This window comes from Pararge aegeria, chromosome 3, assembly GCF_905163445.1.
Source record: "Pararge aegeria chromosome 3, ilParAegt1.1, whole genome shotgun sequence".
NCBI classification, from domain to species: Eukaryota; Metazoa; Arthropoda; class Insecta; order Lepidoptera; family Nymphalidae; genus Pararge; species Pararge aegeria.
This window is the reverse complement of record NC_053182.1, coordinates 19,324,654-19,554,450: the sequence shown is the minus strand read 5'-3', so window position 1 is coordinate 19,554,450 and position 229,797 is coordinate 19,324,654. Positions and strand designations below refer to the sequence as shown.

The window sequence follows — 229,797 nt, the reverse complement described above, 5'->3', positions numbered from 1 at the left end:
AATATCTTTACTAATATAATATAAACACCACAGATTACAATTTCAATTTATCAACCAAAGTTTTTTTTTTGTCGGATCTTTTTTGTTCGTATGATTTTATTCTTTCTTTGATTTTATTACATAAAGTTTTATTAGCACCACATAGATGCCATTCTTAGCACTTTTTTTAAATACCATACCAAGAATTCTTCCTTTAAAAACTATTCGGATAACTAAAATGACGTGAATTTCTTCTTCTCTTTAAAAGTAGTGAAATAAACACGATCCTCTAACTGGACCCTAAATATAATTAGGTCAGAGGCAGGGGCTTCTTTAAAGGTTCAACTGCCGAAGCATTTATTTAACACATGCTAAGTTATTTTAATGAAGATGTTTTTCGTAATAGGTTCCTTTTAATGGAGTAACCACATTTTTAAAGACGGGCCTAATAGAATATTGCATAGCTTTAAAATAATCTAGGCCTATTAACATAAAAAATTGGTTTGGTAATGCATTTTTAGTCTCGAAAATTTATTTTGAATTTCTTGAGGAGTTTTAATTATTGTGCTTATAATTTTGTAGTCCAAAAATCTCTAAACTTAATAGACAAATTAAATGGCAATTAAATGTCAATTTAGTGCGATAAGTTTAGAGTTTTGAGTATAAGCGCCACAACTTCTAACGCTACAAACCATAATATGAGACAGTGACCCTTTTGAAAATACGTTTTGGGCTTAATTTATCACTGTCAGTATCTAATCTGTGAAATATTTTTCGTCAGGGCACTCTACTTCACTGAGCGTGTCCAGTTTAATCGTGGCTTGCTGTAGGTACACGGTACTAGAACTCTTACTAATTATTCATGCAACTATTTTGGGCTTGGCTTAATTTATGAAGGTGATTTGTATTAAATAACTTTTAGATGTGAATACCAAAACCGTCGAGATAGCTTCTGTGCGGAAGACTTAAGTTTTATCTTTACGATACAAATTTTAAATTCAAATTCAAAAATTCTGTTTCATTTAGGCCTATAAAACTTATAAAGCGTTGATACATACATTTATCTATCTACGAGTAAAAGAAAAAATACTATGCGTTGCATAATATTGCTAATTTGCTACTTACCTAATCTTAATATTATTGACATTTCGTTATAGAATAATAAAGAATTGATAACTGATAGCCTAGTGGGTAAGACTTCGACCACCTTTTCGGGGGTACCGAGTTTGAGCCCCGGCACGTACCTTTAACTTTTCGGAGTGATGTGCGTTTTAATGAAATATCACTCGAATGAAAAAAATAACCTGGGAGTTCTTCATTATTTTCTCAAAGGCACGTGAAGTCCATTTTTATATTCATATTATTAATCTATGAAGTATAATAATAGTTCATGATTTTAAAACCTCATTTTGGATTACTCGTTTCAGCATATTATCAATTGCGCTGTTTACAAAAAAGGTGTAAATGTTTTATTTTTCGCATTGTACTAATAATAACGTAAATTTGCACTTATAATAACAATATCAATTTAAATTTAGTTTAATTATTTTGAACAACTTAATTGCTAGATAAGTACTTAATTGTCACATTTTTTTTTTCTCTTCTGGCTTTACAGAGATTAGCCAATGTCAGGTGTCCATATGTTTAATAAAAGTTAGGGAAACTTAAAATATAAAACATCAGGATTAATCTACTTAACTATTTGGATAGGAAAAGGATAGGGATTGATTCTACTTTATAAATATATTATACGATTTGTTCTATAGTTTGATATAATTTTTTTCTAGAAACAAAGATACAATTTTATAAACTTTATACGAATGGATATTTAATAAACAAATTATAGAGGTGGGAAAATTGTCACATAAACAAATCGACACTCAGAAATCGACTTAAATCTATTTTGGATTACTCGTTTCAGCATATTATCAATTGCGCTGTTTACAAAAAAGGTGTAAATGTGTGAATGTTTTATTTTTCGCATTGCACTAATAATAACGTAAATTTGCACTAATAATAACAATATCAATTAAAATTTTGTTTAATTTTCTGTGAACAACTTATTTGCTAGATTATGGCGGGTAGAGGTAAGGAGAGTCATCTTATATGGGAGAAAAGTTGAAAAAGTGTCCAGTGTATGCGCTAAATAACAGTTCAAAAATCCTCCACAATGGCGCTGGTGGATGCACAGGGTATGGTATGAATGTAGCAATCGTAGATGAATTGAAGTATGCCGAGTTAAAAAATTTAATGTCATTATCGACTAAAGTAGTTAATTATTGAGAATTTCAACAACTTACGTTGTACAAAATATTGTGGTAAATATAACCTTACTTCCTTGTATCTCCATACTTCCTTGCTTATTTTTCAAGCCTACTCTAACAATATTTATATTTGGCGCTTCTTTTAAGAGTTACCCTGATGCAAATGTGGCGCCATCCTAATTTAATACATTTTGACGACACTTTTTCATATACACATGACTCTCCTTACCTCTACCCTCCATATGCTAGATAAGTACTTAATTGTCACATAAACAAATCGAAACTCTAATCGACACTCACATTTTCGTTCAGAAATCGAATTAAATCTACCACTCAGAATATATTAAAATAAAAATTATTCGTTCAGTAATGTTTAGCTGGCAAATAGGGTTTGCATTAATTTCTCACTAAGTAGTTTAAACTAAGTAGATCTAGACAAAGGGTTGTTATATCGGATGTATATCATTAATTATACTATACAATGTACTTAAAGTGTAAATGAGTATTGTTTCATTTAAATGTAACGGGAATTAAAATTCTTTCAAATGCAATGATTGTTTTAATATAATGTGTTCCACCCATTAAAGCTTATTTAGTCTCATAAGAAAGCTCAGAGTCACTCAGAGGTTGATGGAGAGAGCACAGAAATGTGGAGATCTGTAGAAGAACCAGAGTTACCGACAAACCTCAACGAGTCGCGAAGCTGAAGTGGCGATAGGTAGGCCGTAGGGCACATATCCGATAACCGAATATAAGAACTTATGGATGTTGGGGTTCCAAGATGTTGGAATGGGAACCCCGTACCGGCAATCGCAACGGTGTTCTGCTCTTAACAAGATGGACAGAAGACATAAAACGAGTCGTTCGGAGACGCTGGAATATGGAACACCCTATCGGTTGAAGCTACGATGATGATTTAGTTTTTTTATATATTACATGTATTTATTTAAGTAATGAAATATGTATTTTATGGGTATATGTATATATGCACCACCTAACTTTTTTCTGTAACTGTTTTTTATCTTCGCCATTGGTTGCCTGGAAGAAATCGCTATGTAGCGATAAGGCCGCCAAATTGTATACGTTGTTTTGTTATATTTTTCTTTTTGTTCTATGTACTTTTTGTGGTGTGCAATAAAAGTATATTCATTCATTCATGATTTTTCTTTCATTCCACTACAAGTTCGCCCTTGACTGCAATCTCACCTGGTAGTAAGTTATAATGCAGTTTGAGATGGTGGCGGGCTACCATGTTAGGGAGTATGGTAGTCATTCACCTAATCGGTCTTTAGGTGACATCGCACCGGAACGCTAAATCGCTTTGCGGTTCGTCTTTGTCAGAAGGTTGGTACGGCCAAAGCCTCCCACAGGACCAGACCAGAGAAACTTCAGAAATTATTAATTCCCATATTGCCCCTGCCGAGTATCAAACACGGGACCTCCTACTTAAATTCGCAACGCTCACTATTGCGCCAGAGAGGTCGTCCGAAGATAGAAAGGAAGCTTAATTTTGTTTCCTTTCAAACAAAGTCAAAGTCGAAATTGAAGTTAAAAATATCTTTATTCAAGTAGGCCCCAAAGATGGGGTACATTATATGAGAAATGTGTACACGATACACACATATATTGTCATCACACAAATATTTTCCAGTTGTGGGAATCGAACCCACGCCATAGACTCAGAAAGCTGCCCACTGCGCCAATCGGCCGTCAACGCTATGATTACACGTGTTAATAGAAACACTAAATTCAAGTATCTGTATAAAGTTTTCCAATCCCAGAGCCCTATCGCGTAACAGTAACGCTAGTACCAATCCTGCGGTATTGGTGCGATTATCTCACAATAAAGTGGTGGATATTATCTCCGTTACTCAATTGATGCGTAAGTGCTGTGTCGGCTACCCGCCTGCCTATTATATCGGCTTTTCACAAGGAAGTCTCTCGCAGCCTTTGCAACACTTTTTTGACTGACCTAAGTGCTTAAGTGAATGCTTACTTAACTTTGCAATAACGCGTCGTTAAGTTAACGCCTCTTTTGGATTTTCCGGTATAAGGCCCAAACGAGAGTAGAGAGCGTATTATAAACGACGTTTGTGGTGTTGCATATAATAATATAAACGATAAGATGACCTGTAGTGATCATGTGGGTGTGATGAGCTGCCATGACGCATAATTTATGAAATGTTGTGATCAGGTGGGCGAGATGAGATGCCGTGACGCTAAAGTTATGATATTTTGTGATCAGGTGGGCGAGATAAGCTGCCGTGACATTTAAGTTATGTGATGTTGCGATTAGATGGATCAGATGAGCTGTCATGACGCTAAAGTTATGAGATGGTGTGATAAGGTGGATCAGATGAACTGCCATGATGCTAAAGTTATGAGATGGTGTGATTAGGTGGATCAGATGAGCTGCCATGACGCTAAAGTTATGAGATGGTGTTATTAGGTGGATCAGATGAGCTGCCATGACGCTTAAGTTATGAGATGGTGTTATTAGGTGGATCAGATGAGCTGCCATGACGCTTAAGTTATGAGATGGTGTTATTAGGTGGATCAGATGAGCTGTCATGACGCTAAAGTTATGAGATGGTGTGATAAGGTGGATCAGATGAACTGCCATGATGCTAAAGTTATGAGATGGTGTGATTAGGTGGATCAGATGAGCTGCCATGACGCTAAAGTTATGAGATAGTGTGATTAGGTGGATCAGATGAGCTGCCATGACGCTTAAGTTATGAGATGGTGTTATTAGGTGGATCAGATGAGCTGTCATGACGCTAAAGTTATGAGATGGTGTGATAAGGTGGATCAGATGAACTGCCATGACGCTAAAGTTATGAGATGGTGTGATTAGGTGGATCAGATGAGCTGCCATGACGCTAAAGTTATGAGATGGTGTTATTAGGTGGATCAGATGAGCTGTCATGACGCTAAAGTTATGAGATGGTGAGATCAGGTTGGACAGATGAGCGGCCATGAGGCAAAAGTTACGAAATTGTGATCAGGTGGTCGAGATTAGCTGCCATGACTCGAAAGTTATGAGATTTTGTGATCAGTTTGGTAAGACGAGCTACCATGACTCAAAAGTAATAAGATTTTGTGATCTGAGGGCGAGATGAGCTATCATGACGCTATGACGCTATGTTTTAATATTGATTACTGCAACCATTTCTTTTGAATGAAAATAAATAACCTCTGTATTACATAACTAATTGGAAATCCAATAAATAATTTGTCTATTTTGCTTATAAAACATTATATTAGCATATTCATGTATTATTTTAGTGGTAAATCGCTTGCTTTCTAATTATTATCATAAAAATATTATGTTATTCATGATTGGATAATGAAATGGACTTTGTAAAGCTAGTAGGTTGTTGGGGAACCTTATGATGTACTTTACCTTATGTTTTAGGAACGATAATAAATAGAAAGAAGTAATTTTATTTAGTTGTTTAGGGGCAAATAACTACACGACATGGGTAGGAGAACCCCTCAGAATAATATATAACAGTTTTGAATGTCAATGTGAGATGGTGATAACAAAAAAAACCCGCTAAATTTGTCTGCTTAGATCAGATCGCGTTTGGAACCCTCGTAGCTTTAGTTTTAAGTTGGCGAATTCAGTTATCGTCATCAACTCACTTCTATGTCATATTATACATGCAATGTACGCATCAAAAGTGCCATCTGTGTGCCAATTTTTTTTATTGATATTTCGAAAAACCTTTATTTTCAATGTTATACATTATATAGAACTTTTTTTTCGAACTTTAAGATATAATTAATAATAATAATTACAATTGTGCCTATTTGAATGAATAAATATTTGACTTTGAATGCGAAGGGATTAGGCCGTGGTCCAGCGCGATGGTCCAATGCGACTTTGTAGACTTCACATGCCCTTCCAGGCACGCAGGTTTTCTCGCAGTGTTTTCCTTCACCAGTTAAGTTTCAGTAACAGTAGAGCTTTTTGGAACAAAGCTCGACCATGGTACCTACGCTAGTATAGTAATTACAGGTTACACGTCTCAAGTTCACACACACACACACACACACACAGGACACAGATCAGCAAGTTGCAGTATGTGTTTCCGGAACCCCTGGAATAGGTACCCAGCGAACTACACTGACAATACAAAAACCCCAGTTATACGGGTGAATTGTATACATTGTATTTATATCGGTGTTCGGCCATCTTAAATCATATTGAACTGATTTGACGGAGATTTTGAGATTTTATATTTGCTAGTACCTTGATTTCTCGAGACAGGTATAGGCAGCACGGCAGAAAAAGTCGCGAGCATTCGCCAGTTATTTTGTATAATTACAAAGAATGAAAATTGATTAGTGTTTAAAATGACATCTTTTAGTAGATATTCTTGATTTGTGTTTTTTACATAAAATATTACAAAACAAAATTAAATGTAACAACCTTCTCAATCATATATTTCCAAATCCACAAAAAAAAAAATTTTTCCCGTTACTAAATCCCATCTCGGAAAACAAGCGCCTATTATACGTTTATGTGAAAAATACAAAGAGTTATTCAAAAATATACCTGGCATCGATATCTTTTAGAAAAAAACTCACCGAGCACTTATCCTTGAGTTGAATTTCTTGACAAATTAATTTAAATGACGCTTTGTCTTTGCTATGTGCACTTGTAATTGACGTGCATATCAGTCCATGTTTTGTGTGTGTGTGCTATGTTTATAATCGTGTAATTTGCATTTTGTTAGTACTCTTTAAAAATAAGATTTAGTAAGACTTACCGAATCATTTCTTATGTACTTTAGATTACTTTTTTGGCTTGCACTTAATTACTACATAAATATCGAGAAGTATAAAGTTTATATAATTGGCTCTAAAGCGATTAAATGCCCAAATAAGTTTTTCGCGATCAATTCTGCTTCTTATAAGGAACATAACAATGAGGACAAATTTCAAAATCGTATTTTTTATCCTTACTTCTACTTTTATAAGCTACTAATATAAACCACCAAAACCACAAAAATATTTTTCTAATTAATTTTTAATTAGAAAAAATTTATTGAAAAAATATTTTTGTGTCGGCATAGTCCGTTTATCGAGGAAGAATATATGCTATATAACATCGCGATACGACAAGAAGCGGAGGGTCAATGGAAACTGTTGCAAAAACGGATAAAATTTTATTTTGATTTTGCGAGCTTCCGATGAGTAAACGGCTAAGGTTACGTCAAAACAATGTAGGGCGGCGGACGGACGTTTCTCTTTATAATTTCTAAGAAAAGATCCGGGACCGCATATGTCTATCTTTTAATTTTGACTCATACGCGGACGCGAAGTCTTATAAAATAACTGAATCTTATCATCATCATCATCATCAGCCATTGTGCGTCCACTGCTGAACATAGGCCTCTTTCAAGCAGCGCCAACTTTTCCTATTTTCGGCTTTCCTCATCCAGTCGATGCCTGCCACTTTTCGGAGGTCGTCGCTCCATCTAGTAGGGGGGCGTCCGACACTCCGTTTATATAAATATATAAACCTGAAGAGTGTGTTTGTTTGTTCACTTTAACGCTATAATCTCAAGAACTACTGGTCTGATTTGAAAAAATATTTCAATGTTGGATAGCCCATTTATCGAGGAAGGCTAAAGACCAAAAGAGCAAAGCACCAATTTCAAAATCGGGGTTTTTTGCTTTCGAGACCTTTAGCTGCGTGCGCTGCATAAACGGTTAAAGTTTCGATAAAATCATGTATGACAAAGTAGTTCCCCTTTAATTGTTTAAAAAAAAAGTCCGCGACAGCGTAGGTCTATCTTTTAAGGTTGACTTATACGCGGATGAAGTCGCGAGGGATCGCTGGTTACAAGATAAAACTTGAAAGGGTGATAAAACTTGGCACGCCACTTCTGTTTCGACTCAAATTGAGCAATGCATTTGGAGGGCAGCAATTAATGGATGCATATTAAAATTATAAAAAATAACAGCTTAACTGTGATTGAACGCTTGATCTATCATAGTGTACATATGAAATTCTTATAATTACAATTTTTATTATCCTACTAATATTATAAATGTGTAAGTATGGATGTTTGTTCATCAATAACGAAAAAACCGCTGAACGGATTTGGATGAAATTTTGCATGCATATGGCCTTTGACATGGAAAAGAACATAGGCTACCTTTTATCCCGGGAAAAAGAGAGTTCCCGTGGGAATAAAAATCCTTAATCCACGCGAATGAAGTTGCGGGTATCAGCTAGTTTTTAATATATTTGCAATTGAGTGGTGATGAGTAAATTAATATACCTTCTTAGATACTTTAAGATTTGCATGTCAAAGTCAAAGTCAAAAATATCTTTATTCAAATAGGCCCACAGGTGGCACTTTTGATGCGTACATAAGAATTACACGGTAGTGAGATGATGGCGATAACCACATTCGTAAACTTAAAACTAAAGCTACGAGGGTTCCAAACGCGTCCCGGTCTAAGAAGAAGCCCACAACAAACTTAGCCGGGTGTTTTTTTTTTTTTTGTTATCGCCATCTCACAATGTTATTTTAAATTATTAGAAGAGCAACCTGGTTAGAGCAATAATTTACACCCAAGCTTTTTTATCGTTTACGTAGTCCTTTATACTATAATAGGACTTTTCTATAAGCTTACGTTTAATACAAACTTTGAAATTTTTAAGAGACATCTCCAAGATGTCAATTGGTAGTTTATTGTAGAATTGTATGCAATTTCCTTTAAACGAATTATGAATTTTATGTAACCTAGTATATTGCACTGTAAGTTTATTCTTACTTCTAATGTTTAAATTATTGCAGTCACATTTTTTCTTAAATTTAGAAATGTTTTTATGGACGTACATTAAATTTTCAAATATGTACTGACTATACACTGTCATTATTTTAAAAATCTTTAAATTTATCTCTCAATGACTCTCTCGGACCCATTTTGTAGATAGAACGAACAGCCCTCTTCTGCAGCACGAAAATAGTGCTAATATCAGCAGCATTACCCCAAAGTAAAATTCCATATGACATAATGCTGTGAAAGTAACTAAAATATACCAGTCTAGCAGTTTCTACGTCGGTCATATGGCGTATCTTCTTTACCGCATAGGCAGCAGAACTAAGCCTGTTCGATAAATTATTTACATGAGGGCCCCATTGAAGTTTAGAATCTAACGTTATTCCTAGAAAAACTGTCGTATCCTCCAGTTTCAGTTCCTCATTATTAAGTAGTACAGTGGTTTTCACGTGTTTAACATTAGGTAAAGTGAATTTTATACACTTGGTTTTTTTTCCGTTAAGAACCAAATTATTAGCTTCAAACCACTGTACCACTTTAGCGAGAGAGTTGTTTACGTCGTCAAAAGCTAGTTCACGTCGATTTATTTTAAAAGTCAGTGATGTATCATCGGCAAACAGAACTATCCCGTGTTTATCCTTGGCAAGGTAAGGAAGGTCATTAATATAAATAAGGAACAGAAATGGTCCTAATATAGACCCCTGTGGGACACCTATTTTCATAACTGATCCATTAGACCGTTTTCCATTCACGTCGACTTTCTGAATTCTATCGCGTAGATAGTTACTCATTAAGTCTAGAGCTACACCCTGAATTCCATAGTGGTGTAGTTTCCTAACTAACGTTTCGTGTTGAACACAATCAAACGCCTTAGATAAGTCACAGAACACACCAAGTGCATCACGTGACTCCTCCCAGGCTTCAAATATGTTTTGTATTAGCTCAACACCTGCGTCGATTGTTGAGCGACCCCGTGTGAAACCAAATTGCTTAATATGAAGTAAATTATACTTATGAAAATGGTAAAGTAATTGATTTAAAATGAGTTTTTCAAAGATTTTACTGAAAGTGGGTAGTACGGATACTGGTCTAAAGTTAGTGGGGTCAGAAGTACTACCCGATTTAAACAGTGGAACAGTGGTGTCGTAGACTAAAGATGAAGATATAATATTTTATCATGTTTTAAGCAAACTAGCGGACCCGCGCGACTTCGTCCGCTAATGAGTCTACTTAAAAAAATAGTCGTATGTCCAATATAAATGATTCCGAGATTCCCCCTGTATACTAAATTTCATGAAAATCGTTGGAGCCGATTCCGAGATTCCAATTATATATATATATATATATATATAATTGGATCTCGATGTTTTATCGATAAAACACGAATAAAATGACATTTTCTGAAAATGAATCCTAGCTAGATCGATTTATCGCCCCGGAAACCCCCTGTATACAGTATACTAAATTTCATGGAAATCGTTGGAGCCGATTCCGAGATTCCAATTCCTGTATATATATATACAGGAATTCTCGTTTATAGATATAAGATAAAGAAAAATTTGAATCTGAACGGTTAACGGTTTAGTATGAAACTAAATTATTGTATTAAGTTCCCATATCGACCCAAGGTAGGAGAAAAAATCCCGGGCCACCCACTTACTCGTATATGGGTGCTATTGGTCAACCAAAACTGTGACCAAAACCAAAACTCCCTTCATGTGCTGAGGCCGGCAACCGAGGGGGTTTTAGTGGGTAGAAATCCCACATAACCCAATTATTCACAATTCGGGTATCTCGTAATCAGATTTCCCCCCCGTCAACAAAAAAAAAAAAAAAAAAAAGGTGCAAGTAAATACGAACTTTCGACACTGCCGCTGGTTTAGCTACTAACTGACGCTAATTATAATAAAGACCACAATGCAAGATGGGATGCATTGTAATAAAAAACGGCCAAGTGCGAGTTGGGCACGCGCACGAATGTTTCTGTACCATTGTCTATGAAAACGGCAAAAAAATGTAATATCTGCTTACTGCACCTTAAATATTTATTTTATTCTGTTTATATTGTCGCTATGTATGGGCCTCATAAGAAGGCTCAAAGTCATTCAGCGGGTCATGCAGAGAGCTATACTCGGAGTATCTCTACGTGATCAAATCAGAAATGTGGATATCTGTTGAAGAACCAGATTTACCGACGTAGCTCAACGAGTCGCGAAGCTGAAGTGGCAATGGGCGGGACACATAGTTCGGAGTTATAAAAAACTTAAGGATAAGCATTGTAAGAGTTATAAAAAGCCTACCGTTAAGTATTTATAACTCGTACTGGAGATTTTGTTCATTTTATATCATCTGCATACCCTGGGCATACCCTCTATGCACGCCACTGGAGGTTGGGATCCCAGGTGCTGGAATGGCAGCCCCGCACTGGTAAGCGCAGAGTTGGTCGACCCCGCCTCGTTTGTAGCCGCTGGATTCAAGCGGCACAAAACCGTGGAACTTGGAACTCCCTACAAAAGACCTATGTCCAGCAGTGGACGTCTATCGGTTGATATGATGATGATGATAAGAATAACCTAAAATATTTATTTTACTCTGTTATTTGCTGTTAAAGCAATAAATTATCTGTTAAAATTTCAACGGTCCAACTATCACGGTTCATGAGTTACAGACTGGTGACTGACGGACAGACAAACAGAAGGATGGGTATTGGAGTCTTAATAATAGGGTCCCGTTTTACCCTTTGGGTACATGACCCTAAACAGTTAGACACACAGTGACCACAAGATACTATTCTTAGCGCCGACAATTTGAAGCCTTAGTAAATACTTAACGGGTTCACTGAAGCCAGGATTCAGATATTTTTCTCAAGCGCCCTTGGTAACAGCGGAACCTATATCATTGTTTCTCTATTAACATTTAAGCATGGCCACTTTATTTATTGTATATATTGAAGAACCAAGCAGATGGCAAACCAGATCAAGCCAGCCCCACACTTAAAAAAACAAAAAAACTCATCAAACAGTTTAGTCATTCTATCACAAATTAAACTTGTTAAAAGGGAACATAAAGTGATTCTCTCATTTTTATTCTTCGGTCTTCTTAACCAATGAGAGAGAAACACAGAGACATACCAAAATTATTTTATATAACTAGTATTGGAGGGGAAATTTTTCCATTTTATGCAAACCCTGTGCACGCCACAGATGGATTGGTATCCATAATCTATAATATAATTAAAAGAATTTCATTGCAAATAATAACTGCAACTCTTTCTTCTTTAAATAAATACTACGCTGGCCCAGTGCGGATTGGTGGACTCCACGCACCTTTGGGAAAATTATGGAGAACTCTCAGGCATGCAGGTTTCCTCACGATGTTTTCCTTCACCGTTGAAGCTAGTGTGATTGTAATTACTTAAACGAACATTACTAAGGAAAGTTAAAGTATTTAAATTTGTAAGTGTTGTTATTATATATATATATATACTAGCGGACCCGAGCGCCATCTGTCGGGCTGATTTGTGAATCTAAACCATCCAGGGTGCCACCCAAACGCATACCGAAAAATTCATTCAAATCGGTCCAGCCGTTTAGGAGGAGTTCAGTTCACACACGCACACAAGAAATATATATATAAAGATTAGTTTATTTTTATATTTATTATTCATTATATTGTATACTTTAATCTATTTGTGTACACTAGTTTATGTATTATTATGTAGTTATTCGCATGTATGTATTTTAAAATTCGTACCACCAGCAGTCTGTACTCCTCTTCTTTTTTCCTAATTCAAAGGTTGCCTGGCAGAGATCGCTATTAAGCGATAAGGCCGCCTTTTGTATTCTACTTCTTTCGATATGTTTCTGTTTTTATTATATTTCATATATGTTAATGTTGTGGTATACAAATAAAGAGTTTAATAATAATAGTTTAATAAAAGTTAGAGGTGATAGGATTTGAACTCGGCCGCCCGAAATTGAAGCCGAATGTATACAAGTATAATGTCGTCATGTAAAAATGTATCTAATATTAAAACCCAAGCGTTGCGGCCGTGACCGGTGATTTCATGCGATCCATCAAGTGCCTAGAATGTAACGAGGTGGCACTTTGCAGCTAGCGCCTGCTGATTTGGCAACCGGCAACATATTTCACGACTGATTGACATGTGTGTGGTAGAGACGTTTGTTTGAATTTGCGAAACAATCCACGATTTCTAGAGCCCGTAGGTACACTTAGCTTCTTTGTTCAAGGCTAGCGGGATTGGCTGTTAACCCGAACATTTTTAAATATCGGATAGAAGCAGGCGTTACTTTGCGGAATTCCATATATATTATGAAAACGAAGATTAATAAGCTATACTCCGAAAGAAGAAGAAATACTTTATTGCACACACACATCAAAATATACACACAATAAAGTATAAACAAAAGAACAAGAATTGTAGGCATGCAATGTCGGCCTTATTGCTGCCAGAAACCTCTTACAGGCACCTCGGGCAGACGGAAAAGCTGCAAGAGAGCGGGATAGTAAAATCATATACACATATATATTCGAAAATAAATATAATAGACATATATAAACATAAATATAAAACAAATATATATGTAATTATATACTGAAAGAAGAAAAATACAACGATATTTGTTTGTTTGAAAAGCAAGAGAATAAGTATGTGTAAATTTTAATTTCTTCAATCCTTATATGTACTTCACACCAAACAGACCTTCGGCAATTTACCCTCCGAACCGAACTGTACGTTTCTGTTCCGGTGCGACGATGTCGCGTAGAAACCGAATAGGGGTATAACTACTATACTCCTTAATAGGTTAGCCCGCTACCATCTTAGACTGTATCATCAATTACAGGTGGGACTGTAGTCCATTGCTGACTTGTAGAGGAATAAAAAAAAATGCTGTAAGAGCAGTTTTGAGCAAGTGAAATAGCTTAAAGCTTATAACTTAGAAAAGTTTTATGTGCATGCTAGGATTGGAACTCGGCACCCCGAAAGTGAAGTCGAATTCCTAACCACAAGGCTATTACCGCTTTTTAATTGTTTCTTGCAAATGTTAAGCCCAAATTTATTATATTACTGATAGTTACGTTATATCACAACCTGTAGATGATAGGCGTTACGCAAGTCCGCAACACCTCGTTAACATAATGACGGGCCTATCAAGTTGATTCGTTTATATAATAAATGAATCTAAAACAGATAATTATCTCAACAAAACAATCTACTAGTTGCAGTATTCCATACTAACATTTCAGTGTTTTCAGTGTCTGGGTGTTTATCTGTATATTATAAGTATTTATGTATATTATTCATTATTTATGTTTATGTATATTTATTATTCATAAAAATATTCATCAGTCATCTTAGTACCCATAGCACAAGCTACGCTTACTTTGGGGCTAGATGGCGATGTGTTTATTGTCGTAGTATATTTATTTATTTATTTAAATATATATCGACGGACGTATGTAGTAAGTATATCGGAATTGTAGGAATCGTTGTTTCTTTAAAGTCCTATAAAACATTCCGCGACAACATACGAATATTTTTTTAAGTCGGCTTATTCGCGGACGAAGTCGCTAGTATAATTTAATTATTATAAGATACTAGCTGTGCTAATGTGCCGTGTCAATTAATTATAGACAAATAATTTGCAATAAAATAAAATTGCAACTATAATTAAAGATCTAAGCTATCCTATCTCTTAAGTTGGACCAGACTGCTCACGGTGTGCCAATTTAATTTAAAATCGGTTAAGTAGTTTAGGCGTCCATCGCGGACAAACATCGTGACAGGAGATTTATATATATTAAGATATACTATCATAATACTTGTGAAGCTATTAAGGTATTTGACAAATTTGATATCTCTTTCTCATCCTTAACACTCCTTTTCATTATTTCAACTTTATTTACAAATTACTTAATCGAACTTGCAACATGAGACTCGACTCGACTTAATTTTCTTACTAGATTAATCATTATTAGTATACATTATTACGAGTAATTCCGCCGTGCCATCATCTGTTAGGTTGGGTAAGAGCAATCATCTCTGAACTCGTAATGTGACGCAACCCACCACTCCATCATTTTAGAAAATGGTTCACGGTAATAACACCATGAAATTCCATACAAAGAGTCGTTGTTGTAATAAATATTGGAAATTAGACACGGTGTGTGCTTCGACTGCGCCTAACTTTTTAGCCCACTTACCTTAAAAATGTTTTCAAACTTACGCTTAGGATTTTAATCGATTTTATTAGTGTGGCCCGTTCATTTTTTAATGAAAAATTTTTATTTACCTGCCCCGGAGTCTGCGTATTTGCAGTGGCGGGCTCTTCATATATGCACAAAAGCACTGCATACCCATTATTTTTCCATTTAACGCCATCTCCCTGCTTTATGACTACCTTTGCTATCAAAATCTTACGCCACTGTGTGTTTGTAATCAAAACTTGCAATTTAAAAATTGTGACCCACTTCCCGGTTTTGTTTATTCCACTACAGGTTAGTCCTTGACTGCAATGTCACCTGGTGGAAAGTGATGCAGTCTAAAATAGCAGCTGGCTATCCCCTATGGATCCCATATCCAAAGCGGGATAGCAGCTACCATTTTACCAAGGGCATATCGCTAGAACGCTAAATCGCTTAGTAGTAGGATGGTAACTAGAAATAAAAAAGGATCGTATGGTTTTATGCGACCACGGTGAAACTGAAACTTTTTTACACATTAAAGACATTACACTAAAAATTCTTGGAATAATATTCCATTAAGGGTAATCGCTTTATCAATCTTAATTTTATACTTAATGGGAATAATAACTAACATTTTTATTGAACTCTGTGTTTCAGAGTACGACATAGATAGGCACCGAGGACAAAACTCTGCGGCTTTTTCGGTGCTTTTATACTAATCATTTTATTGTAATTGCTTTATTTGAGAAATAATAAAAAAAAAAAAAACTTTACAATGATTTAGATGATATACACATATTATAAAAACTGCAAACAATATTTTATAATCGTTAAGTCATTTTGATCCGTTTTTCAATTATTTTATTATCAATCATAATTGTGTAAACATATATGTATGAACGATACATATACATACATACGATACATATGGGCCTCGGCTGCTCTGATGAGCGGCTGTCACTTTATCACTTCACGGCCGACCGTCACGCGACATGCAACACACAATCGAAAAAGTATGAAACGATGTAATGAAAGTTTCACTTTAATACAATTATATTTTAAACTTTTTGTTACAGTTAAGTTTTTACTTGAAGAAAGTTAAAAAACACCATAGTTTTACTGGTAAAATCAATAGTTTTGACTTTTAAAGATATTCTCCAAACTCATTTCTTTTAGCATGCTGTGGCAGAATTATAAGTGGGTCTTATGTATCATCAATAGTTTTTTGAGCGCACGCCAAGTAATGGATTTTGTTGGCAAAATATTATTACTTTGGGTTACATTATTGCAATATTATTAAAATAAAGTATATCCTATGTTACTTAGTGACAGTTAAGCTTTCTTCTGCCGATGTAATGGTTAAAATAGGTCCTGTACTTTCTAAGCCTAAATCTTTATAATATTAGTATAGACGTACAGATATGAAGTAACATCGCCAAAATAACGTTGATATCATGTTGTTTTGTATAATACCATGTTGCAACCGGTGGGTGATATTGTCGTTAAAAATTAAAAGAGATAAGTTTAATGGAGTAGGTTAATTTATCGAATTAATTTGTATTTAGTATTGGATATCTCTTGTAATCGGTTAACTCGTAATACATTTCATAAATTTAATCCAATTTTATTACATTATGTACTTACATTATGACCGCAAATTTAAATTGCTGATCGATATTGGATTTGATTGTACTGAAAATTATTATAAATATGAGAATATGAGTAGGTATCTGTCTGTCTGTGATATTTCACGGCTATCTTTTTCGGAGGACTTTTAGGTTAAGAAGGTTACTTCTTAACCTAAAAGTCCTCCGAAGTTTGGTGATATGTTTTTGTTTACACTGTGACTGGATAAAAGTGAAATGATGGAAGTGAAGGTGAAAGAAAAACCTAAAGGAAATCACGACTCCCGACGCAAAAACGACGGTATTATAAGTCAATTCTAGGGTGTGTGTACGTGTTTGTGTGTATGTGTGTGTGTGTACGTATGTGTTTGCATGTGTGTGTTAGAGTGTGTGTGTGCAGGAGTTGTGTTTGCAAGAGAGGGTGTGTGTATATGTGTGTGTGTGTGTGTGTGTGTGTCGGGAATGATGTGAGCTATGTTTGATGCAAACGGTCCAAAATGGTGAATTACACATTTTTTTCAAAACTCCCTCAATATGGTTAACAAATAAACGGTCTTGACTACAATAGATAGATACGACATTATGAAAAATTTCAAATCCAAGATGGCCGTAACAATAAAAAGGCGACTTACACATTTTTTCACAACTGCCTCAATAAAATGAGTATCAAATGGCTTCATTAGTAGAAAAACGTTTTTATTACGATATATATTTATTTCTGTGGTCAGACTTACAGAAGTCACCATAATAAGAACTTCTTCTATTCTTGGAAGGCGGTAGAAAACCGAGTCTTTTGGACCATTCTACTCGTACTTTGCTATGTCGATTAGAAATTCCCATTGTGGAAGTCAAATTAACGTGAGTACGCACATGGTATGCATTATGCACAATGCAGTGATGAATGAGATAACGTTTGCGACACTGCACCGCTTACTCTTTTAAACGCTGTAAAACGACCGTTGCACTGCACTCGTAGGAATTGTGTTGTGACTGTGGTGACCATATTATGATCTTTATGCTGAAAAAAATCGGTTGTAGTTTTAAAAATCAACATTTTTCCTTTGACACCTTTGGTTGCCTGGAAGAATCGCTATGTAGCGATAGGGCCACCAAATTGTACTCTCTTGCTTTGTATTTATATCTTTGTAACTCCTTTTTTTCTATGGTGTACAATAAAATTGTATTCATTCATTAATTTTCAATTAAGTTTAAATTAGGTGTGATAAGTAAATATTGGGTAAAAGCAGGCGTTACTTTGCGGAAAACTTTTCACCTTCTGTAGTCTACAAGAGAAGCAAAAGGTAGATTGAAACTGGTAACCCAGGGATGCCAAGCGAAACAGAGGAAGGCAGCCACGAAGATTGGAGGATGGTATCAGACAAAAAATAAGAGTCGCAACAGAATGAGTCCAATAGCATCAGTTGAAGTAGACAACAAACAAGACAATCTATGACACTTTTATGCAATAGTTAATCGCTAATTAATTTTACTAATACTTTTTATTTATTGAATACTTTTCAAGAAATAATTCAAACTTGATTCCTATCATGAATGTTCATGACATTTTGTCGGGGGTTATTTAGATATAAATACGGGTGCATTAGCGCTACTTTTCAGTTTCGTTAAGAGACTAAGAGGGCATAAAGATAGGTCCTTGTGTCTTAGTCAATAGCAGCTGCTACTTTTGAAACCGATGATATCCAAAGTGCTCTATATCAACCACTAGAAGACAAAAACGATGTGTCGGTGCTCAATCAAATGTCAGCGGAACATTTAATAAGAGGTCCATCATATGTCCAGCAACGATAATGAATTATATAATAGCAACTTCAAGGTAGTAGGTAGGTAGGTAGTGAATAAGGTTTTTCTAGGCAACTGTTCTCCGACCGAGACTTCATCATTGATTTCCATCAAGCATGATTCATATACACAATTAAGATATACTAATTAGTTCAGTAGTCAATGAACAATCGGATTGTTTTACAATAACACAGGTATTTGCCTATATAATAAAATAATAAAGCCCTTTATTACTGAAAAAACTTAATTGTTAAAAAACATAAACATTCAAACTATTATTTAAAATAAAATGTTCCTTATAACTATTGTTTCGCAGTTCAGTACGCCCTTTGGACGAAGGCCTCCTTCATAACCTATAAATACCTAATAACCCTATAAATATTATCCGTCTAAATAATTTGTGAAGTTTTTACATATATAAATTAAAATTAATTAAAGATATAGTTAATTAAAAAAACTTACTTTTGACTTCGCTGACGTTTATGTTGATGAAAATTCAATATTAAGTACTGAAGAAATTAAAACTGATGTTTTTGATTTTATTTTGTTTATTTTGATAAGTGAGGATCAAAATAATATCAATTGTGCAATTTAAAACCTATACTATTATACTTATCTATTGCATTGTGTATTATCTGCGTTACAATTACTTGTCATATGCTTGTTCTTTTGAATAAATTAGAGTCTGTTAGCGACGTTCACTTGTTTTATTATAATTAGCTTTTCATTAATTCTTTATTTTTGGGAATCGGGTAATGAATTTAATGCGGCAGTTCAAAAATAGTGCGTTTCATGTACCTAAAGCTAAAATCACGGCGAGAAATCATAAGTCTCATATAAGTATCTCAGGAGTTCCCCAAGGTTCCCAACTTGGGCCTATCCTGTTCTTGCTCTTTATTAACGATATCACACTTAGTGTTCAGCATAGCGAGTGTTCTATTTTTGCCGATGATCTTAAGATATTCCGTGTGATTAAGAATATTGAAGATAGTCGTTTACTCCAAGAAGACCTTAATTCCATTTACGAATGGTGTACTAAAAATAAAATGTTATTAAATGCCTCAAAATGTGCACACATCAAATTTACCCGTAAAAAACACATAATAGATACGAAGTACTACATCCATAACCAAGAGCTTGAAGAAGTCTCAGTTATTAAAGATCTTGGTATTATAATGGACAGTAAGCTCACTTTTAAAAATCATATAGATTACATTGTCTGTAAAGCTTGGAAACTGCTAGGTTTTATCAAGCGCAATACCGCCGACTTTAAAAGAACTGAGTGTATCTCCGGAATTTACACTGCGCTAGTACGTAGCATTCTCGAATATGCGGCCCCGGGATGGAACCCGCACTACAAAATATATGTTGAAAGAATAGAGCGCGTTCAACGTTCCTTTACGAGGTACCTGGCCTTTAAAGACAAATCCTGTCCCTACAGAGCTGATTACGACGCTCGCCTAACTCACTTTAAAATCCATTCCCTGGAAAAACGTAGGCAAGTGACTGACCTCTTGACTCTCTATAAAATTGTTCGTAATACTTTGGATGGATTTTAGTTTTAAGTTTACGAATGTGGTTATCGCCATCATCTTACTACCGTGTAATTCTTATGTACGCATCAAAAGTGCCACCTGTGGGCCTACTTGAATAAAGATATTTTTGACTTTGACTTTGACTTTGATGCCCCTGACCTGCTTTATCAGATAAGTATCAATGTTCCCCGTCGTATTCCGAGATACCCAGAGTCCAAAACCTTCGCTCCTAAATTTTCCAATACTAACCTAGGACAATTCTCACCTATCAACCGAATGACTAATCTTTTTAACAACTTAAAAAACCCTGACATTGTCATTTTCCACGACACTTTATTTAGCTTTAAGGCGAAATTATACTTAGAGTAATATTTTTCAAATTCTTTTTCTTAATTGTTTTAATTTTAATCATTATTTTCATTTGTTTAATCTTACTATTTTTGTTTTTGACTTAATTTAATTATTTTTAACCGGACTTACCTCAATGTTGTGTATACCTGTAAGTGATAACTGTACTCGGACATTAAACTATAATGTAAAATGATTAATGATAATACAGTGTATCGTTGGTATATCTAATGAAATAAATAAATAAGTAAAAAACCTTGTTACCCTTGTATCAAAGCACCACCATTCATTTCGCCGTGAGCTAACATCCTAGTCCATTGTTCACGCTACGATGCAGAAGATATTTGTGCCTGATTAATGATTTTACCATAAGATTTCCATTAATTGGAATGAGGCCAAACAGCGAGCTTGCGCAAGGGAATCCGGTACTTGCCACGGTTCAATTCCCAGATGAATAAGCCTATATCGTAAGTTGCTACTTGCTACGTAATAATTACTATCGCGTACGTACGGTGACATACGTCCCATAACATATTTTTATAACAGAAGTGGGATGGGGAGAGCGCACAAGTTAAGTAACGAATTTTAACTTAAGAAGAAGATACTATCTACTTCCATTTGTAAGTATAAAGAGGGAATCAAAAACTAGTGATAACTTGTAGACCACAAGCTATAATTACTTTGGAGATGAGGCTTTGCACTAATTTTAATGACTAATTTCAGTCGTAATAAGTAATAATATTTTATATAAAACGTAAGCTTACAGAAAAATCCTATTATAATATTAAGGATTACTTAAACGATAAAAAAGCTTGGGTATGAATTGCTCTAGCTTCATAGCTTAATATAAATTTACTGTGAGATGGTGATAACAAAAAAAATTTACCCGGCTAAGTGTGTTGTGGGCTCTTCTTAGACCAGGGCGCGTTTGGAACCCTCGTAGCTTTAGATTTCAGTTGGAGAACGAAGTTATCGCCAACCCCTTACAATTATGTAAACAAATATGTATGAACGCTTCATAAGTGCCTGTGATAAGCCTACATGAATAAAGAAATTTTGAATTTGAATTTGGTTAATAAACATTTGAGCCGGATTAATCGTTAAGATGGATATAACCGAATGGTGTCCCAGACAAAATAAAAGAAAGAAAGGAAGGCAGCGTGTCAGATGGGAGGATCAAATGAGAAAGATTGCTGGTGTTATCTGGAAGAGGAAGACCTATAACAGGAAAGTGTGGCAAGCTCTAGGGGAGGCCTTTGCGGAAACGCAAGACAATCTTAAAATCGGTGTCAATGAGACTATTCAATATTAAAGTTTATTAATAAGTAACTTTAGATTAGGATAAATTTCATATTTTATTTTTGTAAGATTGTTCAATAAAGGCTATTTAAATAAAGGTTATTATTATTTCTATATATATTTTATTTCAATAAGATTAAGATTCCCCATAAAATTGGAAAGGGACCACACAGCAAACTTGCGCAAGGTCTTTGCGAAAGGGAATCCGATACCCGACACGGTTCGGTTCCCAGATGGCGTTGGCAAAATTCTCAGCTCATTTATTCATGTATGTAATATTAATAATACTTCCTACGTTATAATCTAGAATAAACGTCATGCGTTTAATAAATTCTTGACCCGCCGTTACCGTAACCGCTGCCAGAATCAGCAATAGCGGGGCTGCCGGGGACTAGGGGCTGTGGCTTTCTTTTCTCCATTCATACAAAGATTTGCCCGGTAATGACCTGGATGGGCAGGCGGGTTGGTCATCGCAGGGCTAGACTGATAGCACCGGCTTCGCTGCTGCCCGACACCGGTCTGTGCCATTTATTCAGTCTAGCCAATTTTAAGTGGTTATACCGCCACTTGTCGGTCGCCAGAGCCTCGTCGGTTAGACGGCAGGGTGCACCACGTGCTTATGAGGTTGACATTTTGGGAGGCTGACTAGTACTAGCCTCCCACTTAGCTCGGAGAACCGATGGACATTGGGGTCTTAGGTCCTGGAATGGCGACCCCGCACGGGTAAACGCTGCGTAGGTCGGCCCCCAACGAGGTGGACAGATGACATCAGGCGAGTAGCTGGAAGCCGTTGGAGGCAAGCGGCCCATGAACTGGCGGCCCCACATATTGTGGAACTGCATACAAAAGAACTATGTCCAACAGTGGACGTCTTTACACATATCTTACCAATAGAACCTGAAATTTAAAACACATTACATTATTTAATACTAAATATTTTCAAATTCAGGTTGGATAGAAGCAGGCGTCATATTTCGGAAATCCATTATACATTTTGAAAATTAAGCTTAATTTGCTATAGTCCGCGAAATGCTGGAGAATATTTATGGTGTCATTTATAATTTTATCAATCCTTATACTCCACACCAAACAGATCTTCGGCAATGTACCCTCCACGCGCGTTTCACTCAGAAACCGGAGCATCCTCAGGAGATGTTGACTTTACAATTATTGATTCTCAGAGATAGAGATGTCTATTCCGCCATTATCATCTAAATAGTCAGTGGCGTGTGCATAATTCCAATAAGATGTATTCACACTCGAATGCTTTAAATATATGTGTGAATTTTAGATATAAACTCTATCATGAACCTGGGAGATTGTGACCAAATTTATCTTCATATTGCAATAATAATTACTTAAAGTCCAGAAAACATTGATCTACCAGTAACTCCACGTATAACTTGGCCCCACTAAAGAGCTATATTTAAATCAATATAATTATTTTACGCAACATTTTCAACTAACATCTGCACATTAAACGGTGTAAGATTTTTAACGAATCTTGATACCTTTCGAAACGTTGAGAAGGGGCGGCCGGAGTAGGGGTGGTAAAACGAAGCGACGTTCACTGACGATAGTACTACCGCTGAGACTCCCGACGCGTGAAGCCATAGCCGAACAACATACGTTTGATAAAAAAATAACTATCAAAAGTTACATGTGCGCTAAACTTTAAAAATACGGAATCGTCTGTTAAGAAATTATAAAAAATATACGCAGTGGTCTATTTCTTTTCAAACCTAATAAAAGATCGAGCGCAAATATTCGCGCTGAAAATTTAAAAACGGAATTCTCTGTTGGTTTTTTTTTTAATTGGAAAAGTGAAGTGAACTCTGGTTAATTGGGATTCAGTGCGTGGAACAAGATAGTGCTGTGCCAGACAGTGTTGTGTGATGGTACTCTGCCGCTCTATCGTTTGAGAGTGCAGCATGAGGGGTAGCGTTTATGCTTTTCTGTTGTTGGCGCATGCTGTGGCCGCCATCACTGGACCCAGGGTTAGTACTGATTGATGGACAATATTCTCTTAATTCTAATGACAGTTATTATTTTTATTTTTCATATTGGCTTCTAGTCTGGTAAATGGTATACATATAAAAATCACGAAACAGTGTTTGTTATCGAAGTCATTCGAAACGGCTTAACCATTTCTGTGATTTTTTTTGTGTATTTGATGTGTCTGTGTGTATATTACATTCACGTCGTAGGTTATTTTTTTTTGATAGTTTTTCTGCATGATTTTGCATCCTAAAATAAGTGCGAATTGTGCGCTTAAAAACATAAAATAAGTGCGAATGAAGTCGCAGCCTACAACTAGTATAAATTATTTAGTTCAAAATTATGGATTAGGCTTTAAGGGTTTAGGGCCATAATGGCCCTTGGTACAAGTCACTTTTATAATACCTATATTAAGGACTTAAAAATGTTTAATCTATTTTTTTATAAGTAACAGCTAAATATTTTGTATGTTCAGAAGTGTTCAGGAATTATTAGTTCAATTAAAAACATATTTTCACGTTGCCGTTGCTAATCGAGGGAAAGCAATATTTTCTAAATATTAGATAGAAATTACTAATTAAATTACTTATTACGTTACTCTGCGGAATTCCATGATATATTATGATTAATTAAGCTTAATTTGCATAAGCAATATTTTCGTCTATGTACCTTATAAAACAAAATGTTTTTTACTCTTACCACTTTTTGACAATCTAGCACAGCGATGTGTGGCGTGACTGTAAAAAAGTGTAAAATCTGGTCAAATTAAACCGTACTGGAAGCCTGGTAAACTGTCTATTTTTTACGGAACCCTAAAAGTAATGGATTTACAATTTTGTAATAAGAGGGAAGGGCCCTTATTGAGAATCATAGACGCTCTTATGAATTTTTTCGTTTATATTCATATATAATATATATATACGAAAAAAAAAAAGCATAAGACGCTAGGGTATCGAAACTCATGAAAACCAGAACAAAAACACACAAAAAAGTTACTGGATTGAAAAACGTGACGCCATCTGTGATTTATCTATTTTAATCAACATAGTAGAGCGAGTTAATTCGATTTGTAAAAAAGATAAAAAAAGATAGAAAGTTCCTTTGATAAAAGATAAGTGGAAAACAAACTGACATCACTGTTACGGGTGGTTACGCCATCTCAACCACGACTTTGGAGTTATGCACGAGATAAACATAGAATGTTATGTAAGTTCTTGATTTTTAACTTCCGACCTTTTACGGAAATTGGATTGGCTTTGAAAAATAGCCCGCGAAAGCTGTACAAAGAGGACATGAACATTTGAAAATGGCGGTAAACAGCCACCATATTCATCATGATCATTGTCGTCATCATTTCAACCGATTGAAGTCCACTTCTGGACATAGGTCTTTGGTAGAGAGCTCCAAAATCGACGGTCCTGGGCCGCACGTTTTCAGCGGCTCCCAGCGAGTCGTTTGACGTCGTCTGTCCATCTAATTGGGGGCCGACCAACGCTGCGTTTACCTGTGCGGGGTCGCCATTCCAACACCTTGGACCCCAACGTCCATCGGTTCCCTGATCTATGTGCCCTGCCCATTTCACTTCAGCTTTGCGACTCGCTGGGCTATGTCTGTAACTCTGGTTCTTATACGGATCTCCTCATTCCTGATTTGATCACGTAGTGACTAGTGATTCTCCCAACATTGCTCTCTCCATGGCCCGCTGAGTGAATCTACTAAGCCTTCTTATGAGGCCTATATTAAACGACCGCCATATTGAGTTTATTTAAAAAAAAGTATGGCTGCATGTTCTAGCACGCGACTCTTACTAGACGTTGGAAAAATTTATTTAAAACCCTTATTAATTTTTTCACCTTTATTAAAAAGTATGCCTAAAAAAAAGACAAATATATTATCCGAGAAGTTAGGTGGAGGTTTTGGACCTATTATGAACCATTACCTTGATCACTCAGTGACTAATAGATGTTCACCGCGGTCTAGTTTAGATTATCTTATTAATATTTAGTTTGAATAGTGACAATTTAGATGTAAATAAAAATGTTCTCTTAATAGGAGACAGTTTGAATGTCAAAAAGCATCAAATTATAAGATGCATTGATAAATTACTAGCTTTACATGATAAAACTAAATGTAAATTCGTTATGTGTGCCTTTCCTTACTGTGGCACATTTAGTTCAAAACAGAATGAACATATTTATAATTTAAATTTATTAATTTATAACCTGACATGCCGTCATAGTGACGCAGTTTTTTATTTTGACATCAATAAATCCATGTTATCCCTATTGTCTACAGATAGTTTAATTTTATCTAAGAAAAGTAAGCATCACTTGGCATCTTTACTAGCTTACAACTTGAATGATACTGTTACAAGTATTGTAACTAAGTCTATTGACACCTCTACATATTGTACTTCAAGTACCACCAATATTTTTATTATTGACCCTACTTGTTCTAGTACTATAATTAATTATTATATAAATTATTGATGAGATATTGATGGCCTGCTGAATTGTTAATACCACACTTATATGGTATACCTAACACCAAAACCCAAAATAAGCATATCTACCCGATCGGAAAATGTGTTTAGTAAATATGTACCATTTTGTTTAGTAAATTTGTGAAAACCTTACTGGCTTATTGTAATTATCTTATCTAAGGTTGTAACTATGTAAAATGTTTACTGTTTGGTTTCCAAATAAATAAATAAAAGTGTGAGCCGTCACGGGACGCCTGGCAAATGATGACCATCGAAATTGTTTTTTGTAAGTTATTGCAAATGTTGCATAATGAAAAAATAAAGCATTACAAATTTGTTCCACAAATAAAAAAAAATACAACCACTCCACCTATGTTTCACATTAAAAAAAAACAAGATCATCTCAACCGTGGCGGTATGTAAAGCGCATTTACTTTCTTCTCACAATAATTCCCCCAAGTTCAAGGCGCTACGTTACTACTTTATACTACGTATTATAATCTGAACGCATGCATATCGCATTGCACGCACGATCAATGTTATATGACTTTGCATAATTTTATTTTTATGAGTTAGTAGTAAGTTTTGTTTGTTTGTATGAAAACTTTAATGCACAAACACATTATACTTGCTTACTTACAGAGTGGACACATACATTCATTTGATGGCCGATTGGCGCAGTAGGCAGTGGATCCTGCTTTCTGAGTCCCAGACCGTGGGTACGATTCCCACAACTGGAATTTTTTTCTGTGGTGAACATGAATGTTTTTCAGTGATGTTTATCTGTATTTTATAAGTATTAATGTATATTATTCTTTAAATTATTAATCAGTCATCTTAGTACCCATAACACAAGCTACGCTAACTTTGTGGCTATATGACAATGTGTGTATTGTCGTAGTATATTTATTTATTATTTATTTATTTATATACATAAGAAACTTCGAATAGAAAATGGCACGTGCAAAGGCGGTCTTGTCGCTAAAGCGATCTCTTCTAGACAACCTTTCGCGTAAGGAAAGAGGAAGGAACGACAATTTAAGTTTTATTTATCATAAGCAGTATTTATGACCTTGTCCACCTGCCTGGCTCATTTTCGAGCATTGTAGTCGAACAAACGAGAGTTCCCGGGATCGAAGCCCGGTAGAGCAATTAGGGAATTTACAACTTCTGATGTTCTCTGGTTTGCTCTCTGTCTTAGACTGTGCCTACTTACTACCAGTTTGTAATATATTTCGTTACGGGCGCCGGGATTAGGGTAGCGAGGGTGTTGCGTCTAGAATCCTGAGTGTAACGAGGGTTTTAGGGGCGCCCAAAACGAAGGCACCTTTAAGCCTGAGAAGAGAGTTGAATACTCTACTTTTCGCACCTCGCGAGACAAAATAAAATCAAGTTTTGGCGAATTTTTTTTACAACCATACTCTATGGTTCGCGTTTCACAGGCTCTTGTGAAGGACAGGGACGCCATCATACTTTACAGCGAGATAGAAATATTAGGATGAACAGATTTTATACAGATACGCCGTGCGCTATGTTCCTTATTGAAATCATAAAAGTAACTAGTGAGTCCAGTACGACATTACTTATCCGCTATGCCGGATGTAGAGACGTACTTGAGTTTTCAATAATGGGCTATGTATTAAGGCACTGTTCGTTTTTTTACACCAGTCGCTTAACTGGTATAAAAAAGTTATTTCGAATCTTCAAAGCTTTAATTTCTGGTCAATAAGAACTCTATAGACTCTCTGGCTAGGATAAATAATAAATAAATAAATAAATAATAAATCTTTATTTAGAAAAGTTACAATGGCACTTAAAATACTAGCAAGGGTGGCACTGCAATAGTAAAAACTGTGCTGCATGTACCACCGCCCACCTCCGAGTTATAGTACAGTAATTATACAAATGTTCCACTAGATTTAGTGTTTGTGTGTGTGTGTGTGTGTGTGTGCGTGCGAGTGTGTGTGTGCGTGTGTGTTTGTGTGTGTTTGTTTATATTATAGATACTCGTACGTACTACAGGATGGTTAGGGATGTCATATATTTGATATAATGAACTCTTAGCTTTAAAGGCATTTAAAGAAAATGATCTCATTGATTCCGTGTTCACGCGCAGTAATTTACAATAATACAATGTGAGCCTTACTTCACTTCACATATTTATTAAGGCGTATTAATTTTCGTTAATTACTTGACAGCGGTGAAAGTGACCGACAAGTAATTATATAAAACTAAGTGCTTGTTCTTCGCAGGTACCTACGTAAAAAACATTTCACATTATTAATTATGCATGAATAGGCTAAACTTTGGGGGCCTGATACGTGGCATAACATTGGAATAGTAACGCAGATTTTTTTTCTTACCCTAGCATTCGGAAGGTGTGTTCGTTGAAGTGTGACAAAACACAGTTTTAACGTTATGCTGCGTTTATTAATTAGGGCCAGAAGGTAAGTAATATTTAAAGAAGTTTAAATTGGATTTCCGTGAAGCTATACATCTGTCGCGAGTAGTAGGCAATCCGAGGCGATAGCCGTACGCATCGGTTGTCTACGCTTCACATACCCTGCTTCTGTCGCGCACGTCTATCGCACGCCTTGCTTTCCCGTGTTATTCATCCGGTGAACAAAACCTATTTATAACTTAACTATTTTAAATAATTAATCTTACATCCAACGAAATATTTCATGATGTTGCTGTTGTAGATTTTAGTATTTGTTTGTATTAAGAAGCTTTTAGTCGCTTATTACCAGTCTTTTTTTTGTAAAAACAAATAAAATCTAGGTATCACATAGCTATACAGGTAGCATACTAATTTTAGGCTTGTCGAAATAGTTATTTATGTACAGAAGCAATAACATTAGTACGAATGACAAAAGAAAGGGGAAAGGTATTTGCGATTTAATTTTTTAGCTTGGAATTATAAGAGTTCTGGACAGTTATACTGAACAAATTATCAGAGAGCGGTAACTACAGAAGTCGGGCGTACGCGACAGTCGCGGGTAGCTGTTTCTGTTGTGAGCGTAATGATATTTTCTAAATGTATCTTTATAAAAGGATTGGCAAGTTGCAGTAAGCGCTTAAAACCTTCTTAATGCAAACAAACAATAAAACATTAAAAAATAAACTATTGAAATACAAACAACAAAACATTTAAACAAAACTATTCCTGTAAAAAGAAAACGCAGCGCACGAGTCGCGAACGACTGTCGCATTGATCGACGGAAGTAGGCAGATTCATTTATCGGTGGAGCCAAAAGTAAACGAGTTTGTCAAAAGGATGTAATAAATACAGTGTTTTTTGTCTAGCTATGTCCGGCGTACTAGCATGTCGAGATAGTATCGAAAGGCAAAGAAAATAATATATAGGTCTATTGTATCGTTACTTACAATCAGGTAGATCGTCAAGCGTAAACGTATTTTCTGTTTAGGTTTATGATCACGCCATTAACATACTAGCAGTGTAATCTAGATGCATTTCGAATTAGGCACATCATTAAATATATATTAAAACTAGCGGACCCCAGCGCCATCTGTCGGGCTAATTTGTGAATCTAAACCATCCAGGGTGCCACCCAAACGTTTATAAAAAAAATCATTCAAATCGGTCCAGCCGTCTAGGAGGAGTTCAGTGACATACACACGCACACAAGAAATATATATATAAAGATAGCTGCTGCCCGCAAAATCATACGTGTTTAAACACACAAGGTTTAAAAACAACCGCATAACAGCTGCAGAGATCTTTGTACATACATACACAAGAGATAACATTGCAATAAATTTGTCGAAAATATTTTTATTCTGTTACTGAACCTAAATTATTTTGATCAAATCAAATTATTAGTATTACAATAGATTACAATATTAAATGTTCAAATATTAAAATATTCATCATATCGAGCCATTGTCGGCCCACTACAGGGCACGGGTTTCCTCCCACAATGAGAAGGGGTTAAGGCCATAGTCCACCACGCTGGCCCAGTGCGGATTGATGGACACACCTTTGGGAATATTATGTAAATCTTTCAGGCATGCAGGTCACGATGTCTTTCCTTCACCGTCGAAGCAAGTGATATTTTTAATTACTTAAAACGCACATAACTTAGAAAAGTTAGAGGTGCGTGCTGGGATTCGAACTCGGCCCCCCAAAAGTGAAGTCGCCACCCATTGCGCTATCACCGCTTATAGTAGGCCTATTTTAAATAAAAAAAATTAATTAAAATTTTGAGTTTTTAAATTGTACTATTTTAGATTTAAATACTTATTAAAATCTATAACAAGATGTTTGGCAACAAAGTTAAGTTATGTTTTAGCCGCATGAACAGATACATTAATTCCTGGGTGCTTTTCTATTTGCAAGACTAATATTGTAGCATTATATACCACATCACCTATGGCACCGAAACATGGTCGCTAACTATGGGCCTCATAAGATGGCTCAGAGTCACTCAGCGGGCGATGGAGAGAGCTATGCTCGGAGTATTTCTAAGTGACCAAATCAGAAATGTGGAGATTCGTAGAAGAACCAGAGTTACCGACATAGCTCAACGAGTCGCGAAGCTGAAGTGGCAATCGACGGGGCACATAGTTCGGAGAAAGGATGGACGTTGGGGTCCCAAAGTGCTGTAATGGCAGACCGCACTGGTAACCGCAGCGTTTGTCGACCCCCAACGAGGTGGACAGATGATTAAGCGCGTCCAGGTAGCCGCTGGATCCAAGCGGCACAAAACCGTGGAATTTTGAACCATACAAAAGATCTATGTCCAGGAGTGGACGTATTTTGGTTGATATGATGATGGTGATGAAGTACCACTTCACTACATACGTGGAAACCGATTAGGAGTACAATTGCCACTCTCCTTATTAGGTCTGTTACTATCGTAGGCTGCATCACTAGCAGAACAGATCGGCTAATTTGTTGTGTAAAATAAAAACGTCTCTTGCGGCAGTGTGCGAAGAAATAAAGCGTGGCCACCGCCCATACAATACTACTTATTGCTAGCGGGCATGGGACAGTTGTCAGCCTCAGCCACACGCGAGCGATGTTCACGTACTATCCTAAGCCACCTACTTTCACCTTTGCAATAAAACATGCTGTATCATATCTATACTTTTATATACTGAAGCAGTTATAGCCCAGTGTGTGTGTAAGGCTTCGATTTCCTTTCGTGGAGACCGAGTTCGAGCCCCGGCACGCATCACTGACTTTTCGGAGCTATGCGCGTTTTTAAGTTATACTTCTTTGGCGTGAGAAGATACAAATCTTTTCAAAACTTCCATCTTACGCCTTACTCTACGTTTTTAGAGAAAACGACACTAACAATAGAAAAATGGTATTAAAATAATTGAAAGTTTTATTATAACGCATTATATCTCATTATTAGACAACCAAGATTTACTGAACGTTAAAATATGAGATGTTTACACTAATGGAATCAATTAAATCACCGGAATGAGCCCGCATATTATATTAATTTCGACTAAAGCTAACTTTGTAGTGTCGGCTTTTTGGGTGGTGTGAGCGCACATCGTAAAAAGTGAGCTGGCGGACGATGTATTCCCCTCTCACTTGGTTTCGCAGCTACCTTCATCCTGTAAAACACATTTCGTTACATCGTATAATTTCACTCCCATGACTTTTTCCTAACGAAGCTAATGAAATATAACTTCAAAAACTTAAGTAGTAATACTCTTTTAAACTTGCGAAGTTGCTCAGAACGGAGAATCAGCTCTATTTCACCGTTACGCAACCCGCGTCAACGGATCCTACGCTATGCGACACTTCCGCGAGCGTTGCGGTCTACATTCTACTGTCTAGAGCTCATTGCGTAAACTGCATAATACCGACCATAGTGCAATCTCTCAAAGAGTAATCGATACTCGAGTATTTGTTAAGCAAGCCCGAGTAAAATACGGAGCTACTTAATACGCGTGTGCTAAAAAAATATAGATATGGAAGACCATGGTATTCCGATATTCACTTCAATACCCACAATGTTCAGGATGGCACTTAGATCTTTCATTAATTAACAGTATTATTGAAGCTAAATACCTAGTTTCTTAGCAGTAATCATTTATTCTCATGACTATTATTCTTCCTTCCTATTAAAGTATTCATTTAATAAAAGACATCTTTAAAGCCCACCAACCGGCTTTAGAGCAGTGTTGTGGGTCTGTACTCTATAAACCTGACTTCCCAAGGAGTGAAATAAAACAACTGGACTGACTCTAATACTGTATATTAAGCTTCTCTATAATTCATATTACTTGCTACCTTCAAATGACTCTACTACCAGTTCGGAATGCTGTCTTCGGCAGAGAAGACCACTGGCAAGAAACTCTACCGTTGCTCTTTTATTCAATCAATTAAAACAACTTATCAACACAATTACAACATTGTCATATGCAATAACGCTAGGCCCTTTGATACAAGACATATTTTAAGACAGGTAAAACATAACTACTATTATCACTTATAACATCAGGACTTTTGGAACAAGTTGTTTGTATAGAGCAACCTCTGCTACATAAACTGTGTATAAAGTTATGCTAAGGCTCCATATATGATACCTAAATAAACCAAAGGATGAGATATACTTATCTAATGCAACATCAGGTACAACCATAGTACCAACAACTTTTAACAACTCCATCACCAGTACATACGACTTGTTTCGCCACAACAATATTTCTTTAAGTGTATCGTTTCCATTATAAATCATCTCAACCCAATTTGTGACGTTCTATCCACAATACTTTACTTAATCTCCTTTTCTTAATTAATTCATTTTTTAAATCCGTCCTCACTTTTCTTTGCCGCCAATCTAACTTGTTAAACTCGCGTCTCCCGCCATAGATCCTATATTTTTCTTTGACAGTCTACTAAAGGCCATTATTCTATTTTCAATACACTATCAATGAGTATACAAACTATGATTTGTTGATATATTTAATATAATCATCGGGTTTATCATAGATAAAGTGCTATAATTCCCTATTTCCTAACACGTGCATTGACTAAACAGTACGTCGCATATAAATACCCTACTAGAAAATACTGGTCTTAAATATCAGGGATATAAAGACTCAAAAAATTATATACCTATCTCCAGTGGCGTGCACTTCATGCATGCACAAAAGCACTGCATACCCAAATTATTTTATATAACTTGTATTGGAGGGGAAATTTTTCATTTTATGCCATGTTCCTGCTTTATGCATACCTGGTCGAAGACCCTGTGCACGCCACTGCTTATCTCGTATTAAAAAACACAATTACGCATTTTATGTCGAAACTAATTTCAAAATGAAAAGGTGATTTTCAATCGTCGTTCCTGATCAACTTCAACCGAATGACATCTACTGCTGGACAAAGGTCTTTTGTAGAGTGTTCCAAAATCCACTATTCTTTTCCAATCCAACTAGCTACTTGTTTCCAGCGGCTACCAGCGACTCGCTTATTATTTTCTGTTCACCTCGTTAGGGGTCGCTTAACACGGGGTGCGGGGTCGCCATTCCAGCACCTTAGGTCCCAACTTCCATGCCACTTCAACCTCGCGATTCGTTAAGCTTTGTTCTACTCTAATTCATCTAAGAATCTTCTCATTTTCGATATTTTCACATAGAGATACTTCCGGCATAGCAATCATCATTATTAGGCATAAAATACTAAACCGTACAAAATAAAGTCATTTTAATTCTATTGACAATTTTATGATTAAAAAAATTGCTCTTTACAGCATGGTATTTGGACGTATAGCTTAACATGTTGTTAAAAATAAAACAAATAACGCGTACGGGAGTGGAGTTTACGTCTACGAGTACAGTACCCGCGTAACGTTTAAACCAGCGGGGGACTGTGAAGTTAGCTATAATTTACTTTAGACTTACGGCATCGCAGAGTATCGTGACTACATCTTTACACTCATCACATAAGCTGTTATGAGATCTCTATTCATGAAAGACGTTTTTTATTCTAATGGCGGTCATATCGCTTCTTAAGCAGTTCTCGTCAATTCGGATTACGAATTAGCTACGAGATTAGGCACGCGACGTGTTTACTATTGACATGGATAATAATTCAATTATTCTTAGTTTTATGCGATCGCTTGAATGAATTTCAACGCTTTTAGAATTACTTAAGATGTGATACGACCAATGTGACAGCGACGGGCGCTGTGTCAGCAAAGGAAGGATGTTCGATAATGTAACGGAGGATCACATCAAAGTAAACATCTAAATCAAATCAAATCAAATACATTTTATTTTACACCAAAGACAAAGCAATAAAAAAAAACATTATCGAAAAAAGGAAAGAAAAGGTAAAATAGGCGGCCTTATCGCTTAAAAGCAAAATCTACCAGGCAACCTACCAAAGGACATGAAGTTAAGAAGAAAGGTTAGGGTGTAAACCAAATAATACTTAAATAATAAACATAAATTATAGAAATAGATCATCATCATCATCATCATCTCAACCAATGGACGTCCACTGCTGGACATAGGTCTTTTGTAGGGAGTTCCACAATGCACGGTCCTGGGCCGCTTGCCTCCAACGGCTCCCAGCTACTCGCCTGATGTCATCTGTCCACCTCGTTAGGGGCCGACCTACGCTGCGTTTACCGGTGCGGGGTCGCCATTCCAGCACCTTAAGACCCCAACGTCCATCGGTTCTCCGAGCTATGTGCCCCGCCCATTGCCACTTCAGCTTCGCAACTCGCTGAGCTATGTCGGTAACTCTAGTTCTTCTACGGATCTCCTCATTTCTGATTTGATCACGTAGAGATACTCCTAACATAGCTCTCTCCATCGCCCGCTGAGTGACTCTGAGCCTTCTTATGAGGCCCATAGTTAGCGACCATGTCTCTGATCCGTAAGTCATCACTGGCAACACGCACTGTTCGAAGACTTTAGTCTTCAGGCACTGGGGGATTTTGGACGAGAAGATGTCACGAAGTTTCCCGAACGCTGCCCATCCGAGTTGGATTCGGCGGTTTACCTCTTTCTCGAAATTGGACCTACCTAACTGGATCGTGTGTCCTAGGTATATATACTCGTCTACAATTTCGAGTGCAGAGCTCCCAATAATTATTGGGTGGAGCGGAACATGAGCGTTGGACATAATTTTCGTCTTGCTCATGTTCATACGAAGGCCCACCTGTTGAGAAACTCTGCTGAGGTCATTAAGCATCGCATTAAGGTCTTCCAGAGTCTCTGCCATTATGACTACATCGTCGGCAAACCGAAGTTGAGTGATGTACTCGCCGTTAATGTTGATGCCAAGCCCGTTCCAATCCAGAAGCTTAAAAACGTCCTCCAACGCAGCGGTAAACAGCTTCGGGGAGATAACATCTCCCTGTCGCACTCCTCGCTGCAGTTGGATCGGTTTCGTAGTCTGGTCCTGTATACGGACTGACATAGTGGCGTTTTTGTACAAACACTTCAAAACTTCGATGTACCGGTAGTCAATTCGGCATCTCTGTAGTGACCTTAACACAGCCCAGGTTTCCACCGAATCAAAGGCTTTCTCATAGTCCACAAACGCTAAGCAAAGTGGCCGGTTATACTCTTGAGTCTTCTGTATAACCTGCCGCAGCGTATGTATGTGGTCTATGGTACTAAAGCCCTTTCGGAAACCGGCTTGTTCGGGAGGCTGGAAGTCGTCGAACCTATTCGCGAGACGATTCGTAATGACTCTCGAGAACAACTTGTAGACATGGCTCAACAACGAGATAGGTCTGTAGTTCTTCAGCAAGGTATTATCACCTTTTTTGAAGAACAGAACCACCACGCTCCTGTGCCATGCCTCTGGCGTTGTGCCTTGATGAATGACGGAATTGAACAACCGCTGAAGGACTTTAAGTATCGGTTTTCCACCCGCTTTCAGGAGTTCTGCTGTAATTCCGTCATCACCCGGTGCCTTGTTGTTCTTAAGTTGTTTGAGAGCCATACTAATCTCGTAAAGGCTGACATCCGGGATATCTTCAGTGAAGTGTCGGGTCAATTTGGCTCTAGGGTCTTTAGCCAAACTTTCAACAGGCTTTTGTGTTGAGGTGTATAACTGTCCATAGAATTTCTCAACCTCACTCAGGATCTCTGGTTTAGAAGAAATGAGACTACCATTGTCAGTCTTCAGGCGAGTCAACAGGCTCTGTCCGATAGACAGATCTCTTGCGAACACTTTCGAGCCTTTGTTGCGCTCAATGGCGACTTTAATTTTCTCAGTGTTAAAGTGTCGCAAGTCTTTCGTCTGCAACTTCGAGATCTGTCTATTAATACGCCGATATTCAGACGCATCTTTTGAAGACTGTAGTCTCATTTCTTGTCTCTTCTCCATAAGCCCGAGTGTATGGGCCGAGAACTTTTTGGTTCTATGTTTACGGTGGGTCTTAAAGAACTTGGACCCAACCGTATGGACAGTTTCCACGAGCCTGTTGTTAAGATCGTCCACAGAATCGCAGTCCAGGCAATCAAACCGGTTTTGCAGTTCCAGTTGAAAGCTCTCGTGGTTTAGGATATGAGCACGAGTAGGCCGGAGCGTAGACTTTACCAGTCTGACCCTTTCCAGCTTTACATTTATATTCAATGTGCCTCTTACCATACGGTGATCGCTCCCGGTTTTCACCCTGTTGATCACAGAGACATCATTGAATATATGCCGTTTGGTCGACATGATAAAGTCGATCTCATTTCTCGTCGAACCATCGGGGCTCAGCCAGGTCCATTTCCTGTGCGGCCGCTTTTCGAAGAAGGAGTTCATCATAAAGAGGCCCTCCTTCTCCATAAAGTCGGCCAGCATTTGGCCCCGTTCGTTCCGTTGCCCATATCCAAATTGCCCCACTCTCAGCTCTGCACCGCTTCGCTTGCCCAGCCTCGCGTTGAAATCCCCCATCACAACACTGTAGTAGGTTTTCGAGGTATGTATGGCTTTCGAAATATCCTCATACAGTGCCTCTACTTCCTCGTCGGAGTGCGCAGTTGTGGGTGCGTAGACCTGTATAACCTTCAGGGAATACCGTTTGGTTATTCTGAGTACAAGGTACGCTACCCTGCTCGACACGCTTTCGACTCGAACAATGTTGTTTACAAGGGATTTGTGGACGATGAATCCGACACCACCTTGGGACTGTTGTTCGCCCTCCCGGTAGTAGAACAAGTTGCCGGATTTTAGGATTATCATAATTTAGAAATAGATAAATAATAACAAATAAAATAAAATATACTTACCTCATATACATACATATCTATCTAGCTATATATATAAAAGAGAAAGTGTGTGGGTATGTTCCGTATAGGCTCCGAAACGGCTGGACCGATTTCAATGAAACTTTCAGGGAATCGGAGCACTCCTATTTTTGAACTGTCAAATACAGCTTTTATTTACTATGATGATATTCTATTTTGGGTGTACATGGGTGTAGATAATGATCTTCACCCGCTCGAGAAGAGAATGAATACGGACAGAAATAAATGATTTAATATTATATTATGAGACTTAAATAAAAAATTTAATGATGTAAGTTTATTGTTTAAAAAAATAAAACAAAATCTAGCCCGGCGAAGCGGGCTGGGTACGCTAGTAATATATAAAATATAGTAGATTATATAATATATACAATTTATACTTATATGTCATAAAGAAGCCAGAAAGGAAATGATAAATAGATACGCATACTAATAAGGTGGTGAAAAGTGTTTTTTAGTAGTTGTTTTAAAATCTACACAGCTTTTACACTGGCGATCGAGTTAGATCTTCGACACGCACCAGATTTTCAAAGTTATGTGCGTTTAAAGAAATTAAATATCCCCACTTGCTCTTACGGTAAAGAAAACATCGTGTAGAGTCGCAAATTATTGCCTATAAAATTCATAATTTATTATAGGCAATATTTATGAATTTTAAATTTGCCTATAAAATTCATAACTTGGCGTGCGCTGAGAAAACTATTGATGATTCATAAAAAAATATGTACTACATGATTAAAGTGGGTACCACCTACCAAAAAATCCACGAGAAAATATATCTAACTATCATAGTTAAGCCACAATACCAGCTATAAGAAATGGCCAATATAACATTACTTCCTTTAGTTGACGCGGGTGAAACCGCGGGGTATATGTAGTGTCTTTTACGACAAACACGTCGATAGTTGAGATTAGTTATGTGTTTCAGAATGATAGGCGAAGCGAAAACTGAAATAAGTAAGAAAAACTATTGCGTGTATCCGGTACACGCGAATACCTTATGTGAAACTTCGTTCATTAAGCTAATACACCTACTAATAATAACCCGAAGACTTTGTTTGTATGAGCGCGCTAATCTCGGTAACTATCAGTCTCATAACTGCAAGCAACGTTTTGGATTTGATAGCATTTAACATCACGCTTTATGATTACCTTGGGATCCGAGCATCATATATTAACTAATACAATGATTGAATATGACACTATAAATCTCAGAATATTATTACAATAACAATATACAATTGATAACAATTGAGATTATTATTAATATTTAATTATTATCATATAATTTATGTTTAAATTTTGCATGTTGATGTATTAACACAATATGTTGGAACTTTATATCCTAAACACCAATAAATAATCCATATTTAGCAAAATAAATATTTCATTTCATTTCATTGAGAATAAAAGTGATAAAGAAACGCCTAGCAATACTAAATAGAACGGGTGATGCGACGCGGTAGGCTGTACCTTAGCGATATAACTTTGTAAGGGTTAAAATTTAGAAGTCGCTAACAGATGCTTTCAGATTATAAGAGGTTTATCAAGTCGCGTTAGACTATTACATGAAATATCACTATCCAGCCCACTACGGGGCATGTCTCTCTTCAGAATGAGAGTTTCTTCGCTCAGAATCCGTAGTCCACCACGCTGGTCAAATGCCGATTGGTGATTGGCCCTCACTTCCTTTGAGAACATTATGGTAAACTCTCAGGCATGCATTTTCTCACGATGTTTTCCTTCACCGTTGAAACAAGTGATATTTTAATTACTAAAAACGCACATAACTTAGAAAAGTTAGGGATGCGTGCTGAGATTCGACCTCGGCACCGGAAAGTGAAGTCAAGCTCCTACCCAATGCGCTATCACCGCTTCAAAGCTTTTACTCATCCGAACATTCATTTTTGGCAGTAGGTATATCATTGTTTGTAAAAACTTCGCTAGTGCGATGCAGGATCCTTGTCGCGCCATCTAGTAAGGTAATGTAGAGACCGCCACAATTCTAAAACACCAATTTGCCGGCTATTATATCAATGAAGCACTAAACTGCAATTGGTATTACGAAACAGCGTTGACCTGTTTGACCTTTAAAATCAAAAGTTACGTTCAAACGAAACCGAAAGCGGGCCCGCCCACCACACACGTCATTGTGAAAGTGCCACCATAAGATCGGCATTCTACTTACTCATACATTCCTTGTTAGAGTTAAGAACTTAAGACATATTCTTGCGGAACTTTTAATAAAAATTTTGGTAAAAATATTGAATAAAAGTTATCAAATGACAAAGTGTTCATATACTCCACGCACCAGCGGCGATGTTTATAGTAATTTATCTTACAAGCTGCCAACTGATCATTTTCGTACTTTAAAAACTCGTCCACGCCGATTGTATGTTTTTTTTATTCCACTACAAATTAGCCCTTGACTGCAATTTGACCTGGTGGTCTAAGATGGTGTGCTAACCTCTTAAGGAGCATAGTATTCAGATCCCTAATCTCATCGCTACTTTTGTATAAAGATGAAGGATCGCCACCATCCTGCCAATGCCGCCAGCGTAGCCATCGCCGACGTAATCCTCACTGTCGTGACTGAATAAGAGGGCCTAGTATCCCCATATCCCCATAATTTGGCACTCGTGTAGTCCGGAGTAAGGAAAGCGGCATAGTCCGATATAAATAGTCAAAATTTTAATTTAAAACATTGATTTAAAATAGGCCTACTTCTATAAGCGGTGATAGCGCATTGCGTACGAGCTCGACTTCACTTCCGAGGGGGCGGATTCGAATCCCAGCACGCACCTCTAACTTAACTAAGTTATGTGCGTTTTAAGTAATTGACATACCACTTGCTTTAACGGTGAAGGAAAATATTGTGAGGAAACCTGCATGCCCCAGAGTTCTATATGATATTCTCAAAGGGGTTTGGAGTCCAATCCGTACTGGGGTAGCGTGGTGGACTACGGCCTTACCCCTTCTCACTGTGGGAGACCCGTGCTCTGTAGTGGACTGGTAATGGGTTGATATGATGATGAAGCTATTTCGAAACATCAAGTTTGTCATTAGTAGTGACTCTACCATCAGTTATCGGTGCCAGTAATGATGATGACAATAGCCTGTGAACGTCCATTAAAGACCACTACGACATTTTGTCGAACATGTCGCATAATGTCAACCAAGTATATGTACAAGAAACGATACATCCTGTCTGCACACTATTAACCGGTTAGAGAGTTTATCACCACAGAAAGGTGTTGCGCAATATTTTTTTTATAGGCATAGGAAGGAAAAAGTCATAAGAGACCGGTTACCTAAGACGGTTTAAAAATGCGGCTGCTTGTTATTTGCAGATCTTTCATTATGCAATGTAGATCATTTATCTATACTACCACAGGCAGGTGACAAAAATTATATCTCCCGATTATATCCCCTGACAAGTTATATAATTAACGTGTCCATCTGCTAAAGCCAGGGAATAGAAGACGTTTACCCCCGCTTATTATTACACGTATGTATATTATTTCAATATTATTTCCACTTGCGCGCCAATGCTCTGAGAGTTGTATGTACTAGATGTGCCCTGCGGCTTCGCCCGCGTAATTTTGGGAGGCAGCATACTGCTACATAGTCTACACCTATAGTATATGAGATTTTGAGATTTTGTCACAAACATTTTTTATCTTACGATATTTTTTATCAATGAAAACAAAAGTATATTATTTCTATTACCTCTAAGAATATGTATAAAAAGTTACATGAAGATCGGTTTAGTAGTTTTCGCGTGAAAGCGTAACAAACAAATTTACATTCACATTTATAATATTAGTAGGGATTATAAACCTGTGGGAGAAGATACATTTTTATCCTTTTCCCGGGGAGATAATTGTCTCCTGCCCATGTTAGCTCTGCAGAGGTCCTCAAACTCCTATCCACGGAGACAGTTTATTTTGTGCATCGATAAGTAGATTCTGTTTTAAATGGTATGCACACGGTATGCAGATAATATAAAATAAAGAAAATCTCCAGTTTCGAGTTATAATTACTTGTTGGTCCTTCCTTCACGCCCTAATAAAGCAACCAATCAACTTGATTTTTGGCAAAAAGTTACATAGACTACTTTAGTATATAGTCTAGTTAGAAAATAAACGGTAATAAACGTGGACGATGAACTCAGCTAGTTTTAAAATAATTATATTCAAATCCCATTGTCTCTGTCAATATATGTCAGTATATGCGGGTGACAGGGGCGATCGACTTTATCAATATCCCAGCGTCCCCGTCAATGGGGACGCGATTAACGGGGGCGATGGACTATATCAATATTTGTATGGGCAACGGGCGAACGGTATTCCGTGAGACAAGATCGTGCAATTTTCTCACAATTCACGTATGAGCATCGGTTAGTCCGTGACGCATCAGTAACACGAAAGTGCATTCTTTTCCACGCGGATCGGACTAGATGAGATTTAACTTACTTTTGTATTGAATCGTTTGTTATTTATATCTACTTATATATCTCTTTCTTTAAAACAACCAGATTTCGTGCTTCCGTTAACTTATAGACGTCAACGTATATGCATATGTCTTTTTCCAATTTTACGCTCCAAGATTTTGTTCTACGTATGACAAGCGGCTTCGTTTGTCCGAGCAAACGGAGTTCATTCCCACAAGTGGTCCCATTTTCATCTGATCAAGATCTTTTGGGTCTTAATATTCCAGTCTACAAACGACAACAATCATGACAGGTCGCGGAAAAGGCGGGAAAGGTTTAGGCAAAGGAGGCGCGAAACGTCACAGGAAAGTCCTCAGAGATAATATCCAGGGCATAACCAAACCTGCCATCCGAAGACTGGCCAGGAGAGGTGGTGTGAAAAGAATATCTGGATTAATATACGAAGAAACTATTATGGGCTCACCTACAGTGATTTGGGTATTTTTAATGGTAACTTCGTAAAAAGTACCATCTAAAAAAAATTTATTATAACAACACATTTTCATCAACCAGAACAAAGCTGCTTGGCGACATTCATCATACATCAATATAGTAACCTCATATGTTGATGTATGATGAAGCTATGTTTTATTTAGAAGCTAAGTTCTATCAAATCGAAGAATAGAGAAGAGATCGCTATTTAGCGATAAGGCCGCCAAATTGTACTTTCTACCTTATTGGGCTGTTGTATTTGTATCTCTGTCAATTTTCTATGTGGTGTACAATAAAAGTGTATTCATTCGTTCATTCATTCAAATCGATTTTTAATTGTTTTATAGTAAAAGAGTACATCCGGGGAAGAACTACCGACATGGTTATTTCAACCTTACCAAAGTTGTCTATCATTTTTCACGCGGCAACGGCAAAAAGTATACTCTTTAAACTTAACTTAAGAAATAAATAAATAATATTTTTTTTCACGTTTTTAGTGGGTAGATATGCAATCATATCTAAGTTATAATGACCGAGTTCTGAGCTAACAAACATAATAAAAAATCAAAAGAAATACAACCGAATTGAGATCCTCCTCTTTTTTGTAAGTCGGTTAAAAATTACAAAGTAGGTATATATCTAATTTATTGTATACCGTTCGCTCTTAAATATTAGCAAAGAAAGTATTTTCCTATTTTCCGAAACCTAAGGTTTATCTCCTTTTAGGCGGCCGATTGGCGCAGCGGGCAGCGACCCTGTTTTCTGAGCCCAAGGCCGTGGGTTCGATTCCCACAACTGAAAAATGTTTGTGTGATGAACATGAATGTTTTTCAGTGTCTGGGTGTTTATATGTATATAATAAGTATTTATTATATGTTTGAAAATTTTTTTTTTATCATTTATCTTAGTACCCATAACAATTAACACAAGGTACGCCTACTTTGGGACGAGATGGCGATGTGTATATTGTCGTAGTATATTTATTTATTTACTAGCTGTTGGCCGCGACTTCGTCTGCGTTTGATTTTGTTTTTTAATGTGGCATTCAATTTAGTTATAGTTCTAAAAAAAAATTAAGTATTCAGTATCGCTAAGCCTTAAATGATGGGTTTGCTGCTGTCCGCTGAGGAGTTCTGTCCTCTATCGCTAACCACATTCATCAGATCTAAACAAAGTTCGGGTAAAATTAAACACATATTATAACCTCTACAGTACAAAAATAATTATTTAAATCGGTTATAATTTGTCGGAGTTATGGTGTTAAATCGTCAAACACTTTCATCCCCTCTCCCAAAAGAACCGAGCTTAACGTCGTGATAAAAAGTATCCTATATTAATTCTAACACTTCCAAGAATATGTGTACAAATTTTTATGAGAATCGGTTTAGTAGTTTTTGCGTGAAAGCGTAACAAACCAACTTACATTGGCATTTTTAATATTAAGGGAAGGGAAGGGAAGGGAAGGGAAGAGATTTATCTCCTATTAAGGTTAGTCTTAGATTTAATTCCATTCTCTCATTAATTAAGCTTTTCTTTTCTTTTCAGATAGAAAATGAATTCGACCGAAGTAGACAACCAGCGCTGGGTCAGTCTAGCTTCAACGAACATCAGACGAGATTCGGACCATCGCCCTCGCTTCAGACCTTCCAAGCCCAACAAGCTGTATTAAGTAGTCCACCACCGCCGATTCAGTTCCCTCAACCCATCTTCCAACAGCAACCTTACGTTCCCCAGTTTAATAATTTGCTGCCATCTCAGAATCTACCTGTGCAGAACAATAATGGCTTCCACTTTAGCCAACCATCAAATATTAATTCACCAATAAATAACTTCCAACAAGTTCCACAACTCAATCAAAATATACCTCAACCAATCCCAACGCTAGCCACTTTCCAAAATAACCCGGTTCCTTTATCACCCCAAACGTTTAACCAAAATTTGAACATTGTACAACAGCGACCAACTCAGGCCGCTTTCCGACCAACTCTGACATCCGTTCCGAACCAAGGTTTTCATGGACCAAACCCAATTACAATACAAGCTGCACCAAACCTATCACCTCAGAACTTTAACAACGCCCAAATCCCTTTTCAATCTTCCCTGAATCAATCACCTTTGATTTCTAACGGACAAGCAGTAACTCAACTGCGGGACTATTATGAACAACAGTCAAAAGAAAATCTTGAAAAATTAAAAGAGCTTCAGGAAAGGCAGCGTATCATTCAGAAACATCAAGAGTTTGTCCAGAAACAGCAGCAAAAACAGCAAGAAAAGGTTGAGAAGCTACACGAAGAGTTTGTAAGTAAACAGGCAACAAAATCCATACCGACCTACACAACAACAGAAAGTTATGAAGATTTTTACAAACAAAATCAAGAGAAACGCAGGCCGCTGCAACCGCATGAAACAGATTTGTTTAGAAAGGCCATTGAACTTTATGAGAAGGACCACCCAACTACCACCACGACAACGACTACAACTACAACAACAACTCCACGTCCTCGACCTACCACAAGACTACGGACACGACCTCCAACTAGGACGAGAGCCCCTCCACAAGACAGAAATAAACAAAAACTATACAATGAAATAAAAGACCTGCTCGAAGAGAGCGATACTAAGGGTTTTGATGACAACTTGAGAGCTAAGAGTGTTGCCTTACTCCAAAAACCTGATATCTTAAAACAGTTGAAAGTAGCGTTAGCTGAAAACCCGGAAGATTTCAACGAGAAGAATTTCTCATCACGTGAAATATCTTTGAATGGACAGAAGTTTGAAGTAATAAGAACCACCAATCCTAATTTAATACCAAAGGGCGCGATAGCTGCCGATAGCCCAGATTTAGGTAAATTCATTCATGCTTCTCAAGAGCCCCAAAAGGAGAGTCGGTTATCATTTGAAGATTTAACGAAAGGGGTTTTACCTCCTGGCGCTAATTTTGAACTCATCAAGCAGTCTGATAATGGTAAATTGGAAGAAGTTTCCAGGATACCGAATTCACTTCAAAACAAAAAGAAAGTAACTTTCGTTTTCCTCGAGGAGCAGGATGATGGTTCGTACAAAGTGAAAGGCGTTAAAGCTAATGGTCAACAGACTGAAGAGGGTCCTGAAGTAGAAGATATATTGAACAAAATAAAGAGAGGAGAAATACAACTTCCTGGGCCGACCAAAATTTCAAACAATGCATACACATCAACTACGGCGAGCCCATCTACTCAATCGACTGAATATATTGCAGAATCATCTTATCATCCCTCAAGTTACACTAGTTACGTCACAACATCTAATTACGGAACCTCTGGGCATACTAACCCAATACAGACAACGCCATCTCCTACATATCCATCATACCGCAACTCCGTTGCTTCTTCAACAAAAGTAACTCCTGTAACACAGACCTTCCCTCCGTCAACTCGCGGTACTACAACTGAGGTTCCACAACCTAGATATGTAATCAAATCGTCTACCCCCACATATAATGTTAACAGAAACAGTTACAGCCCAAGGAATCCTTTCCACAGCACCACCGTATCAAATACTACTCCTGCCTATACAAGTAGACCTACCCCTCAAGATATTGTCGTCATTGGATCATCTAGCACAATTTCACCGAGCTATGAAGAATCTACTCTTAATTCAAACTACGCTAGAAGTGGGACCCCTGATCTAATAGATATCCTAAAGGAGAATGGTCTTTTTGCGACAGCTAAATACTTGAAGCAGTCTGGATTAGATGCAATATTGAATGAAACGGGACCCTACACAATTTTTGCCCCAACTGACAAAGCTTTCAGGACATTATTGGTGCAACTAGGTGGACCAGATAAAGCTGAAGAGAAGTTCCGCGACAATCCTAGACTGCTAAGTGGGGTAAGTACACAACACCGTGAGCTTTTACAACACATCCAATATGATACTATTCAATATTTCCTAACTAAAGTGGAGTAAAGAGTTTTCTGCCCATCGTCAGATTTCAATAACAATTGAGTAATAGGTAGGTAGTATTTTAATTACACGAGTTTGATGTTGAGGTGTTTGTACAGGGCACGTTTCTATCGTCGAGAGAGGTCATGCACATAAACATTTTCTTATTTTTCAATGATACTTAATAAGACGACATTTGTTATGTTCAGTTGCTGCTTCATCACGTTATCCCCGGTGCATTCGACGTCGGTTCCCTCCAAGATGAGATGACTGGAGTCTCGCTGGCGGGCACGCAGCTTAGAGTCAACCAGTACGACATGCACGACGTCGAGTGGAATGAGGTTCGCGTCACTACCATCAACGGTGCAAGAGTTCTCGATGACAAGAAGGATATAAACATTCCTCAGGTATATAAACAATTTTCACTATTAATTCCATTGATTTGATGAAGTTAACAGTAAAATGGGCTCATACATGCAATAATATTCTTTAGAGTATTGAATGTGGTACTCATTATCTAGCTCGGATTATTTTGGATTCCGGAAAACTGTCGTCTCCGCTCATAGGTATTCCGCAAAAAACCGATGTGTCCTTACTGTCCTAAAATTGATATATTTTGAGCTTTAAAAGTTCCTACATTCCCGACGAGGGAGTTACCGCTCCCCAGTTTAGCTTTATTTGCCTTTTGATATTAGCCTCTGGATTTTAAAGGGTTGCATCTTCCATTTTAACTTTACTTTGATTTAGATTTTAACGATTGAATTTGGTCAATAAAGTAACCTTTTAACATTTCTCAAAACCTAAGATGTTGACCTAATTCTAAGGAACTCAGTTATTACCTATTACCTACTGGATAGTCCTATTTTAAAATGTTAAGACCAATAAAATCCCCTTCCACTACTAACTAAAAATACAAAATCCAATCGGATTATTTCCCCCACTTAAAATATAAAATGTAATGGCTGTGAAAAATACAGTGTTCAAGAATGTTCTACACAATTAATTCCAGGGTATAGCTCACGCAGTAGACAGGGTAATGTTCCCGCTACCAGTAGGCGATATTGTGCAAACGCTGCAGGCAGATAGAGACCGACGATTCACCACCTTCCTCAAGGCGGTCATCGCAAGTGGCATGGCCGATATACTATCAGGTAAATTATAGAAACATCCTGAGGCGTTTTACTAAATGGAATCTAAATAATATACAAAAATAAATAGCACTTTTAAAAATTACCGCTTGACAAAATTAAATAGCATGTTCGTACCAGAACGGGTTTTCACTACAAACAGACAGACTTGCATGTTCAAAAGTGCTTATATTAAGCTTACTTTAAATAAATGAATTTATAATTTTTAAATTTGTGCTACGCAGTACGAGAACAAGCCCCATGAGCGGACGGATATCAGGGTGACCTCCTGAAATCTGTGCCGCTCATTTCATCTACTGCAAAAAGCACCTCTTTCAGTAGAAAAGGCACCACGTTGCTATTGAACAATATTTATTAATATTTCATTAGTTACACGTGCTTACAGTTTCAGTGGACAAAAAAGGTAAAATATCAAAGTCAAAGTCAAAAATATCTTTATTCAAGATGGCCCATAGATGGCACTTATGATGCGTACATTATATTTGAAATATCTACATGGTAGTGAGATGATGGCGATAACCATATGAGTAAACTAAAAACTAAAGATACGGGGGTTCTAAACGCGCCCTGGTAAGAAGAAGCCCACAGCAAACTTAACCGGGTGTTCTTTTTTGTTATCACCATCTCACATTGTCTTTTAATATTTTTAGAAGAGCAACCTGGTTAGTTATCATTATTATAAATTCAAACCTTTTTTTTTTATCATTTAATTAGTCCTTTATTATAGCTAAATCTTTATTGAACATACTGAAAAATCAGGAATTCTACAATGCGTTCTTATTGATCATCGTGTATGTTAATGTAAACATAACTTAGTGCCACCCTTTTTAAAAGGGACCTTTGGGAAAATTACTTTGAAACCTGTCAGTTAGTTGTTTACCCACTGAAGTAGGTAGTTAGATATAACAGAATTAGGACCATCTTTTATTCCAGAGAGCAAAACATACACGGTATTCGCCCCAACGGACGCGGCGTTCGCCCGTCTCCCGCCCTCTGAACTATCGCGATACTCTGAGAAGGCAGCCGCGAAGGCGCTGGTAGCGAAGCACGTGTTGCCGGGAACCTTGTACAGTGCAGGAATGAGATACTACCAGCTGCGAAACTCCATGGAGGACGCTAAACCGTTGACCTTGCAGAAGAGTTCTGGTAAGTCATTATTTCCTGGTAGTATTTTAAAAGGAAATAAAATCTACAGTACGATAACCAACAAAAAGCGGCACGCATATCCAATAAGATACTACCCTCATTATTTGAGACTCCATTTTACTGCATTTTCAAAAGCATGATAAATCAAACATGAGAGCCTTCAGCACCTACGTGTTGATCGCAATTGTTGCTTTTATCTGATCTGATATCTACGAAAAATCCATTGCAGAATTTTTAAAAATATTTATTATTATTATAATTAAAGATTTCGTTCACAACGGAACTGATAATCAATCCGTCCATCCAGACGACTTATAAGTAGAAGTTTGCCGACACAAGCGGAGCAAGATTAAAATCCCACCATAGGTTAGGTTAGGTTAGGTGATGACGATGACATTTTGCCTAAAGTGCGGCCAATCTATCCGCGGACCAAATATTATAAACCAACAAATGACAGGGCGTAAACATTCTAGATTAGGTTAGATTACTTTAGAGGTAAACAAACGCATAAAAAGGTTTATTTCAACTTTATACACTAGACTAAAATTAAAATTTATTTTATTTTTTCCTGTAAACGAAAATGTTGTTTACCCCTGCACTAAGCCTGACATTTGTTTGTTTACATGTAGTCCGCGGATAAAATGTCCGCACTTTAGATATTGTTACAATTTATCTAAATTAATTACTGCATTTCAAAACTACCCTCATTACGCAGGTCGCATCAAAGTGAACAACGCGCAAGTGGTGACACACAACATCCCCGCGACCAACGGCGTCATCCACGCTGTGGACACCCTGCTGTAACCGCGACCTACCCTAGCTACAACCCGCCAAATTAGATAAGATTCTTCTACAAAGATATAACATGAGGTGGCCTTGAAAATCAAAATTGGAAATGTTGCTTCAGTCTCCAGAGATATATATCCCAGCTAAACTTTGCAAATCATGAAATCTCCTCAGGTTTCTAGGAAAAGCCTCGCGTAAGCGATCTTTGGAAAAATAAGACTTACACTTTACATTTATTCACTATCCACGAACCGCGACTCGCTTGTTCCGAATTAGGCGAGGCAAATATTGTCGACTAAGTCGATCGCACCTCCTCATGTAGTATCTTAAAATTCCAGAACCTGATTTCATAACTCTTTTAGTATTGCGTAAAATCCTATCTTTCTAGTTAATACCGGCCTCCGTGTAAATGTTGCCACTACTAAATATTTCATTATTTATTTGAATAAGAAAAAATAAATCAATATTAGCATTTTAACATAACATAACCATTGATGTAAAATAATAGTCCATTCATTTTTTTAATTTCTTTATACTGCAACAAACATAGTTAGAATGAGACAAAAAATATTTTATCAGCTAGGTCTCTACCCATATACGTCATCCTTGAGGAGCATAGAGTATAGAAAACTAAGAGTAAAGACAAACCACCAGTTCAAAGCTACTATTTACACCAGTGAATACATCTATTGGATATATTGTTACATTACGGTTTAGTCTGTTTCAATAATTATGAAGCAGTGTTTCCACCGTAATAACTCATGTATAAAACTATAACTTTGTGGAATCGTGACCATGAATACTTAATTTTTTCTATAAAAATCTAGAAAGCCTTCCTGTACTTTTAAATTTTGAAAACGTAGATTATGTACGCTGATGGAGATCTAGTAATAAACAAATATCAAGTTATTTCTGACAGTTACTTAATAAAAATGTTTATTCAAAACAATCTTTTGAAAGGTGTAGCTACAGAGCCAATTAAAAAATATTATTACATTAAGTCTGTAAATATAATTTAGATTTAAGATGTTAATTTATGCAGTTAACTTTTTTTTTGTAAATAAATTTTTAACATTGTTTGTGGGTTTTATTTAAAATAAGACAAAAAAATAGATTTTAACCCTATATTTAAAAAATTAAATTAGCATACACACACGAATAAAAAAAACATAATTGCATCAAAATAATATTAAAATGGGAAGCTAAAGCTGACCGCACATCTGGCACGAAACACGAGTGCGCACAGCACAACCTGTACACGACCATCGCAATGCATTTTTATTTCTCCAAGCTCGAATTAGGTGTGTGCTTTTCTGACATGAAATGAAGGCAAAAGACACAGTCATGTTAAAAGTACACTTCTAAACGTATTGGAATGAATTATACATTACGTTTGTTGTAAAAGTTGCCATTAATAGAATAGCTTCCTTTCTTGAGTGCGAACAAACTTAATTCGACAAGGCCTACAAGATGTGCGATAAGCTTAAGACTCACTTATAAAGGAGAAGTATTAAGTAACATTCCAGAATAGTAAATCCACAATTTTGAGATTTATTAAAAATAAATTAATCTCATTATGTATTTTAGTCACAAAATAATACTAAAATATTTTGATATATTTAACAGATCACTACCCAACTACTATTGTTCAGAATATTTCATTTTTACGAAATATAAAACGACATAGTAAAATGAACTTTAATAACCTTGATTTAAAGCTTAAATTCCTTCACATTTCTATAGCCAACGCTCATAGCGGAACGTTTGTAAAAAAAAATTACATGTGCAGTTTACCAACTTTAAAAACATTATTCATATTTATTTAATATTATATTTACATTACTCCATTTTACTAACGTGGAAATCAGTCAAAGGGTACACTCACGTAAGTTGAATTTTGATAGACATTATTGAAATTGCTCGATAACTTCCAAATATTTTATCTTAGACTACGAATCAAAATTTCAGAACCCGACACCTGATATAAACATTAGATCTGATTTAAAATCTTATATCTATTCTATCTTTCTATCCACAGGTAAGTGTAGGAAAAGGATAGCATTACTAAATTGAATCTGTTGTCTTAATATTTCACAATAGATTATTAATTTCGGGCATTAACCACGGACCTGTCTGCCGATCCTGAAATTAAGATTCAAATCTTTACCAGTCTATACACGACTGTTAGCGCCATCTAGTAGTAAACATTATACGTCAGTTTCTTTATACGTTCAAAAGTCCATAATTCAATCAAAATTTACAATGGAACACCTTTAAGAGATCACAGCTGATTGACAACTGAGTCTGACATTGACAAAAAATTAACAGTTACGAGTCAGTTTAAAAGGTAAGCGTTGGAAATTACTCATTTTACTTTATTAAATCCTAATAAAATAATAATACTGCAAGAGTTTATGGAAATGTCAGGCATGCACCAACATCATAACTTCTTCAGTTTTATCTTAAGATCCTCAGATAAACTAACAATTTTGTGATTTTTTTGTGACTACATGTTGTAATTGGACTAAGTTAAGCAATCCATTTTAACATTGTGTTATTTATATTAAAGATACTGAAAGTGTTTGTATCCTCATTGGTCGAACCCTTCACAAACTCGTCCCAGAGAACTATGGAGGGTAGAGGTAAGGAGAGTCATCTTATATGGGAGAAAAGTTGAAAAAGTGTCCAGTGTATGCGCTAAATTACAGTTCAAAAATCCTCCACAATGGCGCTGGTGGATGCACAGGGTATGGTATGAATGTAGCAATCGTAGATGAATTGAAGTATGCCGAGTTAAAAAATTTAATGTCATTATCGACTAAAGTAGTTAATTATTGAGAATTTCAACAACTTACGTTGTACAAAATATTGTGGTAAATATAACCTTACTTCCTTGTATCTCCATACTTCCTTGTTTATTTTTCAAGCCTACTCTAACAATATTTATATTTGGCGCTTCTTTTAAGAGTTACCCTGATACAAATGTGGCGCCATCCTAATTTAATACATTTTGACGACACTTTTTCATATACACAGATGACTCTCCTTACCTCTACCCTCCATAGAGAGAACAAATAACAGTATCCATAGTGTAGAATTTTTAGGCTTATAATCAAAGGTCAGTAAGGTGTGAAAGTGTAAGAAGTGAAATGGATTTTATGTACCCCACTTTAAAACTCAAATTAGTCTACATTTACACTAAAATGTGGTACTAAAATAAGACACAAATGAACAATGAAAATTACCTCCAATTACAATTTATTTTTATTAATAATATTATTTTAATGACAAGTTTTTCATTAAAAATTTTGAATTCTAAACGCTAGTTGGTCTCTAAAAATCTACAGGGCTGTTGGACTAGTTTAATTATGAGCCATTTTTGTTCCTTTGCGTTGAGGTGGCCGGGTATATGTCCTTTGCGAAGGTAAAAAATAGGTCATACGCGCCAACTCTTACTCCAAATAGCTTGACACGAAAGTTGAAAGACAGGATCCCTCTGTAAATACAATTGCGTTCGTCGGGACATAAATCGAAGGCAGATTTGTACTGTCATAATTAATATGTCTCGCGCGCTTACCGATGTTACATCACAGAGTAGTTACAAGTAGAGTCTCTAAGTAAAATATTGAATATTGAATCGCAAACTACCGACTTAAAAAAAGTCGTAGAATTAAAGTTATTAGTTTCAATGTAAACAACTACAGGCAGAGAGCTTTCTGCTACTTTTTATTTAACCCTGTATAAAAATTTGTTAGAAACAGGGAAATGGCGAATCTTGATTTCATAATACACTATGGTAATGTTATATTGTATATGTTATGGTATATTATGGTATGTTATGGTATGGTATATTGGTGGAAAGGAAGGTCATATTCAATAATATACTGCGCACATCTATGTCGTTCAACAATCGTGGCTAGTCCACTGCGTTTTATTATTTAATTTAGCCAGCATCATCTTCAATTTCTCTATTTCCTCGTTCTTCGCCTCCAGTTCCTCCTTCAACTGTTTTATCGTATCGTCTTTGTTCTCCGAGAGTGACTTCAATTCTTCTAGCAACTGATTGGTGTCCAAACGTCTACTGGGTCGCCTCTGAACCAGTTTTCCGATGATATGAGCTATTTTAGGATAGTTGGCAGTGAGGTGTGCAGGTATTTGCCCCTTGCGGAGGTCTGTGATGGTTTTGACGCGTTCCATGTCTGTGCTGAATGGTTCCACCATCTCCAGGAGGATTATGCCAAGGGAGTACATGTCACTCTGGAAAATAAACAATAAACTTAACTTTATTGGAAACAACTAATATTTTTCAGTTTAACACAACGATTTTTGTTAAATGGCATTTAACTTTATTCTAGATGAAGTATTACACTGTATTATCGTATATCTGCTATGTATATATATATATATAGTGAATAGTGATAGGGATTTGTGATAAGGAATGAAAAGTATGATAGATAAGGTGAAACCGTAGTCAGCACCCGGGACGGCCATTTCCGATCGTTTATTTGTTAGTTTTCCATGTTTTAACCTTGATGAAATTTGGCTCAGAAATATCTTGCATGTTGGATATTGACATCGGAAACTTCCTATCGGAAAAGCACAGAGTACCGTTTCCGAATTATTATATTGTTGCATAGATATAGCTTGAAATATAAATATTGGATAACTTTTTGAGCTCGTACAAATAAACTGTACCCATGGAATTCTTTAAAAAAAAAACTAAACAAGCCCGGACGAAATCGCGGGCTACAACTACTTTATATTGTGGTATAGTAAGTTTTATCTGCACTTACATCTCCAAATTGTCATGAAGAATTAATCTTGGAGAAAACTAAAAGAGCTTTCTTTAAATCACATGTTAATTTCTAGACATTCTAAAGACCAAAATTTAATGCGAATCATTAATAATATTATGAATGCGTGAAAAGCGTGTTTGTTTGTTGGTCCTTTCTTCACGCCCTAACTTAGTAACCGATCGACTGGCTTTTTGGCATAAAATTAGTTGAAAGAATGGAGAGTAAGTAACATACACCATTTTACGTCCAAAGAAAATAAACAATTCCCACGGGATCTGTAAAAAAACCAGTTATAAACGCGGTCAAATATCGCGGGCACTAGCTCGCTACCTAGCTAATATAAAATAAACCTTTACCTTAGGATTGCATTGTCCATCAAGCTGCTCCGGCGCTGCGTACATATGAGTCCCGAGCGCCAGCCCGCTGTGAGATTGCTGCAACGGACAAGCCAAGCCAAAGTCCCCCAGCTGCACCAACATTCCATTCTCACTCTGCTCCACAAAGACATTACTCGGCTTCACATCGTGGTGTATTATACCGCGCGAATGAATATAGTGCAACCCTCTGACAAGCTGAGTGAACATGTCAACCAGAACGTCTATGCGTGTCCAAGCGATGGGATAGTTTGGATAAGCATTTTCAAGAGTTGGAGAGTCATTACTGTCAGTTGAATCACTATGATGTAGAGTCATATCGTCAGAATTCTTCCGCGTTAGTACAATGTGGTTATTTCGCTCGTCCAACCACTGTTTTAATGTCTGTTGGCAGAATGTCATTTGTATATACAGAGTCGCCCATTTGAGGTTGACCCGAGAACAATTTTCGTATTCCATCCCAGATAGCAGCTTGCATACGGCATTTTGTTCTTCGAAATCGGAGTCTTCATCGCTTTCAGTATCTATTTCTTCGGAACTGACTGTGTTTTCGAAACTATTCGAATTTTTAAACGATATCGTGAAATCAGATTGGCTATGGTTTTTCGTTAAGTCCTTGGAGTTGTAAGTTTTGAATGAATTCATCATGTTTGGATAGACTGAGGATAATTGGTGGGAACCGAGAGAAAAATCATCGTTGTCAGTATCCATTTTGAATTTTCTCTTCTTTTTAACTGTGGACTCTACCATGGGTTCTAACCAGGCAGCTTTGTAATTAACTATATTAGGGTGATTCAGACTAGCTATGGTTTTAACTTCGGCTAAATGCGTCATAATAGAGTTGACATCCGAGGATTTGATATAAACTTTTTTGACAGCATACTCAACTCCGTCCAACCTGTGTCGTGCTTTAAAAACACTGCCAAAACCTCCTCCAGCTATGAAATACAGCTCCTCAAATTCCTTGTGGTAACGTGACCATTCCAGCCCGGATCTAGTTATAGGCCACGTCACCGGTAGGGTAATAGGGATTTCCGCCCCGCTGGCTACAGTTACAAGTTGGTACAACGCTCTTTGATACTGACTCCTCATGACCTCAAATTCCCCCATAGCGTAAGAGTCATCTATCAAGTTCATGCTGTGAAGTTTCTCGCAGATTGTGTTGTACAAGTGGTTGGCTCTGGAGTTGTCCTTTTCGAGTAATGCGCATAATTGTTTGACGAGCGACTGGACTAGGAGGCTAATCGGTGTGGTCGCCGCCGATTGGACGATTTCGATCTGTTGCGAGCTCTGGTGCAGCACGGATTCATGGTGGCTGTTGCGTGCTATACCTGCAAATAAATAATGAGTCACATTTTAACATCCTACTATAGTCGGAAAAATGTAATAGGCCCGTTTTGACATTTGTGCAAGACCATAGAATGTAACTTGGAACGAAACTGAAAGAAACAAAAAAATAAAAATCAATTACATACAGTGTTTTAAAAAATACGTAAATTTTTTTGGGACGTTAAATAATATGAAAGAATATATCGCGAGTATTCTTTTTGCGCTTACTTCATAGTAGCATGCAATTTATAATTGTTGCGAAACGTTCCGAAAACAGTTACGTTCTCAGTCTTTTTTTTTTTTATACTAGAGCTGTAACCATTTTTTTACTGAATATCGAAATTAAATATTGTGTAGTTATCTTTATTGCAAAGAATGAGCTTGGTTCTCAAAATGGGTTCTAAATAATGAGTCTGAGATGATGTATCTGACCAAGCGGCACATGACTGAAGCGTCCCCGCGTGCACTGCGCAGTTTTTCGTTCCTCATCTTGTAAAGTTGACTGTGCGCTCGTTTAAGTTTGATATATATTGTTTACGTTAACTATGTCTCTTCTATTTTGGACATCAATTTAAACATAGTGATTTGACTCGATTTTTGTGTTTGTTGTTATATAGTACTAACTCTGTTTCAACATGTTGAAAAGTGGACGTATAATCTACAGCCAGTCACGCGTATTGGTTGTGAAGTTAAAGGAATACTTTGAACGAACGAACACTTTACAATACATAATAATATCAATCAAGTACTGATACAAACTTGAATTTATTTATCGTGAGTATCGGGTACAGAGTCTTATGGTTCCATAACTAGTTACGCCGCGATGACAAATGTCAAAACGGGCCTATTACATTTTTACGACTATAAGTACTATAAATGCGAATACAGGTTGATGGATGGATGTTTTGTTACTCTTTCACGCAAAAACTACTTTAAGGATTTTTATAAAACTTTCCAGTAATATAGGTCAGAATACATCAGAATATTGTATAAGTCATTATCGTATAAGTTTAAAGCAACTCCGAAAAAACAGCTATCTGAGAACTCCTGCATTAATTGTTAAGAGTTATTAGAGATAAAATTATGTACACCAATCCGCCAGCGTGGTCGAATACTACCTAACCTAAACCCTTCTCAATGTGGGATGATGGTGATGGCGAATGTATGGTTGTTTTTACTCTTAAAAAGTTCGAAGTAAAAGTCCGCGACCGATATATCTATCTTTTAAGTAAAAAATGGATTCTACTTAAAATATCCATATTTTAAGTAGAATCCATTATAGACAAAAATAGGAAGCAATAAATACATTCAAATTTAATACTCTTCATTTTAAACTATTAAATTAATTCGCATCAAGAAAAATACTTTTATCTCTTTTGACATAGGTATAAAGTACATAAACTTTAGTCTTCCACACTAAGTTTTGTATTTGAGATTTCTTTTGCCAACAGGGAATAGAAATTTTCTAGCCAGGTTTGGTTAAACCTAGACCTTATCTAGCATTACATCAGATGTGATTGATGTCAAGTGTAAGCATATCCATATACAAATGTTATAAATGCGCAAGTGTGTTTGTTTGTTTGTCCTTCCTTTACACCCTGACTAAGCAATCAATCAACTTGTTTCTGTCATAGAGTTAGTGAATAGGACGGTGAGTAACATAGGCTTCCTTTTATCCCAGGAAACAAGAAACCTTAATAAACTCTGACAAAGAACGCGGACAACAGCTAGTCTCCAATAAAATCCATACCAACATTATAAATGCGAAAGTGTATGTGTTTATTACTTATGCTCGGCTCAACCATACATAGAATGCACGAATCTAGAAGAAAATAGGCACAAATATAGCTGGAGAATTGAAAACTTTTTATTCAGAAAGAATACTGGGGCGACATAATGTTATATCTTATTTATTTTGATTAATGACTAATGAATTTAAATTTTAAAATAATTTTCTATTACTGGTTCACAAAGAGCCACAGTATCTATTATATTAATCTTTTACCTAAAAAAACTAAATAATTAGCAAATGCAAATGAGCACACTATCAAATAACAATTTGCAATAAATCATTAGTTATATAAATTACATTCAAATTGCCAACATTGAAATTTCTAACCTATTGTGGTCACTGTGGTTTTCTGTTTTATTTATAACATACAAGCAGTATCTGTCCACAAATCCATACATTCATACAGATGCAAAATTGATGTTATGCAATTTTTTTTCATAAAACTTCATCCCATCTTGTTCTTTCGGTTTCGTTTTCTTAGTATGTGTCCACATCTTAAAAGCTGATGTATTATATTATATAGAGTTGAATTTATGATGTAGTTATCACTATTACCTAACTATAACGGAAAAAAATTGTATATATGCATCTAAAGTGCCTTTGACCTATGCAAACTTTATTAAGATAATTTTGATATTCAGTTTTGAGTTTGATAACATACATTGTAGAGTTTGTATCTACTTAAAGAAATATTGTTTTTTTTTATAATATTACAGTCAAGAGTCAGATTTTCTCATTTTGCAACATTATTACAATGAGCAATGAGGGCTTATGCTAGTGACTCACTTTTGCATGTTCCATTTTTAAATTGTTCTTTTGACAGCAAGATATGGGATATTGTTAATTTTTTGGTACATAGCAATCTCTGCTGTATTTTTTACTCTTTATATTGGGAATGTTGTAACAATTTCCTGAGATGTAAATAGATAAAGAATAAGTAAATAGTAGGCAATATTATTTCATTGAAGTATATTAACATCTTCAGTGTCTTATTATTTCAAGGCCAATCATTATCAATCATGAATGATTCACTCAATCAATGAATATAGGTCCCACTTGTAGACATTTTCACAATAAAATATTATGGCCAGCTGTTTCCTGCAAGCCACGTGCAGCTCCGCATGCATCACTCGAGTAACTATTTTATAAGAGGATGAAATCCTTCAAAAGCTGGTTTAGCATTTTGGCAATTAGACTAGATAGATAATCAAACCAGACCTTTGACTGTATGTATTAACTGTTTATTATTATCGCAAGATACACCAACTATACACAACTAAATTTATATATTACTATTATATATTTATGTATTTTTCCTATTGTGTTGTGTTGCAATAAAGTTTTTCTATTCCATTCTATTCTATTCTATTCCTAATAATGATCAAATGATTTGGAAAATTCACATTCATCTCTAAATACAGTTGTTTACTTTCAACGCTTATGTTATCAACCTATTGGTGGGCTTGTGTTGAAAATAACTTTACTGTAAAATGTGATTAATATAAAAAGAAATAGTATACATACTAAACTTAAGTAGAATTGGCTGTTTGGCTTCAACAGGAAAATATTATTAGGTTAAAAAATATCCTATGTGTTAATCTTAAGCTTAATTAAATGTCAAGTCATTTTATCCATCATGTATAATGCATCATTGACTCGCATTCCATGGACCTTCAGAGGGGGCTCATAGTTGTTTATCAATGTATTGTGAGGGTATTGGGTATTGAGTGATTGTCTACTCAATATCATAACATCCATCATGAGAATTTTCAGATGTGTGGATTCTTGTTCATCATCTATCAGCAGTATAAATCAGCATACTTTTATGTTCCAAAATAAATATTGTGAGGTATAACCACGCAGAAGTCGATGCACGCGTGAAGAAGTATATGGGTACCTAATGAATAAATAAAATTTGTTTGTGTGTATAACCTTATGTCACGCAGCTCAGCAGCAATACATCTATGTGAATTTTAGAACATAGAAAGTTACAGAGCAAAAATTAGAGGACGAAGATGTTACCTATAGCTAACAAACTAAAATTTATGTTCAAGGTTATAGTGTTAAAATATAACAACAATAAGAAAATATAGTTACCTAAATCAAAAGATTTAATAGTGGTGAGCACTTCCCATTTATCTTCTTTTTTATCCATTGGTTTATCCCGTAGCACACACACGTAACTTAATTTCTTTAGTGGCCTAGATGTTGTATCCACGATTTACCTTCACTAAAGTCTCTGATAATCATTATCACGCTAAAAGCATTGTTTCGCTGGTCAATACTGACTGGTAATGCATTTTAAACACAAGATCACAACCGCGGGCCTTAATTTAGACGAATTACAGCTAAAAATTAAAATATTGACAAATCTTTTACAAAATTACGAAAATACAATAGCAAAACATCACAGAGTAGAAAAATAGAAAGCACAGAACATAAAATATAAATCAACGACACAGATAACATATACATTGTTATTCAAACAGGATGTAAACAACGTTAAATTGTTGTGGTCCGTTCATGTTGGCATTTCTATAAATTGCACTTCCTCTAGTCGCTACTTTTTTTTCAGTTTCATCGTTTGCTATTTCTGCGTTTTTAATTTGAGTGTGCTGAATATGGTGGAAAGGACTAAAACACTAACTCAAATTCTTACAGTACGTATATAGTACAAAGAAAACGCTGAAAAAGTTTAATGAGCTAACTTAATTAAATTAAACTAAAACTTAACTATCGTCCTATTTCCCTGGGTACGGTAAGTGGTAAAATTTTGGAGCGCCTAGTACAACCTGAACTGCTTAAAAATGTGGTTATTGATGATGCACAATTTGGTTTCCGACCTGGTCTCTCGACGGACTCAGCCATCGACACGATACAGTTTTACACCTTGACCTGAGCCGGGCATTTGACCTGGTAAATTATGATATTCTCTGGGAGAAACTGTTCCAGTCTCAGGTCCCCAACGAAATTGTGGGTTTGTTGAGACACTGGTACGGCAACCAAACTAATGCTGTGAAATGGGGCGACGCGACATCTAATTTTTACAAATTAGACTACGGTGTTCGGCAAGGAGGGATAACCTATCCGGATCTTTTTAATATTTATGTTAATAACTTGATAGAGGAACTCTTTCTACTAAAAAAGTAATTGTATGTGGCGATTTCAATGACGACATTTTACTAGAAAATGCAACAACTGCTAGATTGCTTAACTTATTTAAATGTTTTAATTTGTGTCACACTTTTAGTGAACCTACTAGAGTAACTGCAACTTCAGCATCCTGCTTAGATAATATTTTTTTCAATTGTGACATTTTAGATAAAAAAGAATAATTAATAATTTAAGGTCAGATCATTGTGGTCAACTTATTACTGTTTTAAATACTATCAATAAAAGCAGACAAATTATAAAGTGTAGGCCAATAACTAAGACTAAATTATTGCGATTCAAACGTGAAATTTCTGCGAAAATCCCTGGTATTGCGTGCGAACATTTTCATCCGGACAGTCTTTATAGTGCACTATTTAATACTATAAACAACGAATTTAATAGAGTATTCAACTTTAAGCACATCAATGTCAGTAATAAATTAAAATTTAGTGACTGGGCTACTGTAGGTATATATAAAAGTAGGGAGAAGTTGTATGAGCTGTATGATGAAAAACAATTTAATCATACTCCAACTTTCGTAGAACACGTAAAAAAATACTCTAAAATATTTAAGAATGTTTGCACTAATGCGAAATCGCTACACATTAAATATAGTATAATGAAATCTGATAACAAAGTACAAACAACCTGGAAAATAGTTAATTACGAGTCAGGAAAAACTAAATCTCGTGATGTGGATTTTGAACTTATTGTTGATAACAATAAAGTGACGTCTGACAGGGAGGTTGCTAATACTTTCGAAAACTTCTTTCAGAATGTTCCCATTTTGTTAACAGATTCTCTAAGCTCTTCACCAATAGCAGCTCAGCGTATATTGAGAGATAATGTTAAAGAGTGCAATGTTTTATTTAATTTTAAACATATATCTGCAAAAGATATTGTAAAGAATTTCAGGTTATTAAAGTTGAAAAAAACCGGTGATCTGTGGGGTATGTCGGTGATGGTCATTTCTAACATTATTGACGTTATTGCCCCTTATCTAGCCGTAATTTTTAATGAATGTGTTGATATGGGTATTTTTCCGAACCTAATGAAATGTAGTAAATTAATACCCCTTTTTAAATCCGGTCATAAAAATGACCTTAACAATTACAGGCCTATTTCAATCTTGCCAACTCTTAGTAAGGTCTTTGAAAAAATTATATTAAATCAACTTTTGAATCACTTCAATGTAAATAACTTACTACATCCGGAGCAGTACGGTTTTACTAAAGGTCGTAGCACCACGGATGCAGGCGCTAAACTTTTAAAACATGTGTACGATGCCTGGGAACGTTCGCAGAATGCCATTGGTGTTTTCTGTGATCTGTCCAAAGCATTCGATTGCGTTGAACACAAAACGTTGTTATTAAAACTAAGCCACTATGGCATCAAAAACGTTGCACTCAATTTAATTGCCTCTTATCTAAGTGATAGAGTTCAAAGGGTATGCGTAAAAGACATAAAGTCTAAGGGATCATCTGCCTTAATGGGTGTCCCACAAGGCTCAATTTTGGGTCCCTTATTGTTTCTGGTGTATATAAATGATCTGCCACACCATGTCAGGGGCACTTGTGAGATTGTACTGTTCGCAGATGATACATCTCTCATTTTTAAGACTGATAGAAACAAAGATAATTTTGACGACGTAAACCGTGCTTTGTCACATGTGTCAGACTGGTTTACTGTTAATAACTTACTTTTAAATGCAAAAAAACCAAGTGTTTGGAATTTGTTTTGCCTAACGTAAAAAAAATTGATAAAAACATCATAATAAATGGAGAAACACTTGAAATAGAAAACTCCACTGTTTTTCTAGGAGTGACCCTAGATTGTAAGCTACAGTGGGGTACCCATATAGAAAGCCTAGCGAGTAAACTCAGCTCAGCTGCATATGCAATCAGGAAAATTAGACAGCTTACCGATGTTGAAACAGCTAGGCTTGTTTATTTCGCATACTTTCACAGTATTATGTCCTATGGGATCTTGCTGTGGGGAAAAGCTGCAGATATTGAAAGTATATTTATACTACAGAAAAGAGCCGTACGATCAATATATAAACTTGGATCACGCGAATCGCTTCGTGAAAAATTTAAACAAATAGGTATTCTTACAGTAGCTTCGCAATACATTTATAGTAATATAGTCTTTGTGAGGCAAAATATTAATCTTTATAAATCAAAAGCTGAAATTAACAATCGACTTACCAGAAACGGTCATAAATTAGTGATATCTGCATATCGTCTGCGAAAGGTGCAGAACTCCTTTGTGGGGTTGAGTATACGCTTTTACAACATGATTCCTAAGGAAATTCTTGACCTACCAATGCATACATTTAAAAAATGTGTAAAAACGCATCTAGTACAGCGAGGTTACTATACATTTGATGAATTCCTCAATGACAAGGTAGAATGGAAGCAGCCAGCCTCGCTCTCATCTCCCGCAAGATAGCAAAATGATTGTAAATGTTGATGTTGGAAAAGAGCAACTACTGAGTTTCTTGCCGGCTCTTCTCGGTAGAATCTGCTTTCCGAACCGGTGGTAGAGTCACACAAACATGCATACTTGACGTTTCAAAAGTGCTTATATTAGGCCTACTTGAAATAAATGAATTTTGAATTTTGAATTTGAGGGAAACCAAAATCGGATACCACATAAAATGGAGTATGTTTCAATAGTTTAAGTTATGCTGATGATATGGTTATTCTTAGTCCGTCTATTAAAGGCCTCAGAAAGCTACTTTCAGTTTGCGAGCATTATGCCAATGCACACGGACTGAAGTATAACGTTGACAAAACGGAAATGCTTATTTTCAAGGCATGTAAAGGTCCGGATAGGACCCCAGGAATCATTTTAAATGGTAAAGCAGTTCGGGTTGTACAGAAATTCAAATACCTTGGACATGTTCTCACGGAACATCTAAAGGATGACAGCGACATTGAGAGGGAAAGGAGGGCGCTTTCGATTCGGTGTAACATGCTGGCACGTAGATTTGGAAGTCAAAATAACTTTATTTAACGCCTACTATCAGTGCTTCTACACGTGCCAGCTCTGGACAATTTTTTTCAAAAAGTCTTTTTCTGCCATAAGAGTGCAATACAACGATGCTTTCCGAATACTCATGGGCCCGTGTAGCATCCTTTTGGGAAAGGATTAGGAACTCTAACAATAGAATACTTAGGGTCGTCTGTGAGGGTATGCCGAGTCCTATTTCAGACTGTCTGTTCATCGAGACTGGAACAAAAAATAAAATAAGAATAAGAAGAAATAAGTTTATTAACTATTTCAGTTAGATGTAAGTTTTAATGTATACATTTAATTATAGATTTCTTTGTATATAAAAGCTGATATATGGGTTTTAGATGCCTCTAATAAAAAACTTTATTATTATTATTATTAATATATTTTTTCAAATTTAATAGCGGGAAAACGAGCAAGTGGAACCTGATGTTAAGCCATTACCGTGAACATCCGCTGCACCAGAGGAGCCACCGATGCGTTGTCTTGCGTTGCGTTGACTTATATGGAATTTGTTCTTCGTCTTCTTTTGATTTATGGCTTTTCAGCAATTCAGCAAAACAGCACACTGTGTAATCATATCTAATGCCATTGACATTTGTAGATGTAAACAAATTTGTTAGTCTGTGAACTCTGTGATTATTATTTTGTAAAAGTACGCACATGCACTGTTTATGAATTCAAGTATAGTGAATTAAACATGAATCTTCTTCCCAAATCCCACAAAGAGTTTAGTGAGAAAGACTACTGGAATAAATTTTTCAAAAAAAGGGGGAATAAAGCTTTCGAATGGTAAAAAGAATTCTTATAGTCAACTGTTGTTTTGCTTTAGAAAATATCAAGTTCAAAAGTAATTTGATCGTTTTTACTACTCGTACAATGTTTTTGCAATGTAATCTTAAAATAGTTAATTTTTTTTTATAGAAAAACATATTTAAAAAAATAACCTGCTGTAAACAAAATCATTCCATCAAAATGCTCCATGATGGATCTTTTCTATTGCCTTTTTCAAATGTCAGGCATAGATGCCTTTGAGAGAAATTTTTATATTATGACCCTGACCCCTGATCCCTGATCTACAAATGCAAGCACAAAAAAGAAAAATTCCCTTACTACAGAGTATTTATTTACCTCTTCTTCTTCTTCTTCTGCTTGTGGCTCAGTTTCGCCTGGTCCCTGGTGTCACGTCGACCGGTTACGATCTATTGTGACGCCGCTGTCTAGATCTCCCAGCAAGCATTGGTCGCCGTCAGTTATTTACCTCTAAATAAAATAAATGTTACAAAATCAGTTCACAAAATGTTCCTGGGTTCCCTATGCATTCATGTGTATTGGCAAGCGGGTAGGGCATTCAAGGAATAAATTTCCAACTTCCGGCTATGTGCCACCAACCTTCCATCAACCTGAAGTATATGTGTTAAGCCTCATATACCTCTAATTACACTGGTGTACATATCAACATTACCGGTCCACAGCCAGGGCATAGGTTTCCTCCCACAATGAGAAGGGTTTAGGCTGGATTGGTGGACTCCAGACACCTTTGAGATCATTATGGAGAACTCTCAGGCATGCAGGTTTCCTCCCAATGTTTTCCTTCACCGTTGAAGCAAGTTATATTTAAATTGATTGAAACGCACATAACTTTGAAAAGTTAGAGGTGTGTGCTGGTATTCGAACTCTGCCCCCCGAAAGTGAAGCTGAAGTCCTAACCACTAAGCTATCACCGCTTCACTGGTGTACCTATGATGAGTATTAACTGTACCTGAGCTTTATCCAAACTATTGTTATTTATTTTAAGGTATGGTGAATATCTCGAGCTATGCACCCATCTACATAAATATATAAAGAAATCTGACATAATTCTTATACCTGGATGTGGTAATTCAAGTCTTAGTGCTGATCTTTACGACATTGGCTACCCAAATATAACTAATATAGATGTTTCGGAAGTTGTAATAAGACAGATGAAAGTAACAAACGCAGATAGAACAAGTATGAGATTTCTATATATGGATGCATTAAATATGACTTTTGAAAATGAAGAGTTTAATGTTGTACTCGATAAAGGCACATTAGATGCCCTCATGCCTGATGATAGCGAAGAAACTAATGAAAGAATAAATAAATATTTTAATGAAATAAAACGTGTGCTAAAAATTAGCGGTAGATTTGTATGTATAACATTATTACAAAGCCACATATTGAGTAAATTGTTGGAGTTCTTTTGTGATAAAACTTGGATGTTCAGAGTGGTCAGATGCCATGAGGCTGAAGAGAAAAATGCTGAGAATGGTGCAGGGATGACTTTGCCCGTGTTTGTTGTAGTGGCTACTAAGTTTAAGGAAATGCCTAAATTAGTAAGTTGCTTTCTATTAGAGTATATAATATATTTTTTGTGGCATACTTGGAGAAACATTAACCCATTTAGTCCCCTGGTTAAGGAAAGTATTTTTATATTTATTTTATCATCGTCATAATCATCATATAAACCACATGGCACCGGGACTGCATAGTCCACCATGCTGTCCCGGTGCAGATAGGTGGACTCCACACACTATTGAGAACATTAGGACATTTGCAGATTTCCTCACAAAGTTTCGTTCACTGTTAAAGCAAATGATATTTCAATTGGTTAAAATGTACAAAACTTACAAAAGCTATAGGATTGTGTTGGGATTTGAACTCGACCCCAAAAGTGATTTTGAACTATTTACTTAAGTTTTATTTAATCAGAGTAATCTCTTGTTTCAAACGTGTCTCATTGTAATATGGACCTTTGAAAAAGTAGATCGAAACTGCAACGTTTCCTACTAGATGACGCAACAGTCGCTATAAGACTGATGTGAAAGGCATATATACTAATTTCGGCATTGACGGTAGGAGAGCCGTAGCTTAATTGGAGGAAGCGCTCAGGCCGCGATTGCCAGAGAGTCGCAGGTTCAAATCCTGTCGGTTCCGAAGATTTTTATATGCATTTTAAATTTATAAAATTGATAATTCCTCCAAGTGTTGGTAAAAACACTAATAAAAAACATTTTTTAATGTTCTGTAATGTTGGTTTTTATCTAAAGTGATTTGCAGATTCTAGAAGTGTGCATGGCCGGTGATAAGATGCAAAGGCTGGAAACAGCTGATCAGCTGAAGGCATGTGTCAAGTTGGCACAGGATGCTGCATTCATCACCAACGGACTTGCTAAAACATCACTCGAAGGTGATGATGAGGTACAGTGTCATATTAAAATTGCTGACAAGGCATTCTTTCCTGTTGAATTCAAAATTTAAATTCAAACTTTCTTTATTCATGTAGGCCTATCACAGGCACTTATGAAGCATTCATACATATATGTTTACATAATTGTAAGGGGATGGTGATAACTTCGTTCCCCAAATTAAACCTAAAGCTACGAGGGTTCCTAACGTTCCCTGGTCTCAGAAGAGCCTACTACAAACTTAGACGCGTAATTTTTTTACAGTAAATTAATATTATGCTATGAAGTTAAAATAATTCACATCCAAGCTTCTTTATTGAAGTATTCCTTAACATTATAATACACGATTGCACGACAGCCGATTGGCGCAGTTTGCAGCGACCCTTCTTTCTGAGTCCAAGGCCGTGGGTTCGATTCCCACAACTGGAAAATGTTTGTGTGATGATCATGAATGTTTTTCAGTGTCTGGGTGTTTATATGTATATTCTAAGTATTTATGTATATTATTCATAAAAATATTCATCAGTCATCTTAGTACCCATAACACAGGCTTCGCTTACTTTGGGGCTAGGTGGCGATGTGTGTATTGTCGTAGTATATTTATTTATTTATTTTATTTATTTAATAGGATTTTTCTAGTTAGACATTGCACATGCTGATTCTTTTGATTTATCAAGTTGGGCCTCAAAGGAAATTTCAGAGTCATTCAGGAATGGAGATATTATTTTTGGAGTACATTTTGTTTATACATGGTCCTAAGAAAAATGAGGTAGACGAAACAGGTAGCTCAAAACGAAGAAAAGAGAAGGGGTAAAGGCCGTAGTACACCACGCTGGCCCAGTGCGGATAGGTGGACTTCACACACCTTTTCAAAACATTATGGAGAACTCTCAGGTATGCAGGTTTCCTCGCGATGTTTTTCTTCATCTTTGAAGCAAGTGATATTTTAATTACTCAAAACCCACATAACTTGAAAAGTTGGAGGTGCGTGCTTGGATTCGAACTTAGCCCCCCGAAAGTGAAGTCGTGCTCCTACCCACTGGTTTATTACCACCGTTTTTGGTTATACATATTATTTATTTATTTTATATGTTGTTAGTACGATTATAAATTGAGCTCCAATATTTGTGGATAACTATAAGACAAATGAATGAATGATGACATTAGCCATTTTACAAGACATGATATTAATATAATACGTACATCCTGCCGAGCCATTAATTAATTAATTAATTTATTTATGAATATCCTTAGTATACGTCTACACAGCTAGCCAAAACGTATACTAAGTCAGTTACAGATGTACATTAAAAAATATTAGTTGATTTGTTTGAACATAATTTAGAAACTTAGCTAAACTTATATTAAATATGTTAATTTGTTGGTGCTGAGCAATCATATTATTAAGAAACGAGAGCGCGCGAAATGTTGGATCATTTTGAGCATAGTGCGTATATACGACGTAACGAATCGAGTGTAAATAGTGGTAAATCTTCCCCCGCAAGTTCGTACCGTTTTATCAGGCACTCGCACAGCTAACGAGCATTTGCTAAGTGTGTCTGGATTGTATTAATGACCTACCGCTATGTGACTGATTCTTCCTTACCGTTCTTAGCACTGATTCATTGTTCTCCAAATGAAGTCTCCTAAAACATTAATAGAGTTGCAAATAATAAAAAGATTACAATTTTACACATATTGCTGTATCACGTGTATTAAGACGACCGATTGGCGCAGTGGGCAGCGACCCTGCTTTCTGAGTCCAAGGCCGTAGGTTCGATTCCCATAACTCGACAATATTTGTGTGATGAACATGAATGTTTTCAGTGTCTGGGTGTTTATCTATATATTGTATAAGTATTTATGTATATTATTCATAAAATTATTCATCAGTTATCTTAGTACCCATAACACAAGCTATGCTTACTTTGGGACTAGATGGCGATGTGTGTATTGTCGTAGTATATTTATTTATTCATCACCTGAACCCAAAGAAAAAAAAATACATTAGATTTTTTAGAGACAAATGTAGAACCCATAAAAATCATATTATAACTCTGTCGGATGAAACGTTCTTCATATACAGGTGACACTAGATTTAATGTTGCCTGGAGATGACAACCCTCGCTACACCCTGTACATAGTGGATCAGAAGAAATCGCAGGCTATCAACAAGTATGCAGTGTTTATTGTGCCACAGGGAAGGTGAGTCTGAAAAAACGTGGGGAGTAAAGACGTGCCACCAAGTAATTTAGCGTTCCGTAACGATAGCGTCTAGAAACCGATTAGAGATATATCGTGTAATATAACTGCTTCAGAACTTTTTTTTATACCACTACAAGTTAGCCTTTGACTGCAATCTCACCTATTGTAAGTGATGATGCAGTCTAAGATGATAGCGGGCTAACCTGCTAGGTAGGGTTTCTACGCAAAATCGCATAGCGGAACGTCTTTGTCGGTGGGCTAGTAACTAGCCACGGCCAAAGCCTCCCACCGGACCGGGAATCGAACTCAGTACCTGCTACTTAAATTCACAGCGCTCACCGTTGCGCCAGGGTCGTCAAGAGTCGTAACTTACAGGTTAGCCCGCTACCATATTAGACTGCTTAGCCATTCTTAGTATGGATTGTATAAGGTATCCTTACCTCATATTATCTGTTCAGGCAATCCCGCCTATGTTTAAAACCAATTAAAGGATTAAACTTTTAGGTTTATTTGGGTTTAAAGACATTTATTCCCATAAAAAGACCTAAGGAAACTTAATTTTCTACAATAAATTAATACATTTCGCCATTAGGCTAAACTAAATTCAATTTTACTATTATCTACTCATTTAATGTATTCGTCTTTAAATTTATTGTTATTAACTAATATATAAGAAGCTAATTTAGTTTTGAATACATTGAATGAGTTTACTTTTTTTATAGGTATAGGTATTCTATTATAAAATTTGGCGCCTTCAAAGGTAAGGCATTTTTTTACCATAATTTGTTCTAGTTCTAGGTAAGGTAAGGAAACTGGCTGGACGAGTTTTATTTTTCTTTTTTGTGATTCCAGTGTTGTTGTTTTCGGCACATTTGAGAACGTTATAAAGAACTCACACGCATGCCGGTTTCCTCACTATTTCTTTCTTCACCGTTATTTTAAATTACTTTAATTAAATAAAAAACGCACGTAACGCCGAAAAGTTAGAGGTGCCGGGGATCTCATTCACCCCGAGAAGGAGGCTAAAGCTCTAACCACTACGCTATAACCGCTTTTTAAATTTTTTAATAACTTTTTAATAAGTTAAAGTAGTAACGACTGAAAGCGTTAAGTAATAGCAAAGTCAGATCGATTTCCTTATTATGTAGGGAAGATATAATGTATATGTAGAATGTATAATGTATATTTAAATAGGTATATGATGTATTTAATATTAGATTCCAGAGTTGTTGTTTACGTTAAAGTGTTTTTTTATAGCGCAAGATATTTATAGATTGTTTTTCACGCAAACAACGTTTTGAGGTGAACGCTGTGCTGTTTATAGTTTTGCTGGAGGGAGTTTTTTAAGAATGTTGTAACAGATCCGTGGAAATTATTTTAGAAATGTTATTTATTGTGCTTTTCAAAATACTTAATATATTTGCTTTGCGCATATACAACGTGTAACAGAATTACGAAATAGTTTTGAAGGATGCATAAGTGTATTTCATAAGGAATCACCCTGTAAAAATATTTAATCATAAGAATCATATTTATTTTTCCATACAAACGAATTCGAAAACTTCTAAGTGTTTACTTATGACAACCCAAATAATATTGAGGATAAAAGACCGACACGTGCATAGTACCGACGCTACGCGACGCGTACCTAATAAAGTTACTGGAGTCACTTGATATTAGTTTTGCATGTGATGTTAGAGCTGTATCTGATTTATTTCAGTAAAAACTATGGCTTTACGGTGGTTTACTCAGAACTTATTAGTTTTCGGTTTCGCAGATAAGTCTCAGAATCAGTACATAATGTACTAAAGCATTTTAAGTATTATTTCGGTTTTCATTTACACGTTGTATGTATTTTTAAGAAAACAAGTTTGACAAAGCAAAAGGTAAAAATATGTGGAATAAAGACTTCCATCTATCATTCTACTATTTTCAGTGGCGGTACTACCATACAAACCGAAAAGCCGGGCTTGCGTTATAATCAATATCTCTTTTAAATTTTTCTCGACTATTCCGAAATGAAATTAATAAAATAATTAAAACTTGATAGTAATGAGGATATAAATACTACTTTTGCTCAATAATGTATATACCTACTCATTGTCTACGTTACTGCAAGCACTACGTTACTCTGGCAGATAGACTCTGTGGTAGCAACCAGCCGAACGGCGCCGCGCCGCGCCGAACTATCACTATCGCGCTCTTCGCGTGTCTTCGTACGCGATCGGAGGTCCCGCTTTGTCTCGCTCACACTCATAAGCTTATATTGGGCTTTTATTTTACTGCTCTCAGATTGTTAAATATGAGCTCAAATTGTGTGCAAATTGTTTCTGTGGCGAAATCAAAAAATAATTGGAGAACGTCCACTGCTGGACATAGGCTTGTTTGTTTTTAAAACTATGTTGTACACACATTGAATAATACAGAAAAAGGAACAAAAAAACAGTAAAATACAACCTTAGAGGAAATCTGACAGAACGGGACGGTGCGGCAAGTAACTACACATAAACTACTAACTATAAAATAATACTAAAGTATACTAAATGGAGAACTCTCAGGCATGCAGGTTTCCTCACGATGTTTTCCTTCACCGTTGAAGCAAGTGATATTTTAATTACTTAAAGCGCACAAAACATAGAAAATTTTGAGGTGCGTGTTGGGATTCGAACTCTGCCCCCGAAAGTGTGTGGAGCCCACCAATCCGCACAGAACCAGCGTAGTGGACTACGGGCTTTATCCCTTTTCATTGTGGCAGGATACCGTGCGGTGGGCCGGTAAAGGGTTGATATAATGATGAGGTTGATACTGCATGGGATAAATACAAAAACTACATAAATAACTATACAACATACTGTATATATATATATATATATATATATATATATATAGGTCTTTTGTAGGGATTTCAAAACAGCAGACCTTTTATGTTATCTGCTCATCTTTTGATGCCCTGATAGACCGTAAGTTATGTGGGTAAAAGTCAGTGGAATAAAAGCGCGGAAACGGTACAGTATAAATTGTTAGATTTTACGACAATTCTCCCATCACGTATTTGTTCGAGTGCAAAGTGATTTGCCCTGAAGATATATATAAGTACGTGCGGTATTACGTGCACGTAGGCTGACAAGACGGCTAGAATAACCTGGACAGTCTCGCGATATTCTGCAATGGGTCCCGTAATTAAGGGGATCCAATTCAGTTTGACAAAGTTACGGTGCGGTGAAAGGTTCCATCAAAGTACTTTTGGAACTCCCTGGCTTTCCCGATTTCATAAGGATGCAGTACATCTTGTAGAAGCCTAACAATCTTTATATATATATTTCTTGTGTGCGTGTGTATGTCACTAAACTCCTCCTAAACGGGTGGACCGATATGAATGATTTTTTTGGTATGCGTTTGGGTGGCACCCTGGATGGTTTAGATTCACAAATCAGCTGGCGACAGATGGCGCTGGGGTCCGCTAGTATTCTATAAAGTAAAACTTGATTTGAAAAAGTCGAAGAAAAGGGTTCAAGTTATACGAAACTGAATGTATTTCAAGCTCGCTTTGCTCTTGCTTGTTTTTTTAATTGATTTCCACTTACTACATAATGTGTATGTAAATATAAGTAATGTGGAGTTATAAATAAATCATTCATTCATTCATTCATTAATTCACTTGAATTGCGCATATTATTGAGACGCCATCTAACTACCTATTCTATGACATTGTCAGTAAATCAAAACAGTCCCTACTGAAATTAGGGTTGAAGTTTTCCTTGGCTAGGTACCTACCACCCTACCGACACAAACGTGCCAAATAGGCGTTTGGATATCATTTCGCGTTGACATCGATAAAGATGAGCAATGATGTCCTGCTAATCATAAGCATGGAGCTGGCAACCCTACGCGAACCGCACTAGTTTAAGTGTTTACACACCCCCGGCCCGCCTACCTGTTCGAGTACGCAGTCGAATTATTGCGTCCAAGTACCCATAGTGCGAGATTGCGCATGCCTCGCAAGTATCTATCGTTTTCGAGTATCGAAACACTATACATCCTCATATCGTATGCGAAAGGTGCAGAGGCCATTTGTGGGTTTTATAATATGATTCCTAATTTAATTTTGGACCTACCAATGTATAAGTTTATAGAATGTGTTAAAACACATTTACTACAGCGAGGTTATTATACAATTGATGAGTTTCTTAATGACAAGGTTGCTTGGAAGCATCCGGCTCCGCTTTCATCTCTCACAAGATAGAAAAATAAATGTTAAAATGTAAAATGTAAATTTTTGATGTTGGAAAAGAGCAACTGCTGAGTTTCTTGCCGGCTTCTTCTCGGTAGAATCTGCCTTCCAAACCGGTAGTAGAGTCACTACACATAGACAGACTTGACGTTTCAAAAGTGCTTATATTAGGCCAACTTGAAATAAATGATTTTTTATTTTGATTTTGTATAAAATTTGATTCATGTTTTTTTTCTCTTATCGCCTCTGTAGTTCTGGAAACTTGTCATTAATGGCGAGATAACCATTTCAAATTGGCAAGACTGAGTGATAGAATGTTAAATAGCATAGGCCGGTGTCGGTTAGCAACGGCACCGGAGCACTAAATAACCCTGCTACCCAAAAAGTTATTAGTTATGGGCATCATTTTTGGGCGCCAATAAACAAACTGTTAATATAAGCATCACTTTTGAAGATGAGTGCCTATACACAAAATGATCTTGGGGTATGGGCTGACGCCGAAGTTTTAGCAGTAGATATTTGTAGATTGTTAATTTTTGCTGACAGATAGTGGTTACCACAGAATTCATTGTAAAGAAATCAAGTCACAAGTAGTTGCTGTTAACAAGCGACACTAAACCGTAGCGTGTGGAAATCCCTATGTTCACGTCTAATGATGATAATGTTACCAATCCCTTATGCAAAAACCATATTTGTCAATTATGTTGCCTTCTATATTGATGCCAACGATCAAGGTCAAACGTCGTTGCGATTCGTCAGCGAGTTGCGAATTGTACTAACACGCACTAACACAACAGTCTTGTATCGTTTTAGATTGCTGTCGGAAACGTTACTGGACAACCGCGTTTCGGAAAATTTGCTTTAAATTAAATCATAATTTTTGAATTTAATTTTTTTTTGTAAATAGTGGAAGTACTGAAATTAATATGCGTTAAAGTGTTGTTCGTTTGTGTATAATATTTAAATTTATTCAGGTAGGTCTAAAAGGAATTCTTATTTGGTAGCATAATAATATAATATAATTACAAGTGGTGAATAGTGGGTGGTGTTGATTGTTTATGGTGGTCTATTTCTGACCAGTAATGTGCTGGAGAAGCGTCGTCAGCCTACTTCTATGGGTGGCCACCTTTGAATCTCCTAGGTCGAATATCTCAACAATAAATCAAATATAATTCCAATTAGTGTATGATAATAATTACAAACTAGCATTAATATTTATATTATTATTATTTTTATTTATTTTCTGTATATTATAAGTATTTATGTATATTATTTATAGAAATATTCATCAGTCATCTTAGTACCCATAACACAAGCTACGCTTACTTTGGGGCTAGAAGGCGATGTGTGTATTGTCGTAGTATATTTATTTATTTTATTTAATATTTACAATACATATAAGCCGTCTAACTGTTCACTTATGGGCATGGTACCCAAAATGCTGGCTCTATTGCCCCTTTGAATTGCTAGACTTAGCCGTTGGGCTAAATAAGCGCCAGCTCTTGGGTCACCAGACGTCAAGTTCACGATGTTAATAAAAATTTTCGTGTCCGACGACCATGGGCCCAGTCTCAAACGCAAGCGCCGTAGAAACGTAGTAATTACAAATAACGGAGTAAATCAAATTAAATATCCTTTATTCAAATTTATTTATTTGTATAGTTTTTTAATATATTGAACGTTGGCATCTGTCATATTAATAGTATTGAAGTGTTTGTCTGTGGTTTTAAACTGTCTCATTGATTAAGTGCTTAGCATATTCGATAACGGATCATGTGTTCTAGTTCCGAGACGAAAACTGTTTTCTGCTGAAAGAATTTTAGTAGCTATAGATTACTTCCTATATATCGAAGAGCAGTTATAGCCAGTTTTCTGCTGAAAAAATTTTAGTAGGTACCAACCTGGAATTAGAAATTAGGCATTATATAAATAACTTCCTATATCTCGAAGAGCAGTTATAGCCATTGGTACCAGTTTTTTAATTACTCTAATGTGGACTCATCATCATATCAAGCCATTACCGGGCCAGTTCAGGGAACGTATGTCTTCCCAGTGGCGTGCATAGAGGGTATGCACAGGGTATGCAGATGATTTAAAATGAAGAAAATCTCCAGTACGAATGGTAAATACTTAGGTTAGGCTTTTTTTAACTCTTACAATGCCTATCCTTAAGTTTTTTCTAATTCGTACTGGAGATTTTCTTCATTATACATCGTCTGCATACCCTGTGCATACCCTCTATGCACGCCACTGGCTCCCACTGTCCCACAGAGGAAGGATTCAGGCCGTAGCCCACCACGCTGGCCCAGTGTGGACATCACACGCCTTAGACAACATAATTGTGTATTGTCAGGCATGCAGGTTTTCTCACGATGTTTTCCCTTCAACGTTAAAGCAAAATATTTTTATTACTTAAAACGCACATAACTTACAAAAGTTAGAGGTGCGTGCTGGGATTCGAACTCGCCCCCCTGATAGTGAAATCGAAGTCCTGACCACTGGGCTATCATCGGTTCATATAGTCTGGGTTGGCTGACTATTATTATCACATGATAGAGATAATAAAACCGATTGTAACGACGGTTAGATATGGATTTTTTTTAGCATATTTTTTGTCTGACTCGAATATCGAACCTGTGATCTCGTGAATATGTTAACCACTAGACATTTAGACACCATCATAACTATCACTAAGTTAGCCTGTTAGACACAAGAAGTAATCATCAACATCGTAATCATTTTGACGGCCGAGTGGCGCAGTGGGCAGCGAACCTGCTTTCTGAGTCGAGGCCGTGGGTTCGTTTTCCACAACTGGAAAATGTTCGTGTGATGAACATGATTGTTGTCAGTGTCTGGGTGTTTATCTGTATATTATAAGTAACTCTGTGTATAATATTCATAGAAATATTCATCAGTCATCTTAGTACCCATAACACAAGCTACGCTTACTTTGGGGCTAGATGGCGTTGTGTTTAATGAAGTAGTATATTTATATCATCAGACTACTAACTTCCTTCCCAATAAGCTAGACTTAACGTGCTCTGCGAAGCACTGGGGTGTATCACCGCCATTTTCCAAACTCCGGGCTGGAATTTCTTGGCAAGAATTGAACAAGAATTTCTTGATATAATAACTCAATACAATTCACTGGCACGATTTGGGTATCGAATCCAGGGTCTCGTGATTTACTGTCAAATATAATATCCACTAGACCAACGCAGTTAAAACGTCAAATAAAAGGCGTAAATCTAAACTGTCATCAGCGCGCGGAGCATCCGTCACGTCACAGTCACGGCAAATTACAATAAACGCTTTGCAGTTGACTTTACTTACGCGGAACGATTTATTTATATTTAAGCCCCGATGCAAAAATGACAGGGTGTTACAAGTTTGATGTGTCTGTTTGTTTTTGTGTGTGTGCGCGCGTGTGTATGTGTGTGTGTGTGTTGTTTTTTTGTTTTGTTCTTAAGGTGAAAAAGTCGGGATTGATGTTTGATGAAATTCGGTTCAAGATGGCCGCCAACACAAAATGGCAAATTACTTTTTTTTTTGTTCAGAACTCCCTCAATATGGGCATCAAATGAAAGGGCTTAACTACTTAGACTATAAGATGAAAGAATATAGTATTTTTTCATCATTAACTAATTTCGAAACATGCAAGTATCGCTATTTGTTACGATGACAAATAGCATCGAATCAGTGTCGCTAACATATCTTATATTTCTAACTAACTTTACTAACTTGAAAAAAATATAAAAAAAAAAAAATTGGAAACTCATCTATTATGTAACTATAGAGTTAGAGATGTGAATCTGTGATAGCGCATTGGGTAGGAGCTCGACTTCACATTCGGGGGGCCGAGTTCGAATCCCAGCACGCACCTCTAACTTTTCTAAGTTATGTGTGTTTTAAGTAATTAAAATATCACTTGCTTCAGCGGTGATGGAAAACATCGTGAGGAAACCTGCATGCCTGAGAGTTCTACATAATGTTCTCAAAGGTGTGTGGAGTCCACCAATCTGCACTGGGCCAGCGTAGTGGACTACGGCCTTAACTCCTTCTCATTGTGGGAGGAGACCCGTGCTCTGTAGTGGACCGGTAATGGGTTGATATGATGATGATGGCTCAGGCAATCTAATAAGTGGTCGGTAGGTCTTATTGAAGTACTTTATGGAACTAGTCGAGTGCCGTTTGCTTTGTCAGTAGTTCAGTAATGGTAAATGATTAGGTACACTCTTAATTTTCACTGAGTATAGGTACCAGGAAATCATCAAACGAGTATGTGAAACATACTTGAGGCCTATTTGAATAAATAACGTTTTGGCTCCGATTTAACACATAATTTATGTAGTTTAAGGGCTTTGACATTCACCCAAATAAACGCGAAGATCTTGTTTCTTGAATACTATCTTTAATTTGTATCCTTCGTACGAGATTTGTGCGCAAACGTCGAGTCGATTTCAAGTATCGAAACACTTTACCATTAAATTAAAATGAATCTAATACTCGTAGCTTTAAAGTACTAATTTCTATATAAAGGATTCTTCAAGACATATTGGCTAACTTAAGCTTTGATACTTAAGTAAATTTTACTCTGATGAAGCTTTTAAGAATACGACTACTCCATATATTCACGTAGATTTTCGTCCGACTAAGCAATAAGAGTATCAAGGTGGATTACGTTATAATGTTTAACCAAAAAGTGTTACCCTCTTTGGCGATGAAAAGGTTATTCAACTTATAGTACCTACTAACATTCCCAAATACGGTTAACGTCACGTACCAAGTAATCTGTATATTATAAGTATTTTATGTATATTATTTATAAAATATTCATCAGTCATCGTAGTACCAATAACACAAGCTACGCTTACTTTGGGGCTTGATGGCGATGTGTGTATTGTCGTAGTATATTTATTTATTTATTTATTATTATATTTCTCATCAACATGTTTTCCAATGAGAGAAATGACGTCCCAACTTCAGTCTTCACATACCGCGGAATAAGGCCACGAAGAATTTTAATTTCTTCAATAGATGATTGCTCTTACGGTTATGAGCTTCGAACTGCAGCTTTAAAGCAAAGTAGAGAGGGAAGCGGTGATAGCCCAGTGGGTACAAGCTCGACTTCACTTTCAGGAGGCCGAGTTCAAATCCCAGCTTTTCAAAATTATGTGCGTTGTAAGTAATTAAAATATAAATTGCTTCAGCGGTGAAGGAAGCCTGCATTTTCCATTATGTTCTCAAAGGTGTTTGGTGTCCACCAATTCGCACTGGGCCAGCGTGGTGTACTACGGCTTTAACCCGTTATCATTGCGGAAGGCCCGTGCCCTGTAGCGGGCCGGAAATGGGTTGCTGTGATGATGATGAGTTAAGGTCTATTATACTTTAACATCGCATTGTTTCGATACTCGATAACCCCTTTACGGTTGCGAGAGTGCAAATATCATACTAATGGTACAGCCGCTCGGTGAATAAATATGAAACTTGGCGCACCACTGCCAATCATATATCGTTCTCCAAACGCAGTTAAACAACTAATAATATCAGCAATTCTAAATACACTCGGCATAATGAAGAGGCTCATTGCCAAAGCTGCCATATTGTTGTTGTTGATGTTGCGACCGCATTGCATTTCGGTGCCCATTGCGATCCGGCACTGGATTCTTGAATGCAGAATGCATGTTTATTTTAGAGGTGTCCCTGATTCATACATGTTGCATTGACGAGGACTATTTCTGGGGCAGATACTGTCACATGTCATAATATTATCTATTCTTGATTTCGAATTTTAGATTGACTGCATTCTTCAATCTCTGGTGGCGGTAAGTAATGAAGCGATCTAAAGTGGATGGGTGGGCTTACTTTTACAGGGCATGACAGTTTAAACAGCGAGTTTAATAAAACCCACAAACCTAATCGGTTGCTACGCGGCATTTTTATGGTACGCTTGGCAGAACGTCTGCGTCGGGAGGGTGGTAACTTATCAAGGCCAAAGACTCCCACCATACAAATACACCTTTTTCGGCGGGAAGTTTTATCGCAATTTATAAGTATCATATCATACTTATTACTACTTACGTGCACTACTGGACGAAGACTAAGGTATTTCCAAATGTAACATCCTCGGGTCTAAATAGGTGTACGGTTCTCTACAAATTGTTGCATATCTGGCCTAGTCGAGACTGTAGGACCTACACATACAATGTTTTCGCCATCTTTATGACCCCGTTCCCGCTTTAACTTCGCACCTAGTGGAGCTCCACTCGGTGCGAACTTGGCGAGGTTGAGAGGTTGACCACATAGCTGTGTGGTCAATTTGGATTCTTCCATGACTCTCCTTATTTTTGACCAGAACACGTAATTTTTTTGGTCACTATCAACAGAATCAGATGAGTGCAAGTTGCACCCGTTATTGCTTCATGGGCACATACATAAACAGGCAGATTTTGCGAAATGTAATTAATCGTTATGCAATTCTTTGAGAACATTATGGACTCTCAGGCATGCAGGTTTTCTCACGATGTTTTCGTTCTCCGTTGGCACATGTGATACATAATTCCTCCTAAAAACGTACGACTCTGAAAATAAAGAGGTACCGGGTATCATCTTTATTAGAAAATCAATAAACAAAACAATCCACACTAATATCACTTAAACAAAAAAGAAACAAAAACTCAGTTTCCTTACCTTGCCTAGAACTAGAACAAATTATGGTATTTTATAAATATACCCATAAAATACCCATAAAAAATGTAAACTCATTCAATGTATCGAATACATCGAATGAGTAGATAATAGTAAAATTGAATTTAGTTTAGTCTAATGGCGAAGTGTATTAATCTTAATATATATAAATCTCCTGTCACGATGTTTGTCCGCGATGGACTCCTAAACTACTGAACCGATTTTAAATTAAATTGGCACACCGTGAGCAGTCTGGTCCAACTTAAGAGATAGGATAGCTTAGATCTTTAAGTAAAGTCGCAATTTTATTTTATTGCAAATTTTTTGTCTATAATTAATTGACAGTCACATGTTATATATATACTACTATACTCATTTAAGGCTTAGCGATACTGAATACTTTAAAAACAAAATCAAACGCAGACGAAGTCGCGGGCAACAGCTAGTTTATTATAGAAAATTAAGTTTCTTATGCAAGTGACTTAGGTATTTTTATCGGAATAAATGTCTTTAAACCGAAACCTTAACCTGGCTAAGTTGGTTGTGGACTTATCTTAGACCAGGGCGCGTTACGAACCCTACTAGCTTTAGTTTTATGTTAACGTATGCATTTATCACCATCACCTAACATTAGTGTTAACATGTTAAATGTATGAACGCTTCATAAGTGCCTGTGTTGCCTGCGATAGATCTTCTATATAAATAAAACATTTTTTTTAAATTTGAAACTGCACCATCGAAAGGGAAGCCGAAGGCTTGCCCACAAGTGGGCTGGTGATGTGTTGATGATGATGATGAAGTAACAAGTTGTTTTATCACAGGGAATCCGAGTGGCTCTTCGGCACACCGGCGGGTAGGCGTCAGTTGCAGGAATCAGCTCGGTTCGGCAGACTCGTGGTGGCCGTGTTGCGGCGGGGCCACGTGTTCGAGAGCCTCGACGCGGTGAAAGAGGAGCTGGCGCACTCCGCCAAGATGCTGGTGCCCAACGGGTTCACTGGACAGGTGACTGGAGATTGCTTGCGTTATTATTATATTTCCAGCGTCGTAGTTAAGAATACAGTTTTAAGGAGATTGGAGACGTGGAGATTCAGAAAAAAAAATTCAAAATTCATGTATTTCAAGTAGACCCAGTTTATAAGCACTTTTGAAACGGTAACAGTTCATCATAGGACCAAAACCCCTTAGTTACATATTATTATTGTTATTGTTTGTTTGCTAGGTTTAATTGGTTTGATTTCTTGGAACTTGTACAGTGTTTTCATATTGCTCTGTGCATATACCTAAGTCGTCAGAAAATAACATATGGTTAGAGTCTTCAGTAGCTTTGGGTATCTCATGAATAGGTACATAGGAATTTATTTGTTAGTGACTCGAAACGAACCATTGTACCAAGGTTAGCAACTCATCAGCGGCAAGGATTTGCTCAATGATTGGCTTTTGTGACAGCTCATATTTAGACGTAATTGTGGTCAAAGAGCCTTCAAAATTTTGAATTTGATGATTTAGACCTTTTTATTTTTTAGTACTGATTATACCGAACCCTCCCGCTGGGAGAGGCCTTACGTCCAACAGGGGATTCGAGAAGCGCGCACGATAGGCAGATGCGCAGTCTCTCATAGTATTTCAGGTTTAAGAGCTTCGGAACTGTACGCTGAATAGTGGCAGACAATCGCTTGGGGCGCAAACCATTGGAGTTTGGGAATCCCCACAAAATACCATTTTCCCCAGATTATGGGGAAAACGTTTACGTTTAGAACACTGGAGGTAAAAAAAATACTGTCAAATGCTAAATATAATGAAGTGACCATATTCGTAAACTTAAAACTAAAGCAACGAGGGTTCCAAATGCGCCCTGGTCTAAGAAGAAGCCCACAACAAACTTAGCCGGGTGATTTTTTTTGTTATCACCATCTGACATTGTCATTTAAAATTATTAGAATTTTTTGAATTTAGAAATGTTTTTATGCACATACATTAAATTTTCAAATATGTACTGACTATACACTGTCATTATCTTTGATACTTCAATATTAGTCATATACATTAATCCTGTGCTTCCAGATGCCGTTCTTGTCGCTCGGCAGCGACGTGGGTCGCCGCGTCAAAGTGCACGAAGGCTCGTCCAAGGTTTCCGGGGATTACGTGGTGGAGGACGTCGACGTAGAAGGCGCCACGTACCGCCGGCTCGTGTTCCTCGACAACCAATTCCTGGTGCAGTCGGAGGCTAAACTGAAGACTGGTAAGTAATCTATACATATAATATAATCGGAAACCGTAAAAAAAACACCCAGTTTGTTGTGGGCTTCTTCTTAGACCAGGGCGCGTTTGGAACCCTCGTAGCTTTAGTTTTAAGTTTACGAATGTAGTTTTCGCCATCACTACTCACTGCTATGTTCACATTTTGTATATTATCAACGCCATCAAAAGTGCCATCTATGTGCCTATTCGAAAAAAGAAATATTTGACTTTGACTTTGACTTTGGAGTGTTTGTTTGTAATATTGATTTTAATATATATATACAGTACATACACCAAAATAACATTTTTTATAATTTATGTCTGTCAGTCTGCCTATTTGGGACTGTTTGGGATTTTAAAGTACTTTGGATAATATGAACCCCTCGTTCGACTGAGTAGTAAGGGCTAATATGTAGGGAAATAAAGAAAAAAATCGATTTCTTTTTCAGTTAAAAGAAAAAACAAGTCGAAGCAAGTGGTGGACTTTGGTCATATAACTGTGTATCACGCCTTCATGTCCGTCGGTGTGCAGTTAACTAACAATCAAAAAGTGGCTGTACTGGGCCTAGGCGGTGGCAGCCTCTGTATGTTCCTCAAGAAATGCTTTGGTGATCTGAAGGTAAGCTAACCACCTGCGCCGTGTACCGGATTTCTGACCAGGTTAGGTATACAATATTGACGGCCGATCGGCGCAGTGGGCAGCGACTCTGCTTTCCTAGTCAAAGGCCGTGGGTTCGATTCCCACAGCTGGAAAATGCTTGTGTGATGAACAGGAATGTTTTTCAGTATCTGGGTGTTTATATGTATTTTATGTATACTGTCCATAAAAAAATATTCATCAGTCATCTTAGCACCCATAACACAAGCTACGCTTACTTTGGGGCTAGATGGTGATGTGTGAGTTATCGTAGTATATTTATTTATTTATTTAATATATATAATATTATGAGAATGGCATTACAAATCCATCTCATAAAGAAGTTTTTTTTTTTTTTTAATTTTTAGGGTAGGCAATGCTTTTAAGCATGTATGAAGTGCATAATAGTAATAGGACTTATTTAATATTGATATAATGTTGTACTGAATTTCATTATAACACTCCTTCGTTTATTTTATTGGATGATAATGAATGATATAAGGTTACTAAAATAACCTTGAGTATGAATTGCTCTAACTTCTTAGCTAAATATTAACTAACAACAAGATGGTGATAACAAAGAAAAAAGTTTGTTGTTGGCTCTTTTTATACTATGGGAGTAGATACATTCTTGTATGTAACTGTTGATAATTAGATATTAAAACGCTCATTTTTTAATACCCCTACAGTTGCATAAATAACTGTAAAGTAATCCTTAATATTATAAAAGGATTTTCATACAAGCTAACGTTTTATGTTAACTATCAATAACTCTTGTAAACGACCGTTGCTAATAAACAATTAAAAAAACAATTCAGTATTATATATAACAGAATAATTAAAGCACTTAATATATACCAATTAAAGTCTTACGATTGTAAAACAATAACTTCTCAATGGTTACAATCACTAACATATGAAAAAACTGAACTTCTTTTGCAACTGCTCAAATAAGAGTCATTATATTTATTAAACAATAAGGTTTATTACTTAAGTAATAATCAGCCTCACGCATACACACGCACGCACGCAAGCACGTTCACACACATACACATACACACACACGCACGCGCACACACACACACACACACACACACACACACACACACACGCACGTACACATAACATAATCGCACTCACACTGCATGTTTTTCTCGCATATCAGAAATAAAAAAAAGACATTAACACATTTTTTATTTCAATTTATTTATATAATACATTTATATAAATAAATTTAAATAAAAATGTGTTAATGTGTTTTGTAATGGAAGAGCGAGATCTGCTGGCACAGGTTTTAAACTTAACAGAAGTTCTCCGCCTTATCTGCTATTGTTTTATGTGAACAAATAAATTTTCATTTCATTTCTTGTTGAATATTGCAGGTGACAGCCGTAGACTTGGACCCGGCGATGCTAGAAGTCGCAAAGAACCACTTCGAGTGCGAGGTGGACGAAAAACTCGAGGTGCAGATCAAAGATGGCCTCGACTTCTTGAGGGACGAAGCGGAGAGTGGTAATTATAATCCTAACATAATAATATAAATGGGAAAGTGTTTGTTTGTTTGTCCTTGCATCATGCTACAACAAACGAATATATTTTTGAAGTTATACTTCTTTAACGGCGTTAGGAAAAATCATGGGAGTGAAATTGTACAATGTGACGAAATTTCAACAGGATGATGGTAGTTGCGAAACCGAGTGAGAGGGGAATACATCGTCCGCCAGCTCACTTTTTACGATGCGCGCGCACACCGTAACCAAAAACCGACACCCTGAACTTAGCTATAGTCGACATTTTACTTTAAAAAAAAAGGTTTGACAGTGTACATTTTCAATTGTCAAAGTCTGCGGGCTCATTCCGGTGATTTAATTAAATTATACAAAAATCTCAAATTTTCAATGATACTTGTTGGTCCGAGAATAAGATAACTAGATAATGCGTTATAATAAAACCTTCAATATTTATAATAACTTTTTTTCTATTGGCAGTGTCGTTCCCTCTACAAACGTAGAATAATACGTAAGATAAACACTTTTAAAATATATTTGTCTTATAACGCCAAAGAAGCATAACTTCCAACGCGTGTACATAAGTAAACACACGTTTTTTTTTATATACAACATGTAACAGAATTACCAAATAATATTGTCCGAAGTATATTTCATAATGATTCCACCTGTTGTGCACTGGGTTTCTTACCAGGGTATGCATACAGCAACAAAATTGCATAAAACGGCAGAAATTTTCTTCCTGCACGAGTTATATATCAATTTTGGGGTAGGCAGTGCATTTGTGCATGTATGAAGTGCACGCACCTGTTAATAGAAGTTGATCAAAAGAAGCAGCCAGATGATGATGATATCCAAAGCTTATGGTTTTACCTTCAAGGCAATCAGTACGGAGCGGTGCTCTTCGACATGGACAGCAAGGATCGTACCGTCGGGTTGTCGTGCCCGCCACGCCAGTTTTTGAGCGACGAAGTTCTGCAGCACGTCAACCGGGTACTGAACAACGATGGTGAGCATCTCTCTGTTGTCTATCTTTCTCTTTTACACTCACTTTGTTATCTCACATCGCTAAACGGAACCCTTATAGAAACACTTTTTTTTAATTTTTTATTTGGTAACTATGACCCATCTACACTATAACATAACAGAATCAAAAACTAAACTAAATAAAAAAAAACTTCCATGAAATATTAATATGCAATATACAAAAAGTTATAAATTTTGAATGTAGAATTTCTGCGTCGAGGCAGCCCTACGTGGAGTTTAATATACAGCTTGTCAATCGTGGAGTCGTATCGATTTATTAATGCTTTTAGACTTTGTTGTCTATCTGTCCGTTTGTTCGTACCTTTCTCGTTGCCTTCTCGTGCGCTCTAAAGCAGGCTGGAAATTAGTCTATAATAAAGTCTATAAATTAGTCTGTAATGATGAAATTACATGTACGTGGTCGAGTTGGAATCCCAGAACGCACCTCTAACTTATCTATAATGACGGCCTGCTTTCTGAGTCCAAGGCCGTGGGTTCCGCCGACTGGAAAATGTTTGTATGATGAACATGAATGTTTTTCAGCGTCTGGGTGTTTATATGTATATTATAAGTAGGTATTTATTATATTATTTATAAAATATATTTATCAGTTTTCTTAGTACCCATAAAACAAGCTACGCTTACTTTGGGACTAGATGGCGATGTGTGTTTTATCGTAGTATATTTATTTATTTATTATCTAAGTTATGTGCGTTTTACGTAATTAAAATATCACTTGCTTTAACGGTGAAGGAAAACATCGTAAGGAAACCTGCATGTCTGAGAGTTCTACATAATGTTCTCAAAGGTGTGTGGAGTCCACCAATCCGCACTGGGCCAGCTTGGTGGACTACGGCCTTAACCCCTTTTCATTGTGGGAGGAGACCCGTGGACCGGTGGTGGGTTGATTATGATGATGATGAAAAAGATATCTAGGTGTGGTGGGGAAACCGATTTTATTTTGAACACAGAACAGAAAATTATATCTAGAATTTGTTTAATATTAAAATAAACTCTTTTTCGGTATCTGAAATCTTTGTTTATAGATAATGTCTACTTACTTTTTGAAGGCCGTTTGGCGCAGTGGGCAGTGGTCCTGGTTACTGAGTCTAAGGCCGTTGGTTCAATTGCCACAACTGGAAAATGTTCGTGTGATGAACTTGAATGTTTTTTAGTGTCTGGGTGTTTATCTGTATATTTTAAGTATTTATTTACATTATTCGTAAACATTTATCAGCTATCTTCATAACACAAGCTACGCTCACTTTGGGGCTAGATGGCGATGTATGTACTGTCCTAATATATTTATTTATTTCTTTTCAGGCCAATTTATCCTCAATCTAGTCTGTCGAGACACGCAACTTCACGAAACCATAATGACGACGCTAAAGAAACACTTCAAACATTTAGTCGCCGTCAAACTCTACGAGGACGTCAACGAAGTGGTATTCGCGACTAATGGCAATAGACAATACTCTATGGACAGTTTCGAAGAGGCCGCAAGGACTCTCAATGCGTCCGCGAGAGAAAGGAATTTGGTTAAAATCAAATGTGTGGACCTGAAAGACTTTTTGCAATCAATTACTATTGTTTCATAGTATTGCCAAATTTTGCGACTTTGTACCTACAATTGTATAAGAATTATTTAAGAAGAAGAAGAAGAAATACTTTATTGCACACAAACATCAGAATATACATAAAATATAGAATAAACAACAACAAGAATTGTAGGCATGCAAATGCAATTATTTTGTGCTAAAACATTGCATACATCGTCTGTAGCATACTACTGGCATAACTAATGGCATCACCAATATAGATAGATTTTAAAACGGACTTTTGAAACGCCCGCTAGGGATGGTAAAAAAAAAAATGTGTAAACCTAAAATACTTTATGCAATCTTTTATTGAATAATTTCGCAGCACGCATTAGTCTACAATATGCTAGTGGCATAACTAAGGAAGTCCCCTTTTTTAATAGTATCCCAACACACAAGGGGTGGGAAGCTAGTTACAATCCAATGTGAACTTCAAAAATTTCATGCAATCGATTACGTTTCATAGATTTATATAATAAAAGTGGACTAATTTGAGCTTTATCTTAAGCTTCATAAGTTCCATTTTACTCTGTCATTACCGTGTTTTAAAACTCTATAACGTATATATTTTATGCTAAGGGTGTTGGGGGCGAATAAAGACTACTTTTTGCCCGGGAAATATTTTAGTACCAAAATTCCACTGACGAAGAACTGAAGGACTGAAGAAAACGCGGACATCTTCTAGAATTTATAGTTTGCAAAACTTTGCTGAGTCCGATCAAATGTTGGTATTTTCTGTGGCCTCGGATGTTTGCAGTGTAGTAAGAGCTCTACAAGATTGTTATTGTTAAAATTATAATGTTAATAAATATGTAAAAATGTATATTTTATAAATGTTAATTTAGGGCCACCGCAAATAACAAACTTATTTGCCGTTAGTTGATCCACTTTGCGTCAATGAAAAGGCGCTATTACATACATTTATTATAATTGAGATCAATATTTAAATTATATAATTTTTGTTTTAGTTAAAATATGACTGATGCTTTAATCCGATTTTTTTTTTCAATATGTAACTATTTATAAGTTCACTGCTTAAATAATATTGCACGCCTGAAATGGCAAACTGTAAGCCCCAAACTTTTAGCCATTATATGTACAGTTTATGCAATAAATAAATTATGAATTTTACAGAAATAGTTAGTACAGGACACGAAGCAAAATCAATTAATAAGAAAACCGCTATTATAGCTTTTGTTCTGACAGCGCTTTGCATTAAATTTGACAGTTTCATATTAAATTTATTACATTTAAATTGGGATAAATTGCTATCCCGTCCTGAATCGTGGATCTCTCTATCAAACTAGCTCTGTGTTATTCATATATCTTTATTTCTCAACATTAATTAATAAAATTGTATACATTCATTCATTATGCCACTGAAAAGTGAGCCAGTGGGAAAGGATTCTGGCAAAAGATAGGGATAAAATAGACTGTCTTGCAGTAGTAGTAGCAGTTACTTTTGTGACAAAGCTCCGACGGGGAAGTACTGACGCCAAACAGCATTGCTGTGGTCCGGTCTGAAGGGTGTGGTTGGCGGCATTCAAGGCGAATTAGGCTTTTTTTTTTTTTTAAACCGGCGAACCCGGGCGGGGAACGCCCAAGATTTACGGACATAGAGTGTCTTTTCAGACGTGTTCCTTGTATACCCTGCGAACTGTTGCTCTGTATATAGGCGACTGTTTTCCACTTGCCATAAGGTGCAGCATCTGCTTAGTACTATTACTTTAAATAAAACTGTATAAGCATTCCCCGTACTGTTACTCTTATTTTCATACTTAAGCAACTATGTCACACTCTTGGCACTATCCCGTTCTTTTGCTGTAAGTCTACTAATGTTGCCTGTAAGAAATTGCTTGCAGCAATAAGGCCGCCTTTGCATGTCTACTTTGTGTACTGTATACTCCTTACTGTTTATTTTCCTGTATGTTATACGTGCAATAAAGTGTTTCTTCAACTTCTTAAGTCAAAAGATCAGCGAACCGAAACAGTTGGCTATTTGCGGTGGCCCTAATAGGATTTTATTTAAATAAAACGACAAGAAATAAAATTATGCATTTAATGCCATTTCTTTGTTTCCTCGGACTAGCGTCCACTGTCCGTAACGAATAGTATACTGGCATTGTAGCAAAATAAAAAAAACCGTCAAGCGGGAGTCGCGCCCCCGCGCTGGGTTCCGTAGCCACGTTCATATAAAAAAAGCATACATGGTGAATTGTGCATATATTATGGTAAAGTTAAAAAAAAACTGTACCTTTTTTATATTGCGAACAAACTTCAAATTTGACCACTTCGAAATTATATTTGACAGATTAAGTAACTAGGGTGTTACGTTTTAAATTAATTTCAAGTTAACTTAGGGATTAGACGGTCAATAAACTTGATATTATAGTGGTTTTTGACGACTTAAGGCTTAACAGTATGCATTGTAACTGTTCTATGTTAAAGTCCTAGATTCCATTTCCGACGAAAACCATTCTAAAGGATTTCTTTTAAATATGGTCTAAAAGTTTAGACTCAGTTTTTCTTTGACAACCACTTTTTGCAGGAGCCGACGGACCCAAGCGGCACAAGCCATACTGTGGTATTTGGAACGCCGTAAAAAGGATCTATGTCCAACAGTGGACGTACATTGTTTGACATGATGATGTTGGACCGCTAAGTCAAACCTTATACGTTGTTATCGAATAAAACGAATATGAAATAAGTATATCTATTGACCTTTTAAACCTTAATTACCTACAGAATTCAAGATTTATTTAACTTTAAAAATGTAAGTTTACTTAATGAAAAATATTTCTTAGTCAAGAAATATTATTATGATTTAAAAACATCGAAATGAACTCTCCATTTGAGGTACTTATAGTTAAAATTATACTGTTTTCATACCTTTGCGTTTTGCATAATTTGTTTTATTATGTATTACTACTTTTTTTAAAGGCCTTACAAATAAACATGACATAACGTTGAAATAGTTATAAACCGACTTTATGCCACGTTGGTTTCCCAAACCCCCTATAGTTTAGAAAACGGGTGATCTACAACCTTGATAAACATTATTTTTATTTCCAACCATCAGAGAAATGAAGTTTGTTTGTATTTTTTAAAATTCAAATAACAATTATTAAAAGCGGATACATTGCCATTTAATTTTAAACTTAATTACATAAACACTAGGAACTCTTTTGCTGCGCCGCACAGACAGATGGCAATGACCAAATTATAAAGAAACTCATTAATTTGGCTACGTAACCCTAAAAAACGAAATAGCATTAGGCATCCTAATTTATCACAATTCGTATATCTATAGAACACTATAGATAAGTACTAAACATCAACACAAAATACTTTATACAATAATTTAAATATTATAACAACAGTTTGATAAACATATATAGTTACATGATTAATTAATTAATTAAGCAGTGACATTTATATACAACACAAATAGTCAAGGGCCCTTACGTTGGAAACACACTTATAACACAAAACGCGACTCTTTTATGTGATTAAGCAGTCTAAGATGTTAGCGGGCTAACCTTAAGCTTACGGCAGATATATGAAACATATACCCCTAATCACGTTTGGTCGGTAGGGTGACAAAAAACCACAGCCGAAGCATCCCACCATACCAGACCGGAGAAAATTCAGAAACTATAAATTACCAAACTGACCCTGGGACCTCAACTTAGAAACCACTACGCTCACTACTGCGCCAGAAGGGTTGGTACGTCGTAACAATATAGTGTGTTTAGTCATTCAAAATTTAATTCCTTGGACACTCGTATTACAGCGTCAAAATGGCGTCCATAAATTGAATTCAATGGACCTTATTTACTTTGCATGAGCCATCAAGTACGATTAAATATCTAGAGACAGCCCTCCTAGTGTTGTTTGGAAAATAAAAATGAGAGGAAAAAATATACTTATGACTTTCAAAACTTAGATCCATTTTACTTTGGCTAATGAAATACTATATATTTCCTTAGCACTTCCAACCAGCATAGGGAAGCAGCTTTAAATCCCACTTTTATAAAATAAATGGTAGAGCACAGAGCATGATAGAGTTTCGGTATTAGAAAACAATGAAGATAGTAACCGTAAAAAACGTCTCTATATAAAAATAATCCTATGATTTTATGTAACTGTACATACATCGCTTGTTACAAGTGAGTTTCCATCTTTATACTCTGACATTTAAATCGTAACACACTCACAAATGTTATTGAACAACTATAAAATCAACTACCGTAGAATCTAGAGCAGCAAGTCATTTAATTAAAAAAAAAGTTGAAGACAATTTAAAAGTCTGAGGCTGTACGGTGATACGACATTGCCTTTTCTCAGTCTGACTTGATAGTAATATTACATAGTTAGTAAAACGTTTTGAGCTTGGTTACGATTTTAACGTCACAGGTTAAAAGGTGAAAAGTGAATTAGGGTCAAGTTCTTAAAATACTTTTTTCAATATATTTTTAAAACTCTTCTTCTTTTTCCCTCCACTTTCACTATCTTGGTGTCCATTTTGTGAGATATCTGTGGATTCTGACCAGAGGCTACCGGTTGGTGATTCGGATGCTGCTTTTTTACTTAGTTTTCCATTAAAAATAGGCTCCAAAGTCCTTACTACTGGACTCGGTGTACTCCTACTGCTTTGACGGTTGAACGTTCTTAAAAATGCTGGCGAGGACAGTCGCCGGGTCTTCATGGTTTTCGTTCGTAGATTATTGAAGAATCCATTATTAGTTTTTGGTAACTCTTTTACTTTATTCTCAATAAACTCTTTTGGTTCCGATACGGGGGCGAAAAATTCCGCCTCATCCAACGTTATTGGGTTTTCTTGTAACTCCATTACACAATCATTAGATATTGCATTATGTTTAGCTTCAGCTTCAGTATTTCTGTGAACTATCATGGAGATTTTTCTTCTCCTATTCTTTCTAGCAACTTGCCATTCTCCAGCATCCAGATCCTTTTCTATTTCGTCCGAATGCCTCACGATCTGGAACGCTTCTTCACTTGGTCTCCTCTGTTTAGCAGACGGAGTCGCATGCCCGCTTACACCTTCCACCGATTTCCTTCGAAACTTATCCTGTTTTTTCTTTGTCTTCTTTGGAATAGGTACTAGAATAGATTCTGGTTTCTTTTTCTTCGATATATAATAAAATGCTATGACAATAATTATAGACTGGTAAATAACAAATTTAAAGAATGTTAGAGTACCGAACCATGTATTGCTTTCCTCCATTAATATTTCTAGTGTTATAGTCATTTGTGCAAGCTTATCTTGTAGCAGTGTCATCTGTTCTAAGTATTTCTGTTCGCGCTCAGTGCTCTTTCTCCTTTCCTCTGACATTTGTTGTATTGTCTTTTCAAATGACTTTTGCATTTCTTCCACTTGCTTTTTGTACCTTCGACTCAACTCTTCAAGGTATTGTCCCGATAGAGACATGTTCCTTTCTAGTGTCTGAAATTAAGAAAATATACGTTTATTATTATGAACTAAACTTCTCAAGTACCTTTAAAAAAAAAATCGTTAGTAAGATTACTTGACATAGTGCTTATTATTATAATACTGTTAAATACTTTGGAAAGAAAAAATTACAACTTCAGCGGCTTCTGATTGCATTCGATAGAAAAATTTGCTTGTCCAAGATAAGGTCCACACAGGGCTGTAAAAAGCTTTGGTGATAACGAAAAAATTACATTTTCGAGATTTCAAATGGGCACTCTTTAAAGATGGTCATTATATGTATACATTTTAATAATAGGCTGCGGTTGATATCATAAAAGGTATTGTAAATAAATATTATAACTAACTCACCTTCACTCTATTTGATAATCTCAAAAATACTGATTCTTTCTGAAGACTTGCTTGTGCCTGGTTCTGATTTAACGCAGCATGAGCACCGGCTGGAGTTGGATCAACCGCCATTTGATCCAATTCAGATATAAAACTCTCCGATTCAATTATTACTTGATCGATAATATCATCGCCTACATTCACGGTATCCTTTGGTTTATCCACGGTTATATCTTTTCCATTTTTTATTTCAATCTTTGGACTGTCTAGGTTTTCATTATCACTTTTCTCTTCCGCATATTTTTCTTGAGGTGTAGGGTCTACTTGCGGTTCTGGCAAAGGCTGTAGCTCTTCAACAATTGTTTGAGAGTCTTCTATGCTAATATCTCTTTTATCTTTGTCATCTTTAGGTAACTCTATAGGAGCATGCTCATTTTTTTGTTCAGGCACAATTGTTTTATCATCTGGTTGAACGGTTTCATTTATTTTATCATCCGTATCATTATCTTTAATCGGAACTAGTTTTAGTTCTTGTTCAGAGTTCGTTTCACTATTAAGCTTCTGCGGCGACTCATCTACAGTTATATTAGAGGTTACGTTCATTTCAGTTTCGAAACTAGTGTTTAATACCACTTTTTTCTCTTTAATCGCGAGAATATTGCATAAGGCTGCAATATACTTAGGCGGGAAGAAAGAGTTTACATACGCCGCGCGTTCATCTCCAAACTCTACAGTCTTTGTACTTTTAAAATCTAAACCATAGTTCTGACATACACTTGTGCACTTTAGAGTGTCTCTTAGAAAAACTTGACGCACTAAATTAGTCAACCTATTCGAACTGCAACTAAGCAGTTCATATACATCATTGTAAAGCGTTTCACTACAATTATCACACACTATTATATGGCTTGGTGAGCAACACTTTTTGTACATATTGTCTGTAGATGTATCATTGTGTTCACTGGAAACGTTATTAGGAACTTCTGTCTTAACTAATGCTTGAGCAGCTTTCTTCATAATGGACATCACGGCATCTCGAGCGGAACCGAATAGATTCTTAGACGGTTCCGCTTCGGCGGCAGGTACATCAGGAACGTCTATTATCTCATCCTCTTCATCCTCATCTATATGGGCAGAGTGTTGAGAGCTTTCTTTCTCTAACACTTCGAATTCGGAAGTGCCGTATACTTTGAATAAAGAAATAGGGCAATAGTGTTCCGATCCGTGATGTGATAATAATTCAACCCTGATAAATTTACCGAATATTTGCGGGTACAAATCGAAGCTTTGTACGTCTCTCATGTCTTGAGCGGTAAACTGTCCGACGCTGGCCCATTCCCGAACGGGAAATCGATCGCTGAAACCCACAGCGATGTCTTTGGGCGTTGACGAAAACAGCTCAAAGTTTGCTATTTCGATCTTCTGTGCTTGCACAGCTTCACAAAGCTCCACTACGAACCAAATGCGACTGTTGCAGGTGTTGAGCATATACTCATCTCTGTTTGGAGATAAGATAGAGCTGGCTGAACCGGCCTCAGGGTTTACGGCTACAACTTTGGCGCCACACGCGGGCGAAGCATAATTTTTTGATCTTAATTTAGTGTTTTTGCTGCTGAAATTCGTATTACTATGACTAGGTTGACTTGAATGGTTCAGCACGGTGTCTTTCTTTTCGGCCTCGGCTAATTGTTTTTGCGCCCACTCCGAGAAAGAGGGTATATCTTCTTGTGGGGTTTCTTGTTTAATTGGAATGTTTTCTTCGAGTGCTTCTTCCGTTTGAGATTCTTCTACGAGTTCCACATCTTGCGGAGCAGGGGTAGTTTGAGGTAAATCTTCTGGCTGTCTATCTTGAATAGGCTTTGCTTTGACTACGAGTCGAGGTTCCGTGCTTACTTTTTCGGTAACTTTGCCTTCTTTTTCTTCATCTTCTTCGTCTGTACTGTCGGCTATGACAAAACTTGTTGTTTCATTGTGTTTTTCTGATTCGTTGGCGAACAAAAGCTCCTCTGGAGTTCTTAGATCCAAATTCGCGTTTTCTGCTAGCGAGATGAATATTGGAGGTTGCCCCGTGTCAGGTAACCTGAAAGAGAAGAAGAGAACAGTATGAGTTTTTGTAATAATCATAACTGATGATCTTTGTCGCTGACGGAGCGAAGTAAGTGTGTGTTTTTATTACGTTAAAAGCTACAATGCAGATTGCGGTTCAATTTCGCGCTATAGATCAATTTCTTAACTGGGTAAGACTGCTTACCTGGGGGTAAAGCTGGCGGCTAGTAACAACTAAAGGGGCAAAGCCTTACCCACCAAGTATAGCACTCCGATACCTATTAAGCGAAAAAAACCGGTATAGGTTACTATAATACGAAAAACCTGTATGCTTTGCTACTTTATACCCACAAAAGTTTAAAGAGAAAGTGCAAGAATCTAAATATCTTGAAAACTTCACAAAATTACTGATTTAATCAATCTGTGACGCTAAAATTCGTAATTTCATTATAAACCAACGATTCGCTAAGCAATGCCGGCTTCGATTAAAATGAAATTACAAGCGCGTAATAGATTATAGCTCACTTGAACGGAAACTAGCACTACATGAACAAATTGATTTAATTGAAAAATCTATAAATTAACATGGTTTGCCTACTACTCTGTTTATTTATTTATCTATTCATTAGATACACATGCAACGCCTTTTAACAATATGAATAACAACTTAATGGAGTAATAATTTGTTATAAAATATAGCGGTGTTAGCCTAGTGGGTAAGGCTTCGGCTACCCTTTCGGGGGGACCGAGTTCGATCCCGGACGCGCCTCAAACTTTTCGGAGTTAAATGCGTTTTTAATTTAAGCAATTTAATATCGTATGCTTTAAATGTGAAGAAAAACATCAAGTTAAAAGTCAAAGTCAAAAATATATTTATTCAAGTAGGTAGCACTTCTTATAACTAAAAACTTAAACTATTCATAATCTGTGTAGGTCTTCACAGCGATAAATACCGTTTAGTCAGAAATGTATGTTATTCTTGAACATATTTCTGACTAAACGGCTATCCGGATTATATGACTTTCGATCGTAATGTATATGTAACTTTTATTTCAAATTCCATAAACAATTCTAATCTTTCCATATATATTTTCAGGATACAGAAAATATATTGGCTATAAATCTCGATTATGACGACATGTTTAAATTCAGATTTAGTAGCTATTTCCTAGCAGCGCGAGCTGTTGCAGCAAATATTATTTCGCTACAATTTAAACTTGCAATAATCGTATATTTCGATTAAACTATGCTGGAATGCCAGTAAGCCGGTTTTCCGGATAGGGTCCGAAGTACCTATAGGCTTCATATTCTAGGGAATCCACGCCCGGTTTATAACTATTTATTTAGGTTCAGCGTGTTTTTTTTTTTTATTTTTTTTTTCCATGAATCGTGGGCGGGAATAATAACCGCACTCCACAAAAGCGTTTAAAGACCACCCAGCACGGCTAGCATAGACGAGGGGATAAAAATTATATCCCCTGATTGTATCTTCTGCCAGGGGATAAAATTAACGTGTCCACAAACACACACAAAGCTGTGAAAGAAGCTAATCCAAGCACGCAACTGTATCTTTAAGTGACTAGCGTACCCAGCCCGCTTCGCCGGGCAAGATTTTGCTTTATTTTATTTAAACAATAAACTTACATCATTAAATTTTTAATTCAATTCTCATAATATATTAAATTATTTATTTCTCTCCGTATTCATTCTCTTCTATTCTCTTCTCGAGCGGGTGAAGATCATTATCTACACCCATGTACGCCCAACAATAGAATATCATCATAGTAAATGAAAGCTGTACTTGACAGTTAAAAAATAGAAGTGCTCCGATCGTCGCCAAACTTTACAGGATTACTCGCCAGGTCAATCCGGAGATTCCCTGAAAGTTTCATTGAAATCGGTCCAGCCGTTTCGGAGCCTATACGGAACATACCCACACACTTTCTCTTTTATATATTTATAGGAGATAGATAGATGTGCGCAGTGGCGTGCACTTGGTTTCTTCCCAGGGTATGCATACAGCAGGAAAATTGCATAAAACGGCAAAAATCCTCCTGCTATACGAGTTATATAGCAATTTTAGGGTATGCAGTGCTTTTGTGCATGTATGAAATGCACGCCACTGGATGTGCGTTTTAAGCAATGAAAATATCACTTGCTTCAACTGTGAAGGAAAATATCGCGAGGAAACCCTAAGAATTCTCCATAATGTTCCCGAAGGTGTGTGAAGCCCAATTCCACCACGCTGGCTCAATCCACTGGCACTGGGCCAGCGTGGTGGACTACAGCCTAAACACTTCTGATAAAAGGAAGAGACCCGTGCCGTGTCAGAGGGTCATTACCCACGGTGGCTGTAATGATGATGATGATTTTTCATAATGCCCCTTCCGAAACCGGAACCTCCACTCGTTAAGATCACAGCGTCACACACTGTCATAGGGATGTCGTTAAAACTATCGCTATTATTTGCTTTAACTGACCTCTAATATCCTATAGTCCCTACTTCCCTACTAATATCATAAATGTGAATGTAAGTTTGTTTGTTACGCTTTCACGCAAAAACTACTGAACCGATCATCATGAAACTTTGTACACATATTCCTGAAGGTATTAGAAGTAATATAGGATGCTTTTTATCCCGAAATTAAGCTCAGTTCTTTTGGGAGAGGGGACGACCTAACGCCGTCAAAAGATAACCGATTTAAATAATTACTTACTTTTCTTATATAAGAATACACAACTTAAAAATATCAGTAGAATTACACCTAAATATAATGTCTTTCTAAAAACAAAAAAAAAATGAAGTGAACGTAAAAATAACAAAGATGTGACACTTTAGGGTCCAATTTGCTATAAAACATGACAAGCTATTTAGATTTGTACCAATTGAGACAATCAGTGCGTCAATTGAGAAGATTGGTCTCATGTGGGAATGTGGGCATTACGCATTTCTTGCATATTGACGAAGCTATTCAAAGATTTAAACAATAATTCGACGCAATGTTGCCTGTTTATCGGTTTTTTACCGGATTTACTTCGGTGAGTGTGCTCAGGAACTTCACAATCGTTATCCTCATTCCCCGTTCTACCACAGAACAGCGAGACACCTAGCGATGGCATCCTTATGTGGTCGAAATTCCATCAACACGCACGAAACGTTATTTATCCACATTTCTGATACGTACCGCTAAGATGTGGAACCATCAACTGTTTCCTATCACATATAATTTGGGTACCTTCAAGGCTAGAGTGAATAGGCTTTTTCTAGGCAAGCGTGCTCCAACCTAGACCTCATCATTGCTTTCTAACGGGCATGATTGTCGTCAAGCGCTGTCCTATAGTTAATGAAAATATATATATACATATATATATACAGGATAATTTTGAAACCACTGCGGATTTTTTTTTGGTGGTTCGGTAACGGTAATAGAACGTAATTCCATTAAATTTTTCATATATTTTTTTTTACCATGTCCGAGCATGAAATAAACATTATGGCTACTCGTAATAGGTATCTACGTAAATAAATAATAGCCCAGGTGAGATTGCAGTCATGGGCTTACTTGTAGTGGATTAAAAAAATACATCGTAATGTGTGGCATGCATGGGTTTTCACGTTTTATTGTTTACGTTATTATTATGCTTTATTTTATGGAATTACCGGACCGAGTGCTAGAACGTTGATCGCAAGTTCAACAGCTGAGAGCTATTGTAGGGTGCCAATAATTATCTTTTCCGGGGACTAATCTTTTGTAACCGTTAAGCAAAACATAAAAAATATATATATATATATGTTCATAAATTTGGTTCATGTATGACATATTAAAATATCCGCACTGAAAACAAAATTATCCTGTATGTGGTATACATGTGGTATATTGGTTACCAAAAATATATCTTACATTTTTTTTTTTATATAAATAAATATACTTCGACAATACACACATCGCCATCTAGCCCCAAAGTAAGCGTAGCTTGTGATATGGGAACTAAGATGACTAATGAATATTTTTATGAATAATATACATAAATACTTATAATATATAGATAAACACCCAGACACTGGAAAACACTTATGTTTATCACACAAACATTTTCCAGTTGTGGGAATCGAACCCACGACCTTGGCCTCAGAAAGCAGGGTCGCTGCCCACTGCGCCAGTCGGCCGTCTAATTTTGTATAGTTACTAGTTGATTCTAAATATCTTTTAAACTAAACACAATAATTTAATTTTAGTCGTGGTGACGGCAGATCGGAATAAAGTTGTAAACAGAGTAAGTTGTGGTAGTAGTGGAGCTTCTTTAACAGAGCTCGTCCGGGGAAGTCCTATCGCCATGCTTATTTCTGCCGCTAAGCAGCATTGTTGCTATGCTGTGTTCCGGTCTGAAGGGCGTGGTGGTGCTGGTGTAATTACAGACACATAAGGCTTAACACCTACGCCTCAAATTGATGGACAACAACAGGGCGGCATGTTGCAGGACGTGCTCCATGCATGGCCTATGAAGTGTTGCTTTGTTTAGAGGAAATGGTTTTCCACATTTCAAAAAAATCAGCATTTTCGTTTCGGCAATCAGCAAATTCGTTTGGTACATACATGTTGTAAATAGCTAAAAAAAAATTCAAAAGCACTTGCAATCTCCGCGTAAGAGGTTATTTTATTATCACCGTTACCTCAAAGTCTTATATCACGAGGTTTTGTTTTTCCAGACTCGTTATTAACAATTTTCCAGGTTGCTTGTATTTTGTTGTCAGATTTCATTATTATCTCTTTTATATGAAGAGATTTTGCTAGGACACCAACCTTTTTAAATATTTTAGAGTAAGTTTTGACGCGTTCGAGGAAAGTTGGCGTCTTATTATACTGTTTTTCCTCATACAGCTCATAGAGCCTATCCCTACTTTTGTATATGCCTACTGTAGCCCAATCACTAAACTTCAATTTTGTATTGAAATCTACATATTTAAAATTGAATGTTTTATTGAATACATTTTTTATCGTTTTAAAAAGCGTGCCATAAAGCCTGTCGTGATGCCTGTTTTCAAATGCAAGGACCGGGACTTTAGTGGATATTACACCTGATCTAGAGTATCATAGGCTACTTTTAATCCCAGTATACCAAACGCTTCCCATAAAATTTTTAAACAAACACAGTAGAATACCGCGAGCAACAACTAAGGAAGTAATGATACTTTGGTTGCGATGGACCGAAGTCCGCACCGAGTATGGAGCTTAGTTTAGAGAAATTTCCGCAGAAGGGGGAAATCGGGCAACAAAACAAACTGCTTACTTTAATTAGTTATTTATTTACTGATGTCCGTAAATCGAAGAATTTGAACAATAAACAAGATATCGACAGGTTGAACACGCACACGCGCCTCACGTTCTTTTAATAGACCGTGACAGTGTCAGTTAGCATACCTCAACACACGCTATTGCAGTTTTTTAGCCGTAAATTATAGTATTAGTCGAACATACAGGTGTACGTCTTTGCTAGAAATTGCTAGGAAAGTTATAAATGTAATAAATAAATGAAATTAATTTTAGTTAGAAAGTGTGTATTTCTCTCTAGGTCCGCCCATCATTGGCAAGCCCATTTTCAGCAGTTGGCCTTCACGCACAGAAAGAAAAAAACAGAAACCTAAGCAAGATTGATGGCACAATTTGGTGGCCGTTCCGTGTCGTGACTCGTGTGGCGTCACCACGGCAGATAAGAATACGGTTGCCGCTACACCACCTCGTCCCCCGGGGTGACGTACGTGGCGACTAAGCTGGACATAGGTCGCTTGCCTCCAGCGGCTCCCAGCGACTCGACTGATGTCATCTGTTCACCTCGTTGGGGGCCGACCGACACTGCGTTTACCGGTGCGGAGTCGCCGTCCAACACCTTAAGACCCCAAGTTCTCCGAGCTATGTGCCCCGCCCATTGCCACTTCAGCTTCGCGACTCGCTGAGCTATGTCGGTAACTCTGGTTCTTCTACTTACGTGTAGAATATCTTGGTGAGTCCTTGGTGGCCACCGTACGACAGCAGTTGACACAGCAGCAGCGCCGCCAGCAGCGCCCGCGGCGGCGACATCGCGCCCGCGCCGCCGCCGCATTGGCGACGCTGCGCGCCTATCACGACACGCCACACACACGTCTCGCCCGTCAGCGACCCGCGCGCGTAGTGTACACGCACCTTTATGTCACTTTTCACCAGTGCGAATCAAGCTTATCACAGATCCACTTGCACTTTTGTAAGCAGAATATAATACGCGCTTTAAAGTCGGCTAAATAATTTATTATCTGTCTGTCGCGTTGATGGGAAATCTTTAACATCACATCATAAATAAAACTCGTTTATAATATAGGCTGTATAGTTGACAATCTTTGCCTGCTCAGCAGGAATAAATCTGATAGTAAAACAATTGCTGTACTACGGTGAAATATTGGTTTATTGCTCTTTTCCTAGGCTGTACTGTAATGCGGTTAATAGATTTAAATAAACAAAAATAATATTTTTACGATTACCGGCTGTATAAACGTCAATGTTTCCCTGTCTCAAAGGAAATAAATCGCCTAAATCACTATGGCCCATCCTCCGGCACATTTGCAAACACACCTATAGTCTATGCCTTTAAGGAAACTTTTTTATTTAGCATTCACGTCTGCAGATTGCTCATTAGACATTTAAAATATAATTGCACTGCGCAATCAATCGAAATGCCGGGAAATCATTGCGTCGATAAAATACGTCATTTTATTACAACGTTAAGATTTTATGGAGTTACGCTTACAAATAAATGACTGATTGATTCATATGCAAACATAGTATTTATGAAGCGAGATATTTAATTAATTATCGATGTTCAATTAGTTTTTTAAATACGCGTCTTTCAGATACTAAATGTTTGTTTAACCGCTTTATCCTGGATGATTGTTAGTGCAGTGGACTGCAAGTATGCAATTAAATGTATCTAATCGACATTCGGGATTTAGTCTCACGCGAATAACTAAGTAACTGACTATTTCTATTACTATCGGTGATTTATATAGAAACACATATGAAATACTTTCATAGTGTAATGTCGTACGGGATCTTGTTATAGGGGCTACAACTAATATGACAAACACTACTAAAACTCTAGCCTGTAGTGTGGGTATGTTCCGTATAGGCTCCGAAACGGCTGTACCGATTTCAATGAAACTTTCAGGGAATCTGCGGATTGACCTGGCGAGTAATCCTGTAAGGTTTGGTGACGATTTGAGCACTCCTATTTTTGAACTGTCAAACTGTCAAATACAGCTTTTATTTACTATGATAACATTCTATTGTTGGGTGTACATGGGTGTAGATAAATCTTCAACCGCTCGAGAAGAGAATGAATACGGAGATAAATAAATGATTTAATATATTATGAGACTTATATCAACAATTTAATGATGTAATTTTATTGTTTAAATAAAATAAAGCAAAATCCAGCCCGGCGGAGCGGACTGGGTACGCTAGTAACTTAACTAAAAGTTAGAAGTGCGTGCTGGGATTCGAACTTGGCCCCCGGAAAGTGAAGTAGAGCTATCACCCAATGCGCTAACGCCGCTTTAGTATCAGTCTTAAGTAATTTAAACTAATATCTTATAATATAAATTATTCTTCTGTACGTGTATAATTTGTCAGATAATTCCTCCTAATCTGATTTGGATGAAATTTTGCGTGTTTAACTAATACAGATGTTTAGTTCCCAGATGGTTTGAAAATACAATTGGACCCGGTAGGTGGCGAACCATTATCGATACGACGTCTGTCGGATCCGCGAATATAAACTAAAATATAAAGGTTATCGACACAAGGACTAGGCGCCTATATTTAATCAAAAAAGGCAAATGTTTCTTTCCACGCTGATTTCCTGAACGGAAACTGTCTAAACGTCAAACTATTTTTCAAACAGTAACTAATTGTTTTGTTTTATCCACTATTATACGAGGTTATAGGTAGACATTTTATATATTGCCTGGAAGTGACGATGAAATAAAATACCGCGATAACGAAGGAAAGCTTGCACTTAGATACGTTATCTAATAATGCTAATGAAGATAGAAAAGTTCAATTCTCTGCAGTAAATAAAGAGTTTAATGCCCTGATCTCTGTACACCCTCCTTTGAAATCAAATAGCAATAGATGCTTAGTTTCCAGCCTTATTTAAGGTCTTTTTAACATTTGCCTAGAGGTCCCGCAGGTCCCGAGGTCAATTCCGGCAGGGGCAATTTTGAAATTTATAATTTGGTCCGGAGGGAGGATTTGGCCGTGGCTAGTTACCACCCTGTCTACAAAAACCTGAAGAAGAAAGAAGTGCCGCTAAGCTAAGTAGAAACCGATTAGGAGTACGATTACCATATTCTTCCCTAACAGGTTAGTTAAGTGAGTTTACAGTCAGTCAGTTGTAGTGGAATAAAAAAAAAGCTTCTTTAATATTTCTGTTACAAATTAAAAATGATTTAAGTTACAAACGTGAATTATTTTTTATTTACGTTGTTTCTGAAATATGGATTAACTCTTTATTGCAAAGAAATAAATAAGAATGAATTAAAATTGTGAACAAAATAACTTTTTATCGGTATTATAGCGACGCGACGCGACGTCTGGTAGGAAATTTTGCAGTTTCGATCTACTTTTTCAAAGGTCCATATCACAATGAGACAATTTTAGACAAAGAGACAGAGAAGGTAGGGCAGGAATAGGTACTTTTGGTTAACATTTAAAAACCTTTTTGTTCGAAGATCGATATTAATTATTTGTGGAAATGGAAATAAGCGGTTCGTGTGCCACCATTTATGTAACAAGGCATGTAATTTAACGCGACGGCGATTCTTATAATTGCCAAGCCAATATACCCGTAACGTCCTATGATACACTTTATACCTACAGGCGCGCATTTTTGAAGAAGAGCACAATTCGATTGGAGTTTACAAAAAATTCGAGCGAGCGAGCCTAGCGTGAGTACAGTAAGTTAGCTAAATGAGAAGGTACATGCCAAAGCCGCCGACCCCATCGACTCGGCCTGATGGCTTTGCTGTCGGCGATATAATCGGTGGTTTTGTTGCCTACGGATTACTTGGTGGCGTGACTTCTTTGGATGCAGGTTCAGCTTTAATCCTTCATTAGATGGCATGGCATCTTCGGCATTCGTAATGTTGATAATTAGGTCTTATAATACTCATAAGATACTATTAAACCCACATTCGTATATAATACCCCTCGTTATGCAACAGTTGCATAAATAACTGTTAGATAATGCGGACGAAACCTCAGGGAACAGCTGGTATATAACCGGGACCGGCGGCGACGGCGTAATGTTATCTTCAAAGGATGATCTAATCAATGTATGAAACTGGCTATGAAGATCTTAAGAAGTAAAACGCATGCCAGTACAATCACCATCAAAATAAATAGACACAGAGTTTCCTCAATTCCGCTTTACAATAGAGCATTGATTCGTATTCGATTGCGCAACAGATAGGCTGCGGTTTGGAACACTATCCCTAAACGCTGCTAATACTGAATACTGCAACATTCCGACCGCAGAGCGAGATACCTATCTGTTTTGTGAACCGGTCGGTATTGGTTTGTTTGAGCGACTTTATCGCTGGAGTCGGGATCGAATAGCGAAATAATGCCAATTAGTTTCGGCATTCTATCCAAATGCGATTTATCACCATCATTGTTGTAAACCTGTTAGCGCAGTTCGGACACTTTAAACAAGTGAACTGTTTTAATTACTACTAGGTACTTGCAGTAGGTAGACCGCGGCTACACTTAAAGGACTGCCCCAAGAGAGATATGGCCAATATTTTACATGTAATGTACGCATCAAAAGTGCCATCGATGTGCCTATTTGAATAATGAAATATTCGACTTCGACTTTGACTTTCATGGGTTAAATTAATAATACGTCAATTAAAAATTGAAAAACCCCGACTTTAAACGTTGTTTACATTGTTTTACTACTCAAGTCTTTTTTCATTGAATATCAATACTGAGAGAGTTTAAAAAAAAAAATTAATTCACCATTCTGTGGTATCTGTGGGTCATCTACGATTTAAAGTTTATCGTAGTGCATAGTATTCTACTGTTAAACCCTTTTATTTGGTACCTATATTAAGAGAGTTATGAAAAAAAAGTACAGGGGAAGTACATTTATTTGTCATAACGTTTTGTGGTGGTAGGTATCTTGGTTTTGAAATGCTCATGGTGTATAGTAATCTACTAGTCAAGCCCTTTCATTTGATACCCATATACCGAGTGGTAATTGTGGAAAAATATGTAATCGACCATTTTGTGGCGACGCGACGGCAGTGTTGGAGCAATTTACATCAAAAATAGCAAATAACACTCCTGACTAATTCACCTTTCAAATAAAAAAAATCGAAATCAAAATCGGTTCATCCGATCGGGAAATACGATGCTGCAGAAACACATACACACGCACACACACACCCAAACAAAAACACGTCGTTTATGCGTCGGGGGCTAAAAACGCACATAGGTAACTCAGAAATGTTAAGAGGTGCGTGCCGTTCGTCAAACTCGGTCCCCCGAAAGGGAGAGCCCGAAGCCTACTATAATAACTTAATATTAATAATTCAACAGATGTTATATTAAATGTGATAACAGCTCATCTTACGGAATCATCGGTTACATGCGGCGATACGGGCGTGGAAGGAAGTGCAGTCGTGACACGGGTCCGATTATACGTGTGTATCACGAGTCTGTTGACATTCACTTTAAATGGAATGGGATAGTAGATAGATCAAGCTGTAAATGTCAGACTACCTAATACGGATAAAGCTCATTACAGTCTAAAACTAAGAGTAATAATTTCAAGAGTAACGCCCTAAGTTAATGACCAGTCTAATCCTAAATCTTAAGAAGCTGGCAGATTCAATATCCTCATCGAAATGGAAGAGTAGAAAATAGATAACACTACTCCAGTCAATCAATCATCTATATATAGCTAGAAGATATTGTATTAGACAATTTCATACGTGAGATATTAATGAAAAAAAATGCGACGATCAAAACAAAACATCCTCCAATAGCGTTTCGTCGTACCTACATACCTTGACATGCCTAATATAAGGAGCAAACATGGAATTCTAAAACAAGAGCATCATCAATTGTTAGCCCTGGACTGCAATCTCACCTGCTGCTAAATGATTCTGCAGTATAAGATGGTAACGGAGTAACTTTTAGGAAGTATGGCAGTTATCTTAAGCCCATACACCTTTATCTTTGCGACAGTTTTTACTAAAATAAATTCGATACAGCCCTAACATCACATGCAAACGTAGAATCAAGTGCCTCCTGTCACTTTATTAGATACGCGTCGCGTAGCGCAGGTACTATGCACGTGTCGGGCTTTTATTTTCAGTGGGGTTGTCATAAGTTAACACTTAGAATGTTTTGAATATGAGAATGGAAAAATAAATATTTTTCTTTTCCTCATGAAATTTACTTATGTATCCTTCAAAAGTATTTCATAATTCCGTTACACGTTGAATTTATATGTAAAACATACACCACCCCGCTACCATCTCAGATGTCAGGTGAAATTGCAGCCAAGAACTTGTAGGAGGGGTGAAAGAATAAGAAAAATATGTTAGATATTCAAGCGAAAACAAAATTATAGGATCTTTTTACTTTCAGAGAAGAGCGCAAGTAGGCGAAATATTTTTTGTGTTCCAAAAAACTCACCTGTGCAGTGTGGAAAAAAATATTTTTTATATTATTAACTTAGATTAACAATAAATTAACGGAAGAGCTGACGGATAAAAATCTTAGTACATATAAGCTTAAACATAAACTAAAACAATATCTTATTGAAAAATGTTATTATTCCGTAGATGAGTACTTTGCTGATACCTAAGGCCTAAATGAAATTAATTATAATGATATAGCATCGGACATAAAATCGACACTGTAATTTAATTAATTGATATTATTAACGTAATCCAAAACTGAATGTTTTGCATTAATTAGTTTTTTAAAGTTACAATTTGCACGCCTTTGAATTAGCTAAAACATTGTTTTGTATAATTTTTGTAACATCTATAATTTCACACGTTTTTTGCAAATAAATGATTATGATTATTAAGCTTTGCGGAAGTCCCTGATATGCAACGGACCATAAGCTAAGTTAACTATAATCCGCGATAGTCAGACAGCAAGAAGAAAAAGTAAATAGTCGCAAATCGCAAAACCAGTTCGATACGCACAAAAACCAACTTGTATCTCACTAATAACACACTTGCACATGTGTGAGCTAACGTAGCCGGCGTAAGCGCAGTGAAAGGAACGCTCAAAACAAAAACAAGAACTAACGGTCTGAAGCTATTTTTGGGATACGCGTACAAACAAAGTGCACTCACGTGAGCGGGCTTCGACCTTGCGAGGTAATTAAAATGTAACTACCGGCTAACTGATGTGCGAGAAACTGTGCGACTACTCGTTCATGCTCGTGAATTTTTTTTTACGCGAAACACATTACGACATAAATAACTGAGACAAAAGTTGGTGGTTGGGTTGATGGACACCACCCACCTTTGAGAATATTACGGAGGACTCTCAAGCAAAACATCGTGAGGAACGATGTTTTACCTCACCGTTGAAGCAAGTGATATTTTAATTGCTAAAAGCGTACATAACTTTTAGAGTAGTTGTAGTACATAAGTTAGAGGTACATGCTGGGATTCGAACTGGCCCCCTCGAAATTGAAGTCGAAATTGAACATAACTAAACCTAACTAAACATAACGAAATAACCGCTTAAATTTATATATATTTAATTCAAATAAAAATAAAAATATTCTTTATTCATGTAGGCCTATCACAGGCACTTATAAAGCGAAATATAAATGCATTGCTGTTTCTTGGTCCCACTAAAACTCGAGACCGATTTGGCAAATATAGGTCTTTGATATATTCGTGGATGATCTAGGAAAGGTTTAAACGGTGAGAAAAAATATTAATACGAAGATACTGTACATCATTCTTTGTACGTGTGTTCGTCTGCTTACCCCTCCTAAAGAGCTGGACTGTTTTTGATAAAATTTGGTGTGTATATTTCAATGTTTCTAGATGGTTTAAGCGCTTGAGCCAGGTTGGGAGCGCTGCCGGGCAATACAGATCCGCTAGTATATTATGTTAGTAACTGATGCTTTCCTCCTCCGCGGTTATTACGGCTTTTCACGAATCCCGTGGGAACCGTTTGTTTCCCTGTGATAAAAAACAGTCTATGTAGTCTCCGTCATTTTAAGCAACTCTATTCAAAACACAATTTGATTGCTTCGCAAGTGTGTGAAGGAAGGACAAACAGACAACTCATCGCATTTATAATTTTAGTAGTCTCTTTAGAAGTATATAATATTGGTAACAATTCCCTCGGTGAAGTAAATACGGTTAGGGATTTAGGAGTTATTTTTGATCGAAAATTAACTTTCGTACCCCACATTGACAATGTGATAAATAAGGCATCAAGAATGTTAGGGTTTGTGATACGTAATGGTAAGGAATTTACTTTAACCAATACAAAAATATTGTTGTATAAATCACTAGTACTTAGTATCTTGGAGTATTGCAGTACCGTTTGGCGACCACATTATTCGACGCATATGCTTAGGATTGAGCGGGTTCAAAAGCGCTTTCTTTTCTTCTTTTTGGCATCTTACTTTTGGGACTGGCAAGGCCCGAAGACTGAAAAGTTACAAAGATCGTCTAAGGTTTTTTAAAATGGAATCATTGGCTATACGTAGAAGTAAACTAGATCTCGTTTTTTTATTCAAGATTCTTAATAATAAAATTAATTGTTCTTCTCTATTACAGAGCTTTAGTTACAAAGTTCCCATGAGATATCCGAGGTACCCTATTAAAACCTTCTTAACCTTCCCTCGCCGTTCAACAGTTATGGGTGCCAACTCGCCAGTCCCTAGGTTATGTCAACTTTATAACAAGTTTAATATTGTAGATATACATTGTGGTTCTCTGGCCGAATTCCGGAGATCAATGGAATTAGCTTAAGCAAAGTATAATAATTTAATCTTTTTTTTTTCCTTCCTACACTATCATCTTGTTTGTGTAGTTGTAAGCTAGTTTAACGCTATTTATTGCATGCGGTGTTTACCTGTAAGTAGATTTACATTTTGTCTTCATACAGTATAAGCTAGTTTAAATTGTTTTTTTGAAATGTAAAGCTGTTGGTAAACCAAATAAAGAAAAAAAAAAGTATTTGAGCTTTTGACGTGACAACGTCTTATAATTCGATGGAGCCGGCTGCACGCACGAAAAAACATGACGTATGCGGCGTTACCTCGCTCTGAGGCGTTCCATTCAAGGCTTGAAGTGCAAGCGAGAGCGCGGAACGAGCCACAAAGAGGTAATGAGTTTGACATCTGTCTCTCTCCTACTTGAGTGAGCGATGCGTCCGCGTGGACAGCTTCTATACGATAATACATTTACATGTTTTCGGCAAGGATGAAGTGCAGTGAAAAGTGAATGTGGTGTCAATTGTTTATAGCAACGATAATATCTATCAAACAAATAAAATTAAAATTTTCTTTTGAAAAATGCAACCATTCCATCAGTATTTTCTTACGACGTTGTCACGTTCAACTATCGTCAGTAAGCCGACTTTAGAGACAAACAATTTTTTTGCCACAGGGGGAAGGGGAGGGGAGCTCGTCCGGGGGAGTTCTACCAGTATTCTTATTTCTACCTTCCATCAGCATTGCTGAGTTTCGAAAGGTATATGAGGCTTAACACCTACGCCTTAGGTTGATGGACTTTGCAGGACGTATTCTTTCCATGCCCTAGAATGTGCTGCTCCATTCTATATAGTCGATGGTCTAAGTCGTTTTTTCCGCTTACCAAAAAACGGAAAAAAAACAAATACACAATCAGATGTTGCTAGAAATAAACACATCGCTATCTAGTAAGCGTAGCTTGTGTTATGGGTATTAAGAAAACGTACGAAAAATATTGTGGATACATTTTGAAATAAATAGATTTAAAAAAAATTACATAATGCTTAAAAAGATATGAATTTATCATACGCACATCGGTAATATATAATTTAACAGAGCGTATATGTTTGACGTGTCTCTGTGCATGTGCGTGTGTGTCTCTGTGACATCATAACGCCCGAACAGATTTATCGATTTTGATTACGTTTTTTTGTCTCGTGAAATTCGAATTAGTCGGGAGTGATCTAGCTATTTTTGTTTAAAATCGGTCCAAGATATCGCCCTTTTCCCTCAATATGGGTATTAAATGAAAGACCTCAAAGGTTTTATAATTTTACATTTTAAAAACTCTCGTTCGTCAAGCAGATTGACAGATGTATGTCACAAACACTCAAACCTCATGGCTCTGGCTATGACATTCAAACGACGCTCTTGACTGAAATTTTTAAGGTCAAACTGGTCAGTATCTAGAGGTGCCAATTTTGACGTAGTTAAATGAATTCTGCGCATAGTTAAGGCACACATTTGTAATAAAAATAAATCTTGGCAGCTAAGTATTTAGCGCCGGCCGTGTGGTTTAAGTTTGCTTCCAACTCATAAATATCAGCTTAACGATTAAAAACACTGAAATACAGAATAAAACTACAATACATAATACATGTGCGAACCGCATTCACATCCGACGCAATCTGTGAGTCACTTTTATACAAATTCAGCAGCAAAGGGCCCAGCGTATGTCCTTGTTTACACCAAAATAAACCTTGTTTATAACTGTAGAACCAGATTGCAAAAGTCAAAACAGCTTTCCCCGATAGAGCAACTTGTAAAGCAGACATGTGGGTGTAGGCATAGACTCATAACGCATAGAATGATTATTCATACAAAGTTATACTCCAAGCACAGAACAACGCAACAAACTGCCTCGTTTGTCATTGAATGTTTGAAGTACGGATCACTAGGTTCTGGACTCGACTGATATTTATTTTATGTATCGGTAAGTCTGGTATCGTGGGAAGCTTGCACCGTGGGTAATTATCAACCTATAAGCGACTTGGCGTTCCGGTACGATGCCGCGTGGAAACAGACTAGAGTTATCTTAACTGCTACCCCTACAACCTTTTCTTGCTACCATTTTAAGTCTTAGGTGAGATTGTAGCCAAAAAGAAAAAATATAGGAAGGTAGGAAACTGGCATATTTTTACTAAAATATAACAAAAATATTGTATACATCTCAGAGGTTTAAATTATAAGACAAGTATGAAAAAATAGACTAGCAGACACACAATCGCAACCCATCGTGCATTCCACGTAATTATCTACATTTTCATCTGTCCAATATAAAAGTTAAGAGAGTAGCAGTTCTATTTCTTACATTGTCAGAACCATTATACTAATGTACACCAAATTGCCGGCTGACTTTGGTAATACTTTCTAAGAATCTCTTTCTAGAAATGATTCAACCCAAAAATTACTTTTAAAAATTAAAAGCACAGCTAGAAATTTGTATAAAACGTAGCCGTACGAAGAGCAAAAAATATAAACGTAATAACAACATTGAGATCATTAGTAAAGTTCCGTGTATTGAGAAAATCCGTAATCTGAATAAGTATTAAGATACTTTCTAAACTCATATATTATCACAAAGTACGCGTAATAACCCACCTATTGGCAATACTCAAAGAATATACAATGCAATGGAAATTGTATAACAGTTATATCATATTAAATTATATGATTTAAAATACTTTACCGGAATGCTTGGACAGACGTTGAATCGCTAACAATGAAATTCCGTATCAGCTTTAAAGTACACTTTATAAAACTCAATGCATACTGATGGGGAATCTTACGTTTTATTCAACGAACTCTTTATTCGAAACTTTGTCGGTATTTCGTTCATAAAAAAACAAGCACTGAATAAACTTGGAGCCATTGGCTTTGCAGTCATTATCACAATAATTTTAAGCGATAGCCGTCCACTGCTGTACCGTAGGTCTTTCGCAGGGAATTCCACATTCCTTTGTATCTATCTACTTATGACGTAATGGCGCCTGTTCACACAGTGGGGTTCGTTTTCCAGAGCGGAGCCGTTACTCCGTCAACTATAAATTACATCGTGCATCGAACTATGTTTCTCCGCCTTACAGGACGATCAGTTCATCAGATTTAAAAATGTTTTAAAAATACGAATAAATAGTCTCATACTAAGAAATCGTAGCTATGAGAAGAACTGAATGGAGACACTTTGTGCAACACTGGACTTGAACTGGATTTTAAACGCGACCATCTTAAAATAGGGCCACACTTCAACATAATATTTAATTATGCTAAATTAACTTAACTTGTGCGCGCACTTGCGCGCAGTGAGGCTCGATCTTTTTAGTGTCCATAAGTCACAACTATTAGGGCATATGAACGAAGCCCTTTTAACAATGCATGCATGCAGTTCTCGTAGCCAATATCGGAAAGAGATAAATAATATTATATGCCTCACACGTTGAGGTGTGTTGTTGACACTGGCTATCCGGATCTATTTTTTCTAATTCTATCACGCAAAAATTCTCAAAGCATAGATTATATTTACGTAAATACTTCTTATCACCTCTCAATTTTCACGTAACTTCCCGAGCAACTCGAACATCTTTGTTGAATTCTGTGATTGACTTTTTGCTCTAAAATGGACCTAGATAGGCAAATATATCTTAATATCTATATGTAGCGACTCGTTCTCAACGAGTACTGGATGGAGTAAAACATGAGCGTTTGACGTAATCTTCGTCTTGTAATCACATCGGTCACTTTCGGCCTTTGAACCTACAGTTCCCAGGAGTTTTAAATCTGATCTTGTCAAAGGTTAGGTATGTCGTCCATAAATATGCATTGTATTATCATGAAGCACAATTAACCTGTTAAAGAATAGGATAAATTCGCAAGTGTCACCCCGCACCAAATTAGAAACCGCGCCGCCTACTGCAACGAGTACCGCCGATAGGGGGCAGCCGTGGGCGAGATTTAATGAAGCCGGGTCTGCGGAGACAGCCGCATAATCTAATATTTACTGTCCATTGTCTCGCACTGGTCTCACGTCTGGTGTCGCAACCGACGCCCGCGGGTGGCGGGCTCTTTGACTCCGACGTCTGCGATTAATCTGATGCCTTTCCATTATGATCACCTGATATAATATCAATTTAATACTTTTACACCACTAGGAAGTGACTACACTAATATTTTGTTTTTTTTTTAGTTCAAAGTTGACATATTTTAATATTTAAATCAACTGCAATAATAAAAATTTAATTTGGATATAATAATTTAAAGTCAGTACAGTAATAAAAATAATTTCGACAAATTTTTGACTGCAATGCCCCGGCGAGGCGTCATGTCTCTTATGTATATACATGAAGCAATTAATAAACAATAAACAATATTAAACAATATTACACTATATGGCGGAGAGTGGTGGGCCATCGCAAGAAAGATGAAGAAGCCTTTGTTACGTTTACGTTGCGGCCAAGGTTAATCTCGTATTTGATACAACTTAAGCCACTATAAACATCTTTGATGTTCCAAACGTTGTTCAGTGTATCAAAATCACTGAATAAGAAGTCTGGGCTATGGACACGTGCGATGATTAGTACAACATCGATAAACTTTTCACCACTTTACAGTATAAGTCTGCCAAAACTTCACTTGATGGATGAATTGAATTAAGATGCAAATTAGTTGATTTAAGAAATTGGAAAATGAACGCTAATCACAAGGAAAATCAAAGTTTTTAGTGGGTCCCACATAACTGTTTGTTTTCTCCCAACGGTGTGGTGTGCGTCAGACATTTTCTCTGTAGAAAAAAAAAACGGCTCGGACTACAATGCGCTGCATCGTAGATGATGAGGCTAAGGCATTTTATTGATTTAGTTGACAAGACGCTTCTTGGTCCTCGTACCATTTGTAATTTGTAAATTTTCTCGATACAATCTTTCATTAGTCCCGAGAGTTGTTTCGAAATAACGATGCTTTCAAGAGGTATTTTATTTAGAACTATTTCAAAAGAGCCAATATTCCACCTCCCATTTCGCTCCTTTAGACATAAATTTTCGAGAAAATCTTACTTAGCGCACACTAAAAGTAACCTTCCTTCTAAATTAGAATATACCTTACTTGATGAAAAACATGGGACTCTTATACCCTCTTTAGTAGCTTGTTTTATTCTGTGTAATCCGGTAGCTACCTGTGTTTTACTTTGAATTTAATGACTCGTTAAAAAAGCCAATCACGGTTCAGTGAAATACTTTAATTCCTATTTAACGGGCCATTAGATTGCAGACTGCCTACATTGAACTGAAGACCTCCCAAGCCGTTTGTGTGCGCTGTGGTCCTATGAGTGGAGGTCACGGGCTAGATTTGGGACTTGTTGGCCATTTGGGAATTTATTATTTCCGTATTTTCTCTGTTCTGGTCTAGTGGGAGGATGTGTCAAGTCACGTCAAGTGATTATGCGTTCTGGTACTATGCCGCATAGACAATTGCTCAGGGTGCTAAACAAAGTAACCCCAAATCAAACAAAGTACCCCCCACCATCATAGACTGCATCATCAGTTATCACCAGTGTAGTCATCATATCGACCCATTACCGACACACCACACGGCACGGGTCTCTTACCACAATGAGAAAGGGTTAAGGCAGTAGCCCACCACGCTAGACTCCACATACCTTTGAGTCCGAAGCTGTGATAGCGCAGTGGGTAAGAGCTCGCTTTCACTTTTGGGGGGCCGTGTTCGAATCCACGCACGCACTTTTTTAAGTTATGTGCTTTTTAAGTTATGCTACTTGCTTCTACGGTGAAGGAAAACATGGTGAGGAAATCTTCATGCCTGAGAGTTCCACATAAGGTTCTCAAAGTGTTGTAGTGGAATAAAAAATAAATAATAAGATTGTTATAAATTAACGTTGAACTCCTGGTTTTACCTCATCGGTTACTGTTACGCAAATACTTATTAAGATAGACATTTTGCACTGTTCGAAGGTTTCGCTGAATCTTGTCTGATTCAAATAACATTCCACTCCCGCAGCGAAAGTTTTCTCCCTTGTTTCTATTTCGATAATGGATTCGATAGCAATCATATTTGCCTGCCTAAAATAGCGTAAATGTCGATTGAAATTTCAATAGACTCGAGTTAATCTGATATCGTAAGGAGAGGAAGAGTGTAAAGTGTCAGAGGTCTCGTCAGATCCGACTTTAGGCTTCCATTGTACTGTCTAGAAATAATTGGCATCAATAAATAATAATAGGGCGTAATTTTTATTGCATAATTTTAAATAACTTTTCAAATATATAGCCTTTATTAATTTTGACGACTGGGAAACTTCGGCCGGGTAAACACGTGCCGTAAAGTGATCCACTACGATCCAGTACGATCGTGGGAAGAAATTAAGCAAACAGATTAACCCGCTAGAGCATCTTAGATAAAATCATAACTTTAAGTTATTCTTCAATGGAATAAGCTTATTAAATTTATAAATTGGCCTTTTTTTTCAATAGACTTAGAACAAATGGATAGGTAATAAATGATCTAGACAACCCTAGACATAAGTTATCCAATTGCGTTTTAGGTTTCCGCACTGTAAGGGTTATTACTGAGCCTCCGCTGTCTGTCTGGCTCTGTCTGTCAGTGGGATGTATAGCTTGCTTTTCTGACGAGAAAATGGGGGCCAAATATCGTTGTCAAGCCAAAATTGGAAGCCCATTCAGTTTTTTCAGCACCAGATTGTATCAGTTTGCATGACAAACAAAATCGTAAACTCGTAAAAAGAAACATAATATTATAATTTGATCTGAACTCGAATTTCAGCGAAATTCCTCGCAATTAGTTTGGCGTTTCAAAGAACGTCCCAGTTTCGAGGCGCCGACGGTTTCTGAACTGGTTCGTTTTGTGAAGTTATGTTGACCTATATGATGTACGCGCTTAATTTCCACTATTGTGTATTTGTGGCCTATTGTATGCTAGGTTCGAATCTAAATTTGCACAATGTATTATTTTTTCCTTTTCACTTTATTGCAAACTAGCGGACCGTCGCGATTTCGTTCGCGTATGAGTCAACTTTAAAAAATAGTCGTGTGGTGTCGCAGACTGTTTTTTGGAATTTCAATGAAACAATTCGGACAATTCGAACATACTTGCTTAGTTTTGGAGTTACGTTTACCGTTCACACAGATACGTCCCTTAAGAATTTTCTAAAATCGGTTCACTACATGCGGAGATTACCCCGGAGGGCCTGACAGTTTCAAAAACTAATAAACTTTACCTCTTTATAGTATTAGTATAGATATAAATCGTCTTAAACCTAATCAACGTTTACAACGATTTACACCATCCAAATATTTATATAAAGATATACACTTATTAAATTGTTATCGTATTTTTTAACCGTGCATTTTTTCAACCAACTTATTTGGATTTTTTTTTGATGTTATCATTAAATTTACGAAATGTTAATTCATTTCTATATTTTATAATTCACATAAAATCTTTTAATTTAAAGTAGTTTATTTATGTTTGTTACTAGCTGTTGCTCTCGTGCTTCGTTTATTCTATATATTATACCGTTTTTACGCATCCTGCGGGAACTGTTTGTTTTCCTGGTCTAAAAATTAGCCTATGTTGCTCTCCGTCCTTGCCAAAAATCAAGCTAATTGGTTGCTTAGGGCGTTAAGGAAGGACAAACAAACATACTTTCGCATTTATAATATCACTTAGATTATGAAAATTAAGCTTAATTAATACATCGCAGGAGAATCTGTATAGTGTAATTTATAATAATTTGTTACGCATGGTCCTATCCAAAATCATTTTCGCGGAGTATAGCAAATTAAGCTTAATTTTCATAATATATCATGGAATTTCGATAAGTTACGCATGGTCCTATCCAAAATCATTTTCGCGGAGTATAGCAAATTAAGCTTAATTTTCATAATATATCATGGAATTTCGATAAGTTACGCATGGTCCTATCCAAAATCATTTTCGCGGATCATAGCAAATTAAGCTTAATTTTCATAATATATCATGGAATTCCGATAAGTTACGCATGGTCCTATCCAATATCAGTTAGTATTAACATTACAAGATCTACGACTCTTTTGGGACCGAGCAAAAAGCAGTCACGTAGATACCTATAAGAGGTATGGGTTTAATGTAACTGCCATACTGCTAAACATGTTAGACCGACTGCACCCTAGCCGACCTAATTTGTATGGGACTTAACTTATCAGAAGTTTTAAACGGGCGAGGTCGCGGGCATATGCCAGTGAATAAATAAATAGACAACAAAAGGCGGTAGCAATATTTTTTCTTACTGACAACCTTCGGGCATGCGGGAGTAACAAGTGTGGGCGTGGCCAAAAGCAGATGAGTAACTGAATAAAACATAAGATAATAGAATTTATATAAAATTAATAAGAGTGTTTGAACGCACGGCAGATGTGAAAACAAGAACTTTGTTTTTTATAATCTTAAATATTTATGTTTTTTTTTTTCAATATTCAGCGTGTAAATGAAAACCGAAATAATACTTTGTAGGCTTTAGAGGTACTTTACTCTCTCTGAGACTTATCGGTGAAACCGAAAACCTAAAAGTTGCCTATTCATTCTTGATTTGACGGTAACCGTTCATACGCATCGGTGAAGACGGAAGCCAAAACAACTGCTTTCTGTTAAAAAGTTGTTTTGTCCAACGATTACAATAATCAACTACCAAGCTAAGCTTGCACGTAAAATTAGGTTTCTAACAAGCAGTCAGGCACTTTAAAGCTATGGCACTCTTTCACGCAAGCCTAACAAATATATTTCGCTATACAAATCTGAAACAGACTAAATAAGGATTTTACTTCGCTAGGGTTGTGACAAAATATCGATAATTAAGTAAAAAGTTGTTAGTGTAATTAACAAAGTCAGAATTATATATAAGAATTTTTGAAAAGTACTAGTGATGTCGCAAGTTGAAATGGTGACTAGTAGGTACCACTTTAAGAAAATTGGCATCAATACTATTGATAGTCTAAGTCGACTGCTACCTACTCAATCCGATTAAAAAAAAAACACGGTACGCTTAGGTTTGTGCCGTACTAGTTATAAAATAAATAAAAATATACTACGACAATACACACATCGCCATCTAGCCCCAAAGTAAGCGTAGCTTGTGTTATGGGTACTAAGATGACCGATAAATATTTTTATGAATAATATACATAAATACTTAGAATATACATATAAACACACAGACACTGAAAAACATTAAAGCTCTTCACACAAACGTTTTCCAGTAGTGGGAATCGAACCCACGGCCTTGGACTCAGAAACTGCGCCAATCAGCCGTCACTTGTATTCTATAAGTAAAACTAAAAAGGGATATTTGAATATGGAGAAGTTGAAGAAATTACTTTGCTTCCGCAAAGTATTCAGTATCCTGGATTATAAGTTTTGCGCGCTCAGCGTAAACCAAGTTAACAACGACGCACTCATCGCAACGATCTTGACTTCTGTATCAAAGATAGCTTGCATCCTCAAAACGGACAGGACCCTGTGTAGGAGAAGTACTATCGGTAATTTGAATAAAAAATTGTGTTATTTATGGACGGCTTAGCAGAAAAGGCGATCTTGACCAAATTTTGCATTGAGATAGCTTGGATCACAGATACCAGATAGACATATTATTTGTACTTTTTAGGAAGGTACTTATTTTTATCAAGATATTTTCCTTCTTCAAGTTCATTTATTTCGAGTAGGCTTAATTATAGCCAATTTTGAAAAGTCGATCGTTGTCTTCTAGTGACTAAGACCGGACTAAGGTAAAAGGTTCCCGTGGGATATAAGTAAGACCGCTTGTTACTGTAATCCGAAACACTTGAATTGGGTAGGAACATTAATATCGGAAAAATATCAGAAATTGATTTTATAACATCAGTGTCACCTCCCTAGTCAAGTTAAGCGCCTATAAATAGAAGCCTAGGTCTTGCTGAGGCCTTCGAGGCGCTCGCGCCGACCTAAATATTGACGCGGCCGTGGAATTTATGTTCTTGTTAAAATTGTTCGAATGACAACACGCGCACTTTACGGTACATTGAAATTAGGGTACGCAAAATGGAACCGCCGGTTTCGAGCAGATCGTATTCATATTTTAACCCAGCTTATTCCATTCGAGATGATAGCCTAATTGTTAGGACTTTAGCCTCTTTTCCGGGGGGGCTGAGTTCGATCCCCAGCGCAAGTCAAAGTCAAAGTCAAAAATATCTTTATTCAAGTATAGGTATAGATGGCACTTTTGATGCGTTAATTAGAAAAGTACAAGGTAGTGAGCTGATGACAAAAACCATATTCGTAAACTTAAAACTAAAGCTACGCTTCATGGTCTAAGAAGAAGCCCACAACCAACTTAGCCAGGTGTTGTTTTTTATCACCGTCTCACATTGTCAATATTGAGATTTTCTACCTACGTTTACTTATTTCCAAGAGTTTACGAAACAGCGCCACCTAGTGACAAGACGGCTTCCAAGAATTGTAACTAGATGGCGCATTTTCGACACCGTATAAATCGCGATCGAATAGAAAATCTCACTTTTGGTACTATATTAACGACTAAGACATCATGAAGTATCTTTGTATCGTCGGAGTCTCATGCAAAATTGCTGTGCATCGACAATGCCACCTTGATCATCACCATCATATCAACCTATTACTGGCCCACTACACCTCCCATTCTGAGAAGGTGTTAAGGCCGAAGTTCACCACGCCGCGCTGGCCCAGTGCGGATTGGTGGATATTCGAAATGCCCCCATAATTATGTCAAAATACCAACCGACAGAATGTCACAAGCGTTGTCTGTAAATCAAACGTAATTTTAATTCTTGCTTTTAAACTATTTATTAAATAATTAAAAACTATTAGCACATTTTCAAAAAGGCTAATCGATTCAATAAAATATCTGGCACATATAAAGTTATAGTTATCAAAAGTTCACTTATTTAGCTAACCTGTGGTGAATAAAAAAAATATCCTTTGCAATCACATTAGTGCTCACTGCTCAGATAGGATAAAATGAAACGAGCGAGCGAATCAATGACCGAAAGACCGAGTGTGCCAATAGGGCAATCTTATAGCTAAAACATAATGGTGTGATAGGACGTAATGAAAAGACCAAAAAAAGTCAAACGGCGGATGCATTGGTACCTAACCCAAAGTTTCATTCTAATATTCATAAGTATAATATTTGTATTATTTAGAAGCAGGCGTTACTTTGCGGAAATCCATGATATATTACGTGCGTAGGGGTCATTGCCGAAGATCTGTTTGGTGTGGAGTATAAGGATTGAAGAAATTATAAATTACACCATGCCATACTCTGCTTTAGCAAATTAAGCTTAATATTCATAATATTACATCTGTGCTAACTGTGTGACAATGACAACTCAATGACACCTCAACTATTTTTATTATAAATAATTTTCACATAAAAGTATTGCAGAAATTAAAAAATAGAAGATTACTTTAAATTCAATCCACTCATCAAGGTTACAACGGTAAGGCAAGTACATAATAATATTAAATTTCATCAAATCGACAATCAGGAAGATATATATCACATTACATCGAAAATATTAAAAGAAGAACTAAGTGTATCTTCTAACAATCATAAACTTTAGGACACTTTTTACCATGGTCACGTTTGGTTTAGTAAAAATAAAATTAACAGTAAATTAAGATATATTTTTCTAATTTTAAAAGAGTCCACGAGAAGTTAAAGTTTGGATGATATTTTGTACCTATGTATATATATGATGCGGAATAGCATAATAAATTAAATAAAACTCATAACACGGAAGAACCCCCAAGACCAAAGAAACGTGCATGAACTAGTGTACCCGAACTTAATAGCTCAAACAATATGTATATTGTATGGCACTCACTTATACTCATAATTGTACTAAACAAAACATCTTTCTGATCTGTTTTTTTAAATCGGTATAAAGTTGTATTCATCACTTCTGCACTTATTATTAGTTCCACTATTGATGGCAGGAAGAAAACTTAGGACTTAATTCTTGCTTAATTTTAATAATAAAAGTGTACGGAAAATGACGGAAACTTTTTTTGATGTCGGTTAATTATATGATTAATGTGCCTAAAGCTTATGAAAACATTGCGATGTTTATAAAACATACTGCACATGTTATACTTGAATGAGTCATAAAAGATTCCAATGGCGATCAACTTTTTGAAACTTAAGTCATAATGATAAATTGCATTTCAGCATAAAGCAAGTGATATTTAATTGCTTAAATCAAAAACGCATGTAGCTCCGAAAAGTTAAGAGTTGCGTACCGGGGATCGAACTCGGTCCTCTTTCCCCTTACCCATAAGGCTATCACCGCTTCTAGTAATAGGTATCTAATAAACCGAAGAGTAAGTAAATTGAAACTAAAAGTGAAAGAAATGTTACGTCGTCAACTTGTAGCAGTTAAAGAGTAATAGGAAAGTTATGTTCATAATTACAAAACTGGTCACAGATAACATTTCTGTGAAACCTAATGATAATCAAGCTGACGTCGCTTATCCGATTACAGATAGCATGAGCTTTGTGAAATTTAGCACTCAAATAGAAGCCCCGAACAAATAATTAGATGTCTAAGCCAAAAAATGAAAGACAGTTTATAATCCATTTTTTCCAACTTGTCTTATTGTATAAATAATCTTTTCATTACCTTCCAGTGTAAAGTTTGTTTCAATAATAGAAATAAAATATTTATTTCAATACAAAGTGTTGAAATAACCATAACCGAATCGCAACCCACGCAATACTTATTATTGTGTAGTTTCAGTGGCCATCCGTGGTCTCAATAATCAGTTTCACTTGAAAATATTGTGCTATTCGAAAACAGATACTCAAGTTACTTAAAAAAAATACTCAAATCGATATAAGTGTCCCTACAATTTTTGAAGAGTTCCCTCGATATCTTCAAGATCCCTTCAACAGATCATGACCTGATGAAAATGGGACCATATGGGAAGTGTAACGTTTCAAGCAAAACATTTTTTTTAAATCGGTTTCTAAATGACAGGAGTTTTAAGGACAATCGTAAAAAATAAAAAAATAAAATACAATCAAATTGAAAACCCCTCCTTTTTGTAAGTCGGTTAAAAAACAAATAAAATAAAAAGTAATATTTTCGAAACGATCTTTACACAAATATAAATTGAACATTTGGTTATAATATAATAACATATGAAAGAAATAATAGAGTTTATATTACTATATAAACTCTGATTGCTTACTAGCAATCATTATTTAATTGAGAGAAATACATAATATTGTAAAGTGTAAATAATGGCAATTGAATGTTATAGTGGTGTAAATGTTCTACACGTGATGTATACTAAGTTAATTATTATCAATGCTAAGTTTTTACTACTTATTCATATGAGATAAAAATATTCCGGTTTGGTATTTAAAGCGTCTTTATTTTCTTGTGGGACTGAGACATTTTACCGGGATAAAAAGTAACACTGATCTATCTCTGATATACCTACCCTTCATTCTAATCAGCCTTTTATAGGTAGGTGATTGAGTAATCAAAATTCAAACCTCTTCACAAACTTTCACATATTAATGTGATTATCCACTTCTATAAATGATGTTATTAGTCAGTATGAAAGAAATGATTAAAACCAATTAATTCTTGTTAAGAGAATAAACAAATTAGCAGCGACGTTATGGAATTTTAACAAATTACAAATCATAAAATTGAAAATTTTTATTTGTTTTCACAAACACAAGCTTTGTTTTAGAAGGCAATTAAATGTTTATTAATATCAATTACTTTAATTACACCATTAGGCATACAATTATTCATATAAGAGGCCTATCAAGCAGCGCCATCTATTACATATTATATAAAACAAAAGACTGCAAAGAAACCTAAAAATGCGACTCTGTCACACGCACAGTGGGTGCCTCCTAGTCTTTAAAATTTTAAAATTTAAAGAAAATATGCTGTGTCAGCGTTCTGTTATCGAAATATAAAGAACGGTTCTACCTAAAGTAATTGTACGGGTAATTTTAACAGTCATTACACACAATTTAAAATGTATTGAGGCTACGGTATCACTCTAGACCAATAATGATTAATAAATTATCTCTTAATTTACATAACAGTACAGCGTAAACATTGCTTGGTTTGAAAAAACATTGATAAAGAAATTAATCTATTTCAATGTAAGCCGTCAATCGCCAATATCTGGTGATAGACAATCTCTAAAGACGAGGTGGTAGTTCATTTCCATAAATTGTTTATTGTTTATGTTAGAAATACCTAGAACTAACAATATACACTAAGAAGAAAAAAAAGCCATCTGATATAGCTGACAGAACAAGACTTTTTTTACGGAATTATTTTTAACGAGGCTGTTTAATTTGGTAAATTTCGAGAGATGCAAAATGTATAAAGTCAGATACAATACTGTATTATTGTTGTACTGTTGTAATATTTAATGGGTAGCGAAAAAGAAAAAGAAAAAAGAACTAACCTGAAGTCAGTACCTTGAGTAATAAGTACCATTATGCCCTGGAACTTCTTAAAACATTGCCGTAGATATCGGTAAAAAAAATTATTAGCGAAACAGCAACATTGTATTAAAAAACAAAAACTTGGAATAACGTTATGTAGTCTAAATAAAGCAGGAGTCAGCGCCAAATAATAACGGCGATAGGCATGCGTTTAGTAAAAAAAAAAAAGAGAAACAAGATGCCTCCCTAGCAATAGTATATTTTGTAACAGAGGCCATCAAGGCCGACAGTGTTTTTTATCGATTTCAGCTTTTGCGCTCGATCGTGATCTCACAATGGCAACTTGTGATGCTGGCTCAGTAGTCAGTACGTACTGAGTAAATTGTAATATAATCATAGCGGTAATGCCATTAGAAAAAACAGATATGCGGGAAATTACCGATCTTGGACTAGATGTAGAATATTCTCTGGACTAGATACATATGCATAATTTTAAGGTCATATCAGGAAAACATCTTCTTTAAAATTATTTCTACTAAATGATTAACTTTGATATGACTTTAAGATTAAAAATAAACATACTTCGATATGTTGCACTAATATTGTTGGTAAACTATTTAATGAAAGAACATTTAGCCAAAATTTGCAAATGCATCATTGCGAGATGAACCAACGTGTGAACATCTGGAATTTTTATTTTTTATCCCCAAGATCTTCATGGATCCCTACAATTTTTAAAATTAGAGGAATTGGAGTTAATCGTAAAAAAATAAAACATTAAAATTGATTATACAATAATGAGATTGATGAGCTTTCGCTTGGTTGTTGGATCAAGGGTCGGATACAGAAGGCAGTAGTCCTTGAAACGGCGCGTATTGTGAGGAGATTTCTCACTCTGGAGCCCTGACCACCGGTTGCTTGGGCATTCAAAAGCCCCGCAAGCGGAGGGTGGAAGTTTTTTTTTTATAAATTTTTAATAGTGTTTTTTAATTTATTCTTAAGCATTGTTAATAATTTAAAAAAAAAAAAAATAATAAATTAAAAAAAAAGAAAAATAATAATGATGATATTTTATTATATATGTAGTAAGCAAACGAGCAAGCGTGTCACCTTATGATAGTAAAATCGGAGAAAAACAGCAAACCAAGAGGTGAAGATGAAATTTGTTTCTGCGACGCATGTAACGATCAGAAAAAAGGGAAGATGGTATCAGTTTACACAAGAATTAAAAACTCCCTATAAAAGAGACTACAGAAAACCCATAAACTTATGTCTATACGATGCTACTAAGTTTCAACCTGCTGGTACATTTAGAGATAAAAAAATAAATAAATATACTACGACAATACACACACCGCCATCCAGTCCCAAAGTAAGTGTACCTTGTGTTATGGGTACTAAGATAACTGATGAATATTTTTATGAATAATATACATGAATACTTATAAAACACCCAGACACTGAAAAACATTCATGTTCTTCACACAAACATTTTCCAGTTGTGGGAATCGAACCCACGGCCTTGGACTCAGAAACCAGGGTCGCTGCCAATGCACCAATCGGCCGTCAAATATGGAGTAACATATACAAGAAGAATATAAGCCAAATCGACGAACTCCTTACGTTTTATAAGTCGATTAAAAACAAAAAGAATCCGCCGGAAAACTTCGCACTTTTATCGCTCGCTATTTTAAAATCAGGTTAACACCGCCATGCTGACATGAGCATAATTATTGACCCGATTCTGAAATTGGAAACGTTTCTCATTATATATTAACGTAACATAAACATTTCAAACACTGAAGAAAGAAATTAAAGCAAGTGCCACTCAATATGAATGAAGGAAGATGAAGTCTCTGAAACCACTCAAACGTACTTGTAAAGTAGACTTAATGAAAATCAAAAGTTATTTACAAGAGCAAAAGAGAGGTAAACAGTCTGATAAGTAGTGCAGACTTTCGGATTTAGAAGATAAGGATGTTTAGCGGTTAGTCCAAATATATGAATTTATTTTGATTTGCGTTCAAAAATACCAATTATTTTTTGCAAATGGGCAATTACGAGAAATATAGAAAATCCGAGTCGAGGGAGAAAAGAATGGGTTTATAAATATTAATCAGTGGAGAATAATTATATTTAGGTTTGAAGTAAAGAAAATGAATGTTTCGTTTGGGATTAAGTTAAAAATTACTAGTATCAATAAGAGTTTATTTTTATATTATGTTTGGCTTCCTACACATATCCATACCTTAAACAGGCGTGAGAATTTATCTAGATATTTAAGAATAATATTTGTCAGACATAGTTTACATCTGTGGTGGTGATTCCACAGATGTAAACTATCTGTAAAGTATGTCTAGAAGTTTTGCTTTTCCAGCACGTATTTTGATATGCACAAGAACGAATAAATCCAAATAAGAGTAAGCAACCGTTTTACCCGGCAAGTTTGTTGTGGGCTCTTCTTAGACCAGGGCGCGTTTGGAACCCTCGTAGCTTTAGATTTAAGTTGGCGAACGAAGTTATCACCATCCCGTTACAATTATGTAAACAAATATGTATGAACGCTTCATAAGTGCCTGTGATAGGCCTACATGAATAAAGAAATTTTGAATTTGAATTTTGCAAGAGCTCAATGAAAAAAGTTACTAATATCTTAAATTTAATACAAACACCATCATCATTAGCTTGCAGTAAATAATAAATGTAGGTGCGTAGTAAATTTTTTTACGCTATCCAATAAATCGAAGGTCACGTATCTAGCTTGTAGAAAATAACAAAAACATATGCTTCGGATTTTGTTTGCTGCATAAGAGCATATTGTAGGGAAAATAACTACATATTTGGAATATTATTTTATTACGCAATAATAAATTATTGTTTCTGAATCTAATAAAGAGGAAATAAAATCGTTAAATCGAGGATTTGTTCATTGCATGTTTAGTTACGTACTTACAAGGTAAATATTTAACTACTATACTTTGGAATAAAAAACTATGACACGTTCATACCTAGTACCTAGATTGGGATCTGAAGTTGTCTCACAATCTATTATCAAGTCCTACTATTCGATGTAAAAAAAAATACTACTGACGAAAACGTTTGCACATTCTCCATAGAAATCATCCGCAACGTAACCTTCTTTTTTAGTCTTTATGGCAAAACTTCACAATCGCAATATCGCAAGCATCTTTTTTTTATAAAACCTCTTCTTTAAGTATCAATGAATTCTAAAAAATTTTTTTATATAACTTGTACAGGATTTCGAAATATCTAGAATTTGGGGATTAAATTATTTATTACATGCTTATCTATTCACTATCTTAATCGAATGCTTAGCGTTATTCTCTTTAACGCGCTCAATACACGCTAAATATGGACACGGGAATACATTTGCCGTAGGTTACCATAGTAAAATGATGGATGAAACTGCATTTAGGCGTCTAGGTTTATCTAGGATTTCCCAACAACGCAACAATATCACGTATTCTCAACACACACTTTGTTTTAAAAACTACGATCACAGGTTTAGAAATTACCGTTTCCGCGAGGTGCACGTAAGAAAGCGCAATCTGTGCGAGTGTATTTTTGGACGGAGCAAACACGTCCACTCCGTACGCGGTCACGCGCTATACTGAATTATTGGCAATGCAACCGCGGCATTACCGTCTGATTTAGGGCTGGTGCGAGTTGATCTGAGATTCAAGTTGTAGAGTCTGGGGGGTGAAATTTCGCGTAAACCTACCTTTCTGCAGGTGTATCTGAAATTGCATGCATTTGAAGCAAATGATATTACAGTGAAACGAACGATAAACTTTGCCACAATCTGCGTTCGAATGACACTACATACAAATAAATAAATATACTGTGATACAATACACACATCGCCATCTAGCCCCAAAGTAAGCGTAGCTTGTGTTATGGGTACTAAGATGAGTGATGAATATTTTTATAAATAGGATACATAAATACTTATAATATACATACTCGTATAAACACCAAGACGCTGAAAAACATTCATGTTCTTCACACAAACATTTTTCAGCTGTGGGAATCGAACCCACAGCCTTGGACTCAGAAAGCAGGGTAACTGCCCACTGCACCAATCGGTCGTTAAACCTAAACAAATAAAACCAGTGTCTGTCTTTATTTGTATAGTTTTCACTTGTTCGACAGCCATATTTGACTGTCCACTAGTTTTAGCACAGCGATTGCGATCTGACCTTCGCACCCATCAAGTACTACCCGGTATGGTGCTCCTCATTTGCACCCGATTTAGTAGTACCTAACGATTCAAAATAATTTCCACTTTTGGCTAACGATTAACATTAGATATTAGTGAAAGTGTAAATATAATATCTCTCTCTCTCTCTCTATGGTCGTTCCTTCATTACACAGAACAGACGGCCGATTGGCGCAGTGGTCAGAGTCCCTGCTTTCTGAGTCCAAAGCCGTGGGTTCTATTCCCAAGACTGGGAAATGTGTGTGTAATGAACATCAATGTTTTTCAATGTCTGATTTTGTTTTTTGATGTGGCATTCAATTGGCATTCAAGTATTCAGTATCGCTAAGCCTTAAATGAGGGGTTTGCTGCTGTCCGCTGAGGAGTTCTCTCCTCTATCTCCAATTACATTCATCAGATCTGCACAAAATTAAGCACAATATGTGCTTAATTTTGCCATTATTAACCTCTATAGTACAAAAATAATTATTTAAATCGGTTATAATTTGTCGAAGTTATGGTCTAAAATCGTCAAACACTTTCATCCCCTCTCCCAAAGGAACCGAGCTTAATGTCGGGATAAAAAGTATCCTATATTTATTCTAACACTTCTAAGAATATGTGTACAAAGTTTTATGAGGATCGGTTAAGTAGTTTTTGCGTGAAAGCGTAACAAACAAACTTACATTGACATTTATAATACTAAGTAAGTAAGTAAGTAAGTAAGTAAGTAAGTAAGTAAGTAAGTAAGTAAGTAAGTAAGTAAGTAAGTAAGTAAGTAAGTAAGTAAGTAGGGATATTATAAGAATGTAATATTCATAAAATTATTTATAAGCCATCTTAGTACCTACAACAAGCTACTCTTACTTTGAGGCCTACATGGCGATGTGTGTATTGTCGTAGTATATTCATATATTTGTTACTTAAGATTGTGGTACTGATGAGATCTCAGCTTGTGAGAAGTCAAAAGCCTTCATCGGCTTCTATTGGAGGCCATTTTCGCCTATCGCAAAATGGATTCAAGAAAATTGCGATAGCGAAGCGGTAATTTTTTCTCTTATTATATAATTGACCGACCAACCAGATGGCCCGTCTGATGTTAAGTGGAAAACCACCGCCTATACACAGAGCAACATTTCACACGTCCTGCAACATGCCGCCCTTTGTCCAGTGGCGTGCACTTCATACATGCACAAAAGCACTGCCTACCCAAATTATTTTATATAAGTCGTATGTGAGGGGAAATCAATATGAGGCGTAGGTGTTAAGCTTCATGTGCCAGTAACTACACCGGCAACCGCGCCCTTCAGACCGGAACACAGCATAGCAACAATGCTGCTTAGCGGTTAAAATAAGCAGTAGTAAAAACTTCCCCGGACAAAGAAGCTCAACTACAACTAAGTTTCCAAAAAGGAATGTAGATTATATAATATATATAATATTATAATTCTTGACCTACCAATGCATACATTTAAAAAATGTGTAAAAACGCATCTGGATGCAGCCAATGAAAATGGAAGCAGCCAGCCTCGCTCTCATCTCCCGCAAGATAGCAAAATGATTGTAATTGTTGATGTTGGAAAAGAGCAACTACTGAGTTTCTTGCCGGCTCTTCTCGGTAGAATCCGCTTTCCGAACCGGTGGTAGAGTCACTACAAACATACATACTTGACGTTTCAAAAGTGCTTATAAAGTAGGCCTACTTGAAATAAATGAATTTGAATTTGAATTTATAGATCTCGCTATTTATATTGTACTTTAACACAGTGGCGTGCATAATATAAAATGTAAAAAATCTCCAGGACGAGTTATAAATAACTTATGGATAGCCATTGTAAGAGTTATAAATGCCTACCCTTAAGTTTTCATAAATTCTACATAAATTCTATTCTACTTCTGTTAATTTTTTAACAATCTAGGGTTATTCAAGGGGCGGATAAACAAATTCCTTAAAAGCCGGCAACGCATCGGTGACTCATCCGGTGCTGCAGATGTTTATGGGCGGCGGTGATAACTTAACATCAGGTGACCCACAAAGTCAAAAATATCTTTATTCCAGTAGGCCCATAGGTGGCACTTTTGTTGCGTAGATAAGAATTACACGGTAGTGAGATGATGGCGATAACCACATTCGTAAACTTAAAACTAAAGCTACGAGGGTTGCAAACGCGTCCTGGTCTAAGAAGAAGCCCACAACAAACTTAGCCGGGTGTTTTTGTTTTTTTTTTTTTTGTTATCGCCATCTCACAATGTCATTTAAAATTATTATTATTATTACCACTTAACAATTGCTCGTTTGCATAACCTGTGCATACCCTCTATGCACGCCACTGCTCGTACATAGACCTTACTGTCTCCATAGATCATTGGAAACTGTACGCCTAAAATCTAAATGCCAGCCGTCAGATGAGCCGATAGTCAAATCACTCCCATCTGGCATACATAGAACATGTCCGTTTCCCCTCAGACATGTCGCCAGCGTCGGATCAAATGCCACACTACTTGAATAAGCGACTACATTAATATGTATTGGCTTATGAAGTCAGTCGGCCATTGATCCGTCATTGTGCATCGGCTGTATTCACACGGAGAACAAAATAATATTTCCAAGTTTATTTCAAATTCAAATTCTATATTTGGACTCGGAACAATGAATTTGGAAAACAAAATGGTAGATGTTAACATTTAGTATTGTACGCTTGTTTTGTCTGAGGTACACGCTACACATAGGCGTCCAAATATTGAGAAAAAACAATAAAGCAACACCGGTTTTTTTTAACCTCGGGTGGTCATATCAACCCATTACCGATCCACTACGGGACACTGGTCTCCTCCCACAATGAGAAGGTCGTAGTCCACCACGTTGGCCCAGAGCGGATTGGTGGACCTTTAAGAACATCAATTTAGAACTCTAAGGCAAGCAGGTTTCATAACGATACTTTCCTTCACCGTTGAAGCTAGTGATATTTTAATTGCTTAAAGTAAAGCCGAACTCCTACCAACTGGGCTTTATTACATTACAAAGTTTTGTTACATTACGCTACAATTTAATTTTGAGATAAATATATAAACACACTTGTACCTGAAACAACAAAGAAACGAGATTTAAAGTTTATTACTAAGTAAATTCACAAATAGTTTTTCATTTATTCCGTTACTAGCTGTTGCCCGCGACTTCGTCTACGTTTGATTTTGTTTTTTGATGTGGCATTAAATTTAGTTGTAGTTCTAAAAAAATGTAACGTATTCAGTATCGCTAAGCCTTAAATGAGGGGTCTGCTGCTGTCCGCTGAGGAGTTCTGTCCTCTATCTCCAACCGCAGTTTGGGCAAAATTAAACCCATATAACCTCTATAGTACAAAAATAATTATTTAAATCGGTTATAATTTGTCAGAGTTAGGGTGTAAAATCGTCAAACACTTTCACCCCCTCTCCCAAAGGAACTGAGCTTAATGTCGGGACAAAAAGTATCCTATATTACTTCTAACACTTCCAAGAATATGTGTACAAAGTTTCATGACGATCGGTTAAGTAGTTCTTGTGTGCAAGCGTAACAAACAAACTTACATTGACATTTATAATATTAGTAAAGAAGTAAGGATAGGGATATGGATGAACATTATTATAAATCACGCTCAATGACACATCAGATTGTCTATTTGACTTCCATATTTGTTACTGTTTAAATTTTCAGAATAATGAAACTCTAAAGAAATATACTTGCTTTACATGGATTTTATATAGTACTCTTAAGTCTTAAGAGCCTATGTCTAAAGTTAGAAATTGACTTCAATAGAACTTGTGAAATTAGGAAAACTATTATGGTATAGATTTTAGAGAGTAAGTAGTCATAAGTCTTAAGAGTCTATGTCTAAAGTTAGAAATTTACTTTAATGAAACTTGTGAAACTATGGAAACTATTATAATATGGATTTTACAGAGTGGTCTTGATTCTTAAGAGCCTAAGTCATAAGTTAGAAATTATTGTAATGTTTCATTAAACTGAATGTTGCTACGCTGTTATGTCAATAATTAAGTAAGCGTTTGAGCCCGCGAACATTCGTGAACGCAGACCGGTGTGTGTGTTTTGTTAATTGTATTCGATCAGTAATTGGAGTGACATTCGTCGATTTCATTTCAATAATCGTATTCAAATACGTGACCGCTAATGAGGCTATTGTGCAGTGCGCAAAAGAATTAAAAACACGATAACTATTCCTTTAAACGCGCAGAATTCATCGGCATACCGATATGTAAGTACGAGTATGTAATGAAATTTTAAATTTTAAGACCCCACAACTTTTTTATCTATCTATATATATAAAAGAGAAAGTGTGTGGGTATGTTCCGTATAGGCTTCGAAACGGCTGGACCGATTTCAATGAAACTTTCAGGGAATCTCCGGATTGACCTGGCGAGTAATCCTGTAAAGTTTGGTGACGATCGGAGCACTCCTATTTTTGAACTGTCAAATACAGCTTGTATTTACTATGATGATATTCTATTGTTGGGTGTACATGGGTGTAGATAATGATCTACACCCGCTCGAGAAGAGAATAGAAGCGAATAAATACGGAGAGAAAAAAATGATTTAATATATTATGAGACTTAAATTAAAAATTTAATGATGTATGTTTATTGTTTGAATAAAATAAAGCAAAATCTAGCCCGGCGAAGCGGGCTGGGTACGCTAGTATTTTATAAATAGTAATGTCTACTACTGAGGTATTTTGCTTCATCATCATCGTACTAACCACAATGCCTCCTCATTGTGGCTGCCCGTGCCCTGTAGTGGGCCGTTAATGGGTTGGCGACTTCACACACCTTTGGGAATATTATGAAAAACTGTCAGGTGTGCAGGTTTCCTTCGCCGTTGAAACAAGTGATATGTTAATTGCTTAGAAAGCACATAACTGAGAAAGCTGAAAATGCGTGCCGGGATTCGAACTTGCTCCCCCGAGAGTTCAGTTGAAGACAGACAGCTATCACCGCTTCTCACTCACCTCCTAATTTTTTTTAATTTTAATTTTTTTTTTTCTAATTACTAATTCCCAGTAATATTTCCTCTAAGTATGGCTTGAAACATTTAAATAAAATATAATTTATACTGAAGAACAAAAATTTTAATCTAATTTGGCCATGTCATTCATCACAACAATAGTACCAGAGCAGCATAGCTGGCCAAGAAGGCGATGCCTCGAGGCCCGTACCTGCCTGTAAAAGAAAATCAACCTACAGTTATATTCCTAGGTGATAGTAAAACCACTGTCTTCGTAAGTATACGTCATAAGCATAATAATTTGAAAGTGGCATAATATTTCGCGTGTAGCCGCTACCCCGCTGTGTACACCGCCCACGGAAAAGCTGCGGAACCATTGAACTGCTAAAAATTACGCCTTGTGCAGTGTACATTAACACACCGTGACGTGACCGTTTGCGTTCTACGTAATATGGTATGGGCACTTAACTTAGGGTTGCTGTTGCTTAAGTTTAAAAACGATGATAGTTTAGTGATCAACTGTGTTGGTGAAGCTACTGTATTAATCGCACAAGCATCTGTATTGAATGAATGAACGAAAGAATGAATATACTTTTATTGCACACCACAAAAAGAACATATAAAAAAAAGAAAAGTATAACAAAACAACGTATACAATTTTGCGGCCTTATCGCTAAAGTACCTATCTGTATAGTCGCCAAAGCCAACCAATTTTTTTGGACATTAAGGTTCGTATTAATAAACTGACACCGAGGTATTGAAAGGTTCTCAAAAATCAGTCACCAAATCTTGATGTTGAACACCATCTCATATATCGATGTTTCACACTTAACTTTTGGAACCTGTTCTTTGCTAGGTTACGGTTTTTTTTTCATTCACTACAAGTTAGCCCTTAACTGCAATCTCTCCTGGTGGTAAGTAATGATGCAGTCTAAGATGGTAGTGGGCTAACCTGTTAGAGAGTATGGTAGTCATACCCCTAATAGGTTTCTACGCGACATCGCACCGGAACACTAAATCCCTTAGCCGCACGTCTTTTTCGGTAGGGTGGTAACATGCCAAAGCCTCCCACCAGGCAAAAGTTTATTAAAACTACAGTACAAAATCGACGCAACATTTTAGCAGAAAAACAGCACTTGTGTGCGTCCCGCATTCAAAAGGAGAAGAAAATTAAACGATCCCTATTTAATATTATAAATGCGAATGTAAGTTTGTTTGTTACGCTTTCACGCAAAAACTACTAAACCGATCATCACGAAACTTTGTATACATATTCCTGAAGGTATTAGAAGTAATATAGGATGCTTTTTATTCCGAAATTAAGCTCAGTTATTTTGGGAGAGGGGACGAAAGTTTTTGACGATTTCACATTATAACGCCGTTTCACAAATGATAACCGATTTAAATAATTACTTACTTATTTTTTTTATATAAGAATACATAACCTAAATTGAATGCCACATGTCTTTCGAAAAACAAAAACAAACGCAGACGAAGTCGCGGGCAACAGCTAGTAGTTAATATAGCATTCTCAAGGTATATCTAAGTTCGCTCAGTAAAATGCATGTTAAATAGTTGAAGCGATTAGATGGTCGCACATCTGTTTAGACGTCACTTGCCGAGCAAGTATTTCAAATTATTTTCACAATTGAATACAAAATGGAGAAAACACTTATAGCTGTAGTAAGACCATTGTCATTTACATCACAAGTGAAATAGTAAATAATAATTAATAAATATACTACGACAATACACGCATCACCATCTAGTCCCAAAGTAAGCGTAGCTTGTGAAATGGGTACTAAGATAATTGATGAATAATATACATACAAACTTATAAATTTCATATAAACACCCAAACACTGAAAAACATTCATGATCGTCACACAAACATTTTCCAGTTGTGGAAATCGAACCCTCGGCCTTGGACTGAAAAAACAGGGTCGCTGCGCACTGCACCAATCGGTCGTATAACTAAAATATCTAAAATATATATAATTTGAAAGTGATAGAATATTTCGCGTACAGTCGGTATACCCCGCTGTGCGCTGCCTACGGAAAAGGGAGCCGTCCGGGCTCCCTTTTGAATTACTACATGCATATAACATGTTACAGCTAGTGTTAGGTGATGGTGATAGCTACATTCGGTAACTTAAAACTGTAGATAGGAGGGTTCCAACCACGCTCTGGTCTAAGAAGAGCCCACAACCAATTTAGTCGGGCTTTTTTTGTTATCACCATCTCACAGTCGATTTAATATTTAGCTATGAAGTTGAGAGGATTTCATCCAAGCTTTGTTATTAATCCTTAGGATGTAATAATAGGATTTTCTATAAGCTTACGTTTTATATAAAATTTGATCTTATAATATGCGGTTTTCGCGTAAGTGGCTTTTCTTGCATAAATCCCTCTCCTAAGCGAGATCGGCGGCCCGTACAAATCGTTTGGACATTATTGATGATAATTTCTGTTAGCTCAATGACAGAAACAGATGGCCGTTCACAATGTCAAACTTTAGTTTAGTATTTCAATAAAACGTTTGACGAGTGACCACTTCCGACAGCCGGTAGCCCTGCGTTACGTAAGGCACTGGTTCAGCTGGACAGAGGAGTGGTCGGCTGTTCGATTCCGGACGGCGCAGGTTGTGCCAACTGTAATAATAAATCATTTGTATACCCGCTATGACTTTCGTATAACGTTCAGCGTTTAAGTTTAACAATCATACAGTTCCGAAGCGGATAAATATTGTTCCGTTGGCGACGTTCTAGTTTCAGGTAGAATGAAATTCACAACTAAATTGCGAGTGTGTTTCAGCTTTTAAATTGAAGCCAAGTAACATGTTTTTTTTCAGCAGGACTGATCTTTTAACTAGGTGTAAACCGTCAATAGCTCCACGACTTAGTGGTTGGTCTGAAACTTGTAAATGTCGTAGGTTACAAACCCACCCGTTAAGCTTTTTAACGTAGGCATATATTGTTGCACCCAATTCTAGTACAAGTTTTACGAAAAGTTTTAGAGGCAACGAAAATATGTCTGTTTTAAAACGGGTTTATATTATTTTGTTTACAAAGAACCTTAAGTTCGTCGTTAAAAGTGACAAGTATGAATTAAGGAACAACTTTATCGCATCAAAATGGCGGCAAAACTAGTACTGAGGCCAACTACAACTTCCGTAGCTTTTTTTGAGTGTGGCTCGAACGGTATATACTGAAAACGTTATATTATAATTGACTTACTATTCATATTTAAACCGCAATCTATGGTCGTTTCCGGACTGGATTTCTTGTTTTAGTAAAGAATTTGGTTATGTCTTTCATTCGCAAAGTTAATTGAGTAACGAACCACTGTATGATCGCTTAACTGTGGTTATAGCCACAGGAAATGGAATATCGCGAACTATGTCAATTGTGTTTTCAATTTTGATCATTCTATTAGAAATAATTGTTTAAAAGGGTATAAAAATTTAACTCTCTTCATTCCAAATGCGTAATTGACGGCTGAACTTCGTGAATTTTGTCGGAAACTGCCCGTATAGTTTCGGCACACAGCCGTGCCGTGCCGTGCCGCGTCGCGCGACAAAACTCATTAACTCACTAAAATACTCATGGTAAAAAACTTAGATGGAAATGTATTTCAAAATAGGTTAAGAATTTTGGTAATGAGTAAGGCATATTGATCATCATCATCAAATTAACCGACTGACGTCCACTGCTGGATATAGGTCTTTTGTAGGCCGTTCGAAACTTCACGATTCTGGGCGGCTTGTATCCAGCGGCTCCCCGCGGTTGGGGGTCGACCAACGCTGCAGTTACCGGCGCGGGGTTGGCTCTCTAACACCTTGGAACCCCAACGTTCATTGGTTCTCCGAGCTATGTGCTCCGCCCATTGCCACTTCAGCTTCGCGACTCGTTGAGCTATGTCGGTAACTCTAGTTCTTCTACGGATCTCCTCGTTTCTGATTTGATCACGTAGATATATTCCTAACATAACTCTTTTAAACGCCCGCCGAGCGACTATGAGTCTTCTAAAGAGGCCCATTGCCTATAATAAAGGCATATTACCTATAACATAAGCGAGTATTTTTGTGACAGTTCTTAATTAATGTCTAGTGTTTAGAATTTTAAGTGTTAAGTCAATAGTCATATGTAAAATAAACTCGTAGTATACGAGAAAATTGCACGCCAGAAAGTGGCAAAGCAATAATTATTTATTTTATTCTATTATAAGAACTTTCAGGGAGGGTAAAACAAGTCGGGTTAGTTGCCGACAAAATTTACATAAGTTCAGGCGTCAATTACAAAATGAACTTTACTCACGACAGTTTAAATTCTAAAAATCTGTTCCATTTCAAATTCTATTTCAATTGTTTTTGTATGAAAATTTCTTTATTTCGTCAATAAAATGAAACAAATGTTAGACGATAGATATAATAAGTTCTTATTGCTAACGTAAACTTATATTTTTTGTTGTTCAGGCTAACACACTTTTGTAACATATACAATGAGTAAATAAAAAAACTATAACTAAAGTTTAACTATATTCTATCCTACGCAAAAATAAATGTAAGCCTTTTTTACCTTTTATAAACGTGCTGCTTCCGATGGCAAGCACATTATTGTCACTTATTCAGATAAATTATACTATACTTATAACTTGTCCTATCGACGATCTCACATAATATTTATAAAATAGATAATAAAATAAATAAAAATAAAATCATTTTATTTCAGGTCGGGGATCCATATACAAAATTTAACACAAAATAAATATAAGACAGATTTTAAAAATAAATAAATAAAGACTAATAAAAACTATAATTAATTAAAATCTAGAATTAAAAATTACAATCAATTAAAATTCAATTAAAAAATAAATTAAATTTCAATTAAAATTAAAATTAAAATCAAACTATTTAATATTATTTCGTGTTTCGAATCTGGTGCACTTTTAGCCAATGTATTTATGCGTAGCTGCATAGTTTTTAAGTACAAACAAATTTTCATTTTACACTATGCGGGTGGACAAAAAATTGAGCAACGGAATCGTATTCATTCATTTCAATTATATTTTCAAACTCACTCGCATCCTTCATAATGCCAAAGGTATAATAACTTCAGCATCATCGCGTAGTCGTCGCTAGGTTGGTGCGACAAACTGGTCTAGACTTTTAGCCCAGATATTCTGTGAGGCGCTTAATGGGATGTCGCGTATGTCGACTGTGACATTTAAGCGTCACACAGACGAGACAATTTGGTAGTTCCTGTGAGATTAGGGCTAGGAAGGTAGCATTTCCCTTCCTTGAAGGCCTGGGAAATGCTAACTTACGCACATTATATTACATATTTGAAAATTTAATTTATGTTCATAAAAATATAACAAAATATAAAAAGAATGTGGACTGTAACAATATTAATATTAGAAGTAAAAATAAACTTGTAGTGCAGTTTACGAGGCTGCATAAAATTAGTTATTCATTTAAGGGTTCATGTAATTGTATATCATTTTATAACAAATTACCAAATGAAATCCTTGAGATGTCTCTGAATTAGTTCAAAGTTTATATAAAACGTAAGCTTATAGAAAAATATAATATTAAGGATAACATGTATGATAAAAAAGCTTGGGTATGAATTGATCTAACTTCATAGCTCAACATTGACTAGACTGTGAGATGGTGATAACAAAAAAAACCTGATTAAGTCTATTATGGGCTTTTCTTAGACCAGGGCGCGTTTGGAACCCGCCTAGCTTTAGTTTAAGTTAACGAATGCCATTATCAACATCACTAACATTAGTGTAACATGTTAAATGTTAAATGTATGAACGCTTTATAAGTGCCTGTGATAAGGTCTACATGAATAAAACATTTTTTAATTTATTTTTGGATAATATATAAAATCGCGCATTCTTCACGACTTCCTGGCGCAGCTGCAGTGTTAAAGCACTGTGTTAACAGAATTAAGAACATACTGAGATCGGGTACACGACTAATATTGAAGCATCGAAAACCAAATTCAAATACAAAAGTCAAAATGTTAGCACTTTTGAAACGTCAAGTATGTCTGTTGGTAGTGGCAATACCACCGGTTCGGAAGGCAGATTCTATCGAGAAGAAGCCGGCAAGAAACTCAGCAGTTGCTCTTTTCCAACATACTTTTATAATTTAACAATCATTGTTCCATCTTTGTGTGCAGTGGCATGCGTAGAGAAATGAAATAGAAGAAAATCTTCAGTAAGAGTTATAAAAAACTTAATGATAGGCACTGTAATAGTTATAAAAAGCCTACCCTCAAGTATTTATAACTCGTACTGGAGATTTTCTTCATTTTATATCATCTGCATACCCTGTGCATACCCTCTATGCACGCCACTGCTTGTGTGAGATGAAAGCGGAGCGGCTTGCTTCCAAGCAAGAAATTCATCAATAGTACAGTAACCTCTAGGTAGTAGTTGTGTTTTTAAACATTCTTTAATCTTATGTAAGCTTATCTTACTACTGACCTTGTGCTACTACCACTGCCCGGAGCACTGAGAGAAGCCCGTCCGATCAGCATGGTAGTTACAGTTGGGAGAGGCCTTTAGTACAGCGGTGGACTTGACTTGGATGGCGAGTGTTATACGCTATTGATGATAACGATACTTTTTTTAATATAAACAAACGCGGACAAAGTTGCAAGCAAAACCTAGTGCGATATAATAAAGCGGAATCAACATGTGCCGCCGATATTGAAGCTAGGCTCACATTTCAAACATTTTACGTGCTCCGATATCGAAATCTAATAATGTAGAAATGCTGTTCAATTTTGGCATTTATTGAGCGCGGAAGAAATGTTCCTGTGTCACACATTTCTGATGTGAATGTAGGTATAACTTGTGATTTTTCCAGAGCTAGACAGCAGTGACACATTGACAGAAATTGCAAGATGTCAATAGCTGTGCAGTATGTATCGAGCTGGTACTTCTGTGTTTTATGTTTTATGGGACGGGAAGTCGTCGACGTCTGAAGTTCCTTTTCGCAGGAATCGACATGTGCCTTATCGAGTATTTATGGTATGTTAAAATATGTATTAGTATTAGTTTATTTATTTTTTATATTTATCAATAGTATTGTTGTATTTGGGTAGTCTGGTTTATGTATTAGTATGTGGATATTCGTATGTATGTTTTAAATAGTGTACCCAACCTATTCGTTTTTCTTTTTAGTTTTCCTAATCCTAAGGTTGTAGTATAACTACAGATCGCAATTGAGTTGTTCCTTCTCGAGTTGGGCTGCAATAGCTGTATCAGGTTTTTTAGTACTCCCGTCCCTTTGAGTATCTATAGATAGATGAGATATACATCAAATTGCATCGAAGCAAAGTGAATGGATGAATAAGTAAATAAATAAATAGAGGGTACAATTTGGTGTGGTGGGTTAATGGTCCAAAAGTCTCAATCCTTTAGAGGCGAAGTATGTGTTAATTGGCTAATGTCGACGAATGATGATCAATAGATATAGCTAACTTGGTAAGATAAATTATAAATTCAAGTTAAAAAGCGAAATTTGATTTTGATCATAATTGCACGCAGACAAAATCACGCGGAACAAGTTAAAAGCTACTTTCCTAGGAGCATAAACAAACAATGTGTATTGTAAAATGGATTTGTTAAATTTAGTAACCACAGTAGGAGTCAAACGAGTCTGTGTTAAATTTATAACATCCTGAGTCCTTCTAAGGGCCACCATAAATGAGTCAGCGACGGCGACTTCCGACTGTTATGAGGGCTTTCAACTTATGGTGACTATTTAGGGATTGTATCACAAAAACCATCGTTGAATACCACTCTAATTTTAGTGTGGGGTTCCGCTTAGACCAGTAGGGCTAAGATGGTCGACAGTACAATTATTTACAGGGTTATGACAATTATTTTTATACAACTCTACCCTACGGTTTCACACGTTATAAATAAGGGTAGTTACATCATCATCATATCAACCCATTACCGGCCAACTACAGGGCACGGGTCTACTCCCACTATGGGAAGGGGTTAAGGCCGTAGTCCACGACGCTGGCCCAGTGCGGATTGGTGGACTCCACACACCTTATGAGAACATTACGGAGAGCTCCCAGGCATGCAGGTTTCCTCACGATGTTTTCCTTCACCGTTGAAGCAAGTGATATTTTGATTACTTAAAACGCACATAACTTAGAAAATTTAGATATTCGTGTCTAAAAGTGAAGTAACCTAGGTAATAAGTTAAAATGGCTAAAATCTGCCCGAGAATAATTATAAAATTAATCGATTTCAATGTTTAAAATAAACTAGTAATGGTTGAACTGTACCGAATACTGTAACGAATTCCATGAACGATAAGAAATTTTTAAACTTCAATAATATAAGTGTTATACAGATTTATTACATTTTAAATATTACGAGTAATTTTCTGTTGAAGGCTTTTGATTTCTATCTCCATTAAGAGTATATTCATTTGATTCTCATGAAAAACTTTAGGCAGTAGGTATGCGCTTTGAAAAAACTTCAAACATAATAAAGATACGGCAGAAATATTATCGACGCCATCGCGTTTGAAGTTAATAAAAAATGGAAACAAAGTAAGTCTTTATGAGAAGTAACACTGGACTCTTTATACAATGGTTAATGATTCACAAAGCTTAAACAAATAACATACATATAAACAAGAACTAAATATAAGCGTATGTTCAAATGTTACTACTTTTGTCGCGCGTTGTAGAGCGTTTATACGCGATGGGACGCTGTAGTAGCCTTAGTACAAGACTCGCTTGAGTCGTTTTCGCATATCAAACTCTGTATCGTTAAAGTAAAATGGACCTAAAATCACTCGTTTTAGAGCCAATGCAAATAAGATCCATTTCACTCGGATGATCAAGTATTTTTATGTTCGAAAACGACTCCTCGTCCGCAACAGGTAACGATAGATAGGTGTGCGCTTTACAAAATATTCTGCAGAAGTTGACTTTAAAAGTAATTTAACGCGATTGTTAACTATATTTATTTCATGACTTTCTGCCTTTCATACAACTGTAATCGATTTACTACATCGGTTTTTGTTTTGTATACTCAGTTGAGCGTAGAACATTTTTGGGAATATTTAATGTTATTGAATATCAGTTATAAAAAAAAAAAGATTTTTTAACGAAGGGAGAAATTACTAACTATCTAAATAGTACGATTATTTAACGACAATTTTTCACTTTGCGATATAAGCACGACATACCTACAACTAAGAAAAAAAGAAAAGAACGTAAGAAAAGCGTGTAGCTGACATTGACGCGTGTCAACAAGCGTGTGGACAAGAGCATTTAAAATGTATGAATGTCTACACGCGCGATATAAAAAACGTGCGGCAAATTCAGTACCGTCTGAACATAGCCTTACTCCACACAAAGGACCGCTAGCCTTTACACCGTGCTTCTATTTTAAGATGGCGTCGCATCTGGCTATTTAATTAATCCTGAAATTTCTCACTACGGTATGTTATTAAATGACTCACTCTTTTCGTATTTTAAAGCAACGACAATGCCTAAAGTTACTCAGAAATAGGTCACTGGGACGTATTTGAATTAGGTTCACTGATCGATTATAGCGATAATAGCCTAGTGGTTAGTTCTTCTCGGCACTCATCTTGTAACTTTTCAGAGTTATGAGCAAATAAATAACATGTCACATATGATCGGTACAATAACATGTAATCGGTGAGCGCAGTGTGGGCCTTCCAGGCCGCTGTTCAGATGACCTTAAAAAGGTGTCTGGAAGCGGCTGGATGAGAAAGGCAGAGGACCGAGTGTGGTGGCGCGCTCTTAGAAAGGCCCATGTCAGCAGTGGACGCTTGTGGGCTGTGATGATGATGATGATGAAGTAACATGACTTGCTTTGACGGTGAAGGAAAACATCATAAAGGAATCTGCATGCCTGACAGTTCTCCATAACGTCCGTAACTACCAATCCGTGCTTGACTGACGTTGTGGACTAACGCCTACACCGTTCTCATTCTAAATGGAGACCCATACCCAGTCGCTGGCGATCATGGGTTGATAATTAATTAATGAAGTTTCTAGAACTCGGTCGCCCCGAAAGGGAAACCAAAGCATTACGCACTGGGCTCTAGTTCGTTTCTTGAGCACCTTTAATATTTTAGTTAAGTGCGATTTAAGCAATTAAAATTATTGCTTCAACGGTGAAGGAAAACATCCCGCATGCCTCAGAGTTCTCCATGTTCTCAAAGACGTGAGAAGTCCACCAATCCGCACATGGCCAGCGTGGTTGACTACGCCCTTATACTTCTCATTCTGAGATTAGACCCCTGCCCAGCAATGGGTAATCCTATTAATATTATAAATACGAAAGTTTGTATGGATGGATTGATGGATTGATGAGTGGATGGATGGATGGATGGATGGATGCATGTTTGTTACTCTTTCACGCAAAAACTACTGAATGAATTTTGGAATGGAGATAAATTATACCGTGGATAGCTTACAACAGGCTGCTTTTTATCCCGGGAAATGTACGGTGGTGTGAGGAGGGGTGGCGAAAACTGTATTTTGATCTGCCACAATGTACCACACATTAACACCAAACATTAAAACCTTACAATTAATTTAATGCCACTAAAGATTTTTCGATTTAATGCTATTTGGAGACAGACAGTGACACGTCATACAAGTGGCACAGATTTGTACACCTTCTTGATTCTATTTACATACTGAAAAGAGAGTTCGTTGACTTCTCGGATAATACACGATACTCTTGACATATTATCGGAATTCGATACTAAGCTTTATTTTGATTCAAACATTTGTGAAAACCATGCCGCGCCACTTTAACAATTTTTTTTGAACAAAGGATGGCTTTTTTTATTTATTAGAAGTAGAGGGCAAACTATTGGCATGGTTTTAAGATAGGCATAGGTACAATACAAGCTCTCTAATTTTACTAGCGGTCCATCGAGACTTCATCCGCTTATGAATCAACCTTAAAACATAGAAACGCTGTCGCGGACTTTTTTTTTTGTAAGCCCCTGATTTTGAAACATCTTCATTGGTGCTATGCTCCTATTAGTCTCAGCGTGATGACATATATATAGCCTTCCTCGATAAAAAGTCTATCCAACTCTGAAATAATTATTCAAATCGGACCTGTAGTTCCTGAGATCATCGCATTCAAGTAAACAAACAAACAAACTCTTCAGCTTTATATATTACTACTTGCTGTTGCCCGCGACTTCGTCTGCGTTTGATTTTGTTTTTAAAGTATTCAGTATCGCTAAGCCTTAAATGACTATAGTAGTATATATATATATGTAACATGTGACTGTCAATTAATTATAATTATAGACAAATAATTTACAATAAAATAAAATTGCGACTATAATTAAAGATCTAAGCTATCCTATCTCTTAAGTTGGAGCAGACTGCTCACAGTGTGCCAATTTAATATAAAATCGGTTAAGTAGTTTAGGAGTCCATCGCGGACAAACATCGTGACAGGAGATTTATATATATTAAGATAAGATACGTTAATCGTATAAAAACTTTTGTTTCCGGTTAACTATTTGAATTTGCATGAAAATATGGTAGATAGTATATTTTTTGATAGCGATTAAAAACATTTTGAAATATTGGATAGAAGCAGGCGTTACTTTGCGGGATTACATGATGTATTATGAAAACATGTTGTGTGCTTCTAATTGTTAACGATTGTTCATTGTCAAATTAACATCTCGTGAAACGTGCGTAGAGGGTACATTGAGTATAAGAATTGAAGAAGTTATAAAGTACACCATACAGATTCTTCTACTTTTCGCGGAGTATAGCAAATCAAGGCTAATTTTTATTAAAACATTTTTGTAAGTTGTTAGCTAAAGAGCGGTTATAACCTAGATGATGCAGAAGTCTTTTGTGGTATATGCTTTTATAATATGATTTCTAAGGTAATTATGGACCTGCCAATGCATAAGTTTAAGCAATGTGTTAAAAAATATTAATAAATCGTGGTTAGTATGCGATTGATAAATTTCTTAAAGACAAGGCTGCTTTGAAGCATGCCCCGCTCTCATCTCTCACAAGATAGAAAATTTGATTGTAAACTGTAAACTGTAGAATGACGTTGAAAAAGAGCAATCTGCTGAGTTTCTTGCCGGCTATTCTCGGTGGAAACTGCCTTCCGAACCGGTGGTAGAGTTAGATTGACTGTCTCGACGTTACAAAAGTGCTTATATAATAATAATAAAGTTTTTATTTAAAGGCATATAAACCCATATATCAGCTTTTATATACAAAGAAATCTATAATTAAATGTATACATTAAAACTTACATCTAGCTGAAATAGTTAATAAACTTATTTCAGATGTCATAGGTTCTTATTTTATTTTTTGTTCCAGTCCCGATGAACAGACAGCCAATAGTCTGAAATAGGACTCGGCATCCCCTCACAGACGACCCTAAGTATTCCATTGTTAGAGTTCCTAATCCTTTCCCAAAAGGATGCTACACGAGCTCTAACAATACAATAAAAGTCAGGCACTCCCGATTCGGCGAACATTGTCGAAGCGCTGCAATATATACTGGGCCTACTTGAAATCAATGAATTTTGTATTTTTTTAATTTAGAATTTTTTGAATTTGGAATTTTTTGAAATTAGAATTTAGAATTATTGAATTTTGAGTATTGCCGCTAATGTGTTGATGATAATGAAGTTGTTAACTAAGCGACGCAAGTTGATAGAAAAAGACAATTAGCATATCTATTTTAATTCTTCAGTTCGTCGATCTACTGGCACAGTAACACGAGTTCGGTTTGATGACTCCTGAACTGATCCATTGGCATTTTAGTTATATAACGGCCCGTGCTGAGCACTATTAAATGTCATGTCCCTGCCAAAGCGTACAAGCGACCGATAAGAATGCGAACTAGCGATTGGTTCATGTAGTTATACATTGCAATTGCATGAAGTCATACTTTGACACGTTTTTAATAACTTGCCTTGATGTATATTTTAACTGCCTCGCTGGCCTGTTGCTCTAGGGGTTAGCGTGTTTTACTAAAGCGCAAACACACACACTAGCGTACACACACGCACACACACAAGTATTTACTAAATGATCTCAGAATGGATCTTTTTTATTTTGTTATTACTGTATGAATATCTGTCATTGGCTGTATTACTTGATAGAAAAAATGTGCTTCTTTTGATTTAATACACAGGGTTTTACAGGGTGATCCTTATGAAATATAATTCAGTTGGAATTGTAATTCGGTTACATGTTATATAATAATATAATAATAAAAATCATTTATTTTTCTAAAAAACAATGTAAACAGGTAACCAAAGCTAAACTATAAAATAAGCTAGAGGACCTGATAACTAAACTGAGTATAAACTAGTATGATACTTATCAGTGCTCTCCCCAGTTAACAGTTGCAGTAAGACATAGGCTTTGTGCTTATATTTACAAAATTTCAAAGTACATAATTAGTCTAGTACTAGTTAGTAATCTAGTTTATCAAATAATAGTAGTTTTGTGAGTATGTGAATGTGTGTATGTATGTGTATGTGTACGATAGGTATTTTATTCTTGTATAGAAAGTATAATTTTCAGTTGTATATCTTGTTACTACACAGGTCTCCCTGTAATTATATAATATAACATAATTATATATTATATATAATTAATATATATAATTATATATAACATAATATAATATAATATAATTATTTAAATCGGTTATATATAAAACCGATTTAAATAATTACTTACTTACTTTTTTTACTACACTTTACTTTTATTTAATACAGAACTTAAAAATTTCAGTAGAATTACACCTAAATTGAATGCCACATGTCTTTCGAAAAACAATAACAAACGCAGACGAAGTCGCGGGCAACAGCTAGTAAACTATAAATTAGGATAATTTGGCAATAGTACCATGCCGCAGAGCCGATGAGTGAGAGAATTCATTACCGATAACCGCCGCCACGTGCTTTGGATGATTGCCCTGTGTTACGATTTGAATTATGCATGTTTTCGACGATCTCTCGAGCAGCGGTTTGCGCTCTGGCGATTGGAAGGCCTCGGATCGATTCCCAATCGATCCAGACGTGTTAGTGTAACACGGACGGTACGGATTTTCCACATTATCGGAAAAACAATTTCGGTTAAGTGAACGACACGACCACGCAGATATAAGGGACACAATGGCTGGCTGTATTTTTTTTATATTAGCAGTTATTGAGTTTAGTTGTCAACATAATTATATTATATATCATGTGTTTAACGCCTTTGGTTGTCTGGAAGAGATCGCTATGTAGCGATAAGGCCGCCAAATTGTATACTGTTTGTTAAATTGTACTTTATGTTAATGTGGTGTACAATAAAAGTGTATTCATAATTTCCGAAAAAGGCGGACGTTTCTAATTCGCACCCAATTCCTGGTTTTATTTTTATAAACTGGCTGTTGCAGGATGAATTTGACGGCCGATTGATTAGTTGTAACATCATAATTACGACGAGTTGAGAACCACCTGTTTTTTGAAGTCAATTAAAAAGGCCCACTCCCAATTTTTTTGTAGGCAACGGCAATTCGACTGTTGAAGATCTTTTTGGGACCGGTGTTCCGGTCTGAAGGGCTTGGTTGACGGTGTTGTTACTGGCACATGAGGCCTGAACACCTATTTTTTAACTCTTTATTTGTACACCACTATGAAGTTAGAGAAATAAAAGTAGAATAGTATATAATAAAAAAGAGACGGAAGTAGAATATAAAAGGCGGCCTTATCGCTCAGTAGCTATCTCTGCCAGGCAACCTTAGGATTAGGACAACATGAGCCGTGAGCGAGAACGGACAGGTGGTTTAAAATTATTATAAACCTACATTCAAATATGACGGCCGATTGGCGCAGTGGGCAGCGACCCTGCCTTCTGAGTCCAAGGCCGTGGGTTCGATTCCCACTACTGGACAATATTTGTGTGATGAACATGAATGTTTTTCAGTGTCTGGGTGTTTATCTATACATTATAATTATTTATGTATATTATTCATAAAAAAATATTCATCAGTTCTCTTAGTACCCATAACACAAGGTACGATTACTTTAGGACTAGATGTGTGTATTGTCGTAGTATTTATTTATTAAATAGCTTAATACAAATATATTTAAAACAAAATTGCACGAATAAGAAAAAGATAATAAATGAATATAAAGTAATAACGTAATTTATACTCAATCATATTATATATATAAATACTTAAGAACATATAAAGATAATAAAATTAAACTAAAGGTACTAAAAGTCGTCATTAATGAGCAATATAATATGCTTTTACCGCGTTTTTAAATGTAAAAAGCGATTTTGCCTGACTAAATATATTTAGGTTAGGGCAATTTGAATTACGCGTTCCTTGGGAAGTGTTGTTCTGTTTAAAGGCGGTGGTTTTCACTTATCTATGTACTTGGTTCACTAATTCATTATTAAATAAATAAATAAATAAATATACTACGACCATACACACATCGCCATCTAGCCCCAAAGTAAGCGTAGCTTGTGTTATGGGTACTAAGATGAATGATGAATATTTTGATAAATAATATATTTAAATACTTATAATATACATATAAACACCCAGACACTGAAAAACATCAATCATGTCCATCACACAAACATTTTCCAGTCGTGGGAATCGAACCCACGGCCTTTGACTCAGAAAGCAGGTTCGCTGCCCACTGCGCCAACCGGCCGTCACTATTGATGCCATAAAAAGGAATGATACGTTGATGTGTAGGATTGTAGTTATGAGTAGCATAAGTTATGCCACTGTGGGCTGAATCCCGTATCGGTGAAACTTATTAGATACTGGACTTTTCTGTTAAAACTCTCAACGCCAGTTCGGAGTTAGGGATCTGGCAGTGTCTTTACTTGAGCCTCGGAGAGCACGTTTAGCCGTCGGTCTTAATAAACGTAACAGCCTAAAAACCGTATTGGAGAGGGACTCAGACATTAGCCCTAAGGCAAAGCATACGCAAAATTAAAATGAACAAGTCTGACATGGTGCATGTTAATAATTTTATTTAATAAAATAACTTTCACTTGAACACGCCGCGGGTACGCTGTTCAAACCAATACGTAGGTGTGGTTCAATTCGCTTCGACATCCAGCAAATGATTGATTTATGTAACGCAAACTGTAAATGAATGAACGAAACAGTTATTGAATAAAACACAATTAACTATTATTATTTCCGTGCGTAAAGTATTATATCATTTGTAATACACCGCACCGGGTGACTAGACGGTTCGCCGCCGGTTGTAAGTAACTGATTTAAAAAAAGAAGGCAATGATTGGCCGATCTCAGCGTAGCAACATATATTTATTGTAAACGGTTGTATTCGCCTCGTGGAGTAGAGAAAAAATCATTTTATAATAAATGAAATGGTACCAACTGAAAATTAATAAATAAAAATGCTTCAAAACAAGTCAGTGCCTCGTGAAATATACAAATTACTATGCAGGTAACATCCTTATTTTATTCCTGTTTAAATAACTTTTTCTCGGACAAATATTTGTCTCACAAGTGCACATATTACGTATGTATACGTACCCCACTCTAGATACTAAAATTATATGTAAATTGCGTAAATTTTAACCACCTGCGGCAAACACTACTGGTGTTTTTTTTCTTTCAGGCGGGGAGGATCGGAGAGGTTGCAATATTGGATAGAAGCAGGCGTTACTTTGCGAAATTCTTTGATATACTTTTGTAACGTCCGCGAACATACTCGGTCCAATATCGTAGGACTAAAACTAAGGATTTATATCAAATTTTCGCATATTTATGAGGAAGTCTGTTGGAATTCTTTAAATTCATCAGAAGAGGCTGCCATCGGGCGTGTACGACAATATTTTCGCTCATTGCAATATCGTGAACCGCAGTTATGTAAAATCTAAGTAAAGTCATTAATTATAGCACGAAGGCAGTCTAATAAGTTACATCAGTCTTATTAACGTGATCGGAATACTCTCCGGCAAACTTTTCCCCGTAATTACGCTAACACGAGCCGGCATGATGTTATTAATGAGCCAATTATTCCATTATTAACTCCTTATTTGCGTCGGGTGCTTACTGTATCTGAGACTAAATATCGTTGCCCCCAGTTCTGGTACCAGAGCGCAATAAAGAAGGGCTTTCTTTTGCTAACGATGAGATCACGACTATATTATCATCGTATAGCAAAGCTAGATAAACCAAGACACGAACGCTTCGTTACGTATATAACTCAGAGCAAGAGGAATAGTCGACCACCGAAAATGTAACAATTTGCTGTATAACGCCGAACACATAAATTGTCAAGCCCTTGTGGGTCTGTCACGATGGCTTTGTCATATTTTTAACCTAAAACCAAAAGTCAGCATATTATCACTCCTTAAAGAATCGCCGAAGAGTTCAGCTAGATTAGTCAAGCCACGAACGCTTCGTTACGAATCTAACTCAGAGCAAGAGGAATAGTTGACCACCGAAAATGTAACAATTGGTTATATAGCGCCAAACACAAAAATGGTCCTAAGAGACACACGAGGGACTGGTCATATTTTTTAACCTAAATCCAAAAGCCGAGATAATATCGCTCCGTAAAGAATCGCCGAAGAGCTGAGGTAGATTAGCCAAGCCACAAACGCTTCGTTACGAATCTAACTCAGAGCAAGAGGAATAGTTGTCCACCGTAAATGTAACAATTGGTTATATAGCGCCAAACACAAAAATGGTCCTAGGAGACACACGAGGGATTGGTCATATTTTTTAACCAAAAATTATCACTCCTTAAAGTATCGCCGAAGAGCTGAGCTAGATTAGCCAAGCCACGAACGCTTCATTACGAATCTAACTCAGAGCACAAGGAATAGTCGACCACAGATAATATAACGGAAGGCAATATTGCAACAAACACAAGAATTGTCCTATCAGACACACCATGGCTGTCATCTTTTTAACCTCGAACCAAAAGCCCAGGTATTATCGCTCCTTAAATAGCAGGACCATTCCACAGAGTGTCTTAAGTTGCTTAGGGTTCATGATACTAATATTATCTTCTTATTTGCGTCGGGTACTTAGAGTATCTAAGACTGTATCGTTGCCCCCAGTTCGTGTACGAGAGCCTAATAAAGAAGGTCTTTATTTTGCCAACGATGACATCACGACTCCATTATCGTCGAAGATCTAAGCTAAATCAGCCAAGAATGCTTCGCCACGAATCTAACCCAAAGCAAAAGAAGTACTCGACAGCAGAAAACGTTACATTGGCCATATAGTGCCAAACGCAAGAGAAGTTAGAAACAAAAACCAAAGCAATACCGATTTTTCATGAATCAAGGCCGTTCATACAACGCAGCTTTATGTTGTTAAAAGTATTTTCTTCGACACTAAACTCCTCGTTTGTATGGAGTGCTTACTGTATCTGAGACTCATGCCCGTTTTCACTAAACCTAGGCCTAAATCAAATGCCTAATGATTTAGGCGATATCTATAGAATAAAAACGTTTCACCAACTCTTAGGCGATAACTTTTGGTGAACGGTTAAAGTATGCCTATGAATCTTCTAAGATTAGGCGTTACTTATTTAGGCATTGCCTTGCTCGTCGTTATTGAAAACGAGCATAAAAATCGATGCCCCCAGTTCTTGTACGTGGCACACACACAATACTAAGTGCTTTCTTTTGCTAACGATGATCTCACGACTTTCGTTGAAGCTGAGCTAGATTATCCACCACACCGACGCTTAGTAGCGAATGTAAACTAAAGCAAAATTAGCACTGAACCACCGTAGATAAATAAAGAACTATATAGCTAACTAGAAAAACAGATATGTCAAGCCAAAATAGTCTCGTAACAGATCTACCATACAATCGAGAGCTAAGACATTCATTATCAACCTATTAATTGCCATGTTATGAAAATTAAGCTTAAATTGCTATACTCCGCAAAAAGCAGGATAATCTGTATGGTGTAGTTTATAGTTACACCATTACACAGTAGAAACATTAGAAGTAAGAATAAACTTACATTGCAATATACTAGGTTACATAAAATTCATAATTCGTTTAAAGGAAATTGCATACAATTCTACAATAAACTACCAATTGTCATCTTGGAGATGTCTCTTAAAAAGTTCAAAGTTTGTATTAAACGTAAGCTTATAGAAAAGTCCTATTATAGTATAAAGGACTACGTAAACGATAAAAAAGCTTGGGTGTAAATTATTGCTCTAACCAGGTTGCTCTTCTAATAATTTAAAATGACATTGTGAGATGGTGATAACAAAAAAAACACCCGGCTAAGTTTGTTGTGGGCTTCTTCTTAGACCAGGACGCGTTTGGAACCCTTAGCTTTAGTTTCAAGTTTACGAATGTGGTTATCGCCATCATCTCACTACCGTGTGGTTCTTATGTACGCATCAAAAGTGCCACCTGTGGGCCTACTTGAATAAAGATATTTTTGACTTTGACTTTGACTTTAGTTAAGACTTAACAATTATTCATTGTAAAGTCAACATCTCCTCGTACATTGCCGAAGATCTGTATGCTGTTACGTATAAGGATTGAAGAAATTATAAATTACACCATACAGATTCTCATATATATAGCATATATGTTTAGCAAATTAAGCTTAATTTTCATAATTTATCATGGATTTCCGTCCATGGGTCTCCTCCCACAATGAGAAGGGATTCGGCCGTACCTACCGCGCTGGCCCAGTGTGGGTTGGTGGGCTTAACACGCCATTGAGTACATTATGGAGAACTCTCAGACATGTTTGCAACTGATATTTTAATAGTTTAAAACACACGTAACTTGAACGCAAATAAACAAAGTTAGTTAGTTAGGCACTCACCGTACCTGGGATTCGAACTTGGTCCCCGAAGTCCTAACCTGCTTAAAGAATTTTGACAGTTTCCACAGAGCGAGCTAAGTATTATTAAAGAATCAATAACTCTATTATTAACTCTCAACTTACAGCCATAATGTTATTTCTACTTCGGTCTTCTTCAAAAATTTGGCAGTCTAAATTTATATCGTAGTAGCAATTAGAAATAGACATTGCAGGTTGCTTTTTAAATAGTTCTAAATGGCAATGTGAGATGGTGGTAACAAATAGAACCTGAGTTTCATGTCGGCTTTTTCTTGGCGGGAAAGCTTTAGTTTACGAATGTAGTTATCGCCATCTCATCATCTCACTGTCATATAAATTTTTTTAACATTATCAATTTAATTTTGTTAGCTTAATTTCATACTAATATATAAAACTGAAGAGTTTGTTTGTTTGTTTACTTGAACGCGAAGATATCAGGATTCAAAATCGGGGTTACTTTTAAGAGTTTCCGCTGCGCTGGCTGCGTAAACGGTTAAAGTTTCGATAAAATCATGTAGGCATGACAAAATGTGTTTGTTGACAAAGCATATGTCTTTTAAAGTTCACTTATACGCGGACGAAGTTGCGAGGAACCGCTAGTATTTCAAAAATGAATTTAATCTCTGTAGATAAAAAAAAAAAAACTGCATAATTTAATTTTGAAACATTAGCAAATTCAGCTACACCATTAATTAAAATCAAGGCAACTAGCTGAAATGCATGTTATTACGATGTATATTAAAACCAAAGCGAAAACGTATATATGCGAATTGCGAATACATAGTACCTTGGCTAGTTGTTAGCACCATCAATTATCGTCAACTTTCGTAGTTTCATAGCATTAAACCTCTTTATACGTCTTAGATATGATAGTGGTAGGTACACGTAAAAGTAACATTGGGACCTTTCTCTTTCTAAGGCGTTTATTTATTAGTTTTGACGTATAAATGAGTTAATGATTTCAATTAGGCCGTAGTCTTAAATCAAGATTGACTGGCTCGCAATCGACGAGTCGTTTTTGAGTGTTAAACTCTGCATAGTCAAAGTAAAATGGACTCATTGGCACTCGTTTTAGGGTCGCCAATGAAAATCTGATTTTTATTTTACAAACGATCTGCTAAAATCCAGAATAGTAAGATCATTTGAGGTTTAACACGTTGCAAATAAGATCCATTTTACTCCGATGTTTAAGTATTTGCATACTCGAAAACACTTCTCGATTGCGAGTGATAAAATTTTGTATTAAAGCTACTGATCTGCTTTCACTAAACGGCGACGTAGCATCACTATCAAAACAATGCAAATAATGTAAATAATCCGAACAAATTATAAAAACCAAGCTTAATTTGCTATACTCCGCGAAACATCAGCAGAATCTGTATGGTGTAATTTATAATTACCTCAATCCGTATACTCCACACAAGAATTCTTAAGAATTATTTATTGTAAAGTCAACATCTCCTGGGGATGCTCAGGAGATGCAACGTGCGTAGAGGGTACATTGCCGAGGATCTGTTTGGTGTGGAGTCTACGGATTGAAGTAATTATAAATTACACCATACAGATTCTGCTGCTGTTCGCGGAGTATAGCAAATTAAGCTTGGTTTTCATAATATATTATGGATTTCCCCAAAGTAACGCCTGCTTCTATCCAATAATCCAAACAAAGCCGGCAATTATTCAATGTCATCGACAATTCGTTGACGTGTATCGAATTGTATCGTTCGCGTTATCGACTATCAGTAATCGTTATCGGTAACGTGGGTCTATTATAATGATGTTATTTAATTTTAATCACGTATTAAAAATCTGCCGAAGTATTTCAACATGATAACGAGTATCAACTATCGATCAATAATGAAAAATATTTTACGATTGTTTTCATTCAATATAATTTTTATATCTTTAATCAGATTGAAAATGCGCAAGCCGTAATTTTTGGCTTATTTTCACGCAGCAACGGATTGATTTTTACTTCAAACAATCAATAGCCTATAACAGTCCACTGCTGTACTAAAGGCCTCTCCCGACGGGATGCAAGCTGACGGGTTGGTGTTCGCGGAAGACGGTGGTAGTAGTAGCACAGAGAAAAGTGCGGTGAATACGCAGGTAAATCCCGCGCTCTCGTCGCGCGCGCTTATACGTCTTTCGAGGGAAACAGAGTTTTTAATGTGCGCAATTCTCCATAACTCCGTTATCGGTATGCGTTAGGCATTTTCTCTGTAGTGAAAAAAAAAAAAGGTAGAACACAGGACGCTAATGCCCGTTCTCCGTTATATTCTCGCTCCCGCGAAGAGGGGATTTTTGCTTAAGAATAGTTTATGGCTGGTACAGGCCACATTTAATGCCTAAAACATAAAGTTAAAAGCCAAAAATATCTTTATTCAAGTACGCCCGGCCCATAGGTGGCACTTTGGATGCGTACATTACATGAGAATTACACGGTAGTGAGATGATGGCGATAACCATATTCGTAAACTTAAAACTAAAGCTAAGAGGGTTCCAAACGCGCCCTGGTCTAAGAAGAAGCCCACAACAAACTTAGCCGGGTGTATTTTTTTTTGTTATTACCATATCACATGGTCATTAAAATTATTAGAAGAGCAACCTGGTTAGAACAATCATTCACACCCAAGCTTTTTTTATCGTCGCCAAGCGATTTAGCGCTCCTGTAGGATGGCTCGTAAAAAACCGACAAGGGTTTTTGGTTTAATATAACTGCCATCCCTACCCCTAACAGGTTAGCCCGTTACCATCAGATTGCAGTCAAGGGCTAACTTGTAGTGGAATACAAAAAAAGTTACAAGATTACAATTAATATAAGAACCGATAATAATAAAGTTTTAATCAAATAATAAATATGCATTTTATTTGCACGAGTGATATTAAATTATAGTAAGAAGATAATAATTTATATTGTGCATTATTAGAAAGAAGAGATAAAATTAAATAATACTATCTGAATATCTTCCGTCATCCGAGATAGTGGTTACACGTGTTCAAAGTTTCTTATTAATTAAACAAAGTTCATTATTAATTCAACAAACTGCAGATACTAATGAAAGAAATTCCATATTCATATCTTACAACGTTTAATCGTTTAAGTATCTATAATTTGACGACCGACTGGGCCAGTGAACAGCGACCCGGCTTTACGAGTCCAAGGCCGTGGTTTCGATTCCCATTGTTTTTCAGTGTCTGGGTGTTTATCTGTATATTTAAGGATTTATGTATATTATTCATAAAAATATTCATCAGTCATCTTAGTACCTATAACACAAGCTACGCTTACTTTGGGGCTAGATGGCGATGTGTGTATGGTTGTAATATGTTTATTATTAAAATTTACAACATGGCACATTATAAACTCAAACAACAATCTATCTAAGCTTATAATCACACTGTTAATTTACTACAAAGAGATAACTTTTGCACGCCTCATAAGCGAAGCGTTGAGGTTGTGCTCTACTCTCGACATTTCAAAAAAAGCAGTTTTCTCGAAACTGAAATTGATTTTTTGTTATTTATATTGCACTTACAGGTTAATTTGAGTACACTAATATCAAGTCAAATAATTTGTCAGGCACATAAAATACAATTTAATAACAATTTTTTTGTTTAACATAGTAAATAATAACATTAAACATAATCTTTTCTGGACGTCCGTGTATGGACGGGTGTATGTAGCATCAAAATTGGTCGAAAAAATGATCGTATCGGAATATTTTTTTTTTAATTATCTAAAGTAACACACGACATAATTTCTTAGTTAATATGAGCGTTCAATTCACAGTCGTTAAATTTCCATGTACCTAATTATTCTAGCTAATATTAATTGTAACTTTCAATGTGCAATCATTATGACATTCCCGTGTCTTGTTTCCAAAAAATGAATAATAATTAATATGAAAAAAAAAATTTGTGATGAGCATTGAAAGTTTCAGTTAAAAAAAATTCAATTTTATTGTGAAAAAAATGAGATTATGAGGCGTGCACTTTTGGATTTTCCAAATCTTCCCTTGATGCTTCTATCTCTAACCCTCTGTACCTCTATTTATCCCTCCATTTTTATATGAAGTTCCTTTTTGATCCGGGTTCCTGTCATTTCGAATTACTACTCCAACTTATACCGGCCACAGATTATGCATAATTTTGACCAGTTTGAACGAAGATAAATGTTACAGTAATTTTATAAAGTGGGTAAACAATTAAACTTTTGGTAACTATAAATTCATTTTGGTCAGATATTTCATTACATTGAATAGGTTTTTTACAAATACGCTAATAATTATTATTTTTTTAATAAATAGCTTTCAAGAAACAATTAACAACCCATGTTCATGACATTGAGTTGGTGAGTATTTCGATATAAATACGACTGCACGATCGGTACACTCCAGTCCTACATGGACTCGAACGATGCAAAGATACCTCCCGGTGTCTTAGTCATACCTTTTTATCTTTAACCAAATGAACATACAAAGGCAGATTTGCATACATGTCGGGTTCGATCACCCAAATTGTTAAGGGATCCTAGGGCATCCGCGCGCTTAGGAAATCGTCTCCATACTTCTCTCATGGTTACTTGCCTAGTCTATTCAGATAGGAGATTAGAGATTTCATTTAGTCCGTATATCTTATGAAGCCGAGTAAAACACAATAACGATCGAGAAGTCTCCCAGAAAATATACCACTACAATATCTCTGTTACTTGCCAAGTGTCATACAAAACTGCGTAAATACGACTACAGTCATTTGTATCTAATTATGTGACTGGACGACACGAAGAACATATTAATCATAAGAATTATTGGCGCAAATTTTAGCTATTTATGCAACTTATTATGAAGCGTTGACAGCGCAGTGGGTAGAGTTCGAATCCCAACCTGTAACTATTTTTAAATTATGTGCGTTTTAAGGAATTATAATATCACTTGCTTCAACGGTGAACGAAAACATCGTGAGGAAACCTGCATGCCTGAGAAGTTCTACATAATGCTGTCAAGGGTGTGTGGAGTCCACCAATCCGTACTGGGCCAGCGAGGTGGACTGCGGCCTTAACCCCTTCTGATATGTTGAATGAGGATGATGATTTATCTTATTATTGACTTTGTACTTGTTGAATAAACCACAAACAACGAACTGTCGCCACACAAACCACCTCGTGCATTTGCCGAATTCAAATCAGTCCACTAAAGTCTAATCAGACCTAGATTATATAGCGCGTTCAAACACACACAGCTCTCAGCATTGCAATATTAGGTATAGATTAACATAGATAACTTAAAATAATATATTTAATTAATATACTCTAACACACGCATGCGCAGTTAAATTGACGTCAAGGCGTGACGCGACTCGACGCGTTTTACGTTTATTTGTACAAATGTTTTACACTAAACACAATTATCTACTCGTATCTTCGATAGTGAAAATGTGGTGAACCTGAATTGCATTATGTTTTAAACACGATTTAAAATGTATGATTTAAAATGTCACCGACAAAATGGCTAAGAAATCTGCCCGATTTTGAAACAGACTTAACCGATTTAAACCCATTTAAAATTATTCTGGTTGTGGATGTTTTAAAGGATATTCTTTCAGAATGATGCCCAAGAAATATATCAACGGTTCAAACTTTGGTTTCTAAATCAAATTAACTAGAAAAATTCGTAAAATGAAATTTTTTTTACTAAATAAAAAAAATGACATTTTGGCGAAATGACGAAAACATTTGGTATGTTTATTATTACTTATATGTGGTTACATAATATGTAAGGAAAAGAAAAATTGTTTTATTATGTTTACACTTATATGTAGGTATATGTGTCCGAAAAGAAAAGGAGAGTAAAATGAATCAGTGTCTCATAACAGAGTAGAGTGTAAGGATAATCATACAAAGGTCCGATGAAGCCATCCAAAAAATTTTAAGAGCAATCGTATGGTAAGTGGGGGGCGAGGAAACAACCTTACTAGCTTTACAAATTAAATGAAATGCAATTTAAATAAATAAATAAATTTCATTTTGTCAAAAAAAAAAAAACTAAATCAAATCAAAATCAAATTCTTCTATACTGACTACAACGTCGCAGAGGCACCGCCGTCTAGACGATGTCGGCATTTACCGCGAGATCAAAGACGTAGAACTACTGTATCTTTTCTTTGCACTGGAGGCCTTTATGGAGGCCTCTGCGCAACAGTAGACATAATTAAGCCGAGCTGTGATGATGGATGATTAAGTTTAGAACATCCTTCTATCGGTCAACGTTATCCAAGAAGTTATCTAATGCCATTGTTCAGGCAGAACAAAGAGAAACATAGCTAATATGTTCCTCATAAGGCCACCAAGTTAACAATTGAGACAATCGCATAATTATAACAGATGGCATGCATCAATCTTTAGCCAATGGCGAGTGAAAGCGATGATCAGGTATCTATCTATTTATAAAGCTGATCGCTCACCCGTCTATTTACCTAGTACCTAGTAGCTGTTGCTTATCTTATGTCTACAGGGTATGCGTAGGGTGTGCACGGGGTATGCTATTCACTAAGCGAGCAGATGGTATAAAATTGAGAAATTCGTAATAAAAAATAATTAAAAAAAATTGTGATTACCTTCCTGGCGCAACGTTGGACACTCTGTGAAGTAGGAGGTCCCGGATTCGATTCCCGGCAGGCACAATATGATAATATCTGAATTTTTTCTTGGCTGGTCTACCTTGGCTGGCTACCGGCGAATATGTGCCGCTAAGTAATTTAGTGTTCCAGTGCGAAGTCCAGTGCCTCGTTGAAATCGATTAGGGGTATGACTTTCATACTCCCTAACAGGTTAGCCCGCTACCATCTTAGACTGCATCGTTATCAAGGGCTAACTTGTAAAAAAAAAACCACGTAAGATTGCAGTCGAGTGCTAACTTGTAGTGGATCACCACTTTCTAATCACGAAATCTCAAGAACCATAAAGCGTAGGTACATACTTGAATTTTAACGGTAGAGATCTTTTAGGCCCTAGAGATTTAAGGTAAATATCAAGTTAGCTTTTAGCATTAGCTATCCGTGAAAGTTGGTTTTCAGTTTCTTCGATATGCATTTGCCTGTTGTTTTTGTGGACGTTCCCATCTCTGGCATAATAACAGGTAATCTAGACTACAAGAATAAGTGGTGATAACCTAGTGGCTTAGCCTTTAATTCGATCGACGACACACACCTAATACATTTAAGAAGCGTTTTGAAAACCATTTCTTATTATCTATGTAAAATTGTAGTATGTAGTATACTGCATAAATATGTATTTACTTATATAAATTATGTATAATATGTGTGTAGTATTAGTGTTTATGAGTAAGTAGTTTATTATAATTATTTTGTATATATATATATATATATATATATATATATATATATATATAAATATATATATTTTAAAGTTAAATTGCTCCTTCGTTTTTCCTAACGTCAAAGGTTTTCTGGAAGAGATCGCTTTAGTTTAGATCGCCTTTGCACGCTCTATTTTATTTTCTAAGTTTCTTCTGTATTTGTGCTTCATTTGTATAAAATGTGTGTGTGCAATAAGGATTTCAAACAAACAAACAAACACTTCTTACTTTTCGGAGTTATGATAATTTTTAGTATAAGAAATTAAATATCACATGTTTCAACGGTGAAGGAGAATGTCATGTTTATGCCACCTGCATGCCTGTGAGTTCTCGATAATATTTGGGAGGTATACCAATCCGCACTGGGCCAGGGTGTTGGACTAACTTTTGTTATTAAACTCTTTATTTGTATACCACAACAAAATATAATAAAAACAGAAAAAAAGAAAGAAGTAGAATACAAAAGGCGGCCTTATCGCTTAATAGCGATCTTTGCCAGGCAACCTTTGAATAAGGAAAAAAAAATAGAAGAGGGAATAGACAGCTAGCTGGTGGTACAAACTTATAAAATACATACATGCGAATAACTACACACTAATACATAACCTTGTGTACACAAATAGATCAAACGTAACTTGTGAGATAACTTGTAGTGGAATGAAAAAAAAATCTCCAGTACGTGCTTTATAAACTTGAGGGTAGGCTTTTCATAACTCGTACAATCCTACTTGCACAAGCCTACTCTGAAGTTTTATATACCACGTACTGGAGATTTTTTTATTTTTTATCATTTAGGTGAGGAGGTGTTGGTCAAGGTCAACATCTCCTGAGGGACGTAGAGGGTACATTGCCTAACATATGTTTGGTGTGGAGAATTAGGATTAAAGAAATTATAAATTACACCATACAGATTCTGCTGCTGTTCGCGGACTATAGTAAATTAAGCTTAATTTTCATAATATATCATGGATTTCCGCAAAGTAATGCCTGCTTCTATGCAATAGACACATGCGGCTTGATATCTACAGATTGATAGATTCAATGCTGCACGTTGCAGGACGTGTTCCTTGCATGCCCTGCTTAGTGGAACCCTGTTTATAGGTAATGGTTCTCCATCTCCACTTATCATCCATGGGCCATCTGCTTGGTCAGTGAATTATTACTATTAAAACAAAAACTTACTTTTCAGTAGGTACGCTAATGTTAAACGGAGAGTACCAACTTTCTCTCTCCATGCTGCTCCAGTGGTTCTTATAATAACTAGTACGGATGGCTTTGCGTGCTCTCAGAGGGCATTGGGCCGGTTAAAGCCAATTTTCTGACTCAGGTTTTTAAGTGTAAATCAACCAATTTTTTGACTGGCGAGGCCGTTACAACAGTAGGTTTTAGTGTAAAGAGCTACTTGCTTTAGTATTAACTCTATGTGCATGCGTCAGATGGCCTTGATATGGTTTAAATTTTTAATAATATATTTTGTTGCCCCCTCCGGCGCAGCGGTGAGCCAGGTTCGATCCTCGGAAGAGGCAATTTTGGAATTTATACGTCTGTAAAAGTTGTCGACGACCGCGAGATAATGATCCCTACCAATAATCATCATCATCATATCAACACATTATCGGCCCACTACAGGGCACGGATCTCCTCCCACAATAAGAAGTGGAAGCGTTTGATATGATGATGTGCGACCAGCATTACATAGTGAGGACATAGATTAATGAAGGTTGTAGTAAGGTGTACCTATTTCCTAACGGCGCAGATGATTGCACTACTCAACCATTTATACGGGATACCCACTGTGTACAACTACACAGGTATATGAGTTTTACACTAAACTGTGTGTGCCCTGCAGTTTCACCCGCGTTTAATTAACATAAAGGCGCTTTACGCAGAAAGGGCTAGAAGTTATTCGTATTTGTTGATATTAGCACGTTTAAACCTCCCGGTGTGTTAGTCGTTATCACGCTATTTCCTGGCTTTTAGTTTTTTAGTTATAAATGACTAGCTGTTGCCCGCAACTTCGTCTGCGTTTGATTTTGTTTTTTGATGTGGCATTAAATTTAGTTGTAGATCTAAAAAAAAATTAAAGTATTCAGTATCGCTACGCCTTAAATGAGGGCTTTGCTGCTGTCTGCTTAGCAGTTCTGCCCTCTATTTCCAACCACAGTTTGGACAAAATTAAACACATATTATAACCTCTATAAATAATTATTTAAATAGGTTATAATTTGTCGGAGTTATGGTGTAAAATCGTCAAACACTTTCATCCCCACTCCCAAAGGAAACGATCTTAATGTCGGGATAAAAAGTATCCTATATTACTTCGAACACTTCCAAGAATATGTGCACAAAGTTTCATGAGGATCGGTTAAGTAGTTTTTGCGTGAAAGCGTAACAAACAAACTTACATTGACATTTATAATATTACTAACTGTTGCCCGCGACTTCGTCCGCTTTTGCTTTTGTTTTTCGAAAGACATGTGCCTCATAAATGTGGCAGCACTTTATGTATTTAGGATAGCTAAGCCTGCTGTAAAATCGTCAAACTCTTTCGTCCCCTCTCCCGAGAGAACTTAGCTTAATTTCGAGATAAAAAGCATCCTATATTACTTCTATCACTACCAAGAATATGCGAACAAAGTTTCATGAGGATCGGTTAAGTGGTTTTTGCGTGAAAGCGTAACAAACAAACTTACATTGACATTTATAATATAAGTCTAGTCTTCTCCACTTTTGGCGGTTGGTAGCGTGTCGAAAACATTTTACCACAGTTGTCTGGGTCAGGGATTTCACCGTATCTATCCAACGAGTAGGTGACCGCCCTCTTGCCCTTTTCCCTTCAACCTGTCCTTGCACCACCAATCGTTCAATCGACCCCAAAATCACACTAGATGGTCAGTAATGATGCAGCGTGTGGAGCGCTTGCCTAGAAGATGACATTTTGCGATTAACCCACCCGTAATCGGTTTCTTCGCAGCTTCACACCGGCAAAAATCACGTTGCGTCTTTTGCAGTGGGTCAGTGGGAATCCAGCCACAGCCGAGGGCTCCCACCAGAACAGTAAGGCTAAGTTGCGTGCGGTGAGATAACATAAATAAATAAATAATAAATAAATATACTACGACAATACACACATCGCCATCTAGTCCCAAAGTAAACGTAGCTTGTGTTATGGGTACTAAGATAACTGATGAATAATTTATATGAATAATATACATAAATACTTATAGTATATTGATAAACACCCAGACACTGAAAAACATTCATGTTCATAACACAAATATTGTCCAGTTGTGGGAATCGAACCCACGGCCTTGGACTCAGAAAGCAGGGTCGCTGCCCACTGCGCCAATCGGCCGTCAAATTTTATTAGCACATAATTGTACTAGCCGATTGTCTCGCCGTATCTCATACAATAGTGCGAGATAATGGTACACACCAATCCGCACTGGGCCAGCGTGGTGGACTACGGCCTTAACCCCTTCTCATTGTGGGGGGAGACCCGTGCTCTGTAGTGGGCCGGTAATGGGTTGATGTGATGATGATGAATGTTAGATTCCAAAATTGCCCCTTCCGAAGATCGAACCTGGCTCACCGCTGCGCCGGAGAGGGCAACAAAATATACGTAGGTACACATTAATAAAGATGGAAACCATAAATTTCGATCAAATCGAGAGTGAAAACGATCACAGACGTAGACGGATGGTGGAAGCAACGACTCTGTATTTCTGGCTGCGAATATGGTTGCAGGCCTCGACGACCATTTATTTAAAAACTATCTCCACACATAATCCTGACGCGGGCGGTTTATCATCGTTAGTTATAGAAATAAGCAGTTTGCATAGAATGCGAGGAATATTAAACCTAAAAAAAATTTTTTTGGTATACGATTGGGTAATAATTGACGTACCAAGCAGATGGCCCACGTGACGGTAAGTGGAATACCATCGCGTATAAACAAGGGTTGCCAGACGGTCGGGAATTGGCGGGATTCTCCCGAATTTTTGTATGTCCTCCCGACTCCCGACAAAGCAAATAATCTCCCGAAAAACAAGTTCGATAATTTTAAGTTCACATTTTCGTCAAACGAAACTTGCAAACAACACACAAAAAAAAAAATTACAAATACTTATGACAACAACAAAAACAATAAACATCATTCGGTTCTTATCTTATGTGTCACAAATACCTACTATGTTTTTTTTTCTTATATCTACAGTGCTATGCAAAAATATGTTTGTTTACTTAATATATTATGTATAAAGTCAAAGTCAAAGTCAAAAATATCTTTATTCAAGGAGGCCCACAGGTGGCACTTTTGATGCGTACATAAGAATTACACGGTAGTGAGATGATGGCGATAACCACATTCGTAAACTTAAAACTAAAGCTACGAGGGTTCCAAACGCGTCCCGGTCTAAGAAGAAGCCCACAACAAACTTAGCCGGGAGTTTTTTTTTTTTTTTGTTATCACCATCTCACAATGTCATTTTAAAAAATTAATATTATTCACTTATTTTTTTATTTCTCCCGACCAAAGCCCTAAAATCCCGAAAAATTGGTTATTGATCCCGATAACAGGAAGAATCGATCTGGCAACCCTAGACTATAAACAGGGCAACACTTCACAGGGCACACAAGGAGCACGTCCTGCAACTATGGAGGGTAGAGGTAAGGAGAGTCATCTTATATGGGAGAAAAGTTGAAAAAGTGTCCAGTTGTTGCGCTAAATAACAGTTCAAAAATCCTCCACAATGGCGCTGGTGGATGCACAGGGTATGGTATGAATGTAGCAATCGTAGATGAATTGAAGTATGCCGAGTTAAAAAATTTAATGTCATTATCGACTAAAGTAGTTAATTATTGAGAATTTCAACAACTTACGTTGTACAAAATATTGTGGTAAATATAACCTTACTTCCTTGTATCTCCATACTTCCTTGTTTATTTTTCAAGCCTACTCTAACAATATTTATATTTGGCGCTTCTTTTAAGAGTTACCCTGATGCAAATGTGGCGCCATCCTAATTTAATACATTTTGACGACACTTTTTCATATACACAGATGACTCTCCTTACCTCTACCCTCCATACCTGCAACATGCCGCAATGAGTCCATTAATTTGAGGCGTTGGTGCTAAACAACATGTGGATGTAGTTAAAAAGGCAACCACGCCCTTCAGACCGGAACACAGCAATGGAAAAATTGTAAAGAACGTGGGCATGGACTTCAATAAATACTCATTTTTCCTTATTACAATTGTTCTGTATTCAAGCAGTTTCGTTCTCCCAACTCTTGTTATAACAACGACCAATTGACAATCCCATCCTACTACTTCTATACGGCCAAGATGCCGTTTACAATGATGACAACCAAACAGGCCAATCATATTTTAAGATATAAGTTTCCGGGATGCTTTGCGTGCACTTCATACATGCGCAAAAGCAGTGCATACCCTAAAAGTTTTGTATTACTCATAATGGGGAAGGATTTTTATGCCATTTTCCTTCTTTATGCATACCCTGGTCAAAACCCTGTGCCCGCCACTAGTGGTACAAACCACGACTGCCGAGCCGTTGAGCCGATTATAGGAACCATAGGAGTATAAAAGAATCTGTAATGTCTGTAACTTAAAAAACAGTATCATTTTTAAACGATGATGCACCAGTACAAAGTGGCGCTGTGGTAATCGCTAAGGTGTTATAAGGTCCCGGGTTTAAACCCCGGCAGGGGGCTGTCCGTCGGGAGTGTACAAGAATGTCAAAGATTTTGTGTTTGGGGCGTCCATAAATTACGTGGGGTGTAGTAGAAAATAGTATTTTTTTTGGATTCAATCGGAAAAAAAATTGCGTAATATTTGCCGAGACCTCTCCAACGTAAGATGAGATGAGATTTGACTCGACCCGTATACGTCTCACGTATTTTATGAACGCCCGCTTTGGTAATTTGGGTTACTTTTTATTGAACGAAATGGAAGGCTGAAACGGTTTTAACAGAACTTTTAGTTAGTCAGCGAGCGAAATGACAGGGAGTTTTGTACGCATTTTTATGCCATAAAAAAAAAAAAACCCGTTTTAAAATTATTATAATAATCAAAATGACAATTGTTGGTTATCGTGATGATGATAAAAAAATTCCCCCATTCTACAAACAGGGGAAAACAAAACTTATGGGCAAATGAAATATATAAATACGTAGCACTATATTTGAATCGATGGACTTCTACTGCTGAATAAAAGTATTTTGAAGAGATATCCAAATTCCATGGTGTTATATACAAAGACATCACCATTCCCTATCTTTAAGAAGCTCTATCAATATTGCGAATACTCGTAAATAAAAAGAAATACCAATAAATACAATAATCATTTAAAGATAAAAATTATATGATAAACATAAAAGCTAGAATTTATTAGCTTTAAAGCAGATACCAAAAGATAGATATACAGTTATCCTAGTTCATAAACTAGATATAAATGACAAATCGATTGTCCATTATACAAACTACATCGGCTTTTAATCTGCGCTGGATACGCGAACGTTATAAATATGACAATTCAATAATTAAAACAAATAAGCTCAGAGCGTACTTTCCCAACAATAATGATCTAGGCTGGTCTCGCTCTGTGGTCTGAGTGCGAATAGCCTGAAAGCTTCTTACGTGAAAGTTTATAGCACTTTCTTTGATCACCGACGGCATCTGCGTAGGATATGGCCATAAACACTGAGTGACATGGAGACAGACCTGCGGGGCGACTGCTATTTGATTGCGTTAGTTCGGAATCGGTCAGCGTTGATTGACTTCGTAGGTTCATAACACTTTCTATAATCGACTCGGAAAATCATATACGCTACGAAGTTATAGGCTGCAGAATTGGTTACAGATTTTTTTAAATTCAAATTCTTTATTTGAAATAAATATGGTAGGTACTATTTTTTTTTTTTTTATATTTTAATAGCGGGCAAACGAGCAAATGGGTCACCTGATGTTAAGTGATCACCGCCGCCCATAAACAACTGCAGCACCAGATAAGTCACCGATGCGTTGTCGGCTTTTAAGGAATTTGTTTATCTGCCCCTTGAATAACCCTAGATTGTATTTTTGAGGAAACACTTTAGATGGGAGATTGTTCCATAATTTGCAAGTGCACAGTAGAAATGATCTGGTATTCCGAATAGTAGAAGTATACCAAGCATCCAGATGATGAGGGTGGAATTACTAAACACTTATATACATATATAGATGTTATAATTTTGTGTTTCACACATTTGTCGTTCACATCGACGTTAAAATCTTGAGGTAGATTTAAAATAGTGGGTGCATAATTGGGTATTAATATCTAGTTAAATATGTTTGTGCACAAAAAAATCCTTGACTAGATAAAATGAATTTTGTAATTGCCATTTCTTAAAAAAATTATTTGAATTTCTAAAAAAAAAACTGAACTTTTTTTAAAAATTAAGTTTCGAGTCTCGATCAACAAGGCAGATTATGGTCAACCTAGTCCAGAAGTGATTGTGGGTTCTTTCTTTTAAATAATGCTTTTGATTGACAGCTTTTGATGATTTCAGTCTACTTTTTGTAAGATAGGAAGTGGTTTTCACTGTTTGCTTAATCATCTTATGGCGAATTAGGGTACCAATGTTGGACAGGCCTTCCTTTTCAGGGAAGGAGAAAGAATATATAAAGCACGATATATATATAGACCCCACAGGTAAGGATTGACGGGCTTATGAAAAATTTTCTTTTCCGATATTATTGCAGTATTAAAGATAGATTGCAGTATTCAGACAAACTAAAAAATCTTGATCCACAATTTTTTACCGAGATTAATACAAAAATTACGCCGTGACAACCGTAGCATATGCTGTTTACATTTAGGGTCAATTGAGACCATGGGTTACTAGGGCACCATTAAAAGAATTCATACGAATGTTCGTATCCAAGTAATGTCAAGACACAAGAACTAATAAAGTTTATTACTATAGGTGTTTTCTATTGGTCACCTTTTTAAAAGCATATTTATTTTGAAGTCAGTAAGTATTATCAAAGGAAAAAGCATAAAAGACCCTGTATTTTCTGAACACTACAAGTTAGCCCTTCACTGCAATCTTACCTGGTGTTAATTGAAGATGCAGTCTAAGATGGTAGCGGGCTAACCAGTTAGGGGGTATGGTAATTACATTTAAGCCATACCAACCCCTAATTGGTTTCTACGCGATATCGTACCGGAACGTCTTTGCCGGTAGGGTGGTAACTAGCCACGGCAGAAGCCTCCGACTAGACAAGACCAGAGGAAATTATGAAATGTAAAATTCCCCTGCCGGGAATCGAACCCGGAATCTCCAACTTCAAATCAATGCGCGCACCTCTGCGCCAGGGAGGTGTCTGTTAAGTTAGATAGTACCACAAAGCTTGTAGGCAAGAAAATTGCACCTTAAAGACAGTTATAGTAAAATTAGTCGGAACCGCCAACGCAGTATATGGTTATTTGTTTGATGCGAGATGAACCTTGATTAGGCGCGTTCACACCTTCGGAAGATAGTCAATAAACTTAGAAAGTACCCAGCTTCGAGCAATAATGTGTTATGAACTAGAGATGTCGTAAATATAGTTATTGTTCTACGGTTAGCGGTCCAACGGGGCGTAAGTGGTAAGTATTATTATTCAGCTCACGCCCTTTTAAATAATGCACTAGAGGAGTATTTCCATACGAAATTAACGCAGTATGGTAATTTGTTTATTAGGAGATAAACCCTGATGTTAATTTTTTGGTTTGTGTAACCGTTATATTTTTCAAAATTAAGTTGTAAGCAAAGAGTGTGTCCATGGCCAGCCAGCCACGTCACCTAAATTTAAAAAAAATATATCAAAATGTCTTCCATTGTGCTTGACGTAACAAGGAATTGTAAGATTCACTCAATGTATTATTCCATGATTGTCTGTATTTGTCAGCCACGTGTTTGTAGATTTCGTTACAACTGACTGCTTTAGGACGCAGTATATCCCTATCCCTACTAATATTATAAATGTCAATGTAAGTTTGTTTGTTACGCTTTCACGCAAAAACTACTTAACCGATCCTCATGAAACTTTGTACACATATTCTTGGAAGTGTTAGAAGTAATATAGGATACTTTTTATCCCGACATTAAGCTCGGTTCCTTTGAGAGAGGGGATGAAAGTGTTTGACGATATTATACGATCACCATAACTCCGACAAATTATAGCCGATTTAAATAAATATGTGTTTAATTTTGATCTGATGAATGTGGTTGGAGATAGAGGACAAAACTCCTCAGCGGACAGCAGCAAATCCCAAATACTTTAATTTCTTTTAGAACTACAACTAAATTGAATGCCACATCAAAAAACAAAATAAAACGCAGACGAAGTCGCGGGCAACAGCTAGTTATTAGATAATGGTTCCCACATATTCTAGTTTTAAGTTTCTCTATCAATTTTTAAATTGTGCTCGCTTGTCTATTTGTTTGTCGCAGAAACAATTGATTTTCAGCTTGTGAACTTTTTTCTTAGATACTTCTGATTATTGTATATATTTTATCTCTCACAGGCACTGTCACTGAAAACAAATATTAGAGCATTGAACAATCATTCTGCTCCAATGCGGTTTGGAGGGCTTTAACGATTATTGTCACTTGCTTCTGCTCTCCGAGGCACGCGGGTAAATAACGGGCCACCACCGGCGAACCAATATTCATATTTCTAATCACAGTAAGGTACTTTAAATAGCCGCAACTTTCGGACCGGAAATTGGCAGTATTTCACATTTAATGCTATCGCACGGTATAAAATTTACACAGTGTTTTATTGAATCGCGAAAACTAACTGTGCCATCACACGCCTCGTTAACCTCGAGACTGGAACAATAAAATAACTATTAAAGCTTATCGCGTGGCAAAATTACGTCCTGTCAGTGAAAATTATTTTACAGCTGCGAAACAATCGATAAAGCGAAACTATAACCAGCGTTTCCCCACACTAGTAAAGACTCAATCAGTGTCGTTAGGGAAACAATAAAGGCATAGTAAAACCGACGTTACTGTTGACCATAAAGTGCTTAACAAGCGATAGATGTCAGATAGTTGCATTTGTAATGCAACCAATGCAACTCGAATAACTCGGAAAATCATGGAGTTCCACTTTCGAATTCGAACAACTTGGGAAATTCATAAAGTTCCATTTTCGAGTTCGAAAAACTTGGGAAATAGACGGAGTTCCACTGTCGAGTTCATTTAACTTGGAAAATTTATAGAGTTGCCCTTTCAAGTTCGAATAACTTCGGAAATTCAAAGAGTTCCACTCTCAAGTTTTGTTTTTATTACCACGCATTTACAAGCTTTTATTTAACTTGTCATCTGAGCTCTGTGATGTAATCATTATCATCATTATCCCACCTGCCCACTACTGGGTACGGGTCTCTTCAGAATGAAAAAGATTAAGGCCATAGTCTCGCTGGTCAAGTGAGGATTGGAAGACTTGAGAACATTATAGAGAACTCATAAGACGTGGATTTCTCACGATGTTTTCCTTTGCCGTTAAATCAAGTGATATTAAATTACTTAAAATACACATGACTTCGAAAAGTTACTGGTGCGAACCCCAGCAGGTTCGAACTCGGCCCGCCGAAAGTGAAGCCGAAAGTGAAACCAGTTGGCTATCGACGCTTTATTATCTTGTGGTGGAATGAATGAATGAGTGAATGAATACACTTTTATTGAACTATACAATTACGCAATAAGGTAGAGGGTACAATTTGGCGGCCTAATCGCTATATAGCGATCACTTTCAGGCAAAGGTATACGAAAAAATGGTACCACATATATATATGTAAAATATAATGATTTAACTAAATAAACATAAATTACACATATAACTTTGTACATTTAAAACAACCCGTTAAAGATTTATACAAAAATATATAATATTTGTTAATTTTATAATTTTTATAGTATTTCCACCCACACTGGGAGGAAATATGAATTGTATAAATTCAAAATTTAAAAACCAGCTAAACTCAACAGTTTCATTCCAAACCGACGCATCAGATGTTTCACAAGGAAAAAAAAGGCCCCGTGTTTATAAAAAGTTATTCAACTTCGGATCAGACAAAATCATAATAAAAAGTGAAGTCAATAGATGAAAAGTGAATGCTAAATTATAAAGTTTCGAGCAGATGGTTATCACTAAACAATATTTATTCTTGGAATCGCTTAATTGTTGGTTCACTTTCTTTCCGGTTCGATCATTTAACTGCAACCTCGAGTTCAAGCTTTTTAGTAGACACTTAGGTATTAAAGTAGCTCAATAGAATTTACTTACTATACAATTTTGTAGGGTTCGTCGTTTTAGTTGAGGGTAGGATAAAATAGTTGGAAAATCCTAAAGTGCACGCCTCATAATCTCATTCATTACAATAAATTTGAGATTATTTGTAAATAACAATTAAACTACATCGAATTATAACGTGATAATTAATAGGCTTCTATTCCTCAAAATACTGAAGGCTATAAAAAAAAACCAACTCGATAAGTGAAGTATTTCCCTCGTTATCGTGACCACAAGATACGGGATCCGCACATACAGACGCACAAGGACGTCCAAGACAGAACTTTTTTTAAACAATTTTTCAATTAGTTAAAATAATAAAAAGAGATTTAAAAATATCATGAGTTTTAAAAACAGTGTTTTTCTGACCATTTGTCTATTTATATTCACTTATAAAAGCAATAAAGAATAAAAAAAGTGACATGTTAAGTTGCAGAATCTCTCGGTTTGTGTAAACTGACAGTAATACCCACCTCAACGCTTCGCTTATGAGGCGTGCAATATGATATGAATGAATACATAGATGATAAAAACGCGTAGACAATCTAACACTGCATACGCCATGAAGGTTAAATATTTTAATTAACTTGGAAATTCGATTTTTAATTGTGACATTTTATTTGTTGGCTATTTGATTTACTTTATATCATTTTAAATAGATAGGCCCACTACCGGGTCTCCTTCCACATTGATAAGGGGGTTAACGCCTTAGTACACCACGTTGGTCCAGTGCGGATTGGTACATAGACAATTAATTGAATCATTTGAACTATTTTGTTAGTTACATTCAAAATTCATTTATTTCAAGTAGGCCTAATACAAGCACTTTTGAAACGTCAAGTCTGTCCGTGTGTAGTGACTCTATCACCGGTTAGGAAAACAGATTCTACCCAGAAGAAGCCGGCAAAAAACTCAGCAGTTGCTCTTTTCCAACATCAAAAATTTACATTTTAACATTCATTTTTCTATCTTGTGAGAGATGAAAGCGGAGCCGGATTCTTCCAAGCAACCTTGTCTGAAATTAAGTAGGTACCATTAAGTCTATGTTATACATAATAACAACGACTTTTTAATTAGACTTCGTATTTTTGTAGATCAACTTTATACCTTTAATAGCTGTTGCCCGCGACTTCGTCTGCGTTTGTTTTTTGTTTTTCGAAAGACGTGTGGCATTCAATTTAGGTGTAATTCTACTGAAATTTTTAAGTTGTGTATATCAAAAAAAATATATTGATTCACATAATAAACAATATCAAAAAAGAACTGTCTAATCAATCTCAGCTCCTGATATCACTTACAAAGAATAGTAATCGTTAAAGGTAAAATCGAAATCGCATTATTAGTTGATTCATATGCTAAAGGTAACGAAGAACATTTCTGACAACTTTTATTTAGTCCTAGCACTGATGGCCTTATAAATGTGGCAGCACTTTATGTGTTTAGGATAGCTAAGCCTTAAATGACAGGTTCGCTGCCGTCCGCTGGGGAGTTCGGTCCTCTGTCTCCAATCACATTCATCAGATCTACAGGAAATTTTGGCAAAATTAAACAGACATTACAACCTCTAAAGTACAAAAGTTATATTTAAATCGGTTATCATTTGACGGCGTTTGGTGTAAAATCGTCAAACACTTTCGTTCCTACTCCCAAAAGAACTGAGCCTAATTTCAGGATAAAAAGTTTCCTATATTACTTCTAATACCTTTAGGAATATGTGTTTAAAGTTTCATGAGGATCGGTTAAGTAGTTTTTGCGTGAAAGCGTAGAAAACAAACTTACACTCACATTCATAATATTAGTAGGGATAGGGATGTATTTGGTACAAGTCTAACATTAAATCTAAATCGAAGAATTAAATAAAAATACAATCGTCATCATCACAACAACCCATTACCGGCCCACTACAGGGAACGGATCTCCTCCCACAATGAGAAGGGGTTAAAGCCGTAGTCCACCACGCTGGCCCAGTGCGGATTGGTGGACTCCACATACATTTGAGAACATTATGGAGAACTCTCGTCTCTCAGACATAACTTAGAATTGTTAGAGGTGCGTGCTGGGCTTCGAGCTCGATCCCCCGAAAGTGAAGTCGACCTACCCACGGCGCTATGACAACTTGAAGCTTCAGTTTTTTTATAATTTTATATTAAAACCACTAACGAGGTTTTTAAGTTGTAGCAAAAAGCAAGTTTAATCAAAACTCGTTTTGTCTATCAGCAAGCTCATTATTAAATCAAAGGTATGTGTGATAGTCCGCCAATCCGATATTAAAACAGCGTGTCGTTGCAGTAGCGGGCTAACCCGCTAGGGGTATATGGCCGAAACATTAAACTCATATTTTTCTCATTTATTTTTCCGTATCAAGTTCTCTCTCCTTGTCAAGTTCACTTGGCAAATCCGTGACGCCAATCAAGGCTATACCTGAAAATCAGCGCTGCAGTTGTCAAATACTGCAGCAGCATGCTGAGGTAGCAGCCTTTTCAGCTGAAGCACCTTTTGATAAGGCATTTAGTTTGTAAAATAGTGTATAATTCGTTTTCATTAGTTTTAATGTCATTAGTAATTAGTTTTCAGTAGTTTACTTATGTGTGGAAGCTGAATAAAGTTTATTATTATTATTTTGGAAGTGTTTGTATTTCTCTATTATTATTATTATTTTATCCCTAATCAGTATCTACGCAGCGTAGAACCGAAATGCTAAACCTTTTTTTCTCGCCTAATTAATGAATTACCCACTGATGTACTCGTACGAGACGATATTAATCCTTGTAATATTAAGAAAAAGCTGAAATCCCATTAAGCCACTTATGATCATTTATACACATGTTAAACCGGCATTAATGTTCTGAAGTTAACGTACATAGACCTAATTCTCATATGTTACAAACCTGGCTGACTTGATGATGCTGACTTTAAATATTTTTTTTATGTAAATATATAAATAAATAAATTGCTTGGCGGTAGCATGTAGCTACAGCTAAACAAAACCAGACAAGAGAAATTCCAGATATTATAAATTTCCTCATTGCGCCTGCAGGGTATGGAACCCGGGAACACTCACTTGTTAACTTAAAAAAAAGTATCATTCCAGCTCATTGCAATCATAACAAGAAAAAAAATTAAACTTTTAAGCCCGCCAACCCGCATTGTAATAGAGTGGCGGAGAGAAACTCTTTACCTCTCTCTCAAATGATCATGGATACCTGCGCGTAGCAGCTGTGCAGCCAGTGGTTTAAGAATGATGACAAATTGACTTTATACTTACTATACTAGGTCTAGACTTCTGCGTATAAGCAAAGCGCACGTTAAGCCATCGGTATCAGTTATTATAACTAATTTGTTATAGTTTAAGCCCGCCAAGACGCATTGGAATAGAGTGTTGGAGTGAATCTCTTTACCCTCTCTTCCATGAGGAAGGACACCAGTGCCCAGCAGTGGGAAAAGCAACATGAATTGGAATCTACGCTGCATCGTACCGGAACGCCAAATCTCTTTCCAATTTGTGGTTTAAACTTCAATAATATCCGACCACCACTTATTAACACTGGCGATACCAAACAGCAGAAGGACTGACTCCCACACTGTGTATCAATAAAAAAAATTTAACCAGTTACTTTAGTACGAATTTAATTATTAAAATTTTATTTCACATAATTTCTTTTTTCTGTATTCAGTATGTACATTGATTTGTGGGACACTTATTTGAATTCTGAAGGGTTGGCTGCGGAAGGGCAAGGTTAATATAGTGATAGTATTTTTTTTTTAATATCTCCTTTAGCTAAAGTAAATTAAACCTCGTTGAAAAATATATGCAAGATGTGGTCTAAAAGTATGAATGAATGAATACACTTTAATTGTACACAAAAGAAAAAAGTAGTTACAGAGATATAAATACATATCAAGTACCTATACATAACAAGTTACGCTTACTTTGGGGTTAGATGACGATGTGTGTATTGTCGTAGTATATTTATTTATTTATTTATCTACGAATCAAATTCGTTTCTAAAAAAATCGACTCCAATAATAAATTGCTTATACACGTAACGTATCTTAAAGTCTTCCTTCTTCCCGGATACGATGGTATCCACGAGATTTCCCCACGAAAAAAAAAAAAAAAGGCCTGTGTAATTTATGTAGATATTTTAACTATCTATATGTTTGACGCTGTCTTTAGTTACAAAGGCGTCGGACGAACGCGTACTTTAATATGATAAGGAAAAGGTTAATTTTACCCTGTGGGTTACGATACTCTAAACTATCGAGGTTTGCGAGTTGAGCAGTCTCGTACTAAAGGACGAACGCGTGCTTTAATATAAGAAGCAAAAGGTAAATTTTACTCTGTGGTCACGATACTCATAAACTATCGAAGTATGCGAGTTGAGCAGTCTCGTACTAAGGGTAGTGTACATTACCATTAGCGCTTTCAGCCACCTGTGGATTTTCGCGTTATCTCGGAAAAGCGCTTCCAAGCGACATTGGCCACTAAGTTCAGCAGCACACTGGCGACAGTTGCGTGACCAAGGCCCAAAAGCGGCGCGTGTACAGCGAGATTTATTATTGCGATTCAGTTTATCATTTCACTTTCAAAATCGTGTCGGATTATACTCCGTTCGGTTCTGCTATTTTAGATTTGACATTTGCAGTCCATTCATAATTATTGTTATTCTTCATTTGACAGCCGGTTGGCGCAGTGGGCAGCGACCCTGCTTTCTGAGTCCATGGCCGAGGGTTCGATTCGTGCAACTGTTTGTGTGATGAACATGGATGTTTTTCAGTGTCTTAGTGTATATTATAAGTATTTATGTGTAATATGTTCATAAAAATATTTATCAGCGACCCATAACACAAGCTACGCTTACTTTGGGGGCTAGATGGCGATGTGTGTATTGTCGTAGTAGGTATATTTATTAATTATTTATTTATTCTTATAAAACTGCAAGTCTGTCTTAACATTCGCATTAAATCTTCTTTTATGAGTGCTTTTGCAGTTAATATTCTTGTAACTACAACACGATGGGCCTAATAACCCTCTTACAATTTTCCTCCAGATTTGTAGTAGTTTTATACAACTCCGACTAATAAAAAATTTTACGTCTGTCCATATTGCATGTTGAAATAGCCGAGGTGCATGATCAAACAAGGCACCATTTAGGGCAAAAGAGAAATGGGTCACAGAAAACATCATGTTGAATAGATGTCTTGACGGCCGACTGGCGCAGTGGGCAGCGACCCTGCTTTCTGAGTCAGACGCAGTGGGTTCAATTCCCACAACTGGAAAATGTTGGTGTGATGTCTGGGTGTTTATCCCTATATTGTAAGTATTTATGTATCTATTACATCATTAAAATATTCATCAGTCATTTTAGAACCCATAACATAAGCTATCCTTACTTTGGGGCAAGATGGCGATGTGTATTTATTTATTTATTTATTTATGTTTCTGACATCACTATACGAATCTGTCAAATAGAGAACAATAAATCGTACGGAGTGCACTCAGTGAGCTGTAGAAATTGTGTGGGAGCCAGTCGTAGGGTCCCATGGCAGATTGGCCGGCTTTCCCCGAGATACCCGTAAACAACTCTGCCTATACATTTGAAATAACATAAGCGCACGGATTGTTTATGCCACCGTATTTAGATTTAAGATTGGTTGTAAAATTTTAATAGGCTCGCTATGAGATTTACAGGAACAATTATCTGTATAGTGGTAATGTGATTGAGATATCGGTGGACACTCGAAAGTCAAGTGTGCCCGGGGACTTTTACTAGTTATAAATTTCACCCACGGCTCTTGTGCTAATGGGATTCTCGGCCTGTACTTATGTCAAAACTGATATCAATAAACTCGGGTTACTCGCGTAAGGGTGCATTCAAATTAGCCGCCATAAGCTGGTCTACAAAGTGAAAAACATAAAGCAGATTTGTGGTGCGCGGCGGTTGAAAAGCTGCGCCTGCGCTTTAAGTCGGATAAACGTAACGGAAATTTCATCAACAATTTCACGTGTAAATCTGTCTAAAGGCAGTGATGCTTCCGCATTGAGATAAGAGAACATTTTAGCGTAGTTTGTCCTCTCAGCTGCTCGCTGCACTCCACTCCACTAACATCTCATATTATGAGCTTACCCATAGTTAAACCACCCATACATAACTTCTCCGCTTGAATGCTGTCCACCGAATCTAAGCGGAAAGGAGTGTGGAAGTTACGATATCCGACTGATCATTTACAAAATATCTCCTCCTTTCTACTCGTTTTCGCTTTCCTTAAAACCTTGCCAGCGTGTAAAACAAGCGGAGAACAAACCGCTACCACGTAGCAAAGCATCATAATCTTTTCGTCGTTAACATCTTTGTATACTCATTGGGAGTAACGGCACGCAAGCAATGCTGAGCTAGCCTACCGCGCACCGCACAAGTCGTCATCCGCAAGGGGTAGACTCCGAACTCTCGACATCACACCCTTTCGTTGCCTTGTCAGCCACTCATTTAGACTCACTATGTAATCATTATATGTACATTAAATGTTTTTCAAAAAGGTATACGTGTAAGGCGACAATGGAATGTGCCATGATTACCCAGGCATGAGCTGCTCGTAACCTCGAGGTCGCGGCTATTTTATTCCGATTACATAGCCATACTATGAATGAAGATCAGATAAGATGACATATAATACATATAGCCCGTAGCTAGCCAGTATATCTTAATTAAAAATGTTCACGTCGTTCAGCCGTCATCATAGTTCAAGCAGTGGGGGTATTTTGTATTACATAATGTGGTACATATAATCTGTACCAAAACATCTAATCCATACAATATCAAAACAGAAAGATTGGATGGATGTTTGTTAATCAATCAAGCCAGAACGGCGGAATGAATCTGGACGAAATTTAAGACAGAGATAGATTATAGTCAAGAATAGCAGATAGGCTACGTGTTGTTCCGGCAAACTTTTCTGCTTTTTGTTTTGTGTTCCACAGAGGAAACGATCAAAATATTTTTTTGCACGGTAGGAGTTTAGGGTTCAGAGAATAACATAGACATACATCAAGCATGCAGGAAGTCGCGGGTACCAACTAGTATTTACATAATTATTCCACATTTATATGGTCCAGGTGTCACCTACTCCGTGTTAAAGTATATCCTTAATACTGCAACACAGAATTTCAGCCGGAACCCATATGGTGTAAATGCCATTTTTTTTATATTTTACTTCAAGTAAGCCCTTGACTACAACCTCACCGGGTAAGTGATAACGCAGTCTACATGATAACGGGGTAATCTGTTAAGGGTACGGCATTCGTATTAAATTGTTTTCTACGTGACAACGTACTGGAATGCTAAATCACTTAGCTACACGTCTTCGTCGCTAGGATGGTAACTAGCAACGGCCGAAGCCTCCCACCGGAAAATACGGAAATTATAAATTTCCAAATATCAAACGAAAGGGATCGAATCCGGGACCTCCCACTTAAAAACCATACAGACTCGCGTCCACACGTTCTCGCACACAGTCGCACGCCAAGCCCCTTGCGTCCACTTACGCCGCCCAGCACAAGCCGCGTACAACCATTACGTCCAGTCGGAACCATTGTTAGATCGCTTTCATTTGTTGCAGACAACCGGCCTGTCTGTTTGTGACATAAATGAGTGCCCGTTTAAGCCTATCTGTACACCGAGAGCCGGTAAGCCTTATGGTCGAAGTGTTTATACAGGTACTTTACCACGCGCGCCACACCGCTCCGCACCGTTGGTTCAGATCGTAGTATTTTCTTCGACCAAAAACTCACTACAAACGTCTGAGGACGCATCGCATCGGCTGTTGACAATGTTGTCCTCATCATAGAAAGCACTAGAATTAGATTGCAAAACGAGACTCATGGCGAAGCGTCGGATGCAGTATAACAAATTAAGCTGTTGTTCCCGACAGTAATCTTTTATTCAGTAAACTAATGATTTAACCAGGTTAACCTAAAATTACCAGTCTTTTTTTCCTGATTCAAAGGTTGCCGGGCAGAGATCGCTATTAAACGATAAGGCCACCTCTTGTATTCTACTTGTTTCTTTATGTTTTTGTTTTTATTATATTTTGTATATTATGTTGTGGTAAAGAGTTTAATAATTATAATAGTAAACATATATAACATCCTTTGAAACAAAAGGGAATCGTCAAAAGACGTCTTCAGGTATATGATTGCTGGCAGAACACTAATAAAACAAATGTTACGAAGTTAGGATCTGAAAAAATACTGCACTATTAGGTCACCGGCTCTTAGACTATCAAGTGTCCGTTTATGGCTATCTAGTATCATACGCGTTTACACTCCCGCCTCCCTATCTATCAGGGAAAGTTGATTTTCCATATCGAGTGCATTATTACGAATGGCCCCTTTATGCTGACAGCTAAATGGTAAGAATGGTGACCCCGAAACATGGGTACGGTTGTTGTTCGAGCTTGGATAATTGATACCGAATTTATCGCTGCCAACGATCGCACGGGTTTTACCTCCCTGCAAGGCTAGAACGGGCAGGAGACATTTTCTCCTCGCGGAAAGGACTATTTTTTTTTTAATTTACATCCATACTTCAACATATTCATGAGGTTATGTCAGGGCGTAAGCAATTAAAAAAGCTTGACCCTTATAATTATAATAAAAACACCATAATCTGTCTTAGGATTCTAACAGTCATATTAAAAGATCGTCAAGTGAATAATTCTATTATAATCATTGAATTAAGAACATACAGAATCCTCATTTAGGCATTTTGGTAAGCAGTGTATTGTGTCCTAAAACAGTGAAACGCCCCGCGCACGTCACATGAAACCCACGGAATGTTGCTAGTTCACAAACTTTTTCCCATTTTTCTCATTTTATGGTTAACGTTTAGAACATTAGAGGTAAAATTATTAATGTCAATTGCATAATGGTATGAAATTCTAATATTGGATTCAAGAGTTAAATTGTCATCAAAATAAATACAGGTTACATATTAAACAGCCCACTAATCTGCATTGGGACAGCGTGATGGGCATATGCTCTAAAACTGTCCGTCTAAAATACAGAGGGAGGAGGACTGCGCCCCAAAGTGGTACATTACTAGTAGTATTTAGTGGTACTGATGATTTCATTTTATATTCGCTCGATTAAAATTCCGGTTTTAAAATTATATAAAAATTACTACAGCTTCTGTACGTTTAAATCTGGGGGAGTTTCCTACCAAATATGGTATTGTAAGACAGTAAAAGTCATTTAAATTTATAAAGTGACCAGAATTCCTTTTTTTTGCGAGACAATCTTGAAAAGTCCTCAAGGTATACAAACTATAAACGAATCTATTTATATACAATCTAAAAAAACAATATCTTTTTCTATAGAGAAAATAATTGCATATGACTGTCCAATTTAGTAAAGTTTTGAGATTTCTGTACGGAAGAGTTAGCGTAAAAAAGAAGAAAAAAAACTCTCCAGTAACAGCAATAAATCTTATTTTGTATGTCACTGATCACTAACACTATTATTAATATATTTTTTATTTTATTTTTATTAACATTTAAAATTAATTCCTCAAAACACGAGGGAAAATTTATACAAAAATATGTGTATTTTATATTAAGACTTCATTGGATCAATTTAAAATTATAATTATTTATTAATGGAATCTATAATAGGTTCAATGAGGTCGTGATTTTTGTTTGATATTTATTTACCATATTATTCATATTTTATATATAATAAAAGAATTCGTGGCATAATAAGTTATTCACAGGATTGACAAAATTAGTTTAAGATCGAGGGCTTGGACGGTTGGACGATTATAAGACAGAAATAATATTTTATGTACCATTAAAATAATATATAAACAAAAAGACAAGGTGAAACATTGTTATTTTTGTACACTTTATATGTACACCACGAAAAGCATGGCATTCAAAAGGCGGCCTTATCGCTTAGTAGCTATCTCTTCCAGGCAACCTTAGGATTTGAACATTTAGGAACATGAAAACGAATAAGTATGCTTACGTATGAATAGTAATAGCAGCAAATAAATAATTATAAATTTCGAATTTTGTCATGTATACATGGCCACCCCAGTAATACAAATTTAGTAGCAACAGTAAAACCTATTACTTTATATGGGGGATATGTTAATCACTCGTATTTATTATGTTGTCGCATGAATAAATCAAAAGCCAAGGAATAATGTGGAGATATCCAGCTTTATTGAAACGGCAACTTTCTGCTGAAGCTGTTAGTTTCTTATTATATGGTAATACCATGCTAATGTCAAGATGAAGCTTATCATTAGTGTTGCCAGCAATCAATATTTTTCTAGGATTGTCACGTCTATTTCCTGAGCTTTCTACTCGTAGAGTGTGAGTTCGAAATAATTATATTTGTTAAGAATTTAGGTAGTAAATATATTAACATATTTGTTTAATGGGTAACCGACTAATTTTGCTCTAATAAAAATAATAGTTTAAGAAAAACTAAAAATCACGCTTTTATAAATAAACTAAACTAAAAGGTACCAAGCGTGTTTTATAGTTTTTTTTTGAGAAAGTATGGATGGTGAAAACTGTATTCTGATCTGACGTCACCACATTCGCACACTTTCTTATAATGGGCATCAATAGCGCAATGTCCTAGAATACCATTAATATTAAGCTTAATTTGCTATACTCCACCAAAAGCGAGAAAATCTGTGAGGCGTAGTAATATCTTTAATCTTTATACTTCACACCAAACAGATCTTCCGCAGTGTACTCTCTACGCACGTTTCGCTCCGACACTGGAGCATCCTCAGGAGATGTGGACTATCGTTCATTGGACTTGCTTTATCGGCGAAAGAAAACATTGTGAGGAAACGAAGAGTTTTCATAACGTTCTCAAAGGCGTGTGAAGGCTAACAATACGCACATGGCCAGCGTGGTTCGGCTTGGCAATTTTTCAATGTAAAAGTATAAAGACTGATGAAACTATAAATGGCACCTTACAGATTCTCCATGAAAATCCGCAAGATCATGGAATACCGCAAAGTAACTGTTCCATCCAGTATGTCCCAGAATATCCGAAACTGTTGGCAGCCCCACTTATCACCCAGCCTGGCAATGAGACACTGCGAACATATTGTGGACGCGACACGATTTCTCGCTACATTTACATTAGACATCGGTACACGGTGTTACAAAGTGAATATACACTACCCTTAGTACTATCCACTACAAGCTCGCTAGTCGCAAGTGAGGATGGTTTTCAAAAAATCATCAACATAAAAAACCATGGAAATCTTATTGACGAGACACTGGAAATGGCATTTAACAAGCACGCCTTAGTAACGCTTTGCATAGTGGCAGAAAGAAGTTTACCAATTTATTTAGCAGACACTTATTGCATACACTTGCCACCAAAATAGCAGTTCTTGGCCGGTCCGGGAGGTCGAGAGAGGTCGCCTGAAAATCAGCGCTGTAGCACAGATCACAAAACCACTGCTACAGCATAACGCTGAGGCGATACTCTGTTTGGGAGAAACAACACCACAGATATGTCACTCCCAACATAAAATAATATTTGATTGTTTTTAGCTTATTTAATTTTTACTAGCTGACCCGTGCAACTTCGTCTGCACCAAATCGGTTATTACCGGAAAACACGAATAAAATGAAATTTTCTAAAAATGAATCCTAGCTAGATCGACTTATTGCCCCCGAAACCCCCTGTATACTAAATTTGATGAAAACCGTTGGAGCTGATTCCGAGATTCCAATTACGAGTATATATATACAAGAATTGCTCGTTCGCTCGCAATTTTTCGTTATTTTTTTTTATAGTTTAAGTCCTCATTAATATGTTTTTGTGTACTCTATATGTTAATTCCTATGTGTTGTTTTTTTCCCAAATGAAAATATTTATTATTATTATTATTCATTTAGCACTTAATGCATAGACAACACTTATATCGTACCGTAAAACTTGTACGCCGTACACGAATGCTCATTTTAAACTTTTTTTTTTTTTCAATGACGTACACTAGAAGCTCCAGAGCGTAAGAGGCAACGCAGTTTAAAAATTACAATGATGTCGCTAACTGTTACAAATGTTTTGTTAAAATTCGAGTGCTTTGTCTCGTTCGCAGCTACAAGTTAACGCGTACACAACATTTCTAGTGTCCTGTCATTAAGATTTCTATGTTAACAACCCATTAGCGTCCCACTACAGGCAAGGGGGTCATCCTAGAATAAGAAGGGTTTAAGGCCGTAGAAAACCACGCTGGTCAAGTGTGGATTGGTGGACCTCATACGCCTTTGAGAACATTATGAAGATCTCCTAACGATGTTTTCCTTCAACGTTAATGCAAGTGATACATAATTGCTTAATAAATTGATAATAAATAGGCGTTACTTGATAGCCACTTTCAAACGCGCGGAACAAACTCGCGGACGGACCGGCTACACATACAATTTTTCACATCGCGAAACTCAGTAGGTACCAGCGATTGACCAGCACGCTAAATCCATTTTTCTCAGACTTAATTTTTTTTTTTCGATACTCCAACCATCGACACTTCCAATGTGGGGAATTCGTACTAAAGCTACTGCAGTTCAAAGTAAACATCGACGTATGCGCATACGCATGACCACAGTTTCCTATAACACATTACTGTGTATACGATGAATTGACAGACTGAAATTTGATCGTGACGTGTGGTATTTATATGATCTGAGAATCTACAATTTAAAATTATGAACAGTCATGTCTTATACATCCCGGGGAAATACATTTGACGCACTAAAATTTCGTAGACCATGCATGGCCTTAGTTTACCCAGGGGATGTGGCGTGGTGTATTTAAGAATATGGAGAAGTATTCAAACCAACAACGTATATTTTTTTATTTTAATTAGATATGGCCTTCTTGTTGGCGTTATAACTTATAAGGGGTATAAGCTATAGCGATATACTTGATCCTCTGACGTTTTCGTGGTGACGACGGACAGGTGAGCGGCATCGGCCGTAGCTAGTTACCCTCCTACCGACAGAGGTGCCGCTAAGCAATTTAGTATTCCGGTACGACGCCGCGTAGGGAGGCACGGGCATTATGGGGATGGGTGAGATTGCTGTCAATGGCCAGTTTATAGTAACTTGCCCCCTCAGGTAGACAAAAAGGAATAAAAAGTGCGGTCTGTCCCCTGTCTGTCTGTGAGATCAAACTTATATTTTCCGGTCTATCTCCCCACTGTTTTCTTAGGGGGGCAGATAGTAAATAAATAATAATAAATATACTACGACAATACACACATCGCCATCTAGCCCCAAAGTAAGCGTAGCTTGTGTCATGGGTACCAAGATAGCTGTTGAATTTTTTTATGAATGTGTATCATACACATAAATACTTATAATATACATACAGTAATAAAAGTGTAATCGGGACAGATCACACTCGACGGGAGCAGGTTGACAATTCAAACTAATTCTTTCAAAAAGAAGCTTCCTATAATTATAAATTTCGCAACTGTTGGCAACCCCGATGACGTAAGCGGCGCCACGGCGGCGGCGCTGGAGTCAAGAGGGCGCGGGCGCGAAGAAAAAGGATTATTGTGGGGTAGATTCCGGCGCAAGCGCAGTGTTTTACTTTCAATGTCGATAGTTTTGTTACATATTGAATTTGTTTAACTGTATTTGTTTCGTTTAAATGAGTGATTAAGTATTTCACACGTTGTCTCATTTAACTGCCTAATTAATTTATATTTGAGTTTGCGTGTTGTAGTCTTACGACATAATATCTTAACATCAGAAGTGGCATACGTTTCTCGCATCCTAGTGTAACAGTTAGCCTACAAAATGGGCAAGAAACGCAAAAATAAGCGCAAACGCCTGTCAAAACGCACACGATCTTCGTCAAGTAGTGGCAGTTCGACGGAGAGCAGCTTAAGTAGTGGTCACAAAGACTCCGCCGATGACACCACGAGTGCGAAAAAGGGTAAAACTACACAATGCTGGAACCGCAAGTACAAATACGAATGCTTTATTGATCCGTTAACCGATAATGTTACTGCCTGGCTAAATATAATAGAATCTTATGCATCGACGTTTAGGTGGTCCGATAGTATTGTACGTTATCAGCTCTTAACAAGCTTAAGGAGTCTATTTTACGGAATGATCACCTGTGGACGGCTTGGTTGTGGAAAGACTGGAAAAATAGAATTCTAAATACTTTCAAAGTCAAAAGAAATATGTTTGAATTATTACGCGATATTATTGATCGGAAACCCATCGAAAATCAGTCTTTATATGATTTTTTGTTTGAACAAAAAGATAAAATTGATAATTTATGCTTAAAATTTTCAGAAAGTAACATTATCTCTATCATATTAGGTAACATAGGTGATAGTAATATATAACGGCGTTTGTCGAAGCTAGCGAATTAAAATCATGTGATAGTTTAGCTGGGTTTTTGCATAGCCGCATTTATAAACCAAAACAGAGTAGACAGACGGTCAATCAGGGTAGGTAGTCGTGAGCTGAACAATAAGGTAATAACACCTCTTCAAAGTCAAATACCTCCCGCCGTAATTTCCGCTTTGGTAACTCCGAATGTATGTAACAAAACTATCGCGAACCCAATGCGTAAGGTGTTAGAATGCTACAATTGCGGTGGCAATCATAAAAGAGTACAGTGCATATTAAAATGTGAATTTTGCGGGAAAAGAGGGCACTCAGAATCCGTATGTTTTCATAAGAAAAATTCAAAGGGTGAAAAATCAGACCGTTCAATAGAGAATCAGGAAAACCAAACTTGTCCAACAGACAAACATGAAAAGTAATGACATCTGACTTTGCCAAGCAATGCAATTTCAAAATTAATGAATTGAACGTACCGGTAACATTGCAAGGGTTTTCAAATGATAGTATCAAGACAGTGTCAGAGACAGTTCGAGTGAACATCAAGTTAGATTCTCCTTGTGTCAGTGACGTTGAAGTCTATATCCTTAATGAATTATCTGGATGCGACATATTGATTGGTCATAACGTAACAGATCGATCTGATTTGATGTACACACGAATAGGTGACACGTTGACTTTTCAAAACGTTACTAATTTTGATCAATTTTGAAATATGGTGAACGATGCGCCTTTATGTTTCAACACTAACTCGCATCGAGACGAATTAACACCGCTCCTTAATAAATATAAACAATGTATACCCTCAAATATAGAACAGTTAGGTAAAGTCGAGGGTCATGAGATGGTTATCAATTTGAACAGTGATAAGCCAGTACATTTAAGACCGTACAGAACTTGTAATGCTCATAAAATAATTGTTAGGCAAATGGTTAATGAACCTTTAGAAGCTCAGATAATCCAATAATGTAAATCGGTATATGCGAGTCTGGCTCTGCTTGTAAATACAAAAAAAAAAAAATGGAGAAAAGAGACTTCGCATTGATTATCGGGCACTTAATAAACTAACGATTAAAGATAAGTACTCAATGTCACGAATTGAAGACCTAATTGATCGGCTCCATGGGTGTACGTTTTTTACGAACCTCGATTTAAAAAGCAGATACTACCAGCATTCAAGGGTCCGTTCCAAATAGGAAAGTGTTTGGGGCGAGATAGGTTTCAAATCAATGACTTGAGAGGCAGTGAGAGATGCAATAAGAAATATGATGGAGTGGCCGCTGCGGAAAATATTAAACCGCGGATCAGAATTGATGATTGGTGCATTGATTAAAATGGATCCTAAACAAGGAACATGTGTGTTGGCAAAATTGAGTAAGGCATTTTATTAAATTCAATCCAAACTAGTTTGATCTCTTGAATAGTCTAATGAGTCGCTATTTATAGTTTTTATATACTTATACCATAGAGTGTGCTGATCTGTCTCATTGCATGTTTATGCAGGTTCAGTTCATTTTCCAAGGTAGGAGTAGTGAGCTGAAGCAGTCACTCCCTAAGTATAAAGGTATAAACTGGAACAGGCACTGCTTCGGACTAAAGGAGTGAACGGTATCTGTACAGCTTGTCTAAGCATAAAGACAATGTTTCTGAGTCAGGCAGTTCAGTGCATAAGAAAACAGCGGATTTCATAAAGTTACTTAAGCATAAAAGAACTTTGAAAAGGATGCTGTTATAGGATGCAAAGAATAGAGCAAATATTCCTAAGACTAAAGGAATATAAATAGGTGAAAAATGTAATTGTTATACTGCTATGTAATATTCAATGTTTAATTGCAGATACGTTCTTCATAGTACAAATAAGTGATGGGAACCTACTGGACTTTACTACGTGCCTGGGGACATGCACGGTGCAGGAGGGCCGTGTTGGCAACCCCGATGACGTAAGCGGCGCCACGGCGGCGGCGCTGGAGTCAAGAGGGCGCGGGCGCGAAGAAAAAGGATTATTGTGGGGTAGATTCCGGCGCAAGCGCAGTGTTTTACTTTCAATGTCGATAGTTTTGTTACATATTGAATTTGTTTAACTGTATTTGTTTCGTTTAAATGAGTGATTAAGTATTTCACACGTTGTCTCATTTAACTGCCTAATTAATTTATATTTGAGTTTGCGTGTTGTAGTCTTACGACATAATATCTTAACACAACCACAGATAATCACACAATATATTTGTTTAAATACAGATTGCAATAGAAACGTAAATAATAGCTTCAAAAAGGTTTTGTTTGCTAGTGAATTCTCACTTTCCCTTTAACTGGCACCTGGTATGCAGACTTGAGCTTAATTATTCTCTAGACAGAGAGTACCGTAGGTTCTCGATTATTAAAAAATATATATTAAATATTTATTATTTATACGCTGGTCCACCAATCCACATTGAGCCAACGTGTTGGAATAAGGGTATTCGACGAGACCCGAGGCCCCGTGGTGGGCTGGAAATAGGTTGAGATGATGATAATTTATACGCTTAGTTAAAAAAAGCATGATATAGTGGACGGACTACATCAAGCAAGTGTTTTGTACGTAACAAAAGTGCCATCTATTGGACTATTAGAATTAATAAATATTTGACTTTGCAGTCTAAGATGATAGCGGGCTAACCGGTCGGGGTTTAAGAGTTACCCCTGATCGGTATATACGCGGTATCCTACGGGCTAGAAAATCGGCCACGCGGGGAGCCGCTGGATCGGAACTATTTGGAACTCCCTAAAAACCCATAATATCCAGCAGTAGACGTCCATTAGTTGACAAGATGATGATGATATAATTAAATTATTTAGTATCATTTGATAATTCAGACGTAAAGAAATCGTTACAAATTTCATTTAGATCCGGTCTGCCGTTCTGGAATTTGAGTAACAAACACCCATCGACTGAAACTTTCGCATTTATGATATTGGTGTTGATGATGTTATGTTCTAGCAAAATCTGAATCATCTAAATCCATTGGGGAGGTTCCTTAATTTTTTATAAGAAACTTTGGAAATATAGGGTGGAACAAATCACTCGACAACATTTGAAATCAGTATTCATAATAGTTTAACCAAATAATACTCAGTGATAATAATTATAATAAATACTATTTAATAAATACAAAAATACAATTTTTTTTCCATTAAGTGTACACTCGCCAGTTTTTTAATTTTAATTTCTGCCTTTTGGCAACTGTGCAGATCACAACTCGATCGTAAGTCGAAGTTAGAATCCTTATCAATGGTAGGAGTTAACACCTAAAGCTTAACCAGACAGTGAATGACCGATTGCATCAACCTCGAGCGATATATCTTAAGAAGTCTACACAACAAACCGGATGACACTCCGGTGCATTTACACCTGTTTAGAAGTTTTTTTTTAATCCACTAAAAATTAGCCTTTGCTTGCTTACTTACCGGTGTAACTGATGATGCAGTTTTAAGTTTATGAATGCAGTTATCGCCATCACTTCCATCAACAAGCCGGCGGCTTTGTTGTCGTCGGCGTCACAACTCGTTACAAGGTTTTTTTTAATTCCACTTCTAGTTAGCCCAGGTCTGCAATTCCATCTGGTGATGCAGTTTTAAGTTTGCGAATGTATTTATCGTCATTATCTCAATGCTACGTACATATTTTGTATTATAATTCGTATTGTACGTAACAAAAGTGCCATCTGTTGGACTATTTGAATTAATAAATATTTGACTTTTCAGTCTAAGTTGGTAGCGGGCTAACCGGTCGGGGTTTAAGAGTTCCCCTTATCGGTATATACGCGGTATCCTACGGGCTAGAAAATCGGCCACTTTCGATATTGCCGGGCAGCGCGTTGTGGTTTGGTGTGTAGACTCCTTTACAGCGGGCTTTTATATACAGCCTTAACCCATTCATTGCCATCCAAGAAAATAACTACGTTATAATAATATTTAAGTTAACATAGCACTTTCTATATTAACTGAACCATTAGTTTCTTAGTTTAGTATAACGTTTATAAAATATGTATTTCATTTAATAATGTACTTTGTCATTTTATATTGCGACTGTGATGTTGGAGGATTGGATTTTTATCATAATTTTTACAATCTGGTGGCTTCATTAAAAGATCCATCTTTATAATAAAAAAAAACTTCCGTATGACATTTATTTATTTATACACTTCATTTGTTGGAGGATTGGATTTTTATCATAATTTTTACAATCTGGTGGCTTCATTAAAAGATCCATCTTTGTAATAAAAAAAAACTTCCGTATGACATTTATTTATTTATACACTTCATTTGTACACCACAATTAGTAAAAAAGAACAATGGACACAACAAAAATAATCTTAAAAAGTAGGATACAAAGGGCGGCCTTATCGCTTAGTAGCGATCTCTACCAGGCAACCTTAGGATTAGGAAAACCAAGGGAAACCGATTTGTGGGGTGTATTATTATTATATACATACTTACGAACAATTACACACTAATACTTATCAAGATTACACACATAAAATACTAATAATAATAAATATAAAAAAAAATAAACTAATATATACTAAAACATACTTAAATATGATTAGAATTTATCATAAGGATGCAATGTTAAGTATTCACGAAACTCAGCTGACGAAATTGCGACTTATTCTTGAAACGAAATGAAAGTTTATTTGTTCACATAAAACAATAGCAGATAAGGCGGAGTACTTCAGTTAAGTTTAAAACCTGTGCCAAAAGATCTCGCTCTTCCATTACAAAAACACATCTTTATTTCAATTTATTTATATAATACATTTTTTTATTAGTATATTTATTTATTTACTTATACCCATCCACGACTTCACAGCTATGAACATTTTAGGAAAATATTGGTATCTTGCATCCTGAACTAAGAATATAGGGTATTTATTATCCCGAGGAAACCAAATAAATAATTGCACTCAGGATTAAAAGCGAAACAAACGCTTATTTGCTAGTTAGTTAATTGCTTGCAGTAATAAAGCCACCTTTGTATGCCTACATTTTTTAATGTTTTTGGTTAATTTTTCGGTTTGTGTGCAAATGGCTTTCTCTTTTTCTTCTTCTATTTATAAATGAATATATTCCATGTCACAATAATATGCATACCGCCAAGTGGCGTGCATAGAGGGTATGCACAGGGTATGCAGATGATATAAAGTGAAGAAAATCTCCAGTACGAGTTATAAAAAACTTAAGGATAGGAATTGTAAGATTTATAAAAAGCCTACCCCTAAGTATTTATAACTCGTACTGGAGACTCTTCATTTCATATCATCTGCATAATATGCACAGGGGTGCATACCCTCTTTGCACGACACTGATACCGGCCCATTTGTATTCGTGTATTCTTAGAAAAATATCCACTTATAGTATGTGACATATATAATGGATAATTGAGGCGGAAATACATAGTTCCTGTCAAAAGTCCATTATCAATGGCGAATATTTCCCTTTTCCTGTTATTTTTTTGACATGTACCACTTGAACTTGAGTTCACGGGCGTAGTTAGTAAATCTAAAGATAGAGATCTAGCGAGTACTGACGTCTATAGGATACATAGAATAATCTCTTAATAAAATTCGAAGGGGACAAAGATTGAATAATAAATAAATATACTACGACAATACACACATCGCCATCTAGCCCCAAAGTAAGCGCAGCTTGTGTTATGGGTACTAAGATGACTAACGAATATTTTTAGGAACAATTTTTTTTTTTACATGATTATTTATAATATACAGATAAACACTCAGAAACTGAAAAACATTCATGTTCATCGCACAAACATTTTCCAGTTGTGGGAATGGAACCCACGGCCTTGGACTCAGAAGCCAGAGTCGCTGCAAACTGTTGCAAAAAAAAGGCAATCTTATAAAACAAGGGCTTTGATAAATTTACTTAAATTATGTTTTTTTGCCTATAAATATGAGCGATGTACTTATTATGTACTGTAACTCACAGGATTATTTGTTGTGCAAATTTTTTGAATTTCCTCAAACACCACTTGACCTCTTGCTCTATGTTTTGTATGTTTATATCTCTGTAGCTACTTTTTTCTTTGGTGTACTCATTCATTCATTCGTTCACTGACCTATAATTATTTAAGCGAGAGCCTACTATCAGCGACGATTTAAATAAAATCAAATAATCATTTAGTTGGGACCTCATCATTTTAAACCTTGTGCCAAGCATTCCTTTAAGGATATTTTTGTGAGATTCGTTTTTTTTTGTATTGTATTCGTATTCATTTCAAGTTCCATGCACATCGTTATTCACAACGTTATTTAAAGTGTCTAAAGAAAAAGTCTAAAAAATTTTGCCCGGCTCGGGATTCGAACCCTCGTAATCCGTAGTGAAACATGCTCACCACTAGACAAACGAGGCAGTCTTTTCAACTAACCTTTCTATAGTTATTGATTTGTCGATGCGTGATAACTGATTTAATAGCTAGGTACTATTCAAAAGGCTTATGAACTGTGAAACGAAAGGTCTGCCATAAATACTATCTGTTGAAAATAATTCAAATTCAAAAAGGTTTTATTCATGTAGACATTATCACGGGCACTTATGAAGCGTTCATACATTTAACATGTTAACACTAATGTTAGTGAGGGTGATAACTGAAATTTGTAAACTTAAAACTAAGGCTAGGAGGGTTCCAAACGCGCTCTAGTCTAAGAAGAGCCCACAACAAACTTAGCCAGGTTTTTTTTTGTATAACCATCTCACAGTCGATTTAATGTTGAGCTATGAAGTTAGAGCAATTCATACCCAAGCTTTTTTATCATACATGTAATCCTCTATATTATAATAAGCTTAAATTTTTGAGATTTCATCTGTTTATTTTGTTATAAAATTATACACAATTACCCTTCAATGAATTACTAATTTTATGCAGTAGAAGCTAGTAAACTGCACTATAAGTAGAAATCCGATTTTTTCTATTTATGAACTGTTTCGTTGGGCTTTTCGCAGTTTTCCTTTTTCCCAAAGTACCCGTTTCCAAAGTCGTAATGCATAAAAAAAAAAAATTAACAAATTTGTCCAAATATTCAATAAACTCCGGGCGGTCACTCAGCCCTGGGGCAAGTTGTATATGTAACAATAGGAAATTAAAAGGCAAAACTTCAATTTCTTATTTTTTACGTGTCACTTCACGCTAGACCGTATTTCAGGTATATATAGTGTATCAATGGATGGACGGAGAAAATAATGAAAGTGCACGATTTATTTATAAGCGACAGTTACCGATATGTCACTAACTATTCTGCTTACATAAAAGAACAATTAGGTACTAGGTAATTCTTATTAGCTGCCGGCACAATCACGTAGGCGTCTCATTAGAAACTCCTGCTTTCATATTTTTAATCATTTTACTTTCTATCCTCTCGAATTAAGTCCTGCGGCTGGAATAATACAATTTATAGCAGACATTCTGTTAACTACAGGTCTATCAAGTCATCCTACGCTTTACGTTCCGCTGGTTTATTCTCGCTTGGGGTCCATTGCACACTGTAGCTCTAACGCCCGCGCTTACGAGCAAATTTTTATCCTAAAGGAAACGAAGTTCAATACACCGAGTCACTATATGAACCGAAGTAAAACCCTTATAGAAAAACGAAGCTTCCTCCCATTCTTCTGCATCGATTTGAATTTCAACAAAAAAAAAACTGCGACCTTACTTCCCATGAACACAATGATTAACGACAATCCACATCATGCAACCGACGTTCCCATTAATCGCTAGTCGAAGGTTAATCATTTTATTACTCGAAAGAATTAGCTGATTAATAAAATTAATTTGACACCCTTCGCGTGGGCTAGATGGAAGGCAAGGTATTCAGCAAATAACTTTTTATCTCGTGCGTGCAATACTTTTAACAGCAAATATTGTGAGACGGTCATTTTTCACGTCAAAATTGGTACTTTTAGGAGGATAATTATGGCAAAATAAGTGTTATAAGCTTTAAAGTTATTGTTTTTTTTCTCGATTTTTTGTATATTTTTCGCTTGGTACTCAATTCCTATCATTGTGGTTAATGTTATTGTTTATGTATTACTAAGTTGTGGAAACTTCATTGGTTTATGTTATAAAAAAAAATACGACATTACTTTTATGTGTAATAGTGCCGTTTGTTTCCCTCAAACACTCTAATAAATAAATGAAAAATAAATAAATAAAGTTAACTAAATTATCTTGATCTTCCTTAATTATGTTCAAATGCTGCCGTGCTAATGAAAAATACGATTTTTGACATTTTGCTAAAACTTATTTACAGATTATATTTTGCTAAGCGGAGAGGCATGTTAATGCTTATTCGGGTGTAGATGGACAAGCTTAAAAATCTTGCTCTGCTTTTCTCACGAAAAAAGCGATTTTTTGACATTGTCAAAGTCGTTTTTCATTGTCAAAGACAAAGTCGTCTACTTTTCCACATTATCCTAATACTAAGTTTTAGACTTGTCTGGCATCTGCAAGATGATCTCTGCCTACGTATCATAATCAGTACGCTGGCAAGACGGTTCGGTGATCGTAGAAGGTTGTAGTAGTAGCACAGAGGACGCTGCTGGCAATCAAATAAATCCTAAAAGTTGAAGGAGCGCTGGGGATCCAAGTCCGTTTAAAAGGATGATCGAAGTCCACAATAGTAGGCTATCACCGGTTTAAAATCATAATTATGACAACTAAAAATACCTTCACCAGTAAAATTCTTCATATTATACACAACACAGCGCGCTACTCTGAGCAATAGGCAACGGACAGTAATATAAAAAAAAATCTTAAATGTATTTATATATATAGACTGTTTGCCGAATTAATTAATAATAATTTGAAATAAACACAATTTAAACGGACGGATCAGAAACGTGGTCGCTTACTATGGGCCACGAAGGCTCAGAGTCACTCAGCGGGCGATGGATAGAGCAATTTTGGGAGTATTTCTACGTGATCAAATCATGAATGAGGAGATCCGTAGAAGAACCAGTGTTACCGACATAGCTCAGCGAGTCGCAAAGATAGCTCTGAGAACCGATGGACGTTGGGGTTCCAAGGTGCTGGAATGGCGACCCTGCACAGGTAAACGCAGCTTTGGTCGGCCCCCAACGAGTTGGACAGACGACATCAAACGAGTCGCTGGAAACAAGCGGCCCCGGGCCGTGGTTTAAGGAACTCTCTACAAAAGAGCTATGTCCAGCAGAGGACTTCAATCGGTTGAAATGATGATGATGATTCATTTAAAACACTGAAATGCAGTCCGACATCCTATTGAATATTAATGACAGCAGCGGCAGCCCTACGCAACAAAGTAAAGCAAATAAATCAGCGTCCACAATTCCAGTAAATACCCACCTAAAAGTGAAAAGCAAATTAAATTGGAAATGCAATCGTTTAACTATCGCGGAAAAGTGGCTCGACCTGGATCTGGGCCCCACGGAAGCGTAGTCGGTTCGTTATACGCAACAATTAAAGTTCTCACCGTCAAGAGGTTATCGAAGGATCACCGAGCGTGTTTAGCTAGACGCCGCGCCGTGGGCTACAGCTGGGGTACAGGAGCGTGGGTTTCGTTGAGCTAAATTATCACTAATATAAATAAAATAATAAAAAAACTCCACCTACATACAAACTTAAAATAGGTGACACTTATTGTTAAAGTTCTAGTCGAGCACAGGAATTTACTGACTGGAATAATGTAAGCCGGGCGTTACTTCTTTCCTAGTCTTTCCTCTTCTTACATGGCACTGTTTTAAAATAGGTGATACTTATTGTTATCCCTCTAATCTAGCACTTAAGCTGACTGGAATAATGTAAGCCGGGCGGTATTTCCATACGAAGAAACCTTCATGGCATTTTTTTTTAAATAGGTGTCACTTATTTTTATCGTTCTATTCTAGCACTGGAATGAGTTGGCTGGAGTAATGTAAGCCGGGCCTTATGCACATATGAGGAATTAATCATGGCACTGTTTTAAAATAGCTTGCACTTATTTCTATTGTTCATGTCTAGCACTGGAATGAGTTGACTGGAATAATGTAAGCCGGACGTTACTTCCATGCGTGGAACTAATCATGGCACTTTTTCAAAATAGGTGACACTTACGGTTATAGTTTTAGTCTGGCACTGGAAGGAGCAGACTAGAAAAATGTAAGCAGGGCGTTACTTCGCCACTGTTTAAAAATAGGTGACTCTTATTATTATCGTTCTTTCTAACACTGGAATGAGCTGAATGGAATAATGTCAGCCGGGCATTACTTCCATACGAGGAAACCTTCATGACACCGTTGCACAACAGGTGTGATATAAATTCACTGCGTGCCTGAAAATACGCCGCGAATTGCCTCAGTCATATTTTGCGTTACTATATTATGACTTTGGCATCGCACGCGAAGGTGGTAATCAAAATACATTGTAGGTATGTTAATGTGTGTCTTTAATTTGATGCCGTACAAAGTCCACGTAACATGCGGTAAATATGTCGGCGTGGTGCTAAATGGTTTCGATTCGATTTTAATTGACAAACTGTCGCTAGTTAGAGTTGGGTCCAGTAAGTATTTTATAAATGGGTATCCAGTTTTCGAGGATATCTATCTATATATATAAAAGAGAAAGTGTGTGGGTATGTTCCGTATAGGCTCCGAAACGGCTGGACCGATTTCAATGAAACTTAATCCTGTAAAGTTTGGTGACGATCGGAGCACTCCTATTTTTAAACTGTCAAATACAGCTTTTATTTACTATGATGATATTGTATTGTTGGGTGTACATGGGTGTAGATAATGATCTTCACCCGCTCGAGAAGAAAATAGAAGAGAATGAATACGGAGACAAATAAATGATTTAATATATTATGAGACTAAAATTAAAAATTTAATGATGTATGTTTATTGTTTAAATAAAATAAAGCAAAATCTAGCCCAGCGAAGGGCTGGGTACGCTAGTATTATATAAAGACATATCCGATAGGTATATTTCAATACGGAAGATCAGCGCTGTGTCTTACAAGCACTGCAAACATGCAGAGTGAAGACCATTTTGGGATCACACCGTTCCTATAATTGTTGTGTAGACTATAATTGTATTTTAATTCTAGTGTGTGTATATCCAAATAAAATTTTTTTCGTTCTTTAACATTAAGTATTATTAGTATTGTATGGTATGTTTTATAAATTAATAAGGTTTTATAAAAAAATGTTTTATGTCTTTGAGTTCATTTTGCCTGATCTGAAAGAAGATTTTAAGCATTTTTGTTGATTTTGCCTTATCTAAAAGAAGATTTTATGTTTGTTGTTCAGTTGTCTGATTTTAAGTACTCACTTACCTAAATAAATAAAACATTAAATACATTTTTTTTTCAATAATTTTGGTATGTTTCTGTAACGCAAATGCAAAAAGTATTCATAATTATACAATACAGTAATAATTTATACATGTATCGTAATTTAAGATAGGTATGTATATCTATTATCTTATCCTACTAATATTATAAATGCGAAAGTTTGTATGGATGGATGTTTGTTACTCTTTCACGCAAAAACCACTGAAACAATTTGACTGAATTTTGGAATGGAGATAGAATATACCCTGTATTAGCACATATATTCTAATAATATAATCTTAACACTCCCCAGCAAACAGAGCTTCGCCAACTACTTTCTACCCGTCTACGACACGTTACGTTCGGACAGCGGAGCATCCTCAGGAGATGTTGACTTCACAATGAATAATTGTTAAGATGAAGATTTGATGATAAATGATGTTCATGGTTGTGCCATTTGCTTGGTCCGACAATTAGGTACTAATATAAAAAAGCAGCCGGAGTTGCCGACAGAACTAGTATAATAATAATATATTCTAGTACCTACAAACGGTACAAAAATTCAACAATCAACAAATACCGACCGTCCACGCCGCTATATTTAGACATGCTTTCGATTTCTATTCGTTTTTTTGCACTATCAAAGTTTTACTTTTAAAGGCCACTGTTTTTTGGCAACTCTATTCATTGATAATCATTCGCCTGCGACTTCCACCGCGTAGTGTTTCTTTTTTACTCTACTACAAGATGGCATTTGACTCAAATTGCACATGATGGTATGTGATGATGCAGTCTAAGATGGTAGCGGTTTAAACTGTTAGGGTGTATGGCAGGTATATTAAACTCATACCGCGTAATCGTATCGTAACGCTAAATCTCTTAGGAGCACGTCTTTGTCGTTAGGGTGGTAACAAGTGATAACGACTAAGACACCGGGAGGTATCTTTGCATCGTTCGAGTCCATGTAGGACTGAATTGTATCGATAATGCAGTCGTATTTATATCAAAATACCCACCAACTCAATGTCATGAACATTGGTTATTAATCAAATATAATTTTAATTCTTTCTTGAAAACTATCTGTTAACTAATTAATAATTATTAGGGTATCAGTAAAATCCTTATTTAAAATATTAAATTAATAATATATCTGGCAAATATGAATTTATAGTTATCAAAAGTTTGGTTATTTACCTTTATAAAATTACTGTAACACTAGCCACTGATGCCGGCTGATGCCTTTCACCAGACCCGACCAGATAAAATTCAAAATTTATAAATTCCCAAATCGATCCCGGAACCATCCAAGTAAAACCACAGCGCCCACCGCTGCGCCAGGGAGGTCCTCAAAAACAAACACCTTAGAAATAGTCTCGGGACTTTTAGGGCCTTACAAATAAATGTGGCATACAACGCAATAGTAATGTAGTGTTTTCGCGTTCACGCTCTGATAGATTTAACAGGTGGTGTCAGTTAAAGGTAGCATACAACGTGTAACCCAATTATGAAATAAATACTGTTGAAGGGTGATTAAGCATATTTCATAAGGAATCACCCTGTATAAAAAGAAGCATATTTATTTTTTCCATACAAACTAATTTCAAAACATTCGAAGTGTTAACTTATAACAAACAGGAGCGTGCACTGAGTTATTTACCAAAGTATGCATACATCAGGGAGATTGCATTAAATGGCATATAACCGCCTACTATACGAGTTATATATCCATTTTAGAGTAGGCAGTGCTTTCGAGCATGTATTAAGTGCACGCCACTGATAACAACCCTATTTGAAAGACCCACACACCTACGCTACGCGACACGTACCTGATAAAGTGACAGGAGTCACTTGATTTTAACTTTGCATGTGGTGAAAAGGCTGTATCTGATTTCTTTCAGTGAAAGCTATAGAAGAGGTTTATTCAAAAACTCTTAGCGTTTCGGTTTCACAGATAAGTCTCGGAGTCCTTAAAAAAAACAATTGGTTGTCTGTAAAGTCGGCTTACTGACGATAGTTGAACGTGACAACGTCGTAGGAAAATACTGATGGAATGGTTGCATTTTTCAAAAGAAAATTTTAATTTTATTTGTTTGATAGATATTATCGTTGCTATAAACAATTGACACCACATTCACTTTTCACTGCACTTCATCCTTGCCGAAAACACGTAAATGTATAGAAGCTGTCCACGCGGACGCATCGCTCACTCAAGTAGGAGAGAGACAGATGTCGAACGCGAAGGCCGACTGTGCCTCTTTGTCGCTCGTTCCGCGCTCTCGCTTGCACTTCAAGCCTTGAAAGGAATGCCTCAGAGCGAGGTAACGCCGCATACGTCATGTTTTTTCGTGCGAGCAGCCGGCTCCATTGAATTATAAGACGTTGTCACGTCAAAAATGTAACTCGAAAGCCTGTAAAGTAGTATTGTGTAATTACCGGGCTTAACACCTACTCATCAGTTTGATGGACACAGGGCGGCACTTTGGGAGACGTGATACTTGCGTGACCTCTGCCAAGTGTTGCTCTGTTTATACGGGATGATTCAAGCGGGCCATCTGATTGGTTCAACTGTTATAACTATAATAATAACTAGCGGACCCGCGCGACTTCGTCCGCGAATGAGCCGACTCAAAAAAATATTCGTATGTTGTCAGGGCTGTTTTATATCACTCTAAAGAAACAACAATTTCGACAATTCCGATATACTTACACGTTTGGCGTAACGTTTACCGTTCACGCATAGCACGCAACAGAATCTCTCAAAAAGGATATGTTTTGCAGTTTATGCCCGAGATTCCAATGATATGAATCCTAGCTAGATCGATTTATCGCCCCCGAAACCCCCAGTACACTAAATTTCATGAAAATCGTTGGATCCGATTCAGAGATTCCAATTATATATATATATATATTTATCGATAAAACAATAATAAAATGACATTTTCTAAAAATTAATCCTTGCTAAATCGATATATCGCCCCCGAAACCCCTGTATACTAAATTTCATGAAAATCGTTGGAGTCGATTCCGAGATTCCAGTTATATATATATACGAGAATTGCTCGTTTAAAGATATAAGATATGATAAGTATATATGTATTTTAAATAAAAAAAAAACCCAGACTTGCAATATAGTGTACATTATTCTAATAACCGTTTCATTTGAAACCCATATTGAGGATGTTGTGAAAAATAAAGGAATTAGCTATTTCGCGGCGGCGGCCATCTTGAATTTGAAATTTATGTCATAGTATTTCGGAACGTAATTGTTTTAAGTAATCAAAATATGGCTTGCTTCGACGGGGAGGAAAACATCGTGAGGAAACCTGCATGCCTGAGAGTTCTCAATTATGTTCAAAAAAGTGTGTGGAGTCCACCAATTCGCACTGGGTAAGCCTGGTGGACTACGGTCTTAACTCCTTATTGCGGTAGGAGACCCGTGCCCTGTAGTGGGCCGGTAATAGTTTGATATGATGATTTCAAACATCTCAGTAAGTAAGTAAGTTCATCACTTTAACCGATTGACGTCCACTGCTGGATATACGAGTAGGTCTTTTGTAGACCGTTCCAAAATCCACAGTCCTGGGCCGCTTGTGTCCAGCGGCTACCCGCGATTCGTTTGATGTCGTTTGTTCCCCTTTTGACTCCTTTGTTCGCAATCAACCTAGGTAGGCACTTGTTTATTAACGTTTCAGTATTTGCGTAGTAAACACATGTGTGTACATAGGTACTATAAATGCTTTTCATATATAACCTTGAGCTATTCAAGTATTTTGCCATTTATTTGTTACTGTCTCGTTAGCCTAGAGGTTCACGTACTACCGGTTCTGGGGTGTTCTATCACGTGATTTTCATTACCAGCCTGGAGTTAGGGAATTGGCATGGGCGTACGCCGTGCCTCGGTGAGCACGTAATGCAGTCTACATCCCGGTTATTATTACAAACTTCTACATAAGAGCAGCGCTGGTGAAACCTCTCAATCCCACTTTCGGATCCGAGAAGAGCCGTGTTTTCCAGCAGTGGGACATTGATCCATACTATAAATACATATCTTTCTAAGTTTGCGTAGAAGTTGTATAAAAAGTGGTGTAAGTATATGCACTTTGACTAAGAGAAAAGTATTGGATATAAGCAAGCGTAACTTTGCGGAATTCCATGATATATCATGAAAACTAAGCTTAATTTTCTACACCTACTCCACGAAAAACAGGAGAATCTATATGGTATTATTTATAATTTCTTCATTCTTTACACTCAACACCAAACAGATCAACGGCAATGTACCCTCTACGCACGTTTCGCTCCGACACCGGAGCATACTCAATATATAATAATAAAGAATGTTAATATCGTTAACGTTAATATCCGTAATAATTTACACCGTACCGTACCGTAGATTCTCCTGCTTTTCGCGGAGTATAGCAATTTAAGCGTAATTTTTAGAAGAGAAAAGTAGGAAAAGAACAGCATTACCGAACTCAATCTGCCGTCTGAGATTTTAGATTAGATAGATTCATAATTTCGTGCAATAGGCAACCCTGATTACGATTCACGCAATGCCAATGTTATCTTTCATCACGCGCGCGCGACCTCATCAAGGCTGCTACGAAATCTTTCTCTGTTACGCAGTCTACAGACGTTATAACTATACAAATACTACAACTAATATGGAGCTATCGCGTAGCTAGTATAGGAAGTTAGCAAAAAAATAATAAGCTATTATGAAAATTAAATGAGGATGCTCCGGTTTCGGACCGAAACGTGCGTAGAGGGTACATTGCCGAAGATCTGTTTGGTGAGGAGAAATTATAAATTGCACCATACAGATTCTCCTGCTTTTCGCGGACTATAGGGAATTAAGCTTAATTTTCATAACATATCATGGATTTTCGCAAAGTAACGCACGCCTGCTTCTATCCAATAATTAACATATCATGGATTTCCGCAAAGTAACGCACGCCTGCTTCTATCCAATAAGTAACCAATTTTCTGCCAAGATTCTATCTTCCTACGATTACGATTGCCCGCGATTCGGAGGATAGTATTTATATTTAGACTTGTACATATCTCATCGTAAAAAAGTGCAGCGGGGGTTTTCCTAAATGTCTTCCAAGGGACTTAATACCATCTTCATCATATCAACCCATTACCGGCCCACCACTGGGAACGGGTCTCCTTTCACTACGGGAAGGAGTTAAGGCCATAGTCCACCACGCTAGCCCAGTGCGGAGTGGTGGACTCCACATACCTCGCGGTTTCCTCGCGATTTTTTCACCGTTGAAGCAAGTGATATTTTAATTACTTAAAACGCACATAGCTTTGAAAAGTTAGAGGTGCGAGCTGGGATCCTAACTCTGCCCCCCGACTGTGAAATGGAGCTATTACCCACTTATCACCGCTAATACCATCTAAAAGCAGTATTATTTTAGTATTGTTAACGCTTGTATTAAGAAATACAATCCTCGTTTCAGGGACGTCAAGGCATGTCATATGAAACCGATCCGATTCCGTTGTACAAAAAAAGTCTATAAAGTATACAATCTCTTTTGTAATGACTCTACCGGTGGTAGAGTCACTACAAACAGACAGACTTGACGTTTCAAAAGTGTTTCATTATATTAGGCCTACTTGAAATAAATTAATTTTGAATTTGAATTTAATGTAGTGCTTAAGTGGTTCGTAAGCCACTCACTCGCCTTTAGTTCTAGCACCTTTCTTTATATAGGTATAGAATTATCAGGTAAAATACCTCGTAAGGTAGTCACTTCGTACAACTTTAGAAGCAACAAATGTATATCTCACCAACACCAACTATTGGCTGAAATATGAGTAATTTTGGAACGCCTTTGTTATTATTCGAAGTATTTTATATTTAATCTAAATTGTTAGCAGTAGTAGAATATTGGATAGAAGCAGGCGTTACTTTGTGGAAATCTATAATAAACTAGCTGTTGCCCGCGACTTCGTCTGCGTTTGATATTGTTTTTAAAGTATTCAGTATCGCTAAGCATAACAATATAAAACATGTGACTGTCAATTAATTATAGACTAATAATTTGCAATAAAATAAAATTGCGACTATAATTAAAGATCTAAGCTATCCTATCTCTTAAGTTGGACCAGACTGCTCACGGTGTGTCAATTTAATTTAAAATCGGTTAAGTTGTTTAGGAGTCCATCGCGGACAAACATCGTGACAGGAGATTTATATATATTAAGATTATGAAAATGAAGCTTAATTTGCTATACTCCGCGAACAGCAGGAGAATCTGTGTGGTGAAATTTATAATTTGTTCAATCCGTATACTCCACACCAAACAGATCCTCGGCAATGTACCATGCTTATTACTGCCGCTAATGGTACGTTGGTATGTTCCGGTCTGAAGGGCGTGGTTGCCGGTGGAATTACGGGCTCATGAGGCTTAAGACCTACGCCACAGTTTATGGACACTGCGCGGCACTATGCACAATGTGTTGCTTGCATGCCCCGCGAAGGTTTACTCGGTTTAAAGGCGATGGATCTCCACATACCATAAGGTGGCCCATTTGCTTGGTACGTCAATTATAACTATAAAAAATATATACCCGCCTAAGTTTGCTGTGGGCTTCTTACACTAGGACGCGTTTGGAACCCGCCTAGCTTTAGTTTTAAGTTTACAATGTGGTTATCGCCATCATCTCACTACCGAGTACACATTTCTCATGTAATGTACGCATTAAAAGTGCTATCTATTACTCGAGTAAAGATATTTTTGACTTTGACTTTGACTATATGTTTTTAGGTGTGCGTAACCTTTCATTTATCTTGTTCGTTAAGTGCTTCGATATACTGACACTATACTAATCTTAAAATTTCATTGGATTATTTTGCCAATGGGTTATGTTGTACCTCTTATCAATGAAACTTTTATTTTAGGAGCCCTTGCTATTTATCACCCTACCGAAAAAGATTTGCAACCAAGCGATTTGGCGTTCCGGTACGTTGCGGCGTATAAAGTAGAAATCTATTAATCGTAAGCGTTTATTACATGTAACTATCATACTCCTACAAGTTGCAGGTTTTAGAAAGAAATGGCGTACTAACGTGAAAAAGAAAGTCACGGATGGAGGTGGTCACGACCCTCAGACATGAGGAGCACGAATGAAGCAGGACCATACTCCTAATAGGTTAGTTAGCGCCCTACCATCTTAGACTGCATTTTCACTCTTGTGAAAGTGAAAGCGGAATAAAAATGAGAATAATTATTAGTGATCCTTTCAGTCCAGGGAGTTGAAGCCCAGGTTTAACTTCAGAGCGGGTAAGGTGGCAACAGCAAAAAGTAAGGATATAACAAAGAAGACTTAATGCAACTCTCTAGACATGATATTGTTAGGTTCACGATAGCAACAGGTTGTGTTAACTAGAACCAACTCAAACACAGGGTGGATAGAGGCGTGCAAAGAAATTTGGACCATGGTAAGCATAAAGAAGTAAAATGGCATAAAATGGCAGAAAAGTTCTAGCTGTCCTAATCCTAAGGTTGCCTGGCAGAAATTGCTTAATTAAGCAATAAGGCCGCCTTTTGTATTCTACTAGTCTTTGTGTTTCTCTCTATTCGTCATTTTACTAACTGTGTAGCAGTGTACAAATAAAGAGTTTAAATAAATAAATAATAAAATCTTCCTCCACTGATAGTTATATGAAAATGTTGGGGTATGCAGTGCTTTTGTGCATATATGAAGTGCACGCCACTGAGGGTGGAGTGGTAATTACATTTGTAATTAATCATTTATCTTTAACCATAAAAATCATATTATGCATATTGTTCCTAAAATTAGAGGATATCACTGTTCAGACTTATATAAATTGTAGTTGATAAAATATATTCAAGCTATAAATAATGTGACATAAATACATTGACCTATGCTGGAAATGAATGCCCAAATAAATTATAAACATCTCAAAAATTGTTATTGAATTGATAATGCAATCACATTGGGAATGAACCCAAATATTTAAAATATATACCTATAAAAAAACTGCAAATGCTTTCAGGTACAAATTACAACCTGATTCCTAGATTAGAACATGTTTTGCTCATCAGTAACAAGCCCAATTAAATTCATCGACGCAAAGAATTTCTATTTAAGCTTAAATATATGATAACTTCACATTAAGTTCTGGACACTTCCGTTTATGCTCTTAAATTTGATACTCTACAAAGAATTGTATGCCATGGTTTAGATTTAAATATGTATGCCTATTCTTATTATCACAGACATACACAATTGCATTACATATACACAATACCACTTCTAGTAACAAGTCCAAGATTAATGAACACATGAGCTATGAAACAACTGACAATACAAAAATAATTACACTTTCTTATTTAGGCAAAACCAATTTTAGCAGGCAAGTTATTCATTTAAAATTAGAATCAGTATTTGTAATCAGATTGAAACACTGTTACAAGCTACATATAAACATGTGCTTAAGATGCAATGACCCATTGTCAGTAACTACTCATTTAATAAATAACACTGTGTAGGTATATAAGAAGACCCGTTAGAAGGCTAAATCTCACTTTCACTGAATAGATAAGAGATGAAAGTTGACTGTATGATTGAATGCCTTTGCATTGAAAAACTAGGATAAAAATTAACTAACCCAGATTTAATAGTTATGGCCTTCAACCTTTGCTATCTTGCTGTGCATTTAAAAAAACCTCACATTCAGGTGTTTTATAGTGATATATGTGGTACTTACCCATCAGTTGTGACTGAGTTTACAGACAATGTATCTGGGAATGTCATCTGGGAATTGCTTTCCTCTGTTTTCTTCTCTTCTGGCAAGCTTTCGATTTCCTGTGAGGGGTCAGGTTCAGGAGGCTTCCCTGCGCTTGAGGATATTTTTGAAACATTATGAAGTCCCGATAGATCAACATTAGTGTTAACTTCGTCTACGTGAAGAGCTTCTGATAGCACAATTATGAATAGAGCACAACTGAAAAGAGGAATATTGAAGATTATTTACCTTAGTCATTGTGGTGGGAAATGGGAATGTCCTCAATTTTGAATTTACTTGCCTTGAAAGCACTGAGATAGTCAGTAACGACGTGTAAATAATACACAATCCACCCTTCATCGTAATATTAGTGCAATATCCACAGTATAGTTCATTTTGTGAGTAAAATTAAAACATATTCAGTGTCTCGAAATAAATATTCAAATTACACTAATAAATGAAAACAAGTATCACACAGGCACCCGAAACTTATTTTTATTCATAATTTTTGCGATAGAAAAAAAAAACTTTAACCCGAGAAATTAAAAAATCGGGGACACGAAAAGAACCCACGAACATTTTCATTTCTGTCAAAAACTGACAGTTCTAAAATTCCCGTGTTTTTGAATTTATGATAATATTGAATGATCAGTTATTGACTGAATTCTATTGGTCGAAATGATTATAATGAATTTATTATATGATGTCCACCAATGGTAATAAAACATTTAACTCATTTCCCTTTTTTCTATTGGCTTACATTAACTGAATTTTTTACGTTCCTTTACATGTTGGGTTGTTAAAGATATATAAACATTATTTATTGTTAGGTTTATTCGTTCTGTTACTTCTAAATAATAAAATATTATGTGATATATATTTTATTACTATTTCGCAAGTTCTTTACAAATTTCGGGATATAATTAAATGATAAAATCTGCAAAATACCGATCGCTACAGGCGATCTCAATCCATAAACATCAAAGTTAACTGTCAACAGTGTCAACTTGACAATTTATAATTTTTAATCTGTTGGTTTACGGCTGTGATTTTGCGGCATCCACATCAACAGTCGTTCGTCGTAAATTACAATAAAATAAAACTAAAATGGAAGCACTATTTGCAATTCCCTTCTCTGTTCTCGAACTACCGAACATTAAAATCAAAAAGCCATCATGGTTGCAAGCTCCGTCTGCGATGACAACTTTTTCGCTGGTGTTATTTTCGTACTTTTTAGTGACCGGAGGTTAGTTTTGTTTTCAAAAGTATATTCTTATAAGATTCTTATTATAGTTAGTTTGTGTTTTAACGATATGTCTAGCGGATTAATACTACGAGATCCCGGGTTGCATCCTATTTAGATCACGGTGGGAGTGGATAATTTTAGTTGTCGAGCAAGTGCTTTTTGTTTAGGGTATTATTCTTAACTACTGACTAAGAAAAAAGATACGCAATCATGATTTTTGGAAACAGACTGAGGATAGATCTATTAAACTGTCTTTAAATTGCCCACTAGTGTCCATAAAAAATTGTAACTGGGGCTGCCAAATCATGCCTTTTTTCCAACCAGTCTGTTACTTAAATTTGAAAATGTGAACTCAGCATGCTTTTGAAATTATAGCGATAAGATTAAGATCCCGTGAATATTAGCGATAATACTGTTATTGATGTATTCCTTTGTTGTAGGTATAATATATGATGTTATTGTGGAGCCACCAAGTGTTGGATCTACCACTGATGAACATGGTCACAGCAGACCAGTTGCTTTCATGCCAAATAGAGTGAATGGCCAGTACATAATGGAAGGACTGGCATCAAGCTTCCTTTTCTCACTCGGCGGCTTAGGTTTTATAATCCTAGATCGTACTCACAATCCAACCACACCAAAATTAAATAGAATTTTACTGATATCTGTAGCATTCCTGTGTATCCTTGTATCTTTCTTTACAACCTGGATATTTATGAGAATGAAGTTGCCTGGCTACTTGCAGAACTGATTTAATTACTATATATTCAAATAACTAATATAATAATTAGCTTTCTGTAATATTAAGTTGAAATATATTTTTATATACATCATGATATTTTTATTTAGTACCCCATTGTATTCAAATATTTATTATGTAATTATAATTGATAAGGGAGGATTTGGAGAGTATATATTGAAAAGCATGAACACTAGATAGTAAAGGTCTATGTCTATCTTCAATCTGAAAAATAAATAATAAAAAGAAGAATAGATTTCTGTTCACCTACTTAGAGAGTAGTCGGAACAAATCAGCATCAATGGTGCTAATTCTCTTTTAAACAAATCTTAGAACTAAATTGGAAGGCCTAGCAATAGTTAAAAATCTTTATATGCAATAATTTTGCATTGCATATGACTAAGCTCCATGTAGAAAGAATAGCCTAATGCGGAAAGCAGAGTAGTAGGAACAGTAAATTTTAGACATGTTAACTAACTTAACAGAATTTACACCAATTACTAATCCTTTTTTATACAAACAAATCTCTTAACTAATTAATGCTATACTTTCCTACAGCAAAAGATTTAAAAAGGACAACACTACTTTTAGGTCTGTCTGACTTTAAGAGATATATGCACAACAGAATTAGCACCAATGTATAAATTTAATTTTATTACAATAAAAATTCCTCAGTGAAGGATATCTTTTATTCATTAAAACTAAGCTTTCACTAAACAATATAATCTTATCAAATATTTGGCAGTTCATTGAGTACAATACAATTTATAATACATGACAAACAAAATAAGTAAAGATTTTTATAAAATTCAAATACATCACAACACAATATATTGAGAGGATAAACATTCATAGATTTGACTAAACAAAAATTAACTAAGGAAGACACTACACTTTAGTGTTCATATGAACATTTTTATAATAAAACATCAAGTCTTAAAAGTGAGATGCGTTTGAGATTTGAATATAGACTTAACTTAGATTTGTCCTAGGTGAGCAACTGGCTGAGATACTCTTAAAATATAAGATAGTACCAATTCTGTTCTTTCTTTTATATCTTCTACCTTCTCTTATATATGTTACTATTCTTTTAGACCCCATACTGGAAAATACCTTGTTGGTAGACCCACTGAGTGGGCAGACAACATTAAGGGAAATTAATCATCCATCCACAATCCATCCACATCCATCCAAAAGACCTACCTACAGAGAGATTGGTTGAAATGAGGATGATGATGAATCTTTTATTACTAGAACTGGTTCTTTAGACTAATGGCAGTGATATTCATCTCAAGAACAGAGAAAACATGTTCAATATGTGGTTACGAAAAGATTTTTTTTTGGATTTAGTGGGTTTCAGTAAGTTAGTTCTTAATTTTTCAAGCTTCTTAATTCAGTGTCTTTATAACACTAATTCAGTGTCTTTATAACACTTAGTTTGGCTAGTATGGCTCCGTCCATCAACTTGCAATATATTATCACAATTAAACATTCCAGCATTAATTTGCTCACTTACAACAAACAGGAGTATTAGCTCTTATATTCTTTACAGTCTTATTCTGAAGGAGCTGAAATACAAAATAAATAGTTCATTATTATTATTATTACATAATTTACAAATATTTAACAGTTAAATATATTGTATTATAAGTTTTAACAGAACATTAATTAAATTTCAACTCAAACTAGAATTATTGTTGAAATTTTTAGTTTTGCCAGAACTAATCAAAATCTTCATTAAATATGTGTTGACTCTTAAAATCTTATAAATTTTAGTGTGCATAAAAAAAACTGCTTCATGTATTTGGCGATCTAAGAGTTGTTTTAGCCCAAAAGAGAAGTCTTGCGCTCCAGAGTGAAATTCCAGAGGTTTATGTGTTCTAAGAAACAAAGTAGTAAATCTTATTGTTAGTAATTGGTATATCGATTTTTTTTTGTATCCGTATCAAAAACTGTTCCTTTTTTTTACACATTTGTGTGTAAATATTTTAATCGTAGTTGGTATTACTTAATAAATACCTACTTAACACATTGAATACTTACTGGCAAAAATCTGAGCTCTTGTCAATAATGTGTTCAAACTCGGCAAAGGACAGGGCCCCATCATCATCAAGGTCTGCTTCCTCTAGAACACTCTGTACTAGCTGCTGTATTTCAGAGTCACTAAGCTTGAGTTCTGAACCGCACAGGCGCTCAATCACCTCACGCAGATCTGATACACCTATCATGTCATCACCATCAAAATCTGTAAAGTGTTTTATTTATGGTCTTAAAACTTGTATCTGGTTTGGGTGTATATACCACTGGAGGCTTACTGCTGTTGCTTAAAGCAATGTTAGCTACTTAAAAAGAACTGTTTTATGTGACATATCAGGACATCCCTTAAATAAAGATTATAAGATATTGATATGTAGTAAGCACCAAGGTCTTTGTTTACATCAAAATGGTACAGAAAGTAATCAATGTCTAGTTTCATTGACAAGGTACATTTTGAATATAAATAAAATAAGGAGAATAAAGTTGCCACTTTTTCCTGGAATTACTGTAAAATTTAAAATAAGAATTTCACCATTTATTATATCTAAAACCGAAATGTATCCTAGTTTTAATAAAGTGGAGAGGTTGCAATAGACAGGTTTCCTTTGTCTTCTTTTGTTGTAGATTTTCCTAATCCACTTGCACATCAATTTCAATCTAAGTTTAACTGATAGGTCTAAACTAGCAACATCCTCTTTTACCAGTTGATTGTTCTGTGAAGATTATGACTACTGTCTACTTTAATTACTTTAATTAAGCAACAATCATAGATTATCATGTAGAAAAAATGTGATAGTAGCAATGCTTTCAGGTTGACTGACAGTATTCCACTATTGGTCAAAATATGCAATTAGAGCCACTGGCACTTCTAATAATTTTCTTTTTGCACAATTATTGCTTTGCCATTAAACAATAATATCTATAAAATAAAAAATAATTATGCCAAAGATACACAATCAACTTACATGATTTGTGTAAAACTGATTTACTGACAGTTTTGCTAGAAGTAATGCAAAAATCAGTTGAACACAAATTTTGAAATGAAATACCCTAACTAACCAAAAATCCTGAATGCATGTTCAGCTTTTACAGCCTTGGGAGCATTTTCACTGAAAACTGACATCATATCCAGGAAATCTTCAAATGTACAGTCCCCATCATTACTGGAGCTGAAAACTTTGCATATCCTGTCTCTGAATGGATTCACTCGGAGTTCAGGGTATTGGAGGACTTTGGCCATTGGCAGCTTGGCATTTTTGTTGTGGCCTACCTTTTCCGGGGCCAGGGCTTTGAACTTTTGATGGGCACTAGACAAAAAAAATTATATGTATTTATTGCATTCTTTATTTAATTAATGTGAAAGTGATTCTTTTGTGAATTTGCCCTTCATTCGTGCATTAATGGAGTTAAAGGTCAACATTTTTAGTTAGTAATGGTTAAACCTAAAAAAATATCTAGTTGTTGGGTTGAAAAAGTAATAAAACATTATTGGTAATACAATCTCAAATAAATAAATAAATAAATAAATAAATAAATATACTATGACAATACACACAACGCCATCTAGCCCCAAAGTAAGCGTAGCTTGTGTTATGGGTACTAAGATAGCTGTTGAATATTTTTTTTTTTTATGAATGAAATACACATAAATACTTATAATATACAGATAAACACCCAGACACTGAAAAACATTCATGTTCATCAGACAAACATTTTCCAGTTGTGAGAATCGAACCCACGACCTTGGACTCAGAAAGCAGGGTCGCTGCGCACTGCGCCACTAGGCCGTCAAATGGTCTCAAATCAAAGGAAACTTGTGAATTAGTTTCACATGTTTCCTTTTTATTTAGTATTTTCGGATTATAGAATGCACAATCTTAGTTTGCCTGGTGTGTTCTTAATTGGAGATTTAAATTTGGAATTTTAGTTTTTTTGCCTACATCATCACATAACACAGACATTGGTCTGTGTTATGTGATGGTGATGTAGGCCATGCAACACCTTTCTCCTACAAAGTGCCTGTGTCCATGTGGCATAGCTGTAAAGCCTCATGTGGCTGTAATTATACTTTTACAAATAAATATAAAAAAATTAGTACACAATACCATTCTATGCACTGTGTATGAAAAAATTGCTTTCGTTATAGATGGGATCTTAATTAAATGGTTTTGGCCAAAATAATGTTGTATTTTATATTATGAACTTACTAGAGTACTTCCTTTTTAGTAAAATATGTTAGATCCTGAAACAGAGGAGGTAGAGAATTAGTCACTGCTTAATTAAAATCACTTATGATGTATTATTACTGTTTCTAATTATGTTTAACAACCTCGTAGTCCTGTAGTTCTTCCTCCGTGAACTGGCTTTTGCCCTGGCCCATATTAGATTAAAAGCACGGTAGTTTTTTACTTATTTTGCTAATTAATAATTATTTTTGTCCAAATATCCAGGTATTTAGTAATGTAAACAATAGACTCGAATCGAGTTTCTGGTAGTGACACTGACAGACGATTAAAAAACGCGACTTTCATCGCTGTCACTTTCATTGTCAAATGTCAAACAATGACAGTTGTCTTTATGGGTTTTATGGAGGGTAGAGGTAAGGAGAGTCATCTTATATGGGAGAAAAGTTGAAAAAGTGTCCAGTTGTTGCGCTAAATAACAGTTCAAAAATCCTCCACAATGGTGCTGGTGGATGCACAGGGTATGGTATGAGTGTAGCAATCGTAGATGAATTGATGTATGCCGAGTTAAAAAATTTAATGTCATTATCGACTAAAGTAGTTAATTATTGAGAATTTCAACAACTTACGTTGTACAAAATATTGTGGTAAATATAACCTTACTTCCTTGTATCTCCATACTTCCTTGTTTATTTTTCAAGCCTACTCTAACAATATTTATATTTGGCGCTTCTTTTAAGAGTTACCCTGATGCAAATGTGGCGCCATCCTAATTTAATACATTTTGACGACACTTTTTCATATACACAGATGACTCTCCTTACCTCTACCCTCCATAATGGGTTTTTAGTAATTAGGTCAAGCGGGTGCAGAGTGTGTCACAAGCAGTTATGATAATGGAATGAAATACGAATAGGTAACAATTTAATTTTAATATAGTTAACCAAGAAAAGCATTTCACCACAATATATATTAATAATCTCTATGGACAGCAGCTACTGTTCCTTCAGTGCCTGAAAAAAAACAAAAATATTAAGTACCTACATGAACAAACAATAAATCGAATTTTATAGCTTCATAATATTATTACATTTAATGACCTAGGCCTACTTTATAGCTTTTCTAACGGATTTAATAGCACCCATAACTCCTTGAATAAAATTCATAGCAATGATCATTAATTGAACTAACCATTTTGTAGTCTTTTAGGAAATATAGAACCTCTTTTGTAAGGCCCTCCCGGTATAAGTATAGTAAACGCAAAGTGCTTGAAAATTAGCTTTGCAGGAACTAGTCTTCCACGTGCGGGAGCGGGTGAGAACCACGCAGGTCATGTTGGGGCTCCTGCGGGGGAAACCAGGTGCCCAGGCGCGGTACGTATTACAGTCCAACGAATCGACTGAAAAAAAAACGTAATGATTATAAGGCGCAGTATGCTGATTTTTTTAAATTCCTATTTTCAGATTTTCATGTTTTTAAAAATAAATAAATAAATAAACTTACAACGAATTTAAAAACATTCTTTGTAAATGTCTTTTAAAATAGTTGATCGTTAGTTTCAAGCCCTGACTCAACCGGCCCATTAGCTCAGTTGGTTAGAGCGTCGTGCTAATAACGCGAAGGTCGCGGGTTCGATCCCCTCATGGGCCAAAAATTGTTTTTTATTTTTGTTATATTAGGTATTCCTGTTAACTTTTTTTTAACATTTCTAAGGATAGTATTTATTTTAACCTGGGGTTTAAGATGCTGGGCCTTCCATGCGCAACAGTAAAATGTACCCATGCATTGGCATGCCAAAAACGACTTCATGTTGATGACCGAAAAATACAGTTATAATAATTATTATATGCGATAGTGTGTCAGGCCAAGTTCAGGAAAATGAAATTAGGTTTTTTAATCTGTACAACATTGCTAAGCATAAAAATTATAAAAAATACATAATTATAGTAATAAATAAAACTGGGTCTAAAGCTACAATTTTTATCCAATATGCTCGCTTACAATTTTTAATCCTACCGCGGGAACTATTTGAGAGATCGCTATAGAAAGTAGATACATGTCCTTTTCCATAGCACAGGCGACATGCATACGAAATTTCAAAGCTGTCAACATCCGGAGTAACAACATCCACACTTGCATTTATAATTTTAGTAGGATTATGATATTAGTAGGACCAGTTACTAAGTTACACTTAGTAACGAGTCCTATATACCTGTATAGTATAGTTATCTAACTCCATATTCGTATAAGAATCAAAATTCATAAGAACCCTCATCGGTAATTATTAAGTAAGAATACGATTTGCATAGTAAGTAGGTAAACCTAGTGAAATGGATTCGAGACTTGTGAACTGTCAAAGGACTATTGCACGCCTCATAAGCGAAGCGTTGAGGTTGTGCTCTACTCTCGACATTTCAAAAAAAGCAGTTTTCTCGAAACTGAAATTGATTTTTTGTTATTTATATTGCACTTACAGGTTAATTTGAGTACACTAATATCAAGTCAAATAATTTGTCAGGCACATAAAATACATTTCAATAACAATTTTTTTGTTTAACATAGTAAATAATAACATTAAACATAATCTTTTCTGGACGTCCGTGTATGGACGGGTGTATGTGGCATCAAAATTGGTCGAAAAAATGATCGTATCGGAATATTTTTTTTTTAATTATCTAAAGTAACACACGACATAATTTCTTAGTTAATATGAGCGTTCAATTCACTGTCGTTAAATTTCCATGTAATTATTCTAGCTAATATTAATTATAACTTTCAATGTACAATCATTATGACATTCCCGTGTCTTGTTTACAAAAAATGAATAAAAATTAATATGCAAAAAAAAATTTGTAATGAGCATTGAAAGTTTCAGTTAAAAAAAAATTCAATTTTATTGTGAAAAAATGAGATTATGAGGCGTGCACTTTTGGATTTTCCAAATTTTTATTTAGATTATATTATGACTGATTTGGGAAAAAGGGTAAACTCGTAACTTACTATTGCTGTAAAAGACGCTATCGTTTTTGCTCCACATGCCCACATAAGCGGCACCAACCCCAGCGGTAGCCAGCAGCTGGGACAAAGCATCAGTGCGCTGTTCGCTGGTCACATCAGCGAGGACTCCGCTGAAGTTCCTGCATGTACCTTGCGCCTGAGTGTAGTTACGCCTTTTGGGCAGCAGTATGAACATCCCTGTGGCCGGAACGCAGGTAGAATTCGCGTTAGCTGAAAAGAGAGACAGTTCCATAAAATCCTAAACATTTTCTCTTTTATGACAGTCTGGTCGGAGATACAAATCCAACCGAACCTTAGTGACACTCTCAATAAGAGGAGGCCTCAACGCCATTAACAATATCCTTTACGACCGTGACACCGTCCGAAAGCCCGTCACTTCAATCGTCGCCTAGGCTCGCCATCAAGCCCGCGTTACGATAAACTTATTGGGGTTAATCAGCTACACACAATCGGAAAAAAAAATCGCGTTAGCTGAAAAGTAAAACAGTTACATAAAATCCAAAACTTTCTCTCTTTTATGGCAGCCTGGTATCTATGGGAACTAATCCTCATTTATCAGAGATTAACTTTGGGTGGAATGCAGGTAGAATCGCGTTAGAGGAAAAAGGCACTGTTATGAAGAAGCCGAAATCCCTTTTTTCTCATAGCATCCTGGTATCTATGGGAGCATTACCATGCCATTACCGGGAAAATAACTATGGCTAGCAGGTAGCTCACGTTAGCTTTAAATAAGTCACAGTTATACAAAATCTCCCGTGTCTCGGAAAGCAAATCCGTAATTTCCGGTTATTATCATTGTGACTGGTGATAATAGTCGCTAAAGCCCATCGTCCCGAATTATAGCAGTGTGGTGGGTCTATGCTCAGCAGTGGGACGTTATTAGGCCGCGGATGATGATGATGATGATGATGATGATCTAAGAAAACCCAGAACTTACCTCTCATAGATGCCTGTTATCCGATGGAACTTATTGGTTACCCTAATCTATTCCCGACAACATTATTCCGGCCCGATCGCAGGTAAATTTCCTTTTTCAAAAAAAAAGTAACAGAGATTCATAGCAGTTTTGTATGCAGAAGAACTTACTCGAACCCTAACTTATCAAGAAAAACGTAGGCTGGTTTATTAACAACCGTTCAAATTAAAAAAAAAACAATAACGACAAGCCTGCTTGAAAGCAAACCGCTCCGCTGTCACCTCTGACCTTCTAAAGATTGTTAAACTGTAAAACGATGTTGAAAAAGAGCGATCTGCTGAAATTCTAGCCAGTAGAATCTGTCCTCCTAACCGGTGGTAGAATCACTACAATAGACTGACTCGATGTTTCAAAGTGCTTATAATCCCGGCCTACTTTAAATAAGTGAATTTTTAATTTTTTTAATGAATTAAAAAAAAAAGAACTCAGAGCTTAAGAAAAATAATAAGAAAGAATATAAACAGTTACCTCTGCGCATTCAACTTACGTAAAGGTTTCCCATAAATGCTGTAGTAGTCATATCTGGTGTCATTAGTCAAAGACAAGCCCCCTTCAGCTTCAGCACATTTCAGCACTTCACATGTATATTCCAATGGTTCGCCATCCCTATACGTCGTTTCAGGGCTGAAGTTCAAAGCCAGAGCCTTTTTCTCTATGCCAAGTCGCTGGCAACTGGCCAGGGAAGAAAAGTTCGCCTTGGCAGCAATGCCAAGTGTGGAACGGTGGCATCTCTCGATTAAATTGTATTTGGGCACGTTAGGTGGTGAATCAACTGAGCATTTGTTATCAGCCGTTGTTTTTGTTAAAATAAAAGTTGTTAATACGTATTTAAAAAACATCTTTTATTTACCTAGTGTTGGTAGGTTAAATATACTGGCGTACAAGTGGAAATAATATTCAAAAAACAAATGTGTATTAATAAACGGGGGTAAACTCTCCTATTCCATGTTCCAGTGATTTAGCAGGTGGGAACGTAAATTATATCTCTCGTCAGGGGACATAATCGGGGGATATAATTTTTATCTCCCGCCCGTGCTAGCCCTGCAGGAAAGTAAGATACAAATTACTAAAAAGTTTGAAAAAAAAAATTGGATTGAAATTAGATTATTGAAAAATGAAATTTACGAAAAACCATTATAATTTCCTGGGCACATAAACAACTATCATTGCACTATATAAAGCCTTGTCGATTAATGAATATTTATTATTTCTAAGGTAGTCGTAATCACTATTATTTATAACTCGAGAGGTATTAATCGCCGTGTGGTGGAGTTAGAATACAGTTGTCTCTTCCCCCCTTCTTTCCGCGGGTGTCATGCGATACGACCAAGGGAATATAACGGAGAACGGGAAAAAACAAAAAAAAAATGCGTTCTCTGTAACTAACGTATACTGCGATCACCCGTCTGCTCAGTGAGTATGGGCAAAAATTCCAATGGGGAGAATTCTTTATGCAATGGACTGAACCACAGAATTAAGAGCATACAGAATCCGTGTACACGACTAATATTGAAGCATCAAAAACCACTCCACTTTAGTAGTGTTTCCCGAACAGGCGGTTAGTAAACAGCGGTTAACAGTCATTATTTTACCTCTAATGTTCTAAACGTAAATACCATAAACTCAGCAATATTAGATAAGTTTGTGGTTCGACGTTAATCTGACTGTTGATGGACTTTTGCACTAAAAAAAAGTGTTGGTGTCGCTCTCATAGTAGTTGGCTGTTTGTATGGGTGAGTTCTTTTAAAATATTATAAGGGTTTAAAATTTTCAATATAATAATCCCGCCCTTTTCGTCAGACAATTTCTCCTGATGTTTTATTAGTTTTCCTAAATAAATAAAATAGACACCTGACACTGGCTAATCTGTGAAAAGCCAGAACAAAAAAAAAGATATCTTAAGTTTTTTTAAAGAAATTGTTTTTAGTCACGTTCGTTCTAGAATGCTAAAAAAATATTAGAAACTGTTGACGTTCCTGGACAGTTAATTATGTACTCTATGTTGAGTTACGATTAGATGTGACGCGAAAAATTATTTAATGAAGGTTCTAGTTGACAGTGATTGCTATGTCCTACAGCAAAATTACACTCGATGGAATTACAAATTGTGATATTTCTGATAATAATTGATTGCACTGTTGGTCTTTTAGACTTCCATTACATTTTGTATTTTCCCCTATATTTTACTGAATACATTTTGTAAATAGCGCGCTAGGCGAAAGGGCTTGACTTCATTTCTACCTTTATGTAACCACTCGCCCCTGCTATGAACAAAACAATACTGGCCAAATTGAAATGCATCCTCCTTTACTGCAAATCGAAAACCGTCAAAACTCTAGACAGTTCATTTCGAAAAACTGTCAAATATTCAGAAAATATGTCGTTTTATTCCACAAACATATATTGAGAAATACTGTTTATATTATAATATACAAACGTGTCGTTTTAGTTAATAATTTATTTATAGACAAAATGGGTTGTTTCTATTCTAGAGAACCAATCGATGAGGTGAGTGATAAAATTATGGTCCTAAAAGCCCCCACCCACAGATTTGTTCCGAATTCTGTGCCCCGATTTCGTTATCAAGATTTACTTATTTATAACTTATCATATAGCTGACCTCCCGTTTTACTACGCAAGTATCAAGTACATAAGAATTATCAGGTTCATATGCTCTGCCTATGTTTATTGTTATTTATATGCCTCCCCCGGAAACCTCTGACTGTAGAATTTGGAACTGCCCTACACAGAACTATAAGCAGTGGATGCCCATTTGTTGCCATGATGATAAAACAAACAGTCACGACAAATCAATGAAAATCATTTCAGAAATGAACACGTACTGGCTGGAATAAATTACTTTCGCTAATATTACTGCGAAGTGCAAAATTGCATTCGTAAAAGGATCATACAGTCGTTTGTCAGAAATGTTTTGATCTCTATTGAATAAGTCAAATGAGTTAACTCACTCATGACTGCAAACACATTTGCTATTAAGGAATTAAGGCCAGTAACACTAATATCTCCGATGATAACAAGGCAGAACATTTTATCTTCGACCAAAGTAAATTCATTCATAAATGGTTGTAACAAGATACATATTCCAACGTTTGGAGCTTGACCCGGGAAATCCCCTTTTCTGCTATAGTTATGGCGATACAACTTACCGTGCCTTACCAATTCTAGGCTCATTAGATTTGGGACAATGAGAAGTTGGCTGTGTAAAATTAAACCAGCCTAAATGAAAAAACAATTTCAAAATCATACACCAACATATGATATATTTAGGTCCACTTTAAACTTTTAAAATAATTACTCTTTTACTATTTTAATCCTTTCCCTTTTTCCTTTTTCTCTTTTGAAATCTTTCCAAATAATCCCAAACGCCCGATGCCCGCGCCATCTTTTTCCTCTCCTTCTTCTTTCTTTTCCCCGCGTCACTTTAGTCGCTAGTCCTTCCAACTTTCGTGGCAGCACTCTTATCAAATGTCTCCAAATCCATGACTGTTTTTATTGAACTAAGGTCATGATTAAGGTCTTTTATAATTTCTATATTCATTTTATTGATTTGCATCTCGCATAGATAATCTAGCTTAGAATGGCATTTTACTTTGACGATAATTCAAGTAACCTTACAGTTGCAGCACTTTAAGCTTGGTTCAAAATTTTATGGTTTCATTTCGTTCGAAACTAGGTCAACTTAATGTACGACATGGCACCCATAAGGCATCTACCGGTCATCTTTGTTAACGGGGTGCCCGGAGCGGGTAACCAGACGGTGGCGCAGACGATATCCAATATAACCGGGTACACGATGATTAGGCCAGGGGAGCTGGTGAGGGCCGAAGCGGAGAAAGACACGGCGAGAGGACGTCTCATTGCTGACAAGTTACAAGCTAAGGAGGATATACCAGAGGTGAGTTAAGCTGCGACTTAAGGACTATTGCTTTTACCTGTAGTGGCATGGCAGTTGGTGGAGCTATCTATCTGGTAAATTCCGTTAACTTCCGTTAATTCTGATCTTGCAACTCACCGAAACCATACTCTCGAGATTATGGCTTATTGAGCTGCGGTGAGCAGGTTTAGGTTAATTTATTACTTATTTTCAGTATTGCATTGCATCTATTGTATTTTGGGAAATAATTCGAACAGAAGAGGAAAACCAGTCGAAAAATTTGAACTAAGAAACTTTTGGGCGAACTAAATGATTAAATTTTGTTTCAGCAATTAACAGTAGATATGATTAAAGAGTCGATGCTACAGCATCAGGACTCCAATGGTTTTATCCTGGTAGGATTCCCGAAGAATCCTCGGATGTCGAACATCTTCAACAGGCAAGTTAAGTGGCCAGAAAAGGTTGTCGCACTGGAGGTCGATAATGAGGTATTTAGGTTATCTAAATAATCTGAGAAGATTATTCCAATTTTCAATATAAATAATAGTTAAAAAAAAACTAAAAAATACGATTTTTGTAGAAAACCGAACTAATAATAAATTTAAATTAAGAATAGTGTAAAAAATTTCAATAAATATAAATTAATAATAATATGAATAAAAAAAAAAATATTTTATTTAAAAAAAAGCGTGGGATGCTTTTTAAGATATTATCAAAATAATAATCACTCTTCTCATATCTGTCAATAAAATATTTATAACTATTGTCACCATGCACCCCACGCTTTTTATACAATATTTTTTTATTTTTATTAGTGTTAGTTAGTTAGTTAGTTATGAGAGGAGAACCTCCGTCCTGCCTGTAAGGGTCGGGAGGTAGCAATAAAGCTTTTTTTTTATTCCTCTACAATTTAGCCCTTCACTGCAATCTCACCTGAAGGTAAGTGATAATGCAGTCTAAGATGGTAGAGGGCTAAATTGTTATCGGTTTCTAAGCGACATCGCACCGGAACACTAAATCGCTTAGCGGTTCGTCTTTGTCGGTACGGTGGTAACTAGCCACGGACCAGACCAGAGAAAATAAAGAAATTATAATTCCCAAATTGCCCCCCCCCCCCCCCGGGAATCGAACCCGGAACCTCCTACTTAAATTTACAGCGCTCACCATTGCGCCACGGAGGTCGTCGAAATAGCAATAAAGCTTTTCCACCACGAGGGCCAGCGTGGTTGACTGTGACCCTAACCCCTTCTCATTGTGGGAGGTGAAGGTAATGGGTTGATAGGAACTCTGAAAAGTGTGACCCTAGAGGATCGAACTTGGACCCCCAGAAAGGAAAGCCAAGGCCGATCTACTAGATTATCTCGACATATTCGCATCTTTTCAATATATTATTCATTGCCTCACAGTTGGCAGCAACGAGGTTACAAAGCAAACTGTCGGAGCTGGGCCGGCCCGAGTCGGAGATCAACTCGGCGAGGAAGATAGTCCGGGAGGCTGCGCACAAGGTTAAGAACGTTCACAAACGGTTCGGTGGACATGTTGTCACGGTAAGTTGACTGTTTGTGTGTACCATTGATACTGATGCACGAGACTAGAAGTCGCACACTAGAAAGCGGTTTATGTGATATAATATATAAATACACTAGGACAATACACACATCGCCATCTAGCCCCAACGTAAGCGTAGCTTGTGTAATGGGTACTAAGGTAACTGATGAATATTTTTATGAATAACATACATAAATACTTAAAATATACATATAAACACCCAGACACTGAAAAATATTCATGATCATCACATAGACATTTTCCGGTAGTGTTTTGATTTGGGGTTGATTCCCGGCAGGGGTGATTAAGGTATTTGTAATTTCGGCTAAATATAATGCCTAGTTACCACCCTACCGACACACGCTCCGCTAAGCGATTTAGTGTTCCGTTGCGATGTCCTGTAGAATACTATAAGGGGTAACCTTCCCTAACCGGTTAGCCCGCTGCCATCTTAGACTGCATCATCACTTACCACCAGGTGAGATTGCAGTCAATGTTTGTTTGTATTTGATGTTTTTTTACTGTTTGTTTGTTTTTTAATGTTTTCTTCAGCTGGACAGCAGCGATAACCCGAAGGTCTTGGCGACAGCACTCAAAGCGATCCTATATATATATAATTAATTAATAATACATATTTATATATAAACACCGTGTAAATAAAAAACCGAAATAATAATTAAAAGGCTATAGAGGTTCTTTATTTACAATATATACTTTATATATATATATATATATAGAAAATAGTAAAAGAGCTGTTTATTATATCTCCTGCAAAGTATGTTAATTTGACTTAGTAAAAAATATAGCCATAAACAGTAAACCATTTACTCAAAACTATTAGCGGGATAGTAAATACACATATATTATGTTTTTTTACTCCCAATGTTTTCTTCAGCTGGACAGCAGCGATAACCCGAAGGCCTTGGCGACAGCACTCAAAGAGATCCTCTCGGACACGATAGAGAAGGGAAAGAGGTCACAAGCAGCAGAACTTCAACCACCTGCCGCAGCATCAGCCCCAGCGGTCTTCAGCAATTTGCCCCTTCCAGATACTGCACCCCCTATTGATTTACCCACTTACGAAACAGTAACAGCATGTATTTTACCAGTAGACTTGTGTACAGAAGAACTGTAGTGGTTTACCAATAGTGTTATAGTTATTGACCGCGTAACTAACATTGCTAAATACCATTTGACACTGTTAAATATTGCATTATTAACGCTTAAAATACCACGTCACAAACACGGTAGAATACTGTGAAACTTGCACTATCAAATACCGCGTAACTAGCACTGATAATGTGCGGAAGTTAAGTTTTGATATTTTTTTTAAGGACGTTAAGAAATATAAATTAAAACAACTAATAAGCTAAGTTATGCTCAAATTGGTGTTTTCGGAACCTCAAGTGTTCTACTTTAATTTAAGTAACGGCACGCTGTATTTCCATCACTATTATTTCCTGCTAATTTCGACTCAGCTATCAGTGTGATGCACTGCCTTAAATGCAAATATTCCTAGGAATAACAAACAAATAACAAACTACTAGTAGTTTGTTTACAAAACCTGTCATTATCAGTATTACTGCAGCGGCGTGCATAGAGGGTATGCACAGGGTATGCAGATGAGGTAAAATGAATAAAATCTCCTATGGTATGCTTTTTATAACTGTTACAAAGCCTATCTTTAAGTTTCTTATAACTGTTACTGGAGATTTTTTTCGAGGAGAGTTAGAAGTAATATAGCATACTATTTATCCCGACTTTAAGCTCGGTTCCTTTGGGAGAGGGGATGAGTGTTTGACGATTATTACACCATAACTCCGACAAATTATAACCGATTTAAATAATTATTTTTGTACTATAGAGGTCATAACATGTGTTTAATTTTGCCCAAACTGTGGTTGGAGATAGAGAACAGAACTCCTCAGCGGACAGCAGCAAACCCCTCATTTAAGGCTTAGCGATACTAAACACTTTAAATTGTTTTAGATCTTCAACTAAATTTAATGCCACATCAAAAAACAAAATCAAACGTCGCGAGCAACAGCTAGTATAATTTAAAATGAAAAAAATCTCCAGTACGAGTTAAAAAAAACTTAACTTGGAGATTTTCTTCATTTTATCCAATTTGCATAACCTGTGCATAGTGAGCGCTGTTCGCCTGTTATAATTTGAGAATTTTTACTGGTCTGATCTGGTGGGAGGCTTTGGCCGTGGCTAGTTAACACCCTACCGACAAAGACGTGCCGCTAAGCGATTTAGTGTTCCGGTGCGATGTAACGATGTAGGGGTATGACTACCATACTCCATAACAGGTTTGCCCGCTACCATCTTAGACTGCATCATCACCACCAGATAAGATTGCAGTCAAGGGCTAACTTGTATTAGAATTTAAAAAAAAAACGATCAATGTTAGTTACGCGGTATTGGACTGCTATACTGTGTAATTGTTATACTGTGTTTGAATTTTGCTATATTACATGTTATATTTTAATAAATATGGAGTTTTATTTTACGCTACTTCCTCGGGGTGTGGATTACTAAGCACTTGTGTTTGACTAGGGTCAGAAGGTACAGAAGATACAAAGTAGAAAACATTCAAGATCACATGCAATAAACAGACATACCTACATAATAATTATTATTGTCAATTAATATTTTTTTTCCACTCAGCTTCTTGCTATGTGTCGCTACCAAATATAATACTCAGTGAAAAAGAAGCATTACAAAACTTTATTTTAGTACTTTAAAAAAAAGGTCACGGTTACAACCTTTATAAGTAATCCTTATTGAGACAATCTCTGACCTCTGTTATTAAAATAAAAACTTTATTTATTCAAATCAACCCATAGAATGCACTTTTGATATGTGGCCATTTTTTACATTGTAGTGATTATGTTAACTCCGGTTCCAAACGCGCCCCGCTCTAAGAAGCTCACAACAAACTTAGCTCGCTATTATTTTTGTTATCACCATTTCAAAATATCACTAAAAAATATTTAGGAGCTATTTAGTTAGGGAGCAATATTTCATTGCTACGTTTTGTCAACATTTGTATCATCAGTGTGCACCTCTTACTAATTAAAATCTTTTTGTAACAAACCTCTTTGCTTTCCTAATAACCCTGTCCTAAAAGTTTTCTTTCTTTTTTTCAAATTTCAAATTAGGCTTCACCGCGACAAATGACATGCGTCGTTATCAATTGTCATTCTCGAACGCGCACCGATTTTGAAAACAAAAATTTTGAAAGAACAACCAATGTTCAGTACATTTTTAGCGACCACGCGCTGCAGGTCACGGGGGTTTGGATTTCTCTTAGCATTTCTATATAACTCTGCTACCCTGGAAGCTATTGCCACGTTCCGGAAATCGGTCATAAAAGTCATGAAGATTAAATTGCGTGAGTTCAACAACTTTTTACTTTTGTATCGAAAACTTTTGTATCAAGTGCCATAGCTTTCTTGACAAGGATTTGATATGGCGCAAATTCGTCGTAGCTACAAAACTTTAGTGTGACTTTTAAACTTAACTGAATTGACAACAGTCAAAGTTTTACTGTCCTTTTAACCGCGTAGGTTATTGATCAGTATTAGCAGTAGTAACATACTTGTATTAGGTACCAAATCAGGTACCTAATCATCAGTACATTACAGGTATATTTCGTCATATTCACGCATAACTGTTGAAATTATTAATTATTCCATATTCCTCATATACCCAAGGCAGGCGGCGGCGGTCGGTCGTGAAAAATTTGCCAAAACAGAAAAGAAAAATTACACTTTAAGTTTAAGAAGACATGTGAGAGGAAAATATATTGATTAAAAATTGAACGTTATATACCTACCTATTGGTTTTTGTTAATCTAGCAAAGATTTTATGCAATGGAGGATGACTCTTTATGTTCTAATCGAGTGCAGTGACCTCACAAGGATTCGGTCCCCGGCAATTTAGTAGTATTATAATTTCAGATTTTTTCCATAATCAGTGCAATAACTAGATTTTGCCCTCGGAACCGTTAGTTTTCCCAGGATAAAATATATATTATGTACGTTTCCACGATGCTAGTTATCTCTATACAAAATTTCCCCAAGATTAACGTAACTGTGAGGCAGTGAATAGGTTATATTTAACCACAAAATTATGAACATACAGAACGCTCATTCAGCCATTATTGCATCCAGTGCATTGTGTCCAAAAGCTGTGAAAACGCCCCGCGCATGTTTCACTTCACACCCGCGGAATCAGCTCAGAAAATTTTTCCACTCTCCCCATTCTATGGTAAACGTTTAGAACATTAGAGGTAAAATAGCTAAATGGAATGAAGTGACTAACCGCCTGTTCGAAAAACACTAGCAAAGTGGAATGGTTTATGATGCTTCAATATTAGTCGTGTACACGGTTTGTGTACGTTCTTGATTGTGTGTATTTAACTATGCAAATATTTATGTGCTCCCCATACAATACCGTATTACTTTTGGAGGTTAAAGTTAAAGTATCTCCATTTTTTATATTAGTATGGATACCTAGTATGATCTGTGCTACATTACAGCTCGAGATCGTTTTCCATCGACATCTTCAACTGAGGAAAACGAAATTATCCACAACTGGGAGAATGATGTGCGTCCAGTGAACGTACTGCAACCCCGGCTGCCACCGCCCCAGACCATAATCGTCGGCTCGGTGAGGAAGCGCCGCGGCAACCTCCCGAAGAGCTCCGTGAGGATTCTCAAGAGATGGCTCTACGATCACCGGTATAACGCCTACCCGAGCGATGCTGAGAAGTTAGCATTGAGCCAGGAAGCTAACTTGACAGTTTTACAGGTAGGTAGACCTTTGAGAGCTTCTAGCAGTGGGTCAATGGTTGGATTTCTGCTGGAGGCTAATTTTGGCAATATGTCATATTCAAATTGACTCGTACCTTTTAAATTCCTCTCTTCTACTAAAGAGGAGGCCTGCAGGGTGATTACGTATCCCGCGACAGGCTTGCGACGGGCGTAAATCTTGCAATCGCTGCTATCAAACGTCACTTTTCCACACAGTAAATAAACAATTTTAGGCACTTTAGTTATTAGGCAGAGAAGAACTATACTACATACTATTACACATACATATCGTTTATACTATTACATATATATATGATAATATATACTATTAGGATGATCATTAAATTGAAATTGGCTCTGGTCTAGTCTGATAGGAGATCTTCCTTTCCACTTATTTTTTTAGGCGATGTTATTCCAATTTAAATCATTTCATATGTAATTCTTCATAGTTGGTTTTGAAATGTTTCTACCGTCTAATTGGAACCATTTATATTGTGGAAGTTCTGGTGATACTATTTGGAGGTTGAGAATGCAACTTTTCTGGTCGCAATATTATCGCACATAATCGTATCAGTGAATGCACATATCAGTTTTCAGAAGTTGGTGTGCAATTAAATATAACTTGCTTCACCGGTGAAGAAAAACATCGTGAGGAAACCTGCATGCCTGAGGGTTCTCAAAGGTGTGTGGAGTCTTCCGAACCGCACTGGGCCAGCGTGGTGGACTACGGCCTTAACACCTTCTCATTGTGGGAGAAGACCCGTGCCCAGTAGTGGGCCGGGAATGGGATGATGATAACGATGATGTAGTAACGTGATTTATCCTAAATTGTGACTTATCGCCCAATTCGGGTTAGATAACGATTAATTGGAAAAAAGAAATATAATAACTCACAAAAACGACAGGTGTGCAACTGGTTTATTAACGCGCGCCGTCGCATTCTTCCCGAAATGATTCGTCGAGAGGGCCACGACCCTCTGCGATACACAATCTCGCGTCGCGGGCGCAAACAACCCGGCATGGGCATGGTCAACATGGGCGTTGGGGTCAACATGGGCATGGTGAACTTGGGCAGTATGGGCATGAACATGAACATGGGCCTGGGACCTATGGCCTCCACTTCCGGCATGGGGATAGTTCCCGGCAATGTGAGCGTTGCTGGATGGGAGCATGTGGACGTTCAGGTATTTAATGCTTTTATAAATGTAGCTAGCTGTTGCGTGCGACTTCATCCGCATTAGTTTTCTTTTAGAGATCTAAATACAATTTTAGAAAACAAAATTAAGTTAAATAGTGATAGTTAGATATATTCCCGGATCATTTTTTTGGTAATAAGGAGCCCTTTAATTTCTCGGAATAAAAAACATTTGTTCATAATTCTGTGCTTTAATTATGTAATACATTATTTTTTATGTATCATCAATAGTTTTCTCGGTGCACGCCGAATATTGAATGTTATGGAAAAAAAATTGCTGATTTGGGTTACATTATTGCAATTTTCTTAAGGATTTCCTAATTTTTTTTTAAATAAATCCTACCCTATATTACTTTATTATACATTATCTTTTGGCGAAGAAATTGTTAAAATCAGTTCAGTACTTTCAGAGCCTATTGGGTACAAAAAAACAAATAAAAAAATCTTTCCGCTTTATAATATTGGTAAAGATTTACTAATTGAGAAACGTCTGCAATGGACAGGCGGCAGGCGGATTGGCGTTCCTTTAGAACGACCATTCTATTATTACTCGGCGACCTAGCAATATCTAAAGTTAAGTCCGTTTTAAGCAATTACATATGGCACGGATAGGGCACTTTATTAGGTACGCGTCGCGTGTCGGTCTTTTATCTTCAATAGGGGTTTCACCTAAACAATTAGAATGTTTTGAATTCGTTTGTATGGAAAAATAAATATGCTTCTTTTGATATAATATTTTTACAGGGTGATTCCTTGTGAAATATACTAATGCATCCTTAAACATTGTTTCGGAATTAGGTAACACGTTGTATAATTTATACCCTTACTCGTTTTTCTCGCACATTTAAAGGTTGGATTTATGTTTGTGCAATAAAGAGAAAGTAAAAGTGTTTTATCGCAACAGACTGTCTCCGACCACGGCCCTGGGCACGACTACGGGGACGGTCTGCTGGTGTACCGCGAAGGCGACGAGCTTGGGGAAGCGGAGGAGGGGTACTCCAGCGCACTCAGCGAGGAGGAGGTCAAATACGACCCCTCGGTGTGGCAGTCGGTCATTCGCTACGGCCCCGACCAGGACTTCCATTCAGAACATAGAGGGTTAGTGTGCACTTTCGAGATGAGCTGTGTGCTACGAAGGTCTCAAGTTGCCACTTACGTGATGTCGGCCATCTTGACTTTTTTAGATTTAACTTCAAAATCATTAAAATGCAATATTTTTTAATTACTATACTTACTTATTTCATGTTTATTTTAATGGATTTGATCATCATCATCATCGTAATTCGTATGTACCCATTAACGGCCTACTATAAGGCAATGGTCTCCAGCAAAGAGAAGGGTAAAGGGTTAATGTTATTGATGCATAAAAATTATTAATGTTCAAACAGTGGCCTTAGTAAAAAAAATAGAATTTAAAAATAATTTCATTTTAATTTGATAATCAAGGCACACGGCATACAGTCAAGTTTTAACATATTTTGACTTCTTCTGCAATTTCAGCGCAACAGTGGTAACAATGACAGAGGACGGGGGTGAGATCGTAACAGGAGACGTGGGTGGCTGGCAGCCACATTTAACTCAATTGACAGCTCACCAGCAGGTGAGTGACCCTCCTCCGACGCCTCAGCCGTCGGTAGCAGTGGCCCTTCCGCCGGTGGGCGTCGAACTTGAAGTCGCCACCACTGACATGTGGTCTTAGGAACCCGATGCTAACTTGCTTATTCGCTTATTATATACTTATTCTGGCAAGTTTAGGGCGTGAAATTCACTAGCAAGTTTATTACGACCTATAATAGACTTATCACCGGTGTAACTAAATTTTATAATAACCTAACGGGTAGATCATCTAATGGCGATGCGCTTTGAAGAGCGACTCGTGATGGTCTTGCTGTTTCGGCGCATTACCACAGCTAATACGAAGGTTATTAAGGACTACAGGTGGTGTATGATTTAAGCCGACGCTAAGATACGAGGTCAATCGTCATGATAAACTTGCTTGAGCAGATTCTGCACAGAGTTTGAATTATTACTGCGTAATTATACTGTTAGCA

The 229,797-nt window shown here is 36.4% G+C and overlaps 11 protein-coding genes and 1 non-coding gene across 19 annotated transcripts; 8 read left to right on the top strand and 4 right to left on the bottom strand.

Moving 5' to 3' along the window:
- The first annotated feature begins 23,795 nt into the window (after window positions 1-23,795).
- On the top strand, window positions 23,796-49,534 carry LOC120637034. The gene is made up of 6 exons (XM_039908623.1): window positions 23,796-23,861; window positions 44,058-46,382; window positions 46,646-46,843; window positions 47,446-47,587; window positions 48,518-48,730; window positions 49,446-49,534. The coding sequence occupies exons 1-6, from the start codon at window positions 23,796-23,798 to the stop codon at window positions 49,532-49,534; spliced, it is 3,033 nt and encodes a 1,010-aa protein (XP_039764557.1).
- LOC120637484 (histone H4-like) lies at window positions 42,313-42,724 on the top strand. The gene is made up of 2 exons (XM_039909348.1): window positions 42,313-42,518; window positions 42,677-42,724. Exons 1-2 carry the CDS (start codon window positions 42,327-42,329, stop codon window positions 42,722-42,724), a joined length of 240 nt encoding a protein of 79 aa, XP_039765282.1. The 5' UTR covers window positions 42,313-42,326.
- A 3,875-nt stretch (window positions 49,535-53,409) lies between the features above and the next one.
- LOC120637198 (eukaryotic translation initiation factor 2-alpha kinase 1-like) lies at window positions 53,410-60,206 on the bottom strand. The gene is made up of 3 exons (XM_039908899.1): window positions 59,905-60,206; window positions 54,669-56,017; window positions 53,410-53,773 (listed from the first exon to the last, which is right to left on the bottom strand). The coding sequence occupies exons 1-3, from the start codon at window positions 59,960-59,962 to the stop codon at window positions 53,420-53,422; spliced, it is 1,761 nt and encodes a 586-aa protein (XP_039764833.1). The 5' UTR covers window positions 59,963-60,206; the 3' UTR covers window positions 53,410-53,419.
- Window positions 60,207-64,618: 4,412 nt separating this feature from the next.
- On the top strand, window positions 64,619-88,310 carry LOC120637088 (eEF1A lysine and N-terminal methyltransferase homolog). 2 transcript variants are annotated; one of them, XM_039908723.1, is made up of 11 exons: window positions 64,619-64,770; window positions 65,777-66,335; window positions 67,060-67,200; window positions 69,274-69,392; window positions 81,132-81,312; window positions 82,372-82,549; window positions 82,998-83,167; window positions 84,568-84,697; window positions 85,574-85,702; window positions 87,043-87,358; window positions 87,463-88,310. In XM_039908723.1, the coding sequence occupies exons 1-10, from the start codon at window positions 64,679-64,681 to the stop codon at window positions 87,315-87,317; spliced, it is 1,974 nt and encodes a 657-aa protein (XP_039764657.1). In that variant the 5' UTR covers window positions 64,619-64,678; the 3' UTR covers window positions 87,318-87,358; window positions 87,463-88,310. The 2 variants fall into 2 exon arrangements, with proteins under 2 accessions (XP_039764657.1, XP_039764656.1); XM_039908722.1 differs by having other exon boundaries at window positions 87,043-88,310.
- Window positions 88,311-89,362: 1,052 nt separating this feature from the next.
- On the bottom strand, window positions 89,363-206,548 carry LOC120637087 (SUN domain-containing ossification factor). 7 transcript variants are annotated; one of them, XM_039908714.1, is made up of 4 exons: window positions 206,388-206,548; window positions 206,069-206,305; window positions 93,142-95,200; window positions 89,363-92,784 (listed from the first exon to the last, which is right to left on the bottom strand). In XM_039908714.1, exons 1-4 carry the CDS (start codon window positions 206,444-206,446, stop codon window positions 91,768-91,770), a joined length of 3,372 nt encoding a protein of 1,123 aa, XP_039764648.1. In that variant the 5' UTR covers window positions 206,447-206,548; the 3' UTR covers window positions 89,363-91,767. The 7 variants fall into 7 exon arrangements, with proteins under 7 accessions (XP_039764648.1, XP_039764649.1, XP_039764653.1 ...); XM_039908715.1 differs by lacking the exons at window positions 206,069-206,305; window positions 206,388-206,548 and adding exons at window positions 101,152-101,476; window positions 127,123-127,330; XM_039908719.1 differs by lacking the exons at window positions 206,069-206,305; window positions 206,388-206,548 and adding exons at window positions 101,152-101,436; window positions 127,123-127,330.
- Window positions 185,103-188,170, top strand: LOC120637089. Its single transcript, XM_039908724.1, has 2 exons — window positions 185,103-185,561; window positions 187,820-188,170. Exons 1-2 carry the CDS (start codon window positions 185,423-185,425, stop codon window positions 188,062-188,064), a joined length of 384 nt encoding a protein of 127 aa, XP_039764658.1. The 5' UTR covers window positions 185,103-185,422; the 3' UTR covers window positions 188,065-188,170.
- Window positions 206,549-207,131: 583 nt separating the features above from the next.
- On the top strand, window positions 207,132-208,163 carry LOC120637293 (oligosaccharyltransferase complex subunit ostc-A). The gene is made up of 2 exons (XM_039909063.1): window positions 207,132-207,332; window positions 207,773-208,163. The coding sequence occupies exons 1-2, from the start codon at window positions 207,194-207,196 to the stop codon at window positions 208,081-208,083; spliced, it is 450 nt and encodes a 149-aa protein (XP_039764997.1). The 5' UTR covers window positions 207,132-207,193; the 3' UTR covers window positions 208,084-208,163.
- Window positions 208,164-208,762: 599 nt separating this feature from the next.
- On the bottom strand, window positions 208,763-212,602 carry LOC120637292 (calcium and integrin-binding protein 1-like). Its single transcript, XM_039909062.1, has 5 exons — window positions 212,438-212,602; window positions 212,316-212,350; window positions 211,168-211,415; window positions 210,115-210,316; window positions 208,763-209,639 (listed from the first exon to the last, which is right to left on the bottom strand). Exons 1-5 carry the CDS (start codon window positions 212,486-212,488, stop codon window positions 209,618-209,620), a joined length of 558 nt encoding a protein of 185 aa, XP_039764996.1. The 5' UTR covers window positions 212,489-212,602; the 3' UTR covers window positions 208,763-209,617.
- An 875-nt stretch (window positions 212,603-213,477) lies between these two features.
- On the bottom strand, window positions 213,478-217,124 carry LOC120637008. Its single transcript, XM_039908588.1, is given in 4 exon segments — window positions 213,478-213,546; window positions 213,548-213,690; window positions 215,292-215,519; window positions 216,773-217,124. Coding segments are annotated over 4 exon segments (792 nt in total).
- On the top strand, window positions 213,868-213,941 carry Trnai-aau. Its single transcript has one exon. It is a non-coding gene; the product is annotated as a tRNA-Ile (tRNA).
- Window positions 217,125-218,662: 1,538 nt separating the features above from the next.
- LOC120637227 (adenylate kinase isoenzyme 1-like) lies at window positions 218,663-223,356 on the top strand. Its single transcript, XM_039908949.1, has 5 exons — window positions 218,663-218,793; window positions 219,980-220,201; window positions 220,510-220,668; window positions 221,587-221,727; window positions 222,624-223,356. The coding sequence occupies exons 1-5, from the start codon at window positions 218,758-218,760 to the stop codon at window positions 222,861-222,863; spliced, it is 798 nt and encodes a 265-aa protein (XP_039764883.1). The 5' UTR covers window positions 218,663-218,757; the 3' UTR covers window positions 222,864-223,356.
- Window positions 223,357-225,786: 2,430 nt separating this feature from the next.
- LOC120637007 lies at window positions 225,787-229,445 on the top strand. Its single transcript, XM_039908587.1, has 5 exons — window positions 225,787-225,825; window positions 226,256-226,549; window positions 227,457-227,735; window positions 228,651-228,844; window positions 229,247-229,445. The coding sequence occupies exons 1-5, from the start codon at window positions 225,787-225,789 to the stop codon at window positions 229,443-229,445; spliced, it is 1,005 nt and encodes a 334-aa protein (XP_039764521.1).
- Window positions 229,446-229,797: the final 352 nt, after the last annotated feature.

Bases quoted from the DNA above. Each gene is read 5' to 3' on its own strand.
- LOC120637227 (XM_039908949.1), top strand. From the start codon at position 218,758: ATGGGTTGTTTCTATTCTAGAGAACCAATCGATGAG. The intron at 218,794-219,979 runs GTGAGTGATAAA...GTTCGAAACTAG, and splicing joins CTAGAGAACCAATCGATGAG to GTCAACTTAATGTACGACAT. The intron at 221,728-222,623 runs GTAAGTTGACTG...TGTTTTCTTCAG, and splicing joins TCGGTGGACATGTTGTCACG to CTGGACAGCAGCGATAACCC.
- LOC120637034 (XM_039908623.1), top strand. From the start codon at position 23,796: ATGAGGGGTAGCGTTTATGCTTTTCTGTTGTTGGCGCATGCTGTGGCC. The intron at 47,588-48,517 runs GTAAATTATAGA...CTTTTATTCCAG, and splicing joins CATGGCCGATATACTATCAG to AGAGCAAAACATACACGGTA. The intron at 48,731-49,445 runs GTAAGTCATTAT...CTCATTACGCAG, and splicing joins GACCTTGCAGAAGAGTTCTG to GTCGCATCAAAGTGAACAAC.
- LOC120637088 (XM_039908723.1), top strand. From the start codon at position 64,679: ATGAATCTTCTTCCCAAATCCCACAAAGAGTTTAGTGAGAAAGACTAC. The intron at 67,201-69,273 runs GTACAGTGTCAT...CTTCATATACAG, and splicing joins CACTCGAAGGTGATGATGAG to GTGACACTAGATTTAATGTT. The intron at 84,698-85,573 runs GTAATTATAATC...TTTACCTTCAAG, and splicing joins GAGGGACGAAGCGGAGAGTG to GCAATCAGTACGGAGCGGTG.
- LOC120637087 (XM_039908714.1), bottom strand. From the start codon at position 206,446: ATGAAGGGTGGATTGTGTATTATTTACACGTCGTTACTGACTATCTCA. The intron at 206,306-206,387 runs GCAAGTAAATTC...TCCTCTTTTCAG, and splicing joins ACTATCTCAGTGCTTTCAAG to TTGTGCTCTATTCATAATTG. The intron at 92,785-93,141 runs GTGAGTTAGTTA...TCTTAATTTCAG, and splicing joins GATTATCAAATAGAGTGAAG to ACACTAGAAAGGAACATGTC.
- LOC120637089 (XM_039908724.1), top strand. From the start codon at position 185,423: ATGGGCAAGAAACGCAAAAATAAGCGCAAACGCCTGTCAAAACGCACA. The intron at 185,562-187,819 runs GTAAAACTACAC...GTTTAATTGCAG, and splicing joins CACCACGAGTGCGAAAAAGG to ATACGTTCTTCATAGTACAA.
- LOC120637198 (XM_039908899.1), bottom strand. From the start codon at position 59,962: ATGGATAAAAAAGAAGATAAATGGGAAGTGCTCACCACTATTAAATCT. The intron at 56,018-59,904 runs GTAACTATATTT...ATTTATTTGCAG, and splicing joins TATTAAATCTTTTGATTTAG to GTATAGCACGCAACAGCCAC. The intron at 53,774-54,668 runs GTAAAGGTTTAT...TTTATTTTCCAG, and splicing joins ATGGACAATGCAATCCTAAG to AGTGACATGTACTCCCTTGG.
- LOC120637292 (XM_039909062.1), bottom strand. From the start codon at position 212,488: ATGGGCCAGGGCAAAAGCCAGTTCACGGAGGAAGAACTACAGGACTAC. The intron at 211,416-212,315 runs GTAAGTTCATAA...TTTTTTGTCTAG, and splicing joins ACTAAAAAGGAAGTACTCTA to TGCCCATCAAAAGTTCAAAG. The intron at 209,640-210,114 runs GTAAGTATTCAA...TTTGTATTTCAG, and splicing joins AAGAGCTCAGATTTTTGCCA to CTCCTTCAGAATAAGACTGT.
- LOC120637293 (XM_039909063.1), top strand. From the start codon at position 207,194: ATGGAAGCACTATTTGCAATTCCCTTCTCTGTTCTCGAACTACCGAAC. The intron at 207,333-207,772 runs GTTAGTTTTGTT...CCTTTGTTGTAG, and splicing joins GTACTTTTTAGTGACCGGAG to GTATAATATATGATGTTATT.
- LOC120637007 (XM_039908587.1), top strand. From the start codon at position 225,787: ATGCTAGTTATCTCTATACAAAATTTCCCCAAGATTAAC. The intron at 226,550-227,456 runs GTAGGTAGACCT...CAAAAACGACAG, and splicing joins CTAACTTGACAGTTTTACAG to GTGTGCAACTGGTTTATTAA. The intron at 227,736-228,650 runs GTATTTAATGCT...TTATCGCAACAG, and splicing joins GGGAGCATGTGGACGTTCAG to ACTGTCTCCGACCACGGCCC.
- LOC120637484 (XM_039909348.1), top strand. From the start codon at position 42,327: ATGACAGGTCGCGGAAAAGGCGGGAAAGGTTTAGGCAAAGGAGGCGCG. The intron at 42,519-42,676 runs GTATTTTTAATG...TGTTTTATTTAG, and splicing joins GCTCACCTACAGTGATTTGG to AAGCTAAGTTCTATCAAATC.